The 288,358-nt window shown below is 21.6% G+C and overlaps 5 protein-coding genes and 1 long non-coding RNA gene across 11 annotated transcripts; 2 read left to right on the forward strand and 4 right to left on the reverse strand.

Moving 5' to 3' along the window:
* Positions 1-12,774: 12,774 nt before the first annotated feature.
* Positions 12,775-41,832, reverse strand: LOC100865793 (dnaJ homolog subfamily C member 9). The gene is made up of 4 exons (XM_031916938.2): positions 41,462-41,832; positions 41,030-41,344; positions 40,764-40,930; positions 12,775-13,386 (listed from the first exon to the last, which is right to left on the reverse strand). Exons 1-4 carry the CDS (start codon positions 41,553-41,555, stop codon positions 13,108-13,110), a joined length of 855 nt encoding a protein of 284 aa, XP_031772798.1. The 5' UTR covers positions 41,556-41,832; the 3' UTR covers positions 12,775-13,107.
* Positions 12,850-40,241, reverse strand: LOC147658684 (uncharacterized). Its single transcript, XM_031916936.2, has 2 exons — positions 38,010-40,241; positions 12,850-13,386 (listed from the first exon to the last, which is right to left on the reverse strand). The coding sequence occupies exon 1, from the start codon at positions 40,060-40,062 to the stop codon at positions 38,317-38,319; it is 1,746 nt and encodes a 581-aa protein (XP_031772796.2). The 5' UTR covers positions 40,063-40,241; the 3' UTR covers positions 12,850-13,386; positions 38,010-38,316.
* Positions 41,833-42,935: 1,103 nt separating the features above from the next.
* LOC147658685 (uncharacterized) lies at positions 42,936-44,215 on the reverse strand. The gene is made up of 2 exons (XR_015292747.1): positions 44,088-44,215; positions 42,936-43,384 (listed from the first exon to the last, which is right to left on the reverse strand). It is a non-coding gene; the product is annotated as an uncharacterized LOC147658685 (long non-coding RNA).
* On the forward strand, positions 43,909-46,086 carry spn-F (C2H2-type zinc binding domain-containing protein spindle-F). Of its 6 annotated transcripts, none has more exons than XM_086910720.1 (6): positions 43,909-43,955; positions 44,477-44,765; positions 44,830-45,097; positions 45,189-45,280; positions 45,374-45,563; positions 45,625-46,086. In XM_086910720.1, exons 2-6 carry the CDS (start codon positions 44,535-44,537, stop codon positions 45,921-45,923), a joined length of 1,080 nt encoding a protein of 359 aa, XP_086766846.1. In that variant the 5' UTR covers positions 43,909-43,955; positions 44,477-44,534; the 3' UTR covers positions 45,924-46,086. The 6 variants fall into 6 exon arrangements, with proteins under 6 accessions (XP_086766846.1, XP_086766862.1, XP_086766855.1 ...); XM_086910729.1 differs by lacking the exon at positions 43,909-43,955 and adding an exon at positions 44,128-44,273; XM_086910708.1 differs by lacking the exon at positions 43,909-43,955 and adding an exon at positions 44,143-44,317 and having other exon boundaries at positions 44,407-44,765.
* An 897-nt stretch (positions 46,087-46,983) lies between these two features.
* On the reverse strand, positions 46,984-48,358 carry mRpL32 (mitochondrial ribosomal protein L32). Its single transcript, XM_003694302.3, has 4 exons — positions 48,234-48,358; positions 47,757-48,005; positions 47,490-47,632; positions 46,984-47,216 (listed from the first exon to the last, which is right to left on the reverse strand). Exons 1-4 carry the CDS (start codon positions 48,322-48,324, stop codon positions 47,076-47,078), a joined length of 624 nt encoding a protein of 207 aa, XP_003694350.1. The 5' UTR covers positions 48,325-48,358; the 3' UTR covers positions 46,984-47,075.
* A 469-nt stretch (positions 48,359-48,827) lies between these two features.
* qless (decaprenyl diphosphate synthase subunit 1 qless) lies at positions 48,828-226,952 on the forward strand. Its single transcript, XM_003694297.4, has 8 exons — positions 48,828-49,102; positions 167,647-167,802; positions 179,491-179,624; positions 193,242-193,383; positions 223,757-223,846; positions 224,330-224,461; positions 224,551-224,745; positions 225,231-226,952. Exons 1-8 carry the CDS (start codon positions 48,923-48,925, stop codon positions 225,450-225,452), a joined length of 1,251 nt encoding a protein of 416 aa, XP_003694345.1. The 5' UTR covers positions 48,828-48,922; the 3' UTR covers positions 225,453-226,952.
* The last annotated feature ends 61,406 nt before the right edge of the window (positions 226,953-288,358 follow it).

Consider the following 288,358-nt stretch of genomic DNA (forward strand, 5'->3'; position numbering starts at 1 on the left):
GTCTCATGGAGCAGGGAAGGTACGGCTATTTCGGGGTACGCAAATACGCGGAGTGCGTGAACGAGGGGTGCTTGAACGGTGGGCACCCGCGGCGAGAAGCCAGCACCACTGTCATCGACAAAAATCATTCTCGACATTCTCAAAACCGGGTAGATTTTTGCCGATGGAGAAGTTGAAGCGAAGATAGCGAAGCTGTGATGCTTCTCAAGTAGTATCGATTTTTAGTGACAAAAAATCACGACATCACGGACATATCTCTGACTATTAAAAGAAATTATAAACGATACTTATTTGATTATTTCCAATCTTTTTAAGTATATCTTGAAAAGAATTGGTATCGATATACTTATTATTAATCTATTTTGAACCAACGTAATATTTTTATTGTAATACTTGTAAACATAGTGTGTATAATCTTTAAATTTTTATACATTCTTGATTCTTATATATTCGTTAATTTTGGCATTATGATAATTTGATATTATATTCGATATTATATTTTGTATGATTGATAATATATATTAATTTAGAATCCTTATTCTTTAGATACTCAAATATTAAACTTTTAAAACTCAAATATTATTACTTATAAAATATGAGAAAAACTGATATCAAAAAACTGACTTATTACTACTAGTGAATGACATAAAAAAGAATCAAATCTTTATAATCTATAATAAATCTTGAAATCTTAATATCAATCCTATTAATTGGACAATCCTATTAATTCCATCTTTTATGATTCTTAATCTCAAAGACTTGACATATTTTGATACGACTAATTGTCAATATAATTTTCTTAGAATTTAAAACTTAAAATCTAGACTTGCTAGATATATGGTTAAAAGTTTGAATCGAATTCGCAATAAAGTTTGTCACATGCCAAGTGCAGAAAATTCCCTCTGGATTCTTCTTGAAAGAATGTTAGTATTATTTTAAAGTCACACGCATAGATATGTGCACTGCGTGGTATTATGTCGTAGTATGCTCGCGGAACTATGCTCCTCGATAATACGAACGTGATTTACATCTTGCTTTAATATGATTTTTTAATAAAGAGGAGAATCTAATCCATATAAAAATTAAGTTAAAATATCTGCGAGAAAATAAAAAAGAAAATTCTTTTATGTATACAAAATTTTACAAAAGATAAATAATTAATACAAACAAAAAATTTTAATATCGTGATACAATTTCAATAGAGACAATATATGATTGAAATCTGTTAATAATAAATTAAATTAAATCTCTGTTGAGATGAATTCTATTAGATATATCTTGTGAATTTTTTTTTCAGTTTGATAATTTCTTTCTAAAAATAGTCTTTAATTGTATAAATCTTATTTATGCATTTCATGCAAAAGAAATTCTATTATTCTTATTATTTCTATATACTCTACATACTTAAAAAAAAAAAAAAATTTAACTTTTTAGTTCATGATCATTATTTAATATCTAATTAAGAAGTTTTATCCTATAAATCTTCTTGACAATATAAAACTTGATTAAAATTTTTTAAATCTCATAATGAAAATTAAATAAAGCTTTAAATTGTCTTTTATAATATAAACTTTATCTGTAAAGTAGTTAAATAAGTAATTAATAAATAATTTATTTAACTCATATTAAAAATTAAATCAAGCTTTTAGAATTAGCTAAGCTTCACATTATGTATTAAATCCATAATAAACTTAACTAAAATAATTTAAATCTAACCTATACCAAAAATTAAATCTTTTTTTTATAAATGAAATCCATAATCTACAAAGTTCAATTAAGATAGTTTAAATCTAATCTGTACTAAAGATTTATTGATATATTATAATTATTAACAAATTAAATTTTCTGCAATACAAAACTGAAAAATAGTTTAAATTTAACTAAAAATTTCTCATAGATTTACTTAAACGAGTTACATGATCCCAGTCTCAACCAACACTTGCAAAAGCACGTGTAACGCAGTCAAGTCCTTACATAGTTGCACATCCTTATGCACATTATACACATTATATACTATATGATCTAGGTCCGTGCGCGCAGAGACAAAGGAATGCTTCCTCCCTCCGTCCTCCGGCGTCTTTCCACCTACCGATCCACCTCGGTACCCCGTCCGAAGGGGGTACAAGGAGCTACGAAGGACGGCGCGAGACAAGGCAAGGGAGACACGGTAGAAGAAGAAGGGCATGGGAGGAGAAGAGGCACGCGGGAAGAAAGAAGAATAAGAGGAGCGAACCAGAGGAGGAATAGGCCATTCCACTTATACGCTGCTCGGATTCAATTAACTCTCCACCTTCTTCCCTCCTTCTTCTTCTCATCGCGTTGCCTGGCATGCCTCTGCGCCTCGTCTTATACAGGGTGTCCCTTTGCACGTGCTCATATCATCGTAATCCTTGTCAAAAACGTTCATTGTATAATTTGGACACACTTTTGTCTCGTCTAAATGTTCCAGTGACATCCTTGACAAAATTCATATCTTTGTCGCTTCAGGAGAATATAGTGAATTATCCGATGAAGGAATATAAGAATTTTCTGGATATTGATTAAAATTGTGAAATATATGAATTTCTTTTGTGATTTTGATTTTTTTCCCTGTTTTTTTTTTTCTCCCAATGAAGGAATATGGAAATTTTCTGGAAATTGATTGAAATAATAAAATGAACCTTTTCTTTATGATTTTTTTTTCTTTAGAAATTTTTTGATTGATTTTTTTTCTTCATTTTTGCATTCTTTGATGTATTTATCTTTGGAACAGATAAATTTTTTTAATAATTTTTTTTTCAAATTATTTGATAATTATTAATATTCCTTATGTTAATTCAATACTTTATTCAATACTTTATGACAGGTGAAATTAAAAATTGTGAAAAAATATAGTTTTTAAATGTAAAAAAACAAGATATTTCTTTGTTATTTGTTTTAATTAAAATTTTTTAATTATGTTTTAATTAAAAAATTTTACTTTCATCATTTATCATAATATTAATTATATTGATATTTTACTATTTCAATGTTTATAATTTATTATAAAAAAAAATAATTAATTATTTCAAAAAATAATAATTATTAAAATAATATATTATTATTTTATTATTTCAAATCACGAGTTAGTTTGTTTCAGTAGATAAATAATTTTTTTTATTTTTAATTATTTCTTTATTTAGACTTCATAAAATCATTTCTTATCTTATTCTTTATTTTAATTTACAGATAATCTCTCAAATAACTTTCTCTCTCTTATATCAACATTGTATAAATAATATTGTAATAGAAATAGAAATTTGTCACAAAATCATCACATATTTATCAATATTTATCATATTTTAGTTATAATGATATAATTACTTATAACTTTTATAATGATAGATTTATCATAATATAGTTACTTTTTTGATAAATAGTTTAAAACGAAAATAAAATTTTGAAAAATATGATCACATCATAAAAAAATTATTTAAGATAATTTATAATTTATAATAATTTTAAGATAATTTTCTTTGATAATTTATTGCGGTCGAACTAAAAATTATTCAAACATAGTTTTATTACAATTTTTAATCAAATTATTTATTATTTTATTTGAATAAATTAATAAAAAATTATTTAAAAATAATGTATAAAATCTAATAATCACAAGTTAATTTCTTTACGTTATTTGTTAAATAAAAATACATAAAAATAAAATATAATTCAAATTTTTTAAAATAAAATACTAAAATAATTCAATTAATTTTAACATATTATTTATTATTTTAGTTTATTTTTATTTTATAAATTGTATTCAAATTTATTTGATACTACAGAATTAATTGAGAATAGATCATTTGAGAAATTTTGAATTTTTTAAAAAATTGTTAAATTACATTTATTTTTAATTACTTTTTAAAATTATTTATTATTTGCTTTTAAAGTTATTATTATTTATATTTAATTTATGAAAATAAATGTTTATTTAAATGCAATATAACTAAAATATAAAATATTCAGATATTATTATTAATATTATTATTAATATTAAGATATTATAATTAAAATTTTTTATTAGTACTATTTCATATTTATTATTAATACTTATTAATTATAATATTATACATATTATTATTAATACAATTATATATAATTATTTAATATTCATTTCGAATTTTATTTAAAGAACGAATTTTCAATTATAAAATAAATTTCCTTAAATAACCAATTCTTCAATTTATTATTTATTTGAAATACCAAATAAACATCAATTTGAAATACATTAGATATTATTAAATAATAATGTTATAGAAAATATTATTTTTAAATTATTATTGTTATGCATAATATTTTTAAATTATTATTAAATTATTATTTAAAATAAATTTTATCGATTTTATCGATATTTATATATGCTTTAACGAGAAAGTGATAGCAATAAATATTAACATTAATGAATAACAATTTCAGCTAATAATAACTTTCCAATTGCTCTCTTGACAAAAGCAAGGATTAAGACTCAGGGATGCAACGTCAGCGATCAAAGAAATGGATATTTCCGCTAGTGAATTGGTGTTGAATTTCTGAGTGCCGTTTAATTGGACGTTATCCTTTCGCGTAATCAAGCGCGTGCATGTCGTTGCCGATATCGATGCTCACGCTGACCAATTATCGTGCTATGAAGCACATCGTTCAGATGCCTAGTTTGATCCTTACGATGGAAATAATAATAATGAGCTGCTTTATTGCCACTATATAACACCATGACGACAACTCGTTGTCATTGATGCTGTCATTGCGTGCCGAGCAACCGTGCGTGAGATAAGAAGATTGTTATTTGAAATGGCTACCTGTTACGACACAGTCGCGCATTAAACGACTAATTAACGCATTAACAACTAAACGTCTTTTCGCGGTATTCTCGTTGTATGATCGAGTTTCATAGATACGTCTTGTATTTTTTGTAATTTTACATTACAATTCCGGTTATGAATCTGTCAGGAGCAGATTCATATAACTAGGTTGTTAATATAATAAGAGTTCATTTAAAGAATTCATTCAATTTAATATTCAGTTCATATTTTACGAAACATTTTCTTTAAAATGCATAGTAATGTATCATACATGTATCATATATTTGGAAACAATTTGAAAATATAATAAATACCTAATTAGAATTAGCTTAGAATTAATTCTTATTTTATATATATTTTTATATATTCTTTATTTATTCTATATAAAAAATATTCTATATATTATTCTACATATTCTATATAAAATATATTTCAAATTATATTATATTAGAAGAAGAAATAAGAATTATATAAGTAAATTAAAATTCAGCAATAATTTAGATAAGAATTTAGATATTAATTAGATATCAAATAATTAGATATTAAAATTTTATTCATATAAATGTAGTTGCTATAAACAAAATTTCACTATACTTTATTTTAATATAATATTCATAAAAAAGGATTAAGGACGGATTATCATTTATCATTAAATTTATTTTATTATTTTTTAAAAAAATTCGTGACCTTATAAATATGAGATATCTCATAATGCGTATTTAAATACGTATAGGCTATTGTTCAAGTAATGTAAAATTTATAAAATTATTTTCTATTTTTTATATAATTATATTTTTTTTTGTAACATAAAAAGTTTCAATAGATAACTTATTTTAAAAATGAAAATTTTTTATTAATGTAAAAAACATCTTAATTTTTTACTAATCATGATATAATGATGTAAAAATTGTATTTTCACATATCAAAATAAAGTATTAAAATAAAACAAAACATTCTTGTTCCAAAAAATTATCAAATTAAAAAGTATGAAATGAAAAGTGAAAAATATAATCTTTGTGAATAAAATAATATAAAAAGAAAGGAATTATTAAATATTTTATAATCATATAATATTTGAAACAAATCTTGTTGAAAGACAAAAATTATTCCACAACTAATAGTTTCATCAAAAATTAAATGAAAATGATATATAAAAAAGTCCATTTAAAATTATTGAGAATTAATCTTATCATTGAGAAATTCTATAAAAAAGTTGAAGATAGTGTATTTGAATCATTTATAATTTAAAATCTGATGGATTAATCATTTTTTCATGTTTGTTTGCCTTGAAACCATTTTCCCGTGAAAATTCATTTTAAGATTGATTTATAGAGTTACTATAACATTTCATTTATATTCATTTTTTATTCAATTCATTTATTAATTAAAGTTTCTCACTCAAATCTTTATTATATAAATTAATTAAATATTTTAAATAATAGAATATTTTAAAGAATAGAATCTATAAAGAAAGTTTTATTGTTTCTTGTAATGCAAAAGAAATGTACGAAACATAGAAAACGAGTTTTTATTCATTCAAATAATTATTCGTACATTAATTAACGAAAAACAATTATAAATATCAAAAAATCTCGAGAAGCAAAAAATTTTTAAGTGAAAATGATTGTTCAGATAACAAGAACTACAACTTTCTGAAAAAAATCTTAGAAAAATGAGAATTAAATAAATTTGAAAGAAATTTTTATTTAGGAATTTTATTTGCAAATAAAAACTTTTTTGGAAATGCTTCCTCAATTCATTATAACTGAATATAGTAGATATACGTAGAAATGTATCTAATTCATAACATATCTAATTTTAAATCTTAATTATTACTTATTAGTTATTTATAAAATAATATTAGATTTTATAAATTATTCGTTATTTTATTATACATATACATTTTTTATTAGAGAAATGACAAAAATGTTTTAGTTATTTAATACTTTCTATTGATGTAAAATTTTATTACATAATTAATGATCTTTTAAAATACTGAGTTTGTAAAACCAAATTACTTTAATAAAATATTTTAGAAAATAATAAATATAAAATGCATATTTTATGAAAAATAAGATTATCAGCAATAATAAAACATATCATTACAAAACTCAATATTGTTATGAATTAAAAATAGGATTATTGCAATAAGATATATCATTATATATAAAAAAATCAATATTATGAATTAAATTATTAATTTAATAATTTTAGCAATGACAGATGAAAATAAAATTTATTAAGTCTAATAAATTTGACATCAATTATAGAAATTTAATTTAATTATTTCTTATACTTATTAGTTTGATTTGTTTTGATACATTTGACATAACCTCTATTCGTCGATCAAATTCATTCTTGCAAGCATTATTATGAATGGAATCATGGACTTTATCGTAATCACATTTTCTTCATTCTACAACAGGGAATCACATTACACCGACCAATCCTGTGCATTGACGTTACTTTATCGGAGAAGAATAATGCAGTAGTAGTCGATTCCAGTCGAATAAACAGAAGGCGACGCATGCGAGGGCGCAGCTATCGCTTGTTGCTGCTAATATATCAAATGTACCCATAAATGTTCACGCGATCCGAAACACTGAATAATGCTGTATCCAATTTCCTCTACAGGACGTTTCGGTTAATGGAACAATAAATTCTTCGGACAAATACTTGAAATTTTAATACCTTTAACTTTCTTGTCAGTCTTCGATATGGATTCTAAAGAAATACTTTAATGGATACTTACATTTGATTTTGTATTAAAGGTTTTTGAAAATATATATCAATTGGTAATTCTACATTCATAATCATAGCGTAAGTTTTAATGCAAATATATTCTATTAAAATTCTATAAAATATTTATAAAGAAATAGGAAATATTATATGATATTTGTAATTTATTAATATTAAAATTATTAATATATAAATAAAAAAAATTTTCAAATTATTCAAAATATGCAATTTACTTTGGTATAATATTATAAAAAATATTATTGAATCAATTATCATAGAAATATTCAAATATTTATTCTTAAAAATATTTTTATTTGTTGCAAAACTTTTTTCCCTATAAATTATATTTTCTTATTTTGTATTTCATTATGATAAGAATTTATAGTATAATAAATAGAATATCAATATTTTGATTTAATTTACATTTTAAATTTTCTAAAATGTAGAGCAAATTTTATCTTCTTTCACATCCCATTTTGACTTCAGTGAAGATAGAATTACACTTATTTCTTAGAGTGTATAATCATCATTTTAATATAATATTTAATTATAATACCATAAAATATTTGACAATTATTTTTATTTATTTATAAATAAACAATTTTATATATATTATATATTTTTAATAAAAAATCTTCAGTTTTTTATTCATTTCATTTTGATTTTAAAATAATTGTATTCTATTTCTTTTAAATGCAATATGATCTTTAAATCAACTTTTTTTTTTTTTGAATTTCTAAAAGTTTGACTAAATAGTAAAAATATATTTAAATATTAGATTTTTATTTAAAACCGATTTCTATATAATTATTTTATCAAATTATACCAAATTTTTATTATATAATAAATTCTAAATACTTATACAGATAATATTAATAGCAATATTTATTATGTAATAACAAAAAAAATAATAAAATATTTGCATATGATCTTTTCAATGAAATTTGTTATCATATTCTTTTATTTTATTATTTTTAATATTAAATCATATTAATTATGTTAAATTTAATAGCATATAAAATGTATCTAATTGATTATTATATAAACATTATAATAAAATGTTATACAAATATTTTTCATAGTCACTATAAGCTTTTTAAGATAAAACCATTTAAGATCGATACTTTCTTCCTCAGAATACTCTCTAGTAATACTTCATAACAGATATATATATGCAGAGCTAGACATGGAATCATAAATTCGACAAATGTCGGCGGCAGCCAAGGCAGAAGTCTCTCTGTGCCGATCTTGTCGCGCTTGTCGGGAGATGAGAACAGTGCCTTAAGGCTCGCAACCTCTTCTTGAGACGAGATCTCTCTCCTCTCTCTCTCTTTGGTTTCCCACGAGAACCACCGCCGCCGCCGCCTTCTGGAATGTCGCTCTCCCCTTCTCCTTCTGTTCTGCTCCTCCACCATCTTCTCCTCCTCCACCTCCATCGATGACCATCACCTCCTCCTCTTACTTTACTCCATTCTTCCTACTCGAGACCATATCATCTTTTCTCTTTCTATCATATTGCTTCAACCCCATTCCATCCTTCTTTCTCTCTTTCTCTCTCTTATTTTTCCTTTCTTTCTCTCTTTTCGACTGTCCCTCGCTCTCCCTTGATCTCTTCCGAGATTTAACGGGGTGCATCGTGGTACATGTTATATCTACTGATCCGACTCGTGATTAGGAGCGCATATAGGAAAAGAAGAACCTGCGAAGTTAAAAGGACGTGTTTAAAATATTAGCGCGTTGATCATGGTCTAAATATTGTAGTCCATTTTCTTATGCTCCTTTTTTTTCTTCCTAATCTCCAACTCGGCCTGGAAATTGTTAAAACAAACTATTTTTATAATATTCCTTTGAAATTTCTTTTAGTAATTTAAAATTTTTCCTTTTTCTCTTTTTTTGCAAATATAAGAAAATTCTTCAAGATATGAGAATTTTCTTTTTAAAATGATTGAATATTATATTTCTGTTTGAATATTATATAGATATCTGCGTATAATTTTGGGAGAACAAAATATAAGAAGAAGTTTATAAATTATTTAAGAATATTCCAATTTTTTCTTCGTAAAATATAATCTCTTTTTCTGACAAACAGATATTTAATTTAATGATTATATATTTTATAAATTTGGCGTATTTTTTATTCTATTTATATTAAAGATGGAATCTTTAATATTATAGAATGTTTCAAATTATATACTTTTATATATAGATTAAACAAAATCTATTATGTTTTAATTGTAATTAATTTTTATTTATAAGATAAAAACAAAATAAAATTATAGAATAAATTTGAAATTTTTTCAAAAGTAAATCTTTAAATATTAACTTTTAAATTTTAAAAAATTAATTTGAATTTATTATTAATATATAGTAATAAATACAAATAATAAATACAAAAAAAAAGCAACAGGAGGAAAAATGTTATAATTGAACCAATAGATTCTGATGTATGAATCTACTAAATGTCAGGGGCGATGTTAGATTTCATTTATCCTTCCATTCCTCTTTGCCTCGCCAGATTTATTGAACCATAAACAAGAAACTACACGCGAATCGCGGGAGAGTTAAACGTTGAGTAAGATACGCACAATGGTTTACGACCATGAATTCTTTATAGCTCGTTGATTATATAACTTTACGCGACAAAGACCTTTTGGTCCATTGTGATGTTGTTTTGTTACTATTATTCATCTATAAACTTATCCGCTTTGTTGATGTATATTTATTGAATGCTGTAACATTTCATGCTGTTGCATATTCCTTAGCAAGTTTAAGGCATTTGGATGGTAAGTTATTAATAGTTATGATTTTTTAAATTCTTCTCTTTTATTCTTTTATCTCTTTATACAACTAGAACAATTATTTTATACAAGTATAACAATTAATTTATATAATAAATTCAATAGATTCATATCAATTGTATATAAAATTGAAATAAAAATTAGATACATTAATCAAGTATTAATAATATAGCAAAATATAATATATATATTATAAGATAATATAAGATTATATATATGTATATATATATATATAAATAATCTTATATATATATATATTACATATACAATATATAATATAAACAATTTAAATATCTCTACAAAGTATTCTTCTATTTTTTTAAAATTTCTATGAATAAGTTTTTATTTTTTTCATGTAATATCAAAATAAACGTCTATAAATAAACTAAATTAATATTAAATAGTAAAAGAAATTATATATTGATAATAAATTTTAAATAACTATTTATTAATACAAATATTAATTTTTTTATCTATTCACTTAAAGTGTTTATTGGTGAATTAATAATTAATGGAAAAATGTATAGATAGAAAACAAAAATTATTATAATAAAAAATTATAATTAAAAAAGAAAATTGAAATTAGCTTAAAAATGGCAAAAATTAAACACTATTTTATTAAAAAAAAAAAGGATAGCGTTATCATTTAATTCGTTTTTTAGCTTTAATAAGGATCTCTAATTCTATTCATTATAAAAAGTATTAAATTTTTATTTAATTAATTTCTTGCAAATTGATTTGAATTATATTTAATTTTATGCTTTGTTGCTTATTCTGAAATGTTTTGCATGACTAAACTTTCTCAACTTGCTTCATAATTTTATCCTATTTGATTCTATTGAAATTGAATTGATATCGATGGAAACAATTACCCATAATGAATTATTCTTAAAAACAACATTAATATCTAAATCTGATTGCAATTTACATTTAATTTCAAAAAATATCATTTCACATTAGAATATTCCCATTATGTTTCATTATTTTTTTATAATTTGATGCTGAAGATCTCTTATTATACATTTTATTAATAATGATAATTTACTTTAATGTTTGTTCCACATATCGGTAATAAGATGGAGACACATATAAAGATATGAAACCGTATAAATGTGTATGTTGATTACTTGCATAATGAGTGACACATCAAAGCAATATTCATGTGATTTTTTTGTGACTTAAAATATTAAAAATATAGTTTACCAAATATATTTTATTAGGATAGTTAAAAAAATAAAATTTTAAAATTGAAATTTATTTCTTATGATAAATATATTTTATTTTTCTTTTATTTTTTATATATTGTTTTACTTTTATTTTTTTTTATAAAATATCTATATTAATTTTAAAAATTTTCTATGTTTCTAATTTTTTAAGATTTTAAGATTAATTATATTTCAAAATTTTTTTTCCTCATTTTTATTTATTATTTACAAAATTTGTGTTTTATTTTATATACTTTTCCATGACTTGCAATATATGCTATTACAATAAATACAAATCATTGACAATTGTCAGCGGAAACAATAAGACAAGAATTTATAATTGACAAGGTTACGAACTTACTATGCATGATAATCATTTTAAAGTATATTTCTGAAAAAGGTGATGTACCGTTTATCTAAAAGTATGTCACCTGATGTATGGTGTGTTGTTCAAGTTAGACCAGACGTAATACAAGATGACCATATGTGACGACCACTTATGATGGTCGATATACATCATATCTACTAAACTAATCAAAAAACATTACCATTGGAATCACGACTTATCAAATTTATTTCAACAAAAGAAAATTAATAATATTTTTTACTTTTTTTTTCTCTCTGATTTTTTGTTGATATAATGATAAAATCATATTTGATTATATATTATATTTTGAACAATAATGTGACAAATCAATTATTTTAAATATTAGTGATAATATCCATGGTTTTTTTTTTTAGTAAAAATTTTTATTTCTATAATTATTTTATTATTAATATATTTGTTACTTTTATATTTAAGTTCTGTTTCTTATTACTTATTTTTTTTAATTTTTACATATTTACATTATATCTTGTTAAAAATTAAAAAATTATGCTAATAATAATGATTAATATAATAAAGTTATAAAAAAGTGCATTACATACACAAAAAGCTGTTTACTTATTTATTTACAATAAATTTTTAAATAATAAATAAAAATAAATGAGAACTACTGAGAATGTTTTATCATATAAGTATGATATGAAAGAAATCTATAAATTAGATCGATAAAGTAGAGTATAAGTTACCATTACCCTGTAATGGTAACTATGTTGTATTTATCGAATAATTGATTATTGAAATTTTAAATGTATACTAAATTAAAATAAATTCAATAAATCAAGTATAATTTTTTATATAATAACTGTATATTTAATTAAATATTAACGTGATTTCAGTAACTTTTCTTTTTCTTTATTACCGAATTTATAATACTATTTCATTTTTTATAATAAATATAAAAACAGTTAATTTCAATTTTATATTTGAACATGATATCTACATAAGATTATAAAGAAATTAATCAGTGATCCGCATAATTAATATGACGGCTTAAGAAGACGATATACATGTTTTGAATTTACAAAACTTATATATAATCATTTTCGTCTTCTTTTAATTGATGTACCGAATAATGGTACTCCTATCGATGATTAATAATTAAGTTATAAAAATCGCGCAAATATTCTAACTTGGAGGGAGATTCGTGCAATAATTATATTATTCTACGCCTTCCTCTTGGTTTTCTTTGGAGATTTCGAACTTTTGGAAGTTTTTGGACTTTTTGCAGTTTTTACAGACATGTTTTTCTTTTTCGTCGTCGATTTCTTAGCCATGTTTGCGTATTTATCGATCAAAGAATCGAAAAATTTATCAGATTGACTTGCTCGGGCCTCATTGCAATTCTGAATCGCTAAAGCTAAATTATTTGCAGCTGCGTTTTCCTCGTTCTCGATTTTTAGCATTTTATTTAGACGTTCGGCTTCTTGTGCTTCTTTGGCCCACTAGAAATAAAAATAAACAAATTATTTTTTTCAAAATTAACAATTTTTATATAATATATAATTTATATATAATTTAATAAATAAGATTTTTATTAAAATGAAAATCATAAACAAGATATATTATTTTGCATTAAAAATTTTTATAATATCACACATAATATAATTAATCACAAAATTTTATAATTTATATTTTATGCGTATTTTAATTATGAGTTCAATTAATAATTAAATAAAATCAACAATAATTCTATTTTTTATATAAAATATTGTAAGTAATAGATTGTATATAGAACAATTTTTATTAATGTAATATCATTTCAAAAAAACAATTTTGAAATTTCAATAATTATTTTCGTTTTTTAAATAACTTCATAATGAGATAAAGCAAAATAAAATATTTAAATTATAAAATATTTTAATTCTAATGTATTATTTTGTTAACAAAATATTTTGTTAAAAAAATATTTATAATTGTATACAAAACATGAAAAAAATGGAAGAGGATTGATTTCATGTTGATTTCAGATTTTCCATCGAGAAATAAATTGTTCTATATAGAAAAATTTTTATTAAAATCAGATTTTAAAAAATACGTAAATTTCTTTGTAAGAATATTGGGTAAAAATATTTTTATGATTAACTGTACATATTTGCAACAAAATAAAAATGGCAATTAAATATTACTCTTTTAAATATATTTTTGAATTTATATAAAAGATTTTACATAAGAAAATTAATTTTTGCCAAGATATGTTCAGATTTCGTATTAGATTATATATTAATAAAGAGTTTAAATATGTAACAGATACGATTGAAAGAAATCGATAAATCAGAGATTATGCAGAAGCGCTTCAATATGCCTATTAACAAAGTTAATTACGACCACTTCATGACACGCATAACCCTATTTTCGAAACTTAACCATATGCCTATTCTCGAGATTATCAGACTTCGTTGCTTTTCGTCTCGTCAGTTGATTTCTGCTCGTCAGTTAGTAGAAGTTAATTTTAACGAGGAGTCATCAAAAGTAGAAGATAATAAAAATCCAATTTAACGACTTCTGACGAAATATACCGTTTCTATTTTTTACACGCGAAAAATTTTTCAACGAGATATATTTGATCAATAGAAATTTTTATGGATGCTCGTTTCGTAATTATATCGCATGGACGATTTTCATGATGCTTTTAATTATAGAAAATTAAAATACATGAATAATATACGATATAAATTTTTGAATACTATTAAAGATATTTTAAAACATTGATATTATATCACATTCAAGTGATATATATCTACTTAAAATTCATTAAGAATGTACATTATGTGAATGATTATGTGAGGTAAAATTTTGGTTTTTGTGTGATCACAATATTTTAAATATTTTACATTTTTTTTAATAACTTTTTACATTCGTGATCAAATATTGCAAAATCGCAAAATAGAAATTTTTATGCAAAGAATTGTATATCAAAATAAAATATAGAAATAGATATTATTAAAACATTTGGTATTATACTAATTAACAAATTACTTACTTAATATAAAATATAGATTATTAATTTTATTTTTCTGAATTAAATTGATTTTTTATCATCTTTATTTTTTCAAAATAATGTAATTAAAGAAAGGATGTTTATGATGTATATTGAACAGGAAAAATTGATTATGTTTTCGATTGAATTATTCTATTAGAATGCTCTTCGAATATCATTTTAATAAAAATTAAGAATTAGATCAGGAATTAGATCAGGAAGTCAAGAAATATAGTTAAAAATAAAAAAAATTAATAAAGTTGCTAATGGGGATATTTAATTGGGGATATTTGATACGATTAACGATTGAAGATTATAATTATATTTGATTATTTATTATTATTAACAATAACATTTATTTTAATTGATATAAGGATACTAATAATCAATGAAAATGAAAGAATCAGGAAAGTAAAATCAATGTAATAAAATAAAAAAATCAAATAATTGGAAATATAAAAAAAAATTGTTTCGGAAGATTATTTCTGAGAAAATTAAAAATTTATCCAGTATTCCTTTTTATGTTAAACTTTCATAACATTTAGAAAACATATTAATTTAAATTTTACATTATTAGATATAAATATAAAATTACATATATGCAATTCAGAGATCATTTCTATTTTTAGATTAAATTTAAATTTAAAGAATCAAATTGTAATGATTACAAAATATATATAATTAAAATAAAATGGCAAAATAAAATAAAATTAATCTAGCAATAATCATATACAAATTTTAAAGCAATATTAACTTGAATTATATCTTATATATATAATATCTTTAATATATTGCTAGTTGCTAATGTAATTTGCTTAATTTGAATTCTCATATATATATCAAATAGAACTTATTAAATTAAATTAAATTTTGATTAAAATAATTAATATCATTAATCAAATGGATACATAATTAGCAATCAATATTAATAAATACATTTATAAATACATAAGTACATACAATAATATTTTTCGATCAGTTATAATTTTAATAATTCATTTATTTCAATTGTCAAATAATAAATTAAATCAAATAATAAATTTTATTCATTTAATTTATTTGATTATTTCACCAAAATTTTTCATAATTAAATAATGTTATTTTAGGAATGTATAACTATGTGCATAATTAAAATTAAAAGATGACACATATACTCGTCAAATACAGAATAAATACATTTATTATAAAATTCAATTAAATTATGATGAAATGGCAATTGGACTTTTGAATAAATAATTTTTACAAATGCATTAATATTATTATTAAAAGTAATAAACATTTATTACATTTATATATATATATATACTTTTTTTATTAAAAAAAAATCAAATACATAGAAAAAATAATAAATTTGAAATTGAATCTATAAATTTTTTTTATAAAATTATTTTATAATTATATACTCGAAGATTTTTAAATATTTCATTGATCACAGTTTTTTTTTCAAGAAAATTCTTTTATGTTTTTTATTTAATTTCATTGTTTAAATTATTCATTTCATTTTCAAAATATTATAAAATATCTTAAATTTATGTATTTTTTTTTCTTTTTAATAAAATATTAATTCAAATAGTAAAAAATAGTAATAAATTATTTTTTATTTTCATTTATATTTATCATAATACAAAAAAAAACTGCTATTTTCTCATGACAATTTTATCAAAAATAGTATTGTAACACTATAATATATAATTGTATAATACTATAATATAATATTATATTATACTATAAAATAAATAATATTATATAATACTATAATACTATAAAATAAATTGATGTAGTAATTTTTGCTTCTAAAAAAAGTTTATTAGAATTTATAAAATTTTTCATATTCATGAAATTTGAATTTTTATACAATTTTTTTTTTAATTTTATTATTTTGAATTTTAATATATAATAAACTAAATTCTTTTTATAAAAATTTTTTTAAATCTACTTTATAAATTTCTTAAAATTATATTTTTGTTTATTATTCTTGATTTAATATATATCATTGAATCTTTAAATATTCTGTTTGAAAATAGAATAAAAAAGATATAACAAAATAGAAGAAAATGAATATAACATTATTTCAATAAGCCATTGATATTAATCTAATCATATTGCAAAACCGTAACCTCTATATTTGTATAAATTATTAAAATATCCTTTTAATTTATTGTTTATTTAGAAGATACATAAATAAAGATACGTTTCTAGAAGCTTTGAAGCATCTTTTATCAAAATCAAACGAGATCATTTCCATGGTTCACGCTTGCTGATGATGTTCCATATTCCTAGTGACCTACTTCATAATTTGATGCTGAGAAAATTTATTTATAATTTCTGGCAAGTATATCATAGGGACTATCCTAATGTTAGACGACATTACACAACGATTCGCGAAATTCTGAATGTATCCGATTATCGCACTGACATTCGACTTGAGACCCGATGAAAGAAAGCCAACCGGATATTTCTGAGAACTGATTTATATTTACACTTATTTGACAAACTCTGGCTTTTCTTATATAATTACTGTCAAAAATATTTAAGCAATAGTATTTAAGCAATGACATTTCAATTTTTATATAAGATCAAATTTTGATTAAAATTTTAAGAATATATTTTAATTGTAATATAATTAAAAATATAGTTTATGATATTTTTATGATATCTCGACGATTGTAAATGAATATTGTACATAAGTAACTGTAATATTTATGTATAACTATAATAAATATTTAGATACTAATATAATGGCAAAAAAAATTGACGAAAAATCATATTTTGAGTTAGAATATAAATATAAAATATAAATTTATATTATCAAATTACAATAATTTTTTCACGTCTAATTATATTTAATTAATTATTTTATTTTAATAAATAATTAATTATTTTTAATTATTTATTAAAATAAATAATTAATATTAAAATAAATAATAAAATTGCCTCAAAATATAATTTAAAAATAACGATAAAATCATTTAATGAAAAAAAAAAGCAATTTTGCTCATTAATAAAAAATAATTTTTAATATTTTAAACTGTTTAAAATATATTAGTCATCAAAATAAATATCAAACTAAATAAACTTTTATAAATAATTGTAAATAATTTTTTATTTTCCTTTTTAAAAATTCAAACAATAATATATCAAGAATTTTATATTTTCTGGCATCTATATTCTTTAATATGCTACCAAACATTGTTGTTTTACGTTTACTTTTTTTTAAATGTAAAGTATATAAAAAACATATAAAAAAAATTATAGATTACATATCTGAATATCTAATTGTTTCATTATTAAAGTATTTTAAAGAACTTATGATATAAATTATAATTGTTCTATAGAAGATTTATTTTCGGTATATTGACATCATTGTTATTTTCAAGAAGATTCGCGCGAGTGAAATGATTGTTGTGTAACAATAGCCTATATTAACAAAGAAAGATTGGTTATAAATTCAGCTCTTCTGTTTATCACAAAAAATTTAATTTCAAAATATACAGAATGGATATACACACACACACGCGCGCGCGCACACATATTTATGCATAAAGTATATAAAATTATTTCAATTATATCAATCATTATGATTTTCTAAAAAGTTAAAATGAAAATAAGTAAAAATATCCTATTATGTTAATTATGCAATTCGTTTTTGATAGAAAGAATTCTAATTCAATGACTTTTATTAATTACTTCTTCTAAAGTTAGATTTCATTACTAAAATAAGTTGCCAAGAAAGCTTAAGAATAATTTTTATTATTTGTTACATATTTGCTTTAGAAACATATCCAATAATGTATAATAAATAATTATATAATTATAAATAACTAAAACAACTAAAATTAAAGATATAATTTGAAAATATATTAAATATTAAATCTATACTATATTTCGTCACTAATTTCATATTGCTCCAATTTTATAATATCAGAATGCATTCCGATCATTTAAAAGAGCATATATCGTAAAAATTAATAAAAATATAATATATTCTTAAGATTGAAAACTTGATTTAGTGAAATAAAACTCTTATAAAAGAGAATTTCTTTAATTTATAAGATTAAAATATTTAAAATATTTTAATGACATTTGAATCAAATAGAAAATATGTATAATTATTCCCAAAAAATATTAAAAATATCGATATTAAAAAATATTTATGCTTTCAATATTTATCAATCAATTTCAATTTCATCTGAATCGATGAAATATTTAACATGTATATATCTAAATATATCTAATATCTAAATCTAAATATATTATTATTATAGTTTTAGATGCAAAAAATAATCTTTTTTTCGTGATTTTAATCAATTTCAATTTTTTTTATACATAATTTAATAAATTAATTTTTCTAACTTAAAAAAAAAAAATTCAAATTATTTTAATTTTAAAAAAATCATTCTACTTTAAAGAGTTATCGAATATCAGTATTATATCAATTATTCGAAATAATGAGAATACAAGTTTTAATAAATGATTAGCTCTTTGAATAATTAAAAAAAAAAAAAAAAAAAATTTGTCAATGTTTCATAAAAGAACTAAAACTTAAACATTTTTTAAATATAGATATTTATTTAAGAAAATACATTCCTAATAAGAAAAATATATTACAATATATAGTATATTAATCATTTCTAGGCCTTTTTAAATATGTTTATATATAAAATATAAACATAGATATATATATAGATATTTGTTTAAGAAAATCCATTCCTAATAAGAAAAATATATTACAAATAGTATATTAATCATTTCTAAGTCTTTTTAAATATATTTATATATAAAATATAAACATAGATATTATTTAATTTAAATACATACTAATTTTATGTTTTATGTTTTAATATAATTATTAAATTAAATAATCATTTTCTTTTTTATTAGAATTTAAATAAAAAAACTTAATTATAGTAATTATTATTAAAAATTTTATTATGAAATGAATTATTGAATTATAAAATATGAATTATTAAAAAATATGATTTCAATATTTATAACAATAAATTACAGAGTTCATAGTTCGAAGAATTATTTAAAAAAAAATTAATTAAATATTAGAATCAATAACTAATTCAACTAATTAAATTAAAAATTATAAATCTTTATATTATATATTTATATAAAAAAATTCTATTTCTTTTTTTTTTATTTAAGAAATTATTAATTTAAATCTAAAAATATAAAATAATATAAATAAAAAATTTATTGTTGAAAAGAGTTGTTTTTTGTTACAGTATGTATTTTTCTATATATCGTAATTTTAAGATGGATTCTTAAAATTCTCTGAAAGTAGTTCGTAATATATTAGAGTAAGTTGCATGATTCAAATGTCAAGTAGCAAAGAAAACATTATTATTATTGTTAAGAATCAAAATATAGTTCTAATGCGTCAATATTATGTGCTCAAGATAACAGATAGATCATCCGATAGATAGGGAATCATAATGTTTATTTCAAAGTTTTTTCTTTATGTATATATAATCTTCTTATAATTTTCTTGCATACTTTTATTCCGAATAAAAATATTTTTAATATAATATTTCTTTTTTTATCTTTATTGCTAAATTATTGAAATTTAAATATTAAATATGTTAATATTTTTATTACGGTTAATATGAATTTAATGATATATATAATGATATATATAATATAATTATAAATTATATTATATTAGTAAATAGTATACTTGTACTTGTACTTTGATATGTTTGAAATGCGAGTAAAATAGCAATTTGCTTACTGAAAGAATCATGTTTTAAAACTCTGAGAAATAAAAAGCTATATTATTATTAGACACATTATATACTTACTCTCAAAAATATTTTGATGTTGATGTAACTTTAATTTGTATGCTTTGTATCTGAAATAAATATATATAAAACAATAAAAATATTAAATATTACGATATATTAAAATATAATATATATAGTATATAAATCAAAATTAATATCAAAATTTTTGAGAATAACTATGTAATATATCTAGTATATATATATATATATATAGATATTATATAGATATTATTTGAATGTTTACAAAATTTTTTAAAAAATTAATTTTTATGTAACAAAAATATTTAGATAAATATTTAAATCAAATGATTTAATATTATAATTTTTTTTATAAATATTTATTTGGTTCGATATTTCTTTTGATGATACGTATAATTTAAATAATAATAATACATTAAATAGTGATTTATTAATGAACAATTTTTTATTCTTCTAGAATATGATTTTATCATTTTTCTTTGTTTATTATTGTTCTATTTCTATGTTTATTATTATTTTTTATTAACTTTATGGTTAATTAAATTTTTATTTTAATTATACAAAATTATGTAAAAAATTTATTATTTTAATTTGGTAATATAAATTTATAAAATATATCAGAATATTTTTACAAATTTGAAATGCATTTTTCTTTAATTTATGTTGTATCAATCAAAATATTTTTGGAATGTGTTTGATTTCACTTGAATTTGTTAAAGCATCAAAGATAGTGACTCTCATTATTTAAAATATATTCATAAGAAACTACAATATAGTTCAAGCTCCAATTACATTTAAAGATTTCAATATCTATATTATCTAGATTTAAATGTACTTAATGAATGAGAAAAATATTGATGATTTGGCAATCTTGCAAAAGACAGCAATAAATGAACCAGCATAGATCCATCTCTTTTATAAATCAGAAAATAATTTTTTGCTTATAATAAGAAATAAATATATATATTTTTTAATGCAAATCTGAATACTAAAAGAAAAAATTAATTTTTTATCTAATTAATTTTATAACTTAAAATTCTTTAAAATAGAACTTATTTTTTATAAAATTAATTTTGTCATGTTTCTTTTAAATATATTAATAATTATATAAAAAATTATATAAAATTTGATAATTACATTTTTTATAAGATAAACTATATATATTTTATTTTTAGAAATGAATCTCAGGAAAAATAAAAAATATTAAAAATTTTAAAAATATTAACAATTATAATATACTATAAAATATATTATACAAAATATATTATAAAAAAATAGAATAAAGAAAACTTTTGCTATTTTTTCGTTTCATAAATTCAAAAACTTTTTATTTAAAATTTTCACAAATAAATCAATTTATATGACATGTTAATATTCAATATTTTAAAAAAGTCAATTTTACAATAAAAAGTCATTTTTTGATTCGAAAATCAATTTCCGCTTAAACTGTCAAAATTTATAAATTTTTTCTCATAAAAAAATTTTGTAAACTTTGGAAAAGATAATATTCAAATGAAATTAAATTGAAGGAATATATAGAAAAAAATTTCTAATCAAAATCGTTCATTTTTTGCATGCTTTAACACATGTGATTTCGTATTATTATGATGAAAAAATTTTTTTCTGATTCGTAATAGGTGGATGTTTTTTTCTTAATTTTTTCATTTCTATAATTTGTACAAATAAAGAAAATAAATAATAATAATAATAATAATTCTATTATTATTTAGAAGTGAATGACATTTGATAAAACATGAATTTTCTCTTATAATATTTATTATATATATGATCATATATGTATATAATATTATATATTTCATCAATAAATGTTATAAATTTTCAATATTTTTTTTTATTTACGATAAAAATCTCTTCAATTCTTGCATTTTATTTTTAAATATTTATTAAAGTATTTTTATTAAAATAACTATAGAAATGAAAGTGAAATAAAATTTTATCTTATTCATATACTAAGTAATTTGCTTAAATATTTTATATGTTTTTGTATATGTATTTTATAGATTTCTGAACAATTAAATTTTCTATAAATGCATAAATTTGTGCAATCTATTATTATATTTTCATATAATTTGTTATTAAATAAAATTGTTGTTAATAAATAAACAAATATTAAAAATTTTACAGAATTTTCTATGTAAATAGTAACAAATAAAAATAACTAACAATCTTTGTTGCATATTAATATAAATGGAATATTATAATTGTTGCATATCAAAATATCATAAAATATGCACGCAACATATCAAATATATGTGATAATGAATGGGTACAAAATCTTTGTACTCTAAGTGCTTGGACTTCTTACAATTAAATATTTCATATAGCAAATTTTTTAATAATTTAATAAAATTTATTATAATTTATATAATAAATCAATCGTTAAAATCAATTTTAATACAATTTTAAACATATTTTGAATATAATAAAGTTATAAGTTTAAAAAAATTTTAAACTTTAACAAACGAATACATTGAGTTAAATTAAGTTTTAATATATACAATATTTAATTAATAATAATAAAATTTTCATAAAACAATACATATATTTTTAGCTATAATACAGTATGATCCTAATTATCATTCGCTTTTGAAGTGAAATTTTTATTATTTTTTAAAATACTCAGGAAAATATTTCAAGGTACGCAACAAAATATTTTCAATATATATTATAATGAAATAATAACATAATAAAATTTTTAGTTGCGAATATTTATTAAATTTTAAAATATAATATAATGAAAATCTTTCGATATTGTGTATGTGACAGTTATTTATTATTTCTAAAATATCAATATCAAAAAACTTATAACTTTGATAAACATAATTTTTATTATTGCAATTTCAGTTATCTAAAGATTGTTTTATATTTTATTTTTGCATTCTGTCGAAATTGCATTCTGTTCAGATTCGAAGAAGCTCAACTTCTCTAGATATTAATAGAGATAATTAAATATTCATATACATAAATACTAAGTGCGATATTAATTCATTCGTTATATGTTATACGTTTATAAAAACCATGTTTATGAAAACAATAAATAAGTCGCGGTATTGTTATGGGCTAATACATTTAGCATTCAATATATAATACTGAAAGAAATTTTTAATAATATATAAATATATATATATATATATATATAATATATAATAATATATAAATATATCGAAAGCTAATAAATATTCTAACAGCGAAAATTTTATATTTATCCCCTCTCTCCTTTCTTTCAAAATTTTGATTTTTTATGATAGTTAATTATACCATATTTTATCCGTATTTTTTTCATTTCTAAAATTTAAGCGTTTTATTTCTATTCATGTAGAAAATCCATAAATTTGATTTATTGAAATTAAAAAAATATTCTCCTCAAAGTTTTAAAGAAATTTATTTTACTAATCTTACTTATATCATATATTTATTTCATAGATTTCCGAAACTCAAAACTCTAAATATTAAAAATAAAAAATGAAAAAACATCGTATCTCTGTTTGTTTGTTTATTTGTTTGTTTATTTTTTCATAATATTTATGTCAAATGCACAAGTATATAAAATTTTTCTAAAATTATAAATATTTACGATATACTTAATCCTAATAAATTAAATTTTAAAATTCAATAAAATCTTTCCTACAACAGTAAACTTAATACTTTTCAGTTGGCTATTTGCGAATCAAAGACATGCCAAAATGTATAATCTAACATATATACACGTGCATGGATTTGAAGGATCGCGCTTCCGCAACCTTGAATTATTTCGTCTCCGAGTGTCTAGAGCCAATGACACATCTGGCCACGAGCCTGGTGTTCCGGAAATCATTTGAATCACGAAATAATTTGAAAATAGTCATCGAGGTAAAGTATACGTAATTACGTAACGAATTTTCTTTGTGATATCATCTTTGTTGGAATTTATGAAAATTAATCCTTGAAACATTTAATGATTAACATTAAATCAAAGAAGCAACATTAAATTCCCTAAGTAGGATTTCGCAAATATATTTGATCTTCATTTGATTCAAACTTTATAAATATTTATAGAATTCTGTAAGTTTACAAGTATTATATAGTGTATATGTAGTTTTTTATTTTTCAAATTTACGCGACGTAAATTCAAATTTTATATGTATTAAATTATGAAATAAATTATATAAATTTGTTTTTGTTTTTTTATAAAAATATAAATATTTTTATATCAAATTTTTATATCAAATAATCAATTGTGTATATTATGTATATGAATATTATTATTATTTTATGATTTTTTGTTTTATGATGTTTTAAATAATTTATTTATTATAAAATGTTTTATAATAAATACGTTTGGATAGATACATATCTTTGATATTGTTAAAGGATTTTTCATTAATATGAAATAAATAATTTTTAATGAAATAAATAAAAGATGAAGCAAGATTTAATGAATATAATGAATGAACACTGCATTGTAATACAAACAAATAATAAATTTTTTTTGACGTTCATATAAGTGAATTCATTATATATTTTATTTATAGAAATATTATTCCCATAATATTTTAGAAAATTAAAAATATTTCCAATTATATTTGGATTTTGATAAAAAATTCGAAATTTTCACGAATATTTTACTAGAAATTTTTTAATCTTTTTCACTTTTTATTTTCTTATGTATTCTATTTAACCATAATGACCATTCTGCATTGTTAAAAAGAATATTTTTAAAAATAGGAATAATAAATATCTATAAAAAAAGAAATACATTAAAATCAAATATTTCAAATGAAATAAAAAAGAGGGATATAAGATTATTTTTATTTATTGATATAAAAAATTTTTAAAATTATGATTATTATATAATAACATATATTCTTCTCATTTTATTTATTTTATAGAAAATAAAATAAATTTCACTTAAATATAGCTTGCAAGAAAATTTTTCATAGTTATGGAAAAATTAAATAAAATAACATTAATGAGCAGAATTATAAAAGATTATTAAGATTATATAATCTTCATTTTATTTAAGTTAAAATTAATGTTAATGATCTTAATCAATGCATAAATCAAAATTTTTTTGTCTCATATTTTATTCTTGTATATTATTTCAAATAATTAAATTTACTAAATGAAATGCAATTATAAATATCATCATTAAATATATAACTTCAATTTTCAAGATTCGAATATTACTTGTAAAAGATTTTAATATCAAAATATTTATAAATGTTTTTTCAAAATTTGTAAATATCTAATTCAAAGTTTGATATTAATAGACCAAATATATTTTAAATATATTCATTGAAATATTATTGCTTCTAAATAATATTCGAAATTTATGAATGAAACATGGATATTGAAATTGAGAATTTATAAATACAAATTGAATTTTATCCTACTCCTATTGAAGTCATTAATACTATTATTTTTTTTTTTTTTTAATAATTTATTAGTATTGCTCTGTAATAGTCATGAATAGATATCGTTTTAATTTTACTTAATGACGTATGTGGCACATATTTGCTACTTTGATACTTTAAAGAATGTAATTCGAGTAATAGACAAGAAGATGTTACAGATGCTTTAGATATATATATATATATTATAATCCTGGTTTGCAGCCAGAAAATCAAATTCAAATGAAATAAACAATAAATTCATTTATTTTGTTTCTCACTTCAGTATGATAAGTGATGTTTTTTTTTTCCTTTCATTTTTTTCTTTTTATTTTATTTATTTTATTAATGTAAGCAAAATATCAAAATTATATGATTATTTTCTAATAAATAATGAAAAAAATTGCCTTAAATGTTACAAATTAACATAAGATAATATTTGTAAAATTAATTTTTGAAGTGTCAAAAAGAGTTTGAAGTTTCGAATTTTTTTTTTAACATTTTTTAACATATTCTTATTTTTATGTTAACATTTTTAAAATTTTTTTATTAATTTTATATTATAAACTTATAATATTTTTAAATATTTTTAAATAGAATGATTTTAATTATAAATTAGCAAATTAAAAATACTTAAGTCATTATTTTCAATTATTGTCTTAAATCTAGTTCAAATTTTTTGATCAAAAATTATTTTTATTTTTTTTTTCTTTTTATAAAAAGAAACATTATTTACTAAATAAAAAAATTAAATTATAATAGAATTGAGAATTTATAAAATGAATAAAAATAATAATTTAAATACAAAAATTTTCAAAAAATTTGTTTGTTTCAGATTTTAACAGTTAAAAGAAATATAACTATGAAAGATATTTTGTTTAATTTAATATTAGAAATTATAAATAACAAAAAAAAATTTTGTTAGATATTTCATTTGAAACTATTTGAAAAAAAAACACATAATTATATAAAAATATATAATTATTTTGACAATATATTATCAAATCATAATTAAATCGATTAAAATTATACCATATCTCTTAATTAATTATTTAATAATGGAATTAGATTCTTAATTCTATTATAAATCTCTGATATTTCTTATATTAATTATTAATTCTAATTTTTTTTAATATTTGTAATTTTTTTATAATTTGTAATTTGCAAATTTGAATATTATATATTATATTACATATATCTGTCCATTTAAATTATTGTCTATTTATAATGTTTAAAATATTTAGCAGAATTAAAATTAGAAAATAAATATTCTATTCGTTTTTATTCTATTCCATGAAAGATTATTATATACGATGAATAAAATTTATTTTTATGATTCTATAGTAAATAATTATTTCTTTCTATATAAATAATTTTTTTTTCTTATTTAATCATATAATATATTCTATTAGAAATGCTAAAATATTTTATATTTTTGGAAAATTAAAATAAATATTATAATAAATAATATATAATACATATAAATTATTAACTTTATATAGCTTTAAGATAAATATTATTAATATATTATTAATTGATTTTAATATAAAATTTACAATTAAAAAATTAAAAAAAAATTAATCTAATAAAATAAATAAGTTTTAAATATGAAATATATAAATTTATATAGTTTTTTTGATTGAAAGTTTAATGAAATGTTAATCTAGTTTTAAACTAAAAAAAAATCTATCAAAAGAAGATTACAAAAATCTATCAAAAATATCATTACAAATTGATCCAAATTCAATAACATTAAAACAAATTCAATAATAATAAAATATTGATTGATAAAACAATATAAAAAAAATTTTATTAAATCTCTTAAATATTTTATTTATAATCTATTAAGCTATTAATCTAGAATTCGATAATTTTAAAAATATCAAAATTCATATACAATTCACAAAATATAAAAATATATACAATATAAATGAATAATGAATTTTTTTTAAATTTTTTCAAAAAATTTTAGAGAATATTATTGAATTTTATTTCATTATTTCATTTAACTTTATTTTATTTTAAGAAATTAAATTATTATTTAAAAAAAACTAGATTAGATATTAATAATTAACTATAATTAACTTTTGACACAATCATAAAAAAAATATATAAAACTTAAAGATAAAATCTGATTTCTAAATTCATGAAAATCCAAATTTTTACTAAATTTCAAAATTTTTGAAAGCTAAAAAATTCGAAAAAAAATTTTTTTCCCCCAAGAACTAAAAATCTTAGTTTTGATTTTTAAAATTCTTCGCGCAGAAATTTGATAAAGAAAAAATAATATGTAAGAATGAAAATGAAAACTTTAATCAATAATAACGATAATGTTCTTTTTGGTTTACAAAAGATTATTCATAAATTATTCAGATCGGTAGAAATAACCACTAATTAAAATAATATTTTAAATCTTATAGTTCAAATACAAATTCAATTGGATTATTAATAATCTTTCTTAATTAATGAATAAATATTTACACATTTTTATTAGTTATTATTTGTGTAGATTTTGAAAGTTACGAATAATAAAAGTAACACAAATTTCTAAAGATAACGAAATTTTCAAGTATTTTATCTTTAAAAAAAAAAATCGAGTTTCCTATTATATATTATCTCGCTTTTTTTTCAAGTTTCACAATGCTACTACAATGCTATTGTTATTGCACTCATTAAGAATGCACGGGCAGGCACGTGCTCTTCAAATCAACAAAGATACTTGGTTGTCAATAGATGTTTGAAACTTCCGACAGAATTTCTCAATATTTGTATTATGAGTAAATCAATCAACGTGAAATAACGTGATCAGAATACATCTGATATATCGTAAGAATATTTTTTTCAGAATGCGAAAAAGTTGACTCAAACTTGACGTGAAACACTGATAAATTTTACATTTATATATATTTTATTAACTCTTTCGCGTTTATATCTGAAATACGAAATAACGAATAATGAAATAATTTCATATATGTGATATTATAGAATATCTTATATTATTTATTCGGGAACATATACGCATTCATTAATAAACATTTCAGGAATATTGCTCGTTCGTAGAGTAAATCACTCTATCGATTTTCACAATGAACACACACTTTTCTATATAAATAGAACTGAGTATTTAGAGTATTTAAAATATTAGTTGCAAATGTTGTTTTGATTTTCAAATATTTTTGAAACAATTTAAAATATTCCATATTTTAATTTTATTGGAGTAGAAATAAAGCAGGCATTTATTTGCATTTCTGCATTCATTCATTGATTAATTTGTTACTATTCATTATTTATTAAATATCTATATTGATGGTGCATATTTTTTAACTGCGAATAGTCATAAAAGTTATAAAATATATAATAAATTGCTTTCAAAAAATAGTGTAAATCCAACAAAATTTAATCGACAGCTGGCAATTGATACTTCAGCAAACTGCGAATAAAATCATATCTTAAATAGTGAACAGTGTTTGAAAATTGCATTCATTAGAATTCGTAAGGATCATTTTAAAAATTTAGAAGTATTGTAACGTTTTTAACGAGTTTTAAGGTTTTGGGTCTATTTTATTGAAAGTTTATAATAGTTAATAAATTATAATAATAATATAACAATATAATTATATATATATATTATATAGATATGATGCGTATCTTGTATATTTATGAATTCACTAGTATCATTAGACGCAATCGCTGTTTCGATTCTGTTTTGTCTATTTTCCTTTATAAACTGTGCGACTCGACATAATGAAGTAGAAATAACAGAACAAAGATATCGGCACGACTCATATTTATATAACATAATTTATTCCTATTTCCTTTATTAAATATATTTTTTTTTATTATTACTTTTTAGTCAAATCACAACCTATTCCCTAACAGGTTATAAGTTCAGTGTTTTCCGTTATAATTATATTATCATATATTATTCCATTGAGTGATTTGATATTGAAGGAATGGCAAAAAATATATTGCTGAAATATATTGTGAAGTATTATGATTCAATATGAAGATGTGTTTTGTGCCTGTTAAATATTAAAATTAAAAATAATATAAAAATGACTGAAGCAAAACTGTATCACTTTCATCGTTTCAATGGACAAAACTATCAGTTATAGAAAATGAAAAATGGTGAAAAATAAACTGAAAATGTATATCGATGATTTGATTTCTAGAAAATGAAGCAGATGCTGTATTATGGATTCAAAAGAATGCTGAAGCTCAAGCATTTTTAATGAGAGGCCTTGAATTAGATCAATTAAGACATCTATCAGATTCTATTGCTGCATAGATGTAAATTTGCATACCATGTATGACAAGAAAAGTAATTAATCGGTATAAATATTTTTGCGTTAATTTATAAATGTAAAAAATCCATCGCAGATTATATTTCGAAAATAATTTCGCTGGCATAAAGACTTAAGGACATGAATATGAAACAAAAAGATCCTGTTATCATTACAAAAATTTTATCAAATTTAACAACAAAATATGATAATGTTCGCACAGTTTAATATGCTATATTCACAAGCGGAACAAACGATTGAATGATTAACAAATCATTTAATAAATGAAGAAAAGCTGTTGAAAATGCGAGATATACAAATATCCTGTGAAGAGATGAAAAAAGTCTACTATGCGAGAGGATATCGAAAGAATTATTTCATAATCTATTTCCTAACATAAATATTTGCCGTTAATATGGACATTTTTGCGAACAATGAATAGTGTGACAATAAATATATATAACTAAGAAATTCTATTTACAGATAATATGGACATCTATAGATAATATTCGTAAATTATGTTCATTAGTAAATATGTGCCTTAATATTGCATTTACATTTACATTGATTAAAGCTATTTGCGAGCTATTCCTATCTAGAGCTCGCGAATAATATGTAAATATTGTATAATATTGTATATTGTATATATATATATATATAAAATACTGTATAATTGACTATAACTGTTCACAAACAGCAAAAATATAGCATTCATGATAGAATTTGTGAACAGCATTAACCAGTGTAAACGTAGCATTAAATTTGTTGACATTGTTACAATTGTAATCTGTTTGCGATCATGTTCTGTAAATAGTGTGGCCACAACGTGGCCAAAACGCGTTAACAACTAACAATTTACGAATATTGTATGCAAAAATAAAATATTTGTTAGCCATTGAATGCTATTCACTGTCCTTAATAGTATCTCATTTTTTAGTTTAAAAAAGCTTGCGAATAATAGTATTATAGCAACAATAGCCTTACAAATGCTTAAAAATATAGATCCATTAAATAATTATTTAAGAAAAGTTTTAAAATATAAATATATTTAAGAGTAAAATTTTCAAAGATTGCTCTTAAAAGTATTTTTCATAAATAGACACTACATTAAGAATGATTTTTACTTTTCATTATCTACATCAATAAAAATATTTGCACATTTTCTTTAAAATGGAATAATTTTTTTAAAATTTAAATGAATGAGATGTTAATTTAGTAGAATATGTTAAGTTTGTTAAATTATGTGTAAAAAAATTATTTAATAATTATTATTGGTCAGAATTATAAAGAAAAAAGTAAAAGTCATAATTTTTTATCTAAATTTATAATAAAAATTTAAAATATATCTTTATAGATTTAACAAATATACAAAAAAAAGTCATCAAAATTAGTTGACGCATAAAAAAGCTATAAAATCAAAAGATGTAAAAAATTAAACTTATTACAAATATAAGACGAAAGTTGAAAAATTGTGATTTTTATCATTTTTAATTATTTATAATTCATATTATGATCATATATTATATATTAATTGATTTCGATAAATTTTATATTTATGCTTTTTGTATATAACTTATTTTATGTGTTTTGTAGATCTTTTAAATTTTTAGATAAAAAAATTAAAAATTAAAAAAAAAAAATCTTTACTTTTTTTTCACATTTCACATCAATAAGAATTTAAAAAAATTTGTTTTTATATATTATCTAGGAAACTAATCTTTTTAAAAAAATTCAAATTTGGTTAAATTTTAAAAAAATTTTATTCTATTTTTAAGAATTTATACGAATATTTTTATCCATCATTTTAATAATGTAAATAATTCTTGAAAATACTTTGGAAAGATTGGACACGCAAATGAATCTATTTGTATGTTAATGAATTTTTATTAAAAATATTCTTTGGATATTGTATTGAGAATAATTATCTGTAATTATTATTTTCAATATTTCGTATTCATTCTTATTGATTAATTATAATTTATTATTAATTTTTTAAAGATTAGAAAAGAAATGAAATAATTACTATATTTTTGAAGTAAATTTATACTGTAAATCTTTATTTACAGTATAGATTATTGTAATAATCCTTTTATAATTCAGCAAAATGTTATTTATCCTTCTTCGTTATAAAAGCGTTAAGAAACAATGAAACTAATAAAATATAAATTCTATTGCATTAAAAATTATTAAAAATATTATTATTAAAAATTATAGTATATTAACTAAAATATTGATTTTTTATATGAAAAATTATTAAATAAAATAATAATTAGTATCGAAAATTCATAATAAATAAAATAAAAATTTTGCTTCTTCAATTAATTTTTAATTTATTTACTTTTATCCAAAGAAAAATAATAAATATAAAAAAATAGTTAATAATAAATTCTTTATAAATTGGAAAAAAAAAGAGAATTGAAAAAATATCTTCAAATTATTAAATTATTAAAAATTTTTAAGTTGTCACTAAATATTAAATGAACTATTTACCTTATTATGAAAAAGTTAAAAAAAATTATTCTTAAAAATATGATATATTTTTTATATGAAACTTCATTAACTCTTTCGCATATGCATAAATTGATTTTTATCCGAGATTTTTAAACAAGAATCAAACCAGAAATCTCTTAATGTCTAAGAACACGCGAGAAATTTCTTCTATAAAATTATCACATGAATGAATGGATGGAAAAAGATTAAATATCACATGGTAAAACACAAAACGCAGTACATCTCGATGGAATGCATCGGTCAAGGTCGTTACATAACGCTTGGCATTGATATTAGTCCAATGATATTAGTAATTATTTCATTAGCACACCGGATATATTGCATTGGCCCTCGTCTCTTGTTACTGTTTCAATTGATATTCAGCATCGCGCTACTGCGGAAATCATATTTGGTATTCCTCATCGGAAAACAAATGCACGTCTTCGCTATGCATTCTAGAACTTGCGGAACTAGTTAAAAAACGCTTAAGATTTGATGTCGAAGAATATATAATAAGATTTCTTTGCAACTTCATATTAGTTAATCTATGCGATAATTATACAAGATGTCTCATTTTAGTTTCTCCAAATAAATATCTCAATATAAGAAATATAAAAAAAATGTTTCGAAAAAAATTGTAATACTAAACGGGATAATTTGTGTTATTATGTATTTGACTTTATAATGACAATGAAAAATTTTTCAGAAGTTAACTTCAAATTTATAATCGGAACATATATTTTTTACATAAGCCATCATTAATTTCTCAAATTTGAGCAATTTGATCAATTGTCAATTCGATGTTAAATCGATAAATATAATGCTTGTTTTGCGTATTATAATATGGATTGAAAATTAATATTTTAAACAAGATATTTAAAAATTATATTTTTATTTGTGAAACAATAATAGAGATGAAACTCTAAATTAATACCATATTACTTATTATATTTTTCTTATATCTTTAAAGATTAATATTTCTTGAATGAATATAATTTTAAAGAAAAAGCAAAAAAAAAAAAATATATATATATATTGTTTTTTGAAATTCTAAATTCATATTTTAAGTTTGGATAATACAAAAATATTTTATATATTATAATAATATTATATATTATATTATTACATAACATTTAAGTGATAATTAGTTAATAATCTATTAGAATATAATAAAATAGTCAATTTCCATCGAATTAATTATGCTCAAAACATACAAATGATCATGTCACTAGAATAATATTTCTTAACACTTTTTATATAATTATTTTTTGTTACAGTTAAAAAACTATTTATAATTATATAAAAATATATTTTTGATATAAAAAGTTAATAAAATATTTTATTTATAGGAAAAAAAATCACATATATATAAAATTATTTTATTAAAATTAATTTAATAAAATATTGTTGAAATATTAAATTTAATTCTTTAATTATAAATATATAATATATATATATATATAATATTATATATAATATTATATATAATACTAAATATAATATTAATTATATTTAATATTCTTTAATTATCTGACTTTTTTAATTAGATTCATATTTATTATCGTATATCAATAATTTATGATGAGTTCTGCAATAAATAATTTTATTAAGTATGATATGCAATTATCTGTTTTTTAGCAAACTTTTATGAACCATGGACCAGGATTTATTTATGAACAAATGATATTTTAAAAACATATCTCGTAACTTCATCATCATTATCAGTCCACTAGATGGACTTAGATTTTCTCTTTCAAGTTAATCCAGAACTACGAATCACGTATATCAATCATATATATTTAAATGTATTATAAATAAATGCAAGTATACATTATTAATAATATAAATAATAATATAAATTATAATTCAATTCATATAATAAAAATAAATAAATATTAAATATCTATCTCAATATAATTTTATTCATAATTGATTTTCAACTGATGACATGATGTCAAAGTGACGCCATGCATTTAAGAGAGACTATGACTTTTCCTACTAAATTCAATTGAATATTTTATGCACGTAGTATCTGTTCATAATTCAATACGCAATCAATGTGAGGAAAAAACATGACTTGTATTTTCATAACTATTTTATTCTGTATCAATTTTTAAATTGTAATGAGAAAATTTACTTAAACTCTTATATATTTTTTTATCGAATATTTGTTTTTACATTAATATATTAATATTTTTAATATTAAAATTCTTAATATTATTCGATATTATTTCATATATTTTAATATAAATACTATTACAAATAATATATCTTAGAAAATAACAAGCTATAATATTTATTTCTAATGCTAACAAAATAATTATTTTATATTTTTTATTCAAATATTTTTTTTATTCAAATAATAGATAAAATATAATTAAATAAATGAAACAAATGTCTTTATTTCAAAATATATCAAATTGATCAGATCATTACTAGTAATACCAAAAAAGTCATATCATAAGTTGAAAATTGATTTTAAACGAAGTTTTTAATAACAAAAACAAAAAATAACTTTTTTTTTAAATTTAGTTGAGTTCTAATATTAAAATATTAGTGAAATTTAAATCATCAATATTAATAATTTCTTATATAATAATAAAAAATCATATATAACACATAAAACATAAATAATTATAGAACAATTATTTTCATTAGTTATACTACGAAAAATATACGGATTAAAGATTTCAAATTAGAAAAAAATAATAAATAATTGTTTTTTTATATTCATAATGAAAAATATAAAAAATTTTTTTATATATATTTAAAAAAATATTGAATTATTTTTTTTTTATTCGTAAAGTATTATAGATAAAAAGTATTCAAAAATATTTTTCAAAAAAAACTTTAATACTTCTTCAAACAAAATTATTTTATATCATTAAATATTATATAATATTATTTAATATATAATGATAAAAATTTGTATTTTCACTTTAAAAAGAAAAAAATATTTTTTTGTAAATCAATCTTTCTTCCACATTAATAAAAATATAATATTTTTAGATACCATAGAATTTTAATATAATTAATTCCATATAAGATAAGAAAAAATTAAAAATTGCTAACAAGATAAAAAACTAAACAATAAAAATATAATTTTATTTAAAATATAAATTTAAATGATAATAAGCGACAACCTGATAGTGATTAAACATATATAAAATTATGTTAAATACCATTCCAATAATCTCGTAAATTAAAGAAGTTTTTCTTAAAGTGAATTTAAGAATTTTTATGATTTCTAAGTATTTTATATATTTTATAAATATATATATATAAATATTTTATAAATAATATGTTTTATATATAGTATACTATAATGTTCGTAATTGAAATAAATATATTTTAATAATTATTTGAAACAATAATATTTTATAATCATATTTTAATAAATATTTGAAACATATGTACAAATGATTTTAGATAGTTTATTCTTACATATAATTTATTTTTTATTAATTATTTTTTAATATTAATTTAATTTAAAATTTAATATTTTTTTTTTATATTTTAGAATAATTATGTTTTTTATTAAATAAAATTAATAATTAAATAATAATCAAAAAACGAATTTTTATTTACTTTCATTCCTTTTTCTAATTTTACGAAAGAAATGAAATTAAAAATATATATTTTTTAAAAATGAATAGAAATTGATTTTGAATTTTTTAAATAAGCAAAATTTGAATTTAAAATTTTACGTCTCAAAACTTTCTAAAATTTTGAAATCCAAAATGTATGCTTTGTTTTTTTTATCATTTTTTTTTTTAAGAAAATTTTGTCAAAAAATAAAATCTTAATTTTGATTTTTAAAATTTTTTAGATTCACATAATAAATTAATAATAATACGATGATCATTTTTTGACTCATAAAAAATTATAACTACTGTAATAGATATTAATAAATATTTGCTTATTAAAAAAAATTTTTTAAATTTAAACACAAATTGAATTATTATTATTTAAATATTACTTTTAAAATATTACTTATTATTTATTTTGGTTTCGAAAATTTTAATCTCAAAAATAAAAAATTTTAAATATGTATAAAAGAAAAATATGTATTAAAAAATTCGAACTTCTTGGTTTTGAAGAATTTATTTCTATTTTCGTTGTTACTTTAAAAAGAATGAAAAAAAAAATATATTTTTAATCTTTTTTAATGATAGCAAATTTTATTATATTGAAGTTGAAAAAAATATATTTTTTTTATTTTATATTTTTTAACTTCTTCAAACAAAGATTAAATAAAAATTACTATTCATAATAACATTTATATTGTGAAAATCTGAATTTGATCATGATGCCATTTAAAAATTATTTTTATTTATTTTATATTTAAATTAATTATTATAATTTATATAAAAATTATTTTTCAATAATTTACAATAATATACAGTATAAATTTTTTCAAAAAATAATGCTTTAAATAAACAAAAATAAAATTTTTAAATTGTATTGAGAATAATTATCATTTTAGAAATATTTTTAATTTATTTATTTATATTACATATGAACATTTTTTTATATATTTATTGTAAATATCAATAAATTCATATTAATAATTCAAAAATCAATGAAAAATAAAATTATTATTAAAATAGAAATATATTAAGAAAAATTAAGAAAAAGTAAAAATTTCAAAATCCTACAGCATATCAATAATTAATTTCACACAAACTATTTTTTGCAACCAAATCTGGAAGATTGAAAACAAATTTGTTTCATTATTAAAAAATAATCATAATTTTAATTTTTTTCTTTCATTCTAATTTTTAATATAAATGTTTTTGTATAAATTTTATATTTGATTTTATCGATTATTTTTTCTTTTATATTTAATCATTAACTATTATAATAAAATCGAAATATAATAATATAATAAAAACTTTCCAATGGAATTTTAATTTTCCACTAAAAATAAAAAATAATTAGATATTATAAGTTATAATTATAAATTTTAATTAAAAAGTTGAAATATTTGACATTATATTAATTATGCATAATATTACGAAATATTTGTTACATCTTTCAAAAAGTTAAGAATTACATAAAATTATAATGCTATATAATCATTTCTAATATTATTATCAGCATTTGGCTTAAGACATATCAATGAGCATAAAATATGAAATTAAAATATGTACGTACGCTATGAATTTTGCAGGCTCCACAGTGCTTCTGAAGAATCAATCGTTTAAGTTAGTTCTTCTGATAACGTATCGCGACAGTTTCTCAAATTTGGTCCAATAATTGGAAAAAAATAGCCGCACTTCGTATATTCAAATATTTTTAATTAAACGATTCAATACAAATGTCATTTCATTTAATTCTATTAATCCGATGCTTAACACAGATATATCACACATGTTTATTTGAACATTTCGTCGATATAAATTTAGTGAATTATACAGATGAAACAATTAAGTTAAATGAAACTTTTAATTAAAATCCGTATTTAGTTAAATCTCTCCACAAGGATATGACTTGTAATCATGAGAAGAACAGAAACAATGATCATTCTAATCGAGCTCTGATTTGATGACGATAAATTCCTTGTTGGACATTCGGGCAGTGGTTTATCGGTGGTTGTTTCAATTGGCACAATTTCCGAATTTACTTCCTTCTGCTGTGATTTATTATCCATCAATGGCGGTGAATGAACAGTAATCGTGGATTCATAATAAGGTGGTTGATATATATTATCTGACTGAGCAGGATGAACCATTGATGGTGGTGAATAAGGTATAGATTGTATAATGCGAGTTGAATTCGAAAAATCCATTGATTGTGTCACGTTTTCAATAATGGGTAGGATATTTGAATGTATATCATCTGGATGAGCAGATTGAACTATTTCTGGTAATGAAAATATAGATTGTGTAGTACGAATTGTGTCTGAAGAATCTATCGATGATAATCTGTTTTCAATACTGGGTGGATATTGCACATTCGATGGAATAATATTCTTTTCTAACGAATCAGTTCTATAAGGAGTCATAGTTTGTTTCATATTAAGCTCTACAGAAGACATTTGATGATGATCATCTTGATTAGGTGCCAAAGAAAATGAGTCTATTGGACTTGAATAATCTGGTTGTTTTGTGTAATATTTGTCCTCGTTTTTATGGGGTGGATAAATGGGATATTCGATTCTGGCACTAGTAGATTCCGAGAAAGTTGGCCAAGATCTGAAGGTCGTTGTATCTTGGCTATTATCTTGCGTCATCTCACGCGACGATGATAAATATGTTGCAGATTCGATTGGTGGAAAATTTTTTTGTGAAATATATGGTGCTCTTGTGTACTCATATGACGGACTTTGTGTAATTTTTACTTTGTCTTCATAGCGAATCATGGATGATTTGAAAGTTGTTTTCAAGTTTGGACGATAAATTACTTCTTCAGTTGTCTGGAATTTTGGTGTAATATATTGTAATGTCGATGTCATAGTCGATGTTGGTATTGTCGTTGTTGGATCTAATTTTTTACGATGATAGCCAAAATAGGGTTCTATCGGTATTTTTATAGTTGTTATTTTATTATAATCAAGTGGGATTGTTACCGCAATTAAATCGTTTGGTAATCTGCTCCATTCTGGATCTTTTTGAAAAGTTATTCCACGATTCTCAAGAAAAATACTGATAGCATTTGGACATTTAAGCTCGGAATTTTCACTGATAAATATTCTTTTTAAATCTTTCAACTGCGACATAGCTACAAGATTTAGACATTCTAAACGATTACCAGATAGTCTTAATTCAACAAGACTGGGTAAATTTAAAAATACACCATCCTCGATAGATTCTATATTATTGTAATTCAAATCCAAATATGTCAAATAATTCAAACCTTTGAACCAGGATTCTTTTACAGTTGTCAAGTGATTATTGTTTAAACTTAATTGTTGAAGATTACTTAGCCGTTGAAAAGCTCCTGGTTCGATGTCTATTATACCACAATAGGAACAACCTAGGACCCAAAGATCCAAACCGAATCTTGAAAATGTATTTGCAGTTATTCGACGAATAGGCATGTTGGAAATTCGAATTTTTCCTGTCGATATCGGAAGATTATCTAAATCAGAAAGGTGACCACCCATGCAAGAATATTCGATCATATCTTCGTTCTTCATACGTCTGCATACTCCCTGTACACTTGCACATAATACAGCGCACAATAACAGTTTAACAATAGCACCCATTTTTATTAATTGTCTAAAAAATTCTTAAGATAAATCACAGTTTTGTATAGCATAAAATACATAACATTATTTGTCATTCACAAGTTTGAACAATTCACATAATCATCGTAATAGGGATTTTAATCGAAAATTCTGCAATATTTAGCGATAAACTAGAATCTAATTGTTCTATAGACTGAATCCTCTCTTGCGTTCCTTCTTTACTTATTTACTAGTATTCCCCCTCCCGTCATACTATTCGTCCACCTCCTACTACTACTTCCAATCATGATGCAGTACTATGTACTGACAAAAATAGAAAAGTTTGAAAATAGCATGCTGCTCACTTGTTCATGAGATCTAAGATGATCTATAGTATAATTGAAGGAGTGGGGTATCATGTTTAAATTTACGAGCGCGTTCCTACTTGAACGTAAATCTTTTTTTCAATACTTTTGACATTGATAAGATTATATTTATTATGTATTTTATAAAAATATCTGATTAAGAGTAAAACAATTATTTATATAACTTTTTAAATTCTCATTTAATTTTTTTAAATAATATAATTATCAAATTTAACTTAATCGAAATATTAAAAATATTAGAAATTGTTAACATTATACACATAAAATATAAATATTGAAAATATTAAAATCTTGAAAATATATAAACATAAATTTTTGATATATTATTTTAATGCTTTTTTTCTTAATACTTACCTTACGTTTTCTACGTTGTTTTTTCTTATCATTTTCTTGTGTAAATGCTTTGTATTCTGGTACTTCACCTTTCTCTATGAGTCCTTGAATAATACTGTGTAACCTTGGTTCATCATCACAGTTAGTGAAAGGAACAGTTTCTAAAATATAATCCATATCTCCCTTGCCTAATCAATAAAAATTTATTAGTTTAATAAATTAAATTTATTAATTCAATTAATATATTTTATATATATATATATACTTATTATATTAAATTTACATACTATCCATGTAAGCACGCTTTAAATCATTAATTTCTATATCAGATCCTTTATAATTTTTTTCATAGTTGTTGATATCTTCTACTGAAATTTTCTTGAATAGAGATTTCCAATAATCAGCCCAATTTCTCATCATAATTTCTTCGCTTTCTTCATCATATTGACCAGATTGATCATAAATTTTACGTTTTTCATTATCACTAAGAATAGAATGAATTCGTCCCAGTACTTTAAATTTTTCTGTTGCTTCTGCTTTGATATCTTCCTCAACTCGATCAGGATGTACGAGCAAAGATAATTGATGATATGCTTTTTTTACTAAAAAAAATGTTAAAAACAATTTTTATTTGAAATTTAAATATAATAATAGTTTTTATTTAACAAATATGTTTTATTTAAAAATAAGTTTGTATCAAATAGGTTATGTGTACACACCTTGTTTGTCATTAGCAGTTCTTGGAATTTTTAAAACTTCATAAAAATCACGAGCACCGAAGTATTGTTCACAAAGATCTAATAAACTTGTCATGATTTTGATTTTTTACTAAAAATTAATAAGTTTAAATACAAATTATTCCGAAAGACAGAACTACAAGATTATATGTTTTCGCGCTTTTCAGTTAGATTCAAATAGTACTGTGTAAGGTACGACATCTATAATGATGATATATCATCACAAATGAGATTCGTCTATAATATTATGTTGACGAATGAATCCGGAACGGATTCACAAAATGAAATCGGAAACAAAATATTTAGGAAGTTTGTATTATTACTTAGTCAGAAACAATGATACGAACATAGACAAGATATGTAGAATTATCTTATAAGAATATGTAGAATTATCTTATAAGATATGACATTTTATATTCTGAAATTTCATGCAAGAAATTTTAATATTCTTCAAATTCCATTATATTTTCTATTACATCTTAAAAAGAAAAAATTTAAAAAACTATAATTTAAATTTAATACAAAATTATATAATATAAGTATAATAATATAAAATTATATAAAATTATATAATATAAAAATATTTTCTTTTGTTACTAAATAATAATATATATTTAATATATATAAAATGTTTGTAATCATTAAGATCAATTAAAATTTTTTTTTCATAAATAATATAATGTATATATATAATATAATAATTCTTTCAAATTTTTACTTTCTACAATATTTAATATAAATTACATTTAAAAAAAAATATTCAAATTCAATTTTTACACAATTCTTAACTTAATATTCTCTTTAAAAAAAGATTAACATTAGAATTACCGACCTATGGTACTTTCTAAATATTCATTTTACATATAAATGATTATAATTAAAATAATGTCATGAAAATAATGAAGTATATGTAATTAAATTTTTCAGTAAATTACAATATTAATTTTATCATTTTCATGTTGTTAATAATATAAAAAATATGAAATCCGTCGTTTTGATAGGTTTGATTTCTATTTTAATGTTAATATTTTTTTAAGAATAATCAATTAAATTTCATCGTAAGAAGACTATATAGAATACAATAAGAATAAATTATTAAAATTAATATAATTAACATAAATTAACATAAAATTAAGTAAGTCTAAAAAATTAGAAAAATAAAAAAGAATTTAACACAAATTTACTTAATCTCAATAGATTGAAAAAAATTTCAATATATATTATATATATGTATATATAAAATTAATTAAATTTAAATATGAATTAAAAAAATTGAATTTAAATTTGTATAGCAAGTTAAAATATTTATAATCTTATTTCATAATTAAAATAGAAATAATAAAAATATTCATTTCCAAAACAATAAACATTCTCAAAATTTTGGGATCATTCGAAAGTGATTCGAATTTGTCACTATATATATATTCATAATATGAATTTAAAATGATTTGAAATATTTATTAATATTTCAATATAATTTTATTTTAATATAATTTTTATTTTAATATAATTTTCTCATAAAATTTAATTTTAATACTATTAACTATTAATACTATTATAATTTTTTTTTATGTCTATAGTTTTTCATACTATATATATAAGGTACAAATAATAATATTATCTGTTACTAACAACATTACAATTATTGCATAAATATAAGTATGAGGCGTAATCATATTTTTATTAATTTTTTATCCACGCATTATTTACGATCATCGTAATACATGATTTGTTTTGCTTTTACATTCGAGCTCTTTGAATTTGGCTCTTTTATTCTTATAGTTTCGCAGAATAACATTGTTAACAACATTGTTATCATTTGATGTGTGTCTGATTAAATCTATTCCAGGATGTTAGCATAGATTTCCTTTAATTCTGTATTTTTCGTCTTGTTTCTTATGAATACTAAAAAATATAAAAAAAATTAAAAGAGTAAGAAATATGGTTGTTGAATATTAAAAAAAGGATATATAATATAAAGATATAATAGTTAAAAAAAATTCTACGCAAAATGAACGGCGCGTCGATAAAAAATGACTTATACAGTTTTTTAAATATTGTATATATAGTTAACACCATTTCATTTTTAAAATTGAAAGCTTTCATTACTAATGAATTGTAATATTAAAATTTAATTTTTTCAATAAAATTGCTTTATAATATTTCTCATTTTTTCTTTTCTCTTTTTCAAAATAAAAATAATGTTTTTATATATATCATTATAAAGCGATCTGTATAAGATAATATGTCCGAATTAATTATACTTTGAAAGATCGTAAAAAACAATTTGGAATAAATGCATAATTTTTATGTATTATTTAGCATTAGAGAATAATGACCGTTTTTAATAGGAACTTTAATTGGATCATCGAATTAGATGATAATAGATCATTTTTCTGTTTAATTTATGTTGGTATTTATTTTATTATATAGTTGGTAATATAAGAATTCTTAGAACTAAATCAAAATATCGGAGGTTAATAAACATTAAAAATATATGATTAAATTTCTATAAAGATGCATCACAGTTATTCTATAATTCGTTTGTAATACTACCTTATTTATATTATTATAAAAAACTTTATATTATTTATAATTTCATACTTACATTTGTTTTTCTTTTCATCCACTATTAATATTGTAATCTTATTGTATGCTAAATCGATAACATTGGAAATGACACAAGAATGATAATGGGGGCTTTTTTGGATTATGTGACACAATTTTATATTAAGTGATAGTGAATAGACATTAAGTTATTTATCTTATGTCTTATTTATGTGAAAATCTGAGTGTAATTACAAATCATATTTTATAATAATTTCAAAATATTAAAATGTATGACAGTTTAACCTAATTTAATAATTTTATTGTGACATTTTTATTAACCTAATTATTATTTATTAATTTATTTTTTATTCATATAGAATGTTTATTTTTTTAAAAATGTAACTTTTTAAGAAGAATTTATTTTGTTTATGTATTTCCTACTATTAGAAAAATTTTTCTGATTGTGAAATTGCATTTTCACTTTTGCTAATTTTATTACTACGACATGAATGACATGGAACAATTGGAAAATACAGATAATGAAAAATGTAGTTCTTATTATGCCTTATTAGTTGCATTTAAAACTATGAATGAACGTTGTCAACAATTAGAAACAAGATTAGCAACTGTTGAAGAAGAGAATATGTGTTTAAGACTTGAATGTGGAAAAGATGAATCTGCAATGATTACAAAAATTAATGATAATAATGAAAAAACTATTGTGCAAAGTTTAAAGGTTTGCATAATATATATGATGATATATAAATATATTTTATATTTTAATATATATTAATTCATAGGAAAAAATAGAAGAACTAAAAAAACAAAAATCTCAACTTACTCATCAAGTTTTTATGGTAGCAGCAGAAAATCGACAGTTATGGAACAGGTTAAGTAAATTAACAAAAACTAATAAATGTCTAGGAAGTCAATTAACAAAAATCTCTGATACGCTTAAACAACATTCTCCAGTACAAGCATCAGATATCGTCTCTTATAGTTTTCGAGATATTTTTAGTTCTACTAAAGAAGATAACAATCAGCAATGTACATTAGTTACAAACAATGGTTTGTTATTAAATATAATTTATTTATTTTAAATTTCAATTAAATTTTATGTATTAAATTATGTAATGTTCTGTTTCTAATTTCAACATAGGTGAGAAAGAACAAAGCTTAGAGGAAATATCACTTAGACTTATAAATAGTATTATGTTAGAAAAATCAGATCTTGAACAGCAATATGCAGAGGTAATTTTAAAAAATAATAAAATGAATTAAATTTTATATATTTTAATTATTCCTATTTTATTATTATATTTATTATTATAATTATTTATCTAGATGGTTGAAATGCAAAATAACACTGAATTAGATTTACGAAATATTGGTTTTACTTATCCAGAGGATTCAGATACAGATTTAGAATTATTAAAACAACATGATATTAGATTGTCACAGATGAAAAACAGTTTATTAGCACAACAAATAAAATTAAAAAGAGTAATGCAAAATTTCAAAAAAAAGAAAGAAGGTAAATAAGTAACATTAAAAAAAAATTATTTTAAAAAAATTAATTTTAAATATAATTACAGGATTAATGTGTAATAATTGTCGTACAAATGCAAATAAAAAAATGTGTCAAGCAGGTACTCAGTTTAATTTTAATGAAAATATTAAAGAACATAATGCAACTCAAACCAGTCTCCAAACTTCAAGTCTATCTTTAGAAAAATGTTCCAAGTCAGCAGATAATACAGACCAAGACAATAAAATTTGCCCATTGTGTGGAATGTTTTATGGAAAAACTACTACATTTGCAGACTTCCATGAACATGTTTTAAGTCATTTTAATAAAGATTTATCTGTAGATGGTTTTGAAATACTTCATTAATGAAAATTAGAGATTATGAAGAAACAGCATTTTGATTTTCTAAAATTTTATATATCATTATGTTATTTTAAAACTAAGATAAATGTAAATATTATGTATTATTATGAAAAGTGTATTAATCTTAATAGAATTGAAAATGTTTTTCATTATTGAATTTTATAAACTGTTGAAAGTTTAACAAATATCATATATAAGAATGATTCAATACAAAAATAGCAAATAATATAATTGTTAACAATATTACTTATTTTTATGTTGATCAATTACAAAAATAAAAGAAAAAGTTATAATAAGAAATTATATGAGAATAATATAAAAATATTTATAATTATAACATTTATAAATATTCTAGTACTTCATTTATATGAACTTGAGATAAACAAATAATCAGCATATAACATTTTTAAATAAGATTCCAATTATAATTGTTTTATAATTTTGTCCAATTAATAGGAATTCATATGAAAGAATGTCACAAAATATTTTTCTAAAATACAGAATTATATATTTTAAATATTATAAATTTAGAAATAATTTTGTAAATATAATAATCTAATATTTAATGAAATAAATTTTGCATTATATATATTATTTAAACTTTTAATTATATATTGATTTTGAATTATATATATTTTAATTATATATTGTAAAAATGCTCATATAAATAGAGTGACATTCAATAATAATTGAAGTAATAGAAGAAGAAGAAAAAAGAAATTCTACTTAAGAACATAGAATTTAGATGATCAAACATTATATAAGATTTTGTCCATATAAATGGAGTTTCATTAGTTTCTAAAAGTTTACAGCATAGAATTCCATTTATATGAATCTGATATGAATCTATTATTTATCTTTATTATTTTTAACTTTTCTTTCAAATAATCGCAATTCAAATTTAGTAAAATATAAATAAATTCAATCGTTCATAAAAGATATCCGTATAATTAAAGTAACGTTTAATATTAGATAATAGAAGATCTAGTTTAATGAGATATCGTTGATGAGATAAAATTTTCATTTTAATAAATGGAATTCTATTATAAAAAAAAATTAACTCTTTTTTACATTATTTAAATTTATTTAATTTAAACAAAGTTTATTAATATATTTAATTACTAATATAATTAATTATAAATTATTTAATTATTCTTAGTTATTCTTATTATTTTTTGAAGATTCAAGTTCAAGTTTTTCTTTCTCCGAATCAAATTGTTCTTTTGTTGTTGGTTGAAGTAAATTTGGACTAAACCAATCAGGTCTTTTCTTACGTAATTCTACAATCCTTTGTTTCTGTGTGGAAGTATAATTATAAATTTTGTAAAAATTATATATTATATATTATATATAATATTCTATTTTATGTATATTATTACTGTACATTGCTGAAAAAAATTTTTTTTTGGAAGAAATTTCTGTTGATACATAAAAATAGATATGTATTAAAACTATTTATAGATAAAAACATATCAAATATTTTATATTAACAAATAAAGTAAGAAGATATTTTGCCTCTATTTTATTTTATGGAATTTCTTTTCAGCAATACATAATATATATTAATACCTTCCAAAAATTATCTTCATATTGTTCTTTTTCTCCTTCATATAATACTATAACATCTTGTTCAACAGGTTTTAATCCTAACGAATCTTGTATAGCTTGTTGCATTATTTCTGTTTCTTTTTTAATTACTTCATAACAATATCCTACAAATTAAAAAAAATAAAAATAAAATTATAATTCTTAAATATAATTTAATTAATAAATAATAATTATTATATATAATATTAATAAATATTATTATGTAAATATATAAATTGTATATCTTACCACAAAGTGTACCAGCTTCATAATCATGACCACATTTTCTACACATTAAGATATTAGTTTTAGGAACATGGGGTTTCCAATGTAATTCAGGGATACCAAATCTTCGACAAAGACGTTTTTCGATAGTTCGTCGTTTCTTAGGTACAGCCCATAAAATTGTATTATTTAATATATCTTTTAAAGATTGTCCAAGAAAGTTAATAGATTGTACTTGTTTTACAGAATTATATTCAATCACGTATAAATTACCTAAATAGAATATAAATACTATTTGATAAAAAGCAATAAATGTAAAAATCATATAAATGTGTGATAATTTTAAATTAATAATTTTTATTATTTATAAACAATTCAAATTGTAATATTTTAAGAAGGTTAGAAACGTTGAAAAATTCTTTTAAATTTTAAATTTCAAATTATTTTTAATTTTTTTATATAATTAAATCTAAATATAATAAACAAAATTTTTTTCATTACTTGGTGGAAAATTACGTCCTAAAATAATATTAATTACTTGGTCAAATGTTTTAAATGCTTGATATAATCTATTAAAAATATTATTCGCCATGTTTAAAATAGACCATAGAATATAGCAAATAATATAGAACGAAATCTGTGTTAACATTAAGGATAATTCTTAATATTTATTATAAAAAAATTAATGAAATATGATTATTTATTTAATTTTTATGTAATTTTATTTCATAATAATTTATAAGCTATTATTTTACAAATTAAATTTTATATAAGTAATATAAAATTATTATTAACGAAACGTAATCAAGATTATTAATATAAAAATTAAAAAAAATATTATTATTTAAAATATTTTAATTCATAACCATTTTAAATTATTTATTAATTATTTTTTCTTATTATGAATATTAATTATAATAATTATTTAAATAAAATAAATATTTAAAAAAATATATAATATATATGTGAATTAGATGTCGCTAATGACTTTTAATGTAATATTTCTGATAATCTATTGTCTTTGAAAATATTTAGTGATTAAACTAATTTATCGTTTATAGTATTGTTCTTACTAATGCCGTATACAGCGGGTGTATTTACAGGTAGGGACGGGAAAGGGAAAAGTGAGTGGGGAAGTGATTTTGAACTATCGGTGGGGCTAGTAGAACTCGAAAGTCTTTACAAGTCGTATGACTCGGCTCACTACAGTTTTCGCTATGGCGTGTATAGGGTCGAGTAGGTTCTGTGCTCGTGCAGAGAAACTGTGCCAGTTTAAACATCTCGCCCAATTACGAAAGAAAATTTCAACATGTGTTAAGTCAGGAACTATAATCGAAAATTCGACAAATAATTTCATTCAACATTGTCAGGTATGTTAATTTTATTTATTGGCACTGTTATGATTTATGAAAAATATATATAATCAATACAATCACAACACAAGAAAAATTATTTTTATATCTCAGTATCAATATTTTGTAATACAAGCATAAAATCTTATTATTCCATTCACTTTCAGTCAAATATTATGAGTTATTCCTCTATTACTAATAACATAACCTACGATTCATTTCGCATATAAAAACTTGTAGTGTTATATTTAGTGTTTTATAATTTATTATGTTAATTTTTATATATAGATATAAAAAATAAAACAGTTAATACTATAATAATACTAAAATGCATAAAACAAAGAATATTAGTTAATTTTATAGGTTTCAATAATTATATAATGTCTAGTAAAATGCGATAGTAAATCATGTTTCTTAACTTAATTTAAATTTCAAATATTAAAAAAATAAATAAATATATTTTGTAAATATTTTTATTTTCATAATATGAATATAAATTCTTAAAATGATAATAAACATACAGAATGTCACAAACAAAATTTAAAAACCACGTTTTCATGCAGCTGAGCTGTCAGCTGTTTCTAGCAGACGACTTAGCTGCCGTCTACTACTTGGTTATGTTATAACTTTTATTAAATACTTTGACTTTAGTGAATAGAATAATTTTTTATAAAAATATTATAAATAATTATATTTTGAATTATAATTTAGTATCATTATAACAATGTGATATGATTACGTTTACAATATTGTTTAAACTTTATACTGATTGTACGAGCGGCATATAATCACTAAACGCATGCGCGTTAGATAAATTTGAATTTTATTCTTAATACTTGTATATGAAATTCAATCATTAAAAATGATAAATTATATTAAATAGTGTAAAAATAAATTATTATTTAAAATTAATAATAATATTAATAATAATGTCTTTATGAGTTGAAAAATATTTTATATTAAATATAAATATAAATATAATATATATAATATTATAATATTAATACTATCCTATTAAAATATTAATTATTAATTTAATTTTTAATTTTTGCTCATTTTTCAATTTCTAAATATAAGCAATTTCTAACGAAAGTTTTCCATAAATCATTCTGAACGACAAAATGAATCGCACGACTTTCTCTGTTCGAAAGTGACACAGAGACCGGATTTTGAAATCTCTTTCAATAGCTTGCAAATCGAACACATAAGTTCGGCATATCAGTTAATAGTCGTCTCCAATTATTATGCAAGTCTTAGGTAAATGATGGCTTTGGACGTTAATCATAAAGAATCTTCTTTCCTATTTCATTACCTACTGATGGCTAAATATTATCGAAATAAATCAGAACTGGTTATGATAACGACGAATTTTAAGTCTTGTAAGTAGGCTAACTGACCCGTGAGATATTCTCCTTCGAATATGGTTAATTCATAGAATCCACGTTCTTGACTTTCTCGGCTTATTCAGTTGTATTCAGTGTATATAAATGCGTATAACTGCTTATTGATCCTTCAATTAAAAATTTTATAATTTTTATATAAATGAAACGGTTTTTACAATTTTTGAAAATTTAAATAATTAATAAATTAATATATAGCTTTTCTATTATTATATATAATAATATGTAATATGCAATAATTAAATAATTATTGCAATATTAAAGAAAAAAATATAATTGCAAATATTTTTTTATTATTATTTTAACAATCTTTATTTTTATATTGTACAATTTATATTATAATTATGTTAAATTTATAATTGTATACATAATTATTTAAATTATATAATATTATAAATTATATAAATGAATGTTTTATACATATACTTGAATTATATATATATATATTAATTTTTTGTATCTTTATTGTAAATAATAAATTATTTAATTATAAATAATAATTAATTAATAATTATTTTAAATAAAAAAATTAAAAAAATAATTTTAGAAATTTAATTTTTTTTATTTTACATAATGTATTTTTTTAATAATCCATTTTGTTGTAATATGTTATAATTTATAGTTATAATGTGAAAATAATATGATAGTAAAAATAAACAGTCAATATTGCTTTATTATCTCAAATCGTACAGATTATAGGATTATAAACTTTTCTAATGCAAATGTAAGGTCATTAACACTGTTTCCCAATTTTATTTGCAAATCCTGTTTCCCAATCATCGTCACTCTCCATATCTCGCGTACAATAAGGGAGATTTCCTTCATTGACGCAGTATCTATGCTTTTGACATTCTACTCTCGTGAATATTGCACGTGTGTACGCACGCATAGGAATGCATGAATAGTTTTACAATGCGATTATTGTTAAATTACTGCGCACTGCATTCGATGAGGCATCTTATAAATTAACATACAAAATCTGCGCAAACGTTTTTGGATTGTTCGGCCTAATTTCACTAAACACACTATTAATTAATCATAGTAAATTATATATTATACAAAAATGTTAATGGATAAGCGATAAAAATTTTTGAATATTTGCAAAAATAAGATAAATATAAAAAACGATACATAAGAAAGATATGTAAAAGATTTTTTTAAGATTTTAAGAATATATATACAAATTTATAATTTAATACAAATTTTAATATTTTAATATATATACTTTTATCAAATAACAAGTTTTATTAATTGCATTATGTTTCCTTTATATTCTTCATATTATAAAAAAAATATAAATAGAATTACTTGAGATTAGAATTATTTTACTTCTATATTTTCTTCATGAAATAAATCATGAAATAAATATATATCATATTTATATTATATAGATTGTTCTGTTATTCATAGATATAAATGAATTATGGATAATTGGTTACTTTGTATGTGAAAAAAATAAAAAAATGTAGAATAAAATTTTATTGTTTAAATCTTGTTTTGACAAACAAGAAAGAGATTGAACATATACAGCCAAGAAATCATATAATCGATAAATATTTAAATTCAGTTTTTTTGAAAATTATTTTTAGTTTAAGTGAGAAAAATTTATTTTCATATTTTTTGTTTATTTTAATTTGTAGAATTATTTTTTTTATATTATATGCAGATTATTTGTATTTAATTGTATTAATTATATTTTTTAATTTTTCTTTTTAAATTTCTCAAACTTGATTTAAGTCTCAAATGAAAAAATTTTATTTTTTCTTTTCGATTAATTTTTTAATAAAAAAATCATCGAATCTCATTGTACCACCAATAATAATTCCTTACATTTGAAAATTTATGTAGTTAATACATTGGATATATATTTATTTATCGAAGACTTATCCTATACACTGATTCTATTTTCGAATAATATTATTAATTTTTAGTATCAAAATATAATTTTCTTTTTTTAAAATATACGAATCAAAGTTACCAGAAAATTTCAATTAAAGATAATAATTTAATTTGTCAAAATTTTAGTGACTTCCTAATGTGTACATTTATTAATTTTTTTTTAATTTGAAAAAAAATTTTTTATTATATTTCACATTGTTACAATTTTTAATTTTATATATAATATAATATATAATTATGTTTGTATATATTAGTAAATAATATATAATATCATTTCTTTCAATATTACATATAGCAAATATTTTGAATATTTTACATCTCTGCTTTATGTTTTAAAGTCAATGCAATTAGAATCATTTATTCAAAGTTATATATATTATATACATTTTATTACATTGAATATTTTTTATTGTGAATTGTAATTATATTTTTTTTTTGCAAAATATTCAACAAAAATAATCGTGTTCATATACTATATATATGCAGTACATTTATTACATTTTTCACTGTACGAAGATCTTTTTTGCATCTTTTAATTAGTCTTTAAATTAGTATTCATCTACTTTCTATTCTTTTTTAAAATGATAGATTTATCATATAAATATTTAAATAATGTATAAGATTTCCTATAATACGAAGAAAAATATTTCACGAATTTTATTATAGAAAATCAAGAGTGCAAAATGTTAGAAAAATTACGTAAAATTATGTAAAAAAAAATTTTTTTTAATATAATAGAAAATAATATTCTTTTTATTTTATTTTAAAATAATAAAAATGTAAAAATTTGTCATCATAAATAAGGTACATAATATAAAATTTGTCATCATATATATAGAATAATATAAAATAAAAAGACAGATAATATTATATTTTAATTTTAGAAAATTGTTTAATCATTCTGTTGATATTATTTTTCGAATTTTCTTCAACTTCAAAACTTATTTATTCCTTTAAAAAACTTTATTTATTCCTTATGTAATATCATTTTGTATTATTTTCTTAACAACAATTTTATTTATATTCCAAATTTTCCTTTGCATTATAGAAAAGCACTAGTGTTTTTATAATACAGCATTGTAGAATTCTATTATATTTACAAATTTATTTATCAATAAAAAATATAAAAAAAATAGTTATTTCTACATTAATAATTAACAATTAAAAAATTGCAGCTATTACAGTTAATAAATGATATGCAAACTATAATTGTAATGATAATATATTTTTTTAATCAAACTAATTAAAAAATAAATTCAAATAGAAATCTTAAAAATAATATAATTTCTCTATGTTTTTTAAACTGTATTATTTTGAAATTATATAAAGAAAAATTATATAAGAAGTTATTATATATAAAAAAAAAATTAATTTATAAAACATATTTCGGAATTGTATACTTTTCAATTTGTATATTAAAATATTTTTTTAGAATTAAAGCGTTTCCACTTGTCTTCCTTGAACCAGATTCCCATAATCACGTAACAATTATCCGGTTATAAGTATTGAAATAAGGTTGTGAGAATCAATTTCTATGTGTGAAAACCGGTTTAATTAATATTTCGTTTTTTCAATCTCTTTAAATCGATAAGAAAGTTAAGAACAAAAAATAATGATGAAATATTTTGTGAAATTAATGGAATACATTGCACAGCGCAGATTTTTTAGATTTTTTAGAAAAATCGAAAACTATGCAATGTATCAATCGTTACTCAAGAGAAATTAATTGTCATAAAAAAAATTATTACAAATATATAAATGTACGTACAAATCAATTGCGATATTAACTATTGATTCTTAAATGAATTTTGTATTATTTTATATTTTGTAATTATTTATATAATAGAATACATTGTTGATCAGATTTTTAACCCCGTATTTAATTCAGATATTAAAGAAAGAGTAAATCTTATTATCTTCAAATCGAGTTAAAATATATATACAAATATATACAAAATATATATACAATTATTAATAATTAAATTGTAATATATTTATAATAAATTGTATATATTCGTTATATATTGCAATTAATAAATAATAAAAATAAAATAAATTGATATTGACTGTTAATTATGTTTATTTTATTATGATATTAATAAATTCATTTATTTAAGATGGATAAAATTTAATTTTTGAATTTACGAAACTTGAATTCGAAATACGAAACTCTTGAAAAAATGCTTATTTTTTCTTTCTTGTTTTCTAAAAAGATTTGTTAAAAATTAAAATTTTGATAAAATTTTTTACAATAAAAATTTAACAAAATTCCAAATATCATAATTTTAATCTTAATAATTTATATGATTCAAAATTACGCATATTAAAAATTTTATTAATTTATGAAAAATATTTTCAAAATTTTGTTCGAGAAAATAAAGTTACCTTTCAACAAATTCATCCGTATACTTTCTGAATGAAATCTTTGAGATAGGTATAATCACTCTTCTTGAATCCTTTCACTTACAAGTACTTTCGCACGGTGTGTATCCCTAATTTGATTTAAATGTTATACTGGATGGATAAATGTTATACTAATAAAACTGGAACAAGTTAATTTCAGAAATAGATTGTTATAAAGAAATTATATCGATATTATGTATATAAATTTTTAATTTTATTACAACTACAAAAAATCCTTAGAAATTGATTCATGTCAAATATGATATATTATTGTATTTTTTTTTTATTTTTTTTTAATTTATAAAATTTAAAATCTTTATGTGATTATAAATTGTCAAAACATTAGTTTTGATATCCGATACCTTATTATTCACATTTGTCCATTTTTTGATTTTGCTATATTATGAATCATAGGATATATTAGACTTGAGCGTTAGTTCAAATTAAAAAATTAATAATAAATGAATTTATATAATTAAATAAATTTTATTCGAATATCGAATAACGTATAAAATTTATTCCTCATTTGTTCATTCATTAAATATTAATTTGTTGATTAATAATATTGATCAAGATAAAGTCATTAAAATCATGAAAAAGCTATTTTTTTTTCTTGAGCGTTTTTGGTTCGCCTTTGATATACTTAGTTAACGATCGAATGCATGATAGTATATATTCTATATAAACATCTCTTTCAATGTTATATATATATATATATATATATATATATATATAATATATATATCTATCACATAGATACATACATGTATGTAATATCAAATAATCGAAATTACTAGTTAAATCGAGTTATTAGTATTATAATTCAATTATTATTCACGAATGATGAATAATTTTGTATATGAAAAAAAATATCATTATAAAATAAATTATAAAATTATAAATCATATATCATTAAAATTGATTTATTCGTTATTTAAAATAATTTTTGCTCAATTCTATTATATGTTCGCTATTACTATCAAAATATCGTCGACATAGCATGTAACATATCATGCATCGATGGTGTATCAATAAAGTATGTATTGTTAATCACTACATATGTTACAATTGTAACATCAAAGGTTCAAATTGCCATTAATGAAAAAACGATTGTATTAATTATGCTTTAACAAGTATGTAATAATAATACTAATATAAAAATAGATATTGATGATACATGATATGGCATTAATATTTTCCTGATAGCAATGAATATGCTAAGTAATTATAATAATGCATAAATATAGCTGTAAGATCCGTCACTATAATGCAATGAAATGATATAATAATTATTAAAAAAATATCTAAAATCTTTTTTAATTTTTATTCTTCTCTATATATTTTCTTGTAAAAGTTATGATTTTTTTAATACAAACATTCAACTACGCACTTTTCAATTAAAATATTCTAATGTTTAATAAGTGAAATTATTAATTTCATTAATAATAAATTCGGCTATATTTGAGGCAATCGAAATTATCATGAATTCTTTTTTTTTTTTATATTCACTCTTATTGATTTTTATTTTTAACATAATATATAACATATTATATATAAAATTATATAATTTTCCTTTTATAATTTTATGTGTTATAGGAATAAAATTTGATTTTTATTTGTAATTGTACTTGCTTTATTTTTTTTTTTATATTTATTTCTAGTTAAAATGAAAAATTATTACTTTTTTTTTTCATATATGTATTGAAGAAATTTACAAGATTATTAAGAAGAAAACAAATATAAATTTAAATTATAATCAAAATATATAATTAATATATAAATAGTGATAACAAATAATTATAAAAAAAGATTTTTAATATAGTTGAAATTATTCATTTAGATTGGATCTGTTTATTATTAATTGAATTTGATTTTTATTTGATGCTTACATATAAGTAACTTATACGTAATAATGCAATAAATTAATAATCTGTTATAGTAGTTGTGGTTATTTGTGATAGTTAAAAGTTAATCAATGAAGCGATCGAATTTTATGACTTCGTTCGGTTTAAATCGAATGTTTGTTTATCTCGATGCAGCGACAAAGAAAGAATAAGTAAATGAAAACAAATGATAATAATAATAAAAAAAAAAGAATGACGGAAATCATAAAAAAAAAAAAGAGATAGAGATGAAAGTTCATATTATTATTATTTCTAATTTCCAAAATCATATCATGTTTGATCTTATTGTTATTATCAAAATTACATAAATATGATAAATATCTTTGATTTTTATAAAAAGAAAAATAAAAATTATAGGAATTTAATTTTTTTTTAATTGATTATATTTAAATATCTATAATATCAAATTGCAATTATTAATAAATCAGAAATAATAATTTTTCTAGCTGATGAATTATATAATTAGTTATATAGTTAGTCAGTTATATAGTTATATAGTTTTTGTGAAGTTTATTTTTATAATTACTTTTACTTAAGACTTATTATTATTAACTTATAAATTTTTCAATTTTTTAATTTATTTATATTATATAATACTTTATATTTATCGATTCAATTGATATAAATCGAATTGATTAAATTTCAATGATTATTAATTTAATATAAACCAATTCCTTTTTCATTTTTATGGTATTAATTTATTCAGAATTAACAATCAATCAGCAAATGTTTTTTATTCTTTTTATTCATATCAGTCAATTAAACAATCAATATAAACACTAAGTTTCAATAAAATAACATGATATGTTATTAGAAGCATTATTATAATTTAAATAACTATAAAAGAAACAAAATAATAAAATAAAAAATATAATTATATAATTAACTTTATTTAGTTTCTTCTATAATAAAATTTCAAAATAGATTGATAGATCATCTGTGAATAATTAAAATTCTAAACATTAAAATTCTAATCATTAAAATTAAGCTTAATCATTGCAACAAACCTTATTTGTTATATTCCAATAACATACAATAAAACATGATTATATGTGTTACGGATAAATAAATGATATTCTATACTGTTATAATCTTAACGATGTCATCATAAAAAATAAAAATGAATGACATCTGATTTTTAAATTCAACATGAGACTAGAATTGGAAATTTATTGCGATATTTGGAAACTTCCAAAATGCTTATTTTTTTGTTTTCTTTTTTTTTAAAGTAAAAAATATGATATATTATTTCGCAAAATATTTGGATCTTAATAATTTAATATTTAAATTTTTGAAACTTCTTAAACTCAAATTCACAGATTCATAATCAATAATAAAAATAATCATATAATTTAATAATTCAGAATTATTGAAGTTTAACTTTTTAAAATGTATTCAAATAATAATAATTCAGAAGTACTTGTTTAAAATAACATTAACATTATTTATTAATATATTTCATTTGATATTCTTTATATAACCAATTAAAGAAATTTAAGAAGAATATTTGAAAAAATAATGAATTTATTATTTAATAAAATATTTATATTATTTATATTAGTTTATATTTTTTAATTAAAAATTTATTTCTGATATAATATTCAGAATAAATATATAATAAATGTAATAATCGAAATAAGCGTATAAGAGTAAAAAATAAATAAAAAATCATAAAAATCATTTTCTTTAAAATCAAATAATAAATAACAAAGATAAATTATTTAATTACAAATACGTTATTTATATTTTTCGTATGAAATATTTTTGTATGAAATATTTGTGTAATTTTAAATTTCAAATAACTTTACAAAGTTATTTTAAAATAATACATAATTTGATAATTTAAAAATGATAAGTTTATAAAAATTCTTAATATGCCGGATCATTAGAAATATTATTTATTTGTTTGTATAAAGATTGCATAAAGAGTTTTGAGAAATTTTCAAATTACATTACTTTAAATTTATTTGAGAAATAATCTATTTTTAAAATAACTTAAATATTTCATGAAATATTTCAGATATTTCTGAATAAAAAATAAATTAATGTAAAATTTATAATTAAATGATTCATTTGTTATTTCAAAATAAATTATTTGTTAATATATTATTTGATTTTAATAAAAAGAATTATTTATCAATTTTTCAATATGTAATCTAAATATTTATATTATTTTTTATATACATCTCTAATTACTATGATATTTATTGTTCAATACTAATTTTAAATCTTATTTCAGGAATAACTTTTGCACTTTCAAAATAAATAAACATTATGTCTAAATTTATTATGTTTAAATTAATTTTTTAACTTATTATTGTTAAAATACTTGTCTTGATTTGAATTAATTGATCAAATAAAAAAAATAGTTTAATTTAAAATACATTCAATCAAATAATAGCGAGCGTTATTTACATATAATATAAAAATATTTATTTTTAAATTATTATTTAATGAATTTTTATTTACACAACAGAGCTTATATTTATATATAACAGAGTTTTTATATTCACTTGTGTGTAAAATTGATATAAGAATTGACAAAATTCTATCGTGTGTATTTAATAAATTATTGAATATATTATTTAGTAAAATGTTCACAAATATGGTGAATATTTTTGGATATATGAATTAATATAAAATTCGGTAGTCGAATTATAATCGAGCTATAAAATAGTTTTATTAAAGATAACAATAATACATAGAAGCAAATGTTAGAGAATTGCATGCAAAAATGATGATTGTATCTTTGTTTTAAAAATATATAGTTTTAAAAATTTTTGTGTTATAATACAACTTATGAAAGAGAACAAATTATATTAAAAAATTAATCTTTTTTTTGTATAATATAAATATATAAATATAAATTATATAAAATTACTTTTATTAAGGACATGATTTATGATATTGTTAATATTAATAGTGATTTGAATAAAAATTTATTCTAATAATAAATGAAATTTATTTATTATTTGTTCAATTCTTATCCAATCAGAATTTCTTATTTGTTCTATTGTCATTCCATTGAAATTTCCTATCTATTCATTCATTATTTCTTATTTACTCAACAGTTTGATTTTAATTTCTTTTGTCTCATTCATTAGATTATATCCGTTTATTTTGTAATATAAAATATAATATTGATAAATGAATTGTTATGATATTAAAATTATTAATGAATGATACATGATAAAATTTGAAATTTTTTTGTTTTATTTAAAAAATTAATGACAAATTAACAAATTTCGAAATAATTTTTTTTTATTTAATAAGTTTAATCGCATCAACATTATAGATAATTAAAGATTTACATAAATTTACATAGTTACTTCAATTTGTAAAAATAGTAAAATTTTCGATGCTTTCGTAGAATTTCTCTAAAATATCCTGATAATCGATGAATGAGTTGAGGCTATTATCAATTCCAAATTTCCTTCTAATTTCATCATAATTAGAGCAGTCAAGGAGGATGTAATTGATGGTAGTTCGTATGTTACATTTTCCGCGTATTGTTGATTAGCTTCTGTTGAATAGATGAAGGTGAAAGAATTTGCTATATTCAGTTTTGATTCTCGTTATTAGATAGACATTTGCTGTCTTCGGTTGAATTTTTGATTCATTTATAAATCGAAGAATTTTCCGATAGATTTTTGAAACTTTATGTTTTTCATGTTGTGGTTCAGGACTATTTTAATAATATTTTTATGTGTTTGTTGATGTCTGAGTGTATATTGTAAATAGGTTTACTGTCTGTTTTAAAGATAACTGGTATTTTTGTTTCAATGTTGGCCATTCTGTACATTTCTGTATATTTCTGTTGTTCATTTAATTTTTATTTTTAAATGTGTAGAAATATCACAAAAAAGTTAGAGAATATGATATATTTGGAGCGATCTAAAGAATCACTATCAATAAATTTGAAAGCTAGGAGAAGCACAAATGTTTCAGCCGAATGGATATTAACTTAAAAGTATTCAAACTGAAATGTTTTCGGAGAAAAAAACAGCTTTGTTCCATACTCTTTATTTTTGGATCAGTGCCATCAATGTTAGCCATCACTGTATATATAGGCAAAGGTAGGATATTTAAGATATAAGTTGTTAAATATATTTTTTCAATCTTTGTTGGATAAGTTTATCTTTGTGTGCTACGAAGATACTACATGTTAAATCAATAGAGGGTATCTTAAATATCCAGGGAAGGAGTTTATGGACTTTGTATTTTTCAAAAGGATTGAAGTTTATTTCTTCTAAATATTTATTAATTTTTTAGTAGAATAAAGTGTTCCTTGATTTGGGCTTTGATGATTAGGGATATTTCTCCTGCTTCAATTAGTATGCTTCCAATTAGATTTGTGTGAAATGATCCTATTGGTATTCTTAACCCTGTATTATGAATTAGATTTAATTTTCTTAAAATTCCTGGTTTGGCAAAGTTATAAATGATAGATGCATAATCAATCCGAATAATCGCTTTATATTTAATTTGTAATAGAACGCTTTTATCAGCTCCCCAGTTATTATGTGTTAGAGATTTGATAATATTTAATCTTCACTTGCAGTTATTGCTTAGATTGCTAATATTTTTATTTCATGTAAGTCTATGCTCAAAGTGTATTCTAAGGATTTTAATGCATATAACAAATTTAAGTGCATTATTTTATATAAGACTTATTATAGGTATATCTGCTTTATGACATTTAGTGAAAAGTCAAGTCAGTAGTGTTTAGTAGTCGAGAAAGCCCATCTTTAGAGACCTATTATACAACTTGTTAAGTATTGATCAATTTGTTGAGAGGTGATAAAATTTTTCCTTTACATAGAATTGTGATATCATCAGCATATATTCTTGAGATGACGGGGGTTACAAAGATTTTATGTCATTAATAATTATTAAAAACAATTTAGCACTAATTACAGATTCTTGGTTTGGACTCCGTTTTCGATTTTCGTTTTTTTTTGAAAGAATACCATTAACACGAACTTGAATGTTTCTATTGTAAATGAAATTTTTAATGAAATGCTTTTAATGATTGTCTCTGATTGTATTCATTTTATTCTATACTTCTTTGATATTTGCACTGTTCGTTAATGATGATACATAATTCGTTTAGCTGTTTTTCTTTAATAATTCGTCTAACAATCGCTGTTTTTTAAATTCCCTTTTATTTTCTTTGTTGTATTGTCTTGTGTTTTCTAAAATGATTGAAGACTTGTTTTGTCTTCGATATAGCTTCTTTACATTGATTATTCCACCACAGATTTATATTTTTTTAGTGAGGAATTCAATCCGATCGATTTGTCAGTTGCTTTAATGATAATATTAGAAAAGATCAGTTACAGCGTTTATATCTTATTCTCTTTCAGGATATTAAAAATGTTGATTTGTTTAATATACTTGTAAACCTATTGCTTGTACATTTTTCCAATCAGCTTTGTAGAATTTCTATTTGGAAAAAAAATGAGTTAATGTATTTATTATTAGGGAGATTGATTAGTTGTATAATAATTAGAAAATGGCTATCACGTAGATCATTTAGTACTGTCCATTCACAATTATGAGCAATTATTAGTAATCGATAGATCGATGCAGCTGAAGGTGTCATTTGCTACATTAAAATATGTAGCTATTGAGGATAAAGAAATCTGCATTTTCTAGTATCAATTTTGTAACTGCAGTTGTCGTTTCTAATAAAATCCCATAACATATTATAGCTATTAAAATCTTCAAGTATCAAAATTGATTTAGATAGTTACTCGATAAAATCTTTGATTTTATTTATAAGAAAATTATAACTATTTGGGAAGTATATATGCATAATTTAATTGGGATGTGAATTAATATAGCAATGGTTTCAATGTTTGTTTGAAATTGTACCTTTATAGTTATTACACTGTCCTTGATGTATGTAACACTACCACCATTAGCATGATTGGAATCAGAATGATTTTTAGCTTAGCATTGATATTTTTTGTCTGATGGTATTGATTTTAAAATTACTTTTCTGCATGATATTTAGTTGCTAATTTTTAATTAATAGTTGTATCCTTTCTAATCTAGCGTAAAAATCGTTAGTGTTCCACTATAGATCATGATAGTTGAAATGTGTTCTAGAATTACAAGTTAATTAATATTTAATAGTTATTTAATATTGCAATTATATTTAAATGGTATCGGAGTCAATTTCCAATGACCAATTTTCTGAAACTTATAAATCTCGATTTTTTAGTTTTTTGCACAATCTAGTGATCTTATTTTTAATACTGCATTTCTTTAACAGAGATTGTGTTTAACATTTCGATTAAATTGAGTATATTTTGTATAATCTTTTGCTATTTCTAATGGATTAGTAAAACTATTTTCTAAAAAACTTACTAGTTGCTGATAGTTAAGGGCATATTTTTTTGTAATTTCTTCAATTGTGATTTTTGCTGATTCGAGAAGATCAGTTAATTTTCCAGGCGTGGAACTTTGAAATCTTGCTTCTGATTTGAGTTTTTTTACACTGATTGATGTATTTTTGTACTTGTAAGTTTTGTTAATGATTTAAATGGCAATCATTTACATCATTTGCATCATTTGCGTCTTTTGCATTTAGATTTAGACACAGTTTCGGAGAATGTTTGCGATAATAATTTTTTTATAACGATTAATATTTTAAGTTACTTATTCAGGTTTGAGATGCTATATTTATATCCTGATTTGTTGATGTTTCCTTCGTTAAAAATATGAGTGAAGGTGATGTTGAGTCTATATCTATCCTCGTAATATCTAGTGTTATGCTTTTTTTATTGGTTTCAGGATTATATGAACACTGTTTGGTTACTTGCCCTTTTTGCTTATATATAAAGCAATTTAATTTGCCTGGTAAAGATATGATATATTGTTCCTTTGTGTGTATGGTAATAGTAAAGGAATCATATTAGATTCACGTCTTCTAGATACAACATACGATTTCGAAAGCTCATTATATGCGAGTATTCAACTTCAGTTATTCTGATTCTTGGTAATGTTATTTTAGAACATAATCTTATATTATATTATTTCCTTTAAATACGGTTTCTATCATTGAATTTGAAATAGTTGGTGATACATTAGAAAGAACGATTCACTGTGCTGTTATCATTGGTCTCGTTTCGATTTTATTATTATTGATTATTAGATATTTCATTGTTTCTGTTAGTGTTATTACCGTATTTTTCTTGTCTAAATAAATACACATTCTGCCATTTGAAATTCTTTAGATAAATCATATAGTTTTTGAATCTACTATGTCTTCTAAGGCGCAGACGTATTCCTTTATTCTAATGCTTTCGATAACTGTAATTATTATTTTTGGTTCTTACTCGGGAAAATTTCGGATTTCGTTGCGATCGCATAGGATTTAATTAATTCAATAGCTTGAGAATTGATTTAGATTTTTCTTATTAATATTGTTAGATGAGGAACTTCTGTAATTATAAGATTCTTTTTTGACTATCTTGTGTAGCTATATTGTATTTAATCATTAGAACAGTTGTTTGCATTCGAAATAAAAAAAAAAAATTATATTAGTCGTACGTGGCTCGAGACTAACTTACTCGAATATAGAACTCGATACACGCAACGTCGACAGACCTGAACGCTTCGGCAGGGTCGAGAATGGAAATAATTTTTTCAATACTAATTATAATGATCTTCAAAATTTTTGTTATTTTTATCACGTATGATTTAATATGTGACTTTAATAAAAATAATGTTTTTTCAATAAAATTTTACTTATTTCGGAAATAAATGATAATAACTAAGAAAATATTGAAAAAAAAGAAAATGATTTAACTTCAATCAAATCAATTCATATCAAATATTAATAAATTTAAACTTTAAAGATAGTTTCTTTAAAGATTTATCATATTTTTTACAGATACTGATCAAAATAAAATTAACCAAAGAGAAATTAATTATTGAAAAGTAGAAGTTTAAAATTTTAATTTACTTTTTGTCATAAATATTTTCGAGACATATGATGATAATATATTTATTGATGAGATGATAATATATTTATAAGAGAATTCTATTCTAAAAATTAAAACAAGAAAAAAATTGATATAGGAAAATATTGATTTTGTATTTTAAGTTATAAGCAATTGAAATTTATATTAAATGAAACGAAACAGAGATTAGATAGAAAGTGAGATTATAGTATGACAAAACAATCTATTTCTGTCTTATTTTATTTAATGCAAAATTAATTTGTTTATAAGTTAAATAATATATAAATAAGCTTCATTTATGTACTAAATTTTGTGTTTGTTTTAATATCAATTTACTAAAAATCCACTTCAATCTCATGATATATTAATTAATATTCTATACATAATAATTAATATTCTAATATAAAGTTATGAAACTTTGAAGTTTGACAATTTTTCAATTTTTCATTTTTTTTTATTTTTATTAAATATTGTAACATATAAATTATTAATAAAATTTAATTTCAGATTTCAATTTAGAAAAATACATAAGGATGTATTTATATAGTGTAAATATTCTATATAACAAAAGTTTTTTATATCGGTATTATTCTTCATAAAATATTTTCTACGAAAACATTTTTCAAATTCCTGTTTTCGTTATAATATGAAAGAAATTATGAAATTATGTTTAAGCAGTTGTGCCTACAAAATAGCGCAGATTAATATAAGATATACGAAACGTGAATATCATCATTCTAATATTTCATATTTTATAAATTATAACATATCAAATGATTTATTTTATAAATAATGTGTGAAATCATTCAAAATTTAATACGGTTAAATAATACATCATTATACATCAATTTAATTAAATCATGTTTTATTAATTCTTTTATTATAAATTTATTATTCTTTTATTATTGTATATAATGAATTCTATAAATTATTATAATAATTCATGATATGTTATTATTATAAATTATAACAAATTATTCAGTATCGAATTTTTTGACTCATTAATTTCGTATACAAAAGTTTAATATTATATGTAACAATAAATACTAATATTAGTAGAGATCAGATTTTCAAAAAAATTTTAAAAAGATATTGAAAGAACGAAAAATTTATTATTGATGTAAAAAATTTAAATTAACGTAAAAAATAAAAATTATTATTAATCATAGTTAAAGATATTAATTATAATAATTTTAATAAAAATTTCCAGTGTATTGAAAAAATGTATTGAATTTGTAAAATCTCTTATCAGTTGTAACTTCATAAAGCTGATTATTTAACAAATAATAAAATTTCATTTATTAGTAAAATATGTTTATTTCAAATAATGATTTTGAGAAGTAAAGTAAAGTTGCGAATTTTTACAATGTTTTACAATATCTCGATGCTAAATTATGTAAAGTTCATAATTCATGTGTTAAAATATTATTTATATGTTCAATAATTCGTATTATCCATTTATTGTATTTATTGTATATACATATTATTCTTAATTTTAATGCATTGCCGATTTTGTCCATTTCTCGATAAATTTTTTTGGTCACGTTTCTAATCAAATTAAAATCTTATTTTACTTAAGAAAAAGTCCTGTTCAATAGAACAAATTCAGAAGATTTCTTGATCATATCTTGTTAAATAAAAAATCCTGACCTAATGCGTAGATTAGGTACTAACTAAAGGTACTAATTAATTCTATTGTTATTGTTTTTATCTTTATGTTGCATTTAATTCATAATTCTAATTTTCTAAATAATTCATAATTCTCTTTAATTTTAAAAGGTTAAATATATCATTATTAAACAATATAACATTATTAAGTTAAAAAATGTTGAAAATTTTGCAGGATTATTTTTGTTGGTAATTAAATGAAATTTAAAAGAAGAATTAAGTATAAAAAAAATCTTCAAAAATAGCAAAATTTTTATCACATTATAAATTTAATAAAATGTGAAGATGACTCCAGTCAGAGTATCATTAATATATTTTAATTTATTTTAATAAAACGTCAAGCTAACATTTTATTAAAAATTTGATCATTTCATATGCATAATTTCTTTTTTTTTACATAGAATTCGTATATATTTTGCATATATTATCTGACTCTTTTTTATATTATGCAATAGATATGTATTCTGTAAAAAAAATCACATAAAAAAACTTATATAATTAATTTGCAACAAAATATAAAATTTACATAAAACAAAGTATATAAAAAGTCATTAATTTGTTTATTTAATAAACATACAAGAAAAATTATATATTGAATAAAGTGAAAGAAAAAATTTTTTAAAGTTTAAATTATGTTTATAGAAATAAATAAGATATAAACATAAACAAAATTATATAAACATAAATAATAATTATGTTAAGAAAATCACTAAATAGAATATAAAAATAAAAATTGTGTAACCGTAAATCATAAAAAAGTACCGTATAAAAGAGATCTAAATATATGCGCATTCCATCATTTTTTCACATGGCGATTCATGAATCATGATTCATGTTCTATCGTCCAATGTAGCACATAGATTTCTTGTTGCAAACAAATGATTTATGTAACTACTGTATATTATTACATGTGAATATTATTTATTTCTTATATTTTATCAGTTGTTTTTATTTGAAGAAAATCGTTGGTGACAGATTGAAGAAATTGGAATTATGATTTTAAATCTCACCAATAATATCGCCTTAACTCAAATTTTTGACACTTTTTGACAATTTTTTTTATAATTACGTAAATTTTACATATTGGGAAAATTTATAAATCTATAGATTTTTTAAAATATAAATTATAAAATCAAAGATTGTTATTCATATTGTAATTTTTACAAGTATCATATATATATATATATATATATATATATATATATATATATGTTATACAATTATTATTGATATTTAATCCTAATTTATAATATTATTTAAAAAATAATACATTAAAATTATGAAATTAAAAATGATATAAACAAAATGATATGTGACTCAATTTCAAAAAAAAATACATTCTGAAGTCTGAATTTTATATATATGCACAATATTATAATATTAACGCATTGAAGATAAGTGATATACTTACAATAGATAAATAATTTTTAGCGCTATATTATGCTTATTTAAATCTTTTTTTATCAGAATATTTTAGATTATATGTATTGTATATATTGCAAATATGTATTGCTTCTTAACATTCTTATTTATATATTAACTTTAATATATTTTTTCTTTATCATGTTAGAAAAATATAGATATATATTTTTTTTTGTATCAAAATATGTTTTATTATTCAATATAAATTTCATAAAAAAATATTTCCATTTGAGAATTTAATTTGAGATTCATAATTTTTGAGACTATGTTTAATCAGAAAAATCTAAATTTACTTTGCAATTGAGAATTAAAAAAAATCAAAGTATCAAAATCAAAAGTTGAACACCGAAATTTGGAATAAAATGTTGCTCATTTTTCAATGAATAGCTTATAAGAAACGAGCCTTGCTGCTAATAATAAAATGATTTATTCATTGACTATAAATTAATAATGAAAGAGATTATTCGCTTTTGAAGTATACTCGTATAATCGGTATTCATTATATGTGAATCGCGATTCATAAATCATTGTATAAAAGAAAAATAATAGAATTTGAGTAAAAATTTAATTATTTATTGAATTAATAGATACAAAGTATTCATAATGGTTGATTACAGAAAATATTTTGAAAATAATTAATATTGGAATATTAAATTTATAAAAAATTTCTATAAAAAAATTTCCATGGAAGTAATAAGTAATCATTTTGATCTTTTTAAATAACATTATGTATTTTTTTATGTAACTGACATAATTCGGAACATAATTCAACAATTATGAAATAAATCTATAATATAAATTATGATGTGTTGAAATAATTTTAAATTTAGAAATTAGGTTTGATTTTACACGAAAAATTTTAACACGTACAATGAGGACATCGCTCAAATACATATGTTTGCTTGATATATGTATCGATTTCTCATGAATATATTAAGTTACACATCTAGCTTATAATTTGTAAGCAATAGTGATGGAATTTATAACGGTATGTTTACCGTTAATAGAATGGGAAGTATCAATGAATTATGTTTATAATGTATTTGATTCTTTGAGAAATTATCTTTCATTTTAATTTTCATAATAAATTATCGAAAAACGATAATGAGTATAGTGTACCACGTATATACTGTAAATTTTATATTCAAATTTTCTGTAATTGAATAAATATCTGTAGTATAAAATAATTAAAAATTTTTTAAAATAAAAATTTTTCTTAAAAAACGTATTGAATAATTTAGAAATTTTAGTTTTAATGAATAAAATGAAATATTCTAATTGATTTATAAAAAAGAAAAATTTCTATAAATATTTTTTCCTTAAAAAATGTTCTTTACATTATATTAGTTTGTAATATTGTGATTTTTTAAAAATTTATACTTCTCATAAGATATAAGACATTAGTTTCTTTCAAATATAATATTTATTTTAAAATAGAAAATAAGAAATTGGATTTCTAAAAAAATATTTATAAGATAGCTTAATATATAGCATTCAATATATTTAATTTATAAAGCACATTTATTAATGTAAATTATCTTTTCATCATTTTGTGTAGAATATTTTTTATTTTATGAAATAGCAAACAATGTATCAAATAAATATCATTAACTTCGATAAAATATCTATTGATAAATAATAAAAAATTAATATATCATTCTATTTAAAAAAAATAATATTTTCCCTTACGAGATTTATCTCACAATTTTATGTTAGTTACTCTAGAATATATAAAAATTTCCAAATATATATATATATTGACAATATGCCTTATTTCTACAATAATTTTGAAGAAAATAACTTATATCTTATCTGTCTTATTCAATGTATATATATGATATATTATATTATAATATATATATAATATATAATATATATTCAATATATATATATATTATAATAATAATAATATTTTAACTAATATTAATTTTTTAAAAGAAATATTAAAAGTTTTATTAAGAATTCAATCATTTCATTGTTAAACAATCTAATAATTCCTTATCGTTTCAATACTGATAGCCTAAAAAATAGTACCTTAACGACGTGCATTTTGAGCACGAGAATTTTACAAGATCAAACAAATATTGAAATTATTGGATAGTCAAATGTGTAAATTAAAAACTAGAAATATTAAAGAAATCATACTTACTACATTGCACAGAAAGATTTCGAATGTTAACACGAATACCTAATTAAGCGTAACATGTATATTTGCGCTAACGGCGGCTTTATGAATCAGATAAAAAAAAAAAATAGCTTTTAAGAAATATACGAGATGCATATTTCTATGAAAAAAATTTTTTTTATTATTTGTTATGTTGGATAGCATAAGAAAATCATTTTATTCTCTTTAAGTAAAATTCGTGATTCACAATTTCTTTGTTTTTATTGTTTTTGTTTTAGAGTGCCCTTATAATGAACGATCAATCTCACACGACTACACTAGAGAAATTTTTATATTCAACTTTTTTTATTATTTTTTTTTTTATTTTTTTTATTTTCACATTTAGAATCATATTCTGTCTAAAAATCATATTTATTTACATTCGTTATTTTTTTAATTGTACTGAATAAATTTTTTAATTGTATTAAATAATATATATATATGTATTGAATTTTAAATATGTTAATTATTTTAATCTTCAAAAATTATATATAAATTAACTATTATAAATTATTCATTTTTTACATTTCCATTTAATATTGATTTTTATTTTTTAAAGAATTTATAAAATCAAAAAAAATTATATGAAAATGAAATAAGAAGATTTCTAATTTTTTTTTAAGTAGGATTGAATTTTTTTGATTTCTAGTTTTAATAAATATTTTCATAATATATTAAAATTTTATTAAAAATTTTATTAAAAAAATAATCAAGATTTAAAATATTTAATTAGTAATGTTTATTAAAAAAATATTTAATTAAAAGAATTATATGTAATTAATAAAGTAAAATGAGTAGATTCAAATTCTTTAGATTTTAATGTTAATTCTTCTGATTGTGTTAGAAAAATACAATAAATTAAAGATCATCAGTTATCATTATAATCAGTTATTATAATTATGTATAATATAATAATATATATTTATATAAAAAATATAATAATATATATAATTATATATATATTAAATAAATGAATTATATAATATAGTATAATGATAGTATAAAAATATGTATATATATATATGTTTAAAATTGATATTATTTTTATAATTATATTATGTGTACATAAAATTATATAATTATATATATATAAATTAAAATAGAAGTATAGTACAATAATATAGAATATAGTATAATATATTATTATATAAATTATTAGTAATAATAATTTTATTTAATATAATTTTATATTAATTTTATATAATAATTATTTTTAATAATTCTTTGAAAACTTATAACATTAACGTATTTCTTTTATAATATAAATATTGATAAGTAGTAAGCAATAGTAATCATGACTATATATATAGTCATATGATAGATATATGTAAAATTATATAAAATAATAGATAAAGTAATTGTGAAGGAGTTATATATGCAATAATATATATATATATATATTAGTTCTTATGTTGTATTTTTTTTATGTATGAATTATAATCTTGAAACTGTCGATAATCTTTTCTTTTACTCAAGTATTTTCAATATGTACACATTATGTATTTTAAACAATAATAAAAACAATATAAATATTCGTAGATTGACGCTATAATTAATATAAGTATAAATATAATATAAATATAATAAATATAATGATGTGTATATATTTATTTATTTATAAATAAATATAAAAATTATATAAAAATTAAAATTTTGTAGTTATACAAAAAATTTTGTGCATATATAAAAAAAAATAAATATTTTTTATTCTTTTTTACGAAATTATCGTTTTATTATTACATATTATTCTTATTTTATTTATCATCAAATTTTTTTATTTATTATACAGTTTTTTAATCTACAATATCCACAATACGCGGAATAAATTTTTAATTTACGATTATTAAACTTCTTTATTTATTTATTATTATTATTATTGTTATTATTATTATATTTATTTATTTATTATAATAAATGGATTATGTATAATAAAATTATTATTATATATAAATAATTTAATATTATAGTACATTTATTATAATAAATTTACTAGAATAAAATGTTTTTATAAATTTTTACAATAAAAATTTAATAAATTTAAAATATATGAATAAGAAATTATAAATATTATTTTGTAACTTCTAATAATACACGAAATAAATTTTTTTATAATAAATAAATTTTATTATTACAGTATTTTTAATTTTATTTTATACTTATTTTAAAAAATTATTTATAATAAACAAATAAATAAATAAACAAATAAACAAATTTTTTTTCATTAACACGTGAAATTTCACATCAGGCCAAAGTTTTTTTTGTGACATTATTTTACATAATTTGGTTCTCGTCGTGAAGCATTCTCAGGTTTTTTGAGACAATTGTAACGGTGAAAAGTATAAAATGTAAGTCATTGGTTTAATTCCGTGCTCCTTTATACCGGTCAATACACCTTTCGCTCCTCATTTTTTCTATGAGAATGGAAGCGGTACAATCGTCATTGAGATCAACGTCCACAACTATATATAAGTTTGTCTGTCGTTCGATGTCTTCATAGGTCATTAATAAATTATTAATTCATCCAAGTATGCGTTCTCTTTTCTTCTTTTTTGAGTAGTAATCGCAAAAATTTTTTTTCTGTAATATTTTTAAAAAAAATTAATTATATATCACTTTTCAGTTATATAGTAGATTAGTTTTATAAAAGATTATGTAAAAAAGGATCCAATACATGAAAAAACAGAAGAAAGATTCTAAATATAAACATTTTATACAAATAATAGGTTATTTCCAAAAAAACATATGGAAATTATTGAATAAAAATATATATAATTTCAAATATTTTTAAAAATAATATTTTTAAAAATAAATATATATCTTTCTTCTTTAAAGAAAATAACATGTTCGAAAAAATGTTAGATTCAAGTAATATGTAATTAAATTTTATTTATTTATTTTTTTTTTTTTTGACAATTTTAAAAGATTATATTTTTATATACGAAAATAATTAAATCACCTTCGTGATTTATAATAATTTATCTTATTCATATTGTAATAATAAAAATATTTCTTTTAATTTTCAAAAAAAAAATATTGATTGTCAGAATATTCAGAGAATTCTTCAAAATGTTATAATATATGTTTATAATATTATATTTAAATAATAATTATAACAGAAATATAATTGAATTAATAAAATAATAAAATAGAAATAATATAATAAAAATTGTAAAATTAAATTTAAATTAAAAAAAAATATATATTGTTTAAAAATGGAATTATTTTTATTTTTTAAAACCGTATTACTATTTTAAAATTGCGTAAATCGTAGAAAAGAAATAGATGAATTTTCATCATTAAGATATTATCATAGTAAAATGTCCATTATCTAAATATTTTAATATCATATAATAACGTTATAATAATGTTCTATTAAGCGAGCGTTCTATTATCTAAATTGTGTATTTTTATTTGCAAAAATGTTAATATATTTATGTTAACATATACTTTTTCTCATTAATGAAAATTAAATTAATTTTTAAAAAAAATTTAATTTCAAATTGATGATGAATATATCGTGTTCATTCTTAAATAATATATGTCATAATAACATAAATATAATGTTAACTATTGAAAAATCAAAAATTAGAAAACGGCAAGTGTTCTATAGAATTGATAAAAAAATATAATATTGGAAAATTCATTTATATTGTAAAACAAAAATATAAAATTGAAAATTATTTGCAAAACCTATTTTCCATTAAAAGTTTAAAAATGAAAAATAAAAATGTAAAATTATGTATCAATAATTTGCAAATTAGAAAGATTAAAATTTTGTTATAAATAAATGTATTATTTTTTTTAAAATATAGAATATCTGATTTGGATCTATATTTCATTACCCGAAAATTTCCTTATCTTAATTTTGAATAATATGAAGAGTAAATTTATGATAATAAATTTCAAGATTATTGGATTGATGAGTTTCTGAATTTAAAAATAAATCAATTTAATGTATTAAAATATTTAATTATCAAATGATTTAAAATTTTGCATAAATTATTATATCGTAAAACTATTATATAAATATTTACAAATAAATATTTTTTTATATTTTGATGTTTGTAATATTTTTTTTGTATTAATGATTTTATTATTCAACTTTAAATAATATTATTTTCTAGTTCGATATGTAATTGAATTTATTAAATTATTCCAGATATTTATATATAGATTTTACATAGAATATATAAAATTTACATAGAATTGTTTCGATTAATTTATTTAATATATTTTGGTTATTTCAATATATAATAAAAATTAAAGAAATTTTTTTTTGTCTATAGATTAGAATATATTCAAACTTATTGTGAAATATGAAAAAAATGATTTTAAAAACAGAAATAAATAAAGAAATTCTTCGTAAAAGAATTATTCTATAGTTAAATATATGATAAATATTTAAATAATCATAAGATAATTGAAATAATTATTTTTAATATAATTTATTTTTTACGAGCATACTATTGCTTAAATAAAATAATTGTTTAATATAAAGTAACAATTTCACTTGAATAAATATTTATATTCCTAATGAAAACCAATTCTAATGAAAATTATAATTCTGATTAAAATAGTATTGATTGTGCAATTAGGTGTGAATTATATTTGTCCTTAACTTAGATACAAAGGTATTATAAACTAATCAATATATATACTTATAATTTATTAATTAGATATAACATGCTAAATTATACGTATCATATATTCATAATAAAATGATACTTAAATGATATTGAAATAAATGTATATACTTAAGTAAATTAAGTAAAAAATAAAGTATACATAAGAATAAATTTAAGAAGATTGATTTTTTAATTTCTAATTTTTTATAAAAAATTACGTTTTTTATAAAAAAATTATTTTTCGATACTATTTTATATAAATCATTAAATATAAATTTTGTTTTCAATTATTAATAAAAAATAATTTTGGAAATAAAAAATACAAATTAAAATAATACTTAAAATAAAATATTTTTAATAATTTTGATCTATTTGTTGATCTAATTATTATTAATTAGTTTAATATTATATTTCATATAATCACATATAATATTTCAATCACATTTTTTTTATTTTTGAAAGTAAATATTCTCTTAAAATAGAGATTGCAATCATATAATAATATTGTATATTGCTTATGATTTAAAAACGTGAAATTGTTTTTTGTATTTTTTTCATATAGATAGAATATATAAATGAAATTCATAAAAAATTTTAAATTTTAATCTTAAATATTATTTAGTAATATTTTTTAAATATTATAATATAAACTGTTACTTTATAATATAAATATGGAATATAGTATATAATAATAAATATGGAATTTATTATTTAAATATAATATTTTTCAAATCTGCATTGAAAAATCTGCAAAAATATTTACAAACTTTGAATTTACAAACTATATAAAAATAATGGATTTCTTTCCCGTTTAATATTTTAATAAATAAATTTCTATCAATCTATCTATTTTTATATTATCAATTTTTATATTTGTTTTAGTTTCTAGAATTGATCTTCTGAAGATGTTTTATAAATATCAAAATCCTATATATATAAACAAATGGACAAACTTTTAACAGTGAAGTTAAGAATAAAGTTATTTTAAATTTATTTCATTTATTATTCAAGGTATCGAATAATCACAGATAATTTTAGACGCCAAATGAAGTTATATGAAGATAATTGAATATGAAGATTAATTGTAATACTGCTACGAATAAAATTCAAGCATTTTAAATAATATAATAAATAAATAATAAAATAATGAAATAAAATATATAATTATTATTTTAAATATAATAAAAAAGGAAAAATAATGTAATAATAATTATAATTTCTAACAATAAATTCATGCCAAAATTTTTAAGTTATACAATGAAATATGTTATATATTTCATTGTATATAAAGTTATGTTTTATAAAAATTTATAAAAATTATTTTTAATCTTTATAATAAAAATTAATAAATTGAAAATATTGAATGGTTACAAAAATACAATATTTTTTTCATTATAATATAATTATTAAATATATAATATATATACATTACATGAGAGAATAAATACATTATATATTAATTAATTTCATATTATAACATAAATTATAAATTTAAGAGAGTCACATTTTTAGAATGTTCTGCATACACATATTGAATATTGTATGATAATTGTGTCCATGTCACGCGACTTTCTATCTTTATTTCTTTATCTAATAGAGAAACAAATATAATATTACATAATAATATAATATTATAATTATAATTTAATACAATTTAAGAATCATTAATGAAATTCCGATTAACCAAGCAATAATGTAAGATAATTATTATGGAAGATCGCGAGAGAAATGTTAACAGATTCTTTATTCTTTTTTATTTAATTCGAAAGAAAAATTTATATTTCTTCTTGATATCCTGCATCAAGAATAGATATTCAATAGATTCATTGACGAAGAATGAGAAAAAAACAGAAAAATTATATAAAAATTTATTATATTATTATTATATTATTATATATTAATAAAAATACAATATATGAGATGTTTGAAATAAACATTAATCTAAGTTTTGAGAATTTCGAATTATAAAAATAGCAAAAAGTGTCGAAGTTAATGAACATAAAATTGTTTAATTTTCAAAGATTTTCAAAGTTTTGAATGTTATGTCTCTAGTGAAATTTATCGAAATATGAAATTTCTGAATTCTTGTAAATATTATTCAAAATAAATTTTATTTGACATTAAATATTCACGTTATTTATTCAAATTAACTTCAATTTAAAGATAATAGTTTCATCAATATTATTATACCATTAACGACATCTTAAGTCATCAAATCTTATGAAATAAGGCAATAAAAAGTCTTCCGGATAATTCTTCATGCATTACAACTTTATGATCGTTTGTATAATTTACCTTACAATGCGGTTAATTTCAACATCGATGCGGCTAATTTCAACGTTGATGCTAGTTTCACATACTAGAAACCAAGAATAAGTACAATTTAAAAATCATTAATGAAACTCTGATTAACCAAGCAACAATGTAAGATAATTATTATGGAAGGTCGCGAAAGAAATGTTACCGAACAAGATTTCCTGCGAATTCTTATTATCCAGTATAGTTTATAATAATGTAAGCTTTAGATTGGATTTTGATAAGAAGATAATTGAGAAGAGAATGTCGTGTTGCACAAAGAAACGTTGCATAAATCATGAGAAACATGATTTCAATTGAGATATTCATCGAAGATTTTTTTATGATAATTTAAAGATTTTCATAAGTAGATAATAGAATAAATAATGGAATGATTTGTATTTTTATACATATTATTTTATGCTGCTAAAATTACTAAATCGTTTTTGTATGGTGTTGACTGGCAATTACCAGTTAGCAATCTCTTGAGAAGTTTTCTATATTTGAATGAATTTTAAATTAATGGTTGCGGTTGAGACAAGATAATATAGAATATAGAGATATAGAATAAAGAATAAAAATATGCAAAGTAATACATTCTAAAGCGATAAGGAAATTTTAGATATAAAATTAAGCATAAATTTAATTTCGGTTTTACAGCATACATAAACACCTGACACCGTGGATCAGGTTATATAATAATCTAAAAAAAATTTTTTAAATTAGAATGAAGAAAACAGAATTCATTAGTTTTCAAAAAACTGATCCTCGAATGGATGATATTGATTGAGATTGGCATGACTATCGTCTAAGCTTGAAAATCACGTTTACATTTCAACCTCACACTCTAAAGTATTTTTAAGAAATATAGAATTTTGTTAAGTGTCTTAATTTCGATATAATATTTTTCAATATTCTTTAGAAAAAAAAAAATATAAACGCATCAAATCTAGAGATAAGATTGAAAAAAAAAAAGGAAAACAAAAAACAACTTTTTCGTTCTTTATCGATTCGGTCTTGCTTTCAAGAATATTTTTTAATATTTTTATAATCAAAGTATAGGATATATGTGTTCAAAAAATTTGGAGACTTTTGTCATAAATTATTTCAAAGTATAATAAAATTTATAATGAATCTATTTTAAAATAGAATCTTTCTGTAAGTATACATCATTGAAAGTGTTTTCTAAACTTATTTTTTATAAGTTGATTTCGAAATTATTTTTTCAATATTTTTTGCAATTTAATGATTACTTCCTCTTGCATTTTCAAATATTTCTTTTAACATTTCCTTTTTGTTTTGGATATTCTAAAAAATCAACTGTTTATCAATTTTTATAATTGTATATCAATCTGAATAATTGAATAATATAAACAATGAACTTTAAAATTTTTAAAAATTTAAAAATTAGTATTGTACATGACTATGTATTATTATTAAAGCAAAAAAAAAAAAAAATTAACAGTGAATACTTGGAGCAAGAATCTGTTTTGAAATAGATTCATCGCATATTTTGTTATGTCTAGAAATGAGCAATTTATAAAAATCTTTGAATATCTTTTATAATATTTCTGCAAAAATCTTGAATAATAGAATATCAATTATTTAAATTAATTGAGAATACAAGTCGTTCAGATAAAAGCATTTTTGTATATCGTAAATTAAGATTTTACTTTTTGAAAAAATCAATAGATAATTCTTAGAGAAACAAAAAGTATTGAGATTTTCTAAAGTTTCGAATTTAAAAATCATTTTCCTATTTCTAGAATGTATCATTATCTTAACAAACAATTTTAATTTCAAGAAGTTTGAGTTTAATTTTCTGCATTAAAAAAATTCATTAACCAGATATAAAAATAATTTTATCACAAATATAATTGATCGAACTATTCGAATCATTTAAATCATTGAAATTATTTGAATCTTTTATAAAGAGAAATGAAATTTAATTGTTATTCGAAATAAATAACTAAAGTAAAGCAAAGTAGCTAAAACCGAACTACTCAACTATATTATTTCAACTATTGAAATCATTTTTTAAAAAAGAATCAAATTTAATCATTATTCGAAATATATATACCAATAGATATACCAAATTATTCAATATTCAATTATTAAGATCATTTTAGTTTTAAAAAGAGCCAAAAATCGATATATTTGCAAAAACAAATAACAATAAGAATTAACTAATTCGTTCGAACCATTGAAATTATTTGAATCATTAGAAAAAAAACCAAAGTTCGATTTATCCGAAATATCAAATAATCAATCGAATCATTCGAATCCTTGGAATCATTTAAATCCTTCAAATCATTCGAATTTTTTGAATTATCATTCGAAATACTGTCGAAAAGAGATGTATACGTGATAAGATCTCCATTCAGAGAGCGTTTGTGAATCAGCGTAGCTCCCGGAGTGCGTCAATTGAAACGTTTCTTGAATGAATGAAATCTCTAGATTCATTGTTAGTGTCAAATGATGGGAACAATAAAATTGACACATTTTACGTATAAGACTCGAATATCAATCAAAAGCATCGAGATATTTGCAAAATACTATATAGAATATTATATATTGATCATCAATCGATTAAGTATATATTTTACATAACGCCATCAATGATGATGTAGTTGCATTTTTATCAATCGAATACATTATTATTCTCATTGCGATGTAGCTTATGGTATTTTTTCCTTTTTTTTTTACTTTGAAAAGCAATGCAGTTTAACGCAATATAACATTAGCATCTTGAGCAACATCATTTCCTGGAAGATGGAGATATTTTCAGAAATATGAATAATTATTTTTCTACTTATTTATTCTTATTAGTTACGTTTCTTTTTCCATTCTCATTCTTGTTCTTTCTTTTCACTAATTGCAGAGTCGGTTTCCATTGTTTTATAACATTCTATTTTTGTTCTTAAATTCGTACTGAATTTAAATTGTTTCGTCTTCAAAGAAAAATTATGATATTATGATGTACTTTATTCTTTCTTTTTTATATTTTTATTTTTTTAATTATATTTTTTAATCGCAATTTTTAAATTTTAATTGTATATGAATTTCAAAACATAAATTTTAATACAATTTCTTTCTTTATTTTCATTTTTTTTCAACAAAAATTCTTTTTAAATTATTTAATTGGAAACAAAAAATTGTAATCATAGAATTTATAATGACACTAAAATATAAAGTTGAAAATACTTTACATATTGTGAATGATATATATGGATAAAAAGAATGAAAGTATGGAAATTTATTCAATGCAAGGAAGGATTTAAACAAAAGTTAAAATAAGATATTTAATGCATTATAAAAAAATGTCTTTTTGCAAAATTTATTAAAATAAATGAAATTACAATTGATAATAATAAAAAATTATTATTAGTTAATTCGTTGCATTAATTCTAAATTATTAATAAAATTAATAAAATATTTAATATAGTTACAACTAGTAAAGTGATTTTGATTGGTTATGTATTATTTTATGTATTATGTATTATTATGCTTATATATTATTTTTCTCATTTTTTTCGTTTCTCGCCTTTAGCACATTTTTTGCCAAGCCAATTTTTACCATATATTCCAATATATATTCCATTGATTCAATTTTCGGCATATATATTCCTAGTATATATTCATTATAAGATTATAAAACTTATGTAATAAGTTATTATGTTATTATAATTATGTATCTAATGACAAGCCTAATATAAAAAAATGTAATATAAAACAAGGAAATACTTTTTTCAAATTCGCTTAAATGTCAAAAAATATAGTATTATATTAAATAATATTTTTTTTATAATATATATAAACTATTATACATTTATAAATATACATTTATTGAATAAGAATAAAAATAATTATAGTAGAATCTTCATTATTTGAATGAATAGAGAGATAAAACAATCAGGATAATGAAAGAGAATTTTTAGATAATGAAACATTTTTCTTAAATAAATTATTTCATAGGAAAATAATTTTTATTTATTAATAAAATTTATTTTTAAAATTCATTATACGAATCATTACTACACACTAATATCTATATTTTTATTTTTCTATCTTTAAACTTCTCTGAATAATACATCTATAGATAATTTTGAATTTCATGTTTTTATTTTTTTTTATGCTAATGATTGTAGATTTCCTAATATATTTTTTTTTACCAATTTTATAGTAATAATCTGTAGTAATCTTATAAATTTTTTAATTTCTTAATTCTATATTTTCGATTTTTAAATATTTAATTACTATTCGTTTACGTATCAATATCATCGTATATCATATGAACGTGTTTAAAACAATTTCATATTAAATATTTCCATTGCTGTGATAAATAAATTTTGTTATTATTAATTAAACATTTGTTTATATTATAGGAAATATAATGTATAGTTCAGATAATAGAATATTTAGTTAATAAAATGTTCAGATATTAGAATATTAAAATAATGATGTTTGCATAGAGATTCTGCTATATTATAATAAAAAATAATAAATATTTATTTTAAGAGATCTTTTTAATCTTATCATTCTATTTATTCTTTAATTTATTAAAACTTGAGTTTATTAAAACAAGAGATTAATTGTAAGAATTTGAAAAAGAAAATAGTTTTTAATTATTTTATTTAAAAAGTATAAAAAAATAATTTTTCAAGCCATTTTGTTCATTTCTTTAATGAAATATTTGTTCCAGTCAAAAAATTATTTTTTCATAGATGAATTTGAAGTATCTCAATATTAATCTAGGGACTTGAGGATTTCACAAGTTTATGTATAAATACTAATTATAAGAGTGATGACATTAACTATTTATTCTAATAACATATTATTATATATATTATATATATTTACAAAATAAGGAAAAATTTTTTATTGAGTTTTATTGATTAATTTTTTGTTTTAATATTCTTTCTAACTTTTTAAAAAATAAAAATAAAATAATTCAAAATTAGGAAAAATTGCTAAATTAAGCAATTATTTAAAAAACAATCGATTAAACAATAATGAAAATTTTAATAATAAAAAGATAAAATTTAAAGTAATTGATATTATATTTATATTTTATTTTTTGAAATTAGTGGCAACATCACATGGATCACGTGGTGCACAGTATTAAAAATCTAATATATATTATAATTTTGTATGAATACATGATGTCAAGAATTTTGTTATTTTGTTTTTATTATAAACAAAATATCGAATAACTTTATTAAAAGCTCCAATATAAATTACTAGTGATCAACGCAGTATAGAACGTATAACTTTATTTATTTTTGTCATTTTTAATATTTTTAATACAGTTAAAATTGATATAGAAGTAATATGAATATAATTTTATATTATATTATTTTATATTTCATTTTATATTATTATATTAATTTTATAGAAGTTTGACTCTGCATAATATAATATATATAATCCACATTATAAATGATTAGAAAAGATTTAAAAAATTTTATAAATTCTTCGGATTTTTTCGCCGAAAGAAAATATATCAGTCATGAATGATATGATGATGAGGATTAAATTGCTCGTCTAATTTGTAAGATGATATTTTTTTCTCAAGAAACCAGTTATTCATTTGATTCTTACGCAATTCACAGTCTGGAATTCGGCATTCATTTTGCTTCCTAATATTCTTGGCACATAATGGGACGATAATAACACAGTCGTGTTGGGATTACGAAGATTGGACATTATCTTCCGATAAATTGAATTTTTTAAAACTATATCGTTATTATGTCAAATACTCATATACCGTGTATCTATTTTATAAGTGTATTTATGATATTTTAATTTTATATAATATTTTAAATCTTTTAATTATTTAATGATATTCATTCAATAATATATATTTTGTATAATATAATTTATATAAATATAATTTATTATATTTATTATCATCTATTTTGTCATCAAAAGTATTTTTGGGCATTTAGCATTTAAAATTTTATATTTCTATTATTGATTATAAATTAAAAATTTTCTTATCATAAAATTATTGAAATTATAATAAATGTATAATCAAATTTCTATAATTTGAATTTCTATAATGTTAAAAAACTTTATAAGATTATAATTTTATTCATTTTCCAGTTTTTCTGTTAAAATCTTTACAAGTTAATTTAACTCAATTATTTATAACATATTTAGATGTATTATTTTATTTCTATAATTAGAATTCAAAATAATTTGCTCTCTATAAATCAAATATTATTCTCACAAGTGAAATTTTTATCATCCAAATTTTTATATTTGGAATAATTATTTATGTATATTTAATAATTGATATTGTTTCATATGTTAATATTGAAAAAAACGAAAAATGAATTTTTTTTTTTAAGTTTTCATAATTGAAAAAGTACATATTGATTTTTATATATCGAATATTGAATTTTTGTTTGTTAAAACTTTTATTTGTAAAATTTTTACAAAACTCTTTATAGTTATTTAATTATTTATCAATTTACATTAAATTATTTAAAGATTTTATTTATTTTTATGAGATACAATTTCTGGAGATAATTCAGGTTTAGGTTTAAAATTAATTATATCTATGTACACATATCTATTCATTTTAATTCGAAAGGCAAATCTTATATAGAAATAAAAACAAAAAATTTGCATTTACAAACTTTGTAATAATTCTTTTGGAAATTTTTTTTGAATTCATTGTTATTGAACATACGTATCCATTATATATTCAACAATCATTTACAATTGTTTGTAGAAATTATTTGCTTTGCATAGATTTTACAAATAACTTTTTAGTTTATCATATTTATTAATATATTTATAGAATATTTTTTCAAAGTCCAGAATTCTAAATAAACAAAAACAAAATAAACATAAAATTATTATGAGGCTTATTTATTAAGTTGCATGCAATTTTTAAAATTTGTATTAAATGAAATGAGACAAAGATAAAATGAAATAGTTTCACTTAATCTACTTTATTTAATCTAATCTAAATATATTTTATAATCTATATTTTATATATTTATATTGGTTATAACTTAATAAATATAAATTTCAGTCTCAAATTTTTATGTAATTTTATGAACTTTTAACTGCTCACTTTCAAACTCTAGATTTTCAAAATCTACATTTTTATAAATATAGTTAAAAAATAAAATCTTCTTGATTATCTATTAATCATTCTATCTTGCTTTGTTTTATATTATTTTCATAAATAATTCTAATAAAATTTTTATTTGGTTTTGTTCTATATTATTTCTCTTTTTTAAACTTTCACAATCGATGTACAATGTAACGCATTCCAAAATCAAAATAAAGATTCATAACGATATAAAAGATTCATAAAGATTCATATAGGATATATGCTAAAAATGTATTATATCCTGACACAAATAGAATGTCTAAAAATGGCATTGTTTTGTAGCTTTAGAATTCCAGATTCTATTTCCTGATAAATTTGCAAATTTGATTTATTTTTTTTCATTGAAAATATTCAACAGTTAATTTAGAATGTTGAAATTAAAAAAAAAAATGTTGAAGTTGTATATCTTATACAAGTTATTTTATATAAGTTATCTATAATATTTTGATTTATGAATTATATACTTTTTATATTGAAAACGTTTAAATATATTACAAATAAATAAAGAAAATAAAGTAAATATAGAAAATAAATACATTTTTTTATATATCTTATAAATAAAATAATTATTATTCAAAAATTATTATATAAAATTATTTATGAATAATTACTTGAAATTTGAGACCCATCAGGACAGCAGATGAATTTTAATTTATTATTTAATCTAAATTATTAAATCTATGTACAATTATTTCAAAAAGTATTTGGATATTAATATTTTGATTTCTATATTTTATGTTTATGAAACAAAATAAAGTAAGCTTAACTTATAATAAAATTATTATATAATATATAAGATGTTAATATATTATTTTTCTTTTATATATATTATATATAATATTTCATATATATATTATATATTATATTTAATATATTATATTTTTTTTATATTTTTCTTTTAATACTTATATTTGTTAATTTTTTTTTTAATTTTTTATTTTTTCTTTTATTTTTATAAGTTAATCATTTATCTCAAATTTTTCAGAAATAATAATTAAAGTAATTAAAGTGGTTAAATAAATAGCAATTATTTATGAGAAAATTCGTGATAAATAGCGAAAATTAGATCTCTAAAAATTCGAAATATATAATTAGTTTATCTCTATTAATAATAAATGAAGAATTAAAAATAATTAAAAATTTATAAATATAATTATATGACATTAAAATATGAATTTAAGAAAAATAAAGATATTATTAATACATAAGATCAACAGATTAAAAGATAAATTAAAAAATCATAGATTTTATTAAACGATATCAAGTATATGTAGGATAATAAAAAAGAAGAGTTTATTATTAAATAACGAAAAAAAAAAATTCTAATAATATATATGGAAAAATGATTATTTTCATTTAATTTTTATTTGAGTGATTTGCTTATTTTAGAAACTATTGTGCTATATAATATGTAAATATGTATAGAAATATATGAAAAATATGTGTTCCTATAATTAGAAAAAAAAGTGATAAGGTAATTTATTCAAGCAATACGATTTCAAGCAATACGTTATTTCGAAAGAAACAAATCATATATTTTGACGCAACGAAAAATTTTAAATTTGAAAATATTTTTTTTTTAATCTTTTCGATGTTTAAATTAAAACTTTCCTTTTTTTGCCATATAATGTTCACTTTAAAAATTATAATAAACTTTTATTTTATTACTCTATATATGGAAATAATATAAATATATAATACATATATTTATGTTGCTTCTAATCTAATCTTTATTTCCGATAGTATTTGCACTCTATTGGAAATTACATTGTGTTAGAATTAAAAGAGAGATGAATATCTAAGCAGTTTACACTTAAAAATTTCTCATGCATGTAAGATAATGGCGATTTAATTCAAATTACATTTCTTTGAAAAATTCTCTTATTCATTATACAATTGAAACTTTAACCATGAATTAAAAAATTATATGTAATTTAGCAAATTATATAAAAAGATAAAAATATTGAAATTTCTTTCGTAGATTGTTTATTATTATTAAAATAAAATATATATATTATAGTTAAAATAAAATATAATCAAAATAAATCAAATAAATCATTTTTCTTTAAAATAAATTATTTAATCTTTATTTTAATTTTATAGTTTCATATAAATTTTGCAAATATTGCATATAAAAATATAAAATGAAACATGAAATTTTTGATTTTAATGTCATGTTCTTAATATAAAAATAAAATAATTATATAAATATAAATTATTATTATTATAATTATAATTATAATTATATAATTATAATTATAAATATTATAATTCATATATTATGCTTTTGCATTTAATTAGATTAAATTAACAAGAGAAAATAATTTTAATAAAAATTTTTTTTCTAATTTTGAAAATGTTGCTATTTCAAATTATCTATATTTTAACGAAATCCTTTGTATCATTTTTTAATTAAACAAAAGTTTCAAATACTTTATAAAAATTATATCATATATAATTATATAATATAACTAATTAAATAATCAAATTATTTTAATATAATTTGAAATATAATAATTAGTTTCTTCACTATTTTTAGTTTTATTTGTTTAAAATCTTTAATAATTTTTTATATATATATAATTTATATATATAAATATTTTTTATTATTAGTCTTAAACAAAATGATAATTTCAAATATGCTGTATTTCTTTTACTAAAATATGAAATAAAAGATATCTATTAAATAAAAAAATAGTGAACGATAATGATTAATGAAGAAATTTATTGTAATTTTCATTTCATTTAAGTTTTACTGAATTTTAATGATCTCATTAATATTAATATATAGATTAAAATTTTGATATTTTAATATATATAATATATATTATATATTATATATAATATAATATATATACATATAATAAATATTATATGTTATATATATTATATATAAATCTTGATAGATCATGTATTTTTATAGTATTTCACATAATTATCATTTCTTCTATTAATTCTTTTTGAAACATTAATAGAATTCTATTTATTTTTTTAGACTCAATATCATTAGTGACTATTAGTTATGAGAGTCAATTATATTTCTCATCTATATAACACAAAATATTGTTAATATTTTAATGATTAAAAAATATAAATTTGCTATGCAAAATATTAAATTTAAATTTAATTTTTCCAATTTAAATTCAAATGGAGAATTTAAAAATTTAAAATTAAATGAAATAATATTAAGTATGTGGAAATATTTTTTATTTATCTATTGTTTTATGAAAATATATCAGTTTTTAACATCAGTTTTTAACATCATTTTTTTTACTAAGTACTATATGATCCTTATATGATGCAGTTACATAAATTTTTAATAAATATATTCCGTTGATAATGATTTGTAAATATATATATATATATATTTTTTTTTATATTATTTTATTTTTTTATTAACATATATTGAATATATATATTGAAATAATTTTAAAAAAATAATATTTTTTTCATTTTTTTTAATACATTAATTTCTTTTTTATATATTTGTTATATATATAAATTTATTAAATAAAATATTTTTATCGAATTTCTATATTTTAGATTGTTCTTTATTATTATAATTATATAGCTTTAATTTAACATAAGTATATTTTATTGTTTTGCTGTAATTAATTATTATGTGATTTCTTTTAAATAATTTTTTAAATCCGCTAGAAAAAGGATATTTTAAGATATTTCAAATTTTTTTCAAGTCTTATCTATATGTTCAACTAATCCATTAATTCATTCTTTTAAAAAAAGAAACTGATTTATCTTTGATATCCATGCTTTTTCTGGGCTTTCTGTCCAGCATCTTCCGCATTTTTTGAAATGCAAATTGTTGGTCTGCTTGCTGAGTTATCCTATAGGCATCGAAGGAGACATCGCTTCATGCATTTACGATCTTAAGTGAAGACTCATTCGTAGTCGAACTATGACTTGGCGATCAAGGTCCAAGGAATTCTCTGTCACGTCCTGTCTCGTCTCATTCGATTATGTCCAGAAATATATATTCTTTTTGGAAGAAAATGAGAGAGAGAGGAGGGGGAGAGAGAGAGAGGGGAAGGAGGGAAGGAGAGACAGAGAGAGAGAGAGAAGAGGGAAGAGGGAGAAAGGAGGGAGGGAAGAGGGAGAGAGGAGGGAGGGAAGGAGAGAGAGAGAGAAGATTCGTGAATTGATTGATTCAAGACATCATTCAATTTTATTCTTGTCGGTATTATGCTGATTTGATTTCCTGATATTCCGCAATGTGCGTTCGAATAATGTGTCATGTTGAACTGATTCGTACGCAGGATTCGGTAGAGGATTTTGTTATTCCAATGGTATCTTTTACACCGACAGATGTCTAACTGCGTAAAATACTGGGAATCGTATTGAAATATAAATTAATTTTGGTAGGAATTATGTTTTGTTAATTAATCTTTGATTAGTGAACTAAATCAATAAATAAATTAATTTATAATATTGCATTTATATATTTAATTTTTTGTTTTGTTTCGAATTGTGGAAAATTTGTGATTACAAATTGTCAAAATTTTATCTCTTTATTTTTGAATTAAGCTATTCAAGCAATTTAATATGATTTGTATAAATTTTAATCAAAAATAAGAAAAAAATTCTTTTTATTAATTTTTTGGAAATATTTAGAATGAATATATTTTAAAAGAAAATTGTATAAGAAATTTGCGTAGAATTTTTATACAATAATTTAAAATTAATTAAAATCAATAAATTAAAATCTAAATGTAAATTACTATTTCATACTTTTCTAAAAATGCTTTTTTTTTTCTTTATAATTTTCAAGATAGTGAATATTTTGAAAATAAAGAAAAAAAAATAGAGATATAAAACAAAGAAAAAAATAGAGATAGTCAAAGGTTTCAAACAATGTCTTAAATTTATTTGATCAAAATTTAAGTAATTTCGATCTCAACGATATAAGAAATATAAAGAATGAAAATATAGAAAATATACAGAATGTTAGAGAAATGAGATAATCGTCCGATATTTTTGGAGGATCGATTCCAAAAATAAAATTAAAGAGAAATTATTATACAAAGAAAATTAATTTATTAAGTTGTAAATTTAAATTATTGACAGAGCTAGAACAGTTTTTTTTTTGCATTTTGCTCTATTTAATATCAATTTAAATTTCTTATAATTTATAATTATATGTAAATGTATAAACGAATATTCATTGAAATTTATAATAAATCATCAACTTTTCTCTTTTTGGTTTCTAGAATCAATTTTTCAAAGATCATCTATGAATATATTATCCTGTATATACATAAATTAGATACAGTATCTTGTAAATTAAAATTTTTTTGAAAATATATCGTATTCAATTTATTATATCTAATAAATGATAAATAGCTTATATTATATCTGAAAAATATAAGAGTAAGATCTGAAAGTTTTTAATTATTGATTTTCTCCAAAGAGAGAATAAAAAACTTTATAAATTAAATCGTATTAGCTTTATAGTTAAATATTATAAATATTATTATAAATATATATTATATATGAAACTATTGTATAATTTACTAGTTAATATTTCATCGAGACATTTGTTGAGAATTTATTATTACTTTATATTAATGATTTTATTATTTATCGTTAGATAATATTATCATATAGTGATATTCGATTATTTTATATATTGTTTAATGGCAAATAGAGTACCAAATTTTTATGAAACTATAAATTTTTATCAAACTAATAAACATGTATGTTTATTTTGTTATTTTTTCTATCAATATAAATTTCTTTTGTTTATTAAACATTTAAAAAATTCTAAATAAATAACAAAAGAAATCCGTGAATTAATTACTTCATATCTTTCGAAAAATAAAAGAAAATAACTTACTGTGTGATAAATACTATATTCAGTTTCGAATATAGTGAATCAAATATTATATTATATTGTAAATGCTACTGTGTTTCAATTAATCACATTATCACTTATTTATTCTCACAAATAAAGTATATATTAAATTTAAATATTAAATATTTAATATAAATAATATATAATATTAATATGATATATAATAATAATATATAAAAACTAATAAAAAAAACTTATTAAAAGAAATAAATTTCATGCACGTATTATGTCTATAATTTCTTAACTTCTCTTATTAATTAATTATAAGTTAGATAATTCTTAATTTCTCTTATTAATTAATTATAAGTTAGATAATTTAATATTTCTTAGATTTATGACAATTCTCTATAATTTATTATTTATTTACCATTTTGAGAAAATTATATATCATTAAATTAAAATATTTTTTTTTAATATTTTGAAAGTATAAGTATATATAATTTTAATTCAAATACACATGTAAATTCAGTGTCTAATTTTATTAAAAAAAGAAAAAAGATTATTTTCAATTTATATTACATTTTGTTAATATGTAAAAGTTTAATGATTATAAATAATGCTTTGTTATAATAAGCAATGTTCGCCTTTTTTTTTCTTTTTGTTTTTAGACGAAACCAATAAATGATATCTGATATTAAGTTGTAATAAGTTTAATAGTTTTTCGTTAGTCCGAACAAGATCGAAAACAGTAATTTACTATTATAAATGTTTATTTCCATATTATATTATATAATATATTATATTATTCTTTATTATTTTTCTGTCTTTAATTTATAATTATTGATATTGATTTACGATTATTTTTTACTAATGTTTTTAATCAGTATTATTTATAGAAGAAATGATTTTGAAATTAGCAACTTCAAATCTTGCATGTTATTAAAAACAATTCTCTATAATTTTTAATTATTTATTTTTTAGTATTTTAATCTACTACAATTTGATTGTATATATATGAAAAAAATCTTGCGTATTTAAAAATATAATTTTCTTGTTATAATGAAATAAAATAAGCTAAAAGATTATAAAAGCTTATGAGAAACAGTTTTTTAAATTTATAAAATGAAAATTTAACATTTATAAAAATTCAATTTTTAACAATGGAATAGAAATCATTTTATCTCTTATATTATGTTAATACATCTGTATTCATAAATTATTGCAAATTATGATTTTGATTATTAAATAGTCGAGTTCATAATGGAAAATAAAAATATTCATAGAACACTTTTAAATAACATTTTTTATAATCAGTAAATAACTTAGTTAATTAATCATATACTGCAAAGTAAATGTAAAATTTTATTTATGTATTCGAAAAAAAAAACAAGTTACATTAAAATTAATTCATTATGAAGACAAAAATTTCTCGATATCAAATGAAATTGATCACAAAATTAGCACAAATCAATTTATTTAAAATATTATTATACTTAAAAAAATATTAACTTATCATGTTTGAAAAAATACATGGAAATATTAATTTTCATATTATTGAAGAAATTAAAAGAATTGTTATTTTAGTATAGATTTTATTTATCATCTGCTATTTGTTGTTTTTTAATTATTTGTTATTTTCATTAGTTAATTAGATTTTCACTTTAGTTATTCAAACATCGACAGTCGTTTATTTTTCTCACTGTCAATATTTGATATTACAAAGATAAATGAAGTTATGAATGAAGAATGATAAATAAACAATTAAAGAATTGTAATTAAGGAATAGAAATAAATAAAATAAACAATAAAAATAGCATAAAATTTAAAAATTTAATTTTTTTTTAAATACATAATATATAATCTAGAAATTTATTTGATATACAGTAAAATTTTCTTTCGAACTATATATTATCTATATTTTCAATGATATAAACAAACATCTTTCTTTATTACAACGATGAAATTTAATTTAAAATTGATATTGAATATATTCATACAATATATTCAATGCATAGTTAACAACAAAAATTTTCATACTATTTTATAAAGAAATTTATCTATCTTTAAATTTGATTTTTATGAAAATTTGTATATATAAAGTGAATTATATATAAAAAAATTTATTTTTCTATGAAAAATTTAAATACTTAAAATCAATTTTCAAATTTTTATAATTTTTTCATATGTTATATATAATTACAACCTTATAAATTTACAACAAAAAATAGAGCATTAAAATATTTTTAATGCTCATTAGAATATTTCATTATATATTTTATATTTTATAATTTAAAATTTTGCTTTATCTCGTATCATTATGAAAATATATTTAAAAAAAGTAATACTGAAAATAATAGTGAAATATTTTAAAGATTGATTTTATCCTGAATTAATATCCTACTAATAAAAAATTGTTCCATATATAATATATATTATACAATATAACGTATATGTTTCATATAAAACAAAATTATGTGTTGTTTAATAGCGCAATTTGTTAATTGAATTTATGTAAAATGTGAGGTTTTTATTGATTGATTATATTGATATAATACATCGAAAATATATACTTAATGTTAATTATTAAAATCGAAAATATGTGAAAATTAGAAAATGACAAGAGCATTATAGAATTAGTAAAAAATAATATATATATATATATATATATATATTATAATATTGGAAAATTTATAATTACTGATATTAAAAAATAAATTAAAAATTATTTAATTATTTTATAAGATATATATTTCTTTGTATATTTAAAATTTATATAAGTTGACAACTAAAAAGATATATAGAATACTTAATTATTAAAATATAATATTAATATTAATATTATATTAATATTATTAAAATATAAATTACTAAAATAAAAAAAAATTTTTTATATCATTATCTCAATTTTGTTATAAATAAATGTATTATTTTTCTAAAATAAAAAATATAGAATAATTCATCTAAGAAAAATTTATGTTCAATTATCCGAAATTTTTTTTATTCTTAACTTCTTAATTCGAATAATAGAAGTTTTAATGTATTGAAATATAAAATTCTTTCAAATTATTTTCATTTTTAATATTATTATAGACATAACAATACAATCATAGTAAAATAATTAAATAGTTAAATTATAAAAATTAATATTTTATCAAATTAATACAACTGAACAAACATATTAAAATTGTAATCAAATTATTATGTTGTCATTAAAAAAATACATATTGCTTTTTATCTTTCATTTCAATTTCAAATCTAAATTTAAATTGTTGAAAAGTTTAAATTGCTGAAAATTATGAAACTCATATACCGATGAAATATTAATATATTCTTGAAAGACTCAATTCTAAAGAACAAAACGCAAAAGATATATGAAATTTATCTTTTCAATTTAAATTAACGTTAAGTGAAATAAAACGGAAATAGAGCGAGATCACTTTATCTCTGTTATATTATTGTTACACTCTTTTCCGTCTCGTTTCAAAGAATTTTAATTATTTATAATTTAATAAATAAGCTTTACCTTATATTTTCACGTATAAACTTTTGACTTTTTAAAAGTATCCTACAATATTTTATATTAATTTGTATAAGTTTTATTTTTTTAACTAAACTAAAGTTTTTTTTAGTTTTTTAAACTAAAGTTTTAATATTGAATCTATAATTATTATATATCAATAATAATTATTATAAACTATTTTTCATTTTAATGTTACGTGTAATATTCGTTGAAACTATATTTTATTAACCTTTTAATTTTGAATATATACTTTTAATAGATGATCTGTTTTTCAAACATACTATAAAAAAAAAAAAAAAAAAGAAAAAATCACAATGTAAAAAGAAATAATGAAATTATCATTCCCGTATCTTAAAATCACTTGTTAACAACAGTTGTGTTTCATAAAATTTATGTTTCTTTTATTGACAATAACCATAATTAAAAAGTTAAGCAAATGGATCCATCAAACAAATTGATTGACCTCAGATTATTCAAAATTAATTTTCAAACTGGTAAAATAAATAATTGGAATTAACTAATTTAATTTGCAAGTTGTTAATATAAACTTATTTTATGTACAATATATGTATATATTATGTAATACAAAAAAAATTGTTTATTAGTCTTAAAATTTTATTATTAGTCTTTATTGAGGAAAGTAGATATATCTTATGTTTGAATGAAAGAAGCTGATGTACAAGAAATGAAGTTGTATAATCAATTTTTACAAAAAAAAACTATTAATCTGAGATTGCATTTGACACACTTTCGAAATATATGTTGCATATGTCGATAAAACATTAAAAAAAGTATCATTAATTTAAAGAGAAATAAAACTTAAAAAAATAATACGGTTAATTCTCACTAATTGGAATTTTAAGAGTAAAATTAAAATCTTCGTTTTATAAAAGTTTTCGAGTAAAAAAATTTTTCGTTTTAATTATTTTCTAATAGCAAAAAAAAATTTAATCTTCTAGATTTTATAATTATATTTTTCACGAAATTAACGTTAAATATATTTTTTTTAAATTTTTATTATAAATTTATTAATAATTTTAAAATATATATATGCAGAATAATATTTATATTTTAAATCAATAAATTAAGAATATTTGAAAATGATAATTTTCTTTAATTTATTTTAAATTTAGTTCCAATTTTTTTGTTTAAAATTATTTCTATATAAAAAGAAATATTTGTTATAAATATTGTTATTGTTAAATTATTATTAAATTAATAAATAAAAATGTGTAAAATTTATGAAATAATGATATAATGAAATATTGCAATGTATGAAAATAATAATTTTTTAAAAATAGTTTTCGGTATTCAAAGAATTTATTGATTAAATTCAGATCTAATAAAAGACATTTCGGCTCGTTAAGTCATGAATTGCAAAAGAGAATTTTGCAGCTACGTTTTGCTCTGCTGAACATATATTTATGAATCATCCTGTAGAAATCCCAACTTTCATACCATCAAATTTCTCTCATAATTCGATCCCAAATTTCTATTATTATTGTTTTAATAATTATTCAAAACTATTGTGTAGTTAGGTTAATCGTCGATCATATTAGATCATCATCTGATATCAAAATAATATCTTTTAATCTTTAACGTAATTGATTAAGTGAAATTTGATAGATCCCAACAATTTTTTTTTATAATTTAGGAAATAATCGTTTATTTCCTATATAATTCATTTTGATTTTTTTAAAAAAGATAATTTAATTAGTTCCTAAATAAAATAATAAGTAGAAGGATCGAAACATAATTTTTACAAATTGACAAGATTCAAATCTAAAATTTTGTTAGATTTCGACATTTTCAAAATTCTCAAAATGTTTATTTTTTCTCTTTTCTTTTCTTTATTTTTTTTTTTTAAAGAGTACTATTTGTTAAAAACTAAAATTTTAATAAATTTTGATTTTTAAAATTTTTGAATTAAGATTCATAATCGGTCAGTGGTAATATAATTATCTTTTATTAATATATCTTAATTTTATTAATATATATTTTGGTTTATAAAAAATTAAATTTTTGTTTTTTATATTTTATTTTTTCTTCATAGCATTATAATATAAATTGTAAAGTTGAAAAAAATGAGTCAATATTTTTATTTTAATACAAATCCAAACTTAATTAGATTGCCGTTATTTAAACAAAAATTTCATATGTTATAAATTACATAAATTATTCTTTACTTAATTAAATATTTAAATTCTTTAGTTATTCTTTACTTTTCGAGAATTTCGAATCATAAAAATAATAAAAAGTTTCGAGGTTTGTAAACATGAAATTTTTTGAATTTCAAAATATTTCAATATTTTAAAAATTTTAAAATTTCAAATTTTCGAATGCTACATTTCTAATAATCTATATTTTTTTTATTTTATTATTTTTATTTTTATTTTATTTTTATTAAATCATTTAAAATTTTTCAACTTTTTTGACACATTCGGTAAAAACATGATATACCATGTCATGGATCAAAAGCTATCCTCCAGATGTTACTTTCGAGTGAACAACAAGGTGCACGCAACAGGTAACGTTTCATCCTTTTCTGGACACAACGGAACAAACGGTTTCTCTGGCTTGAGAACGGCATGCAAGTGCCCTCGATACCCAAATGCGAATCACGGTAAAAGTTGAACGTGATTACGTGCTATGTATCTTATATTCGTCATGTTTATTAGCTTTGCTTTTTCTCTTACTTCTAGTAGATGTCCGTTAAAGAAGAAATTAAGTTCAATAAACTTATTAATCCGAATAAATTTTAATATTTCATATTTCATTCTATAAGTTTTGAATTTAGAAATAATAATTTTTCAATGATTGATGAATTTATTTCGAATTGAGTATAGAAGAGTTTAGAACAAATATTCGTAAGTTTCAGAAAATAATATTTATACTATTTTTAACACTTTGATGTTAAAAAGAATTTAATTTTTCACGTTTGGATCTTTTTTTTATTTGATCATGTGGAAATATTGTAAAAATTACATATTATTAAATTTAATACATAAAAAATACATATTATTATAAAATTACATATTATAATAAAATTATTATTATATTAATAAATAATATAATAATGTTAATAAATTGATAAATACATAATATTTGATTTATATATTTATATATAACAAAATATAAAACATGTATTAAATTAAATAAAAATATATTTTTTTATATTATAATTTATTTAATATTTAATATTATTTAATAAATAAACACATTAAAAAAGTTAATGTATTGAAAAAAGTGAAAAAAAAATTTTTTTTAAAAATTAAAAAATTTTATTCATCATTAGTTTTTTTTGTCTGAAATAATAAAAATAGATAAAATGTGTGAACAAAATTGTGCAAATATAAAGAAAATGTGTTAAAAAATCATGTAACTATGAATAAAGTATATTAAAAAATTATATGAATTGTGTAAAAAAGAGATCTAAGTGTAATATTCAAATCTTGAAAATCAAAATTGTACAAGTTTTAAATCATATATTAAATATAATATTTATAATTTCATTTTATTCATAAAATTTTTAACTATTCAAACGATTTCAAAATAATATTTCATATTGTTTTTTTTTTTAATGATAATATTTCTTGTTTCTTTTTTAAAAATAAATTCTTTTTAAATTCTTTTTGAGAATAGAAATAATCAAAATACGAAAATAGAATTATAATTTAATTAGGTAAAAGTAATATAATTGATTTTAAATGTGAGAGAAAGAATAATAAAGAAGAATAAAGAGAAAAATTTCTGATAAAGTATTCATCAAAGAAAAGATATTCAATCGAATGATTTTGAAATTTGAGTATACTTAGAAATATTATTTTTGTTATTCAAAATACTTATATATTGTGTTATTCAAAATACATATATCATAGAATATTTAGAAGTAATGATGGAATTTGGAATACTTTAAATCAGTTCGAAGAATAAATAAAGATTAGTGAATTCGAATCACACAAACTTAAACTTAAAAATTTTTAAAAATCTTGAAAAATTTCTATGACTTGAAAGTTTGGAAATCGTAATCATCTTGAATACTTTAAATATTTCAATCAATTCGAAAATTTTTAAGATTTATTCTATCATTCACACTAGATATTTCTTAGTCTTGTTCTTGAATCGAAATCAGATTTTCGAAGACAAATAAATATAGATAGTGCCAATAAGATAGAATAATTCTCAAGAATTTCTCATTCTATTATAAAATTTATTAAGATTTTCAGAAATTCCAATCGATCGAAATTTTTTAGAATTTTAAGGTTTCGAATTATATCTAAAATTTTTCAAATTTTCTATCATTTTATGGATTTGAATTTAAAGCGTTAAATCTTATATTTAAATGATATAATATAATATGATATAATACATATCTATATGATATATTATATAACATAATACATAAAAATTTATATATTACGGTCACAATTGGAGTTTACATGTTTTGTGATAACCAGTGTTTTTTTGTTAATAACTCGTTAACAAAACCGAAACGAAAGTTTTTGCAATAATGCTTGAAATTTCTTTAGGAATCTCTAATTAATTGATATTTCTACATTCTGTACATAATATAATATACTTATATTATATTTGTATTATTTAAAAAATGTTTAAATTTATTTTGTTCGACCAATAAATATTATAATTAAATATTTATAGAAAGAATTTGAATCCAATCAGATGAAATTTATGTGTTATTTAATTTCATCACTAATATTTGGATAAGGCTCATTTTTTGGAAAAAATACTTCTCATTTTAAGACGTGATAAACAGCAGATATTTCCTGGTTGATCTGCATATCGCTTTCACTCGATACTTGAGAACACGATTTTTAAACCAGTATATAATAGTAATAAGCATTAATTTTCTGTTACTTTTTTATTCGTTTCAAATTTTTTATAATCTGGTTAATTTTGAAAAAATAAAAATATTATAACAAAATTAAAAAACAAATAATAAAAAAATGATATATAATTTTTGATCGAAGTATTTTTCATAGTCAAGTGACAAAAAAAACATTAAATAACAACAAAAACATTTATAAAGAATATAAATATATTTGGATTAATTAATAAAAATCTAATATATTTTATTTGATAGAAGGCCTCAAACTAATAAGCAAATGCGGATATATCTGCTCGATTTACGGAACAATTAACGAATATATTCGCTTTCTCCGCTTAAAAGATTAATAATAAAAATACAATTGATAAATATTTATTAATCATAGTAGTATTCAATTTAGAAAGATTCAATTTATAAGTTATCATATAAAAAATCAATAATTTATAAATTTATAACCCACCAATCGAAAAATGGTATTAAATAATCCGTTTATATACTCATAGTTATAAAATGATACGAATAGTGATTCTATAACTATAATGAAAAATGTTATCGAAATTCGGCAAGTTATCAAAACTTTCAAGATTTTTAAGCTTAGAATTTTATTTGAAATAATTTGAATCTTCATAGTTTTAAAAATTTCAAAGTTGAGAATCGAATGTCCATCATTAGATATTAAATCAAAATATAAAATCTGTATTGAATAAGGCCATGTGTTTGTGCCTTAAAAGATTGAAAAATGATCTAATTTATCCTAAAGATTTAATTTTAAATTGCAGCCTAGTTTTTGAGGTTTTATACAAGATTATTGTATTTATATAAGACTTTGTTTTAAAAAAAATCTATTTTGAATATTTTTCAATTATGTATTAAATTATAATTAAACAGTTTTATTATTTATAATTTATATTATAAATTAATATATTATTAATATATTGATATATTATTTATAAAATATTATTTACTTTATTATTTATACATAATTGCATTAATATGATTTCATTAATGCAATTATGTATAAATGATATGATAAATATTGTTAGTGTTGATTTCTTATTTTATTATTTTTATTATGCTATTATTTTTCGATTTTGATTATCAATTTTTATCAATTTATTTATTAACTCTGTCAATCATATAACATAACCGGAGAAATATTAAATCGTCAAATCAATTCTAATAAAAAAATTAAAAATGCTCCAACCTTCGAATGTCATATTAAATTATCAAGATTTAAAATCTCAACGCGACATAAAGTATGTCATTGATTGATAGAATAATTTATGACTACACTATATCTTTAGACGAACTATACATACAGTTATACATTATATATTAATAAAACAAAGTTCATTACCTTATTAATAAAACATATTAATGAAATAAAAGTAATCTATTAATAAAATAAATTAATAAAATAAATCAAGTAGAAATTCAATAGTTTATAAAATAGTTAATCAATAACTTATCGTACTCTGGATTATAATAATGAACAAATTATCAAATAAATCAAATAAATTATAAATATAAATATAATTTTATAAAAACAATTTTTAAAAAAAAATAATGTTATAAATGATTTTGATTTAATTATTTTTATTAATAAAAATAAAATAAATATATATTATATATTTTAAGTTATATTTAGATATCTCTAAATTTATTTCAAAATTATTTTTTGATAGTAATTTCGATTATTTAAAATATGCATTATTGCATAATCGGTAAAATTATCGATTTCTTATTGAAAATTTTTTGGCATATATATATATATATGACAAAGATTTGTCAAGATTTCATATTAGATTATTATTATTTAATTTTTTATTTAATAAAGAAAAATATTATTGAGTTTGTAATGTTCTTATAAAAATCAAAAATTGTTTTGCTTTAATTTTAATAATTTTTAATATACTGAATTATAAATTGAAGATATAATTAAGTAAGAGGTGTTTTTGAGATATTTGCATGTATAAATAAGTTAAGTAAATAAGTAAAAAAAAATAATAAAAAAAAATAAATTTTTTTTCGTTTAAAGTTTCATTAAAATAAAATTTCAAAATTTGATTCAACTATAAATAGAATAATTTCTGATTTAATATTTTACATTACATAATTTTATATATTAAAATATTTATAAACGAAAAATATAAAAATACGAAAAAATCTTTTCATTTAAAGACTAATTTTCGAGAAAATCAAATTTCATTGATTGTACGACTATATAATTACTTCTTATATCTATTTATATACAATGTTAACGTATTCAAGTTTATTCCAAAAATCTATAATATATAAAAATTTGTATACAAAAATGTCGGTTGAAGCCTATTTATTAAGTTACAAACAATTTAAATTAGCATTAGAAGAAGTGAAGAGATTGAAACAAATGACAATGAATGACAGAACAATCTTGTTCTATTTTCATTTCATTTAACGCAAATTCAATTGTTTATAATTTAATATATAATATATAAATATAATTTAATATATTTTAATGATATGTAATTTAATAAATAAACTTTAACAAACATATTTATATATCAATTTTTGTGTTTATTTTAATTTGTAAAATCGGTTCTCCAATGTATTTCACGATATATTAATACCCTATATATTCAATTTCAATTTTTTTAAAAATGATTTAAAGATAAAATTTTATTTTACATTATCAATTATTTTTATATTTAAAATACTTCTATCAAATTTGATTTATTAAAAAATGAAGCTTTAAACGAAAAAATTTTATTCTTTTTTTTTTTATATGTTATCTTTAATATAAAATCATCTCTTTATATATATTATCTCTATTAGTTTACATGATATCCAATATATTAATATGAAATAATACGAAATTAATACGAAAATAAACATTAAAATATTAGAAATATTAGATTTAGTTATTTTAGTTATATATATTTTAATTAATCAAAGTTAAAATAATTAATGAAATATATATATTATTATATTACAGTTAAAATAATTAACATAGCACAATACTTTCAAAAATGCAATATTAAGGGATTATGAAAGAATTTTTGAATGTTATAATATTTTTGAATATTTTACTAAATTTCGTATATTTTATACATATATATACACAATACAAAATATAAAAATATATTATACACCTCTTCAAATTGGAATAATGGAACTGATTTCTATTTTCTAGAAATTTTTTATATATAAATTTACAATGTCTTGATCACAAGAATTGAAAAAAAGCCAGATTCTCCATGTCTCGATTAAAATTAGATTACCTTTTTTTGTGTAAATTAATGTAAAAAATATAAATGAAATTTACAAAAAATATAAATGAAATTTATTCAGAAATATCTAGAAATAAAAGTTTCCAATTATATAAAAAAAGTTATATTCTAGATTCTTTCACATAATAGATAATATTTAAGATTCTTATAATTTAAAAATTACTGTTACTAGTTATTATTATTGAAATTCTCTCATAAAATAGCATCTGAATAATTTGATAATGGGAACAAGTCCTCTAAATGAATTTAATTAATTGCGAATCGATTGCTTGTCTTATATGAAGCAAAAGTAGATATAATATTGTAAAAAGTTTATTATTAATTAATATTAAATAATAATATTAAAATTATTATGTTATATTATATTATATTTTTAAGTATATTATTATTAATTAATGAGCAAATTATTATGCATTTATGATTTATGATTGCTTTAAATTAATAATTATAATATTTTGTATATTATTTTTAAAATTTTCACATTTAAAACTTTAAAAACAGAATTTAAAATTAGATAGAAATAGCTATAGAGTATCAATTTTAGATCAATTTTTTAAATAAAATTGTATAATTTTTAATATATCATTCGATACAACTTAATATTATTTCTTACAAAAAATATTTATTAAATTATTTTTAAAGAAAAATAATTGTAGTTAATAATTATTTTAGCTTCATGTTTATGAATAAATGAAAAAATATAAATAGACAAGTTTCAAGTGTCTTTTTATAAATTTCAAATTTAAACTACAATATCTCTTAAATTAATTTTATATAAATAACTTTATATTTTTTATAGAAAGTAATGAATAATATAGATTAAAAGTTAAATTTTTAGTTTCATATCTATGTATTTGCAAGTAAATTTAAAAATAATTATTTAATTAAAAATATTTCTTTATATATTCAAATAATTTTTTTTATATAATTTTAATTTTCAATATCTTATTATTTTCATTTTATAAGATTATCTTGCAAGATACAAATAATGATACAATATGTAATTAATCTATTTTGTTAATCTATTTTGTTTAATAAGATAACAAATATATAATATAATTACAAATTATGATTTGTGAAACACGCGAAGATATCTTATATAAGAACATAGTAGAAAAAGAATGAAAGTTTAATTTTATGAAAGATCATAACATAACAAAATTAACATACAAAAATAGTAGTTGAGACTTATTTGTAAGCTTTAAGACTTATTATAATCAATTCAAGTTCGATTAGATGAAGCAAAGTAGAATTTGTTCTATTTTTGTTTTGCTTTGCTCTAATATAAAATTTGATTTTACATAAAATTGATAAAATTGATTGATTATAATTTAATAAATAAGCTTTAAGTAATATTTTTTATATATTATCTTTTGTGTTTGTTTTAATCTTTGAATTAATCTAGAATTGATCTATTTTACGAATATTCATTTTATGTGTATTATTCTTAAAATTTTAAATTTAAAAAACAGAGAAAAAAGGAAATTTCAATCAATGTTATTGTATAAAATTATTGTTATATTGAATTATATTGAATTATATTATTACTACTTATATTATTACTTATATTATTTCTATCGATTTAGATCTGATCTTATTTAATATAATACATGCAAATACATACTTAATTCTTCTGTAATACTTTTTTCAAAATTGTTTCATTTTCTTTAAAAATTTTAAACACTTAAACTATTTTTATTTTTTTTATAATTATAAAAAAACTTTGATTAAAAATTTTTGAAATAAATTATTGTTTTCATTATTTTTATAAAATAACGTTTTATTTTAATTGTATTATGTTATTACTAAAAAGTTACAGTAAGTAATTCCTTTCACCATCACTAAATGTACCGAGAATTTAACACATTGTTGACCGGTCACAAGTAAGTACTATACTGATGTTGTCATGCACAAACATTCTTGACCATCTATGAGTAATATACTAATGTTTGCACATGCATCAACTTGTGCAATTATTCAAGTACAAAATTATGCATTATGTTGTCATAACTGTTTATTGGGTAATATTTATTTAAGTTGGATACTAAACTTTTAATATTCTAAATTTCTAGATTTTTAGTACTTTGATTATAATTTTAATTCAAGTTTTTCAATCAAGAATATATATTTTAATTTATAATTAATAATAATTTTTTATATTTTATATTTGGCAAAAGAGATTCCTTAAAATAATTCAAATTAACAAAAAAAAAAGATGTGAGTTTGATGATAAATTGATTATTTTTTGCTTCTTCGACTTCTTTCATTGTGAAAGGAAATTTTTAATATGTCAAGGTTACTGAATTCACCAGTATATATTCTTTTATATATTCTTTTCGGACGTACAATGACGCTTCAAAATTTATCTTTTAATATTCATTATTTATTCATATGAATTCATATTCATTATTAAAAAAAAACGATATAAAAAAATAATATAGCAATATATCTATAAAAAATATTTATACTTTCTCTTATTTTTCAATGTTACACTTGTTCTATATTATATTTCTATAGTATTTGTTTAGTCATATGAAAGTACGATTAAATATTACAAAATCTATTATATTTGAATATAATTGATTGAGCATATTAATGAGCATATTAATCAATAATAAATAAAATACTATAATAAATACAAATATTTTTTTTAACTATTATAATTCATTATTTCATATTTTTATAAGTTTGTTACAAATTTTTATTTTTGTGTTCTATTTTTATATTTCTTTTTTTATTTGTATAAATAATATAATGTTTTATTATTTATTTATTTAATTTATTTAAGCAATTATTTTAGCAATTTGAAACTTTTTTAAAATAAAAATTATTATATTAATACAACAGAAAAAATATACATTATATACATTACACTGATACTTTGTCTCTCTATTAGATAATTAATGAATTGCAGATTTATATAAAATTTAAATAATTAAAGAAATAGAATTTAAATAGAGATTTACTGTATTTCAAAATATCATAATACCTATTATACTTTGTATATTTTTTTGTCTTTTTACATATTATATAGATTTCTGTTAAATTCTCTAGATTTAAATTTTGCATAAATGTATAAATATATTTGCAGTCTAACAATTAAATGATTTGAATAAAAAACGGTATAAATATTGTATCAAAAATAGAATCATCGATTCTGATTATATGAATATACATATAATACATACAATATATATAATTGTATATATATAATATCATTATAATAATTGTAATGTAGTTATAAAAAAATATTTTTGAAATTAATAAGTAAAAATTTATGTAGAAAATTGATTATTTTCAATTTAATAGTATTATTTTGTGAAAAAATAAGATAAAAGCATAATAATTTAATAAATATATACATTAGAAGTTAACATATTCTTTTGAAGAATCGATTCTAAAAATAAGCACAATAAGCAAAGTTGGTATACAAAAATATACCAGTAAGTATGAATTATTTTTTAAATTATGTAATTTAATATAGTTATATAATTTTCATTAGAAGTTAGACGGAAAAAAATAAATAATAAGTAAATTGCTGTAATTTAATAAATAAGCCTTAACTGATATTTTTATATCTTTTAACTTTTATGTTTATTTTAGTCAATCTTCTTGAGTCAATCCTTTAAAAGTCTTCTATAAAATATATTACTCTTGAATATATAAAAGATTTATCATCCATTCGTATTTCTTTCTTCCTTTTTTTTATTAAGGAGTTCATATTCATTCTTTCTCTCAATCTTAAATATTTGAGATTATAGTAATAACATATACTATTTTTTTAATAACGACATAAATTTTTTTCTAAATAGCCTTGCAAATGTAGTTATAGCAATTCATTAGTGCGAAGTGTGATGGAAGTAGTAGAATCTGACAAAGATCAGACATGTATCGATTAAAACAGCATTTCTTAATCTTTTTATCGTATTATAAATCTCAATTTGTTTGTAATATAATAAATAATATTTCATGATTATTATAGCTTAAATATTTATAGTATAAAATTTTTAAAATCTTAATAATGGATGTATTATATAATATGAATAAACGTGTGAATAATATAAATAAATTGTGCATTTAAAAATAATTTCTACATGAAAATTAACATTTAAGATTTCTTTTGATATCTCTATTAGGATTATTTTGAACGATTTAGACTATTATTTTATTATACTGTTTATGTATCGAGTATTGAGAGCATTTCGGTTATACGCTGTCGTTACATTCAATGACTCAGTTTCAACTTAATAGTACGGAATGTAATTGAAATGATGGCGGCCTGTTGATATGAATGAATGGATGATTCAAGGCTAATGTTCTCGATTGCTAATTAATTTTGTTCTGTCCTTTCATTATTGTTCAACCTCATTGATATTTGTCCGATAGTTTCGTTTCCTTGAAGTCGTTGATTGGTAATTTTCATTTTTTTGGAGATATCAATCAAAGGACACATTGGTTATGTTCATTCTTTTCATGTTTACCGAATATTCTTGCTGCAAAAAATGCAAAAAAACCAAAAATGATGTGAAATGAGATTCAATAATTGTGACATTTCAAGGTCTTTTTTTTCGGTCTTAAAGATTTCGATTAAAAAAACCATCACAAATTATTCTTGTAATTTATTTAACACACATCTGCGACTATTATTGAATGCAGAAAAGGATAAATTTTGAAGCATAAATATTTTATTATTAAATCTTTAAAAAACTTTCACTTAAAAATTCATTTGTATATTCATTTGTATATTCGTATTATAAATCGAACTTCACGAGTATTGTTAAAAGTTTCAAGACCAAATTATGTCTCTGAAATATATCGATGCATTGTTACCGCAACTGAAGATTCTTCGAAATGAACATGGAGGAAAGTTCAAAAATCTTCTTCTTGGAGAAAAATCAAAACTCTTTGAATTTCAAAATTAGAAAAACTATTTAATGGATAATAAGAGTTAATGCTTCCAATAGATACATTTTTGCTTCTGTTATAATATAGAGTTATTATCACTATGTGATTTTCCAATGTTGGTTAGCATTGAATAACCAAACGTTCTTTCTATTTCATTCAAACTTATTATTTCTCATTTTTATTAAAAGCATGGCCTCAATTTTCAAAATATCTATTTGTGTGTTTTTGTCATTAATAAATTCGATGCGATCCCGATATGAGTCTATTATTAGAACATTGTTTATTACTATCGCATTGTATTTTGAATATTGGATATATCGAATATATTAATAGATATTATTAAAATTTTTGAATCTTTAAAATTTATTTAATTATTGAACATATCGAACTCAGAACTCAGAACTTTAGAGAACTTTTGTGTTCTTAAAATTTGATTGTGTATTTAGAATTATGGATTTTTCGTATTCGAAATTTGTATGTGTCGTAAATTTTATAATTACTATAATTTTTACTTTATTATTCTATAAGTAAAACTATCTAGTAAGTAATTTAACTCTATGAATGGATTGAATTCAATTCAGATTAACGAGATTTTACCATTTGAAAATGGAAAGATTTCATATATACTTTCGTTATACTGAATCTAAATTTGATAATAAAAATTATATTAGAAGATAAAAAAAATTTTTCTATATTTATTTATACTAAAGAAAGTAATATTTTTATCAATTATATTTATTATCTGTTGATTTATTTTTATCATTACAAATTTGATTTATCATCATAGAAGATTTTTTTTTAATTGCTTATAGTTTTAATTTTTAATTGTTTTAATTTATTTTTAACATATATGAATATAAGCTTATTTTGATATTTAAAGAATTATAAGTACACATTTTTATTCTATTATCATTCAATTTCTTTTGAAGAAAATAAAATATAATCTTCATAAATTTCTTTCTTATCATCGATAGATGAAAAATATATGCAAAATCATTCTATAATTGCAGAAATAAAAAATGCTCATCTATTAGACAAAAATAATATTAATGAACTGTTATGAAACATCATTTAAATTTCATTTAAATTTTAATCATTGTTAATGATTTCGTTATTATCTATAATTTAAAACTTTTATGCCTCATTTTTCTCTATTTCTTCTCCTTTAATTAATTATTATTTAATTTATTTACTTATTTATCGAAACGAAAAAATAAATATCAAAGTTCCATTCAACTTGAATTTATAAAAATATATGAATTCAAATAAGCATTTAAATATTAAATTATAATTTTATCGATAGAGATGAAATAATATGTTAGTAAAACATATTCATAAATTATAAATCGTTAACGTGATACTAAGTATTCATATGTGCTATATATTATACACATTATAAAATTGGAATTTTGTTAATTTATAATCCATAATCCATAAATTTTATACGATCTATGTGTTCAATAAGTTTTAATAAAAAGATTAAGTACTATTTCCAATGTTCATCGAACTGTAACACTATCCAATACACAGTCTATCTAATCTAATGTCATATTTTCCATGTGTCCACGTTGATTTTCCCGTTTCCTATTTAAACTATATAATATAATATAAACCATAAATTTCATGCACAAAAAAATAATGAAAAAGTTCTATTAAGATTCTCTTTGGATTCCTTTTGAGTGTTCGCAGTCATATATCATTCTCCCCTCTCGAATCTTCACAGAAACTTTCTTTGAACCTGTTTGCCAAGTGAATGCAAGTTACATAGCTAATAATATAGAATGATTCTCTTGATAGAGAATCTGACATTGCTATCGATTGTACACTTTCATTTTTGTTTCGTATGTATAAACATATACAATCATTTTAACGTTGCATACTATGAGTCCATAAAAAAATAGCACATATATATGTGTATATATATATACACATATATGTACATATACACATATATATATATGAGGCATATTTAGTAAATTATAAGCAATTGAATTTTGCGAAGCGAGATGGGAATAGAATGATATAGCTTGATTTCTAGAATCAATTCTAAAGGATATGTTTCATTATATTAATATTCTATAAGATGAAAATATAATATAAAATATAATATATATATTAATATATATAAATATACATATAATATATATAATAGTATATATATTGTATGTAATAAAAATAAGATGATTATAATAATTAGAATATATAATTCTTATTAAATAAAAAAGAAAAGAAAATTTTCAAAATTAAAAAACAAAAATGCTTGCTTAGAATGGCTATATATAAATCGTGTAGCATATATAAATCGTTAAACATAATAAAATTATATTGTAATGGAAAAATAATATTCTATTAACCAAAATAATATTCTTGTAACTAAAAAAAAAATATATATATCCATTGTTTATTTATATCCATAATCCATTGTTTATTTATATTTCATTTTGAAATTTTTTTTTAAACTTCTATTTTTTATTTTTACATTATACTTTACATTATATATTATGATAAACTACTATTAATTAAACAAATTTATCGATTAAATTAAATAATTTTTGATTTAATGAATTTCTAAATTTAAAACATAGGAGAATATAAACAAAGTTAAGAAAAATTTGATCTCCCAAAAAGCTCTACTTATTTTATAGATATATATATATTTATGTAGTAAATTATTTTTTGAAATAAAAAAAAATAAAACAAAAAATTTTTTCCTTGTAACCGAATTTTTGAAAAGAGTGAATCTTTTTTTTTATTATTTTGTATAAATAATGCATGAATAAAAACAAAAGTGTACAAAAAATATTATTGAGAAGATTTATTTTGTACAATATTCATTCACTTATCGAATATTAGAGATAAGTTAATAATCAAATTTAATATAATATAATATATTTTAAATTTAAATCAAATCTAATAAAAAACTTTTATTTCATGGAATTTAAATACTATTATTAAGATATAATAATTTATTCTGATAATTGTGGAATATTTGAGTCTCGTAAATTTGGAACTGAAATTTTGAATTTTAGAATAATATTGTAAGTTTTAAAATCTTATTAATATTTCGATATTAAAACAAATTGTAGTTTTTATATGTAATAATTGAATTATAATCAATATTATAAAGCATATATTTAAAGCATAATAATTATAAAGCATATTTTATTAATTATAAAATATTTAAATAATTATTTAAAAAAAATATTTAAAAAATTATAAGAATTATAAGATAATAGAATTTTCATCATTTTTATTTTTTCTCTTAAATATGATATTTTTGATTTATAATATGGATTATTTCATATACAATATGGATTTTTATCAACAATCTCAAAACATATAATATTTTTAAGAAAACTAAACCCAAACAAAATTAAATATTTTAACAGAAAAATATAATCATTTATTAATGCAATTATTATATAAATTCCTATTATTTACTTTCAAACACAGCCAAAAAAATTGATTTTAAATGGAAGATATATTCGTCAAGATTCCTATTTAAATGAATTTCCTATGACTTGTTAAGATCTTATTAATATTCGATTTTATTTGGAAATATTTTTTTCATTTTTGAATTTATTGTATTTATCAAATTCAAGTTTATATAAAAGTATATAAATTTTTTTTTTTAAATACTTAAAAAATTCGAAAATTTCATTAATTGATTTGAACTTATTTATGTATTTGATTTTATTGCTATTTAAAAATTTAATCCAACTGTAATAATCAAGAATCTTTTGATTTTATTAAAAAAAGAATTTCATCAAAAATTTAGGTTAAGAGCATAATCCCTTCTGTGAATGGAACACCTGTGACCGTATTTTCGCCCCATATTCGTGTTTTACTTTCTATTATCAGTGGTGGTCATTTTGAAATTTCAATATTAAAAATACCCAATCGAACGAAATTAATTTGTGTGTCTATTTATGACATAATTACAGAAATCGGATAATGAGAATAGATAAATCGAGGAAACTTTGCCAGTACTAGTTGTAAATATTGGTATAGACCAAAATTATATTAATAATTGTGAAATGAATAGATTTTAGTTAAAATTTTATTTATTTAAATAATTAAAATATTATTTTTATTGAAAATATATAAAAATTTACATCATTATAAATAAATAAATAGTAAGTATGGCAAGAAACATATAGCATAAAACAGGAAAATACCATTTTTTATAAATTTTATGTATTCAAGCTATTGTAATTTTAAATGTTAATACTATTTACAAATCTCAGTTTTTTCTAGCTAAACTTTTAATATATTTTATAGATTGAAAGAAGAAAAAGATGTTATATAATGATATATGTTACATAAACATATGTTAATATTATGTTATTATATAGATATATCATTATTAACAATAATTGGTAATAAATTACAACAATAAAATAAAATATAATGAATGATAAATAATATCCATTGTTATTTATAAAGTATAACTAGATTAGCAATATTTACTTGTAATAATCGATAAAAAAATCATAATATTTTTAGAATTCTAATTGTTATGTTGAAATAAAACAAAATTAAAGAAAATTTCAAAGAATATTGAATTCAATCTTTTATCGTTGTCAAATTTATATTGATAAGAATGGTAGACATTTTGAAATAGAATTATAATTGGAATTGTTGGAGAAATTTTCTGGCAATTAAATTTTATATATAAATATTGTTGATCTAATCACTACACTAGTAATATAACATTATCATTCATTTTATATTTTGTTTCATTATTAACTATTTAATAATTCTGATGTATATGTTTATATGATATCTTTTTATTGTAATTTAAGAAAGAATATAAAAATTTATATAAAAATTTGATCGAAAAAAGTTATATTATGTATTAATTAATATGTATTAAAAAAAAATTAATAATTTTATGCATTTTCATATAAAGGATATTATATCATAATAGAATATTTTATTATTCAAAACAACATTTAAAAAATATTATAAAAATTTTTTAATTTTTGCTCAGTTTTCTATCGATGATTTAATTTATTAACTTTCTAATGTAAAGTTGTTATTCTTGTTAAAAAATGTTTAATAAATAATGAATTATGAATATTATAGAATTTTTAGATTCAAACGATAAGATTTCATGATCTTAACCTCTTTTCGCTGTTATCATGATCGCTGTTATAGCAGGTGTATAATATGGCTAAAATATACTTCGATTGTTTTTCTGATCTTTAGTTTTTATGTCTTCGATTATTACTTTTTATAATTTATTAAAAAATATTTACTTCATCGTATTTTGGAAGTAAAGAATTGCGCTAAAATTGTTTCGTATTGTGATTAATTCATTATTTAATCATCTTGAAATTTTTATAAGCTTTTATTGTACATATTTTTCTGAATAATTTTTAAGCTAATCATACAACTAAAAATATTGCAAAAATGGATCTAATTTCAATATTTGTAATAATCATAAAAATATGAAAATATTTTTTTATGGACTAATATAATTTTCGAATCGAAAAGTCGAATTAATTATTTCAGCAATTTTTAGTAAAATACTTTGTGTATTATAATTTTGTGATTATCTTTTACTATTGATACATAATATATTTTTAGCAAATTCTAAAAACGTTCTCCTACTATTTTAATAATAATAAAATTTTAATAATATATCAAAATCAATCCACAAAATACAATGCCATTATAACTGTTATGAAGTTGTATTTTAAATAGTTCTAAGTATTAATAATGAATTAATAATTGAAAAATACATTTACATGAGTTGAAATTTTCATCGAAAATTTAATTCTTATGCATGATATGTCTATTTTCATCAATGTTAATTTTTTAAAATTTTGTTTTTAGTAATTTTAATATTTATCGATTACTTGAACTAATTAAAAGATAAGTGATTGAATTATCGATCAAGAAGAAATTTCAATATGAAATGAAAGAATTAATAATTAAACAATTTTCAAATATATATTTATTATTGTTATTATTATACTAAAATATTTATTATTAAAATAATACACATTTATTTAATAAAGAATTATATATAGAATTATTGAAAGAATTAAAGAATTATATAAAGAAAATATATTGCAAAAAATATTAAATAATTGTTTCTATATATCAAGATATTACATATTTATATATCAAATATTCCAGAATAAAATAATATATTTTTAAATTATATATTAGTTGAAATATATATTTATCCTTTATTCAGTCATTTGAATAATTAAATTTCGAATTATTGATATTTAATATAATAGAATTTTCAAATATTCTAAGATCTGAACATTTTATTATATATATCTGAATTATATATATTACAACATATCTTTCATTATCACACAGTGCAAATAGAATTTAAAATTAAATCATATATATGTGATGACATTGAAATGTAAATATGCAATATTAATTTTAAAAAACAATATTATTTATATTTTATTATATTTATATTTATATTTAATAGGAGTTAGAAAACAGGACTGATGCATAATTAGAAAAAAATATAGTAAAATCTTTATTATTCGAATATTCCAAATATCCGAATTTTACTAATCGAACATTCTATATATGTTATCTGAAAACATATTATCTCTATTCGTGATATATAAATACACACCTTCCTTTACTATAACAATAAAAATAGAATTTAACCTGAAATTGATAGCGATTATATATAGGGTGACATGAAAATATAAAGATATAGTGGTAATTATTAAAATGAACTTGAAAATATTTAGAAATAAGAAAACAGCGAAAATATAAAATTAACAAAAGAATAATATAATATAATATAATATTAATAATTTTACAATTTCATTAGCATTAAGAAATTAGAAGATCAATTTTGAAAATTATTTGCAAAGTGTATATTCTTTAAATATATCTTTCAACAAAAGTTTAAAGATATCAAAAAATAAAAATATAGATGCGGTAATATGATAACAATATGAAGTAATTTTAAATAAACAATTTTTAACAAATAATATTATTTTCTTCGAAATATATTGATTTAATAATTGTCTAAAAAAAAAATCTATATTTCATTATCTAAAAATTTGTCTGAATGATCTCTTATCTTTATATCAGTTTATAAATAATGTTTTTACCATATACAAATAAATAATCGAAATAGTTAAAAAAATCTCATCGCTAAAACTAATTATTACATTCTGCTGGCTAGCGTTCAAGAAAATAGGAAAAGAGTCTAGTTCTAACTCGAGGTGACTCGAGGTGATCCTCCATGCTCATTTTATTTCCGTTCATTCATCGTTGTGCCACTTATTGGTCGGCCTATTTGGAAAGGGAAAAGTGGACGACGATGATTGTTAGCCACGATATAACGTTCGTGGAAAGTTGTCGAGGAATGTCCGCTGACCTTGATTGTTTGTGTTACCATCCGCGTTATCTATTGCTGGTCAATGTTCTTTAGAATTCAATAATATATCGATCTATCATCTATATCGTATTTATGCAATTGCTACGATAGTAATCTAAAAGCTAGATATTTTCGAATTTTTGGTATGAGAAATTGCTTATATTTTTTAAATTAAATAATTTTCAAAAGATTTTAATATTAAAAATAAGCTATATTTTTCAAATTTTAATTATCAATAACTTGATAATTAATAACAAAGAAGAAATTAAAAAGATCATCTATATAACATATCAAAGTTAATCAATGAAACGGATTTTTATAAATTATCTTTTCATTATTGCTTAGATTTACGAATATTTGAGTTTTGGAGATCTAAATTTTGAATATGCAATTTTGACGTTAATCGATACATAAAATAATATAATAATATAATATAATATAATATAATGCAATATAATAATTAATTCTAAACAAAAATAAACAATTTAGATGAATATTTAAATATTCGCAAAATTTATATTTGTACATCATAGTATATTGATATGTAATTTAGATTTAAATATTTGAGTATAGCATCTAGATTCATGCTTGATTTAGATTCGAATATATATGATGTGTGTTTATATGTGTATGATGCAAAAAATAAAAAAATCACACATTGGAATCGAAAATCTACGAATCGTTGTCTTTACAATGAATTTTTATTGAATTGAAATATTTTTATAAATATAAATAATATATGAAAATATTACTTAGTAAGTTAAAAAATAAAAAAGTTGTAGGATTTAAATAAATACAATGGGAACAAAAATTTTTCTATAGAATATGTAATGGAAATCTAAAGATTAATTTTATCTTTTTATACAGAATGTCCAATTTTTATGTTTAATTTTGATAGAATAAGAATTCATATAATTTTTAAGATATTTTATCACAAAATGTTGCATTAATTCAATGAAATTATAATCTTTGACTTATTTCATTTTATATATATATGAAATAAGTCAAAGATTATAATATATATCTTATCGTGTTTATTGCAGTACAAACTATATTAGTGATCCATTATACTTTAATGCAAAATGTATTTTTCAGTACAATATATTTAATAACAATTTTTATAAAAAAATTATTCTTTACTTGAAGATTTGAAATCAAATTGATTAAAACATAGTGATTTTGCATCCTTTTTATCAATTTGAAAATATTTTATCAAAAAAATTTATCGCATAATAATAAAAAAAAAAGTAGAATGAATAGAATAATATTATATCATCATATTATATATTATTATATTATCATATTTTTCCAAACATATTTTCACATATTGTTTAAGATAAAAAAGACATTTTAAATGATCAGAATTGTAAGACATTTTATCTAGTATTTAATATCATAAATGTTAAGAAATTATCGAACAATTATTCTCCTATATGAAAACTCATTATCTATTATTATGAATAATATGACACATCGTTATATTATTTTTCAAATTTGTTCTATTAATTATTTTATTTAAAAAAGTAAAATAGGTGACAAAAGCTTTATATTTGAGTTTATATTTCATGAAAAGAAAATTGTGAATCTAGACCCAAAATCTAGATTTCGAATTTCGAATTCAACTTTAAGACACCATTAATATTTCAAGTATATGAATAAAGCTCAGGTTTATAATTCATAATCGTTTTTTCTGAATTATAATTTTTTTATTTATTATTGCAACAAATCTGTAATAATGATTGATTGCATTTGATGATCTTGAAATTGAAACTGCTATTGAAATTAATCGAATTTAAAAATTTATATTGTGTTTAATAATATGAATATTATGAATAATATGAATGTTGTGAATAATATGAATAATATGAATATATCGTGTTCAAGATGGATATCAATGAATATTAGATGTGAGAGATGTAAGATGTGAGAATTGTTGGCCGAATACCAATTTCTTTGAGAGTTTTGCGTAATGAACAGTATGACTGATAGAGAATAGCGCGGATGATGTTGTGTAATAAAAAATGTTGCAATAATCATAGATGCGCGTGTACTTACTAGTTATTCAAATAAAATATAGATTGACATTTTCGAAATTTTATCTATTATGAATTTGTTGCCATTTCAAATTTTCAAAAAATGGATAATTAAAATTATATAATAAAAATTATATAAAGAAAGATTTGAGTCACTGATAATTAATGAAGTTTAAAAATTTGTAAAAGAATTTGAAGAATATAATACTATAACAATCGAACTTTCAATTTTTTAGGAAAATTTATAGAAATAATAATAAAAAGTAAAAAAAAATCTATTTTAAATTTAAAAAATTATGAAACTTTTTTTTCTATTTTTATAGAACAAATAAAAAATATTCTATACTATTAATTTCAAATATTAAAATATATTACAATTTTTTTGAAAAAAATAAATATATTTAAATAATTATAAAGAATTTTTGACAAAATTGCTCTTAAAAAATAAAAAACTTAAAATATTTTGATTTTAATAAAATAGAAAATAAAGAATTGCATTAATCTAAAAATTCGAATATCTAAATCTAATAAAAATATTAAATTCGTACTAATTTATAAATAAAATATTATAAATACTATAATATAATAATATTAATATAATATAAATTTACATTAACATTACATTAGTATTATTATATATAGTATTAATATAAAAGTTAGTCATAATTATAAATTAATAAATGATATTAAAGATAAGTAAGTTAATTAAACAAAGATAATTAAGACTTTAAAAATTATAATAGTAGTAAAAATATAGAAAAATTCATTATATATAAACTTCCATATGAATAATATTTAATTGATTTATTAATTAAAAGTTTTAATAATAAATTCAAGAAAAAATTGATTTTTATTGATTTGTTTCTGAATTCTTCATATAAAAAATATTAATATATTCATAAAGAATCAATTCTAGAAATAAACACAAAAATCGATATATAAAAATATCTCTATTTTTTTGTTAATTATAAGCAATTTCTTGAAAGAAACAAGACAAATAATATGGTATAATAAAAATAGATCTTTCTTGTACCTTTCATTTTCTAACATAAATTTAAATTGAATATAATTAATATATAAGGATTACTAAGTAATATAATAAAATATAATAGGTTTAATATTTATAATATAAATATAATAAGCTTAATAAATAAGCTTCAGTTTTTATATGTTTTTGAGTATAATTTTTATTAAAATTATGTTTGCTTTGATCTTTAGTATTAATTCAAAAATGTCCCATATTTATAGAAATCCAAGAGAAACAAATATCTTATATATATATATTAATCTTATTATATGAATCTATCTAATTATGATATATATATGCCAATTATCTCATTACTTATAATTTTTTGATCAAAGATTCAAAGTTCAAGTTTAACTAAGTAGATTGAATTATAATACTTTGCTAATTTTTTACATATCTATAGTTAATCTTACATCTTTATTTTCATTCATAATAAACATTGTCTTGAAATGATTGAATTTACTCAAATAATAGAATTCACTTAATTGAATAATAGTACAAATTTATTATTTTATTATAGATAAATGGGATTTAATAATTCATTATATTTCATTTTTTCTAAAGTACCTTACTTCATCATTCGATCCATATATATCTAATATTAATTCTAATATTAAAATGACCATAATCAATTAATTTATATCTAATTTAACTGTTACATGTTTACTTTTCCCAATTAAATCATTACACCAAGCATAATTGCATAAATCGCTTTGAAACCAGTTATGAACGAGCCAATCCACGTGTCTATCGCGCTGTAAACTTTGGCAAATGTTTGAAAATCTCTTGGCAATGTTGTGAGAGTGACCTTGATTTTCTTAGTCAGATCTATTCCGTAATTTATACGCGGTCGAAACAATTATTGTCGGTCATCGATAGAGTTCGATGAGTATTTACAAATTAACTTCAACATTTATGTTTATTTCTATAAATTTTAAATATTACACAAATGTTGCAATGATTGTATTTAAAATATATTTAATCTGAACTGATATCAAATCTCAAAATGAATAATTATTTGATGATATTTATTCTTAATTTTAATATTAGAATGAAATGTTAGAAATATGTTAAAAAAATTCAATTCTTTTTAACATATTTATTATAATAATTATATTATTAATAGTTGATATTACATTTTATATATTAAATTTATTTGAAAATAATATAAAAGAAGATAGAAATATGAGATAATTAGATTTTGATCTATGCATTGTGATCAGATTAATAATAATTAAAATTTAAATAAAATGAAGAATAATCTTTCAATCGTTGACAATTTCAATCGTTAATGTTATTTTGTTTAATTGACTTTTTTCATTTCTGCAAGTTTTTGGATATTTAAATATCTATTTTATGATTTTTATTTTAGAATTTTATTTATTATTATTTTTTTTTACTTTATTTTATGATTTTTAATAAATTAGATTAATTATAAAATAATCATAGAAATTGTATAATAATCATAATGATTGTTAAAATTGTTAAATAATAAAAAAGGCATTTCATATCTCTATTTCGTTCTTTATTTCATTTACAATACTGCTCTTTTATTTGTGAAATCTACTCTTTTTTTTGACGATATTTTCTATTTTAAAGAATTTTTAAAACATATATTTATTTTAAAATCATTATATAAAAATAAAATTAAATTACATATAAAAAAGAATATAATAAAATTGAAATAAATATAATTGATTTAAATTGTAAAAGAAAAAGGAGATTTTTAGAAATACTTATAAAAGTTTCAAAACCTATTCAAGTGGTTATTCAATTAATAACTTGATAAAATATTTAAATCCTTTTTTTTTGTTTCAATGAAATATTAATTTTTATTTTTAATGAAACTTTGTAAATATATAGATAATGGAACATTATATTATATATGCAACAATTTCTTTTTTCAAAATATTATTTTGAAGAGATGAAATAATGTTAAATTACAAAATGTTCAGAACTTAGTTATTAAAAAACTGTTATTAAAAAAAATTATTGTTTAATTATAAAAAATTCAAAGACAAATTTAAATCTATTAAATTTATATATTAATACATATATATTATATATTAAAATATAAAGAAATATTGAAATTTCAAAAGATAGACACATAAATTTTAATTAAAATTTTCGAATGAAGTAAATTTCCTTTAATGTAGTATTAAATATTTTTATGAATCAATTTATGTACTTATATTATAATTATATATAATAATATATTATATATTATAATATATTTAGAAATATTATTATAATTATAAATGATTCAAATCTATATAAAATAGATTTACATAAGTTTAAATATATATGAAAATATTTATAAATGGATCTAATCAGATAAAATATGAATTTATTTGTATCGTACGAAGTACTTCGGCCCATCGCTAGTCATCAAATATCCCATGAACGTAGCCACTGTGATTCTCAAATGTGGGTCGGCCAGAATTCAGAACTCTAGAGAAAGTATTTTCTCATTCCGTACCTCTTTTGATATTCAATATCGTTGTTTGAGAATCCGCGCTGATTTGTGCATCTTATATCCGGTATTTGTGGAAGTTTATGTGTAAACATTAGGTTTTCGTCGAGCAATGTATGTATATAAATTGTTTTGAAAAATAAACGAATGATAGTAAATTCTAAGCATACATTTGAAATATCTTAAGCATTTGCATTCTATATATATTTAATCGATATTCATGTGCAAAGTATTTATGTCAATTATTCTCTGTTACTTTTAGAGTTTTTTTATAATTGTGAAAATCAAGAATATTTCGTTTTTTATTAATTTTTATTTATTTCTACTTTTCAATATATTTAAAGTACAGTAGGTCTATAATATGAAAAATACATTCTACATTATATGGACTTTGTATTAGAAAATGCAAAAAGTTAGAACTAAATAAATAATATACATTTTACTTTCTATTATATTAAAAAAAAATTATTTATTTAGTCCTAATTCTTTACACTTTTAATCTCAAAATTTTTAAAAACAAGTAAAACTATACTTAATCACTATTTGAATCTTAAAATTAAATTTCATTAGTCACGTTTTTTGAATACTTCGATTTCTTCAATTTCAGAATTTGTCTATTCTTTATTTATAATATATTTTTTTATTTCATTTTTATATTTTATTAAATTTTTCTTAATGTTATTCAGAAGTAGTAATACAATTTTTAATTATGTTATATGAATATCGTCTTATATGTAGTTTTTTCTGTATTTTTATATCGTTTACTATGTATTTTAAAAATTCTTATGAAAATCAAGAACATTTTTCGTTTTTATTTTTTAATTTATTCGAAGTATTATATAATATGTTTAATAGAATTCTTTATTAATATAAATTATTTTCACAAGTAAAATGCTTAAAAAATTTTAAATAACAATAAAAGTAATTTTCAAAGTAAATAATTAGTTATTTTATTTATTATGCTTTTACTGAATACTTATATGTGTAATGCATCATATATTATTTACCTATCACAAAAAAAATAATTAAATAATAACAATATTATTAAAAAATAATACGAATTTATTATTATTATTATTATTATTAAATGATAACTATTATCACAAAATTAAATAAATTAACACTTTTAGTCAAAATTTTATTAGAATTTTATTCTTGCGAAATGAATAGTAGCATTATTTTTGAATTAAATAGTGGTAGAATTACCTTGATAATTATATATAGCAATACAATTATTAAATTATTTCGTAAATAATATTATTTTAAAAATCTATTTTCCATAAAAAAATATTAATATATTTATTTTTAATCTTTTAATAATTTATTTTCTATATTTCAAAAAAATACTTAATTCATTCATTAATTCATATTTCAAAAAATATTTTATAAATATATAAATTTTTAAATACAATATTGCACTAAATATTAATTTATATGATTTACATTTTTAAAGATATTTAAAACATTTATTAATAAAGAAAGTAAAAAATATATAAATCGCTGAATTGATGCTGGATGTGATTATCATTAATATTAATTAAATTATTTATTTTTTTTTATTGTATTATATAATTAAGAATTATATATTTTTAATATTTTCAATATTTTTTAATATATTTTTTAATTAGTAATTTAATAATGTTAGTTTATTTATCAAAGTTGCCTATAATCTATTTAATTCTTTACTATAAATTGTATCCATAATTATCTTCAACTTTGTTTATTAACTTTTATTTATTAATTTATTTTATGTTTGAAATATTAATATTGTATTCAATATAATAATAAGTTTACAAAGTATATTTCAAGAAATCATAAAATGCATATATTTTTCATCCTCTTTTGATTACTTTTAGCGATTAATACACAATCAATTTTCTTATTTAAAATTTATGACAAGTAATTTTTTACAATTAAAATTGAAAACAAATTAACATTTTAACAATTTAATTATGAGATGATTTATATTAACACTTGCATAATTTTTAATAAATTTTTTTGGATTCAGAAATAGAAGCTTTGCCAATCAGATTTTTTTATAATTTTGGACAATGTTGTACTTTTCAATGTTTTTTTATTGTCTTATAATAGTTTCTATAGTTTCCCGATGATATGACTGTTCATTTATTAAAGTTAAAATATCAATGATAATATTGAATTATATCTACATAATTATTATATATTTATAATATATATAATTAATTAATAATATATATATAATTATTATATTTGTTAATATATATATGTGTAATATATATAAAATATAATTGATGGCAATCGAATGTTTACGCGTGCTGTGAAAATACGTAAAATGAAAAATCAATTTTCGATCACGATTCGATCATCTTAAAGACTTTAAAAGATCTTTTAATATTGATCGTGAAACAGCACGTGGCAAAATGGCGATAATCAAACTGGACATGTATCTAATAGTATAAAGATTAGTACCAAGTTTAATAGTATAAAGCGTGCTCTTTTAATTAGTCAAACATACAATTAAAATCCATTTCGACAAATGATAAAAGAATTCATATATTAGATGTCAATATATTGTGTCAATATATTGGAAGAATTCGCTAACATAACGTAAATAATTATCGATTATATCTTCAATCTTTTATAATTATTATTAAAATATTATTAAATATAATACATTATTAAATATATTATTAAATATAATATTTTTTTCATCCTTTAACGAATAAGTGTTTCTATTCCTACATTTCTTTTTATCTGAAATTTATATAATATCTTATTACGTTTAATATTTTTTAGATTTAAATTTTTTTCAATTAAAATTTTAAAAAATTATATATTTTATGTTTAATATACATCGAAAAGAATGTTTCAGTTAGTAATAAATAAATTTAAAACTTAGAAAGTAAATAAGCATTTGTATGTAAATTTTAGAATAAAAATACAACAGATCTAAAATGTATCATCGATGCTTGCTGTGTAACTTTTTTATTAATATATCATTAATTAAAAGTGAAAATTATTAAAAAAAACTTGAAAAAAATGATAAAAAAAATTTGACGATAAGTTAAAAATATTATATGTTAAAAATCTATTTGATAGATTAAAAATATATTATATATAATTATAATTGATATTTGCGATTTAATATATATTTATATATAAAAATATTATATATATATATATCTATCTAAATAAAAAAAATTTTATAATATTTTATAAATTTTATAGGCATTTTTTTATTTTAAATTTAGTTATTTTATTTTAAATTCTTTATTTCATTTTTTTAGATAATATTTTTTAATTTAACAATATAGAGATTAATATTATATATAGAGAAATTATAAAATATTAAGTAATCTATGAAAATAATAATAATTACTATTTTGTTTTTTCATTAGATAAATTTGAATTTGAACTTTTATATTTTTCGATAATTCATTTAGTCATTTCACTTATTTCAGTTTATATTACATTTTATACTTGCATATTCTTTTTTTTATTCTACTTAATTTTTGTCTTATTGTATTGTATTTTGTTCCAATTAAACTCCGCTCAATTTAATTTCAGTTACAGGAAAGTTACAAAAAAACTATCTTCTCTTCAATTTTGATGATTTCGAAGTATATTATACAAAATCAATATTTTGAGTTTTTTTTATATATACATATATAAAATTATATAATTATATATTTAATATATAACATAATATAAATATTATATAACTAATCTGAATTTTTGGGTGATTTGTAAAAAAAAATTTTTATTACATTGTATATTAAAATTTTGCTTGTATGTATATATGTGACAGCTTATATATATAATGCACTATAACAGCTTATATTCAAAATGTATATCATATATAGTATTTATTTATAGAAAATATATTTTATACATTCTTAGAATTTGTAGAATTTATGCGAATACGAAACCTAGAATTAATAAAAAAAATTTTTGAATAATCAAAATTACAATGACTAAAGTTATAACAATCAATGTGAAACTGATTTCGCTATCATTATAACTTCAGTCATTATAATATACAGTTGATAAGTGACACAGCGTGCTGATGTAAATCTTAGCATGTATATAGATGTATGTAAATATAATTAAGCGAAATTTTATATAAATTTTGTATAAATTTTTTTTTGGAAATATTTTTTAAGAAAAAAAACTGATTATATCTCTAGGAAAAAATTGTTTAAAGTCTCGTTTTCTATCATATTTAAAGATTATCAAAATTTTTTAAAAATGAAATAGTTTTTTGCAATCTCACTCAATATTGTATAAATTTCAATTTTTATTATTCTTATGGTTAAATATAACAAATATTTATAACAAATATTTTTCAATAAAAAATTATATCATGAATAATAAATAAATTATAATATTTAATATACATTCTTCATTGTATATGTATTAAATAATTTATTCATGCTCTATCAGCGGCTTGTAGCCAATGTTATTGCGATTCGACTATATTAATAGACAAACTAATTGGCAATATATTTTTTTATTAATAATTCGTAAAGCTGTAACGAAAATTTTTGTAAAGAGAAATTGTTAGCTGTCTCGATTCAAAAAAAGTTATTGATGATAAATTAAGATCATACAATTGAAATTGCGATTTGAAAATTGTTGAACTAAGATAATATTTATAAGCATACATATTTATTTATTTATTTATAAGCATACGATCGGAATCTATTACATGTAAATCGCAGAAACTATTATGTGTGAAAAAAATCAAATTATTAGAATTAGTGTTATAGAAGTATTATATATTTTCTTTATATTTTTTTTAGAATCAATAAATATCTAAATAATTATTCGGAATAAGGAGATTCCCACCGATCTTGATGATGTTTGCAGAAATCAATGTTTTGAATAATTTTTTCTTTTGCATATTATCATTCCATTATTCGGTCTTAATTTTTAAGATATTTATAAAAAAGATAGTTACTATTATTATTTAACATTTTTTTTTACATATATACCTAAGTCTACGATCATTTATCTGTTATATTGTTTCTACAAACGTATTGCAACGGCATTCAAAATGTGTAACTAATCAAAAATCTATTTGTTCAAGAATATTATATTACACTTAAAATATCTTAAATTCAATGCCATGCTTAAGTATTCAAGTAAATTTTTAATGATCTATCTGTTGTGATAGTGATCGCAAATTTACGCATACACAATCATATATATCTGTTATCACATTCTCTTATTTTCTTTATCATTATAAATAAATAAATATATATATATATATCACTTGTCTTTTGTTTGATATATCTAATGACAAAAAAATAATATATAGAGATTGCACTTCAATATAATTTTGAAAGAAATAAAAATAAAAGGATCTTATTATAGAATTATGATAAGACAAGTGATAAAGTTTTGTTAAACACATAGAGTATATTAGTAGATTGATTCAAAAATTTATTATAATTATATATAGTATAATTATTTAAATAAAAAATACATATCATATTTTATGTTAATATCTTTTCAAAAACGCATCATTCAAAATTTGTGATTATATTGATTGTAACATTGTAATTGATAATTATAATTAATACAATAAATAATATAAATATTATTTTTATTAAAAATACATATAAAATCTTTTTTTTTATACTTTATAAAATTTTTAAAATTCATATATAATTTTTTACAATTTCTAATTGTTTTAAATTTTACTTTTGAATCAATTTTTAATATTAAAAAAAAGATTATATTTCAAATTTAAATTGTAAAAGAATAAAAATTATTATTTGTTAGATAAATATTATGATTATATATTAGATGTATAGAAGATGTATAGAAGATGTATAGAATATATTCTTATGTATTTCATTTCTATTTTAATTTCTATAAAAAAATAATAAAATCTTAAAAATAACAGAAATGTATAAAAATTTATAAAAATATGATTCATCTTATGCATTTTTAATGTTATTGAAATATAGTACTTGAAAAATAGATATTAAAATATATTAACTATAAATATTATTTTATTTCGCAAAATATTTAATATTTAAAATAATTAATAATATATTTAAAATATAAATTATTAATATATATATATTCATGTGTATTTCAGTAATTAATAAAAATTATTTTTAATATAATAATTATAAATATATAATAAATGTATAATAATATTATAAATATATATAAATGTCGAACTAAAAATAATTAGGAGTGATTTTAATTTTTTGATTAAGGGTTATAGTTCCAAATGTAATTTTAAATGAATATTAGTTATATGACAATGTTATCTCGATTTTGAGGATAACATTATTGTATTAGTTAATAGACATACATAAACGTGCATAAAAAAAATGAAAAAAGATAAAAATTTTCTATATTTTCATAATTATAATTAAATGATAATTAATAATATATAACTAATAATTAAATGTGACACAATATAATATTTAAAGCAAAAGTCTTTTTATATTATACAGCAAAATATCACAAAAATTTCAATTTCTCTCTTTCTCACCTCCCCCTCCCATCCCCCTCCTTCTCACCTCCTTCCCTTCCTCCCTCTCCCCCTTCACTCCTCTTCTCCTTCCTCCCTCTTCTCATACAATAAGTGTAAATGAATGACAACAATGTACAACAAGAATGGCGCATAAAAAAGTGCAAAAGAAAATAAATTTCATGCGATTAGACGATTTTTAAGTCTCTGTTCCGAAACGCTAATACATCGCTTATCGGTGACACTTGGACAAAGAAGTGAAAGTTTTTCTGCTAGGCAAACAGGTGTGGTTGCTCATATTCAAAGATTTGGCAACGACACGGTTTAAGTGTTGAAGAATGCTTACTTTTCACGGCTCGATAAAAATTTCCTTTTTTTCGCAATCACGTTAAAATGTTTCTTACTTGAGATGAAAAGAAATAATTTTAAAAGAAATTTAATTTCATAGAATTGCTGTTACTGAAAAAAGTGTTAAATTATGTCTAAATTTTTTAGGATGCTTTTAATTTTCTATATTTTATTCGAATAATTTTATGCACTTAAAATTTTATGTATATTTTTATTTCAGTTTTTTTTAAATAATGCAATTAATAAAAAAATTTTCATTTCATTAATTCTGTAATAATAATATATTATTATTTCAATCTATCGAATAAAATATTTAATTCTTTTACTTTTGAAACAAATTTTTAAAATTCATATGTTTATTTTTAGGCTTCGTAATTACATATTAACTGTTAATAAGAAATTATATATTTCTTATATTTGCAACAATTTTATGATATAATAACTATAATGAATATATTAAACGATAATGGTGTAATAAAAAATCTTAGTGTGACATACGGTAATTAAAATATAATGACCGCATATGGTGATAAAAGAGAAGGATAAAATTTTTAGGATAGATAATATTTGACAAATGAAAAAAAACTTCTAATAAATATAAATCTAAAAATTAAAATTTTCAAAATTAAATAATTTTTTGTTTCGATTAAAGCATGTTTGTCTTAAGAATAAATTTATACAGAAATAATAGATTATTTTATTATTTTTCTTTTTCTACGTGTTTTCATTTTTATATGGATATAATTGACATCTTTTTGTTAATTAAAATTTCTCAGACAAGTATATAATAAGACAATTCCATTATACAATAGAGAAAAACATATAATTTATTACTTATGAGATATTATCTATTATATTTATTGCTGCACGGTAGCTTCTAATATAAATAAGCCGCTCATATTAACCGAAACAAATAATTATTTATAACTATGAAAATATTAATTTTTTGATTCATTTTTTTAAAGATATTTTTTAGAAATGTGTTAATCTAATTTTTAGATTTACGAAAATTTATGTATAAATTATGTAATATTATATATAAATTTATTATTATTTTTTTAAAACTCAAAATATATATATTTTTTTTCTTTTCTAAAAAGTATAATTTATCTTTTTGATTTATAAAATTATTTTTCTATTTTTTATTATTATAATTAATTATTATATAATTAATTTAAAATATTAAATTATTTTTCTGTTTTACATTTTCTCCATAAAAATTATTATAATAAAATAGATTAATTTAATTCACAGTTTAAATATAAATTAAATTGCAGTATTATTAGTTAAATAAAAATTAAACATTAAATAAATATACAAAATTGAATTTCGAGAATTTCGAATTCCAAAAATAATGGAAAATTTTAAGGTTTATAAATGCGAAATTTTTTGAGTTTCCAAGGATTTTGAAATTTGGAAACTTCATGTCACATTTCTACTATTCTGAAAGTTATGAACTCTTTTTTATTATCTTATAATATAATTTTAATAGATATATATGTAATATTCAATTATAATATATCTATTAATTGTTTTAATAGATATTAATTAATTAATATTTAATATTATATCTATTATTTTTTTATCTATTATTTAATAAATATATATAATACCTAATATGTAACTTATACGAAATGTAGAAAGAAATAAATAATTATATATACAGCATAATTTATGTATACATAAATAGTTTAGATTAATAATATTTAATTATGAATGTTATAGTAATATTAGTAAGATAATTATTAAGATCGTAACAATTCCTTGTAATAATGTGATAATATAATAAAATATTCCATTTAATGTGTTAAGATAAGAATACTATTTTGACATTATAATTTTAATTTTTTTAATTTATTCATTTAAGCAATTTTTTTATCACGCAAATTTAAAATTTTTTTCATATATTTTCATCTAGATACTGATTGCAATTTTATACATAGCAGCTTAAATTTAAAAAAAAAGGATAATTTTATTTATATTTTTAAATATATAATCAAGTTTCAAAATGAGAAATATATCTAAATATGCGACTAAATATACAAAGAAATATATACGATATAAAAATTACCTACTATTAAAAATCTTGAATAAAAAAGAATGAGCAAATTTAATATATAATTTGATATATAAAGATTTTATATAAAGATCATTAAAATATTTTTTCTACTATAAAGGAAAAATTAAAAAAGAAAAATTTTAAATATTTTGATTTCTCTTCGATATAATTTCAAAATTAGGAAAGGAGAGATAAATCGATAAGTTTTATGTTGTGATATATCTATAATTACATCAAAAAAAGAAAGATAAATTTTGAATTATAATTTTGAATTGCTAAACAAATTTGAGTTGTTGAGAAATTAATCTATCATTAATGATCAATTATATCTATTCAATATATTCGAAATAATATATTCAAATTAATTAAAATAATAAATCGAATTAAAATTCGAAAAAATTAATTAATTATGTATTTCGACTTAAAAATATGTATTTTCGAGTTACAAAAAATCGATAACTATTTTACAAAAATACCAACTATTATATATAATATAAATAAAATTTTAAAATGCAATACTATAATTAATATAAATTAATATAAATTAACTTTTATATGTTACGAAAATAAGAATAATTGGAATAATAGATAAAAATTAATTAAATAAAATATTTTTGACATAATATTAAACTATTCGAAACTCTAAATAAAATTAGTTGAAAAGAAACAACATTTTTAATTATATAATCCAATATTTTTTATCTTCAAAATATGTACATAATTTCTTTTTTGAATTGTTTTAACATCAGTTGTTTGCTGATTCTAATAACAAGGTGAAAGCGTCTTTCACATAGAATCGATGAAATTCTGAATATCGTTGGTTATTATCTACTCTTGACAAATGTCACTTTTTATCATTAAAATTGAAGATCAGTCATTTCTCACAAGATACCGAAAGCGTGCTTCGCATAATTATATCACTATAATATATCATTATAATATGAATAGCATCAATATATATAAGTTTTATAAAAATTTCATGTATCTAGATACATACGGTTGATCACAAAAATATTTTTATTTGACGTCAATATAATTTTGATTTTTTAAATTCATCATTTTAAATAAATATATAATCAATAATAAAAAAAAAATAATATTATACTATGAATACATATATATTATGATATATATCAATATGATATATATATATATATATATATATATATATATATATATATATATATCATAAATAAATAAGTATATAGAAATATATAGGAATATGAATATATAGGATGATATCAGTGTGAAATTTTTGGAAGATTGATTTTACAAGCTAAAGAAACACAAAAGTTTGTATATAAAAATATTAAAATTTATTAAATTATAAGCAATTACATGAAACGGGACGAAGAACAAAAATAGAGCTATCTTATTCTAATAAAATTCAATTGCTTAACTTAATAAAGAAAATTGAATTCTAATATAACTTAATAAAAAAAACATTATATTTTTTTATATATTTATTTTCTTCAAAGATTCTTCAAAGATAACTAAAAGTTTACTTTTAATTTATATAGATAAATATTATATATTATATAATATATAGATAAATAAAAATAAAAATAAAATTATTTTTATTCTTTCAAGTGATGTAAGATTTTAAAGAAATAAACTTTTTTTAAAATATAATATTTGCAAGTAAAAGTGAAAAAATAAATGACATTCGCATTAAAAAAAAATGAATAAAAAATTGATTTATTTTTGATTTTAAGGACTGAAAATATGTTTTTTAAATAAACGTTATATTTGAGATATTTATTTTTATAATTTTTTTATAATTATAATAATAAATATAATAATCTTTTTGCAATACTTTTTATCTATTTGATATAACATGTTCTCAAAAAATTCAAAGAAATATCTTAAATTGTATATATATTATTATATTTCAAGATTGAATTTAATTTTTATAATTTTGATTTAAAATAATAAAAGGCATAATTTAGAAACAAAATATGAAATATACAAACTTAATTAATAAATAAGAAATCATATTTAATCATTTTATAATATGATTAATTTATTATAATTCATTCAAAAGTTATATTTATAGATTTATTTTATTACATTTTCATTGCTAGTTTTTAGTATTATTCATTTTAGCGTTTATGCTCATCAATTTTTGGAAATAGAATCTCAGAATGAGTTTTGAACGTATCGAATGAGATAAAAACTATTTAATCAAATTTTAAATGGAACTTTTATCTCTCTATTATTATTTGCTTTCCTTTCTTTAGTTGAATTTACAAAAATCCTTTTTCCTCTTAAGTATACTTAAGATCTAAGCTTAAATAGATAATATTATATATATATATATATATATATATGCACATAATATTCATTAAATATATTTAGATTATTATAAAACAATTGATTTTGAAAAAAAATTTTTAAATAATCTAATAATTAGAATTAATTTTAAATTTATTTGTATAATACAATTTTTATTGTCTGAAATTTATAAACATCTCATTCGAAGAAATTCTTCATAGAAATCTTTTTCTGTTATTATTGCACGCAAATCTTTCTTAAGCTTGAATAAGGGATGATGTTAGCTGGGAAGTCTATTGTTTTTGAGAGTTTAGTCAATGTAATTGTATTGACTATATTATATTTTGATATAATCCAGTTTGATTGAACCGATCCTTATGTTAAATACGTTCATATAATATAAAATCATAATTGTGTTAACTATTAAAATGAAATTGAAAATACTTAAAAAATTAAAAACCGGCAACAAGAATTAGCTATAGAATTGGCAAAAAAATATAGTATTGAAAAATCCACAATCATTAGCATTAAAGATTAAATTGAAAATTATTTGCAGTTTAAATTTCTCGAATACTTTTTTTAATAGTAGTTTAAAAAATATCAACAAATAAAGATAAATGTTTTTGTATTAATGCTTCGCTTAACCAAAGAAATTTTAATTTTGGTGTAAACATTTCAATTATTTTTTATAAATTGGATGGAATAATTCATCTAAGAAAAATCTGTGTTTCAGTGTTCGAAAATTTCTTTATAATTTCTGAATAATCTTATCTCTTTATTATATTCATAATGAAAATTTATATGTATACATTATCATGAACATAATAAATGATCAAGTTTTTATGATGTCAATTAGTATATGAGAATAGCTTTTTGATTAAACATTTAAAATAAAAAAATAGTACATGAAACAATATTTCATATGAGAGTATAATTGAGAATATGAGAATAATTGACACATCAACTATTGTTTTATATTTTGAAACAGTAATTAATTTGTAAGCAATTTTCTTCAACTTGTTCTTTAACTTGTTTAATTTAGTTTTTTAACTATTTGATTTCAACAATTTACATTAAATAGGCTGAATATTTGAATAGGATACGGGTTTTCATGTATGTAGTTAAAATTAATATATTTAACTATAAATATATCATGTAATATAAAAAAATATATCATGTTATTTAAAATGTGTGCAGATAAGCAGTCGAAAAATCTAATAATTAGTTAATTTCGGTAGGTATAATATATTTATAAAAATAATCATATATATATATTAGGCAAAAGTGTCATATCTAGAGATAAGAATATATATATTATAACATCGCATATTGATAGTCGATGGAAAGGAATACTTAGATTTCTTTTACATGGCATATATTATCTTAGATACCGATTGTATTATTAATATATATATAATACAAGATTCAATATTTATCATATAAATTTTGTATGATAAATGATTGCTTTATTATGATGATTGATTAAAAGAAGTCTAAAAACTTTTTTACATTGTTTGATTTTCGTTAAAATAATCGTCGAATCTGATTGAAAATAAATGTCAGCCGATATCGATTAGCATAATATTCGTTTTGCCATCGTATTGATTGATTGTATATTATATGTAATCTAATAGAATCGAAAATATATAAAAAACAAAAAAAAGAAAAAATAAAATAAGATGATGTAGAAAATGAATATTGAATATCGGTTGATTACCAATCGGATTATCAAAATAAGATGATGAAATCATATATTAATATGACATATAATATTAATATAATATTAATATAATATGACGTATAACATGGTATAATATGGTAACATTTATACAAATTACTAATTGAAATTAAGAAAGACTATTACTATGAAGACTATTACGTACTGAAGAAAACAGAACATTTTTGAAATAACAGAACAAGATTTTTGAAATAAATAAATAAAAATGAATTTTTCTTTTTTCAAGTAGCACAAGATTCTACAAATACTTTTTTCTTTAAAATAATATTTAATACAATAAATAAAAGAATAATGTTTCGAATATAAATATATTAAGATATATAAATATATATTTTATATAAATATAATTTTAAATAGAAATACTATTTTAAATAGTATTTTAAAATAGAAATATCTATTTTATTTAAATATAAGAAAATATTATTTCAGATAAACAATTTTTAACTTTAATAATTAACACTTTTTAATATAATTAAACATAATAAATTAAAGTAATATGTATAATAAAATGTATAAAAAAATCAATCTATATATTTACGAACATAAGATTTTTAATTTCTATATTAAAGTTTATATTTTCAATAATATTCGATATCATAATTTATGTAAATAAACAAATGTAAATATTTCAAATTATCTATAGTGAGCAAAAAAAATTTTTATATTTGGTTTCGCCGATACCGAAGTAAGTCGCTTGTCGATTTAATGCCGGTGGACGATGTCTTTTTTGGAAGACTGTGTCTCAACTCAATATCACCGTGTCCGATGGCACGGTGTCCAATAACGATTGACTCGATTTGTGACTACGACCTATCTGATGGAGAGTCGGTGTCTTGACTGCCCGAGAAGTATTCGATAGTGTGAACTGTCCGAAGGCCTAATCGATAGTAAGTGTTAGCCAGGAAGACCGCAACCCTGGTCGACTCTCTTCCTGGCTGATTGGGGAGTGTCCCAATTATGAGTGGGGAAGATATCGATACTGTAATTGGAGCATCGACATTCCCTGATTCGAGATATAGGTCCAGGGCGAGAGGTCTTGATTCAGAACACTCGACGATTTAGGCATAGACATAAACATAAACATAGACAAGAGCTGCAGCTGTCTGCTTAGTGTTACTGACGCCTCGCCGTCGCAGTCGCGAGGAAGACTGTAACCGAAACCTTTTCGAGTGTCCTATTTATAGGTCGCGCTAACGCTCGTCAATATTTATATTTCAAAATAATCAATAGATGATATTAAATGTTTCAAAGATTATTTTGAAAGAAAAAAAATAAAAAATTTTGTTTATGTATTGTTATTAATTTCATTAGTTTTTTGTTGCATATACTTTCATGTCTTTCATAAGCTATATATATTTCATAAAATATTGCAATTATTGAATTTATAGAAATCAAGACATAAATAAACACTTAAATATATGTTTTCTATATTTACTATTTCAAAAGTTAACAATGTTGCAATGTTCATTCTTTTTGTAATATACAATCAATATATATATATATATATATATACATATACAGTCATAATATACATGAATTTTTTTAGAATTTATTGAAATACTGAGTCATATCTAAAGAACCTATTTCTTTTATTATTTAAATTTCTTTTATTTTGAAAACATCTACATAATTTTAATTTTTCCTTATTCTTTAGTTGTGTTAATTTTCTTATTAATTTTCAATCAGCGATGATTACAACATAAGTTTTAAAATAATACATACATGCTAATAATTGACAATCGAATGAATATTCATTTCGATGATTTTATTATTTTTTTATAAGTAATATAATAATAATTTTTCTAATATAAATAAAAAATTTAGAATAAAATGGTAATAATTACATACTTTAAAACGAAAACTGAATAGAAATTTCTGTTAATATTCATTAATAAAATTTATTGTATGGAAAAGAAGACGTACAGAATTACGTTTACAATATACAATATATGAAAGTTCAGTTATTAACAGAAAAGATTAGCATTGTAAACACTAATTTTTTTTATAATATAAATATTGAAAATATTGAAAATGAGAAAAAAATATTAAAAATTTTGGAAAGGAGAAATATAAAATTTATTTTATTAATTTATTAATTTGGAATAGGAAGAATATATTAATATTAATATTATAATTTCTTTTACATATGATATATGATATAAATATTACATAATATGAAAATATTTTTAAAATTCTAATAGAAGAATTTTTATGCTTCTATGTAAAAGTAAATTACAAAAAAGAATTTTTTTTATTTATTTTCAATTTAAAAATTAATTAATTATAATAAGAAAAATTTTAATTTTTGATTGGATATGAGTGGATTATCGATAAGAAAATTCTTTTACAAACGAAAATAAATAGAAAATATATTTATAATAAATTTTTAGTTCAAGATTATTTTCGAAAAAATCAAACTTGAAAATTCATCAAGTAATATTTGATTATTTTTGTTCAATTTTAACTTTTTTAAAATCAAAAGTTTGAACAAAGAAATATATTTTATATTTTTTTTTTATTCTCGGATGTAGAATAAATGGTTTTATTAAAAATTCACTTCCATTCAATTATTTTTAACTTTGACTTTCTTGAAGACAATGAAATTAAACGAAATTTTATTCTTTTCTTTTTTTTTTGGATTTTTTCAAAAAATCATAGAATCATCTTTTATTATCAATGATATATAAATAATTATTATCAAGCTATACCTGTGAAATAAATTATTTAATTATAAATACATTAATTTATTTTTTTGTACGGAATATATTATGAAATATTTGTATTATCATTTAAATTAAACAAGAAAATATGTCATGCATTTCAAGAACCATGCATTTCGCATGAAAGGAAAGAAAGAAAAAGAAAAATTGTATTCATATACATCATAAAGAATGCGTGACATTCATTTGCAAAAGAAATTGCAGTATGATAATTAATTTCTAATGATACTCATTTGAATATTATATTATACTATATTGATCAGAAAATATTCATGAACTTGAACATCTATCATAATTTTCAATTTGAAATTTGTCAATGTGAAGCACTCTCTTTTTTGTTTTAAATATGTTTTTATAAATATAGAAGAAAATATTTTGATTTTAAAGCGAAAATAATATTTTGATTTGAAATATATAAATATAAATTTTATTCATTTTTTATCAATAGTATGAATAATAATTATTTTATAATATAATATAATATAATATTTTTGTAATATAATATAATATAATATAATATAATATAATATTTTTGTAATATAATATAATATAATATAATATAATATAATATAATATTTTTGTAATATAATATAATATAATATTATTTTATACTTATAAAATAATTATTTTACAATTAGAAGTAAATATAAGAAATAATTATTTTATCATAGCTTATAATATATTATATATTATATTATATCATATAAATATATTTGTTTAATTTTTTCATTAAATAATATAATATATATTAACATATTATAATCTGTTATATAATATATTATAATCAATAAACATTTATATATAGTATAATAACAGTATAATATTTAATATATTTAGAATAAGAAATAAAAAAATAATAAACTAATATTTATTAATTTTTATAATATAATAATTAATTATTTTTATATATAAAATATTATTTTTATATATTATATATTTTTTTTATATTTTATTTTTATATATTATATTTTTTTAAATTTTTAATATCTCTTTCTGTCCTCAAAATACATTAATATTGTTTGAAAGTAATTGATATTTTATTTTATAAAAAATATATTTTAGAAAAAATTCATTACATTATAAACTAAAGTATTCGAGGAATTTTCTTTAATAAAGATTTACAGATCTATCAAGTTTCTTTCATAAATCATTTTTAATTAATCACAATATTTTATTATAATATATATTTATTATATTTTAAAATTAAAACTTCCAATTTATATTCATTTTATTTTTTGTCTTTAATCCTAAATAATCCTAAAAATAGTTATTTAATTATAAGAAATTAAAAGATATAAAATGCATAATTGTCATCTTTATTTTTATTAATTATTTATTAATATTATATAATAATATATATTTTTATAATATTATATAATATTAATTATTAATAATTAGAAGAGAATGAAAAATTAAAATTGTATGATTATTTTTTAATAGTGAAAAAATTTATCAAATTCAGCATGTAATGAGGTAATATATATTTGCAAAATTAATTTTTAAAGTCAGTATATGGTGATTTTAAATTTTTATTTTTAATATGTTTATCTTTTAAACATATTTTTCAATTCTTATTTTTATTATATTTTTATTATTATTTTTTTATTATATCAATTATAATATTATAATATATTTTTTCATAATATTTTATTATTAAAATTTATTAAAACTTTTAAGATAAATATATTCAGAATATAAATGAACAATTTGCGAAATAATTTTTTTTTAAAAACTATTTCAAATTTTTCATTGATTCATTTTTATATAAAAATATTATTTTTTAAGGACAAAAATTAAATTATTGAAGAAAATTTTTATAAAATCGATGAAAATTGTTTATTAAGTAATTTAAATGATTTTTACCATAAATTTATGATTCACTTAAAAACTTTATTAATCTAATTTATTGATCATTAATCAAAATCAATATTAAATATTACTGTGAAAGAAAAATTTTGTTCATTATTAGAATTTTATTCATTATGTACTATTAGAAATTATGGAGAATAAAAAAAAAATATTGTCTCTTTAGTTTCCTAGCTCTGTCCTAATATATAAAAAAATATAAAATATATATTTATAATACATAATTATTTAATTAATTAATTACAAATTTTTATATATAAATTTTTTATATTTCATATTTTGCATATTTTACATAAACAATATAAATAAATATAATTCTATATATTTTATTTTATTTTATTTTACGTATTATTTTTTATTTGGATTAAATTAAATATTAAATATTATGGAAAATTTATTATTAAATTAATAATTATATTTTAAATAGAAGTTTTAGTTGTAATTGAAAATTACAAAAATTTTAAATGATATATATAATAGAATGATTGTTATGAATGATTGTCTTTTATAGAAGAGATCTCAATAATAATGTTAAAAAAAAAAAAATAATTGAAATAAAATTGAAATATTTTATATTCCAATTTCCTTTATCAATAAATTATGTAAAGTCAAGTAAATGAAATATTTTTTCGTAGCTTTATTAATTTAGAAAATAATGGTATATATAAAAAACAAGACATATATATTTATATATATCTTATATACAATAGAATTTCTATAATTCCGACCATTTGAATATTTTATCATACAAATTGTATATTATCTCTATAATGTAAATATATCTTATAATTGTAATAAAAATCAATTTAATTATTGCCATTGAAAATTATTGTTGAAATCGAAATAGTAGATATGAATAAAATTTCATATCTATGTTCGATTGTTCCGGTTAATAACTATATCGATTCTTAAGTAAATTAGTATCTTTATTCTATTTTCTAAATTTTAAAAATATTGAGACGCTTTAATTTTTTTAAGATGTTAAAAAAATTGATTTATTAAATATTATGTAATAAATTTTATAAAATCATCAAAATTTATGATAACATCACACATTAACACATTATTGTGAATTTTGTTTGTTATTTCAATTGTTATTTTTTTTATAATTTTTCATACACTATTTAATAAATTTATTCTTTTTACATTAAAAAATTCAAGTTATTTGATCTATTTGATCTAAAAGTTATTTTGTTTTAAATAAGTTTCGAATATTAACCGTTATTGCAAATACTAATTCTTTAATTAACTATTGAATCATAAAGTATACTAAATATGAGTGTATAAAATATGTCAAAATATGTGATCATCTCGTAGTCGATTTAAAATCAGCCCTATTAATATATCGATATACTTGTATGTGTGTTAATATTATATTTACTGCCTTGTTTGTAATAGAAATTGTAGTGTCAATCAAGAGAATTCTATTTGGTCTCTTCTGAATTCTCTTTAAACAATTCGATATAAAACTATCATCAAATTTTGTATTTATTTTTGTACAAAAAATTGGTATAATACACTTATATTGCACTTACATTTCAACTGGTTGCGATTTTTTTGTTGTCGAATTTGAAATGAGAATTTCAGTATTTTGACAATAGTGAATAAATATGACAGCTTGTGTAAAGGGATGTATATACCATATTCTTATCTTTCCTCATTCTTTATCAGTACGGAGAACTTTTTAATATTTAGATGTGAAATTAATGTTAAACACATATTCATATGTACGATGACATCAAAATGTAAACATACAATTATTGAAACAAAATCGGTAATCGGAAATTAAAAAGTTAAAAAGCAAGAATACTATAGAATTGGCAAAAGTATATAATATTGAAAAATCTGACATTAAAAAACTGAAAAATAAAAAACGAATGAAATTGAAAATTATTCGCAAAGTATATTTTTCAATATTAAAAGTTTCAATATTAAAGATGCGGAAAAATTAAAATATAAATGTTATTGTATAAATATAACGATGATTCGTACAAACTAGAAAGATCCCAATTTTATTGTAAATAAATATGTTATTTTTTTGAAAATATAAAATAATTTGTTTATAAAAATTTCATGGTCTAAGTGATCTTATCTTCGTATTAGGTATTCATATTTAGATTCGTATTTGGATAATGAAAATTCTATTGTTAATTGTATTTTGAATAATATAACATTTTTTAACAATTTATTAATTAATTGAAAATTTAAACAAATTTGAGCTATATAAGCAATCTATTAATTATTAATTTTTCTATATGTATCATTTAAAAATTTTTTTATGGGTATTACCAATAATAAGTTCGTATTATGACAATTATTCTTGTTCAAATTATTCAAAATTTACACCAATGTTGATCAACTGTCACAATCACATTACGAAGTCTTCTACTTGTCCGACTATGTAACCTCGCTTTCTCCTTTTACAGAAAGGCTAAACTGACTCTATTCGATTTAGGACGATTCCGGATCGTTCCACTGAGTCTTTCAAGTTTTTTTCTTCGATCATACATGGCAAACTTATAAAGAGAGACTACAAGATTATGCAATTTGTCGGAGATATTCTTTGAAAAAAGTATTATTTGACATATTGTGATAGTAAGAAACCGAATTAATTTTGAAGAAACTAATAGTGAAATATTCAGACATCAAAAATATATTTATATAATAAATTATTTTAATATATTTATATAAAAATATATTTATATAATAAATATATTTACATAAAATAGTTTCTTAAATAAAAATTTTATAGATAGAAAGGATACATATATTTTATTTTTGTCATATTTTGGAATTTTTAATTATTATTAAGAGAGTTTTTAATTTGAAAAATGGTATCTAATAATTATATAATTTTTGTTTTTAACGATTTGTAAAGTATTTGTAGTAAAATTTAGTAATCAATTAATGAACAATTGAAATGCCAAATCACTTTTGAATTTAAAAATTATGAAATAAAGTATAGGAAATTTTATTGTCATTATATATATTTAAATTATATATATTTAAAATACAATTCTAAAATTATAAATTAAAATTTATAAAAATTAATTTAATACAACTAGTTGATAAATAGTTTTGAATGAGAAATGTCAAGAAAATGAAATTTCTTTTATTGTTTTTTTTTTTTTTTAATTTTTCAAAGTCATTAATATTTTTTGAAAAGAAAATTTTAAAATAATACTATAAAGAATTTTTTTCTTTAAAATCATTTAGTATTGCTGTAAACATTCTATTTATATATTATTAAAAATAAAAAAACATGTTCAAATCTCTTTCAATATTTTATATGATTAAATATGAATTATGAATTAAATATGAAAATTTGGGATGAATGAAATGGAAGAAAATAATTAAATTATTGTAGAAAATTTGTAAATAATTATTTTTTTTTTATTGCTAAAAAATTTTTAGAAACTTTTTAAAAGAAATTTTTCTGTTGATTGATTTGTAAACAAGATTGAAATTTTCTTATATGTTTTTTACAGTGTAAATATATATTTTAAAATAAAATTTTCATAAATTATTTTCGAAAATTATGTTTGGTTAATTGGATAATTGAAAATGAAAATTATTCTTAGATAATTACTTATAAAGTCTCATTGCAAAAAATATTTGAGAATAAATAAATATGATAAACAATTAAAAACAATTATGATGAAATTAAGAAATATTAAAACTCTCAAAAGTTTCTCAAATATATTTTTATTTTATAATTACACATCGATTTATAGATGGCGAGTGATTTTTCTTTTTATTATTTTTTATTGCTCCAATTTTTTTGTTCCGTATGATTTTGTTTATATGTTATAATGAAGTTTACTGATAATATTACAGATGAAATATAGATTTTTTTTTACGTCACAAAAATTTGAAGATTCTCTTCGATGTAACATGTAACATATATTCTATTTTCACCAAAATATAATATTATCGATTCGATATAGAAAATAATTTTAGCATTAATAGTGATTGAAATTAAATTAATTATAATATGGAATTATATATATAATAAATAATGTTTGTAATTTTTACAAAAATAATTTATAATCACAAAATATAAAATTCAATATTTCCCAATTTGATCATTCTTTTATGTACAATATAGATGATTATAGATATTATATAATATTAAAATATATAATAATTAATAATTTATTAGTGACCAGTTATTAATCAATATGTTCAAATAATTAGAAAGACTAAAATAAATTTATTACATTAATTAGAAACGTTTGCAGAAAAATACAATCAGAAAGATTGATATTTTTCAGAAATAGTATTGACAGTATTTTTTGAATGTTTGGTATAATTTAACTCTTTGGTATAATTTAAGTTAATGAATTTTTCAACTTTCAATCATTTCTGTTTGCATGCCTCAATAACAAGTATCATAAATCTTTAAGTTTCATTAATCGGTTCTAGCCATATCCAACTGATGAATTTTTCTACAAATTTCTATAAAAAATTTACATTCAAAGAATTAAAATATAAATCACTATTTAAATTCAGACTTTAAATTCAAAAATATATAGGCAGAATAACGGTCAGAGTTCTAGATGCAATCACTTACTTTATGCTAATAAAGAATTATATTGTTAATTTAACAAACTTCATTGTAAAACCCAAATTGAATAACTTGATTAGTTTTTCGAGAGAAGAAAAAGATTCAGATGATACCAACTGCAATATTCAGAAAAACAATATCATGATTCTACCATAATATTATAATTTAATTTAATAATCACAATCAAAAATATTTTAATTAAATATTTTAATATTTTTATATGTTAATTTTCTTTTCAATTAATTCCTTTTAAATATCATTAAAACAAAATATAATAATAATAATAATAATAAAATATAATTAATAAATACAAAATAAAATAAAATAAATCTTATGAAAGATATGAAAATTTAAATATTCTATATTCTAAATTTATAAGAAAATTTAAAATAATTACATTTTAATTATATTTTTGAGTAAAAGTTGAGTAATAGTTTGAGTAAAAAAATATCGAATGAGAATGTTTCCAATTTTTTGTATTAGAGCAAAATCATATTATAGAAATATTTTATGTAAAGAATATCTATTATGCTTAATTTTTTCTAATTGTGATTTCATGTGAATAAATTTTTTTCAAAATTATTAGTCTGAAAATATGATTTTTTTCTTTTATTTCTAAACAAAAGTTAAATAAATAATAAAAAAATATTTATTAATGCAAATACATATTTTTATTATATTAAAATTAACTATTATTTTTAGTAATTTATTTAAGTAAGATATTATTAAAAATGTAAATATTATTATATTATTACTTTGAAATTTATTTTATAATTTATCAAGTCATCATCTATAACTTATTTGAAAATTGATGTCAAATGATTAAAACTTTTTCTATTAATAATTAATTTTATATTTTTAATGAATGTGAAATGAATAAACTTTATAAACGATAAATAAATTATATATACATTACATATAAATTTATATATACATTTATATATACATATTTTTTTTTATTATTCTCTAGATAAAATTTTTAATAAAACTATTAATAAATATAATTACATTTAAGATATGATTGTATATAAAAATTTAATTACAACTTTCTACATTTTTACAAAATCTCAAAGAAATTCATTTTCATTAATAGAATCTTTCTATGTTAATTTCATATTTTACAAAAAAATATAAAAGAATTATAATTTTCATTATGAATGACTATCTGGATATTTATAGTAACTCTATATTTATATATATTCTATATTTATATATATTATAATTCATCTTTTCGATATAGACAAATTAAATTTGGTCGGTTCTAATATTATTTGTCATAAAACAAATGCCAGTCCGAAAAATATTGTCTGATAACTATTATGTATATTATTTACACATATTTTTATTTAATTATGAGAGGAATATAATTTCTATGTTAATTTTAAATTACAACAAGAACTAAGAATACTTTGTTCTTTTTCTCGTTTTCTTTTGAAATTTCAATTTCTTTCGATATTTCAAAACATGGAATAAAAACCTATCATAGAGATGTTATATTTCAAACTTTGTTTGATGATACAATAAAAATTTAACCCAAAATTATAATTTCACATGTGAGTGATTTATAAAAATTTTACAACTTAAATTAAGTCATCAACTTTCAAAGAAATAAATAGACATTAACTAATACTTTCAGTGCTTATATTGATAATATGACCAAGATAAGTTCATCTTAACATATAACAAGATAGATTTATTCACATGTCGAAATTGTATTCATTGAATAAATATATTTAATTTAATCTTATATGTCGAATTTTATCTAAAATTTTTAGTAAGATGACAAATTTATTCACAAATTAATTTTTTATTTTGTATCAAAAATAGTTAAATCTATCGATATATAAGAATGAATGTAGAAGAAAAATATAAGCTGAAATATTTTTAAAATTGTAGATTATATAAAAAAAATATTTCAAACAAAAATTTAATAATTTTAAATTTTTAAATACTATTCGAGATATATTTTTACAACAAACTTTTCTTTTTTAGATGAAGTCATTTTATTTTTTAATATATTGGTCGATACAAATTATTTCTTATATAGAATTATCAAATTACTTACTTAGAAAAAATTATTTTAAAATTAATTGAAAATATTTTAGATTGAATTTTTTAAAACTTATCAAATGAGAAAGACGAAAAGCAATTTACTTTATTTGATATTTTTCTTGTATATGATAAATTTTATAAAACTGGTAATTTTTTAATTTAAACTTCATTTTGTTCGAATTTAAAGATATTACAAAGATATTAAAAAGATACGAAACTAAATAACACAATGAAATAAATTATTAATGAATTATCGATTGCATTTCCACATTGTATTGAAATTGTATAATTTTTAGAAATTGTATATTTTGATGTGGCTGGAGTGTGATTTAGGAATTTGAGAAAATTCTTCAGTCATGTCAATTTCAATGATAATCAGCATCATTCTGCACGAAGGAATTTATTAAAAACATTTACAAATCACTTTCCATAGCAACAACGAATTGAGCGGCATTGCTCTCTATCTAATTCTAAAAATTTTTTTTAGATAGAGAGTGTATAATCAAGAGACTGCTCCACAATATCATTGATCACTTATGTGTCTCATCAATCTATAATTTTTTAAAATGAACGTAGAAAGGATTTCATAAGGATTCACAAGAATTTATATAAATAGAAGAAAAATTAGAATGTTTTTACCTATTTTTAATTCTTAACTAATAATTGAACAATCTAAATTAAAAAAATTTTTCTAATTTTTAAATTAGCCAAAACTTTTTCAATCATAAATTTTCGAAATTATGAATTTGTGCATGTATGCAATGACATATATATACATATATATATAAACATATAATATATAAATTTCATTTGCACTTTGTTTTCAAAACGTTTAAAAGAAACAATAAAACTTTATAACAAATAATTTTTATTATTATATATATATAACTTCACAAATGGGTTGCAATTAATACAATTTATAAATTAAAATTGGATTTTTCAAGATGATTTAAAGTGATTTAAAGAAATTATATTATATGCTTATAAAGATTTTATTTCTGACTTCTTTCATTATGAGTAGTTATTATCTATTATTATTTATATAAATAATACAAATTTTTAAAGATTTTTAATGCTTATAATTTTATATAATAATATAATATTTTATTAATGATTCTTCATTTATTTATTTATTAATTTATTTCAATCTTATAAAAAAAAAGAATTAAGTTTTTAATAACAATTTTTAATTTTAACGAAATTTTAGAAATTATTACATTATTACATTATACAGAATGTATTAAAAAATTATATGTATAATAAAGTCTTCTGCTACACACGTTATATTATATTATTTCACTTAAAATTAAAGATTAATAATAATATGTAAATATTATATATAAATCAATACTATTAACATTTAGAATAACCATTGTTACTCTTTCATATTATTTTATACACATATTATAATATATATATTTGCATATCAGCTCACCAATTATTATTATAATGTATTGTTAAATTATATATGTATAGGATGAAAAAAAATATTTAATATTATGACTATAGATAAATTGTAACATCAATTGTTGGAGAATTTCAATAATTTGATCTTGAATGTGATTTTCAAAGTTAAAAATTTTTTTTTGCATTTTATTCATGAGAATTAAATATGTAAATTGTAAAAATAATTGTTTTTAGTTATTAACATACATATAATAATAATGTTGTAATTAGAACAACCAAATATTAGTGAAAAATAATACAAAAATCAGATGAAAATTATATTAAATACTATATATCTTCTAATCCACAAAATAAAATCAATATAACGACAACGTTTATTTTATGCATGACGGTATACTGCTGCCATATTTCAAATCGATCCGGAAATTTTTAAGTAGGATATTTGGTTCACGGGATATAGATCTATACTATATATATGGTTTCTTCGATCATCCAATTTCAATTGTTTTATTTCTTTTCATGAGATAAAGTAAGTAATAAAAAATTGAATTGAAACTATAAATATACAAATTCAGGAATTAAAATTCGCATATTAAAACTTTTCATTATTTAAAAAATATGTCAAACTTGCTGTAACAATAATATGAAAAAATATAAATGTGCCTTCAAAATAATAGAGATTATATTGAAGTTGACATATAAACTGACACAAACTATTATATAGCAATATTTATCACAACAGTCTTATTTGCATTATTCATCTAATATTCGTATTATTCATCTAATATTGATTTATTAATATTAATATTGATTAATTATTTATATATTTATATCTTAATAAATAAATTTTAATTGTCATTTTTACATATCAATTCTTGTTTTTGTTGTCAAAAATATTCTACAAATATAATTAACATTCATACAAATATGTATAAAAATGATTATTATGATGGAAAAAAAATGTAGGGAATTAAATTAATAAAAAAAGAAAATATATAATAGAAAATAAATACTAATGTTATGAAGTCATGATTTCAAGAATTAAAAACATTCTATATTCTACATTCTACATCTAATTACATTCTCCTAAATCTGTAGGAAATTGTTTAGATTTAATGACATTGTATATATAAGTATAATATTTCAAAAATCTCAATAAAAAGAGAATAGAAAATATTTATTTATAGATTTTACGATTATTTTGATGAATATTTTGAAATTCTTCTTGAATTTACAATAATTTAATAGGGTATGCACAGAAATTCTAAGTATAAGCATAATTCATCATATATTCAACTTAAATCTTATCAATGATTTGCAATTGTCCATAAAAATAATAGAAGATTTATTTATGAAATTTATAAATGATTACTTATTATATCATCAAAATAATAAAATTTTTTATAAAACCACGGTAAAAGAAAGTTTTTTTTAATAATTAGCATCACGGTTTTTATAAAATTATTTTATAATATATTAAATGAATTTATATATATACATGTTTACATATTATTTAAAAATTATAATAAAAAAATAAAAAAAAGAATATGTTTATCTAATATTGTATTAATATGTTAAATAAAATTAAAAAAAAATATTTTAAGATCATTTTGTTTTCATTTAAATTTATTATTATAATATTCTCATTTAATTCTGCAATTTTTATGATTTGCATCTCATCTTTGTAAAAATATTATAAAAAAATGTGTTTGAAAGTTTAATATTGATTGTAAAAAAATGTAACTTTGTTGCAATTTTATATTTAAATACTATTAAATATTTTACATAATTAGTCCATTTCATATCATAATTGAAAATAGAAAAAAAAAATAAAAATAAAAATTTCGAAGTAAATGACTTAATGCAAATGATCTCTCATTTAAATATTTAAGAAATATAAAAATATAATTAGGATTTTTTATGAATAAAACATACATTTTATTCCAGACATTTATTAAAAAGTTTATTAATCTAGTTAATGATTAACAGATTAATTAACATTAATTTATAAATTTTTCTTTATAAACTTTTAAATATTTAATATATTTTTTCATAACAATTCATTTAATTTTTCATTTAATTTTATTTAATTTTATGTAATTTTAAAAATAATATTTAAAAAATGAAAATATTTATAATAAATTTTTTAAATTTTTTGCATCTCGACATAAGTGTATTATTGTTCATGATTAATTTCGTGAAAAAATTAAAAAAATAAAGGCGTCAAATTGATAGATTTTATATTTTTTGTTTTATAATTATTGAAAGCATAAAAATATTTTTAACAAATCTAATTGTATTTTACTAAAATAGAAATATAATTATAGCTATTTATTTTCATAGTATCATTTTAATTATAATCATTTAAATAAATATTTAAAATAGTTTTAAAATAGTTTTATTTCATTCAGATTATTAAAATAGAATTTTCTTAAAATATAATTTAATTAGTTGTAATATCATATTAAAATTGTAATATTCATTTATTTATATCCTGAAACTTATATTCAATAGTAATACTTATGGAATAAAAATGTTTCTTTTTTAGATTTTTTTGTAACATAAAAGGACAAAAATTTTGTATTTCATATGTAGATTAAAAACAATATAAAAACAATGATTTTATAAAGTTGTATTTTTTTAAGAATATAAACTAACTTATTTTTTCACATTTAATTAATTCCTTTCGAATAATGTATATAAGTATGAGTAGAGAGATCTCTTGCGACAGAAGCATTCAATTTTGCGCCATCCATCATATACGCATATCTTTAGATTATCATATAAATCTCTTCCAAAAAATCTTTCTGAAATGGATATATTAAAAATGAATTCGATGTCCTTATTTATTATAATAAAATATATAATGTAAAATATTAATAGATATAATATATTTATTGTACAAATAATACATATTAATAATATAATATATAATAAACATATATTGTATTATAATATTTTTATAGAATATTTTATATTAATTTATGAATAATAAAGATATTATAATAAGATTGAAAACAAAATAAAAATAATTAATATATATATTTCATACATTTTTATCATTCCTTTGATTTTTTTTCATGCTTACAATATTTTATTATTCTTTGCTTTTTCATTTTTCTTTCTCATGTTAGCAATATTTCTTTGCTTTTTATCTTTTATACTTACAACTTCTCACATATATTTCTTCTAATTGTTTTTTATAAATACATTTGTATTTTTCTTTTATTTTTTATATTTACTATAAATCAGATTTGGATATTTTTAAAAGAAAATATTTTAAAATTATTAGTTGATTTTAATGAAAATAATTAATTTGTTAAGTTTTCATATTATTATTGATTCTAATTCTAGACTAATATTTATTATAATTATTACTATATTTATTGCTCAATAATTATTCTGAAAATTATTTCAATATACTTAGTTTAGGAACGAATTTTTTCTTCATTTAAAAAATAAACTTTATTTCTATAAATAATAATGAGTTTTTTATTATTTTTCCAAAATATTTGCTTTATTTTAAATTCTTTTAATTAATCAAATAAAAAAATATAATCTTATTTGAAATATGTTATCGAATTTGCAAGATCTTATTTATAAACGAATCAAGAGTGGATTTTAAAAAACAAATTTTAAAATAAATTATTAAACAATATATTAAACCAAATAAACAAAAATACATAAATTAAACAAAAATACAAAAATTATATATACAAAAATACAAAAATACAAAAATACAAAATTATATATACAAAAATACAACAATTATATAAATACAAAAATAATACAAAAAATATAAAATATAAAACTAAAATTTATTTGTTAAATTATAAGCAATTTAAATTCATGTTAGATGAAGTGAAGTGAGAATAAAGTTGATAACGATATATTACCGATATAAAATGATGACTCTTTCTGTCTCTAATACAAACTTCAATGAATATATAACGCATTGAATATAAATAATAAATAGCATTATTTCAAATAATTATTTTTAATTTATTATTTGAAAAACAAATGAAATTTGAATACATATTTTGTTTATTTAAATAAATAAATGATTTTTTTTAGATAGGTGATTTTTGTTATTTAGCTTTCAAATGAAATAATTTTTTATTTAATCTTTTATTTTAAATTATTCAAATAATTATTTCTCAAGTAAATTTTTATATTAAAATTGTCACATATACCAAAAAATATTTTTTTTTTCCAATATTTTGTAATACAAATTTATTATATATATATATATATATATATTTATTTATTTATTTATTTATTTATTTATTTTATATTTTTCAATGATTTATTTACTATTTCAATGACTTATTACAATATGAATGAGTTATTTGTAAAATAACAAAGTTTTTGAAATAATTTATTACTATCTTATTTCTTAAATTATAATTAAGTTTATACATCAATTGCAAAATTTTATGTTTTTCTATTTTAATTTTTATTTGTTTATAGTATTGTTCATAGTATCATAGCTATTATTAATTGTAATTAATATTTGTTTCCTCAAACAACAATGAATATTAATGAACATTAAACATGTCTATCATAAATTTAACATTATTAACGTTCAATATTCTGAAATTGCAACAGTATAATTAGGGATTTCGTTATGTTGCTGAGAAAACACAATGAATACAAAAAATTAAAGAAATATTGTTATTTCTATAAATGTTAACATTTATTTAAATCAATGATTTAAGATTAAATCAAATTTTGGTTAAAATTTATCTATATATTATCTATTATTAATTGTAATTATAGATGAAATATTTTAAAATTTATTATTTAAATCATTATTAAGTTAAAATTAGATTATTATTCAATGATAAAGGTTTTTTGTATTTTTAATATTAAATTAAAGCAAATTTATGTTTTCAATCAATGATTTCGTTTAGTATTAATTATTTCCTTTTTCGCCATTTTTAATAAGTTTAAAATATTATAAAAAGTTTTATTTTTTATACTTTAAGCAAATTTTTTGTTTTTCACATCGGCGAATTTTAGTTTTCGAATTATTTTGCCTTCACATATGTTTTTGTACAATCACTGCTACTTAGAGGAATTGATGATTGTATATATATATATCATAGTATAATGAATAGCTTATCGAAAATTGATTTCGAGATATTTTTTTAAAGATTTCTTTTGCATAATGCATATTTATATATATGAAAGGAAAACTTTGATCTTAACTTTGATTATAAAATTTGATTATAATTTCAGTTATCTAGGAATTTTATTTTTGCATTTTACAAATATTTGGAATATTCAAATTATGGATGGATAAAATGTATTATTAAATGTATTATAAAATGTATTGATTTATTTACTGTTTATATTTATATAATTGTATATTTATATAAACACTTGAGAAACAATGCGGGGCGATATTGTCATATATAAGAATACATACTTATAAAAATGAATAGAATGTATGGAATTGAATGTAAGAATAAAAGTTTTTTGCGAATAATACGAAAATACAAAGATTATAGCTAAAAGAAAAATTGTTCAAAATAATATTCTGTTACGAATAGCGATTTTAGAAATCAGAACTAATTTATGAAGTGGTGACGATAACTCGAATTTTACTTTTCAATAATTTGAAGACTCTCAATAATTTTAGATTTCTAATTTCTTAACATTAATATATGAATAATTATAGTTTTCTTATATTGTTTCAAATTTTCAATAATAATTATTCAAAAAAAATATAATGATTCAGTAGCAATGTATTTCAAAAATTAGGTAAAGTATCTTATAATCGACCTGTTAGTAGTTATATGGATCCTAATTCTCATGCATTGCGTCATGATCCCGCTAGGATCCATTTTTTGAAATCTTGCAATTTTCTCTCATTGTCTTTTTTTTTATCTCCGCTTAAGCTTATATAGAAAGATTTCCAAACTGGAAGTTCAAAAAATTATGAAACTTTAACGATATGTAATGCCTATATATGTATATATTATTCAATGTTTTTTAGTCCAAAAATCACTTCAAGAGGATAAAATCAATCCTTAAAAATTCGACAATTTTGATTTTATATTATAATTCTAAATTATAAGAAATACAGAAAAAGTTTTCAGACAAAAGTTGCTTCTTTTCATAAAAAAATGATATTATATGCATATAGATTATATAATAACATGGAAAAATTTTCGTATAAAGTTCTACCATATGCGGAAATCATACACATTAAACAATTATATGTCATTTCTGTAATTTTCTTCAATATTATAAATTGATATTATTGATATTGTTTCTGAAGCTATGCAATAATAAAATTAATTTATTATAAAGTTCGCTGTTAACAAGTTTTATTGTAAGACCATCAAAAGTAAAGTTCATATGCTAATGATGGTTTACACTAAATTCACAAAATTCTAAAATTCAAAATTATAAGTTCAGAAAATTTTAAGATTTTAGAGATTTAAGGTGTTCTGAGGTTATAAGAGTTCTGATTTTGAAAGGATTCTGAGGTTCAAAAAGTTCTCTCAAAATGCTCTAAAACCCCTTCCTACTTATCTCGTGAAATCATGGATCTTCGTAGGATACACAAGCGATCTATAATACTGTGAACTACCCATCTGATTAAGCGACACCTTCAATTTAAAGAAAATTCCTAGAATGAGACTGAGAAATTATGCCATCCACACAATTCGTTGTTTTCTTAGGAAATTGTTCCCCAAGTATTTATAATAATTCTTCTCAAGTAGAATAATGCTGGTTACCGTTTAGACCTGGCATGGCTAGAAAATGTCGTCTCAGGTTCCAAGATCACTCCAGTCACTTCAAATTGTTTCTAACAAATATTCGAAGGGTCCTTTAAATTCTTTAAAAACAGCAGCATCACTCTGTATTTGTCATCTCTCTCAATGTCTCAACATAAATATTTCTACATATTGATTAAATTAGATGATATATTATTTTGTAATATAGATCAATATTTTGCAATCAGATCAAATATTCCGAAATCTCGCATTGACTAAATAAACATTTGTTAATCATTTATTAAACAATTCTTTAACTGTTCAAATATCAAGGCCATTATATAATTATGTTTTCTAGTCGAAATAAAAATTGTTCTATACATGAATCAATATCTTCACTTTTCCGTTCTTCTAGAATAATAAAAAACCGAGGAAAAAATTTATTGAAAGGTAATATTGTTAGAACTATGTAACGGTTACAAATTATATTATTGCTATAACGCGTTTTGTCCTTTTGATACATAAAAAAATAAACAATTTTGACGATTTAAAAATAAAAATATTTTATAAAATAGTTTTATATATATATATATATATATAATAGAGAATATATTATATAGAGAATATATATAATATATATATAATAATAATAGAGAATATATATATATATATATATAAATTTTTTTTCTATTTCTATCTGATACAATATTTAATAAAAAACAGAAGTGTATAATATAAATTTTCTTAATTTTGAAAATTGAGCAACAAAAATGAATAATACAACAATATTGTATCTATTAAAAATAAAAAATACTTAGTTTATTTTTTTATACCATCACATAGTTATTTAGACTGCTGATTAAAATTTTACATTGGAAAACAAATTTAAAAAAAAATATTAATTTTTTTATTTACAACTTTTTTTGTATAAATTATATAATTATGTATAATAATGTTTTAATGTATAATAATGTATAATTATATGTATGTATAATTATATATATAATATAATATATAATATAAATTATGTAATATTATATAATTATATATAAAATGTTTTATCAGATAAATCTTTGATGAAAAGAAATAACTTTTATCTGAAAATTTTTTTGTAGCGTAAAATCGAAAAATAATCGACTTTTCAAAGATTATTTTTAGCTTCTAAAAATGATTTTCAGCAACAAAAAAACATTTTTAATATGTACTTAAATAATACATATTTATATAAGCACTATATATTCATTGCTTAGTAATTATAATTTTTTTAATTTTCGAGTTAAAAATCTTTCTTTGTTAGTTACATTTTCATCGAAAATAATTACTGAAGGGAGAACAAAAGTCGGGATAATTTTTAAAAAATCAGTTAGCAATCAGAATTTAATTAGAAACTAATCAGATTTAAATTGGAAAGAATTCAATTAAAAGTTAATTAAGAAGTTAAAGAATTAAAAATCAAAATCAAAAAATCAAAATTAAAATCAAGAATTAAAAACCGTAGGAAATAATAAAAATTTTTTAAAAATTACTATAATTTTAAATATTATTATAATTTAAATTTATTTACCATGATTATAAAAAAAATTACATAAGTTTATCACAATATAAATAGTTATAAAATTTTATAATAATAGATGATCCTTTGAGAAATAATATTCAATTGCGTCTTTTTTCGTGCAATATTCAAAGTCTTTAATTTTACAACATAAGATCATTAAAATCGATGAAAAATGGGTTAATCAAGATAGATTTGTCATATAATATTCTTTTCTATATATATATATTATAATTTTTTTAAAAATATAAATAGAAATTTTTAAAATTTTTATATAAATTTTTATATATAATAATTGATATAATGCTTCATTTATATAAAAATATTGATTGTCTATGTTTGAAAAATCCTATATATTTTTATGTCACAATTTTGTTTCTATTTTATATAAAAATAAATATAATAAATTAAAAAATATATTCTTAATGAATTAATAAATTATATGTGTTAATAATGATTGATTCTAAATATACGTAAGCTTATGAAATTCTTAATATTTCTCGAAACTATTATCATTATACATGCATTATTAAGTTAAAAATTGTTCAAAAACAAACAGATTTTAAAAGATATTTTAAAATAAAAATGTAATAATACTTTTTTTATTGCATAAAATATTTTATATAAGTCAAACGATCTTCTTTAAAAAATAAAGAGAATTAAAGAGGACTTACTTTTTGTCTGATAATGCTTAAACATTTTTTCCTTTCTTATATACATTTATCATCGACATTCAAAACACCCAAATTCCTCAAATACGATAAATTCTGTAAATATTTCCACAGAAAGAAGCCACGTTTATCTAATAAAAGAATAACAATTTGTTGTTCGTAATTATAACCATACATAGTAAACTTTCTGTTATTCAAACATATATTATTTGAATAATCTAATACTGTATTAATTTTTATTCTACTTGCACAACAATACAAACATATATCTTTACTTACTAATAGAAATCGAATTTAATTTAAAATTGATGTTATATTTATATACAATATATCTATGGATACGTCTATATATGATGACAAAAACGTAAACGAATACAATATTAAATATTGAAACGAAATTGGAAATATTTAAAAAGTCAAAAAATGGCAAGAATATTATAGAATTGATAAAAAAAAATTTAAGAAATATTATAGAATTGATAATAAATTATAATAGAATATAATTTATCCAAATCAATACAAAAATAAAACTGTTTGGATTAAAGAATAATTAAAATCTAATTTGAAATGAACTATATACAATAGCATTTACGATCTTATTTTTTACCATCTTTAAACTTTTTTTACTGCAAAATATATTTGAAGAATATGCATTTTGCAAATAATTTTCAATTTTAATCTTCAATTTTTTTTTATGTTAATAATTGTGAATGTGTGAATATTAATTTTTTTATCAAATTTGTAACACATTCTGTATTTTTATCATTTTGTAGCAACTTTTCTTTTCTTTTCTATTTTTGATTTTGTTTTATTGTTGTTATTTTATTATTGTATATATCATATTAATGCGTCCAATATAAATTACAAATTAAATTCTATTTCCATGTCTGTAATAAAAGAAGATTGTATGTTTACTTTGTTATAATAATATATAATTCAGAAATAATATAGTTCAAATAATAAAGAAATATTTGATTAATAAAACGTATTAAAATATTATTAAAAAAAATATTATTAAAAATAGATATGCAAATAATAAAGATTTTATTTTATTGAAAAATTATCAGTATTAAAAAACAAAAGAATGAAATTGAAAATTATGTATATGTTTCAGAAAAAAATGTGGAAAAATAAACATGATATATTTAAATAATTTTTATAAATTTTATGAGATCTATGATCAATATGATCTTTTCTATATTCATTTAAGTTGATGTTATTTCCTAAAGTTATCTTGTTTTGAATTGTTTCAAACTTTATTATACTATCAAAGCTTTAATTATATTCTTAAACGTCATATATGATTGCAACATGACGGACATGTTTGTAGGACAAGGAAACGAATAATTGACGGGAAAAGGAGTCATAAGCTAATCATATCTAGAACGAGAGCAATTAAGAAACATAGTTGTAAATAGTTGTAAAATACCTGTCACTTGTAAAATATTAATGATTGCTCGCTGTAAAATTATTCGATGGATATGAAAAAGAAATGAAATGCCTGAATAATAAGTTTAAGAACGAAACCGATTATGTAAATAGTCTTGACATTTTAATAACATTTTTGATTAGTGATAAAATCAAATTCAATATATTCAATTCTATTTGTAAATATGAATCGATATAAAAGATTCATTTTACTTTAATATATTTACAAGTGCAGTTTGGATTTTTATGCAGCTAAAATATATTAAAATATAAATATATATTAAAATATAATTAAAATATATAATTAATGTGTAGAATAAAATGTGTATTATTATATTATTATATTATATTATATTATATTATATATTTATACATTTATTATACATTTTAGATATAAATTTAGTGTGAAGATGTATTTAATCTAACTGAGAATCTTTGAATTAACATATTAAAAACATAATTATGATTCAAAAAATTAATGATATCTTTTGCAAATCCATCTTCAATTATCTTTATATCTCTACTTTATTTTATTTTTTTTTTTATTTTGATATCTTTATACATTATATATAATATCTTATAATATTTATATCTCATTACAATATTTTTTTATAATATATATTTTTATAATATTTTTATATATTTAAAATATCATTTACACATATATATTTATGAATAAATTATGTGAATATTATTTACGGTTCATTGTAATATATCAAAATTATTTTATATAAATCTATTTTAAAAAAAAATTACTGAACTTCATTATTTATTATTGTATACAGAGATGTAATGATAATATAAATAATATATTTAATGTTAGTCAGAAAACTAACTTTAATTCTTAATAATCATGGTATTGATGTATATACATATATTTAATTCCTGTTTAATGTAAGATCAACTTCAGAAAGATACAAAAGAAGGAAGATACGAAATATTATTAATAATAAAAGTACAAAGATTTTTCTCAAGAACTTGAACTTAATATAATATTATAATATTATCAATGCTATTGAATATTCATATATTTATATTTAATATATTAATATATATTTATATATTTATATATAATATATTGATGAATTTTTTTGAAACAATTTTTTAATGTAATTATTATATTATTATATTATTTTATACAAAATCTTTCATTATTTAATTATCATGTATTTCATTTTATGTATAAAATTTTATAAATATATTTTTATAATATATATATATTTACACAAGAAATATATATAAACAAAAAAATTAAAGAAAGAAATAAAGTATAAAGAATAAAGTAGATTTTTATCATATTGAAAATTTCTTATAATAATGAATAAGATTTGGAAAATAATAAAATACATTGCTTTAAAATACGAATTTTCTTAATATATCTTAATATATCTAAAATATTTTATTATATATATTAAATAAAATAATACAGTATTATCATAATATCTTTAAGTATTATCATAATATCTTTAAAAGTTTTTATATATGTAATAGTGTATGAAATCTTCTGATCTTTAAAGAATATGATCTCTTTGATTTTTAAAATTCCTTTCATTTAATATTAAACTTGATAAATAAGAATCAGACGATATTGTGAAATAGAAGATAGTTCACATACTTTCACATTTTTTAAGTTCAGATTCCAACTTTCAGTTATTGATCAATATATCCAAATTTGTACATGTATAATTTAATTTGGCTAATATTCAATGAAATATGAATTATTGAAAAATATTGAAAAATGATCATTAAAATAATATCAAATAAGATAATATAAATATTATTTTTAAGTTAGATATTATTTCAAATAATTATGCATTATTTTATTTAAATAGACATATAATATTTCTCTAAATTATTACGTTATTTCTTATTTACTTACTTACTTATTAATATAATTTCTAGAAAGGAGATAGGTTTTTATTAATTTTTAAATTTTTCAAATACTCTCTTATTTTATTATGCCATTTGTTTCTACAGAGAAATTGTTTTCTTCAATATATTGAAGAAATTTATTTGATATATTTATCAATATAGATATCTCTTTCATAAATTGTATAAAATAATTTTAAAAATAAGTAAAAATAATTTTAAAAATAAATTTACTATAAAAATTAGTTAAATATTGTAAAAATTGTCAGATTTAAAGTTTAATCTAAATTTATTGTATTCTAATTTATTGTATAAATAAAATTTTATTTAACTCTTTATGTTAAACTATTTGTTAATTTAGTTAAAAAAATAAAGATTTTAGACATACAGAAAAATTGAATTCTTACATTTACAAATTACATTGATTTTTGAATTGCATTATTATTAATGAAATAAAAAGAAATTAGAAAAATAAATTAAAATTTATGATGTATATTTAATTTTGGTATTGAGATTATATATAATATATGTATAATTATTATAATATATTATAATATATATTAATTATAATATATTCAAAAAAATTCAGTTTCTATAAATAGCTTAAAAATTAATTGATTTTTATTATAATATATAATAATTATAATATATTCAAAAAAATTCAGTTTTTATAAATAGCTTAATTAATTGATTTTTATTATAATATATATTAATTATAATATATTCAAAAAAATTCAGTTTTTATAAATAGCTTAATTAATTGATTTTTATTTTTAATCAAAAAATTTTTAGTTATGATCATTCGACATTATTTCGAGTTGAATGATTAATAATCTTTATTTAATTTAATACATTCAATGTTATACATAAAGAATAAAAAAGTATATTGTTGATGTAAAGAATTTATTTATTATATTTATTAATTTATTTATTATATATGTATATTATATATGTATATATGTCAATAAAAATCAAAATTTTGCCAGGAATTTGTATATTTTTTAAAATTACAGAAATAAAAAATCTAAAATTTGTCATTTTCATAAATATGATAATTCAATTATTAATAAAATTATTATTATAATTAAAATATTATTTATCTCTTTAATAATAAAATAATATTATATTTTCATTAATGGTATGCTTGGAAAATTCATTTATAATTAGAGTAAAAACAATAGCAAACATTTTATTATACTTTAATGCAAAATATGAATACTTAGATTACAAAAGATTATTTTTTGGAAAATTTAATAATTAGAATTCATCATAATATTAAAAAAATATTTAATGATTAATTAGAAAATTCTTTTTATTTCTAGAATTAATTAAGTTTTTAAAAAAAATTTATTACTCGTTGAATAAATTTATAATACAAAAATTTTTTTTAAAAATTGCAATTTCAAAAAATAAAAAATCTTTTTTTAGAATATTTTTTTTTTCTAGTATTAATTTACTTTTTCGAGAAAAATTTATTACTTTTTAAATTATATTTCTTTTATAGTAGATACAACAATTTTTTTTCAAAAAATAAAATAATATATAAAGAATATCAAATTATTTAATTCAAACTAAAATAATTGATTAATTCTGATTTAAAATTTTCAATAATTTCCAACAATTTCTGTTAATTCAATTTTTTGTTTCTTATTTATTTACGATCATATTGATACTTCTGAAAACAAGAATTAAACAACTATATATTACGTATAACATCATAGCCACTTAAAAATGATATATAAGAGAAATGGAAGAATCTAGTTCAGCAACTACATTACTTTTTCGATGCTTTTGTTTAATGCGTCAGTTTCTTATATCCTAGCCTTGAATAATGAAGCAACATAAAGACAGGTAAAAGTGGGGTAGTGAACTTGTCTATTGCTACAAAACTAGTTATCCAAGAATGTAATAAACAGGTACCGTGGCATGGAAATCATATGACACGCATGGCCACACATCGAACACGGTCATTGCTCAATGTTGCATATCCTCCTATAAACACATGCCGTTTCATTTTAATTTGACCTGGGTCGCGTGTGCAACCGTGAAATGAATATCATTTGCCAATGTGAGGAGGCACGATTGTTTCAAATATATAAGAATTGTAATAGGTTGTTAAGTGTTGTTTAAAGTTCATTTTTATAGTGGCCGCATTTTAGTAAGCATATAATTATCAGTAACGAATGATCTAACATTGTTAGAGAATTGTTTAACATTAGACAGTGGAACAAGGATTTTGTTGTAACTTTTTATGATGTAAATATTTTTTTTATTTTCTTGGATATTTTTCTCGATTTGTGTACGTAATAAGTAGTAGAATATGAAACATAACATAAAGATTTTTTTTTTTCGGTAATGTTCGGTGTTTATGCTGAATTAAAAAATCATAAAGTTTGAATTTAAAATTCCATAAATTTTTAATACCGAAAATTTTTATTTTTTATTAATTTTATAATTTTTTATTCAATATCTATTATAATTTTTATTAATAATTTATAATCTAATTTTTTTAACAAATAATGTTTCTTTATATTTTTTTGTATATAATAAATTTCGAAAGAAAAAAATTGTATTAGATTTGGTATCTTTTTATGAAAATAAATATATTTTTTTTTATGAAAATAAATAAATATATTTTTTAAAACATCTTTTAGAAGAAAAAAATAAAATTAAAGCTTTTTTATCACTTCAAAAAATAATTTTTTAAAAACTATCTTTACGATTTAATTTCGTGAAAAATTAAAAAATATTTATATAATTTTGATTTTTTCATTTCATTTTATTTTGTAATATAACTATTGAATTTTATAATTTAATATTTTATAAGCTTGTGCAAATTATTTTTTTATATAGATTAATATTTGGAATTATAAATGGAAATTTTTTTATTTATAAAAAGAAAGTTATAATTGATCACGATTTTTATTTTCAAACTTAATAAATTAGTAATTATTATGAACAAATGTAATAGAATTATCATTTAACGATCGATATGTGATGTTGATAATAAGTAATCAAAAATTATTAAGATATAATAATAAAAAATAAAATAATGTTTTAAAAATATAAATTTTATAATAAAGTCACTCTATAATTTTATAATTTTTATTTTTTATCGGAATATTATTTTATTATAAATCTCTACTATTTAAATACTCTTTATTATATACTCTATATTATATATTATATATATACTCTACTATTTAAATACTCTCCAATATTATTATTGAATATTATTATATATTTTCAACTTATTATTTAACTTTTTTAAACTAAATTTAAAAATAACATTTTTTTTATTTCAAAAAACTTATTATTTTTAGTAACATATGAAAAAAACATTAATTAATTCATTAAATTATTTATGTGAAACTATCTAGAGAAAAGAAAAATCATAAACATATATAAATTGAATTAAATCATATTATTGATCATACATAAAGTGAAATATTTATATATTGCGTTTTTATAATATGCAGTAAAATATTCAATTAACTTTATTTCTCTATATTAATTGAAAAAATTAATTTTAAATAAAATTATTTAATTTTAAATATCATACTAATAAAAATAACAATTGATTAATAATTTTTTAAATGATGTTAATTAGAATTAAAATTCTATAAGTTGAAAATCTTTATAAAATTACAATTTTATTCATTTTCTTTCACTCTTTTGCGGAAATATAAAATCAGTAATAAAAAAATTTTAATTCTATATTATAAAGAAATTCACTTTAATTGGAAATTTTATTGATTTTATCGAAAGTTTGTTTGTATATTATATATGGAGCAATTTTTTGCTAAAGAAATCCCGTCGAAAAAATCAACCTCTGAAAGTTTTAGCAAAAACTTTAAACACAATTTTATTTTATAATAGGATAATAGAGTATTAAAAACTAAACATTTCATAATTTAAAATATTGTTTTATGTAATACTACTACAAAGTTATATTTAAAGTTTATTTAATAATGAAAAAGTATTGAATCTTTAAGCATTGATTTCGTCTGCTTAAAATAATGTTATAAAAAATTGTTGCATATGTAATTCGCTAAAGCTTACATTACATACATCATAAAATTTTATTAAAAATAAGAAAAAATTTTATAATATAGAAAATCTTTATAATAGTTCTGTGTATATCGTATATAATTGTATATCGAAAGAAAACTTATTTTAATTTCACATATAGTTGCTATATGTTAAAATATTATCTTTTATCTATGTAAAAGTTTATAGTAGCCAAATCTTCATAAATCAAAGTTTATTTCTATAAATCAAATTTCTGTTGTCGTTATAATTCAAAGTTTATAGCTGTGTTATAAGATATCAGAAACCAATCCTTCAATATTGTATCCTTTTTAATTATTAGAATTTTTTTCGAATCACATAACGACATATATCATATTTCGATTTTTCTTGTTCTTCGATCGTGCATATATTTTATATTATTAGTTTTTATCTACTTATTTTTCATCGTTTTATTTATATTTATAATCATATTTGTAATTATATTCGTCGTTTAATTTTTCTGAAAAAAATTATAAATTCATTTTTTTTATATATTATTATATATTATATTCACTCTCTTTTATTGTTATAATTAAAATATTGTTGTTTTTTTTAGCAGAATATATTATATAAAAATACATATATAAAATATACTTATGGAAAACGTGAAAATGCAGAAAAGCTGGATTTCGATGATTTTTAATATAATTTTAAATATAATTTTAATATAATTTTAAATATATTATTATAAAGAGCGAGATTTTGAACTTTTAATATATATATATATATATATATATATATATATATCAAGCGGCAATCGGTCTTAATTTTCAAAATATTTAATATTTAATATATTTATATTTGAAATTATATTTGAATAATATTTAAAATATACTATATTTTTTATCTCCATCATCTTTTTTTTCCAATGTAATTTTTGGATCGCCAGTGAATTAATAGAGAATAGATTATTTAAAAGATGATCTAAAAGTTTAACTTAAAAAAAAATACTAAGCTGAAAGAAAATTGGAAGTATATAAATATTTAAGTCAATTTAAAAACTGACGATTAATTTTCTAAATGCAGTTATACAGATACTGCATTTAACATGTCTCGAACACGAGTACTATTTGCATGCCATGACCTCAATTGATCCACCACCAAGCAAGCGAACTTGTGAAACAGCGTTAATGTCATTTACTCGCATCCTGACATGCCCAATTCGCTTGACCTCAACCAACTAAAGATATTGTATGTGTACCCGTGAAGGGAAATATCATCTGCGTGATCGTCGTTCGTGGTGAGTAAATACTAAGAAATCGCAGAGAATCGGAATCGAGTTCCGATGATGAAAGTGGTCATTGGTGTTCAAGCGAAAGAATGTCGTCCTGGCACATTGTGCCGCTAATGTGACAAGAAATGGAAGGAGAAGTGGTCGTCACTGTAACCCATTACGTACCTATGAAACGTAAACAGCAGGAACGACAGATCTCGCAAATAACAATTACAATCAATATATTACACATGTATTACATATTCCGTATATTTTCGAAGTATATTGAAATCGATCATGAATTGAGTAAATTTTAAAGATTGGAGGGAGGGGAGAAGGAACAATTAAGAGAGGAACTTTTTTCATTATTTATAAATTTGAAATACATTAAAATAAATACAGTTGAAATTTTTTTGTAATTAAAACTTTTATATGTTATTTGTAATGTTACTTGTAACTCAAAAGCTTATATTATATTTTATAACATTATTTTTAAAATTTTCCTCAAATAAATATTTTTAATAACTTATTTAAATTTTTTTCAAATATATATAATATTCAAGATATAGTTTAACATTTTTATCATTAATAAAATTTCTTTTGATATTAAATAAAAATAAAGAGAAAGTTTATAAACTAGTTATTGTAAATTATTCTCTGCTTACAAAATTATTTTGTTGAAGGACTTTTTCATGAAAATTATAATAATTACAAGTATAATAATATATTATGAAAAATTTTCTATATGATACGATAATAAAAGTAAATCTAAAATTTTAATTAGTGGAGTATTATTAAATTCATTTTTAAATTAAATATTTTCCAATAATTTAAGCATATTTTATGGATATAATATATTTTATTTAGTAAGAAGCAAAAATATCTTATTTTTGAAGTTCTTTATTTGGTATTATTTTATAAAGTTATTTTAATAAAATTCATAAAAAAGTTTTAAAGAAATCGACCATCATAAATATAAAAAATTATTTTTAAAATTAAAAAAAACAAATGTCTTAGATTTTTAATTGAAACAAAATAATTAAAATTAATTATGAAAATTGATTATTCTTGTTTAATAGTGTATTTATTGTGCGAAAAATTAAACCATAGACATAACAATTGTTGTAAATATTTTAATTCGAAAACTATAAAAATCTAATTTTATTCATATTTTTAATACTGTGCTATGCTATGCTATGCTATGTTGTGAAAATTTTTACAAATCGAAATATAAACTTTAATTCAAATTATGTGTCATATATATTCAAATTCAAAATAGTTTATCTTCACAATTAATTATTTAAAAATAAATTTTTATCAGCAGTGATTGCATAATTCGAAGTAATTATGTATCATAATTTATTAATAGATTTAATTAGACTATTTCTTAATTAGACTATTAAATATTACTATTTTTTTAAAATAATTTTAAAATAGTGTTAAAGTTGTTTCGAAGAAAATAATGTTTCTTTTAAATTTTAGTAATTAAAAAAAATATTATGTTTTTTACAAAGTCGCTGCATTGTAATTTTTATTTGTTAAAAAATTTCGACAAAAAAATGAAACTTCAATAATTTGAAGATTTTATTTCTTAAAATTTTCTCTTTCCTTAAAATTTGAGATATATTATAAATATTATTCTAATATTCTAATATTATAAATATATATTAATAAATTAATATTATTTAAAAAATATTATTTCATTTAATATTTAAATCACTGGAAAATGCTATGCTATGCAATTTGATTTTTGTAAATAAATAAAATATTTATTTTTTCTTTAGTTTTATTTTAAAGTAAGTGTAATATGTTAGGCCAAATGGGTGGCTTCGTGATATATATCTGATATATATTAAATATATTTCTTAAAATTTTTTAGTTTTTAGAAATTTAACCTTAAGCACTTAGAAAGTTGGAAAGTTTCCTAATTTATAAACTAGCAATATGTCACTATATTTTTAATCATTGCCCTGAGAATCATAAACCCTGGTAATTACTATTAATAATTCTAGGAACCTAAGTTTAGCGGAAAACTCGTTGTCTTATTGTCCACTAAAGAAACTTTTTCTCCTATTTCCAGATATATCGCACATGGAAAAAAATAACTCGGGATTGATCATTTCCTAAGAGATGAGTTTACTCTCTCGGGTCCCACTTCTAACTTCCTTACAATTTCAAAGAAGACCCGAATTCTGAATGAATAAATATAATTTATATATTGGAATGTAATCAATACTTATCAGAACACATAGAATATAGTAGAATATAATAGATTCATGAAAACCTATATAGATTCATTTTAAAACATTTAGAATAGTCTTGGAACATTCGCTTCGAACATTTTCAAATTTATAGAACATAATCGATATTCGTTTCGAACATATTTAAACTTGCATGGAATCTTTTCAATAAAATAATTCAGAATAACCTTAATCTTGTATATTCGCATTAAAATCTATCTTGTATAATAAGCTCTATTAAACATAGTTAAATGAATTTGATTCAATTTAATTTTTCCTTGATTTGAATTTTGAATTGATATTAAAATTTAGTTAGCATACCATATGCAAAGTCAGCCGATTGTGATTTTGAAAGATTCACAAGATCAATTATTATATATATCAATTAAGTTAGAGATACTAATATAATCATTAATTGTGTTGATCAGTAAAACATATATTTTGAGAGAATTGTACTGAAAATTGAAAATAATTATAGCGAAATCTAATTTTACTATGTTAGCAAATCTAATATTTTTTGTTTTCTATGATATTCCGATTTAATAATTTAGAATAAAGACAAAAAATTAGTAAAAATGAGTTTATTAGGGAATAGATTGTGAAATGATTTGATAAAAATAATAAATATACAGTAAGAAAGAATATATTTAATAAAAAAAATAGAAATAAATATATTATATAGATGTGGTCAATGCCTTTGTTTGCTATATCGCGTCTCATGGTGGTTCAAAAAGGGAAATAGACAAAACAAAATAGAAACAGTGATCGCGTAATACCCAATTTATATAAATATATAAGATATGAATCGCATCTTTACATATATAAACTCAATCGAATTAATAATAATAAATATAATAATACTGATCATAATATAATACAATGATGATTTAAAACAATTTAAATTTCTAGTACCTTTATGTATATGAAAGTTTGATAATTATTTACAAAAAACATATCTCACAGATTCCAATAATTTTAAAATATATTAAATATTGTCGCAAACAACATTTCTTTATATTTAAAATTGTTGTAGTTTTAGTTTCATATATAAGTAAATTTTCGTTGTATAATATTATAATGCAGTTAATATATTACGCATTGTGTTATATCAGAATTTTCGTTATAACATGAATAATATAAAGAAATATATTCGAAATAATTACATATGTCAAATATTTATGTTTTATTTTCTTTTTATTAAAAAATGATTTAACAAATACAATAGTTTTGTAAAAAAATAAATAAAAAAAATATATACATTATTGATTTTAAAAAAAAATATATATGTTATATGAAGAATCGAAGAATAATATAAAAACAATAGTGACAATATCTTTGGCGCGTTGTAAAAATTCATATTATAAAAATTTATAATATTAAAAAAATATTTTTATCATTTTTATAATTAATAATATTCAATATTGAATATTATTTAAGTATTTGACTTAAGTGCATTAAAGTGCATTAATTGATTTAAATAATGTTTTCTTTGATGATTTAATTTTGATTAGATTGGATTTATAATAATTAAAGAATATTCTATTATTCTTTTTTTTGTTATATATATTATAATTTAAATTATGTTTTATTTTTAATGAATAATGAAAATACTCTTTTAAAACTGATTATTATTTTTATATAACAAATATAGATATATTAATAATAATTAATATTTCAATAATATTGAAACAAAATATTTTAATAATAATTTTGATATATTTAATTTCTAATATTTATATATATCAGATTCGAATTAATTCAAAACGTTTTAAATTTCATTATTTATTTTTGCTAGCAATAATATTTTTGTTAATATTTTGAAAAATATTATGATATTTTAAAAAATAAACAGCGATTATATTTATAAAAAAATTGAAAAGACATCATTCAAGATCGTTTAAATTGAGATATATTTCTTTATAATTACTAAAAATTTTTATTTAATAATTCTTTGAACAAGAAAATATTGGATAATTAATTATACAAAAATGATTTTCTATTATTAATTTTCTGTTTAAAATATTTAGAAGAATTATAATTATATTTTTCATACTATTAATAGAAAAATTTAGACAAATATCCAATCTCAAGTAGTAAAGTCAATAATATATACATCGTAATACACAGAGTAATAAATAACGATATATGATCAGACTAAATAACATGCTCATGCTATCTATTACAATATTATCATGCAATGTGTTCATACATTCATAAAATAAATTAATTCTGCTACTTGCCTTACTGCTTTAGATATTTTATTCACAACGATCACTATGTCAACATTCTATAATTACAAGCATATTGAGTTATTATAATTGATACGATTTGTTTTATGTTATATTCTATTGATTGTATTATATTCTCACTGATTTAATATATTAATAGAACTAATAGAACTTTATTAACAAAATTACATATTTTCATTGTTATGGAATTTTTTGATTACTGGAATAATATAATTTACTTTATTTTATTTTATTTTTATTACATTTGTGGTTATACAAAAATATATTTTATTCAAAATTGATAAGTAAAAAAATAAAAAAAATGTTATATAGTTAAAAATTATTATAAAATATTAACAATAATTTTATAATTTAGGATATTTATTTATTTATTTATTTATTTTTGCATAAAAATGTAATCTTACTGTATTATAAGTCAATATACAATTCTTTATAATATATTTCAATTTTAATAAATTAATTACAAATATATTTAAATAATAATAAAAGATAGAAATATCCAAAATAATTTAAATTTAAAATATATTTAATAATTTTACGATTGTTTGGATACTTCATTATTTCTTTTACATATTTAGAACAAAAAATATATTTCATAAGAAATTTGTTTATTTTTTTAATAATGTTATCCGGTCACTAAAATTCTTCATTTTTTAATCAGAAAATTTAATATTATTATCGTTATAAAATATAATAATTTTAAACATAATAATATATATAATATATTTTGTATAAATATTTTCAATGTAATTATTGTAATATTTAATGTAATTAAAATCCCTTATCATTAACAATATTAAATAATTGAAATATGAAATTTATGTTAAGATTTTCAAATTACAATCAAACTTTTTTTATCGAATACGTTTATTCCATTAATGAATTTTTCTTTTTCCATGCAGAGTAGAACGAGCACAGGAGATAGCAGAACGAACGTCGCAAGGATGATGAGCTCTATGCAAACACAGTTGCCCGGATCCTTATATGATTCGGATCAAATTGACCCGTACCGACTTCTCGAGGATGACCTCAAAGATATCTATGATGATATACGAGAGGTTAGTCAATTTCTAAGATTTATCAGAAAAATGAATAACTTTTATAATTTGCATATTGTTATATTCATTATGAAGAAATGGAACAAAAAAATTGTATAATTATTTTTATTATTTTTTAATACTGAAAAAATATTAAATTCAGATTTAATAAGTGAATAACATAACATAAAATTAGTTTTTAATTCTTATTTTTATTATATTATTATATTATATTATTTTATTATTTTTATTATTTTTATTATATATAATTATACTAATATTGATAATATAAATGTGCATATAAAAATATTTATGAAATAACAATTTTTTTGAATCTTATTCGAATTTCTTTATTCAAAATTATTTTTACATTATAATATAATTTTACTATTATATAAAAATATTATTTGCTGAAAATAAAAATTAAATTCTTGCAAATTATTAAATAAATAAAATTAAAAAAATTAATGATTTTCAAGAGATTTGGCATTTTAAAAAATATACTAATCAAATTTAGATTTTATATTACTAATAATTATAGATTTTATATATTAATAATTATAGATTTTTAATATTACTTATTATATTATATTAATATTAAACATTAATATTATTATGAAAATTAATTCTTGTTTATTAGAAATCATGAATAATAAAAGAGAACTTTACGTCCCATCTTAGTAACCATGAATTAAAGTATATGTTAATTAAAATATATCCTTTTTTTATGAAATTATTTTATTTTTCACTCGATTTTATTTTAGTATCAATACGTTTCATATATTCACTTTTTAACAATATATATATTCTTTGGTCTTAATTGAACTTAATTACCTGGAAAAATATGGAAGTTGAATTCCTTAGCAAAATTTATTTACTTTGAAACATGAAATAAATAAATTAAATTTTTTAAATTATTATTATTGATATCAAAAAACTTATATATATTATTATATTATTATTTCGATAAACAAATATATAATAAATTAAATAATATTTTTTTAATTCTTAAAAAATAGAAAATTGTTTATTGACAATAATTTTTTTTAATTAATTTTTCCAATTAAATTATAAAACAAATTTTTACATAATAAAAATTATTTTATTTTTGTTATTTATTTTATTTTTGTTCTTTTAGAAAATTCATTTCATAAAATGAAAAAAACTTAATAATAAATAATAAATAATTTGTTTTGTGAAAGAAAACTTTTTTTTTAGTGAAGGATTAAATAAAAATATTAAGGATTAAATAAGAGATGAGTTGAAATTTAATTTTTCAGATCTTGAATTTGAAATTAAAAAATTTATTTTAATTTTTTTTCTAAAAGGCAAAATTTATTTTATCAGCAATTTGAATTTCAATAAATTTTAATCTATTGTAATTTTGATTTGAAATTTATTAATAGTAACGATAATAATTATTTTAACATGGCTTATAAAAGTAAAAAAAATATCAAAAATTAAATTTTTTTTCTATTTTATAAATAAACTATTATAATGAATTAGTGAAATCGTATCAATTAAAATGAAGTTTAAATTTAAAGAAAAATTTAATTACATTATTATTGAAAAAAAAAAATTTATATATTTTATACAATATTTTTGTAAATGATTTTTAATATTAGTGCTAAGTTTCGAGAATTTCGAATTTTATTTCATTATTATTATATTATTTTATATATTAAATAATATATTTAATAAAAATAAAAATTAAATTATTGAATTTATCTTTATAAAATTATGAAAAATATTTATATCTCAAAATATTTTAAAATATTTATTGATAAAATTCAAATTTTTATGCTTTCAATTTCATTATATTTCTAATTTGCTATTAAGAATCATGATTAGTAAAAAAGAATTTTTTGTTTTTATATTTTATTTCATTTTAATTCAATACAAATTACACAAATTAAGTTAATATCATTGTTCTAAACAACACATATTCTTAATATGGTAAACTTTTATAAACAATTTTATTATGCTATTTATTATGCTATAAAATTTCAATAATTTCTTTACATAAGAATACTCTTCCTATATGGATTTCTTTGAAATAAATCGAACAACTAATTGAAATCGATTACTATTTTCGATAAAAACCGCATCAATTTACTGCAAATTGTCAAATACTTCTATCAAATCATTTTAATAGAAAAGCGATAGTTCAGATCTGGAAGAAAAAATATATATAATCGTATACAAGGAAAAGTAAATGAATCAATTGATTTACGTCATCGTTGTCATCGAATTTCCCTTTTTGTTATTGAATAATGTAGAATTTCGTTTGTGAAATCATATAAATAGAATGCAAAAAGATAAATTTTTCAAATAGATAATTAAAAATAAATATTTTTATTCTTCTAATTATAGAGGATTTTGAAAATAATCTTTTTTTTTTTTTTCTTAAATAGTAATTGTGATATCATCAATAGTACAATGATCAAAAATTTTTGCCATTTTTAATTCATTTGCTATTTGATTTATTTTTAATATCTTTATTTTTTAAGGAACATTTTCGACGTTCTTACTCAATAGCATTAATTAAATATATCATAATCTTATTCTTACGATTAAGGATTTAAAAAATTTCTGGATTCAATACAATGACAATAAAATTTAAAAATATAAAAAATGATAATTTGAATGCTACATTTTATGTGATAGAATATGATGAAACATATATGAAGAAATGCATATATCTTTAAATTCAGAATCTTCAAACTTTTCTTAATAGAAAAAAATCTCATTGGACAAGATATTGAAAGATATAAAATATATCCTTATAAATCAAAAAATATATTTTTTATATATAATATCAATAGCACATACAAAAAACTAAAACAAATAAGATAAATAGACAAGACTCACGGATTCAGAATATCGAACATTATAAACTCTCGATATAAACTTTGAATTTTATGCTATTTTATTGCGGAACTTCATATAACTTCACTATATACAGTATTATTTTTTATTTTTTGAAATTATTTAAATAATATAAATAAATAAATAATAATATATAATAATAAATAAATAAATAATATAAATAATATATATATAAATAATATTATAAAATATATAAATAATATTATTTAAATAAACATTATTTTTATTTATTTATTTTTTTATATATTTTTATTATTTGCTAAATAATCAAATTTACGAACTTTGTAGGAATCTAGAAATCATAAAAAAATGTTAAATATGTCAATTTATATAAATATCATAATATTAATATTATTTTGAAATGAATATTTTATTAAAATATAAAAAAATTATATTAGAATGTAATATATTAGAATCTTACTATCATATATAAAATACATAATACAGTATATAAAAAATTCAATCTATCTCAATCTCAATCTATTTTCAAAGTTTAATTTATAGAAGAAATGAAAAATAGATATTAATAATATATCATCGTTTAAATGTTTTGATAAAAAATTAATATAATTATTGAAATTAAATATTATGTTATAATTTTATATTATATATAAAATATATTAGATCAGAATTAGAAATTCCAATTATATCAAATTTTATTGCTAACTATTAAATGTGATTCTTTTGTATATATATTTAAACTAATATATTTAGAAATATTTACATTCTAGAAAATCCATTCTTGTATCTAAAAATGATTATGTATTTATAAATTTTTTAACTAATTATTGTTTTCTAAAAAATTTGTTTTCTAATAATCAGATAATCAAAACTTCATTTTATTGTGTAGAATTATATCCATAATATAATTTGTATATTTTATTTGGTTTCAAAAGTTCTTTTATTTGTATATGTTTTCTTGTTAAATAATTTGAGCATTTCTACAAAATTAAATTAATAATATTAAAAAATTAACAAGTTACAAATTTATTGATTATTCTTTTATAATTATATATCTCAAATAGAATAATTAGATGATTTAATGATTTCTCATAAAAAAAAAATTGGTTTACATGACATTAAGGGCCATTTTGATGAATACTTTTGAAATAAATCAAAATTATTTTGGAAAAATATGAAGAAGTGGAAGTTTCAAAAATTTAACGGAATTCTAACATCAAGTATTCTTTATAAAAAATTTTATAGATGATAAAATCATAGATCATTAAAGTATGTAAATATAATAAATATCCAATTATCTTTCCTATCTTTTCAATAGTATAAGTTTTAATAACAAAAAATAAATTATATAATAAATTATAAAATAAAAAATAAAATAAAATAATAATTTCTAAAAAAATGATTCCATTCTATTATAATAAGATAATAAATTACATAATAAATTGTTTTAATAAAAAATAAATACAGAACATTTGTACGATGGAAAAAAGTGAATAAAAGTTTTGGATTTAGCATAATTATAAATATTTATAACAAGGAACACGCGTTTTCACGTGTAGTTATCCCATCAGCGAAAGCAGCCCATGACTTCACGGTCTGCATATACGGTCGAGAGTAAAACTTTTACTTACTTGATCGTCTAGGCTCTAACAATTGTATTTGCGTATGCACGTACAAACATGTTTAGAAAGCACTTTTTCTCGTCGCGACGGTAGAATGCGATAACATTGACTTGTCAATTACATGCTATCACTATTGTTAATATTGCGTTTCGCTTTTTAGGGTTAATTAACACGCGAATATCGAATTAATTGTTTCGTTTGATGAATGCAATAATTATTATCTATTGGTTTAAGAAAAATTAAAAAATTAATTTTAAATTCTAGATTTGAAAATACATTCAAATGTATGATTTTTTATTTTTTATAAATAAATTAATTAATTATTCAAATTAATTAAAAGGTAGATTCATTTGATTAATCGATTTAAAAAACCAAATTTATAAATAAAAAATATAAATATGAAACATATTTAAAAATTAAACAATTTGTAATATATATACATATTTATTTTGTAAGAGAATAATAAATAATAATATTTATATATAACATTTATATTTATATATATTTAATAATAATATTTATATATAATATTTATATTTATATATATTTAATAATAATATTCAATATATATAAATATTTTAAAGTTTATATCATTTATTACTTACGTTTTATCCAATTCAAAAAATTTTTTTGAATTAATGGATATGATTAATATAATAATGTTCGCTTTAATAAAATCCATTTATTATTGCTTAATCTAATTCATCATTGTTTTTCTATTTTCAATGAAGATTATTTTTATTATTTAAATTTTTTAAAATTCTAATAATTTTGATTTATTATTTTTAATTTCTTTCAATAATATATTAGAAAAATATATATGAGAGATCGTTTTTGAATATTTAATAACATTTAACTTATTTATTAAATTTTTTTATATTGTATACATTAAAATTTATAACAGAAGAATAGAGAAAGTATTTTAAAATAAATATAAAGTTTCGATATATGATTTATTTTGATTTCAAATAATCTGTTATTTAAATAAAAAAAATTGAGATATATTTATAATATATCTTTGTACTCAATTATTTTTGTAGTCAAAAAATAAATTTATATTTATATTTTTGTATAAAATATATATTTTATTAAAAAATATAAATATATAATAAATATATAATATATAAATTCTCAAAAATAAAACACCAAAAATTATCGACAAACAAATATTAAATTAAAAACAAGTATTGTAAATGAAATATTACTTTTTAAGTCATTATTTTACTAAGTCAATAAATAAAATGCAATTGTAAGCACTATTGATGATTATATTATTTAATTCTGATTTCTAAAATTCGAAAAGTTTAATTTTTTTTAATATCAAATATTTCTTCGAAATTTGCAAATTTTTGAAATCCGATATGAATTTGTATAAAATAAATACATTTTGAATATAATTATTGAAATCTTATTATTTTTCAGAATTATTCAAAATTTATGAAACAAAACATGAATATTGAAATTAATTCAGATTAAGTACATTGAATTTTTATTGAATTTCGATCTCAAGTTCTAAATTTCAAAAATCTAAAGATTTAACAATAAACAAAATCATTGAATTATATCACTGAATATTTCGAAAATTTAGTTTTCTATTCAATATTTTATATTATATAAAAGTATTATCATCATTATAATCATTATTTAGCTATTTTAAATAATTTTCAATAATAAAACAATTTAAACAAAATTCAAATAATTATGTAAATTTTCTCATATATTTTTGTATCAAAAATTCATCCAATTTGTAACTAATATAAAATTAAAAAAAGATTACATAGAATTTATGATACATTATGTTTCAGTAATAATTTATAAAGATTCAAATTTATATTTCACACAATATATAAGATAATTTATAATATTTCACATAACATATAAAGATATGAGATATTTCATATAACATATAAAATATTTCTATATAAACTTTATTTTTTTTAAAAAAGAAGAATATCGATCAATGATTGTGAAATAAAATAAAAAATATAAAAAGATCTGAAACACTTATTCTACTTATTTTATACGCTTCTTATGAAGAATAACAATATCATCATGTGAAATGCATGAAATTGACAAAACCTTGCACAAGTTTGGTTTTTTATGTAAGAGAAATTTTAAAAAAGAGTTAAGAGAAGGCACATAATATTATATATTGGTTCTTAAAAGATAGGAGCATAGATTCGTCGACATTAATACATCAAAAGAATGCGACTTTTCGTTTCGCTCTACTTTTCTCAAGTTAATAGATAGAGAAATAAATCTAAAACTAGAAGCCGAATAATCTATTCAGCTGAAGAAAATATATAAATTAAATACATAAATTTATATTGGATTAAACTATAGGAAAAAATAACCTAAGCCTCGAAATATTTTTCACATTTTAAAAATATCAATTAATAATAGAATGAATTATTTATTTATTGTATATTGTTTGAAATTGAATTTTATCGAATATTAATTTTTAATTTCATCAAAATTTCTTTTTCATCAAAATCTTGTAGATTTTTGAAGTTTTTACAATTTTTTTAAATATTCTTCAATAAAATATATAAATAAAGATTATTATGATATTATTTTTCCAATGTGTCTTTAAATACATTATTCAAAAATTCAAATTAAAAAAAAAATATATATAAGTATAACTTATTTAATTATTATTTAATTATTATTTATCAATATTTTTAGTGCAATCTAGAACTATACATTGATTCAAATATTTGAAATTTTTTTGACGAAAATTCATAATAGAAAAAATTTAAAAATAAAATTTTTTCAATGAATAATTTAAACTGCCTTATCTAAAATTTTGAAAAAAATCCAAATTATTTATCAAAATAATAGTATTTTATCTCAACTATTTTTTATTTATTTTTATTATAGTATTTACTTATTATAGTATTAATTAAATTAAATATTTCAAATTTTTTAAATATCTTGAAGAAAATACAAAAAAATTTTGAATGAAAAAATTCAATATTTTTATTAGAATATAAAATCATTTGTTAAATATAATATTTAAATTTTTTTAAATATTTATAAAAAAAAATTTAAAAATAAAATTTTATTTAATGATCCAATTTTCTTTTAAAGATTTAGAATAATTACAATATCAAATGAATCAAAAGAATATACGACATTCAATATGTAAGTTTTTTTAAGTTCATCTGTTCCGCCAACTATGTAACTTCCTATCACGTGATTCAATGACCACGTGGAAAGCGTCATTGACGTAGTTTGCGAAACAGTTAACGAGTGTTCCTTTCGACTTTGGCCAAATTCCAGGACGAACTTTCAGCCGTATTTCGCAGTTGGAATTCGAAACATTCCGTCTTCGCCTTTTTCGCTATTTTGTTCTCTTCCTATATCACAGACTCGTATCTCATTTTGTTTCGACACATATACGCAATCGTTATTATCTTATGGGCATCGATTGTCTATGCGGGGCCCGATTGATAAGTTAGTTTGGAATAAAATATGTAACACCTGTATTGAATCGAAATAAATTTATAATGTTGAACGGATTAATATGTACGAGTTTGTTAACTAGAACAGTATTTCAATCAAACATTCTATTGTAGTAGTATTTTCCAATCACCTTGGAAAATTTATTTGAAATAACGAATTATTTTTTTTGTTTTGCAAATAACATAAAAAATTAAATTTATTTTATATAAAATAAGTTTATATTTTATAAAATACAAATAAATTATTTTTTAATATGAATAATTTTATAATGGATTATAAATGATAATTATTATCAAAAGAAATTGAATTATAAATGATAACTGTTTCAAATCTTTAAAGTACAAAAAAATTAGTATCAATTTAAAGTAACAAAAATTAGTATATTTACAATTTATTTGGAATGTATCAGCATATTTTTATTCTATTTTTGTTCTCATAATTGATATCAATAAATATATGTAATCTTGAGATTCAATTTTTTTCGATTCTTTTTGATTTCTAATTTATTAAAATGACTAAATACTCGATATTAATTCGAATAATTTCGATATTTTTAGTTTTGTTGTGATACCGATGCAATTTGATATTATATGCATATTCTATTTTGATACCAAATGAATTTTAAATGAGAACGGAGTTACTTAAATATCATGAGAAAGTCTATCATGTTCATCACTAAATTAAATCATTGAGATATTGTTGATTGATCATATGATCAATCGGGTTTACTAAATTTTACACAGCGAATTATATATCGATTAGTAAGTAATAAGTATAAGGGATTAATTTTAATATAGATATATTTTCAAATCCAATTCAATATCAATATTTATATTTTTTTATAGATTTCAAATACTATTTAAACGCAATAATATTTCAATACAAACTGATATCAAACCTTAAAATAAATACTTACAAATTTTCAAATAATATTTATAAATATTACGATATTAAAAAAAAATCTTTAATACATAGCATCTATTCGAATTTTCGAAATTAAAATTGTATAACAGATTTTGAATAACATATTATTTTGTTCGTTAAATTTATAATTATTTAAAAATTATTTTATTCATAAAAAATTGATTTTAATCATTTTTTTTTAATAATATGTTCTACTTTTGACAATAAATATTCTTTCTTAGAATAGAAAAAAAATTATTATAAAAAGATAGAATTATAAAATTAAATTTTACATAAAAGATAATATAATTGATTTTAAAGATAGTAAGAAAGATCAGAAGAATCAGAAAATTTATGATGAAATATTTATATAATTTTTGAATTTATTTGATGAAATATAAATTTAAATATATTTGAAAGTATTGTTTCTATTTTCTATAATATTTATAGAAGATTCGAATTGAATTAGATAAACTTAAAATCTATTTGTGAAATATTTGATTCCATTATTATGCAATAAATATTTGAAAGATAATCTCCAGATTATTAAGAATAATATATAATTATAGATTGAAAATGTTAATTTTAATATGATAATTAATTTAAATGAAGACACGTACAATATCTAATGTTTTATTATTTTTGTTATTAATTATCATCAATTATAAGTTGTTATCAATTAAAATATCAATTAATAAAAATATTAAAAAAATAAATATTAGATTTTTCTAAAAATTTTAATTGATTATTAAGAAAATATGTAAAATAAAAATATAAATTTAATTATGATACTTCTAAATTTTATTTTAATAATAAAAATAATAGTATTCTTTAATCTAATAATAAAATTGAGAGAAATAAATGTGTTAATGAAAATTTTAATTATAAAATTTCCATAAATGATCCATAACCAAAACAAATAAAATAAATAATAGTATTTATTTAAAATAAATTCTATATCTTTTTTGTGATAATACATAAATTTTTTATTTCAAAAATATATCAATTTCTTAATTTAAGTGACACATATATAGGATATTATCATTTTAGACTATATTTAGCAATGAAAAAATACTTAATATATAATTAAATAGATAAATTTAATTTTATAGACATTATTTAAAATCAATATATATAAATTTTATATATTGTAAAGAGAAATTTTTTTAATTTTTCAAACTCTATTTATGTATTGACAATTATTCTTCTTTTATACGAATTATTTTTATTTCAAATAAAATAAAAAAAATTATAAAAGGAAAAATAAATATAGTAAAAATATGAGATCAATATTTAATTTTAAAAATATGAGATTAATTTTTAATTTATATGTAAAAGTAAAATATTTAATAATAGATTTAAATAAAATGAAAATTATCTTTTCATTTCATATTTATTTTAATGTCTTCTCATTTAATGAACGTTTTTTGTTTGTACTTTGTTCCTTTTAATATAATTATTATAATTTAGAAATGTATTATATCGTTTTCTAATATATATATATGTTTTCTTATGTGATTATAATAAAATTTTTTGCACATGCATACTTAAATTATTCTTAAATTATTTTTAAATTATATATATATATATATATATATATATATATATATAATTTATTTCAAGATTTTTCAAAAATTTAAAGAATATAAATTATTATATAATAATTTTAGTTTTAGAATATTAGGATATTTATTGTATTTTATATTTTTAATTGTGTTATAATAACAAGAACTAAAATGGCATAATAGTATAAATATATAAATATATTATTTAAAAAATAAAAAAATTCATTTAAATGCTAAAAACAATTTTAAAGAAAAAGATTATAATATTAAATAAATTTAATATCAATAAAAATATGATATAATTATTCGAAGAAATAAAGTTCATTTATTAATGAAAAATTTGTTTCTGAAATTTTTATAATTTATAAATTATTGGACAATAAAGATAGTAATAATTATAATAAGCATATAATAATGTTAATTAAAAACAATAATATAAATATTTGATAATAATTAAATATTTGTTATATATTAAAAAATTAATTTATTTTCATCGAACTCGAATAACAAAAGATTAAATATTTATATTTTTATAAAATTTGAATGTAGATAATTCAGATATTACATATATGACATACAAAAAACAAAATATTCAATTATTCAAAGTATAATTTGCATTATATTTGTGAAATAAAAAAATCTTTATTTAAGTTTTATTTTTTTAATTATAATTTATAATAATTTAGTTTTTCATAATAACTTAGTTTTGTATAAAATTTATAATCTACATATAAGACTTAAAAAATAATAAATAAACTGACAAATAAATTATTTCTTAAATAAATTTAAAAAATAATTTTAAAATAATTTTTAAGGAAACTTCTTTAAAATATCCTTAAAAGATTTTATCTCAAGAACTTATTATTTAAATGAATAATTCGAGTAAAAATTAATCTAAAATTCGTTTGAATTTTTCTCGAATTTTTATTAAACTACGAAATTCTATTTCTAAAATAAAAATACAAATAAAGATACAAATAAGATAAAGATCAGTTAAAATAATTTATTATTTTATATTACATTATTATATATTAATATATATTAATATACATTATTATTTATATAATATAATATACATTATATTAATATACGTTATTATATATATTATTATATATTATCTTTTATATTTATTTGAAATAAAAAATGCATCCAAGTCTGAATTTTATTTTAAAGAGAATATGTGAAAATTATCAAAATAAATAGATGAGATATAAAGAAACAAACGGAAACGTATGATTGGTTTTCTAATGTTCATCAGAAAATTCTATTTTAGTAAGTCAAGGTTATGTTTGTTATTGTTCTAGGAACTCATCAGAAACACAATATATAAGGAGCTACAAACTATAGCGACGTATTACTTCGATGGTAAGGGAAAAGCATTGCGGCCGATGGTAGCGATTCTCATGGCACGGGCTATCAATTATCACAAAGAAAGAAAGTGAGTTGTAAAAAGAGGCATTTTTTCTAAATTTTTTTAAACTTGCCATCAACTTTTGATATTCCATACAATTATAGAATTAATTTTCATCTTAAAGTGTTTTGTTTTTTCTTTTATAAATTATTTATAGATAATTTAAGCATACTTATATAAATTAATTCGATAATTAAGACACATATTTATATCTTTGGAAAATTGATTTCAGATATTGAAAAAAATATAAAATATCGTTCATATTTGATTTTTGTGTAATTAAATTTTGGGCAAAATGACCAATATGTTATTTATATGAAGCATTAATTAAATTTTTAAGTTTAACAATTAAAACAAATTTTCAGAATATGGATGGTTAAAAAAATCAAAACTCAACAATTTATGTTTCGATATATAAATTTTTATTATTCTGATAATTTTAAAAATTGTTTTTGAAAATTTTTGTAATTGTAATGAATTTGAACTTTTTCAGATTTTTAAAATTTTTCACAAAATTGTAATATAGCAAACCATATATCAACAAATTTTCTTCCCAAACTATGATCTAATATTTATAAAAATATTAAAAATTAATAATTTAAATAAATTAATAATAAATTTAATTTTCGAAATTTAAAGTAATTTATATTTATTATTTATGTTATTTATATTCCATAAAATAATTGATAATTTAGCTTTTCATAGTTTAGAATTTAATACTAATGTATTTTAATTTATATTTTTCTTATTCATAAGTTTAGAGCAAATTCTCAATATTCTATAATTTGAATTATATTTATATAAAATTTATATATAATATTTATATAAAATTTTAGTTAGAAAATTGTTTTTTAGTAAAGTCTATATAAAATATTAATATACATAATATATCGCAATAAAAAGCGATATGTATGTTTATATATATATATATATTATATATGCAAAATATGTAAAATATGTAAAATATTTTGTATATATAAGTGATCACATTTTTATATATTTCTCGATAAAATTAAAATCGGATGAAAATCAATTACAGAGTATTATTGTATACAAAAAGTGATGTTCGAATTATAAACCATTGCAGTCATATTATGTTATTTATATGATTCCTTAAATACATTGAATATTATGAAATGCATATATTTAATCCTAATATTGTAGTAATGTATCCATTATCATTTTCAGAAATCCAAATAAAAAAAATATCACTGTAATTAATGTCTTTTTAATATCCATTATATTAAATCAATGATTATAAGTGATTAATATAAATTCATATTGTTAACAGTTGGAAAAATTTGTAAGAATAATTTTTTAAATTAAATAACGTAAAAGTTTATTAAAACTTATAGGCTAATACATCAATGAATTTTGACTTTTTTGAATGCTCATATACTCAAAAACTAATTGTCAGTTTAATTAAAAAATTTATCATAATTGATATCTCATAATCATTTGATATAAAATTTAATACAAAAATTGAGAATTTAAAAAAATGATTTTAAAATGATGAGAATGAAAAATGATTTTATTTTTGATTTATTCTTTCTTCTTATTCTTTCTTATTGATTTGCTTATAGTTACGTACTAAACAAAGCTAATTTTTATTACTTATCACTCCTTGTCACTTTTTCATTAAATAATAATATCTTTCTTTGATAAATTTAAACGATTCATATAATAATATATACTTTGAGATATTGTCAACTTCATTACTGTATATGTTCTAGCATTTATTACATATATTGATTTTCAGTATGAAATATGAGTTAAAAGTTGTTTTTTTATTATCCACTAACTGATTTTATCTCATTATATACGTATCTATTTTAGTTTATTCAATATAATAAAAAATCCTAATTTTGAATTTTTTTTTATATATGAGAATCGAAAATGTTTTCATATATTTTTATCATTCGAATCGAAAATATCATATATTTGTATCAAATATCATATAGTATCATTAAATGATATTTAAAAATGATAAAAAATTTCTTTAATATCAAGAATCTGTCTAACAAATTTTTTTTATTTTTCTTTGCTATATTTATAACAAAAAAATTTGAATAAAAATATTCTGTTCTAATAATTAAATATTATTTTATTAATATTATTAACATTTTAAACTTAAAAATTTATTAATTGAATAAATGATCCATATTTAAAGACATTTTTTCTTTAATTATATATTACAATTTTTTATTTTTGAATTATTAATTTTTATTCAATTTTATAAAAATATTATTTATTTATTTTTATATATATTGCAAATATTTATTTAAAATTTTGGTTTCTATTGAGTTTGATTTAAATAAAATATAAAAGATAATAATTAATCTTGTATGAATCTTTCTTATGATATATATATATATATATAAAATATATCATAAAATATCTTAGAATAATTCTATATGTGCATAAAAATAAGGAAAATTATTTAAAACAATTTTTATTTTATAATCTTATACATATGATATTATTGATATTATTATTGAAATTATAGCAGTTTCATGTTTTAAGAAATTGTTAAATATCTAAGTTGTTAAATAATAAATTAAAAAAGTATATTTTGATTATTTTTAATGTTAAAAAATTATCGTATTTATTGAATCAAATTAAAATAAAATAATAAATGAAATTGAAAAAAAATCTTATTTATTATTATGTACAAAAAAATATAAAAAATGTAAATAATCAATATTAAAATTATCTTCAATTGTTTTTGGATTGCAAATTAATGAGATGGTTAAAATATCAAATCAGTATTACATTCAAAAGGATAAAATTAAAAATGAAAAAGGAAAAAAAATTATTTTTAAAATCTTCAAAAATCATTTTGATTATTATTTAAATTATTATGATTATTAATATGGATTTATATTTCAATAAATTTGTATTACATTCAAAGTTCATGACTATATATAACGACTATAATAGATTTCACTATTGTAACTTTTATCTTGTTATTTTTATACACAAAACTATTCTTCTACGTAAATTGGATTACGTGTCAAAGAGATATAAGAAAAAATTGATAGAAAATTATATTACAAATGAAAACTTTATAAAATAAAAAACCTTTTTTAAAAAACTTTATAAACAACTTTGAAAAAAATAACAAAATCTAAAAATTTTCTTAATTAGAAAATTAAATTTAAAAATGTATCAAATACATGAATATTTAAGTATTTCGTAATTCTATATTATCAATTCTAATTTTGTCAAAAGCAATAAATATTTTACAAAATTTTTTTTCTTATTGAATTTTCATCAACGTTTCACAATTTTATTATAAATATATATCATTGAAATCAAAATAACAAAATGTAGTATTATTATTATTAAATTCTAAACAAAGCATAAATATCTGTCTTTCATATTATAAATAAAATGATAAATTTTTACATAGTTTATAATATATAAGTATAATAATAATTTATTTATGATTTTTTAAGCTTAATACTTAGATTTTAAGAAGTTCAATATCTTCGTTATTATGTATCCATATATTTTATATGTAATATTTTACAAACATTGTACATTAATTTTTATGAAATTTTTTTTCGTATTCAATCGAGATGATTATGCATAATATAAATAGTGATTAACTATTATTTTTTTTTATTCTTTTTATATTATGTAAAATTCATAAAATATTTTTTTTAAAATGAACTATTAATATTTATATAAAATTTATATAACTATTAATTTTCTATAGGAAATGCCATGTTCGAAAAAATATGAAAAATTATATATATATATATATATATATATATATATATATATATTATAAACAAAATTAACTTTCATAAATCCTTTATTATATTTCATAATCCATTAAAAAAAACTAATAATATTAAAAATGCGATTCTTAAAATTATTCAATTTTGACTTAAAATAATTTGTAATACTTAAAAATTATATTAAAAATAAAATGTTTTACATAATCAAGTAATTTTATTTACATAGTATATATCTTTGATTTCTTTTAATACTTTACTTGAATTTATTTGTATTTATATTTTGCAATAATGGAGAAATAATTTTTACATTGCAACAAAAATGAAATAATAGAACATTTTAATGTATTTATTTATAATATTGTATTTACTATTACTATTTTTATAATAATTTTTTTATTTATAAAAGATCATGGTATTAAAAATTCTTTATTGAATCACACAATATCTGAAAATGATAATTAATTAAATAATTAATTCATAAATAATTAAAGATGAATTTTATTAAAATAATTTTAAATAACTATTTTTGTATAAAAATTATAATTAATGAGATATAAAAAAATTAATATATCATGATATTTTTTATAAAATATAAAATATAGATATACTGTTTAAAACATAATAACTTTTTAAAATTAGATTTAAAAATTGATTTTTTTTGAGAAATTAAAAATTAAAAAGGATTAATATACTGGATGATATATAAAATATATCTTGAAAAAATTATAATTTATCAGAATTATAAAGAAAATAAAGAAAATCACTTTTTTTTATTTAAAGTTTTAATGAAAATTTAAAAAATACATGAGTATTTCAATAGATTTTTATCACTTATATAAAAATTTCAATCGAAATTGATTAATAATAATGTTGCTATGAATTACAAATGTTAAAAAATAATGAAAATCGTAATTTTTCATTGTGAATTTTAGTTTAAAATTTACGAATTTTTACATTTTTCTTGTTTATTTTTTTACTTTTATGTTTTAACCAATTTCAATGAAATTTTCAGCATATGTATAACTGACATAAATTTTCAGAATATTTTTTTAATTTTCATTACTGATTCAAATAAAGAAATTGTAAAAAATAATTATTTTCTTTACATAAAGTGCAACTAGATATGATTTTAAATATTGCATAAAAGAGGATACCTGAATTGAATATTATCGAAGGACTGTACTATTTACAGTTGTAGGATATAATTGCTTATATTGTAATATGAACTTGAATGAACTATTTATGATTGATTAACGATTAAGTAAATTCTCTAAATTTTAAATCTGAGTTCAATATTTAAAAATATAAAGAAAAAGAAAGTAAAAAAATCTATGTATCTATGTATCTTTGCATTGGATGGCAATTTCCAAATTGAATTTTTGCGCATAAGTCGTGTTGCAATATATGGGGGTATTCTGTAATAATTCATCACAAGGCATTTGGCGCGCAAGGATGACTTGATGTAATTTGTGAAGTAACCATTATTATATCTTAGTCTCGCGTGATTGAGAGCTAATCTGAAAAAATAAAAAAAATATACTTGCTTGTAAATTATTGCTAAAAATCTAAACTGTTAAAAATACTATTATTGAAAATAAATTCAAGCTATCTTGACCACTTGATAAGTCAATCTTTTTTGTCCTTAACAGACAAATTGCAATTTTTTGGAGATTTTTTTTTTTGCGCATTGTCTAGTAAATTCATTTCTTTTTAAAATAATTTAAGTCCAAAAAAAAATTTTTTTTTAAATAATTTTAGAGGATATACTTTTTGAAACGATAGTACATTTATTGAAAAGAATTTATGAAAAGAAAAAAAATTTAGAAAAATAAAAATTAATCAGACATCAAGTTATTATATTTAATATTAAAAATTGTACGAAAAAAAAAAGAAAATAATGTTCTTTACATTAGAAGTTAATTTTTCATTAACATACGATATTAATATATTTTAATAAAAATAATCTTATTCATTTACATTATTGTGATATGCAAGAAAAAGTAACATGGTTTAGAAAGCATCAAAAGAATGGCCGGTCTTTCTAATTCATAAATCGCTTTGAAAATAATTACTTGTCATTGTATGGCGAAATGGCGATAATGAATATGAATGAGATGTTCTGTGAATGAGAACTAGCATAGCGTACATTATTACATATCTCCAAGAATCATAAATAGTACGTGACTTCATAGTTTGTGGTGTCAAAGATAACTAGAAAAATTTATACAATACTTTATCGATCACTATGCAAATAATTAAATGTTTCTTTGATTATTATTTGATGATATCATTTAACAATTCATTATAATGAATTTTATTAGTGACTATCTGCAAGTTTAATATCATAAATGATTTATAACTCCATAATGATCGATTTTAGTGAAATCTATTATTTAGTTACAAAAATTTTTATATTATATTTTATAATTATTATATTTTGCATTTGATTTAAAATTTTTTTTTTAAATTTTAATTGTACTCGATGAATTTACTTTTTATGAAGAAATAGCAATTTTTCTGTGACTTATCTTTTATGATAAGAACTTATGCATAATATATATATTTATGATAATAAAAATATTTATGATAATACTTATGCAAAATATATATATATATATATATATATATATAATCAAATATATATAAAACTAGAACATTAAAATTCAAAATAACGGATTTCATATTTTTTATTCTATGATTATTCAAAATATTTTACAAAATCAATATTTTATTTTATTAAAATAGATAAAAAATATATTTAAATATATATATCTATTTATTTTCATGATATTTTAATTATAATCATTTATATATAAAATAAATACTTACATATTATAAGCTGGTAAATTTAATGTTGAATTAAAATTTTATTGAAAATTAAAAAATATTAATTAATCTAAAAAGAAATTTAAGATTATTATAAAAAGACAGAAAAAAAAATTCACTTTTGAAAATTCACAGAAGTACACATAAGAACTGATAAAATATTTATAAATTTCTGATTTTACTTCTTTTTTTATCATGTTCTGTAAGACTAAATTAAGAATTAAATTTTTCATTTTTTATTTTTTTTCATTTATTAGCTTTATTTTTTCTTCATTTATTATTGCAATTTTGTTATTTAATTAAATTTATGGGAAACAGATTTTAATTTTCGTTTCACATATATCAGAATCAATTAAAAAGAATTCTTTTTTTTTAATGATACATAGAAGACAAAATATAAAAAATAGACAATAGTTTTTATAATTTATTTAATTTATGATTTATTTTTTTTATGTAAAATGAAAAGAATCATAAAATTAATTTTATTTATTTCTTTGTAATAAAAAAAAAATTTATTAAGAATATTATTGAAACATGAATAATTATATATATATGTAAGATTGAAACATAACAAAATTAGTACTTTTTCATTCTTTTGTACGAAATATTAGAATTTAATATTAATGAATTCAATAATATGAAAAATACAAAACGTGGTCATATATCAAATCCGGTACGCATCACACATTGACTTGTCTTTTTTCCGATCGGGACGCATTCCATCTCTCCTCACTACATTTTTAGAGATATGAATTCCCCTTCTTTCGTCTCTACTTTTTCGTTTTAGCACTTTTTGCGTTCAACCATCATAGCGACTCTCTCTCTCTCTCTCTCTCTCAACATATTACTATACTCAGCCATTCTTACAATCTTCGTCCTCAAAGATCTCTAATCACTCTCTTCAATATACAATGCTTCAACTACATCATAGCGTTTTCACTTTCGTTACTTGATACGGTCCTAAATATTTTTGTTTTATCTTAAGTTTTGATCCGAACTGAATTCGTTTTATAAATATTATAAATATTATAAATATTACTCTCCAACTTTTTATTTAATCAGTTGTTTACATTTCTTGTTATATATTCTTCTATTCTCTTCTTGAATTTTCATCAAATTCTTCTTAACAATCATACATAAGTCATCGCGATTTTCGTTGTAGTTCTTAATTATTTCTTATTCAATCAACGTTATGATTTTTTAATTCTGCTTCAGTCGCATTTGAATTCCGAATGGTATCATTCCTATTACTTGTTGGTATATACTATTAATACACTATTGTACTTTGTTGACATTTTTTGTATCATCATTCTGGATTATTTAGTTTTGTATTATAATATAAAATGTATATAATATAAAACTGGTATTATAATTTCAATCGTTCTTTTAATCTGTCCTCTTGAAATGCCTGACGTGGACTGCGTACATGATTAATTCCTTTTTCCGTACAAAAATTTAGAGATTCTTCTGAAATAAACGTGCTTCCCTTATCCGAAATAATTCGTTTTAGATTTTCAAAAATCTTTTGCTAATTTTATTTAAGCTTCATTTAATCTATTTATTACTGTTTTCGCATTAACAGTTTTGATTGAATACAATTTAGAGAAACAATTAATTACTAATACTAAAATGTATCGATATGCTTTACGTATAACAATCATAAAGCGTGATCAATATGATAAACACTGAGGGACCTTGAACTTTTTGGCGGTGACAATAATTCTCCTTCCTTTTTACCGGCTTTTTTATTTGCAATGATATATGGGATACAGCAACTAATGAAATCCTTTAATTTCTTTTCTAATCGCGATATATAATATTCTTTTACGACATTTTTTTTTATTTTCTTGACACCAAAATGGTCGTTGTCATGGGCATTTCGCATTACTTCCATCTGTAAACATTTTGGTATTACAATTATCTTTTGATTGTTCTCTATTCATAAGAACATCGTTTTTTTACAAAATAGTCTTCGTAGAGTTAATTTTAATCTAATGCTTTAATCTAATCCCGAATTCTGTGTTCTACTATATATTCGTAAGCTCTTTTCGAGAGTCTTCTAGTGTTCACCGCGCTATTTTCGACGATAATTTTTTTTTCTCTTAAGTGCTTCGCAGTCCGTTATAAGCTTAATTCCTAACAGATAAACTTTTAATTTCTAACGCATTAATTATTGTTAGTATCTCTAATTCATACGAATACAATTTCTTTTCGGCATCAATCGTTTTTTTGTTATAATAATAAATAGGATGAAACTAATTCTCTTCGCTAATTTTTTGTAATAATACTGTGCCGTAATCTTTCTTGCGTCTGTATACAATTGGGTAATTGTTTCTGAATCACAGATTCGCAATACAGATTTGATTATTAGTATTGTTTTTGTATATGTATATGTAATGTTGTAAATACTTCCTGTTGACTACTACTAAATGATTCATTTTTGTTAAGCATATTCGATAAAGATCGCGCTATTTCAAAGTAATTCCGCACAAATTTATGAAAATATCCTGTCAAACCTGTAAGTTTGAGAAAATAGTGTATGCCTCTTTTATCGTTAGGCCTCTGAAATTTTTTAATTACTTTAACTTTTGCTTCGTCCGGATAAATATGTTCATTTTCTATTTCCTGGCCGAAATATTCTTTTCGCTTTTTTAAAAACGAAATATTTGTTCCAGTTAACAAATAGTCTACTGTTCTCAGCTATTAATGTTTTTTCAATATTTTCAAACTCTTGTTCATCATTCTCACCCGATACAATATCAATATTATACATCATCATCTATGTAAAAACTATTTTACATCTTATTAAATCTTTAAATATTTCATAATAAATTTAAGAAAACTAGAAAGGTTAATTAATAGTTCAAATAATTTTTTCAAAAACTTAAATTATCCATTAGACATTATAAACGATATGTATTTCCGTCAACATATGAAAAAATTTATTCTTTAAATCCATGATTGAAAAAACACGCTCACTTCTCAATTCATCGATCCTATCTTCAATGAATGGCATGGGAAAATAATCACGTTTAATTCTCTTATTTAATTTTCAGTAATTAATACAAACTCGATATGATTTGTCTTTTTTCGGAATTATCACTATTGGACTTAAATATTAACTCTTACTTACTTAGATTGAATGATTCTGTCTCTTAATCATTCATCTATCTGCTGATTTAATATTAATTTTTCTTTCAATACTAATTTACGCGGTTTTAAATAACCTATCGTTTACAATTATTAGCATTTCTACATTTGTACTTACTTTATTCGCAGGTATATATCGTGATATTATCGTTTTCAATTTGTTCTTATACTTACTTTTAATATCAACCTCAATGACATTGTTATACAACATATTTATTAATTCATTAGTATCTTTTTCCTTCTTTTCCTTCCTATCGATGATCGCGATTGGAGAATTGCTTGTAACTCTTTTGTTATTTTTTCAATGTTTATTATTTCGCATTGTCGTAATCGTATATCAATGCCTTTCAAGAAATCTTCACCTAGAATTATATTATGTAGTATCGTTTCAACCGGCATCACAAAAAATTTGAGTAAATGATTTTCATTATCTGCAACGATGGTAGTTTCAAAGGTCTTCAATTATTTTTGTGATCGCGTTACTTGTTCCCTTTATAGTCAGCACTTCTTTTAATGGAAGATTAATCTTCTGGTAGTTGGTTCTCTAATTAGCGTTAACTTACTTTCCGTATCAATAAATATGTAACTCATTTTATCGTTTATTAAGATTTCATAATTTCCATAAGTCGATCTTGATTTTGAGATACAGTTAATATTTGTTACATTCATTTTTTCCATACCGGGGCAGCGATTCGCAATATCTAAACGTATTGCACTTAAAACATTTTGATCCTTTATCTCATTTTGGACAATTTTTCGCATTGTGATCCCCCATCCTACATGTGTTGCAACACGACATCCGAGATTTGTTTGGATTTTCTCTTTTTTCCATCACATCGTCTCGCTTTTTCATATATTCTTTATGTTTCAACTTTTCTTTCATACGGTCATAAATGACTAATCTTTAACTGTTTCAATGTGTGTGCTTGATATAGTACGAGTTTGTTCTGTTCCTTATCTCTATTCCATCAATTATATGTTCTATTAATGTACTTTCTTCTACACTATTCTTGTTAGCGATCTCCATCATATGTACGCGTACACATATTGTCAGCTTATTTTTTGTGATTTTCTCTTATATTTATATAACAGTGTGAATTTGTACACTGCTTATCATCGTTTTAAATTTCTTTTTTAAACGTATCTTCAAGGCTGTCCATGATGTAAGATTTTTTTGATCTGTTATAAATTGATTCCATCAGCATTCTTTTCCGTATATAAACATTTGCAGATCATTTCAATAATGTATCTATTTTTTCCCATTTCATCAATCCATTTAAGAATTTATAATCGTCATCCGTGAAACATGAGAATGATTGTTTGACATTTCGTATAATAAACACATTTGATTGTTTGCCTTTTGAGAATATTTCCCACTTTGTTTCAGTTGTTTTCTTTGTATGGAATTGTCATGTATTCTTCCTTTTCAGATTCTTCTTCTTCACTGTCTTCTTGTCTATTTTCTATATAAAGTTTTAATCTAATTCCGCTTTCTTACCGGTCGTATTTAAATGTAATTTTGACAATTGTTTGCTTAACTGTTTTATTTTCATTTTCTCTATTTTATTCACATCCAATTTACTTCTTGCATTCAGATCTCTTATTTCCATTATAGTTCTTTCTTCAATTTTTGACTATGAATTTCTAAAATGCAATCTCGCATTTTAAATGAATATTGTTTGACTCCATCTTGTTTATTTCATTAATTTGCCACTTTTGCGTTCAGAACGTTCACAATTCGTTTGTATTTATCAATTATCACTCATTTTATTTCTTTCACTTTCACTTTTACTTATATGTTAACTAATTCGTTTCCGTGAATATTATACGTACCTGATTTTTTCACTTGTCGTCGTCCCCATCCCATCTCAATCCGTAATCATTTATTCTGAATTTATCCTAGTTGAGTCCCCAATTGTAAGATTGAGACGTTAGGGATAAAAGTTAGTAATTTTTTTGTTCTTTTGTACGAAATATTAGAAATTTATTATTAATGGATTCAATAATTTGGGAAATACAAAACGTGATCGCATCAGACGCTCTTCGGCAGGCATTACACACTGACTTGTCTTTTTTCCGATCGAGACACATCCCATCTCTTCTCATTATATTCGTTTGTTTAGAGTTAAGAAGAGAATCCCTCTTCTCTCGTCTCACCTTTTTGGCTTCAAGCACATGCGTTCAATCATCACAGCGGGTCTCCCTCTCATCATCACTATATATGTGTGTGTGTGTGTACGCGCGCGCACGCGTGCGTGCGTGCGTGTGTGTGTATAATATAAAAGATATATATAAACATATATATAATATGGAAAATATCGATTTAAAAAATAATATATGTATTTTTTTAGAAGAAAGTATTAGAAAAGTCTAAATAATATTTTATTGTAAAAATATCCCTTCAATTATGAAACGTGCTCAGTTTTTAATTTTTTTTTCCTTGTTATATAAAAAAATTTAATTATTTTGACAATATTATATTATTATATTTATATTTTGTATTTAAAAACATTTACTATAAATGTTTATGTTATATAAGAAATATATAATAAAAAAATTATAATATTTTATCAAAAATTTGATGACAATCATTATCAGAATTTAGCAACATTTATTTAGAACATAGCAACAATATTTAATGCCCATAAACTAGTGTTTAACAAATTTTATTTTGTTTGATAATTATCTGAGGAAAATATCATATTTCAAACATCATAAACAAACTGTAGATTATATATTTATGAACATAACATATAGTATATATTATGTAAATAAAGAAACAGACAGATATTATATATAATCGATAAATTTATTTACTTAATTTTTAACATTCATTTAAAATTTTTATGAAATAAAATATTACTTTTTTTTTACAAATATATATTATTATAAATTTTAATTTTTTTAGAAAATATAATTAGTTTAATATAATATTAATTAATATTATAAGCTAGACTTTTATCTGACAAAATCCATAGTTATAAAAACTTTCGTAAATACTAATAACTTGAGTAAATTTGGATTAATCATATTCTTATTAAATAATAATAAAATAAAAATAAATAAATAAGAATTATGATAATATTTTGAAAAAATTCTACTATTAAATTCTTTTTGATAAAAAAAGTGAAAAATACATGATCATAAAATTTATTTAGAAAAAAAGTATCAATTATATGCTTATATAAAATTCATTTCATCAAATTAATTTCGTTTATTTTTTATTATTATATTATTATTGTGTAATATAATTTTACTATATAAATCACAATACATCATAATAGAAATAAAATATATTATTAGTGGGTGATTATTCAATAAATATATCATTTTATGATTGAATTATTTAAATTAATATTATATTAGTCTAATATATAAATTAATTAATATATAAATTAATACTTATAAATTATAAATACTATAAATTAATATTGTTAATAAGTCTTGATGCCAATTTTATAAATTAATATATATTAATATATACTTTATATACATTATGTATATTGCATTAAAATTTTCTGAGAATATTTATATATTTTTGTAAATGTTATATGCTTTTTATATATTTGTAAAATTCAACAGTCTAATAAACTTAAAAAAGAAAAAAATAGATAATTATTTTTGCAATAAAAAAATTTTTAATAAAAAAAATTGATTTTCATCTATTTGTTTTAAAAAATATTATACAAATTAAATAAAACATAAATTATAAATGTACAATAACTGTACATTTAATAAAAATCATGTTTTTTTATTTATATTAAGCAAATAATCATATAATTTTTATTTGAATTTCAGTTTCGATTTACAAAGTTGTTAGAATGAAATAAAGAGTAAAATAAATAATTATTTCTTTAAAATACAATTGCAATCATTGAATTAGAAGAATGAAATGAAAAACAATCGATTCATTTCGTTTCAGTGGTCTCTTGGATTCGCAACGACAAATAGCGATGATTTCCGAGATGATCCATAATGCTTCCTTAATCCATGATGACGTAATCGATCAACCAGGCTTCCGTCGTGGCAAACCTTCGATCAATGTCGTCTGGAGTCGAAAAAAGGTAAGATTTAATAAAAATATATAATATTGAATTGTTATAAAATTTCTTTCATTAGAATATCCGTTATATGAACATTCTATTTATGAATATTCTGTCGTGAATATATATATATATATATATATATATATATATATATATATATATATATATATACTATACAATATGTATAAATAAATATTTTATGTAAATAACAATATATTGTTAAATAATAATATTGTCAAGATGGAGGATATTGATAATTAAAAAAAAATATGACATTAGAAACATGAATGTATGAAAAATTTAATAAAAAATATAATGTTAAAAAATTAATTGTCAGTATAAAAAATAGAAAAAAAAGTGATTCTGAATTAAACAATACTTAGATTGAGTATATATAATATACATTTAATATATAATATTAAAAGATTGATAAAAGATGAAATACCACATAAAGTGCAGTGACTTAAGTTTATTAAATATATTCTAATAATTTAATTATATATACATACGCACTCATGTATATCATGAATGTATGTAAAGGAGCCAAAAACAGAATAAAGATATACGTATGTCTCTCTTTTTGCATTTTCTAATATATTGTTCGCGATGGAGAAAATAATTAGCTAATAACGAGCATGAATAGTATCATTATTAAATAGAAAACATTGCATATTAAACAATTTGGTATTCCAAATCTTTTAAGTTAATCAGCATTTAATGAATTCAATGGTCAATTAAATAAATATAGTATGTATATATATATATATATATATATATATATATATATATATATATATATATCGATAATATTGAAAGATTACTGAAATAATAATGAAAAATGATTTTATTATTCATCATCAAAATTTATAATAAATTAATTTATCATAATCTGAGTCACCGAAATTTATTGTAGAAATATAAAAAAATATAAAATAAAAACAGCTATATAACTGAATATTTAACAAAAATAATATAAATTGTTGAGATTAAAAATGTACAATTTTGACTTATGGATTAGTTTTATAATCAATAACTCTCAATTTAGTTTAAATATATATATTTTTTTAATTTTACTTATATTTTTTTTAATAAATTCATCATATTTTTTGTAAATAATTTTATTTAATTTTTTTGAATTAAAATGAAATGTGGATTTTAAAATTTTAGAACTTTATTATTCCATGATTTATAAAAGAAAAAATTAGAAACAGTATTATAGGATATTTTATCGATATCGCTTAATATTACTTTTGTTAAAAATAAACATTTATGTTTATTTCATTTTTATTTTTTAGCATAGTATAATATAATTTAATATTTTTCTTTCTTTTTTATTTCTGTAGAATTTTTTTTTAAATGTTTTATTTTTCATTGTTATTATAATAATCTCAAATAACAATGAAAAGAAAGTTTATAAGCCAATTATTATACGCACTTGGTTTTCTTTTAAATAATAATTAATAAGTAGTAATTCATGAATTATTGTGTATTTTTATTGAATATTATTGAATATTTTATTTCATGCACTTTTGCTTATCATGAAGAAAGACTATGTTTTGCAAAAAAATTTTTCACAAAAGTCATTATAATTGATGAAAAACTTGATCAGATATTATATACAATAAAATAATAAAATTGGTTTTAGTTATTTTGAAAAAAAAAATTAATAAAAGTATTATATTTATTTCTCTAAATAAATTCTAATACAATAATCTAAATTTTATGAATATAATATAGATTTTTCATTTATTAACAAATCGTTTTATTTATAGCTTCTAACTTTGTTTATTTACTTTTTTAATCTTTTTGATAAGAATTACAGAAAAGTCAAAAAATTTAGCATCACAAATTTGAAAATTGAAAATTCTCTTCGAAATTAAAAAAAAAATAATAATAAATATTTTAAATTAATAAATAAATTAATAATTCAAATTTATTTTAATAATTAATTTTAAAATTAGTAGTATTAACAGGCAAAATATATAAATATCTTATAGTTCCCAATAGGATACTTTGTAGATACAATTGCAGATCTTTTTGCAAAAAAAAAAATTTTCTAATCATTTCTTAATTAATTCTATATTTTTGAAATATTATATTTGTAATATTTGTAATCACGTTTGCTATCTTCCAAAATTTTTAGCGACTATTATATTCTTTAATGGCTTAAATATTATGCTATATATGACAAATAAATTCGAATCTGATTTAAAAATTTTTTACAAAAATTGTTTAATTTAATAAGAAATTATTCAAAATTAATGAATTCCATTCCTAATTTTTTATCTTTTCTGTAATAAATGCTAGTAAAAAACTTAATTGAAAAAAATTACTATCTTTCCATCTAGTTTCATGCAGTTTCTTATAACCATTAATTGCATTTCCAATTTTCTCTTTACTCTAATAAAGATAATATTTTTCAAAATCTCGCTAAGCATAGCCATCAGATCGTATACAAACCAAAGATTCCCTTCCGGTTCCAGGTTAAGAAAGCGTGCACAGTTAGCATAACTATGAATCATATTAGCCTCCTTTCTTTCTCTCTCTTTTTCTGTCTCTTTTTTCTTCGATATTTCAGAGAAAGATATTTCCCTATTTTTGATATCTCATCAGAGAAAGTTTCGATTTCCATCGATCAACGTATGTCCGACAATTGATGAGAAAATATCAAAATTCATCATGTAAAACATTTACGTGTTAAAAATGTTTAATCGATTAGAGAATGATAGTTTAGCATTACTTTGCGGCTGATGCAATTGAAAAGAGAGAAAGACGATATATTATTTTTAACGATATGTTATTGATTAATTTTTTATTTTTAGTAAAATTTTATAAATATGTAAAATATGAATTATAGAATATGCTTAATTTATTATGATTGATCAAATATCTCAAAAAATAGAAATAACAAAAGTTGTTTGATATAAAGAGATACAAGTAATATTAATAATTTCTTTATAGATTATTATGAAATCATATTGAAGATCAATTTTTATTGCATTAAGAAAGAATTGATGCAATTCATTATTTTTTCAAAAAAGTATTAAACTGTTTTTATGTATTGTTATTAACTATTATTATGTATTAAAAATCTTTAGAAGATAAATTCTATTTATTGTAACTTGAAATTCATAAATTTTATCATATGAATGACAAGAAGAACATTGAGAAAAATAGAATATTGTTTTTTATTTTTCATAATATTTTCATGAGTTTTTGTACTTCAAAATATATCTCTTAAATTAAAGATTTTTCAACATTAAAAAAAAAAAATGATTTAATATATTTTTCTAAGAAATAATGAACAGTTAATAAATTAAAAATTATATAATTCCATCTGAAAAATTAAATTTAATTTTTATATAATTTATGCATTTAATTATGAAATGTTTTTCAACTATGAAAAAATAATTAACATTATGCACAATTTGTTTTTTTATAAACATTTTTATTTAAAATATTGTTTAGATTTAGATTTTTTTATTTTTGAAATTTTTTTTTATCATTTATATTTTTTAAAATATTTGAAAAAATCAGTAAATCGTGTGCATAGAACAATTATTTTTTTTTTTATTAAAATATCATTTTAAGAAATAAAAATAACCTTAAAAATTAACTTTGAAAATATTTTTTGTTTTTTCAATATAATATGAAATATTATTACATAATGATACCAGTTAGAAAATTTTTAAAAATTACGAATTATTTTATTAAATCTTATTAAAAATATTTCTAAGTAAAATTGTAAAATATAAAAACATTTTGAATCTTTGGAAATTGATTTTATTTTCTTAATATAATATTTCACAAAAAAATTATTTTATATATAACTCACTATATTTTACATATTAAATTGCATTAAACGATGATTTTAATAACATAATTTGTTATTTAAACTTATATTATGAAATCATTTGTAAGATTATATATTTTACATTTGTGTTGCATATATTTGAAATTGATTAAAAAATTATGTATAAATATAAATTCTTTTAATTTATCATATTTATTCTACGTTGATATAAATAAATATTATTTTTATAATTTTTATTTTCACTTTTAATTTTCATTGCATGAAATAATTATTTCATGTGTTTCGTAATTGTTAGTGTCTCCGTGATCGATCCCGTAGATCTTTCAGAATTGGCTGATTTTGCATATATATTATTGCCGATTAAGATTTTTTAATAAATAATTCAAAGAATTACTTCAAATTGACGAAATAAAAATAAATGAATTCACTAAGTAAGATTATTGTACAAAAGTTTATTACTAGCAATAAAATTATAGTTCTACTAACTATTTTTTTTACATATTAGATAGTTTTTAAAAATCTAGATTATTTTCACGAGAATTTAATTTCAATTATATTCTATTTGTTGTAATGATTATGGCTATTACGATTGCTCTTCTTCTTTTGATTTTTTGAACCTGCAAAAAATCAAGAATTGGAGCCCGAGAGAATGGAATCACTTGAGAGATAACCAAGTCACTTCTCTTCAATGCACTTATAGGCACAATATGTCCTAGAGAGAATCTAGGATTCACTATCGGTAGATCGCCTGGCAACGGGTTTTTCAAGTCCGGGCTCTTGGAACCGAGAACAACCCTTTGGATAATGACCTTATAGTGACATATTGTCTATAAATTAGAAAATTTTTCAATTTTCAAATGTTTAAAGATAAATTTTCAAATTGAAAAAAATTTCAAAAGTTTTATCGTACGAGGCTAATTTTCGCTCTAAATAATATCGTATAATATTAATATCGTATTAATATTTTTGTATTTATTATTATATATTTATTTATATCATAAAATATTTTCAAGATATTTATATCAATTTTAAAAATATCATGTAAAATTATATATTATATATTAAAATATATAATATTATATATTGATTAAAAAGAATATATAATTATAAATCAGTTATGCAATTAGTCAGAAAAATTTTAAATTAACAGATATATTCGTCATATGAACTAATTGATGAACAGAATATTTATAGAAAATTTTTATATAAGTTTATATTGAGTTATACTGTTAAAATATAATAGTTGAAACAAAATAAAATAAAATGGATTTATTTGTTTGTAAATAATTTCATACATAAAATACGAATTTAAAAACATTATACAAATTATTGAAATATATAAATATTCAAATTTTTCTATTACAGATTTTTCGATTTGTTGATATATCTATTATTTGCACTTTCTGTAAATAGTTTTGATTATATAGTTTTTTTAATATATTTTTTAATATATTTTTACTTTATTTATATCATTAATGATTGATTTTTATCATTTTTAATATTTTCTGTTTCGTGTTCACATTCATGTTTCTCAATTATATCATTTTTTTTATCAGTATTAACAATATTATGATTTTTATAAAATTGAAATTTTTCGTAACTTTAATTTTTTAATTCTAAACATATTAAATTGTATTTTATTTTTATTACAAAACAAATGATAATTGTGCATATCTAGACATTCTGAATGAAGAATGAAGAATTGTTAATTTAATTTATTTCAAAAATATTAAGTTTCAAAAGTTCTTTGATCTATACTGATCTACTTTTCTAAAATTTTCATAATTTTATTTTTCGAAAATAATAAACTGTATCATATTTATATATTTTAATAATACTTTATTTAAGAATATTTATTTATGAAATTTTATACACTTTATATATAAAATATTCTATTACCATAGTTTTTCTTTTTCACATTAATTATTCTTTTTTTCCAAAATGACTTTAAATTAATCATTTAAAAAATATTCAAAATGATTTTTAATACTTGACAATAAACCAATTTTTTTATGAAGATTCAATAAATCAATGTTGTGTTGTTTCATTTGGCGTATTATAATTATAAAACTTATTAACTACTTAATATTAATAATTAATAAAGTTTGCAAAAATATTTATGATATTTATCGAGAAAATCTGAATGCTCTAATATCAATGAAAATAGACTATTTCTCAAATCTTAATCACTAAAATAGTTTTTATGTCTAAGTTCTTTACAATCTTTAAAATCTAATAGTTTTTATATGAATAGAAAATCTTCAGTTTATTAAAATGTTATAAAATTACAAGTATGAAATTTATATTATATATTATATTATTTATATATAATTTGTTATATATTTTTTTATATAATATATAATATATAAAGCCGTAAGCGAGTACGTCTTTAAATATTGCACAAATGCCTAAACTGATATTACTGCTCGAAGAATCACCTATCGTAGAAACGATAATAATCGTTTATCTTATGAGCTCTGAGTGAACGAATGGTGATACTTTAACTCTTTGCGGCTAACTGTGTTTCTAACTGTTCTTTGATAAACTGTATCATCGCCGAAATCTATCTGTCTGTTTTCTATGCCCATTCTCAATTCGACTACTGTCTTCTCTGCCTGTTCTAATTCGACTACGCAAACTGCGAATTTGGTTTTTTCTCCAATCCTTGCGTGAAAATGCACACAGAGAGGGGTTAGAGGGACCAATCATCGCATCGAAGGGCGGTTTCGAAGGATGGGCCTTCGCGAGATCGCACCGCAATGCGTGGGAATCAGGACCTTTTGCTCTTGCTTCCATGGTGGTCTATCACAAGGCGTGCAAACGCAGCTTGTGAAGTGGTATCTGTTTAAACTAAGATCTGAAAAACATTACGAAAATCATGCTTATAAATTACTGTTAAACTGTTTGGCAGGTATTCGAACTATTGAACAGTAGAACAGGATCTGACTATTTGACGAGCCGAGGCCTTAACATAATTCATAATATATATTCTATGTATTTGAAGTTATTTATTAATTTTATATTATTTATTAATTATGTATTTTTTGTTTTATATATCTTATATTAGTCATATTTATCACTTATTCACTTTTTTTTTATTTTATTCAATTACATTTTATTGACAAAAATATTTATAAGTTTGTGACGAGTTTTAAGTTTTAGCTCCTTGCATATAGAATTTCCAAATGATTGGTGAAATACCGATTATCGGAACTAATAAAAAAATAAATATGTTTAAATAATAGAATTTTCGAATAAATAATAAAATAATAATAAAATAATAATAATAATAAAATAATAATAAAATAATAACTTTTTCTATATTTAATTTCATATATTGTAAACCAAATGATAAAAATAAACGAATAAATGCTATATAATGTTGATATAATTATTTCTTTATCTCGTTATTGAAAGAGCCACTGATAAAAGAGCATTATTTAAATCTTAATCATTATTTTTTGCCAACTTTAAACTCTATCGAAAAATACTAACATCTGATGAATAACATGTTTTACATAATTTTCTATATTTTATATTACGATTTATGGATTTTTCAATACCATATTCTTGTGCTAAGTTTGTTATTCGCCCCCATTTTTCAATTTCTTAATAATTTCATGTTTTGAATTGAATTTGATAATACTATCCGTTTCCATTTATATTCCATTTATATATTATTATTATATGTATATATTTCTGTGAATACTTCAAGTGCAAATACCATTAAAATATTGAAAAGATTCTATTTTGATAATTGCGATAGAAAAAATTATATATGTAAATATAAATAGTGTATGAATATATATGAATAATGTATGAATACAATCCAATAATATGAAATTCTAAAATAGAATGTTTGGATAACATAGAGTTCCGGATAATGAATTAAGATTTCAATCTATTATATTTTAGCAAAGTAATGATTTTCTTGTGATTAGTAAGATTAATAAGAAATAAAATTAGTATACATATTTAACTTTTGTAACCGCATTTGTTTAATATAATGTTTTAAATTTATTGTAAAAGATATGCTAAATTGGTCAAATTCTCAAATTTCTGGAATATATTTAAACTTCATTATTTTTAAGTTTCATTATTTAAAATTATTTTTACTATTAAATTTTATTATATTATATTTATATATAATATTATATTATATTTATTATATTTATTAATATAAATATAAACTAGTATTTAATTTGCTTTTTGATAGAATATTTATTGAAATATATAAAAGCATAAAAATATATATACAACAAGAATTATGATTAATAATAAAAATACAAAAATAAAACAATTTGATAAAATATAATCACTTGTATATTTGTAATTCATAACCAAAGATTATTAGATCACTGTTCAACTACTTTTCAATAGATAAGTTTTCAAAATTAAATAATAATTTAATTCTGATCTTTTCTGAGACAACAATTACAAATAAAATGTTTTAAATAATTTTAAATATTTTAAATGTCATAAATACTTGCTTACAAATAAAATTTTTATTGAAGTTCACTTTCCTAAAACATTTTCTCTTTTTTTAAAATAGTTTTTAAAAAATAGTAATAATAATTAATGTATATTTTGCTTAGTATAATGTCATTCGTTTACAAATAAAAGATTGAGCCAGTCAATTTCTTATTTGATTCATTATTATTATAATATAATAAAAATACTTTGTTTTCTGCAATTGATTTATTTATTCAAATACAAATACAATTTATTTGTATTATAAAATGATAATTTTAAAAATATGTCTAATATACGAAATACTAAAAATATTTCTAATATTGATATCTTCGATGATGTTGAAAACCGATTATTTTGTTATTCTGTATCTTATTCTATCTCTAGTTATCTTGGCCATGGTATTTTATATCATACTTATACTATACAAACACTTATTATATATTATTACAACACTTGTAACACTAATAACAATTTATTCTGTTTGCGGATGCAGAATAATTCAAATTACAATGTTCATTGGCAGTTTTGTGTTATATTTGAACTTATGTGATATAAATATACTGTTTTTCATGTGATGTGATGCTTATGACTATCATCTATCCAAGTGAATGCGTTATATTTTGCTAATTATGTTATGTGCTTATAATTGAAAAAGTGATTGTATTTGTATCTTGTTTTTGGTCTTGAATCTTTCTGCTTTCTATATTTGTTTATTCTCTCTGCGATTTTTAATTATTTTTTCTGAATCTATTTTGAATCTATTTCTGAATTTTAATTCATATTTTTCAAATCTTTTTAACTCTTCGAAAAGATATTTCATAGATTTGCATTTTCATAGATATCTGTTTACTTTATTTACATTTTTGTGCAATGTATTAAAGAAAGAGAGACAGAGATCAGAGTGAAATATGATTCTTAATATTTTTTCAAAAACAAAAGTTTAATAGATAGATTATCAAGTCCTGAAGACAATAGCATTTTTTCGCTAAGTCCAAGATTTATGACACATTCCATCAATCTCCAAAAGTGATTTATAGTTCTAGAATTACATATTTGATTAATTAAAAGTAATCCAATGTGCCTAGTGGGTAAAAATTTTAAAAAATAAGTTTCCTTCAAAAATAGCGAAATTGTCAATCATGTCTTAAACTTGATCTGGTAATAGTTATATAATTCTTAACAATTTTTTTAAGTCACCATATCTATTATCATATTTTAAGTTCATAAATTCAATGAAAAAATTGATGAATGAACAAAATTATTGTTAAATAATTTTAATTTTATGAGAATCATTCATACTTGTTGTTAAAGTCGAAAACTGAATGACTTTGGATATTGCATAAATATGCCTAATTGATATTATTGCTCGAACGGCCACTTATTACCATAGAAACTATAAAATCGTTTATGTTATGAGCAACTTTTTGCGGCTAATTGTAATGATTTTAACTATGTTTTGATGTATTCTGTATCGTCGCTAAAAACTATCTCCCTGTCTTCTATATCTATTCTAACTGCAAGTCTTGATTTTTCTTCAATCCTTGCTTTCTTAAAAATGCACATTTGTATCATATCAATTTTATACTGAATCATTATAAAAATATTTCATTCTAGAAGAAAATAAATACTTAGTATATACTATTTTATAAAATAATTCTTAAATACATGTCCATATTACAATAAGAAAATTTACATTCAAAAATATTAAGTACAAAATATTGTTAGTTCAAAATATGTTTTATAATATTAAAAATAATTTATTTAATTAACAAAGTTCTAATGTTTTAATTGAAACAAATACAAAATTTGTATGTAAATGATATATGAATGATATATGAATTAAGTTTACAAAATTAGTTCACAAAATTCTATGAGTTCTAAATTCGAAAAAATTCATTTAAAAAGATTTGTTTGAGAATCCAAGTTTCAGAGTTAATTGGAAAGATAATAATATTTTATGAAATTATGTTATTAATAAGTTCAAAATTCTAAAAAAATTATTAAATTAGAATTATTTGATTAATTTTTATTAATTCAAAAATTCAAAAATTTTTTTTAGATATGAGATATAAAAAAATTCTTATTTTTCTTAAATTTATAAGAACATTTGTTCTTTCTATTTCTCCTCCATATTCATTTCGTGAAATCGCATTTCATAATGATGTACATAAAATATCAATGTAGATCCCTTGTTTATGTGGCATCCTCAACCTAAGAAAAATTTTTAGAATTAAAGAAGAAAGAAGTATTGTATACAAATCCCAAGAAAACTGGCTGAAAAATATTAACTCGAGTTCCAAGATCCAGTCAAAGTTTTCTAAGAAATATATAACATCAAAACTCTTTTAGATATTTCATTCAAAAATCGAATTATCTATTCTTTGTTAAATATCTTAACAAATATCATATGAATATATATATATATTCTTTTTAGAATTATAGAAAATTAAACAAAATGTTCGAACTATCTGTATATATTGCTGTATGTCAATAGCATTGAGTTCCATTTATTCAAAAATAGTGAATATTCTTTCCATTTTTATTTTTTATATATATATTTTTTTTTGTAAATCGTGCAAATTATTTATTTTCTTTAGATACACAATAATTTTTAAATAATCTTAAAGATAAAAAATTTTTTGATTGATCATAAATCCATTTCGTTTCATTGATTTGTAAAATTATTATTTCGAATATTTTATTTAATCTTTCATAACTTCAAATTTTAAGATATATCGGATATATCCATATAATCTAATATATATCGGATAAGATATATCCATATAACATTTTTTTTATTACTTTTGTCTATAAATTTTTTCAATAATATTTAAACATGTATAAGAATCATCTTGTTTTACATATTTCCATAATATTTTAAGTTTTATAGCGCTTTGATAAGAAATATATTAATAGAAATATCATATAATAGAATGTTTATAATAGAATGTATTATAGAATGTTCATATAATATTTGAATGTTCTAGTATAGAAAATTTTATTATATTATTCAAAATATTTTTATATTTTTCAAAATATTATAATAATAAATATGTTTTGCATATTTTATCGGTTTTGGAATATTTGGAATATTCTATGTGATATATTTATTTTTGATAGAAAAAATTTCGTTACATTAATTAAGCATTATAAAAAATTGAATTTCGCTATCACGTTAAATTATAACGATTCCTTTATCAAATAAGTATGTAGTTTCACTAATAATTCAATATTTAAAAAATTTCTAAATATACCGCTTTTATTTATGATTGGTAATATTTTGTAATATCATATGTAAGTAATTATGCTTGTTGCAAAATGTACATATATTTGTAAACAAAGAAAAATTGCAGATCATTAGGAAGTTAGAAATTATTATTTAGTCCCATATTATAACTATATATACTTTCAGTAAATATTTATACAATTTAGAACATTAGGTGTTAAAATTCTTTGATTAACTGAATAGATAATATGATTCATAATTTTAATCATATGATGATTTATGATCATTAACTGGTCAATTATTGAATTTGATTCAGTAAAACATTGATTACCCAAAATTATAATTTTGAATAGAAAATTTCTACTAAATTAAAAATTGCTTATGTATATACATATGTATAATTATTTTATATATTATCCATATCGTTTATATTATATATATATAATATATAATATATATTATATTATATACTCTACTATGCAATATAATATATAATATATATAATATATAATATATATAATATATAATATATATAATATATAATATAATATATATGTATTTTACAATGTGCATCTATATTTAGATATTTAGATAGAATAATATAGAACTCTAAATCATTTCTATATCAATTTCATCATGTTGATATTACATTCGAATGTTTATGCAATATAATATGTCAAAATATGTAAAATATATATAAGAATGTGTTAGATAAAAATGAATAAAAAATATTATATATTTATAAATATAAATCATTATTATAATAACCTTTTCATTATCGATTCTAGATTAATACAAAATATATGAAATATGTTAAATATATAAAAAATATGAATATTATATATTATGCATAAATTTTAAACTATAAAATAATTTTTTCATATTGTCGGATATAGTTTAATTTCTCTTGTTTAATTAATTTTAATACCGAAAAGGAACATCTTATATCATATAATATATATATATATAAGTACATTTTATTTTTTGTCAGTAACAGAACTTGATATGACAGAATTTATTTGATTATATTAAAATTTTCATATGTAGAATATATTGTATAATGATTTTTCATAAACTTTCATCAAATCAAATCACATCAAATTAAAAAAATTGTTTTGTAAACTAAAATTACGATGTAAAATATTTTTAAAAAATATTTTTTTTTAATAAAAGATAAAAATTATATTGAATTTTGATGTTGTATATTTTTGATTTTTTTTATTATATCCAAATTCAATCACATTATTACATCCTTAATTTCGCGACTTCTCCACTGCAGCATTTCAGCTGAACCGCAAGGCACCAAAAATATACACAGTGCTCGAGAAAGATCGTCAGCAATCACGTTTACTCCTTACAATTCAAGTTGCTTAGACAGTGTGTTAAAGCAAACGAATACGACTTTGAATATTGAATAATGGGGTGATATTGATATTAATTGATTACTGTTCGAAGGACCACCTACTATCGTAGAAACAATAATAATCGTTTATCTTATAAGCTCTGAGTGAACGAATAGTGATACTTTAACTCTTTGCGGCTAACTGTGTTTCTAACTGTTCTTTGATAAACTGTATCGTCGCCGAAAACCGCGAGTTTTGGTTTTTTCTCCAATCCTTGCGTGAAAATGCACACAGAAAGGGGTTAGAAGAACCAATCATCGCGTCGAAGGGCGATTTCGAAGGATGGGCTTTCGAGGAGTCGTATCGCAATGCGTAGAAATCAGCATCTTTGCTCTTGCTTCCACGGTGGTCTATCACATGGCGTGCAAATGCAGCTTGTGAAGTGGTGTGGTATTTGTTTAAACTAAGATCTGAAAAACATTACGAAAATTATGCTTATAAATTACTGCTAGACGGCAGGTATTCGAACTGTTGAAAATAAAGCAGGACTCGACTATTTCACAAATCTGGGTCTTAACAAATATATTAAAACAAAAATTCATTTAATTTCATTCATTTCATGAAATTTATTTATTAAATTCAGATTTATGCAATCAGAAATTTATTTTATAAATTAGTGAAACAATAATATTAAAGATATTAAAATTAAATCAAAAAAAGTACATTTTATAAATATACTTCTACAAAAATTAGAAAAATTTAAAATGTAGAATTGTAAATCAACGCTTATGGAATATAGAAAATAATATAGAAAAAAATGTTTTCGAAAGAAGAAAGGAATCAAATGATTTCCTTATAAAGAATTAATAGCAGATTATTATTTAGTTAACATAACTCGCTCCGATATTTGTTTATAATCAGCACATTCGGTTTTGTTAGAATTCCTCTTTAATCTGTTGAAAATGTATAAAAGAGAAAAAAACTGTAAACATATAACAACATAAACTTATAATTTTAATTAATTTGGTACAAATAAAATAATTTATTACGATATCATTTTGTTTTATTAATTCCATTTTTAAATTTTTAAATTAAGGATTATCACATGGAGTTTATTGAATTCAGTCGAATATTAATTATAATAAATATAAATTCTGAAATATGTTATATAAAAAATTCAATATGATTTTAATCGTTTATTGAAAAAAAATTTGTTTTAAATAAAATAATATTTATTATATATTTTATTATTATTATTAAATAATAGAATTCATTAATTGTATATTTATTTTTGATTTTCAAAAAAATAAAGAGTTAAACAATATAATTTTATTCTGCATTTTTTTTATTTTCATATGTAAAATAATCTATCGATAATTCATTCATATCTAACTTGAAATTAACTAATTTCAGTTATATTTAAAATATTTTCGATTTATCTTTTATGTAGAATCATTCCTTTTACTATGATCATCTGTGGAACACTTATCCTATAGAAATGTTTATGTCACGTTATTGTAATGATAGTCATTGATTTCATATTGTTGTTCATATTGTTTTAATCTTTGAAAAATCTAAATCCCATGAAATATTGCGAATCGCATATGATATGATATAATCGGAAACATACTAACGTATAACATTTAACTTTAAGTATGTATATTTTTATTAATTATAAAAAAAAATAAATTCAATTGAATTTAATTTGATCATTCGATAATATTTATTGTATTTTATAAATATATGCAACTTATTTAATTAATTTAATATAAATAAATATAACTAATAAAATAATATTTAAAAAATCACAATTTTTGAGTTATAAAAATATTCAGATACTTAATAAGTTTATAATAAAATAAATAAAATATATTATCATACAAAATTAAAGGAATTCGAGTTTTTGTCGAAAAATTTGTCAAATATTTAAAGTATTATATTTTTATAACAAAAGATCGTATAATAATTATTTAGATTCACTTTTAAGAATAAAATCTTTATTTTCATAATCATTAAATAATTTTTCTCAATATTTCTATATTTAGAATATATAGAAAGCTAAAGATTTTTTTCCTGAAAATGTTAAATGAATATCAAATATCTCTACAAGCATTAACATTTTTTTTTATGTATTTAAACCTTTATAAATTTTTTAAAATAATCTAAAAAAATTATATGATCGAATTTGTTTTTCATGTATATGTATATAAATTTAATATGTATTTTGAATGTATATAATTACTACACATATACATGTATAATTAAATATAACATAAATACTACATTCTCTTATTACTCTTTTTTACTTTTTCTGATATCTTTCTTCCACATGATATTGATGCATCGATATATATTTTTTAAGCAATACTTCTTTAAATAATTATATTTGATAAATAATCAGAGATTTTAAATTTTTTTATCATGGATATGAAAAAAAAGAGTATTATTTCTTTTTTTATTTTCAAATTTAGACAAACTGTTACATTTGAACTATTATAATCGTTGATATTATTAATATCAACGTATCAGAAACAAATGAAATTTTGAAAGTAAAACATAATTCAAATATATTTTGATTATATTGCTTCAGATAAAATATTAGAGTTGGATAATTGATTCTTTGGAGTATGTAGCAATAAGCAATGAAAACTTTTTTATTGTTAAAGAAGTTATTATCAATTTATTTTGTTAAATAAATAAATTCTACTAAAATATAACAAAAGAACAAATATTTTAGTTATAATATAATAACATAAAATAAATGGAATTATATTCATTTATTTTTTATTCAACATTAATAATGCATTGATTTTTATATTTGTAATTCATAAAATTGTTTTATCATTTTTTTTAATTTTATTTTTAAATAAACTTAATTATAAATTTTGTTTTGATTATAATAACAATTATATTTTAGCAATATATTAAATATATGTATATAATTCAATTATGAATTCGAAAAATCATAATCTAATTAAAATAATCATATCTTAATTAATCTAATCATATCTATTATTCTATTATTGTTAAATTACAATTCCATGCAAATGCATATGTAATTCATATATATATGTATATATATATATATATATATATATATATATATATATATATATATATACACACACATACATATATATTATATTGTATATACAATACAAAATAAAAATGTAATAAGAACTTTTTTTTTGTTCATTTCATAATTTTTGAACAACATTCCACGTTGTATACAAAATGCATATTATTCAGAATCTCTTCCCTCTATATCATATTTACATAAATTAAATATGAATAATATATTATAACGTAAATTAGGATTGAAGAATTTCTTTGTAAATAATTACCGATTTTTTTGCATTAAAAAGATTATATCTACAAAAAAAATCAATTAGGAGTTCAAATTTATTTATTTTCTATTTTAAAAATCTATTTTAAAAATCTTTAAATTTCATCTCACAATCAAAAATAGAAAATAATCAGAAAAGCAATGAATCAAATATGAAATGCATTCACCATGTAATAAACATATGTGATCGGTAAAACTTTGCCTGGAGGTTTGAAAAGTATGACGGCCTTGTAGATGAATAATTAACAAGTTACACAGAAATGGAAAGCCGTCAAGATGGCCACGAAAGTCTCTCGACCAGGATTGAAAACACCACCTAATGAATTGTGTAATATCAGTTTATTAACGGAATACTAATTGGAAGAAGTATTGCATATATATTTACATATGTACGTATAATAGTTATCACTGAATTATATGCGAACAATAAGGTCGTGAATGGTATAGTACTGTTAATATTTGAACTATTTGAAATACATTCTCACTTTTTACAGTTACTTTATAATATAGTTTATAATTTCATTTATATTGTTCTCCTTACATCAATTAAAATGTTCTATTTAATATTTTAAAAACATTATTATTAAAACTATTTTACTTTTCTTTTTAAGATAAAAAAAAAATAATAAATAAATTTGACTGTTTTTCTATCTTTATAGAATTCATGAGTTTTCTAATTTTAGTTAAAAGGTAAAAAATACATGAAAATTAAATATAGCAAAATAATAAAAAACAAAAAAATATTAGAAAAAATATTTTAACAAAAAATTGTAATATAATAATGATTAATTTTTAAAAATTAAAAATTATTTAATAAAAATTATTGTAAAAAACTTTTAACAATCAATTTATCAATAAATTTATCACACGCTTTTGTAATAAATATTCGATTATATGTATATATATATAAATTATATTTACAAAATATCTTAACTGATTTTGATATCTTAATTATATCATTATTATTTGCTGTGAAAAATATTTCAGATAATATTATATAATAATAATAATAATAACATAAATATAATAATAATTTTACAATAAGTAAATTGATTATTGATTATTGTTAAGTTCATACGATTTGATTTAATTATATCCGTTTTAAATTAATAATCAGATTTTTTAATTCTTATAGATTTTGTGAAGCCAATTATTTCCACAATAATAAAAATATTTATTTGCAAATACAAAATAATATGTAATTAAATTAATTTAAAAATAATATATATAAAGTTCGAATATCCGCACAAAGTTTTTATCTTTTTATCAAAAGAGTTCATGATGTTTAATATTCTAAAACCATGAGTTGTCTATTTGTTTTGTTTGCTCTTTTATACAGTGATGGGCAAAATTTAATAATTGATAAATTTACTTTACTTTGATAAATTACTTTGAGTTAAAAAATTACTTAAATTACTTTGATAAATTACTTTAATAATTTATTATTCAACATAATAATAATCCGAAATAATTGTAATGCCAAGCGGCCGAGATTATATAAAAAGTAGATCTACTATATTACAAATAAATATTATTTAAGCATTTAATATAAATAATTATTTAAAATAACTTTATTCGAAATTTTTAACTAGTTAATTTTTCAACGAGTTAATACTTAACTTTGTTATACATTAATTAATTATATGAACTTTGTTTATTATCGATCTTGTTTTTTAGATTTTTTTAATGTTTTCTAAAATTTTTTAAAATGTTTGTTAGATTCTAATGTTCAGTCAGATTCTTTTTGCGCTAAGGAAAATTCAATTTCAACGGAAAAATCTCGTGCGTGAATTAATCACGTTTATTACTTTTTATGTTTTATATTATCAATGCATAAATTTTTCAAGTCTCTAATTTTAAGAGTAAAGTTACAATATGATTATTGCTATTGAACAGGAATGTCAAGGATTTCTTTCTGTTGATAATTAAATAAAAGTTAAAAAAATTAAATAGAAATATTGTTAAAAATAAATCAAATATCAAATAAATTCTAAAAAATAACAAATTTCCAATAATTTTATTAAGTTTAAAAATGTGAAAGTAGCCAAAAAAATTATTATTATCTATAATAATTATCTAAACTAATTAGAAAACAAATCTAGTCTGATAATCGATTTGGAAGAATCAAATTTATCAGTACAATATGGAACAATGAAAATTAAATAATGAAAATAAAATAATTTCAAATATGAATTTATTATAAAAGAATATCTAATGAAAGAAAAATATCAGAAAAAATAAAATTACTTAGATAACATTACTTAATTACTTAGATAATATTACAAGATACATGTTCCAAAATATTGACAGTTTATATATATTTATTGTTAGTTTATATATATTTATGTATTTGCATAATTCATTTAAATAATTAAATTTTAAATAATTATTTAAATAATTAAATATTTTATACTAAATATGCTAACTAAAAAACTGACTATATAGAATATAGATATAGAACTAGAAAGAACAATTTTTTTTAAATATTTCATTTTCGTTTTAGTACATTTATAAATAATAATTTAATTTCTGAAGTGCTAAAGTTCAGTATCACACAATTTGATTTAATTATATCTGTTTTAAATTGATAATTAGAATTCATAATCAATCCCTCTCTCTCTCAAAAAAAATTCATTACATTAATGTAATATTCTATATTACAATATATATTTCATTGCTTTTATATTACAAAAAATATTTTTTTCTTATAAGAAATTTAATTATACTTTATTCCAAATAAAATAGTAAAACCTCGATTATCGCACTATCGGAACTATACAAAAACAAATGTATTCGGATAATAGAATTTTTGAATAATAGAATAAAAATTTTTCCTATATTAAATTTCATATATTATAAATCGAATAATATAAACAAACGATTAATCTTTATATAATATAATATAATCTTTATATTATATCGATATAACTTTTATATGTACATTTAAGAAACTGTTATTAAAGAACAATATCTAAATTATTATTTTTTATGTATATATTAATGTCAAAAATCAATTGACAAAAACCAAAACTATTTTGTAAGCAACCAAGATAGCTTGAATTTCATTTTTCAATAATTTTAATATTTTCAACAGTTTAGATTTAAAACAATTTAACATTAAAACAATTTTTAGCATTAATTTAAGAATGGATACAGTTCTTTTATATTATTCTAAATTCTCAATAGCAATCAAAGAACTAAGATAATCATTTCATAAATTACATTCGCGCGTCTTGCAATCAATCATCAGAGCTGTTGGAAGAATCCTGATTTTTGATTTCATAAGATTTCATATTTTATATTTATGAAAAAAAATTCATTTTACAACACAATTATTATTTCTTTTTCATATTTTAATTGCATTTTCTTCAAAAATAATTACTGAAAAGAGAATTAAAATTCGACAATTTCGAGAAATTAAAATTTGGTCGGAAATCATAAAAATCAATCAGATTGCATTCAGTTCGGATCAAATTGTGAGACGTTGATTAAAATGTTTGTACAGACCACATTTAGTTAGCAAGATATTATTTATTAGATATGATAGAGATATCAGATGTTATTTAATCGTCGTAGAAATCAATCAGATCACAATTATTTACTGCATTAGTTATTGCAGAAATTATAATTATAAGTTAGTTAGATATCAATTAGAAATCAGTGAGAATTCAATTAATGTGATATAATTTATTAATTATATCATATTTATCAATATGGATAAATATAAATTTTAATTTCAATATTAACAGTAATAGATCTTTTGTATTACAAGAAAATATTTTAATTATTTTAATTAATATTTTAAATATTTTAAATATTTTAATTTAATATAGATCTATTTTAATCCTATTAAGTATCAAGTATCGAGCATAATATTATTAAAAAACATAAATAGACTTACATATTATTATATCAAAGTATAAAAAATATTATAATAATAGATATCTATTACACAATTATTTTTAATTCTTTTCATAAACTTAAAAAAAATTTTCTCAATTTCAAGGAAAATTTTTATTTTATTTTCTTTTTATTTTTTTATTAATTTATCTTTTATATTTACAATATGGTAAAAAATATAAATAATAAACAAATATGCATAATTAATTTTATTATGTGATTTTTTTTCATCATCATAGAATTAGCACTTATTTAATTTTTATTGTATTATATATAAATATTTATTTCATACGTAAATATGTATCAGATTTTTTAAAAATTATAATAATAATTCAAAATTAAAAATGAAAAATCCTTATAGTTTTTGATATAAGTTTCAAGCATTAAAATATAATTTGTTATAATGTTATAAATGCTTTCATTTTTTTTTAATTCTATCAGAATGTAAAAATTTTTCAATTTTTATTTAATAATTTATATTTAGATAATTATATTTAGATAAAAGATAATCATATAAATGATAAATCAATATATGAATATTATTATTATTATTATAATATTTAAAAATTAATAATTAAAATATAAAAAAAATAAATCTTAATCATTAAGAAATTAATACTTTTCTACTTGAATTATTAAATAATTATTAGTAAATTCAATGATTTAGACAAGAAATATTTTGTTTTTCTATTTCATATATTTATAAGTACATGGATTTTCATCGTTTAATGAAGGACTAACAATAAGTATTTCAGTAAAATTTGCAAGTAAATAAAATTATATAATAATATAAGTTGTTGATAATATTAAATTGAGTAATTTAATTATTGCAATCTTTTCAATAATTAAATATTTATACCATGTACTTATATTACTATTAGAATAATTTAGATAGAGAAATATGAAAACATTCAATTAAAAAAAGTTTTATGAAAATTTTTACAAATTGAATGGAATAATATTTATCAAAAAATAATAAAAATATTAATTTCTAAGTTATCAAAATTTATTAAAACTGTTATAAGAATATATTTAATTTATTAATTTATTAGTAATTAAAAATAAATTTAATTATTTCTTATTATTAATTAATTATTTATAAACTAAATTTTTTGATATCGTAATATATAAGATTTTGTAATTAATAATTTTATAATTTCTTTAAATTACTGTTATGATTCAAAAATGTTTGCATTTTCAATTTAAATTATACCGAATTTTTTTTTTAATATAATTGAGAAAGTTTTGAATTTTAGTAATTATATTAGTAATTTATATTAAAAATAAAAAATAATAGATAAACATGAATATGCAAGTATATAAATTTCAATTTCATCATTATGTCGGGATGTAACAAGAAATATACAAAGTTTATAACAATAATATAATGATAAATATGATTCTTTTTCATGGTTTTTACTTTATTAATAATATTTCTTATTTTAATATTTGAAAATGAATATATAAGAATTAAAACTGAAAAAGAGTAGAGTATTTATATTATTTTCTTTATTTTAATTTAAGATAAAATAATTGATATTATTTCATACATTATTATATATTTTTTTTTCAGTAAAAATTTTTTTTCATAAAATTAAGTTAATTTAATTAAAATTGAATAGATTATTTTTGAGTTAAAAGTTTAACAATAACAGACAATTTTCTTTTCGAATTCTTTCTATCAACGGAAGAAATAATATAGTGAAAGTTTCAGAATAGTTTATGCATGACTATAATCGTAATGTAAAATGTATGTAAAATTCTTAAAAGATGTTTACAAATGTAAAAAATATTAACTTTTTATTTAAAAAAGTTAACATATGTTTCCATGCAGAAAAAAAATTATTATTAATAATTATTTTGAAAGAAATATATATTATTATTTGTTTTATCATCTAATTCCTTTCATTATAATTATTCTTTTCATTTTTTTTAAAGCATTAATCTTTTAAAAGTTTAATCTTTTATGATTAAGTCACATTTAACAATTTATTAATACTTATTCTTTTTTAATAAATTTTTTTTCAAAAATTGATATTCTGATTACCTGATATTTTCTCATAACTAATCATTTATATTGATATATAATAAATCATTTATATTAATATATTTGAGTAAGTTTTTGTATCCTAAAATGAAAAAATAAAATACAAAATCCTACGTAATGCAAGATCAACGTATCATTAGAAAAGTCACTTGTAAAAACATTATTAAAAACTTTTTGTAATTCAAATTTAGATTTTTCTTTTAAAAATTTTGAAAATGTAAAATGCCTTTATTAATGAAATACTTATTTATAAGATATAAAAATATATAAAATATAAAAATATATATAACATAAAAATATTATATTATTATATTATATAAATGTTAATATTATTATTTATATTTATTCAAATTATATATAATATTATATATTATAATATATTAATATTATTTATATATATATTATTATATATATTATTTATATATTTTTATATTATATATATATATTCTAATATATATATATATTTTTTTTATTATATTATATTATCATATATTATATATAATACTATTTTTTAAACTAATTTATATAAAAGCAATCTTTTATATAGATATTACAGAAATATATTATAAGACAATGTATACATATAATTTAGTTTTATCAATAGTAAGCATTTTATTATTATATTTATTACTATTTATTACTATAAATAGAAAATATAAATGGAAGTAGTAAATTCATAAATTATAAAGATGATTCTAATAAAATTGCATATAAATGAATCAATAAAGAAATATTGATTGCTGAAAAATATTAAATGAAGCTTTCATAAATAATATAAGTTTTTGATCAATTTTTGATAGATTTTTTTTTATAAATATTTTATTTAAATATATATTATATCCAGAAATTAAGATTATCATTTTAAAATTTTTATTTATTTTTTCAAAATAAGCTTTATTTAATATTGAAATGTGTTTTCGCTTATATTTACCTTTTTTTTCGTTTATTTTTATTTTTTTTATTTTTTGTTATTATTTAACTGTTTTCAATCTTTTCAAATTTTAGACGAATTCTGATTATAACTATATATAACTATATATAACTATATATATATATATATATATATATATATATATATATATATATATATATATATATATATATATGTGAGATATCTTTGGAAGATGGATTCTAGACATCAAAACGATTCAAAAAAAAAAAAAAAAAAAAAAAACAAACAAAAAAAGTTCATATATGTACGATAAAGCTTAATTAACAAGTTATAAGCATTTTAAGATTATATTAGATAGAGCGAGAGAATGAAAACGCGCAGCAGTATTGTAATGTCGCTTGCATAGCAGAGCCTCTCGATGAAAGTAAATATGATACTTTATTATATATAAATAATTATTTCAAATAAATTTCAGTGTAATGTAACATTATGTACGTATTATGTAACTCTTTATTTAACAAAAACTTAGCTCGAATAAGTTTTAATAAATTTTAAAATATTAATATATTTATACACTTCATATAAATCTTTTATACACATTTATACACATATACACATTATATAAATTCATAGATAAATTATTTTATGGTACAAACATATTATTTAAATCCATAGTTAAATCGTTCTGACACTCAATCTGCCTACTTATCGAAATTCATAGGAGCAAATCAAAGCATACTCCCATAAGATTTCAAATTAGAAAGATTGAATGTATTTTTTTATACATAAATTTGTTTATTTTCATATATACAAGAAAGTCATTCGAATCAATTTGAAATTTATAGACCAATTGAAGTATCAATTGAAAAAGCTTTGTCTCTATTTCATTTAAATTCAATATTTTTTATTGCAATATGAGATTACTAAACAAAAAAGTTGAAATTCAATATCTATATTTTAATATAATACTAATGCCACTATTTTATATCCACTAAAAAAATCATATAAACATTGCATTTTTCTTTTTCACATCATTATTTTCACATATGAGATTTTTTTTTATTCATTATTCTTATTAACATTAATTTTTTTGTATAAAATTATTTCGATTATTATTTATTATTGTATAATAAATAAGTATTGTATTGTATAATTTAATTTTATATGAAAATTATTTGATTAAAACTTTATTTTAAACAAATATTCAAATATGTATTATTTTATCAAATTCTGAACTGATTTTGCGATGCGACAATATGTTACTGAAATAACGTTGCTAACAATTGAATGCTGAACTAGAAAAAGAGACTTGATAGAAAAAAATGAGATAATAATATTCGAAATTGAATGTTTGTGTGTTTTAAGTATAAGAATACGAAAACCTAGGTCAATAATCTTTCTTCTTGTTGCTAAGAAAGTATTGCTTTCTGGACTGAGTTCATTCGTAACATTCATATAACGCATATTAGAAATAAAAATGTAAAAAAAAATTAATGAATTTGTAATATTCATTCAAGCATACATAAAAAAAACAATTGCGATATTTATGTGCATTTTTTGTGCATATGTGATATTAATGTGCAGTATTGATTCATATTATTATTAATAAGTGATATCCAGACTATTATTTCTCTCTGTATAAGAATAAAAAATATTTAGTGCAAGTGAAATAAAGATAAATATTTGTCAGTGATTTGATTGGATAATTTAATAATCTGAAATTCAAATTGATTCAAGTATCATTATTATTTTGGATTCTTTTGTACATGTAAAAATAAAAAACTAATTGTGCATATAAAAACACATTCAACCTTTTTAATTCGAAATCTTATAGAAGTATATTTTGATTTGCTTCTATGGATTTCGATAAATACGACAGGCTGAATGAAATACAACGATTCATTTATGATTTTAAATGAAATATTATATGATCATCATATAATTCCAAATATTGTAAAATTTACTGTAATTTGTCTGAAGTAAGTTTCTATTAAATAAATAATTACATAGATTTCAATTTGCATAATTAAAATTTTTTTTAAATTATATAAAAATGTTGCATAGCTATATTACACGATATTAATGTATATTGTATATTTTATATTGAAATTCATTTAAAATAATGAATTGTATATAAAAAAAAGTATATTTACTTTCATCGAGGGGCTCTGCTACATAAGTGACACTGCAATACTGCTGCGCACTCAGCTGAGCGTTCTCGCTCTTTCGCCATCTTTATCTAATACAAACTTAAAATGCATATAACTCCTTAATTAAGCCTTATCGGACATATGTGTATATGAACTTTTTTTATCGTTTTGATATCTAGAATCCATCTTCCAAAGATATCCCACATTTTTATAAACATTATATATATGGAAAATAATTTGAATAAGAATTATAAATTATTAAGGAATAAATATATTGCGTATATTTATTTCTATAATAATTTTAAAAATGATTTTAAAATTCTTTATGAAAATTATTTTTAAATTTTTAAATCGAAGCTATATTTTTTATTATTGATATTAAAAAATTTTCAGGAGATTATTTATAAATTTTATATTAGTCAATATTGAGATATTAAATTTTAAATTTGATATGCTAGTGATTAACATTATTCAATGTAAAATAAATGTATTAATTATTATGCATTAAAAATAATCTTTCAAGTTTTTATTAAATCAAATGGATATCTTTTCACTTCTATCTTCTTGACGTATATGTTGCATTTTATTATCTTTTATATTGATAATAATTTTTTTATATATAAAATGTTAAAAGGAACTCTAAATATCAAAAATATCAAGTCGTGAAAATAACAAAAGAAATTCGTGATTAAGTCACTATGTACTAAAAAAGTTACTATGGCAATTTGCTCTAATTTCATGCTCTAAGTATTATATTCTATGTATTATATAATTATATATTATATGATTATATTATTAATATATTAATATATTATATTAATATCATATAGACATGATCATATAGATATGATATTAATATCATATATTAATATCATATGAAAAAAGAAATACATATGGAAATAAACTATAAATTTAAAAGATTCGGTTATTGAATTCATGTAATTTAAAATAAAGTTATTTGAATTACTTAAATGATTATATTTCTATAATTCAAGAGCTTTTTATTAATTAGTTTTTGTATATAATTTATTTTGTGAAATAGAGTTTCGTTATTTCTATCTTTATTATATTTATATTTATATTTTCTTAAACATTTTGATAACTATTATAGAAAACTCATAATTTATTATTTAATTAAAATATTTTTTTCAATTTTAAAAATGTAAAATATTTTCAATTTAAAGAAATAGTTTATTAAAAATTTATACTAAAAAAAAATCTAATTTTATTAAAAAAATATTTACTTAATTTAATAATGATATATTTTATTAAAGTGTAAAAATAAAAAAGAGCATAGTAATCATTCAATATTCTTATCATCACTCAACTTTAAAAAAAATTGTACGTGCCTGAGAATGAAATTGCTATTAAAAATTATTACTAAACTTTGAATCATAAATCGACTTTTCATTCAATTGTTTTTTTTAAGTAATATATATTTTTTTAATCTTATTATATCCATAACCAAAAATACATTTTGTTCTACATTTTTTAGTATTTTTAATGCAATTATTTAATATATATTTATAATTCATTTTTATAATTCATCTATTTATCCTATTTATATATTATATATTAAAATATATCAGGAATACTCCAAAATATAGAGAGGAAATGATATTCAAAATGATATTATTCATATATATGTTATTTTCTCTATATACATCATATGTGAAATGTACGAATGTATATCTTTTTTATTAAATTAATTTTTTTTTATCGATAAACTTTTGTATCATAATTATGTTGTGTCGATATCTATAATATGTATTAATGCTGATTAATAGAGCACATTAAATTTTCGGATTTTTATGATACGATGAATGTTAATTTGCATTTTAAATTTCAATAATTTAATTTGTGAAAGGCTTTTAATATTTAAAAAATGTTGAAAATCAAGAAAAATAGAACGTCATTAAGAAAGAGTTAGATGATATAAAGAGTTAAAGATGATATAAATTTCATTAATAAAGAAATTAAATATTGATTGTTAAATTTGTAATGAAAGTATAAAATATGTCAATTAAATATGCATTAATTAATATCGTGAAGCGTAAAGATTTTTAGCAAATAAATTAATTTTTATCATCCAATTTAAAGAAAATGCTTATCACGTGTACATAATAATATATGATACATAATAATAATAATTATAAAATATATTATTATTAATGATTGTTAATCTTTAATATTATATTTAATATTTAATATAACATATAATTAATATTATATTAATATCTATTTATAATATCGAGATGTAGTTGTTTTATACTTTTCATGCATATTTACATATTTTTTATGCATTAATATTACTTTTTATATTTATTGTGCATAAACATTCTAGTCTATTTATTATTATTCTGAAAAAATTAAAAATTTTATTAAATTTATTTTTTTTTTTGTTACTTTTTTACAAAAGTTCTAAGGAATTCTAATATTATAAATTCTCATAATCAATTATCTCAAAAAAAATTTGCATTATATGAAATAATGTACCTAATATTTCATTTACGTTACTGTTTTTTTATTCAATTTCTTCTTTTTCTTAGTAATATTTCAAAATTTTTTAGCAAAATGCATACATATATAATACAATACAATAGTCGTCATTATACAAGGAAATTTAAGTAGATTGTTTGAATATCATTGATATTGTATTAGTTTTATTAATATTATTATTATTAGTTATATTTAATAGCAAAATAAATAAATAAAGAAATAAAATAAAAACGATGTATTAACTAACAAGAAATCATGGAAATCTTATTGTTGCTGGTAAGCAAAATTAGTAGCTCGGAATATGAGATATAATAATAGTTGAAAATAGATCATGAAAATAGATATCTATCGCTGTTAAAAACCATTAAGAAAAAGTGGTTTCAGGATATTGTAACTTGTATTCATCGATGATTTTCTTTACCAGTTTATCATTTGAAATAACCGCAAACATATATATATCTAAATCGAATACGAGGAAGACACCAATGTTAGCGATGATTTATTCTATTATTTGACGATTTAATATGTTTGCAATTCATTCTGATCCTTATTTGCATTGCAATGACTTTCTAGAAATATAAAATAGAAAAACAATGTATAAAAAACTTTATCTCATTTGTTTAATTCAAATATGAATATATACATAGATATATACATAGATGATAATTTAAATTATAATTTTTCTATTCATTACAGATTTAATATTCACCTAATTTTTTTTTTGAATTTTTATTTATATTTTTAATACAATTTATTAAAGAATTAAGATATTCTTGCGGCAAATAGTAAAATTTTGATCACAAAATATTCACACCAATGAATATTATGCTATGTATGTAATTTAAATGTAACTTTATTTTTTATAAATATTTTATGATAATACTATATTCGTGAAAAACAAAATTATGCCATTTTAAAATTAATAAATAAAAATACTGTAATAATAATTAATATTATTATATTAATAAATTTTTAATAATATTACAACATATTTTTATAAAAAAATTTGATGTGTATTAAAATATTAATGTATTTTTTTTTTAATATATTTCGAAATAAAAACGAAATATTAAGCAAACATGTTTTTGATATAACTTTTTCTAAAAATATATAGACATTTACAAATTTGAAAATAATTGACACATAGAATTTTATAAGATAATAAATACTAAAAGATAAATAAATATTAAAAGATACTAAAAAGTATTCTTATTATTTCTATACAAATTTGATTTATTAATTTTCGCAAGAATCAATTATTTTTTTTTTCTTTTTAATCGAAATACAATAAAACTTTTAAAAAAAAACTTTATTAGTTCTTTTATTAATTCAGAAAATTCTAGAAGATTATTTTTGTAATATGTTAAATTATTAAATAGAGTTGATTAATTTTTATCTGTATAATTATTGAAAAAATTATTGAAAAAATCAATAATAATAATAAAATTCAACAATTTTTCTGCTTTATTAATAAAAAAATTTTGAATAAAATTTTTGTTTTTTGAAGTAATTTTTATTGAACTGAATTTGATATGTTTCATTGGATATTAATTAATTAATATTAATTAATTTTAGTAAAATATATTTTTTTATATTATAATTTAATGTAAAATATAATAAAAAATATTAATTAATAATGGAAATAAATTTAAATAAAAAACAATTGATAATAATAAAGATAATAATAATGAAATTATCTTATTGTATACTTATTATGTAAATCAATTGATATGAAATATAAAGTATTTGAAATGAAAAGAAATGTACTAAATGAAAAAAAATAAAGAATTCAATTTTTTTATTTTATATATTATTATAGTGTAACAATTTATACCATATACATATAACATGATGTGCTAGATTTATTGTTTTTCCATTTTTTCTAAATATATCATAATGAAAATCACTTTCAGATACATTTGAAAAGTTCCTTGGTATATTCGTCTATTTTACGCTTTCTGTATACGCTTTTACTTTAATCGCCAAACTGCATATATAAGATGAATAAAAGAAAGTAGCCTCCTCTTGCTAACAGCTTTGATAACCAAGTAATACATACTTAAGTTCTTTGATTAAAATCAAATGAGTGCAAAGATTATTAACATAAATTTTTTAATCCAATTAATCTCTATATTATTTAAAAAAAACATAAAGAAAAAAAAGTTATGAAAGCATACATATGTTATTCTTTGATATCAATGTAAAAAAAAGTTTTAAAATATTACTTTATTATCATTTTTACAATATAATATTATAGTTATTAAAAATTAAATTTACAATAATTTATATTTTTATTATATTTATTATAATTATTATTTTTTAATTTTTTGTATATATATTTCATTTATATATAAAAAAATTAAATGAAAATTGCAAAAATTGTAATTCATCAAATTCATTTTCTGCTTTTTCTTAACTATAATATATAATAAATAATAAAATGATATTTTTTCAATTTCATTATAGATTTATACTGAACATCTTTAGAAAATTTGTTTGTTTAAAAAATATTGAATTTTATTTTCAGAGAAATTAAATATATATATAAAATTTTAATAATCAATTATTTATAACATTAACAAAATAAATATTTAGGAAATTATTTTTAAATTTGACCTTTCTTTGTGTAGCATTTTCATTTTTTTATTAAACGAAGTTAAATATCTTAAATTATTTTAAAAACTTTTTACTTAATTTTTAGGTGACAATGACAGGAGATTATATTCTGGCAGTTACTACTAATATGCTAGCTAAACTGCGAAATGACGATATCACCCTTACACTCAGTCAGGTAAAGTTTATGTATTATATTATAAGAATACTTTTACAGAGTCTAGTCTATTTTAGAGTATCGGAATGTTTCCAGTTTAACAGTTAAACAATATATATTTAGATCTTTTCTTCATTTTATATGGCTATTACGTTCTCTATTTTTTTTCTGAACTCTGTGATTTTTTATTTTTAAAATATATATGTAAATATCATTTTAGTAAATAAAAAAGAAATTTGAAGTTTAATATTTTATATGAGATTTTATATATGTGACGAAAGATTTCGGTTCATAGAATGTCTTACATAATGCATTTTTATATAAAAGAAAAAATAAAAAAGCATTTCGAAATTTTCTATTAATTATTATAATTATAAACGCTATCTAATGTTTATTTTATATATGGAATCAACTAATATATTAATTGCACGAATATGTAAAAATACATGCTATAAGATTCTGATAAAATCCTAAAAAATATTAATAAGTTCAGATGCTTTCCAGGTCGTGACGGATCTGGTGCAGGGTGAATTTATGCAGCTTGGATCGAAGGAAACAGAGAATGAAAGATTCGCACATTACCTTACTAAAACATATCGTAAGACAGCTAGTTTAATCGCAAACACTTTGAAAGCTGTAAGTATTTTGACGTTAATTTTATTATTTATAATATATTAATTTCATTTTATAATATATTGTTAATTAATGAATATATTTCATCATAGGAAGCTATGTTAGCTGATGCTGATGATCAATTGGCTGAATTAGCCTTTCAATATGGTAGAAATATTGGTTTAGCGTTTCAATTAGTCGATGATCTTTTGGATTTCGTATCGACTTTACCGACAATGGGTAAGCCTACTGCAGCGGATTTGAAATTAGGTCTTGCAACTGCTCCAGTTCTTTTCGCTTGTGAACGGGTGAGGATATATATTAATTTTTAAATAAATGATTATTAATTTTTTTTATTTTTTTATCTATGTACTTTTAGTTACAAATAAAATCCAAAAATATATTATTTATGTAGCTTTTGACGAGTAGAATTCAAAAAAATTATTTAATTAATTAATATCATTAAACTAATTAAATACTAAAAGATAAGAATTCATAGTATCAAAAATTATAAATGTTTATATATGATATATATATATATATAGTAACTATAGTATAATATAGTATAGTATAGTATAGTATAGTATAGTATAGTATAGTATATTAAATTAGTATAGATACTATTTCATTTTGTTTTTAATACTATTTAAAGAAGATTTAATTAAATCTTTAAATAATAATAATAATAATAATAATAAATAAATAAATAAATTATAATTATAATATGCTATATCTTAAAAAATATATTAATATTTCTTAATTCTTAAATAATTTCTTCATTTTTATATTACAGTATCCAGAATTAAACGCAATGATCATGCGTCGATTTCAAGAACCAGGAGATGTTGAAAAAGCATTTGAATTAGTGCATAAATCGCAAGGACTCGAACATACGAGATTTTTAGCGCGAAAACATTGTATTGAAGCAATGAAACTTGCACAATCTTTAGCTGAAAGTCCCTATCAAAAAGGTTTGCAAGTAGTTTGCGATTTAGTATTGAATCGTACGAAGTAACGATATGAAAAATTGCGATAAAAACTGTGTATGAAAGTAAAGCATACGAAAAAACATTGAAAAGAAAACTAGTAGTCATAAAAAATTATAATATTGACCGTGAAATGGTTAATTAATCCAGCTACAACGAATGAAGAATAATATATAATTAATGCGATAGATTATATCGGTTGTAAAGAAAAGAAAAACATCAAATGAACGCAAAAATAATTATGATATTCATGTAAACGCACTTTTGAATGTGTTCAACCGATTATTGTTGATGGTACTTATAGTTCTATATTTAAACTTATATATGTTTGTAACATAAAAGTTTAAAATGTTTATATTTACGATATTGTTAACAATGTGGTAATTTTATGAAAAAACAAAAAATCGACAAAAATTAGCGAGATATTATTTTTATAAATTTCACATGTAACATAACAAAAGTGCACATTATCGATTGTCTACAACAGAATATCCAAGCGATTTCTTTATACCAGTTTATCAAATATAATATAATTATAGGTAAAAACTCGTCTATTAAGTGCCCAGATACATCTTAAATAAGAAAAATACAATATATAAGAGAATGTAAAGAGAATCATGATAAATACTTTGCTCTATAGTGCACATATGACCTGATTTTATCAATATTATTACTAGCCAATCATAAATGTAAATAAAAAGATTCATAGGAATAGATATAACATATTGGAATTGATAACTCTGTTTGATTTTTTCTAAACTAAACTTTTAACTAAAATCTGAAATAAAATTTGATGAATAATAATATGAAAAACTTTTTATAATATATAATACTAAATTCATTTAATTGATATTATTATTAATATTAATGAAATAATCTATAAAAAATTATACAAAATTATCGTATAAATATAATTTATATTTATATAAATTTATTTTTATTTAAACATAATCAAATATCTTTTATATTTAAATATAATTATAATCAATATGTATGTTATTTTTATATAATAAAGGAATTCTAAATATGTAAATATTATTATATTTTTAACAATCAGCAGAGTATCAATACCAATCAAAACAGTATGCAATACATAATTTAATATCACGTTTAGGACGTGCAAAGAATATCTGCCAAAGAAGAACATAATGTGATCTTGATTCTTCCATTTGTTGAACAAAAATTTGGTTCATTAAATATATTAAGAATTCTTTATTATCAATTGGTATATTATAAATTCTAAATTTTTAAAAAAATTTTAAATATTATAAATTAATAAAATTTTTAGATTTATATTGACACAAAATTAATATAGTTTTTTTCATAAAGATTTAATAAAAATAGAATATCATCTTCATGATCTATTACATTCTTCTTGAATAAAAAAACTGCTCAAAATATTATTTACTATATAACTGAATAGATATAATTTGTATAATAATTATTATATTTATAACATGAATTAATGTATATAATTGTTCTTAATATAAATTGCTGTAAAATTATTAATAAACAAATGCAAAATGTAATTATGATCAAACAGAGATATATATTAAGATAAAGATACTTCATTGATAATAGAACTGAATAAAACTTTTATTATTCATTCATATTATTCATAATTCATTTAATTTTTGCAAATTATGTTTAATATTATCACAAATTCAAAACAAATATTATTTTACATATATAGTTAATGATTTCATTTTTTAAAATAACAAATTTTATTATATTTAAATATCACATTGTAAACATAATGTACAAATGCACATAAAATAGAAAAAAATGAAATATTCTTCTACATATAATATAATGTATATGTAAATATAAGGTCTTTTAATTATTTATAATAAAAAAATGTTACCAAGTTATAATATTATAATATTATAAAAAAAGTTGATTTCAAATTATTAGGTTTATTTTTAATAAATTACACCATTCATTATTTTATTCGTTATGAGGAATATTAAATCCATGTTATATAATTTTTTTAATACAAATATTATATTAAAATTTAAAAGAAATTTTATTGCCTTTAAAATAATTAATCCTTATATATTATTTAATCTAAGAATATTTGACAGAATGTCTACACGATACTTCTTAAAAATATCTATTTTCGACGATTTTAGCAATAATTTAAACAATAATTCAAACAATTCAATTAAAAAGAAATTTGTTTTAATAATAACAAAAATATTGCATGAACGAACTATGATCAAATTTATTTTTTAATCAATAAATTTTTCTACGTCTTGTTAATATAAATTTTAATGAAGTATAGAAATTACTATTATTATTGCCAATAAATTTAGATTAAAAATATTATATATCTATTATTCGAATATAAATATAAAAAAAATATTTTGAATTATTTAAATTAATTTTTAAATTATATTTAATATTGAAATTTGTATGTTTATATATACATAGCAATAATGAAAAATAATTATAAATCAATGATGTTTTTTTATTTTACGTATAATATATTTATTTTATGTATGTAATAGTTTAATATGTTTTTCAATAAAAAAATACTTAATTTTGCGATACAATATATACAAAATATTACTAAAATGTATCCAAAATTTATTTAATAAGAAATTTTATATTTACTATTTTTTTTTTGAAGAAATAATCAAAAATAATATTTTTCTATAAAACATTTCTTGAATACAACATAATAGTCAACATTAAAATTATTGAAATTTAATAAAAAATTATAATTTCAAGAAAATTATTTATTAAAGAATAAATTTTAATATTTTAATAGATGTAAAAATCCTCTTTTATTATTATATATTGCTTTGTTGATAAAGAAGGAATATTAGCGCACTATATGCTGTACATAGATATAATTGTTAATAAACTGATAAAAGGAATATGATCGATATGACTATATTAATAATAAATTAATATTAGAAATTATTATTATATTCTTATAAAATTTCAAGAGATAATTAAATATAATTGAAAATAATAAAAATATAAATCATGTAATGATAATTAAAATCATAAGAAATATATAAATTAAATTAACAATTACAACGTTTTTATTACATAATAAATGTAAAAGTTTTATAAATGATTTTATTAAATATTAATAAATTATTTTTCTGAATTAATAAAATTTATTAGCATTCATATTTTAGCATTCATATAATAGAATTCATATTTTTGAAGTTCCAAGATTCCTTTATTTTTATGCCATTCTCAATGTTGTTGATTTAATATAATATAAAACAATATTCATAGCGATTAAATTGGAATGCTTTTTATTATGAAATTAAATTAATGCGAATAAAATAGAATTCAATGTTTATCTTATAATATATTTATATTTATTTAAATTACAATTATAAAGCAATTTATTGAAACAATGATTTTGAATAAAAATTATTATAATTTTATAATTTTAATTATAATTTTTAAAAAAATGAATCAATTGAAATGACTTTTTTTATATATAAGAATTTTTATATACATTTTAACATATATTCTATAAGATAAAAAGTTATTCTTTATTCATCATATTCAAAACAAAATTTTATTAATAAAGAATTATTATTAATATTATTTAATAAAGAAAAGAAAATATAATAATCAACAAAGAAAGCTATTTTGGATTCGGATTATAAAAATTATTATCTTTATTATTAATCATGACAATAAAATATTTTTTCGATTTCAATTTTTATCTAATTATACTCAAAAATGTATTATGTGTTTTGTTATTCTTTACACATGTACCGCCATTTACAATTTTGCTATGCATCAAATCATAAATCAATTCAGAATTTCTAAAGTAGTATACTGTTTATCTAGTAAATTCTGAATCGGTTTTAGCAATATACTTAATCGTTTTATTTCATAGTTTTTAACCTTTTTAATCAAGTTATATTTGAATTCATTTTTCTAATTTTATTTTTTTATACTATAAGAGTTGATGTGCTTCATGAATATATTACTTGCTACGACTAAAGTTAAAATATAAGAAATTTCTTGGAGATATTTTTTATTATAATTTAATTATTTTAATTATTTTATTTTATTAGTTTAATTATAGTTGAAGAGAATATCGAATTGGAGATGTTTTTCTTCCATTTTGTTAAATTTAACCAATTATAATTTTTATATCATTCCCATTAAAATATATATTTTTTTAAATTAATCAGGATATCTTATCCTCGTTCGATATGTAACTAAGTCTTAGTTAAATCAGAAAAAATCAAAAAATTCATTTCGAGAACTAGAACCAACATCGTACTTTCTACCTTATATGTAATCTTACATTCAAATTTCTAATTTAGACATTCACATATTTTTTTACATTCATATTTACATATTTATACATTCATTGAACAGTTCTTATAATCTTAGACAGTATCGGAATTATTATGTAATTTGCAACAATGAAACTATTTGGACAAAATCTCAAATTTTGTTGATGCAATATAATTAGTTTGGCGCGTCGCGATACGGATTTATAATTCATATTTGATTAAAAATCAAATATTAATTAAAAAAAAATCAAAGTTAATACTTACTAATATTAAGACTAGTCTTAATATTTAAAAATTTAGAATACATTTTTATTTTTAGAAAACAAAAAAATAATAAAAGTTTTTTTTAATAAAATATATTGAAGTATTTAAAAAAAATATTAGATCATTTTAAAAGTTCTTTTTGTTTTCTTATTATATTTACTATTCTAACATTAAGTTCTATTTTTCTGAAACCTTCATTATTTTATTTAAAAAGACTTTGATTTATTAACAAAATACTCGAAGTAATCTCTAATGTTTAAAGAATTGACATTATTATAGAGAATCATAATGCTGTCTATTTTGTTTGATATATAATTTTGATCGAAATAAACTCGCTATTCTCTTCTTTATTTAAAGTCAACCATAAATTAAGAGAAAAATAAGTGAAAAATCCATGAAAACGAAAAATCAAATAATCTTTAATCTATTTGAAATCACTTAATGAGAGAACATTTTTGTCATTTTTTTTTTCAAAATATTCCTTCAAAATATCTCCAATTTTATATAATATAATATAATATAATATATAATAATAAAGCAATTAATACATATAATATTATATATATATAATACAAAGTTCTATTGTTTTATTTTAAATGATCGAAAATAAAGTTTATATAATAAAAAAAATTTATATATGTAATGTATGAATACATAAGTTCACAAAGAGTTAATTTTATAATTCATAATCCAAGGTTCGAAAAGTTTAAAGATAACATTTTTGCTAATTTAAAGATGAAAAAAATTTTTCTAGCTCGGATTATTTAATTCGAATAATTCAAAAGTTAAAAATGTTCTTTTATTTTAATTTATAAAAAAGCTTAGTCCTTTGAAATCCTCTTCACGCTCATATTGGAAAATTGCTAATCTTGGATAGGACATAGCGATTAATGATATTACACTCTTTGATTGTGTGACATTTTTAAAATTAAGAAAATTTCTGCGTAGTAATAATAGTATGTAATTTCTTCAATATTGGTATTAAACAGCTAAAAAATGTCAATTTTAAGTCCCAACATCATATTCACACTCTAGCCACACTAAAATATTTCTAAAAAATATATATTCACAAGGATTCTCTGAATACATCTCTCAAAAATAACTATCTTTTCCCTATCTTTTAAGTATTTTAATACAATGAATACTGTTACTTGATCTATAACTTATAATTTAATAATTTGTAGTATTTCATAATTTTTTATCTTGTTCAAAAATAAACTTATATATTACATTATACTTCATTTTACTTTTCATATTCTTTTGTTTTTCATATGATAATTTTTAAATTTTAAGTTAAAATATCTTCTAAATTAAAGATTTTTTCGACATAAATAACATAATATTTTTTATAGGAAATAAAAAACTATATCATTTAATACAATAATACAATAAAAATGATATGGTTTTATTTAAATTAAATTAATTAAATTAAAGTTGATCTTCATGTAAGCTCTATATCTCAAAATTTAATAGAAAAACTAATAAACTAACTATTACATTATCTTATACTGAAAAACTTTTATAAGAAGATTTTTTTATATTATTTTTTTGTTATGTCTTTCTTTTTGAAAAAATATTTTACTGTAGAATATTGTGAACGTGATTCTTCGTGATTTTTTACATCTTCAACGTGAATTTTACATCTCAAAATTATGAAAAGAGTTATATATGTCTGATTTGATAATTAATAACTTATAAACATTTTAAATTTATATTAAATACAGTGAAGCGGTGAATAATAATAAAATAAGAGCTGAACTGATAATAAATAATATGAAAGTATTACATCATATCATAATATTGCGTAGCGAAATTTTTTAACAAAAAATAAATATATTAATATCGTTTTAGATGTATTAATATCCTATTTTTACAAATAATTATTTCAAATAAATTTCAATATTATGTTAATATATAATGTACATTATTAATACATAATGTAATATAACTATACAATATACTTATATCGTTTTAAAAAAAAAAAATTTTATCATTTTTAATTTTTATGCAAATTCAAATCTACGTGATATGTTCTTTAATGAAAAGCTTATTTCGAACAATAAATTATATAAATTATTATTAATATAATTATAATAAAGTCTACGATTTTATATAATGATTCATTATATTTTACTTAAAATTATAGATAAATAATTGTATTGCATTCAAAATCTATTTTGCAAAATTTATAAGAATAAATCAAAACATATTGTCATAAAATTTTAGTTTTGATATATAATAATAAAATTAATTTATTACAAATTTCACTATTAATAGAGTTCTAATTTAAACAATTGAAAGCAAAATTCATAATGAATAATGAAAGTTTATATCGCCATTGAATGAATTCACGATGTTCTAAAATTCTATTAGTTCAAAGTTACAAAATTCAATGATTCAATAAATTCTGGGATATAAAATATATTTTAATTTATTCTAATGTTTCTATAATTCGAATTCGATAAAATTCTATAATTCGAAAAATTTTATAGTTAAAAGAGTTCTGATTTTTTTAAATTTTATTAAATTGCTTCTGCTTTCTAAAACATCCATGAAATCTTCGGTAAAGCACACAAGCCATTACAGGCACTGTGGATTAGTTCCTTGATTAAATAACATTCAACTCAAGAAAAATTCCTAGACTGAAAGACTACCATAATCCGCTATTCCCAAGAAATTGATTCGTAATAAATTTTTTCTCAAATAAAATAATGCTGTTAATATTGATATGATTGGAAAATGTTATCTCAAATCCCAAGACAACAACCACGCCGAAGTGTTTTTAAAAAATGTACAATTTCAAAAGTCCTTTAAACAGTTCTTCTTTCAAACTGTTCTCATATATCAATATTATTTATTCAATATCTTAACATACTTGATAGGACAAAGGAATTATAATTGGGAAAAATAGGTAGTTTCAGATGTTTCCATTGAAAAGACTTTTTTTAGCGGAAAGAAAATATGAGCTATAGAATATAATACTGAAAAATATAAAACAGACAGAATAATATATAAAATAATATACACAAGATAATGTAGAATGAATAAGAAAAATAGACAAGAACTTATAGATTCAGAATATTAAATATCATAGATTGTTCGTAAGCATGAATGGCATTCGATTATCGAAATTTCTTCGAAGTATATTCGAAAATCTTCACAATCTTAAGAATTTTCTCCTATTATTATTGGTCACTGAATCCATTAAATGAAACAAAAAATTATGCTACTTAAGATAGCATTGCGAGGAAATACTTAGATAATATTTGAAATTATATATTTTAAGATATCCTAGCTTGGTAAAAATACATGATTTCAAGACCAAAAGTTACATATTTTAGATATAATTCAATATCATTATTCTACGATTAAAAAAATTTATATACATATATACATTATTATTACATACATTTATGCATATATAATATAAATATTTATAATATATATTTTATAATTAATATATTTTTAAAATTTACATATATAATATATATGATAAATATATGTCAATCAGTTTCTGATTATCACTATTATGTGATATTAATCACCAATCTAATTTAAAGAATTTTTCTTAAATTAGAGTATTGCAAGACAAGAAATTGACTGTAATGTTAATAATTACTATCATGTCTCGGAAAATCGCAATCTTCTCAATGAATTATGGAAAAAATTTTTAAGAGCAGATGTTCTCTAGCCAAAAAATAAGAAAAGAAATCTAATCAATAATTTAATTATAAATTTAATTAATACTTTATAACGAATATGTTATATTTTGGCTGGATACGACAATAATTAATTTCTTTATAATTACATATTGTGCTTTGATCATTGAACATGATCATCATGTGAAAGATTTAGATTTCATATAAGTACATGTATCGCACTTTTAATACAATCCAGTTATATGGACTTTAAATTATTATTAAAATTGAACTGCGTACTGAAAAATACTGAACTTTCATACTAAGTTGTAATTCAACTATATACGTAATATGAATAGAGCGATAAATTGATTTCGGAGATTATTAAAGTCGGAAGCGTGAACAACTTTGAATATTGCATAAATATAGTGCTGGAATTGATATTACTGCTCGAAGAATCATCTACTACAGTATAATCGCTTATATTAAGAGCTCTGAATGGTAGTATCTTAACTAGTTGCAACTAACTGTGTGAATCTAACTGTATCATTGATGAAATTTGTTTTTGTCTTCTATGTTTGTTCTAACTCAACTCATCTTCTAGACTCCTCTACTCAAACTGTTCTCTTTAAACTCTCTCTTCTCTATTCTTTTTAAACTATCTAAATTTTCTTTCTAAAACTGCCTTGGTTTTTCCTCCAATCCTTATTTTATAGAAAATGCATACAAAGAGAGATTGGAGGGACCAATCGTCGCAGCGGTTTCGAAAGATGGGTGTGCAGGGATGAGGATCTTTGAGCTCGTTTCCAGATGGTCCATCACATGGAATGTAGATGTGATTTGGTCGTTACTATGACATTAGAACAAATTTGTATTGCTTAGAACAAAATCTGGAAAACATTAGGAAAACTATGTCTGTTCATAAAATTACTGTTATTAACTACTATTGGCAGGTATTCGAACTGTTAAAAACAAAGACCGAATCTGATCACTTCACAAGCCCGGATCTTAACAGAGATTAACAAAATTAAATTCGAATATATATATTAATGATTTAACACATTCGTCGCCACGTCACTCATATATAGGTGACGAGTATGCTTCCGCGGGGGTCCTCATATATAGGTAACGCTTTCTTGTTCAAGAAAAATAAGATTTTAGCCCTTTACACTTGTATTTATATTTAAGAAGGTTATCAATCAAATAAGAAAAGCCCTCTAGAATGTTATATTATATATAATTATATTATATATATATATTTACTAATGTAAATTACGTAAATTACTAATGTAAATACATATATTTATACATATATTTAATAATATAAATAATATAAATATATATATTTAATATAAATTTAATAATATATGTATAATAATAAAATGTTGGATAGTGACATATACAAAGATTAAAGAAAAATTTAAAAAAAAATTTAATGAAATAAGCACTGAAATATAAATATAAAATATACTTTAGAATTACAGAATTTAAAATTTAAGAACAATAGAAACAGAAAAGAGGAACAAGTATGATTTGTTAGCGAACCATCTGCATTTCTATACAATTTTAAATCTAAAATTATATATTATATATTATATTATATATTATATTATTATATATTAAATCTAAAATTATATCATATATGGTAACATAGGAGAGTGTTGTTACGAATTTCCATCGACATTATAGAACTGAATTGAAGTTGGACAGCCAATTAGAGGCTTAATCAGACTAAAATACTTAAAATTGACTTTGGAAACGAACAAAGTAGGGAGCGAAGAAATAGAAGTAATAGTACTGAAAGCAACTAATTCAGAATCGGTGTTATAAAATTGGTTAATGAAAACTAAGAACTGATATAATCCCAATTAAATTTTATTTTAAAATATATAAAATAAAAATATTAAAACTATTTCCGTTTATCGCTCCGTTTGTGCTCTTACGGCTCATATATTTATAAATACATCCCAATTAAATTTTATTTTAAAATATATAAAATAAAAATATTAAAACTACTTCAGTTTATCGCTTCGTTTGCGCTCTTACGACAGTAACATTTGGACCCCGTGAGGAACTCAACGAAATCATGTGACAAACGTTAATATGATTTTTTTAGATATTCTTGTTCAGAGATTAAACAGAGGTATAGAGTTGTACAGAGTTTTTTGCGAAGACAATGTTGTTTTTGAGAGAAGAATTTGGACAATTCATTATTTTATTTATTTATAAACAATTCAGCATGGCTGGAGTGATCCTTTTTTTTTCATGTGGAGGAAATGGGACACCTCGATCCGTGTAGTGGGAAGGCGGAATGAATCTAGGATAGTATCGGACTTTTACTAGCTAAAACATCGATGGTTTTCTTTGGCCTTCGAACATCGGCAACTTTTAGCAAACACTTCTGGTGCTTCCTACGCGTCCTATTTTGCTTAGGCACGACTCTGAAAGTAGATGGTATTGCTCTTCGAATTATATTGATAACGTCTCGTAACCTCTGCTGACTAGAGCATTGCATAACTTCCAGTGGCGATCGCCTTCGTCGACACGATAATTTAGCTCGTGTTGTTGTTTATTGCTCTAGAGCAGAAGGAAGGCCATTATTTTTCCCCTTTGTTCCTCCGTCGCAAAATGGTGAATTTCTCGTTTCTGCTCTGTTGCCTCCTTCCGCGAAACAATTGCTTCACAGAAGGAGGCCACTGCCAACATGAACGAAACGATAACTTATGAAAAAAGATCCGCTTCTATGCCTGATCAGAACACTGCGTTCCTCCGTAAACGCTTCATACTCGGCCAGAATATGTTGCGCTGTATCCCGGGAGAAGGTGAGGACTCTCTTCCGTGGCCTCCCTTTTAATATGGCACAAATAAAAGGCGAAGCAACCGTAATTAGTTAACACAGTATGTCATTCGAAAGGTGAATGATGGTATTCTTCCATGGCCTATCAAGCCATTTATTCAGGGCTGGATTCCCTCAGGGGCCATTGTTTAACTGCGATACAAGTTCGAGATACCGAGTTTTATCATATTGTAAGTCTATAGTCATATTTCGCAGATACTTTTGCTTTAATCAGCTGGAATACGAGAATAATAACTTCTATAAAAATCCCTAATCCTAAATAATGGCGCGCAGCGAAGAGGACAATCTTCAGTCGAAAGCATTAGAGATGGATGCATCGGCTGCGAATCTGGCACCCCCCTCCCCCCCCCCCCCCTCCAGGCATGGCGGTTATGCTCAAGTCGACCTCTATTCCGATTAGTCTCGTAGGACCCAATATGAATCCAATAAATATAAAACAAATTTATATAATTTATATAATAATTTAACGGAATACAAAAATGAATGGAAATGTGGAGAGGAGAAGTTAAAACATGGTTCCATTGTATGCAGGTATAATCTGCAATCCTATGTATGATTGTGTTTCTAGAGAGGGCGACAGTTCTACCAATAATCGATATGTAAAAGCAGAGCCAGCGTCTCGCTAGCATGAATGTTCCATCCACGATGGCGGCACATTTGCTGGAAATGGACAGGGAGACGAATCCATTAGATCTGTCGAGATTCAAATAAAAAAGCGATGTAGATCATCGACATCTAGTGAAAATGTGGCTTTTGACAAATGTGCCAATTGATGAAGGCCACTAAATCAGATCGAGAACGGAAGCGAACTGCTAATTACTAAATGCACTAATAATTCAAAGTCGTCATTTTGTTTGAGTAGAATCAGCATCGGTTAAGACTGACTTCTGACATGGCGTGATAATATTAGCAATAAAGGAAATTAAGGCAGTCGTCCCCATCTCTAAAACATCTGTGAAATAACTTTGTACAGTGGCCTTTCAGTTTTGAAACTCTACGATGGAAATTATCAAAAAAAAAAAACGACTAGTAGTCCTGCCGCAGAATTGGAGTCGATAAATGGGGAGCTGAAATTTGGGAGACCTCAGATAATTTGAAACTCTGAGACTGCAGAATTCAATTGCGAAGGTAGGTTAAAAAATTGCACAAAAACTGCGCCTCTGTTGACGCGGATTTTGAGCAAAAACTATCCTACCAATACGAACAGGACTGCAATTTCTTTATATTCACCATAATTCATAGATAAAAAGTTTGTAGGCTTCAAAAGAGAGCTCGCCAATTCTGAATAATGAGCAACGATTGTCGAAATGACAGATAATGTTGGGAACCACGAATGAGCCGAAGAAACCCGGCTATTCTGCCGCCTTGATGGGCAACAATGCAAGTGGCAAACAAACTCGTCCAGGAAGAAATCTGGGATAAAGTTCTCAGTAGAAAAAAGAGAAGAAAAATTAAAGTCTCTAATAAGATTTCCTCGACGAGGCAAGAAAAGCGAAAAAATGAGGATGATATCATGGCGGCCAGCGATGGTGGATTGAAGAAGAGATCAGAACCACTAAAACAAGACCAATAAAAAATAAGAAGAAAGAAAAAAATTGAGAGGAACACCATAAACTTCGGCCGTCATAATAACAGCGGAACAAGACAAAAATATTTTTTACGCTTAGATTCTGGTTAGATTGAAAATAGATTTGGCCGAGATCAATGTAAATCCGCCCAAAGAGGACGGTAACCGGCGGATTGATACTCGAAATTTCTAGAGAGTGGGCTAAGGTGGACGTATTGGTGGGCCACCTTATAGAAGTGAAAAACTCCGGTATAAAAGTAGTGAGACCCCCTCAGCGAAATTTTGTTTGGTAGACCTCGATTTCATCACGGTCCCAACGTAATATCGGCCGTAGTCAATGCAAGTCAATCTATATTGAGTCGGAGATCACAGAAGAAGAAATAGCCAGGGCAGTCAAATACTTCACGGCGTCTATCCGATGGCATCTCTAGGTAAGCTTGAGTTCTGGCGCTCGGCGTCCTCAGAAGCTGATCAGGCTCTTTGAATGTTTGTTTGAGGCTCGGGCGGATCCAAAATCTCTGGAAGCGGGACCGTATAGTCCTGTTCCCCAAGGAAGGAAAGCCCGTGAGCGAACCAAGCGACCGATATTTGTTGGATGAAATGGCACGTTATCATTCGTTGCCTCTTTAGTCACTTGTCTTGGGAGGGGCCGAACTTGACAGAATGCCAGTTTGACTTTAGAAAGAATTGGTCTATATAAGTGAGGACCCTCTCAGACTTTGACGTTTCTCAGGGAGGGATGACATTGGCAATGTTGCTCGATATTGTCAACGCTTTCAGCTCCCTGCCCTGGGTAGCAATAATGAAGATGCAGCACATGCATCAAGATCCTTCCTCCTATCTAGATCGGATTTTGGGATAGACTATTTCCAGGACAGATATATCGAGTATTCAGACCGATATATCCCCATCGTCAGAAGGATAAACTGCAGCATTGCACCGAAGTCGATGCTAAGACACTTGCTGTGAAGCATTTGCCTACGATACGGTTTTGCGCGTACCTCTGCCGGATAGTGTTACAATTATTGCTACACGGACAATACGCTCGTTCTCATCGCCAGCAAGGACGTCATCTCATAAAACTAGGAGTAGCCTCCGTTGCCATCCATTGATTGAGGCTCGATGTAAGATGAAAGCACCTTCTCGAATAAAATATGGAGGAGACTTTAGAGGATACTAGCGTTTTGAAAGAATTTTTTGAACGTTCAAAATCTTTGAACCTTTTGAATTTTTAGAAGTCCCTAACTGTCAGAACTTTTTAATTTTCAGAATCTTTAGAACTCTCTAATTTTTAAGAAATTTTTAAATTTAGAATTCTTCCGAACTTGTAACCTATAACTTGAACTTTAATAACTTGAACTTTAATAACGTAAACATTCATTAACATACGGATTTTGCTTTTGATCGTTTCACAATTAAACTTATTAACAGTGAACTTTGTAATAAATTAGTTTTATTATTACATACTACAACTCCAGGAACGGTTAAGAGCTAACAATTCTTTGGAAAAGCATATTTTCGGCTAATATGAAATTTAGAAGTGAGGAAGAAGAAAGAAAGTGAAATTTAAATTTGAAATTTTGGATTCGGATTTTCATTTTCGAAAAATTAATTGACAAATTTTAATATAATACATTGGATTCATCTAATTGCACTAAGATCATAGATAAAAAAGATTCACACTAGCTAAACATTAAAAATCGTTTTCCAACAAAATTTTTAATAGATAAAATTTTGTTTGAAACAATAATAAATAAAAAAACCATATATAGACTAACTCAGAATATTTCACAAGACAATTGCAAAAAGAGAATAAAATTTTGTAAATTTGACTCTAGAAAAAAGAATATATAATGATTGGAAGAATTGAAAGCTTATTGTTAATGAGATCAAGAAATAAAACATGGCATTAAAAGCAGAGATTAAATAAAGAAATACAAGTCGCCATCAACTAATCATTCTCTTAAAACCATCAATTCTTCGAAATATAAAATAATGAAAATAATAAAATGAAAAGTAATAATGAAAATAAAGAAATATATCAATATCACTAATAGAAGAAAAACAATCTTGAACTAATAATAATTATCACTGCTTATATTCAAGAAAATTTTACGAATGTAAAAAATTTACATGAAGCAATTTATTTGAAAAAGCAAATGTAAAAAGATTTATAAAGTTAAATCATTTTATGAATTAAAAGAATTTAGCAAAAAATGATAATAAGACTTTTGATAGTTTTTTAACTAAATAGTATACTGATCAAAACTTTTATCAATCCATGCATATAAATAAAAAAATAATAGATATCATATTAGTAATATACGTAAATAATATTTTGCTAGCATCAAAAAGCCTAAAAAGATTTTAAACTTTAGGCTAAATAATAAATTTAATATAAATTATTAAAATAAATTATTATATATAAAAATTTATGTTATTAAAATAAAATTTGTGGCATATATATTGATAAAGAAAGTCATAATAAAAAAATATATTATAATAAAAATAAAAATAAAGAGAAACTCTAAAGAAATGCAATATGAAAGATTGCAAAACTATTAGTATATCGTTAGTATTAAATGAAAAATTAAAAAAAAAATGATATAAAGTTACATATAAATGACACATAAAATAATATATGACATGGCATAGTATAAAAAACTAGTGAGAATCCTAATATATTTATCAAACGTAATTTGTTTTAATGTATTATTTGCAATCATTTGAATGTTTTGAATCAATTCAATGAATATTCATTTATTTATTATTAAAACACAGCGAAGCATACTTAAAAACTTTAATACAATATAAAATATAAAATAAAATCTAAACGATAGATTATTATATAATATACACAAAAAATTAAAATTACAAAAATTATCATATACAGATTGAATAGCTAAAAAAGAAGAACAAACGCAATACATATCCCAATACAATACATACTTATGGTTGGATTTATTAAATTAAGTTAGCAATCAATAGAAATCTTTAGTATTATCTTTAGTATTAGTATTTAGTATATAACTATGGAAGCAAAATATATGGAATTTATTTGCACAAAACAACTAAAGATAAATATAAACGAAAACTTAATGTGCATGAACTTAAGTGTTTTAATATGTAAAAAAACCAAAATGAAAATACAATATAATTGTATAAAAACAATATGTGTCACAATAAAAATAAACATAATTTTCATTTTACACGTAAAACATCAGAGTTTATATGAATAAGGTGTTAATAGATATATTGATTAAATTTTTACCAAAGATTAAAATCATTTGAGATATATTAAAATGCTAAATTTATAAGAAATATAATTTAAAATATCTTTATTTGTATTTAATCCAATATTAAATTCTCGTATAATATAAAATAAAAATATAAATTGTAATATAAAACAAGGGCAATTCTGAAAGAGAAAATAAGAGAAAAACTATTCAAAATCTCCTTTTACAGGACTCAATAAGACCAAAATGATTAGTATGCATTCTAGGATGTCGATACAATTCATATCTGTATATGGCAATTAATTCCTATTTCCTTTCATTATATATTCAAATATGTGTTTTTTTATTATATATTTTTCATTATCATTTGAATCATTCTACAATCTATTTTCTAATAAGTTATAGAATGTTTTCTGTTAATTATCATGTTATGGATGAGATAATAAGAGAATAAAAGAATAAAAATGTATTATTCTGAAGTTTTATAATTCAATATGAAAATGTATTTTGTACCTAATAACTTGTATTAAAATAAAATTACCGAAATTATATAATAGCAATGTATATTGTTATTACCATGGCATTTCACACTTCTTAAATTTGATGTAAGCATCATATAAAAATCATATAATTATAACAATCGTTCACAAGATCATTATTTCTCAATGCCCAATAAGAATTTAATATTGTAAGTATATACACATTAAATTATTGTAACAAGGAATGCCTTTCTTGCTTATATATATATATAATCATAATATCATAATAATCGAAAAATTCAAATAGATTATTCTAATAAGAATAATCTTTATTACATTGTGTATTCTCCGATTGCGTTTATTATTCATATTACATTATATTATATTATATTACACTATATTATATTATATTACACTATATTATATTATATTACACTATATTATATTATATTACACTATATTATATTATATTACACTATATTATATTATATTATATTATATTGTATTATATTGATATAAATATTTATGTTGAACCCTGATCGAAATAAAATATGAGAATAATGTACAAACATTTATGTATAAGTTTTCTAATTAATCGAGCATTAAAATATGCCTTTCTATCTATACAAGACCAACAGATAACAAATGTTTATCTTTCTTAATGTTATTATTTCCTATCATTTCTATTTCTTAAAATTTATATCATACATTTATTTATTAATATAATTTTGTGTATTCGAATTCCTATATTAAATTAATGTACTGAACTTATAGAATATAAGAATTTCGTTAAGTATAAAAATCACTTGATTTTATTTATAATAACTTCTATTAAATTACATCCTATTTTGTAAGTTTCTCATTAATGAGTATTGCGAATTTTAATCAATATCCTAATCGAATTGATAATCTATTCCATTTCCTGTAAAATAAAATAGTTTATTTAAATGAATTACACATTGTTTTTCTTTGAATTCATATCTGATATTTGGAGATGTTGTTGATTTCTTTCTTGAAAAGTAGCATAAAATCCTTCCTACAATTTCTTAAACATGAATTCAGTATTCATTATTATTTTCCTCTCTTCCTATGATTTTAACATCTAGTACATTTTTTCGTAATCCTGCCCTTATCATAATTGATATGGAAATCAAAAGTAGATGGCTAAAAAGCATGACGGAAGAAAATTCCAATTTCGAAAATTGAAAATTGAAAATTGCAGTATATTAATATAACACATGGTTCAGTATATAAAAAAGAATTATCTATAATTTTTATTCTATAATCTGCAATTATAATATATTATTTATGTATATCACAAAACTAACTACTGTATCAATTTTAGTAAATTGCAAATTGTATTTTTTTAAAGTTGACTTGCCAATCATGAATAGAAACCATGACCAGACTCATTTTCACATATTTGAACGGCCATAATTGTTTCATCTCATATCAACGAGAAATACCATAAGAAAACAACGCTCAGGTAGTATCAAAATATTCGATAAAATTTTCCAAAGACATCACAAAAAACAACAGAAAAGAAAAAATAATTTTTTTAGAAAAAATAAGTTACGAGTATTATATCAATCATTCTCTCTTGACCGGAATGTTCTAAAAGGATATCCTAAACGGAAAAAAAAAAAAAAAATAAACAAAAAGATGATGCATTTCAAAAAACAATTAGCATGATACATCTAATTAGATATAAAAAAAATTTGAGGGTGTGAGAGAAACATGAGAATGCAATTACAATCAAAAACGAATTGATTAAAACAAACACAAATAATTATATCAAATTCAGTACGCAAAAATTGAATTTGATCATAATTGCAGCTCTAAGATACGGAAATATAATTCAAATAACAATGCTGTGTCGAAGACGGTGAAAGTGAAGTTATGTAAACCAAAATCATCATACGAATATTGTTATTAAAAATACATCTTTATCATGTAGCATACAGATGTGAAAATAACAATTACTAGAGCAAACAGGCTGGTAAAGCTTTTTTTCTATACAAAAAAAAAAAGATTTTCATCAAAATTGTATCAATTAGGCACGAAAATCGCAATTACGCACGAATACTGCTTCAACAACGGAAACAATGAAAATGAGAAGATTTCTAGCACACAATCGTCAATCATTACATCCCAATCTGCACTGAAAAACCGACTTTCAAAACAAATGTAACCGAAAATTTCTTATACACATCAACACTGCCTTGTATCAACTAACGCTGATACGTTTCACGTGGTACAAATGCGCGAATACGAAGAAAATGATTTCGTGGAAATTCTAGTTTACCGTACGAAAATCTAAATTATTGAAAAATGTTCGACGATTCCAATCGTACTCTAGCTTTCTTGCAGAATCTCGTATCGAAATATCAGATTTTACATAGTTATCTAGTTTTGGCATTAAAAAGCGATTCTACATCATTTCAAATCGAAAAGAACTACATTATCTTGTTCTTGAATTAAATCGCATGTTTTCGATGAATTCTCCACTGAGAAATCAATTTTGTGGAAAATTCTATTTTACCATTACAAAATCTATATTTTTTAAGACTATTCTCCGATTCCAATCATACTGTAGTTTTCTGGCAGATACATTTCGAATCCTATGTGGAAATATCAGTTTAAACATAATTTTCTAGTTTTGGTATCAGAAACGCGATTTCACATCATTTCGAATCGAAAAGCTCCAAATTATGTTGTTCTTTCATCATATTTAAGATTTTGAAGAATTTCTACGATTCCAATCGCGTTGTTGGTTTCTAACAGAAACATTTCGACTCCAATGTCGAAATATCAGGTTTTACATAATTATTCGGTTTTGAATCATAAACGGGATTCCACAACATTTCGAATCGAAAAGCACCAAATTATGTTGTTCTTTCATCATATCTAAATTTTTGAAGAATATCAACGATTCCAATCGCGTTATGGTTTTCTGGGAGATACATTACGACTCCTATGTCGAAATATCATTTTTTACATAATTATCTAGTTATGAAATCAAAAAAAGGATACCTGATCATTCCGAATCGAAAAGCACCAAATTATGTCGTTCTTTTATCAAATCGCCTGTTTTCGATGAACCTTGCACAGAGAAATCAATTTTACGCAAAATTTGAATTTATCGCTCAAAAATCTAAAATTCTAATGAATGTTCTACTATTCCAATCGAACCGTAGTTTTCTTGCAAACAAATTTCGAAAACTATGTGGTATTAAATGTTTAAACATAATTTTCAAATTTTGGTATTAGAAACGAGATTCCACACCATTTCGAATCGAGAAGCAACAGATTATGTTTTCATTGCAAGCGCCCGTTCCTCTCTTTGTGAAAATTATTGTTTTTAGATTCGAAATGATGTGAAATCGTGCTTTTGATGACACAACAAAATAATTATGTAAAAACTGATATTACGACATAGGAGTCGAAATGTATCGGCCAGAAAACAACAACGCGATTGGAATCGTAAAAGTTTTTCAAAAATTTAGATTTTCGACAGTGAAATAGAATTTTTCACAAAATTGATTTCACGTTTCGGACTGATCGAAGAAAGGCGATTTCATAAAAGAACAACATAATTTGGACATTTCTATTAGAAATGATGTAGATTCGCGTTTATGATTCAAAACCGAATAATTAAGTAAAAACTGATATTTCGACATAGGAGTCGAAATGTATCGGCCAGAAAACAACAACGCGATTGGAATCGTAGAAGTTCTTAAAAAATTTAGATCTTCGATGGTAAAATAGAATTTTTCACAAATTTGATTTCACGTTTCGGACTTATCGAAAAAAGGCGATTTCATAAAAAAAAACATAATTTAGAGATTTCGATTCGAAATGATATGGATTCGCGTTAATGATTCAAAACCGAATAATTATGTAAAAACTGATATTTCGACATAGGAGTCGAAATGTATCAGCCAGAAAAAGACAACGCGAATGAATTCGTAGAAGTTCTTTTAAATCTTAGATATGATGAAAGAACATCATAATTTGGAGATTACGATTAGAAATGATGTGGATTCGCATTTATGATTCAAAACCGAATAATTATGTAAAAACTGATAATTCGACATAGGAGTCGAAATGTATATGCCGGAAAATCATAATGCGATTGGAATCGTAGAAGTTCTTCAAAAATTTAGATTTTCGATGGTGAAATAGAATTTTTCACAAAATTGATTTCACTTTTCGGATTCATCGAAAAAAGGCAATATGAGAAAAGAACAACATAATTCGGAAATTTCGATTGGAAATGATGTGGATTCGCGTTTATGATTCAAAACCGAATAATTATGTAAAAACTGATATTTCGACATAGGAGTCGAAATGAATCGGCCAGAAAACAACAACGCGATTGGAATCGTAGAAGTTTTTCAAAAATTTAGATTTTCGACGGTGAAATAGAATTTTTCACAAAATTGATTTCACGTTTCGGACTGATCGAAGAAAGGCGATTTCATATAAGAACAACATAATTTGGAGATTTCTATTGGAAATGATGTAGATTCGCGTTTATGATTCAAAACCGAATAATTACGTAAAAACTGATATTTCGACATAGGAGTCGAAACGTATCTGCCAGAAAACCATAATGCGATTGGAATGGTAAAAATTCTTCAAAATCTTAGATATGATGAAAGAACATCATAATTTGGTGCTTTTCGATTCTAAATGTAGTGGATTCGCGTTTATGATTCAAAACCAAATAATTATGTAAAAACTGATACTTCGGCATAGGAGTCGAAGTGTATCGGCCAGAAAACAACAACGCTATTGGAATCGTGGAAGTACTTCTAAATCTTAGATATGATGAAAGAACATTATAATTTGGTGCATTTTGATTCGAAATGATGTGGATTCGCGTTTATGATTCAAAACCGAATAATTATGTAAAAACTGATATTTCGACATAGGAGTCGAAATGTATCTGCCAGAAAACAACAACGCTATTGGAATCGAGGATGTTCTTCAAAAATTTAGATTTTCGATGTTGAAATAGAATTTTACACAAAATTGATTTCACGTTTCGGACTCATCGAAAAAAGGAGATTTCACAAAAGAAAAACATAATTTGGAGATTTCTATACGAAATGATGTGGATTTGCGTTTATGATACAAAACCGAATAATTATGTAAAAACTGATATTTCGACTTAGGAGTCGAAATGCATCGTCCAGAAAACAACAACGCGAATGAAATCGTAGAATTTCTTCTAAATCTTAGATATGATGATGGAACATCATAATTTGGAGATTTGAAATCGAAATGATGTGGATTTGCGTTTATTACTCAAAACCGAATAATTATATAAAAACTGATAATTCGATATAGGAGTCGAAATGTATCGGCCAGAAAACTACAACGCGATTGGAATTGTGGAAGTTCTAAATCTCAGTTGTGATGAAAGAACAACATATTTTGGAGATTTCTAATCGAAATGATGAGGATTCGCGTTTATTTTTATAAACCGAATAATTATGTAAAAACTGATATTTCGACATAGGAGTCGAAATGTATCGGCCAGAAAACAACAACGCGATTGGAATCGTGGAAGATCTTCAAAATTTAGATTTTCGATGGTGAAATAGAATTTTTCAAAAAATCGATTACACGTTTCGGACTCAACGAAAAAAGGAGATTTCACAAAAGAAAAACATAATTTGGAGATTTCTATACGAAATGATGTGGATTTGCGTTTATGACACAAAACCGAATAATTATGTAAACTGATATTTCGACTTAGGAGTCGAAATGCATCGTCCAGAAAACAACAACGCGAATGAAATTGTAGAATTTCTTCTAAATCTTAGATATGATGAAAGAACATCATAATTTGGAGATTTGAAATCGAAATGATGTGGATTTGCGTTTATTACTCAAAACCGAATAATTATATAAAAACTGATAATTCGACATAGGAGTCGAAATATATCTGCCAGATAACAATAAAGCGATTGGAATCGTAGAAAATCTTCAAAACCTTAGATATGATGAAAGAACAACATAATTTGGAGATTTCGATTCGAAATGATGTGGATTCGCGTTTATGATTCAAAACCGAATAATTATGTAAAAACTGATATTTCGACATAGGAGTCGAAATGTATCGGCCAGAAAATAACAACGCTTTTGGAATCGTGGAAGTTCTTTAAAATCTTAGATAATATGAAAGAACATCATAATTTGGTTCTTTTCGATTCTAAATAATGTGGATTCGCGTTTATGATTCAAAACCAAATAATTATGTAAAAACTGATATTTCGACATAGGAGTCGAAATGTATCGGCTAGAAAACAACAACGCTTTTGGAATCGTCGAAGTTCTTCTTAATCTTAGATATGATGAAAGAACATCATAATTTGGAGATTTCTATTCGATATAATGTGGATTCGCGTTTATGATTCAAAACCGAATAATTATGTAAAAACTGATATTTCGACATAGGAGTCGAAATGTATCTGCCAGAAAGCAACAACGCTTTTGGAATCGAGGATGTTCTTCAGAAATTTAGATTTTCGATGTTGAAATAGAATTTTACACAAAATTGATTTCACATTTAGGACTCATCGAAAAAAGGAGATTTCATAAAAGAAAAACATAATTTGGAGATTTCTATACGAAATGATGTGGATTTGCGTTTATGATTCAAACCGAATAATTATGTAAAAACTGATATTTCGACTTAGAAGTCGAAATGCATCGGCCAGAAAACAACAACGCTTTTCGAATCGTGGAAGTTCTTCTAAATCCTAGATATGATGAAAGAACAACATAATTTGGAGATTTCGATTCGAAATGATGTGGATTCGCGTTTATGTTTCAAAACCAAATAATTATGTAAAAACTGATATTTCGACTTAGCAGTCGAAGTGTATCTGCCAGATAACAATAACGCTTTTGGAATCGTGGAAGTTCTTCAAAACCTTCGATATGATGAAAGAACATCATAATTTGGTGCTTTTCGATTCGAAATGATGAGGATTCGAATTCATGATTCAAAACCGAATAATTATGTAAAGTCAGATATTTTGACATAGGAGTCGAAGTGTTTCGGCCAGAAAACAAGAACGCTTTTGGAATCGTGGAAGTTCTTCAAAATCTTAGATATGATGACAGAATATCATAATTTGGTTCTTTTCGATTCTAAATGATGTGGATTCGCGTTTATGATTCAAAACCGAATAATTATGTAAAAACTGATATTTCGACATAGGTGTCGAAATGTATCTGCCAGATAACAATAAAGCGATTGGATTTGTAGAAAATCTTCAAATCCTTAGATATGATGAAAGAACAACATAATTTGGAGATTTCTATTCAAAATGATGTGGATTCGCGTTTATGTTTCAAAACCGAAAAATTATGTAAAAACTGAATTTGGACATAGGAGTCGAAATGTATCTGCCAGAAAACAAAAACGCGATTGGAATCGAGGATGTTCTTCAAAAATTTAGATTTTCAATGTTGAATTAGAATTTTTCACAAAATTGACTTCACGTTTCGGACTCATCGAAAAAAGGAGATTTCATTATAGAAAAACATAATTTGGAGATTTCGATTCGAAATGATGTGGATTCGCGTTTATGTTTCAAAAGAGAATAATTATGTAAAAACTGATATTTCGACTTAGCAGTCGAAGTGTATCTGCCAGAAAACAATAACGCTTTTGGAATCATGGAAGTTCTTCAAAACCTTCGATATGATGAAAGGACATCATAATTTGGTGCTTTTCGATTCGAAATGATGAGGATTCGAATTCATGATTCAAAACCGAATAATTATGTAAAATCAGATATTTTGACATAGGAGTCGAAGTGTTTCGGCCAGAAAACAAGAACGCTTTTGGAATCGTGGAAGTTCTTCAAAATCTTAGATATGATGACAGAACATCATAATTTGGTTCTTTTCGAAATGATGTGGATTCGCGTTTATGATTCAAAACCGAATAGTTATGTAAAAACTGATAATTCGATATAAGAGTCGAAATGTATCGGCCAGAAAACAACAACGCGATTGGAAATGTGGAAGTTCTAAATCTTAGATATGATGAAAGAACATCATAATTTGGAGATTTCTATTGGAAAAGATGTGGATTCGCGTTTAAGATTCATGACCGAATAATTATGTAAAAACTGATATTTCGACATAGGAATCGAAATGTATCAGCCAGAAAGCAACAACGCGATTGGAATCGTGGAAGTTCTTCAAAAATTTAGATATGATGAAAGAACAACATAATTTGGAGATTTCTATTCAAAATGATGTGGATTCGCGTTTATGATTCAAAACCGAATAATTATGTAAAAACTGATAATTCGACATAGGAGTCGAAATGTATCGGCCAGAAAACAACAACGCGATTGGAATCGTGGAATTTCTTCCAAAATTTAGATTTTCGATGGTGAAATAGAATTTTTCACAAAATTGATTTCCCGTTTCGGACTCATCTAAGAAAGGAGATTTCATAAAAGAAAAACATAATTTGGAGATTTCTATTCGAAATGATTTGGATTCGAGTTTATGATTCAAAACCGGATAATTATGTAAAAACTGTTATTTCGACATGGGAGTCGAAATGTATCGGCCAGCAAACAACAACGCTTTTGGAATCGTAGAAAATCTTCAAAACCTTAGATATGATGAAAGAACATCATAATTTGGTGCTTTTCGATACGAAATGATGTGGATTCGCGTTTATGATTCAAAACCGAATAATTATGTAAAAACTGATAATTCGACATAGGAGTCGAAAAGTATCGGCCAGCAAACAACAACGCTTTTGGAATCGTGGAAGTTCTTCAAAACCTTAGATATGATGAAAGAACATCATAATTTGGTGCTTTTCGATTCGAAATGATGTGGATTCGCGTTTATGATTCAAAACCGAATAATTATGTAAAAACTGATAATTCAACATAGGAGTCGAAATGTATCGGCCAGCAAACAACAACGCTTTTGGAATCGTGGAAGTTCTTCAAAACCTTAGATATGATGAAAGAACATCATAATTTGGAGATTTCTATTCGAAATGATGTGGATTCGCGTTTATGATTCAAAACTGAATAATTACGTAAAAACTGATAATTCGACATAGGAGTCGAAATGTATCGGCCAGAAAACAACAACGCTTTTGGAATCGTGGACGTTCTTCTAAATCTAAATATGATGAAAGAACATCATAATTTGGAGATTTCTATTCGAAATGATGTGGATTCGCGTTTATGATTCAAAACTGAATAATTACGTAAAAACTGATAATTCGACATAGGAGTCGAAATGTATCGGCCAACAAACAACAACGCTTTTGGAATCGTGGAAGTTCTTCTAAATCTTAGATATGATGAAAGAACATCACAATTTGGATATTTCTTTTCGAAATGATGTGAATTCGCGTTTATGATTCAAAACCGAATAATTATGTAAAAACTGATAATTCGTCATAGGAGTCGAAATGTATCGGCCAGAAAACAACAACGCGATTGGAATCGTGGAATTTCTTCAAAAATTTAGATTTTCGTTGGTGAAATAGAATTTTTCACAAAATTGATTTCCCGTTTCGGACTCATCGAAGAAAGGAGATTTCATAAAAGAAGAACATAATTTGGAGATTTCTATTCGAAATGATTTGGATTCGAGTTTATGATTCAAAACCGTATAATTATGTAAAAACTGTTATTTCGACATGGGAGTCGAAATGTATCGGCCAGAAAACAACAACGCTTTTGGAATCGTGGAAGATCTTCTAAATCTTAGATATGATGAAAGAACATCACAATTTGGATATTTCTATTCGAAATGATGTGAATTCACGTTTATGATTCAAAACCGAATAATTATGTAAAAACTGATAATTCGACATAGGAGTCGAAATGTATCGGCCAGAAAACAACAACGCGATTGGAATCGTGGAATTTCTTCAAAAATTTAGATTTTCGATGGTGAAATAGAATTTTTCACAAAATTGATTTTCCGTTTCGGACTCATCTAAGAAAGGAGATTTCATAAAAGAAAAACATAATTTGGAGATTTCTATTCGAAATGATTTGGATTCGAGTTTATGATTCAAAACCGGATAATTATGTAAAAACTGTTATTTCGACATGGGAGTCGAAATGTATCGGCCAGAAAAAACAACGCGATTGGAATCGAGGAAGTTCTTCAAAAATTTAGATTTTCGATGTTGAAATAGAATTTTTCACAAAATTGATTTCACGGTTCGGACTCATCGAAAAAAGGAGATTTCATAAAAGAAAAACATAATTTGGAGATTTCGATTCGAAATGATGTGGATACGCGTTCATGATTCAAAACCGAATTATAATGTAAAAACTGATATTTCGACATAGGAGTCGAAATGTATCGGCCAGAAATCTACAACGCGATTGGTATTGTGGAAGTTCTCCTATATCTTAGATATTATGAAAGAACAACATAATTTGGAGATTTCTATTCGAAATAATGTGGATTCGCGTTTATGTTTCAAAACCGAATAATTATGTAAAAACTGATAATTCGACATAGGAGTCGAAATGTATCGGCCAGCAAACAACAACGCTTTTGGAATCGTGGAAGTTCTTCAAAACCTTAGATATGATGAAAGAACATCATAATTTGGTGCTTTTCGATTCGAAATGATGTGGATTCGCGTTTATGATTCAAAACCGAATAATTATGTAAAAACTGATAATTCGACATAGGAGTCGAAATGTATCGGCCAAAAAACAACAACGCTTTTGGAATCGTGGAAGTTCTTCAAAATCTTAGATATGATGAATGAACATCATAATTTGGTTCTTTTCGATTCGAAATGATGTGGATTCACGTTCAATATTCAAAACCATATAATTATGTAAAAACTGATAATTCGACATAGGAGTCGAAATGTATATGCCAGAAAAAACAACGCGATTGGAATCGAGGAAGTTCTTCAAAAATTTAGATTTTCGATGTTGAAATAGAATTTTTCACAAAATTGATTTCACGGTTCGGACTCATCGAAAAAAGGAGATTTCATAAAAGAAAAACATAATTTGGAGATTTCGATTCGAAATGATGTGGATACGCGTTCATGATTCAAAACCGAATAATAATGTAAAAACTGATATTTCGACATAGGAGTCGAAATGTATCGGCCAGAAATCTACAACGCGATTGGTATTGTGGAAGTTCTCCTAAATCTTAGATATGATGAAAGAACAACATAATTTGGAGATTTCGATTCGAAATGATGTGGATTCGCGTTTATGATTCAAAACCGAATAATTATGTAAAAACTGATAATTCGACATAGGAGTCCAAATGTATCGGCCAGCAAACAACAACGCTTTTGGAATCGTGGAAGTTCTTCTAAATCTTAGATATGATGAAAGAAAATCATAATTAGGAGATTTCTATTCGAAATGATGTGGATTCGCGTTTATGACTCAAAACCGAATAATTATGTAAAAACTGATATTTTGACTTAGCAGTCGAAGTGTATCGACCAGAAAACAACAACGCGATTGGAATTGTGGAAGTTCTCCTAAATCTTAGATATGATGAAAGAACAACATAATTTGGAGATTTCTATTCGAAATAATGTGGATTCGCGTTTATGTTTCAAAACCGAATAATTATGTAAAAACTGATAATTCGACATAGGAGTCGAAAAGTATCGGCCAGCAAACAACATCGCTTTTGGAATCGTGGAAGTTCTTCAAAACCTTAGATATGATGAAAGAACATCATAATTTGGTGCTTTTCGATTCGAAATGATGTGGATTCGCGTTTATGATTCAAAACCGAATAATTATGTAAAAACTGATAATTCGACATAGGTGTCGAAATGTATCGGCAAGAAAACAACAACGCTTTTGGAATCGTGGAAGTTCTTCAAAACCTTAGATATGATGAAAAAACATCATAATTTGGAGATTTCTATTCGAAATAATGTGGATTCGCGTTTATGATTCAAAACCGAATAGTTATGTAAAAACTGATAATTCGACATAGGAGTCGAAATGTATCGGCCAGCAAACAACAACGCTTTTGGAATCGTGGAAGTTCTTCAAAACCTTAGATATGATGAAAGAACATCATAATTTGGTGCTTTTCGATTCGAAATGATGTGGATTCGCTTTTATGATTCAAAACCGAATAATTATGTAAAAACTGATAATTCGACATAGGAGTCGAAATGTATCGGCCAGCAAACAACAACGCTTTTGGAATCGTGGAAGTTCTTCAAAACCTTAGATATGATGAAAGAACATCATAATTTGGTGCTTTTCGATTCGAAATGATGTGGATTCGCGTTTATGATTCAAAACCGAATAATTATGTAAAAACTGATAATTCGACATAGGTGTCGAAATGTATCGGCCAGCAAACAACAACGCTTTTGGAATCGTGGACGTTCTTCTAAATCTTATATATGATGAAAGAACATCATAAATTGGAGATTTCTATTCGAAATAATGTGGATTCGCTTTTATGATTCAAAACCGAATAGTTATGTAAAAACTGTTATTTCGACATGGGAGTCGAAATGTACCGGTCAGCAAACAACAACGCATTTGGAATCGTGGAAGTTCTTCAAAACCTTAGATATGATGAAAGATCATCATAATTTGGTGCTTTTCGATTCGAAATGATGTGGATTCGCGTTTATGATTCAAAACCAAATAATTATGTAAAAACTGATAATTCGACATAGGAGTCGAAATGTATCGGCCAGCAAACAACAACGCTTTTGGAATCGTGGAAGTTCTTCAAAACCTTAGATATGATGAAAGAACATCATAATTTGATGCTTTTCGATTCGAAATGATGTGGATTCGCGTTTATGATTCAAAACCGAATAATTATGTAAAAACTGATAATTCGACATAGGAGTCGAAATGTATCGGCCAGCAAACAACAACGCTTTTGGAATCGTGGAAGTTCTTCAAAACCTTAGATATGATGAAAGAACATCATAATTTGGTGCTTTTCGATTCGAAATGATGTGGATTCGCTTTTATGATTCAAAACCGAATAATTATGTAAAAACTGATAATTCGACATAGGAGTCGAAATGTATCGGCCAGCAAACAACAACGCTTTTGGAATCGTGGAAGTTCTTCAAAACCTTAGATATGATGAAAGAACATCATAATTTGGTGCTTTTCGATTCGAAATGATGTGGATTCGCGTTTATGATTCAAAACCGAATAATTATGTAAAAACTGATAATTCGACATAGGTGTCGAAATGTATCGGCCAGCAAACAACAACGCTTTTGGAATCGTGGACGTTCTTCTAAATCTTATATATGATGAAAGAACATCATAAATTGGAGATTTCTATTCGAAATAATGTGGATTCGCTTTTATGATTCAAAACCGAATAGTTATGTAAAAACTGTTATTTCGACATGGGAGTCGAAATGTACCGGTCAGCAAACAACAACGCATTTGGAATCGTGGAAGTTCTTCAAAACCTTAGATATGATGAAAGATCATCATAATTTGGTGCTTTTCGATTCGAAATGATGTGGATTCGCGTTTATGATTCAAAACCAAATAATTATGTAAAAACTGATAATTCGACATAGGAGTCGAAATGTATCGGCCAGCAAACAACAACGCTTTTGGAATCGTGGAAGTTCTTCAAAACCTTAGATATGATGAAAGAACATCATAATTTGATGCTTTTCGATTCGAAATGATGTGGATTCGCGTTTATGATTCAAAACCGAATAATTATGTAAAAACTGATAATTCGACATAGGAGTCGAAATGTATCGGCCAGCAAACAACAACGCTTTTGGAATCGTGGAAGTTCTTCAAAACCTTAGATATGATGAAAGAACATCATAATTTGGTGCTTTTCGATTCGAAATGATGTGGATTCGCGTTTATGATTCAAAACCGAATAATTATGTAAAAACTGATAATTCGACATAGGAGTCGAAATGTATCGGCCAGAAAACAACAACGCTTTTGGAATCGTGGAAGTTCTTCTAAATCTTAGATATGATGAAAGAAAATCATAATTAGGAGATTTCTATTCGAAATGATGTGGATTCGCGTTTATGACTCAAAACCGAATAATTATGTAAAAACTGATATTTTGACTTAGCAGTCGAAGTGTATCGGCCAGAAAACAACAAGGCGATTGGAATTGTGGAAGTTCTTCTAAATCTTTGATATGATGAACAACATAATTTGGAGATTTCTATTCTTAATGATGTGGATTCGCGTTTATGATTCAAAACCGAATAATTATGTAAAAACTGATATTTCGACAAAGGTGTCGAAATGTATCGGCCAGAAAACAACAACGCTTTTGGAATCGTGGACGTTCTTCTAAATCTTAGATATGATGAAAGAACATCATAATTTGGAGATTTCTATTCGAAATAATGTGGATTCGCTTTTATGATTCAAAACCGAATAGTTATGTAAAAACTGATAATTCGACATAGGAGTCGAAATGTATCGGCCAGAAAACAACAACGCGATTGGAATCGTGGAATTTCTTCAAAAATTTAGATTTTCGATGGTGAAATAGAATTTTTCACAAAATTGATTTCCCGTTTCGGACTCATCGAAGAAAGGAGATTTCATAAAAGAAAAACATAATTTGGAGATTTCTATTCATAATGATTTGGATTCGAGTTTATGATTCAAAACCGGATAATTATGTAAAAACTGTTATTTCGACATAGGAGTCGAAATGTATCGGCCAGAAATCTACAACGCGATTGGTATTGTGGAAGTTCTCCTAAATCTTAGATATGATGAAAGAACAACATAATTTGGAGATTTCTATTCGAAATAATGTGGATTCGCGTTTATGTTTCAAAACCGAATAATTATGTAAAAACTGATAATTCGACATAGGAGTCGAAAAGTATCGGCCAGCAAACAACAACGCTTTTGGAATCGTGGAAGTTCTTCAAAACCTTAGATATGATGAAAGAACATCATAATTTGGTGCTTTTCGTTTCGAAATGATGTGGATTCGCGTTTATGATTCAAAACCGATTAATTATGTAAAAACTGATAATTCGACATAGGAGTCGAAATGTATCGACCAGAAAACAACAACGCTTTTGGAATCGTGGAAGTTCTTCAAAACCTTAGATATGATGAAAGAACATCATAATTTGGTGCTTTTCGATTCTAAATGATGTGGATTCGCGTTTATGATTCAAAACCGAATAATTATGTAAAAACTGATAATTCGACATAGGAGTCGAAATGTATCTGCCAGAAAAAACAACGCGATTGGAATCGAGGAAGTTCTTCAAAAATTTAGATTTTCGATGTTGAAATAGAATTTTTCACAAAATTGATTTCACGGTTCGGACTCATCGAAAAAAGGAGATTTCATAAAAGAAAAACATAATTTGGAGATTTCGATTCGAAATGATGTGGATACGCGTTCATGATTCAAAACCGAATTATAATGTAAAAACTGATATTTCGACATAGGAGTCGAAATGTATCGGCCAGAAATCTACAACGCGATTGGTATTGTGGAAGTTCTCCTAAATCTTAGATATGATGAAAGAACAACATAATTTGGAGATTTCTATTCGAAATAATGTGGATTCGCGTTTATGTTTCAAAACCGAATAATTATGTAAAAACTGATAATTCGACATAGGAGTCGAAAAGTATCGGCCAGCAAACAACAACGCTTTTGGAATCGTGGAAGTTCTTCAAAACCTTAGATATGATGAAAGAACATCATAATTTGGTGCTTTTCGTTTCGAAATGATGTGGATTCGCGTTTATGATTCAAAACCGAATAATTATGTAAAAACTGATAATTCGACATAGGAGTCGAAATGTATCGGCCAGCAAACAACAACGCTTTTGGAATCGTGGAAGTTCTTCTAAATCTTAGATATGATGAAAGAAAATCATAATTAGGAGATTTCTATTCGAAATGATGTGGATTCGCGTTTATGACTCAAAACCGAATAATTATGTAAAAACTGATATTTTGACTTAGCAGACGAAGTGTATCGACCAGAAAACAACAACGCTTTTGGAATCGTGGAAGTTCTTCAAAACCTTAGATATGATGAAAGAACATCATAATTTGGTGCTTTTCGATTCTAAATGATGTGGATTCGCGTTTATGATTCAAAACCGAATAATTATGTAAAAACTGATAATTCGACATAGGAGTCGAAATGTATCGGCCAGCAAACAACAACGCTTTTGGAATCGTGGAAGTTCTTCAAAACCTTAGATATGATGAAAGAACATCATAATTTGGTGCTTTTCGATTCGAAATGATGTGGATTCGCGTTTATGATTCAAAACCGAATAAGTATGTAAAAACTGATAATTCGACATAGGAGTCGAAATGTATCGGCCAGAAAACAACAACGCTTTTGGAATCGTGGATGTTCTTCTAAATCTTAGATATGATGAAAGAAAATCATAATTAGGAGATTTCTATTCGAAATGATGTGGATTCGCGTTTATGACTCAAAACCGAATAATTATGTAAAAACTGATATTTTGACTTAGCAGTCGAAGTGTATCGGCCAGAAAACAACAAGGCGATTGGAATTGTGGAAGTTCTTCTAAATCTTAGATAAGATGAACAACATAATTTGGAGATTTCTATTCTAAATGATGTGGATTCGCGTTTATGATTCAAAACCGAATAATTATGTAAAAACTGATATTTCGACATAGGTGTCGAAATGTATCGGCCAGAAAACAATAACGCTTTTGGAATCGTGGACGTTCTTCTAAATCTTAGATATGATGAAAGAACATCATAATTTGGAGATTTCTATTCGAAATAATGTGGATTCGCGTTTATGATTCAAAACCGAATAATTATGTAAAAACTGATAATTCGACATAGGAGTCGAAATGTATCGGCCAGCAAACAACAACGCTTTTGGAATCGTGGAAGTTCTTCAAAACCTTAGATATGATGAAAGAACATCATAATTTGGTGCTTTTCGATTCGAAATGATGTGGATTCGCGTTTATGATTCAAAACCGAATAGTTATGTAAAAAATGATAATTCGACATAGGAGTCGAAATGTATCGGCCAGAAAACCACAACGCTTTTGGAATCGTGGACGTTCTTCTAAATCTTAGATATGATGAAAGAACATCAAAATTTGGATATTTCTATTCGAAATGATGTGAATTCGCGTTTATGATTCAAAACCGAATAATTATGTAAAAACTGATAATTCGACATAGGAGTCGAAATGTATCGGCCAGAAAACAACAACGCGATTGGAATCGTGGAAGTTCTTCAAAACCTTAGATATGATGAAAGAACATCATAATTTGGTGCCTTTCGATTCGAAATGATGTGGATTCGCGTTTATGACTCAAAACCGAATAATTATGTAAAAACTGATATTTTGACTTAGCAGTCGAAGTGTATCGGCCAGAAAACAACAAGGCGATTGGAATTGTGGAAGTTCTTCTAAATCTTAGATAAGATGAACAACATAATTTGGAGATTTCTATTCTAAATGATGTGGATTCGCGTTTATGATTCAAAACCGAATAATTATGTAAAAACTGATATTTCGACATAGGTGTCGAAATGTATCGGCCAGAAAACAATAACGCTTTTGGAATCGTGGACGTTCTTCTAAATCTTAGATATGATGAAAGAACATCATAATTTGGAGATTTCTATTCGAAATAATGTGGATTCGCGTTTATGATTCAAAACCGAATAATTATGTAAAAACTGATAATTCGACATAGGAGTCGAAATGTATCGGCCAGCAAACAACAACGCTTTTGGAATCGTGGAAGTTCTTCAAAACCTTAGATATGATGAAAGAACATCATAATTTGGTGCTTTTCGATTCGAAATGATGTGGATTCGCGTTTATGATTCAAAACCGAATAATTATGTAAAAACTGATAATTCGACATAGGAGTCGAAATGTATCGGCCAGAAAACAACAACGCTCTTCGAATCGTGGAAGTTCTTCTAAATCTTAGATATGATGAAAGAACATCATAATTAGGAGATTTCTATTCGAAATGATGTGGATTCGCGTTAATGATTCAAAACCGATTAATTATGTAAAAATTGATATTTCGACTTAGCAGTCGAAGAGTATCGGCCAAAAAACAACAACGCTTTTGGAATCGTGGAAGTTCTTCAAAATCTTAGATATGATGAATGAACATCATAATTTGGTTCTTTTCGATTCGAAATGATGTGGATACGCGTTCAATATTCAAAACCATATAATTATGTAAAAACTGATAATTCGACATAGGAGTCGAAATGTATCTGCCAGAAAAAACAACGCGATTGGAATCGAGGAAGTTCTTCAAAAATTTAGATTTTCGATGTTGAAATAGAATTTTTCACAAAATTGATTTCGGACTCATCGAAAAAAGGAGATTTCATAAAAGAAAAACATAATTTGGAGATTTCGATTCGAAATGATGTGGATACGCGTTCATGATTCAAAACCGAATTATAATGTAAAAACTGATATTTCGACATAGGAGTCGAAATGTATCGGCCAGAAATCTACAACGCGATTGGTATTGTGGAAGTTCTCCTAAATCTTAGATATGATGAAAGAACAACATAATTTGGAGATTTCTATTCGAAATAATGTGGATTCGCGTTTATGTTTCAAAACCGAATAATTATGTAAAAACTGATAATTCGACATAGGAGTCGAAAAGTATCGGCCAGCAAACAACAACGCTTTTGGAATCGTGGAAGTTCTTCAAAACCTTAGATATGATGAAAGAACATCATAATTTGGTGCTTTTCGATTCGAAATGATGTGGATTCGCGTTTATGATTCAAAACCGAATAATTATGTAAAAACTGATAATTCGACATAGGAGTCGAAATGTATCGGCCAGCAAACAACAACGCTTTTGGAATCGTGGAAGTTCTTCAAAACCTTAGATATGATGAAAGAACATCATAATTTGGTGCTTTTCGATTCGAAATGATGTGGATTCGCGTTTATGATTCAAAACCGAATAATTATGTAAAAACTGATAATTCGACATAGGAGTCGAAATGTATCGGCCAGAAAACAACAACGCTTTTGGAATCGTGGATGTTCTTCTAAATCTTAGATATGATGAAAGAAAATCATAATTAGGAGATTTCTATTCGAAATGATGTGGATTCGCGTTTATGACTCAAAACCGAATAATTATGTAAAAACTGATATTTTGACTTAGCAGTCGAAGTGTATCGGCCAGAAAACAACAAGGCGATTGGAATTGTGGAAGTTCTTCTAAATCTTAGATAAGATGAACAACATAATTTGGAGATTTCTATTCTAAATGATGTGGATTCGCGTTTATGATTCAAAACCGAATAATTATGTAAAAACTGATATTTCGACATAGGTGTCGAAATGTATCGGCCAGAAAACAATAACCCTTTTGGAATCGTGGACGTTCTTCTAAATCTTAGATATGATGAAAGAACATCATAATTTGGAGATTTCTATTCGAAATAATGTGGATTCGCGTTTATGATTCAAAACCGAATAGTTATGTAAAAACTGATAATTCGACATAGGTGTCGAAATGTATCGGCAAGAAAACAACAACGCTTTTGGAATCGTGGACGTTCTTCAAAACCTTAGATATGATGAAAGAACATCATAATTTGGTGCTTTTCGATTCGAAATGATGTGGATTCGCGTTTATGATTCAAAACCGAATAATTATGTAAAAACTGATAATTCGACATAGGTGTCGAAATGTATCGGCCAGCAAACAACAACGCTTTTGGAATCGTGGACGTTCTTCTAAATCTTATATATGATGAAAGAACATCATAATTTGGAGATTTCTATTCGAAATAATGTGGATTCGCTTTTATGATTCAAAACCGAATAGTTATGTAAAAACTGTTATTTCGACATGGGAGTCGAAATGTACCGGTCAGCAAACAACAACGCATTTGGAATCGTGGAAGTTCTTCAAAACCTTAGATATGATGAAAGATCATCATAATTTGGTGCTTTTCGATTCGAAATGATGTGGATTCGCGTTTATGATTCAAAACCGAATAATTATGTAAAAACTGATAATTCGACATAGGAGTCGAAATGTATCGGCCAGCAAACAACAACGCTTTTGGAATCGTGGAAGTTCTTCAAAACCTTAGATATGATGAAAGAACATCATAATTTGGTGCTTTTCGATTCGAAATGATGTGGATTCGCGTTTATGATTCAAAACCGAATAATTATGTAAAAACTGATAATTCGACATAGGAGTCGAAATGTATCGGCCAGCAAACAACAACGCTTTTGGAATCGTGGAAGTTCTTCAAAACCTTAGATATGATGAAAAAACATCATAATTTGGAGATTTCTATTCGAAATAATGTGGATTCGCGTTTATGATTCAAAACCGAATAGTTATGTAAAAACTGATAATTCGACATAGGAGTCGAAATGTATCTACCAGAAAAAACAACGCGATTGGAATCGAGGAAGTTTTTCAAAAATTTAGATTTTCGATGTTGAAATAGAATTTTTCACAAAATTGATTTCACGGTTCGGACTCATCGAAAAAAGGAGATTTCATAAAAGAAAAACATAATTTGGAGATTTCGATTCGAAATGATGTGGATACGCGTTCATGATTTAAAACCGAATTATAATGTAAAAACTGATATTTCGACATAGGAGTCGAAATGTATCGGCCAGAAATCTACAACGCGATTGGTATTGTGGAAGTTCTTCTAAATCTTAGATATGATGAAAGAACATCATAATTAGGAGATTTCTATTCGAAATGATGTGGATTCGCGTTAATGATTCAAAACCGATTAATTATGTAAAAATTGATATTTCGACTTAGCAGTCGAAGTGTATCGGCCAAAAAACAACAACGCTTTTGGAATCGTGGAAGTTCTTCAAAATCTTAGATATGATGAATGAACATCATAATTTGGTTCTTTTCGATTCGAAATGATGTGGATTCGCGTTCAATATTCAAAACCATATAATTATGTAAAAACTGATAATTCGACATAGGAGTCGAAATGTATCTGCCAGAAAAAACAACGCGATTGGAATCGAGGAAGTTCTTCAAAAATTTAGATTTTCGATGTTGAAATAGAATTTTTCACAAAATTGATTTCACGGTTCGGACTCATCGAAAAAAGGAGATTTCATAAAAGAAAAACATAATTTGGAGATTTCGATTCGAAATGATGTGGATACGCGTTCATGATTCAAAACCGAATTATAATGTAAAAACTGATATTTCGACATAGGAGTCGAAATGTATCGGCCAGAAATCTACAACGCGATTGGTATTGTGGAAGTTCTCCTAAATCTTAGATATGATGAAAGAACAACATAATTTGGAGATTTCTATTCGAAATAATGTGGATTCGCGTTTATGTTTCAAAACCGAATAATTATGTAAAAACTGATAATTCGACATAGGAGTCGAAATGTATCGGCCAGCAAACAACAACGCTTTTGGAATCGTGGACGTTCTTCTAAATCTTAGATATGATGAAAGAACATCATAATTTGGTGCTTTTCGTTTCGAAATGATGTGGATTCGCGTTTATGATTCAAAACCGAATAATTATGTAAAAACTGATAATTCGACATAGGAGTCGAAATGTATCGGCAAGAAAACAACAACGCTTTTGGAATCGTGGACGTTCTTCAAAACCTTAGATATGATGAAAGAACATCATAATTTGGTGCTTTTCGATTCGAAATGATGTGGATTCGCGTTTATGATTCAAAACCGAATAATTATGTAAAAACTGATAATTCGACATAGGTGTCGAAATGTATCGGCCAGCAAACAACAACGCTTTTGGAATCGTGGACGTTCTTCTAAATCTTATATATGATGAAAGAACATCATAATTTGGAGATTTCTATTCGAAATAATGTGGATTCGCTTTTATGATTCAAAACCGAATAGTTATGTAAAAACTGTTATTTCGACATGGGAGTCGAAATGTACCGGTCAGCAAACAACAACGCATTTGGAATCGTGGAAGTTCTTCAAAACCTTAGATATGATGAAAGATCATCATAATTTGGTGCTTTTCGATTCGAAATGATGTGGATTCGCGTTTATGATTCAAAACCGAATAATTATGTAAAAACTGATAATTCGACATAGGAGTCGAAATGTATCGGCCAGCAAACAACAACGCTTTTGGAATCGTGGAAGTTCTTCAAAACCTTAGATATGATGAAAGAACATCATAATTTGGTGCTTTTCGATTCGAAATGATGTGGATTCGCGTTTATGATTCAAAACCGAATAATTATGTAAAAACTGATAATTCGACATAGGAGTCGAAATGTATCGGCCAGCAAACAACAACGCTTTTGGAATCGTGGAAGTTCTTCAAAACCTTAGTTATGATGAAAAAACATCATAATTTGGAGATTTCTATTCGAAATAATGTGGATTCGCGTTTATGATTCAAAACCGAATAATTATGTAAAAACTGATAATTCGACATAGGAGTCGAAATGTATCGGCCAGCAAACAACAACGCTTTTGGAATCGTGGAAGTTCTTCAAAACCTTAGATATGATGAAAAAACATCATAATTTGGAGATTTCTATTCGAAATAATGTGGATTCGCGTTTATGATTCAAAACCGAATAGTTATGTAAAAACTGATAATTCGACATAGGAGTCGGAATGTATCTACCAGAAAAAACAACGCGATTGGAATCGAGGAAGTTTTTCAAAAATTTAGATTTTCGATGTTGAAATAGAATTTTTCACAAAATTGATTTCACGGTTCGGACTCATCGAAAAAAGGAGATTTCATGAAAGAAAAACATAATTTGGAGATTTCGATTCGAAATGATGTGGATTCGCGTTAATGATTCAAAACCGATTAATTATGTAAAAATTGATATTTCGACTTAGCAGTCGAAGTGTAACGGCCAAAAAACAACAACGCTTTTGGAATCGTGGAAGTTCTTCAAAATCTTAGATATGATGAATGAACATCATAATTTGGTTCTTTTCGATTCGAAATGATGTGGATTCGCGTTCAATATTCAAAACCATATAATTATGTAAAAACTGATAATTCGACATAGGAGTCGAAATGTATCTGCCAGAAAAAACAACGCGATTGGAATCGAGGAAGTTCTTCAAAAATTTAGATTTTCGATGTTGAAATAGAATTTTTCACAAAATTGATTTCACGGTTCGGACTCATCGAAAAAAGGAGATTTCATAAAAGAAAAACATAATTTGGAGATTTCGATTCGAAATGATGTGGATACGCGTTCATGATTCAAAACCGAATTATAATGTAAAAACTGATATTTCGACATAGGAGTCGAAATGTATCGGCCAGAAATCTACAACGCGATTGGTATTGTGGAAATTCTCCTAAATCTTAGATATGATGAAAGAACATCATAATTTGGTGCTTTTCGATTCGAAATGATGTGGATTCGCGTTTATGATTCAAAACCGAATAATTATGTAAAAACTGATAATTCGACATAGGTGTCGAAATGTATCGGCCAGCAAACAACAACGCTTTTGGAATCGTGGACGTTCTTCTAAATCTTATATATGATGAAAGAACATCATAATTTGGAGATTTCTATTCGAAATAATGTGGATTCGCTTTTATGATTCAAAACCGAATAGTTATGTAAAAACTGTTATTTCGACATGGGAGTCGAAATGTACCGGTCAGCAAACAACAACGCATTTGGAATCGTGGAAGTTCTTCAAAACCTTAGATATGATAAAAGATCATCATAATTTGGTGCTTTTCGATTCGAAATGATGTGGATTCGCGTTTATGATTCAAAACCGAATAATTATGTAAAAACTGATAATTCGACATAGGAGTCGAAATGTATCGGCCAGCAAACAACAACGCTTTTGGAATCGTGGAAGTTCTTCAAAACCTTAGATATGATGAAAGAACATCATAATTTGGTGCTTTTCGATTCGAAATGATGTGGATTCGCGTTTATGATTCAAAACCGAATAATTATGTAAAAACTGATAATACGACATAGGAGTCGAAATGTATCGGCCAGAAAACAACAACGCTTTTGGAATCGTGGATGTTCTTCTAAATCTTAGATATGATGAAAGAAAATCATAATTAGGAGATTTCTATTCGAAATGATGTGGATTTGCGTTTATGACTCAAAACCGAATAATTATGTAAAAACTGATATTTTGACTTAGCAGTCGAAGTGTATCGGCCAGAAAACAACAAGGCGATTGGAATTGTGGAAGTTCTTCTAAATCTTAGATAAGATGAACAACATAATTTGGAGATTTCTATTCTAAATGATGTGGATTCGCGTTTATGATTCAAAACCGAATAATTATGTAAAAACTGATATTTCGACATAGGTGTCGAAATGTATCGCCCAGAAAACAATAACGCTTTTGGAATCGTGGACGTTCTTCTAAATCTTAGATATGATGAAAGAACATCATAATTTGGAGATTTCTATTCGAAATAATGTGGATTCGCGTTTATGATTCAAAACCGAATAGTTATGTAAAAACTGATAATTCGACATAGGTGTCGAAATGTATCGGCCAGAAAACAACAACGCTTTTGGAATCGTGGACGTTCTTCTAAATCTTAGATATGATGAAAGAACATCATAATTTGGAGATTTCTATTCGAAATAATGTGGATTCGCTTTTATGATTCAAAACCGAATAGTTATGTAAAAACTGATAATTCGACATAAGAGTCGAAATGTATCGGCCAGAAAAAAACAACGCTTTTGGAATCGTGGACGTTCTTCGAAATCTTAGATATGATGAAAGAACATCGCAATTTGGAGATTTCTATTCGAAATGATGTGGATTCGCGTTTATGATTCAAAACCGAATAATTATGTAAAAACTGATAATTCGACATAGGTGTCGAAATGTATCGGCCAGCAAACAACAACGCTTTTGGAATCGTGGAAGTTCTTCAAAACCTTAGATATGATGAAAGAACATCATAATTTGGTGCTTTTCGATTCGAAATGATGTGGATTCGCGTTTATGATTCAAGACCGAATAATTATGTAAAAACTGATAATTCGACATAGGTGTCGAAATGTATCGGCCAGCAAACAACAACGCTTTTGGAATCGTGGAAGTTCTTCAAAACCTTAGATATGATGAAAAAACATCATAATTTGGAGATTTCTTTTCGAAATAATGTGGATTCGCGTTTATGATTCAAAACCGAATAGTTATGTAAAAACTGATAATTCGACATAGGAGTCGAAATGTATCGGCCAGAAAAAACAACGCGATTGGAATCGAGGAAGTTCTTCAAAAATTTAGATTTTCGATGTTGAAATAGAATTTTTCACAAAATTGATTTCACGGTTCGGACTCATCGAAAAAAGGAGATTTCATAAAAGAAAAACATAATTTGGAGATTTCGATTCGAAATGATGTGGATACGCGTTCATGATTTAAAACCGAATTATAATGTAAAAACTGATATTTCGACATAGGAATCGAAATGTATCGGCCAGAAATCTACAACGCGATTGGTATTGTGGAAGTTCTCCTAAATCTTAGATATGATGAAAGAACAACATAATTTGGAGATTTCTATTCTAAATGATGTGGATTCGCGTTTAGATTCAAAACCGAATAATTATGTAAAAACTGATAATTCGACATAGGAGTCGAAATGTATCGGCCAGCAAACAACAACGCTTTTGGAATCGTGGAAGTTCTTCAAAACCTTAGATATGATGAAAGATCATAATTTGGTGCTTTTCGATTCGAAATGATGTGGATTCGCGTTTATGATTCAAAACCGAATAATAATGTAAAAACTGATAATTCGACATAGGAGTCGAAATGTATCGGCCAGCAAACAACAACGCTTTTGGAATCGTGGAAGTTCTTCAAAACCTTAGATATGATAAAAGAACATCATAATTTGGTGCTTTTCGATTCGAAATGATGTGGATTCGCGTTTATGATTCAAAACCGAATAATTATGTAAAAACTGATAATTCGACATAGGAGTCGAAATGTATCGGCCAGCAAACAACAACGCTTTTGGAATCGTGGAAGTTCTTCAAAACCTTAGATATGATAAAAGAACATCATAATTTGGTGCTTTTCGATTCGAAATGATGTGGATTCGCGTTTATGATTCAAAACCGAATAATTATGTAAAAACTGATAATTCGACATAGGTGTCGAAATGTATCGGCCAGCAAACAACAACGCTTTTGGAATCGTGGACGTTCTTCTAAATCTTATATATGATGAAAGAACATCATAATTTGGAGATTTCTATTCGAAATAATGTGGATTCGCTTTTATGATTCAAAACCGAATAGTTATGTAAAAACTGTTATTTCGACATGGGAGTCGAAATGTACCGGTCAGCAAACAACAACGCATTTGGAATCGTGGAAGTTCTTCAAAACCTTAGATATGATGAAAGATCATCATAATTTGGTGCTTTTCGATTCGAAATGATGTGGATTCGCGTTTATGATTCAAAACCGAATAATTATGTAAAAACTGATAATTCGACATAGGAGTCGAAATGTATCGGCCAGCAAACAACAACGCTTTTGGAATCGTGGAAGTTCTTCAAAACCTTAGATATGATGAAAGAACATCAAAATTTGGTGCTTTTCGATTCGAAATGATGTGGATTCGCGTTTATGATTCAAAACCGAATAATTATGTAAAAACTGATAATTCGACATAGGAGTCGAAATGTATCGGCCAGCAAACAACAACGCTTTTGGAATCGTGGAAGTTCTTCAAAACCTTAGATATGATGAAAAAACATCATAATTTGGAGATTTCTATTCGAAATAATGTGGATTCGCGTTTATGATTCAAAACCGAATAATTATGTAAAAACTGATAATTCGACATAGGAGTCGAAATGTATCGGCCAGCAAACAACAACGCTTTTGGAATCGTGGAAGTTCTTCTAAACCTTAGATATGATGAAAAAACATCATAATTTGGAGATTTCTATTCGAAATAATGTTGATTCGCGTTTATGATTCAAAACCGAATAGTTATGTAAAAACTGATAATTCGACATAGGAGTCGAAATGTATCTGCCAGAAAAAACAACGCTTTTGGAATCGTGGAAGTTCTTCAAAACCTTAGATATGATGAAAGAACATCATAATTTGGTGCTTTTCGATTCGAAATGATGTGGATTCGCGTTTATGTTTCAAAACCGAATAATTATGTAAAAACTGATAATTCGACATAGGAGTCGAAATGTATCGGCCAAAAAACAACAACGCTTTTGGAATCGTGGAAGTTCTTCAAAATCTTAGATATGATGAATGAACATCATAATTTGGTTCTTTTCGATTCGAAATGATGTGGATTCGCGTTTATGACTCAAAACCGAATAATTATGTAAAAACTGATATTTTGACTTAGCAGTCGAAGTGTATCGGCCAGAAAACAACAAGGCGATAGGAATTGTGGAAGTTCTTCTAAATCTTAGATATGATGAACAACATAATTTGGAGATTTCTATTCTAAATGATGTGGATTCGCGTTTATGATTCAAAACCGAATAATTATGTAAAAACTGATATTTCGACATAGGTGTCGAAATGTATCGGCCAGAAAACAATAACGCTTTTGGAATCGTGGACGTTCTTCTAAATCTTAGATATGATGAAAGAACATCATAATTTGGAGATTTCTATTCGAAATAATGTGGATTCGCGTTTATGATTCAAAACCGAATAGTTATGTAAAAACTGGTAATTCGACATAGGTGTCGAAATGTATCGGCCAGAAAACAACAACGCTTTTGGAATCGTGGACGTTCTTCTAAATCTTAGATATGATGAAAGAACATCATAATTTGGAGATTTCTATTCGAAATAATGTGGATTCGCTTTTATGATTCAAAACCGAATAGTTATGTAAAAACTGATAATTCGACATAGGAGTCGAAATGTATCGGCCAGAAAAAAACAACGCTTTTGGAATCGTGGACGTTCTTCGAAATCTTAGATATGATGAAAGAACATCACAATTTGGATATTTCTATTCGAAATGATGTGAATTCGCATTTATGATTCAAAACCGAATAATTATGTAAAAACTGATAATTCGACATAGGAGTCGAAATGTATCGGCCAGAAAACAACAACGCTTTTGGAATCGTAGAAAATCTTCAAAACCTTAGATATGATGAAAGAACATCATAATTTGGTGCTTTTCGATTCGAAATGATGTGGATTCGCGTTTATGATTCAAAACCGAATAATTATGTAAAAAATTGATAATTCGACATAGGAGTCGAAATGTATCGACCAGCAAACAACAACGCTTTTGGAATCGTGGAAGTTCTTCAAAACCTTAGATATGATGAAAGAACATCATAATTTGGTGCTTTTCGATTCGAAATGATGTGGATTCGCGTTTATGATTCAAAACCGAATAATTATGTATAAACTGATAATTCGACATAGGTGTCGAAATGTATCGGCCAGCAAACAACAACGCTTTTGGAATCGTGGACGTTCTTCTAAATCTTATATATGATGAAAGAACATCATAATTTGGAGATTTCTATTCGAAATAATGTGGATTCGCTTTTATGATTCAAAACCGAATAGTTATGTAAAAACTGTTATTTCGACATTGGAGTCGAAATGTACCGGTCAGCAAACAACAACGCACTTGGAATCGTGGAAGTTCTTCAAAACCTTAGATATGATGAAAGATCATCATAATTTGGTGCTTTTCGATTCGAAATGATGTGGATTCGCGTTTATGATTCAAAACCGAATAATTATGTAAAAACTGATAATTCGACATAGGAGTCGAAATGTATCGGCCAGCAAACAACAACGCTTTTGGAATCGTGGAAGTTCTTCAAAACCTTAGATATGATGAAAGAACATCATAATTTGGTGCTTTTCGATTCGAAATGATGTGGATTCGCGTTTATGATTCAAAACCGAATAATAATGTAAAAACTGATATTTCGACATAGGAGTCGAAATGTATCGGCCAGAAATCTACAACGCGATTGGTATTGTGGAAGTTCTTCTAAATCTTAGATATGATGAAAGAACATCATAATTTGGAGATTTCTATTCGAAATAATGTGGATTCGCGTTTATGATTCAAAACCAAATAGTTATGTAAAAACTGATAATTCGACATAGGTGTCGAAATGTATCGGCCAGAAAACACAAACGCTTTTGGAATCGTGGACGTTCTTCTAAATCTTAGATATGATGAAAGAACATCATAATTTGGAGATTTCTATTCGAAATAATGTGGATTCGTTTTTATGATTCAAAACCGAATAGTTATGTAAAAACTGATAATTCGACATAGGAGTCGAAATGTATCGGCCAGAAAAAAACAACGCTTTTGGAATCGTGGACGTTCTTCGAAATCTTAGATATGATGAAAGAACATCACAATTTGGATATTTCTATTCGAAATGATGTGGATTCGCGTTTATGATTCAAAACCGAATAATTATGTAAAAACTGATAATTCGACATAGGAGTCGAAATGTATCGGCCAGCAAACAACAACGCTTTTGGAATCGTGGAAGTTCTTCAAAACCTTAGATATGATGAAAGAACATCATAATTTGGTGCTTTTCGATTCGAAATGATGTGGATTCGCGTTTATGATTCAAAACCGAATAATTATGTAAAAACTGATATTTTGACTTAGCAGTCGAAGTGTATCGACCAGAAAATAACAACGCGATTGGAATTGTGGAAGTTGTTCTAAATCTTAGATATGATGAAAGAACAACATAATTTGGTGCTTTTCGATTCGAAATGATGTGGATTCGCGTTTATGATTCAAAACCGAATAATTATGTAAAAACTGATATTTTGACTTAGCAGTCGAAGTGTATCGACCAGAAAATAACAACGCGATTGGTATTGTGTAAGTTCTTCTAAATCTTAGATATGATGAAAGAACATCATAATTTGGAGATTTCTATTCGAAATAATGTGGATTCGCGTTTATGATTCAAAACCAAATAGTTATGTAAAAACTGATAATTCGACATAGGTGTCGAAATGTATCGGCCAGAAAACAACAACGCTTTTGGAATCGTGGACGTTCTTCTAAATCTTAGATATGATGAAAGAACATCATAATTTGGAGATTTCTATTCGAAATAATGTGGATTCGTTTTTATGATTCAAAACCGAATAGTTATGTAAAAACTGATAATTCGACATAGGAGTCGAAATGTATCGGCCAGAAAAAATCAACGCTTTTGGAATCGTGGACGTTCTTCGAAATCTTAGATATGATGAAAGAACATCACAATTTGGATATTTCTATTCGAAATGATGTGGATTCGCGTTTATGATTCAAAACCGAATAATTATGTAAAAACTGATAATTCGACATAGGAGTCGAAATGTATCGGCCAGCAAACAACAACGCTTTTGGAATCGTGGAAGTTCTTCAAAACCTTAGATATCATGAAAGAACATCATAATTTGGTGCTTTTCGATTCGAAATGATGTGGATTCGCGTTTATGATTCAAAACCGAATAATTATGTAAAAACTGATAATTCGACATAGGTGTCGAAATGTATCGGCCAGCAAACAACAACGCTTTTGGAATCGTGGACGTTCTTCTAAATCTTATATATGATGAAAGAACATCATAATTTGGAGATTTCTATTCGAAATAATGTGGATTCGCTTTTATGATTCAAAACCGAATAGTTATGTAAAAACTGTTATTTCGACATGGGAGTCGAAATGTACCGGTCAGCAAACAACAACGCATTTGGAATCGTGGAAGTTCTTCAAAACCTTAGATATGATGAAAGATCATCATAATTTGGTGCTTTTCGATTCGAAATGATGTGGATTCGCGTTTATGATTCAAAACCGAATAATTATGTAAAAACTGATATTTCGACATAGGTGTCGAAATGTATCGGCCAGAAAACAACAACGCTTTTGGAATCGTGGAAGTTCTTCAAAATCTTAGATATGATGAACAACATAATTTGGAGATTTCTATTCTAAATGATGTGGATTCGCGTTTATGATTCAAAACCGAATAATTATGTAAAAACTGATAATTCGACATAGGAGTCGAAATGTATCGGCCAGCAAACAACAACGCTTTTGGAATCGTGGAAGTTCTTCAAAACCTTAGATGTGATGAAAGAACATCATAATTTGGTGCTTTTCGATTCGAAATGATGTGGATTCGCGTTTATGATTCAAAACCGAATAATAATGTAAAAACTGATATTTCGACATAGGAGTCGAAATGTATCGGCCAGAAATCTACAACGCGATTGGTATTGTGGAAGTTCTTCTAAATCTTAGATATGATGAAAGAACATCATAATTTGGAGATTTCTATTCGAAATAATGTGGATTCGCGTTTATGATTCAAAACCAAATAGTTATGTAAAAACTGATAATTCGACATAGGTGTCGAAATGTATCGGCCAGAAAACACAAACGCTTTTGGAATCGTGGACGTTCTTCTAAATCTTAGATATGATGAAAGAACATCATAATTTGGAGATTTCTATTCGAAATAATGTGGATTCGTTTTTATGATTCAAAACCGAATAGTTATGTAAAAACTGATAATTCGACATAGGAGTCGAAATGTATCGGCCAGAAAAAAACAACGCTTTTGGAATCGTGGACGTTCTTCGAAACCTTAGATATGATGAAAGAACATCATAATTTGGTGCTTTTCGATTCGAAATGATGTGGATTCGCGTTTATGATTCAAAACCGAATAATTATGTAAAAACTGATAATTCGACATAGGAGTCGAAATGTATCGGCCAAAAAACAACAACGCTTTTGGAATCGTGGAAGTTCTTCAAAATCTTAGATATGATGAATGAACATCATAATTTGGTTCTTTTCGATTCGAAATGATGTGGATTCGCGTTCAATATTCAAAACCATATAATTATGTAAAAACTGATAATTCGACATAGGAGTCGAAATGTATCTGCCAGAAAAAACAACGCGATTGGAATCGAGGAAGTTCTTCAAAAATTTAGATTTTCGATGTTGAAATAGAATTTTTCACAAAATTGATTTCACGGTTCGGACTCATCGAAAAAAGGAGATTTCATAAAAGAAAAACATAATTTGGAGATTTCGATACGAAATGATGTGGATACGCGTTCATGATTCAAAACCGAATAATAATGTAAAAACTGATATTTCGACATAGGAGTCGAAATGTATCGGCCAGAAATCTACAACGCGATTGGTATTGTGGAAGTTCTCCTAAATCTTAGATATGATGAAAGAACAACATAATTTGGAGATTTCTATTCGAAATAATGTGGATTCGCGTTTATGTTTCAAAACCGAATAATTATGTAAAAACTGATATTTTGACTTAGCAGTCGAAGTGTATCGGCCAGAAAACAACAAGGCGATTGGAATTGTGGAAGTTCTTCTAAATCTTAGATATGATGAACAACATAATTTGGAGATTTCTATTCTAAATGATGTGGATTCGCGTTTATGATTCAAAACCGAATAATTATGTAAAAACTGATATTTCGACATAGGTGTCGAAATGTATCGGCCAGAAAACAATAACGCTTTTGGAATCGTGGACGTTCTTCTAAATCTTAGATATGATGAAAGAACATCATAATTTGGAGATTTCTATTCGAAATAATGTGGATTCGCGTTTATGATTCAAAACCGAATAGTTATGTAAAAACTGATAATTCGACATAGGTGTCGAAATGTATCGGCCAGAAAACAACAACGCTTTTGGAATCGTGGACGTTCTTCTAAATCTTAGATATGATGAAAGAACATCATAATTTGGTGCTTTTCGATTCGAAATGATGTGGATTCGCGTTTATGATTCAAAACCGAATAATTATGTAAAAACTGATAATTCGACATAGGAGTCGAAATGTATCGGCCAGCAAACAACAACGCTTTTGGAATCGTGGAAGTTCTTCAAAACCTTAGATATGATGAAAGAACATCATAATTTGGTGCTTTTCGATTCGAAATGATGTGGATTCGCGTTTATGATTCAAAACCGAATAATTATGTAAAAACTGATAATTCGACATAGGAGTCGAAATGTATCGGCCAAAAAACAACAACGCTTTTGGAATCGTGGAAGTTCTTCAAAATCTTAGATATGATGAATGAACATCATAATTTGGTTCTTTTCGATTCGAAATGATGTGGATTCGCGTTCAATATTCAAAACCATATAATTATGTAAAAACTGATAATTCGACATAGGAGTCGAAATGTATCGGCCAGCAAACAACAACGCTTTTGGAATCGTGGAAGTTCTTCTAAATCTTAGATATGATGAAAGAAAATCATAATTAGGAGATTTCTATTCGAAATGATGTGGATTCGCGTTTATGACTCAAAACCGAATAATTATGTAGAAACTGATATTTTGACTTAGCAGTCGAAGTGTATCGACCAGAAAACAACAACGCGATTGGAATTGTGGAAGTTCTTCTAAATCTTAGATATGATGAATGAACATCATAATTTGGTTCTTTTCGATTCGAAATGATGTGGAATCGCGTTTATGATTCAAACCCGAATAATTATGTAAAAACTGATAATTCGACATAGGAGTCGAAATGTATCAGCCAGAAAAAACAACGCGATTGGAATCGAGGAAGTTCTTCAAAAATTTAGATTTTCGATGTTGAAATAGAATTTTTCACAAAATTGATTTCACGGTTCGGACTCATCGAAAAAAGGAGATTTCATAAAAGAAAAACATAATTTGGAGATTTCGATTCGAAATGATGTGGATACGCGTTCATGATTCAAAACCGAATAATAATGTAAAAACTGATATTTCGACATAGGAGTCGAAATGTATCGGCCAGCAAACAACAACGCTTTTGGAATCGTGGAAGTTCTTCAAAACCTTAGATATGATGAAAGAACATCATAATTTGGTGCTTTTCGATTCGAAATGATGTGGATTCGCGTTTATGATTCAAAACCGAATAATTATATAAAAACTGATAATTCGACATAGGAGTCGAAATGTATCGGCCAGCAAACAACAACGCTTTGGGAATCGTGGAAGTTCTTCTAAATCTTAGATATGATGAAAGAAAATCATAATTAGGAGATTTCTATTCGAAATGATGTGGATTCGCGTTTATGACTCAAAACCGAATAATTATGTAAAAACTGATATTTTGACTTAGCAGTCGAAGTGTATCGACCAGAAAACAACAACGCGATTGGAATTGTGGAAGTTCTTCTAAATCTTAGATATGATGAACAACATAATTTGGAGATTTCTATTCTAAATGATGTGGATTCGCGTTTATGATTCAAAACCGAATAATTATGTAAAAACTGATAATTCGACATAGGAGTCGAAATGTATCGGCCAGCAAACAACAACGCTTTTGGAATCGTGGAAGTTCTTCAAAACCTTAGATATGATGAAAGAACATCATAATTTGGTGCTTTTCGATTCGAAATGATGTGGATTCGCGTTTATGATTCAAAACAGAATAATTATGAAAAAAAATGATAATTCGACATAGGAGTCGAAATGTATCGGCCAGCAAACAACAACGCTTTTGGAATCGTGGAAGTTCTTCAAAACCTTAGATATGATGAAAGAACATCATAATTTGGTGCTTTTCGATTCGAAATGATGTGGATTCGCGTTTATGATTCAAAACCGAATAATTATATAAAAACTGATAATTCGACATAGGAGTCGAAATGTATCGGCCAGCAAACAACAACGCTTTGGGAATCGTGGAAGTTCTTCTAAATCTTAGATATGATGAAAGAAAATCATAATTAGGAGATTTCTATTCGAAATGATGTGCATTCGCGTTTATGACTCAAAACCGAATAATTATGTAAAAACTGATATTTTGACTTAGCAGTCGAAGTGTATCGACCAGAAAACAACAACGCGATTGGAATTGTGGAAGTTCTTCTAAATCTTAGATATGATGAACAACATAATTTGGAGATTTCTATTCTAAATGATGTGGATTCGCGTTTATGATTCAAAACCGAATAATTATGTAAAAACTGATAATTCGACATAGGAGTCGAAATGTATCGGCCAGCAAACAACAACGCTTTTGGAATCGTGGAAGTTCTTCAAAACCTTAGATATGATGAAAGAACATCATAATTTGGTGCTTTTCGATTCGAAATGATGTGGATTCGCGTTTATGATTAAAAACCGAATAATTATGTAAAAACTGATAATTCGACATAGGAGTCGAAATGTATCGGCCAGCAAACAACAACGCTTTTGGAATCGTGGAAGTTCTTCAAAACCTTAGATATGATGAAAGAACATCATAATTTGGTGCTTTTCGATTCGAAATGATGTGGATTCGCGTTTATGATTCAAAACCGAATAATTATGTAAAAACTGATAATTCGACATAGGAGTCGAAATGTATCGGCCAGAAAAAACAACGCGATTGGAATCGAGGAAGTTCTTCAAAAATTTAGATTTTCGATGTTGAAATAGAATTTTTCACAAAATTGATTTCACGGTTCGGACTCATCGAAAAAAGGAGATTTCATAAAAGAAAAACATAATTTGGAGATTTCGATTCGAAATGATGTGGATACGCGTTTATGATTCAAAACCGGATAATTATGTAAAAACTGATAATTCGACATAGGAGTCGAAATGTATCGGCCAGCAAACAACAACGCTTTTGGAATCGTGGAAGTTCTTCAAAACCTTAGATATGATGAAAGAACATCATAATTTGGTGCTTTTCGATTCGAAATGATGTGGATTCGCGTTTATGATTAAAAACCGAATAATTATGTAAAAACTGATAATTCGACATAGGAGTCGAAATGTATCGGCCAGCAAACAACAACGCTTTTGGAATCGTGGAAGTTCTTCTAAATCTTAGATATGATGAAAGAAAATCATAATTAGGAGATTTCTATTCGAAATGATGTGGATTCGCGTTTATGACTCAAAACCGAATAATTATGTAGAAACTGATATTTTGACTTAGCAGTCGAAGTGTATCGACCAGAAAACAACAACGCGATTGGAATTGTGGAAGTTCTTCTAAATCTTAGATATGATGAATGAACATCATAATTTGGTTCTTTTCGATTCGAAATGATGTGGAATCGCGTTTATGATTCAAAACCGAATAATTATGTAAAAACTGATAATTCGACAAAGGAGTCGAAATGTATCGGCCAGAAAACAACAACGCTTTTGGAATCGTGGAAGTTCTTCTAAATCTTAGATATGATGAAAGAAAATCATAATTAGGAGATTTCGATTCGAAATGATGAGGATTCGCGTTTATGATTCAAAACCGAATAATTATGTAAAAACTGATAATTCGACATAGGAGTCGAAATGTATCGGCCAGCAAACAACAACGCTTTTGGAATCGTGGAAGTTCTTCTAAATCTTAGATATGATGAAAGAAAATCATAATTAGGAGATTTCGATTCGAAATGATGTGGATTCGCGTTCAATATTCAAAACCATATAATTATGTAAAAACTGATAATTCGACATAGGAGTCGAAATGTATCTGCCAGAAAAAACAACGCGATTGGAATCGAGGAAGTTCTTCAAAAATTTAGATTTTCGATGTTGAAATAGAATTTTTCACAAAAGTGATTTCACGGTTCGGACTCATCGAAAAAAGGAGATTTCATAAAAGAAAAACATAATTTGGAGATTTCGATTCGAAATGATGTGGATACGCGTTCATGATTCAAAACCGAATAATAATGTAAAAACTGATATTTCGACATAGGAGTCGAAATGCATCGGCCAGAAATCTACAACGCGATTGGTATTGTTGAAGTTCTCCTAAATCTTAGATATGATGAAAGAACAACATAATTTGGAGATTTCTATTCGAAATAATGTGGATTCGCGTTTATGTTTCAAAACCGAATAATTATGTAAAAACTGATAATTCGACATAGGAGTCGAAAAGTATCGGCCAGCAAACAACAACGCTTTTGGAATCGTGGAAGTTCTTCAAAACCTCAGATATGATGAAAGAACATCATAATTTGGTGCTTTTCGATTCGAAATGATGTGGATTCGCGTTTATGATTCAAAACCGAATAATTATGTAAAAACTGATAATTCGACATAGGAGTCGAAATGTATCGGCCAGCAAACAACAACGCTTTTGGAATCGTGGAAGTTCTTCAAAACCTTAGATATGATGAAAGAACATCATAATTTGTTGCTTTTCGATTCGAAATGATGTGGATTCGCGTTTATGATTCAAAACCGAATAATTATGTAAAAACTGATAATTCGACATAGGAGTCGAAATGTATCGGCCAGCAAACAACAACGCTTTTGGAATCGTGGAAGTTCTTCTAAATCTTAGATATGATGAACAACATAATTTGGAGATTTCTATTCTAAATGATGTGGATTCGCGTTTATGATTCAAAACCGAATAATTATGTAAAAACTGATAATTCGACATAGGAGTCGAAATGTATCGGCCAGCAAACAACAACGCTTTTGGAATCGTGTAAGTTCTTCAAAACCTTAGATATGATGAAAGAACATCATAATTTGGTGCTTTTCGATTCGAAATGATGTGGATTCGCGTTTATGATTCAAAACCGAATAATTATGTAAAAACTGATAATTCGACATAGGAGTCGAAATGTATCGGCCAGCAAACAACAACGCTTTTGGAATCGTGGAAGTTCTTCTAAATCTTAGATATGATGAACAACATAATTTGGAGATTTCTATTCTAAATGATGTGGATTCGCGTTTATGATTCAAAACCGAATAATTATGTAAAAACTGATAATTCGACATAGGAGTCGAAATGTATCGGCCAGCAAACAACAACGCTTTTGGAATCGTGGAAGTTCTTCAAAACCTTAGATATGATGAAAGAACATCATAATTTGGTGCTTTTCGATTCGAAATGATGTGGATTCGCGTTTATGATTCAAAACCGAATAATTATATAAAAACTGATAATTCGACATAGGAGTCGAAATGTATCGGCCAGCAAACAACAACGCTTATGGAATCGTGGAAGTTCTTCAAAACCTTAGATATGATGAAAGAACATCATAATTTGGTGCTTTTCGATTCGAAATGATGTGGATTCGCGTTTATGATTCAAAACCGAATAATTATGTAAAAACTGATAATTCAACATAGGAGTCGAAATGTATCGGCCAGAAAACAACAACGCTTTTGGAATCGTGGAAGTTCTTCTAAATCTTAGATATGATGAACAACATAATTTGGAGATTTCTATTCTAAATGATGTGGATTCGCGTTTATGATTCAAAACCGAATAATTATGTAAAAACTGATAATTCGACATAGGAGTCGAAATGTATCGGCCAGCAAACAACAACGCTTTTGGAATCGTGGAAGTTCTTCAAAACCTTAGATATGATGAAAGAACATCATAATTTGGTGCTTTTCGATTCGAAATGATTTGGATTCGCGTTTATGATTCAAAACCGGATAATTATGTAAAAACTGATAATTCGACATAGGAGTCGAAGTGTATCGGCCAGAAATCTACAACGCGATTGGTATTGTGGAAGTTCTCCTAAATCTTAGATATGAAGAAAGAACAACATAATTTGGAGATTTCTATTCGAAATAATGTGGATTCGCGTTTATGTTTCCCAACCGAATAATTATGTAAAAACTGATAATTCGACATAGGAGTCGAAAAGTATCGGCCAGCAAACAACAACGCTTTTGGAATCGTGGAAGTTCTTCAAAACCTTAGATATGATGAAAGAACATCATTATTTGGTGCTTTTCGATTCGAAATGATGTGCATTCGCGTTTATGATTCAAAACCGAATAATTATGGAAAAACTGATATTTTGACTTAGCAGTCGAAGTGTATCGGCCAGAAGACAACAACGCGATTGGAATTGTGGAAGTTCTTCTAAATCTTAGATATGATGAACAACATAATTTGGAGATTTCTATTCTAAATGATGTGGATTCGCGTTTATGATTCAAAACCGAATAGTTATGTAAAAACCGATAATTCGACATAGGAGTCGAAATGTATCGGCCAGAAAACAACAACGCGATTGAAATCGTGGAAGTTCTTCAAAAATTTAGATTTTCGATGGTGAAAGAGAATTTTTCACAAAATTGATTTCCCGTTTCGGACTAATCGAGGAAAGGAGATTTCATAAAAAAAAAACATAATTTGGTGATTTCTATTCGAAATGATTTGGATTCGAGTTTATGATTCAAAACCGGATAATTATGTAAAAACTGATATTTCGACATGGGAGTCGAAATGCATCGGCCAGCAAACAACAACGCTTTTGGAATCGTAGAAAATCTTCAAAACCTTAGATATGATGAAAGAACATCATAATTTGGAGATTTCTATTCGAAATGATGTGAATTCGCGTTTATGATTCCGAAAACCGAATAATTATGTAAAAACTGATATTTCGACATAGGAGTCGAAGTGTATCGCCAGAAAACAACAACGCGATTGGAATCGTGGAAGTTCTTCAAAAATTTAGATTTTCGATGGTGAAATAGAATTTTTCAAAAAATTGATTTCCCGTTTCGGACTCATCGGAGAAAGGAGATTTCATAAAAGAAAAACATAATTTGGAGATTTCTATACGAAATGATGTGGATTCGCGTTTATGATTCAAAACCGAATAATTATATAAAAACTGATAATTCGACATAGGAGTCTAAATGTATCGGCCAGAAAACAACAACGCTTTTGGAATCGTAGAAAATCTCCAAAACCTTAGATATGATGAAAGATAATCTTAATTAGGAGATTTCTATTCGAAATGATGTGGATTCGCGTTTATGATTCAAAACCGAATAATTATGTAAAAACTGATATTTTGACTTAGCAGTCGAAGTGTATCGGCCAGAAGACAACAACGCGATTGGAATGGTGGAAGTTCTTCTAAATCTTAGATATGATGAAAGAACATCATAATTTGGAGATTTCTATTCGAAATGATGTGGATTCTCGTTTATGACTCATAACCGAATAATTATGTAAAAACTGATATTTCGACATACGTGTCGAAATGTATCTGCCAGATAACAATAAAGCGATTGGAATTGTAGAAAATCTTCAAATCCTTAGATATGATGAAAGAACATCATAATTTGGAGATTTCTATTCGAAATAATGTGGATTCGCGTTTATGATTCAAAACCGAATAGTTATGTAAAAACTGATAATTCGACATAGGAGTCGAAAAGTATCGGCCAGCAAACAACAACGCTTTTGGAATCGTGGAAGTTCTTCAATACCTTAGATATGATGAAAGAACATCATTATTTGGTGCTTTTCGATTCGAAATGATGTGCATTCGCGTTTATGATTCAAAACCGAATAATTATGGAAAAACTGATATTTTGACTTAGCAGTCGAAGTGTATCGGCCAGAAGACAACAACGCGATTGGAATTGTGGAAGTTCTTCTAAATCTTAGATATGATGAACAACATAATTTGGAGATTTCTATTCTAAATGATGTGGATTCGCGTTTATGATTCAAAACCGAATAGTTATGTAAAAACCGATAATTCGACATAGGAGTCGAAATGTATCGGCCAGAAAACAACAACGCGATTGAAATCGTGGAAGTTCTTCAAAAATTTAGATTTTCGATGGTGAAAGAGAATTTTTCACAAAATTGATTTCCCGTTTCGGACTAATCGAGGAAAGGAGATTTCATAAAAAAAAAACATAATTTGGTGATTTCTATTCGAAATGATTTGGATTCGAGTTTATGATTCAAAACCGGATAATTATGTAAAAACTGATATTTCGACATGGGAGTCGAAATGCATCGGCCAGCAAACAACAACGCTTTTGGAATCGTAGAAAATCTTCAAAACCTTAGATATGATGAAAGAACATCATAATTTGGAGATTTCTATTCGAAATGATGTGAATTCGCGTTTATGATTCCGAAAACCGAATAATTATGTAAAAACTGATATTTCGACATAGGAGTCGAAGTGTATCGCCAGAAAACAACAACGCGATTGGAATCGTGGAAGTTCTTCAAAAATTTAGATTTTCGATGGTGAAATAGAATTTTTCAAAAAATTGATTTCCCGTTTCGGACTCATCGGAGAAAGGAGATTTCATAAAAGAAAAACATAATTTGGAGATTTCTATACGAAATGATGTGGATTCGCGTTTATGATTCAAAACCGAATAATTATATAAAAACTGATAATTCGACATAGGAGTCTAAATGTATCGGCCAGAAAACAACAACGCTTTTGGAATCGTAGAAAATCTCCAAAACCTTAGATATGATGAAAGATAATCTTAATTAGGAGATTTCTATTCGAAATGATGTGGATTCGCGTTTATGATTCAAAACCGAATAATTATGTAAAAACTGATATTTTGACTTAGCAGTCGAAGTGTATCGGCCAGAAGACAACAACGCGATTGGAATGGTGGAAGTTCTTCTAAATCTTAGATATGATGAAAGAACATCATAATTTGGAGATTTCTATTCGAAATGATGTGGATTCTCGTTTATGACTCATAACCGAATAATTATGTAAAAACTGATATTTCGACATACGTGTCGAAATGTATCTGCCAGATAACAATAAAGCGATTGGAATTGTAGAAAATCTTCAAATCCTTAGATATGATGAAAGAACATCATAATTTGGAGATTTCTATTCGAAATAATGTGGATTCGCGTTTATGATTCAAAACCGAATAGTTATGTAAAAACTGATAATTCGACATAGGAGTCGAAATGTATCGGCCAACAAACAACAACGCTTTTGGAATCGCGGAAGTTCTTCTAAATCTTAGATATGATGAAAGAACATCATAATTTGGAGATTTCTATTCGAAATGATGTGGGTTCGCGTTTATTATTCAAAACCGAATAATTATGTAAAAATTGATAATTCGACATAGGAGTCGAAATGTATCGGCCAGCAAACAACAACGCTTTTGGAATCGTGGAAGTTCTTCAAAACTTTAGATATGATGAAAGAACATCATAATTTGGTGCTTTTCGATTCGAAATGATGTGGATTCGCGTTTATGATTCAAAACCGAATAATAATGTAAAAACTGATATTTCGACATAGGTGTCGAAAAGTATCTGCCAGATAACAATAAAGCGATTGGAATTATAGAAAATCTTCAAATCCTTTGATATGATGAAAGAACATCATAATTTGGAGATTTCTATTCGAAATAATGTGGATTCGCGTTTATGATTCAAAACCGGATAACTATGTAAAAACTGATAATTCGACATAGGAGTCGAAATGTATCAGCCAGAAAACAACAACGTTTTTAAAATCGTGGATGTTCTTCTAAATCTTAGATATGATGAAAGAACATCATAATTTGGAGATTTCTATTCGAAATAATGTGGATTCGCTTTTATGATTCAAAACCGAATAGTTATGTAAAAACTGATAATTCGACATAGGAGTCGAAATGTATCGGCCAGCAAACAACAACGCTTTTGGAATCGTGGAAGTTCTTCAAAACCTTAGATATGATGAAAGAACATCATAATTTGGTGCTTTTCGATTCGAAATGATGTGGATTCGCGTTTATGTTTCAAAACCGAATAATTATGTAAAAACTGATAATTGAACATAGGAGTCGAAATGTATCGGCCAGAAAACAACAACGCTTTTGGAATCGTGGAAGTTCTTCTAAATCTTAGATATGATGAACAACATAATTTGGAGATTTCTATTCTAAATGATGTGGATTCGCGTTTATGATTCAAAACCGAATAATTATGTAAAAACTGATAATTCGTCATAGGAGTCGAAATGTATCGGCCAGAAAACAACAACGCGATTGGAATCGTGGAATTTCTTCAAAAATTTAGATTTTCGTTGGTGAAATAGAATTTTTCACAAAATTGATTTCCCGTTTCGGACTCATCGAAGAAAGGAGATTTCATAAAAGAAAAACATAATTTGGAGATTTCTATTCGAAATGATTTGGATTCGAGTTTATGATTCAAAACCGTATAATTATGTAAAAACTGTTATTTCGACATGGGAGTCGAAATGTATCGGCCAGAAAACAACAACGCTTTTGGAATCGTGGAAGTTCTTCTAAATCTTAGATATGATGAAAGAACATCACAATTTGGATATTTCTATTCGAAATGATGTGAATTCACGTTTATGATTCAAAACCGAATTATAATGTAAAATCTGATATTTCGACATAGGAGTCGAAATGTATCGGCCAGAAATCTACAACGCGATTGGTATTGTGGAAGTTCTCCTAAATCTTAGATATGATGAAAGAACAACATAATTTGGAGATTTCTATTCGAAATAATGTGGATTCGCGTTTATGTTTCAAAACCGAATAATTATGTAAAAACTGATAATTCGACATAGGAGTCGAAAAGTATTGGCCAGCAAACAACAACGCTTTTGGAATCGTGGAAGTTCTTCAAAACCTTAGATATGATGAACAACATAATTTGGAGATTTCTATTCTAAATGATGTGGATTCGCGTTTATGATTCAAAACCGAATAATTATGTAAAAACTGATAATTCGACATAGGAGTCGAAATGTATCGGCCAGCAAACAACAACGCGATTGGAATCGAGGAAGTTCTTCAAAAATTTAGATTTTCGATGTTGAAATAGAATTTTTCACAAAATTGATTTCACGTTTCGGACTCATCGAAAAAAGGAGATTTCATAAAAGAAAAACATAATTTGGAGATTTCGATTCGAAATGATGTGGATACGCGTTCATGATTCAAAACCGAATAAAAATGTAAAAACTGATATTTCGACATAGGAGTCGAAATGTATCGGCCAGAAATCTACAACGCGATTGGTATTGTGGACGTTCTTCTAAATCTAAATATGATGAAAGAACATCATAATTTGGAGATTTCTATTCGAAATGATGTGGATTCGCGTTATTGATTCAAAACTGAATAATTACGTAAAAACTGATAATTCGACATAGGAGTCGAAATGTATCGGCCAGAAAACAACAACGCGATTGGAATCGTGGAATTTCTTCCAAAATTTAGATTTTCGATGGTGAAATAGAATTTTTCACAAAATTGATTTCCCGTTTCGGACTCATCTAAGAAAGGAGATTTCATAAAAGAAAAACATAATTTGGAGATTACTATTCGAAATGATTTGGATTCGAGTTTATGATTCAAAACCGGATAATTATGTAAAAACTGTTATTTCGACATGGGAGTCGAAATGTATCGGCCAGCAAACAACAACGCTTTTGGAATCGTAGAAAATCTTCAAAACCTTAGATATGATGAAAGAACATCATAATTTGGTGCTTTTCGATACGAAATGATGTGGATTCGCGTTTATGATTCAAAACCGAATAATTATGTAAAAACTGATAATTCGACATAGGAGTCGAAAAGTATCGGCCAGCAAACAACAACGCTTTTGGAATCGTGGAAGTTCTTCAAAACCTTAGATATGATGAAAGAACATCATAATTTGGAGATTTCTATTCGAAATGATGTGGATTCGCGTTTATGATTCAAAACTGAATAATTACGTAAAAACTGATAATTCGACATAGGAGTCGAAATGTATCGGCCAGAAAACAACAACGCTTTTGGAATCGTGGAAGTTCTTCTAAATCTTAGATATGATGAAAGAAAATCATAATTAGGAGATTTCTATTCGAAATGATGTGGATTCGCGTTTATGTTTCGAAACCGAATAGTTATGTAAAAACTGATAATTCGACATAGGAGTCGAAATGTATCGGCCAGAAAACAACAACGCTTTTGGAATCGTGGACGTTCTTCTAAATCTAAATATGATGAAAGAACATCATAATTTGGAGATTTCTATTCGAAATGATGTGGATTCGCGTTTATGATTCAAAACTGAATAATTACGTAAAAACTGATAATTCGACATAGGAGTCGAAATGTATCGGCCAACAAACAAAAACGCTTTTGGAATCGTGGAAGTTCTTCTAAATCTTAGATATGATGAAAGAACATCACAATTTGGATATTTCTTTTCGAAATGATGTGAATTCGCGTTTATGATTCAAAACCGAATAATTATGTAAAAACTGATAATTCGACATAGGAGTCGAAATGTATCGGCCAACAAACAAAAACGCTTTTGGAATCGTGGAAGTTCTTCTAAATCTTAGATATGATTAAAGAACATCACAATTTGGATATTTCTTTTCGAAATGATGTGAATTCGCGTTTGTGATTCAAAACCGAATAATTATGTAAAAACTGATAATTCGTCATAGGAGTCGAAATGTATCGGCCAGAAAACAACAACGCGATTGGAATCGTGGAATTTCTTCAAAAATTTAGATTTTCGTTGGTGAAATAGAATTTTTCACAAAATTGATTTCCCGTTTCGGACTCATCGAAGAAAGGAGATTTCATAAAAGAAAAACATAATTTGGAGATTTCTATTCGAAATGATTTGGATTCGAGTTTATGATTCAAAACCGTATAATTATGTAAAAACTGTTATTTCGACATGGGAGTCGAAATGTATCGGCCAGAAAACAACAACGCTTTTGGAATCGTGGAAGTTCTTCTAAATCTTAGATATGATGAAAGAACATCACAATTTGGATATTTCTATTCGAAATGATGTGAATTCACGTTTATGATTCAAAACCGAATAATTATGTAAAAACTGATAATTCGACATAGGAGTCGAAATGTATCGGCCAGAAATCTACAACGCGATTGGTATTGTGGAAGTTCTCCTAAATCTTAGATATGATGAAAGAAGAACATAATTTGGAGATTTCTATTCGAAATAATGTGGATTCGCGTTTATGTTTCAAAACCGAATAATTATGTAAAAACTGATAATTCGACATAGGAGTCGAAAAGTATCGGCCAGCAAACAACAACGCTTTTGGAATCGTGGAAGTTCTTCAAAACCTTAGATATGATGAAAGAACATCATAATTTGGTGCTTTTCGATTCGAAATGATGTGGATTCGCGTTTATGATTCAAAACCGAATAATTATGTAAAAACTGATAATTCGACATAGGAGTCGAAATGTATCGGCCAGCAAACAACAACGCTTTTGGAATCGTGGAAGTTCTTCAAAACCTTAGATATGATGAAAGAACATCATAATTTGGTGCTTTTCGATTCGAAATGATGTGGATTCGCGTTTATGATTCAAAACCGAATAATTATGTAAAAACTGATAATTCGACATAGGAGTCGAAATGTATCGGCCAGCAAACAACAACGCGATTGGAATCGTGGAATTTCTTCAAAAATTTAGATTTTCGATGGTGAAATAGAATTTTTCACAAAATTGATTTCCCGTTTCGGACTCGTCGAAGAAAGGAGATTTCATAAAAGAAAAACATAATTTGGAGATTTCTATTCATAATGATTTGGATTCGAGTTTATGATTCAAAACCGAATAATTATGTAAAAACTGATAATTCGACATAGGAGTCGAAATGTATCGGCCAGAAAACAACAACGCTTTTGGAATCGTGGAAGTTCTTCTAAATCTTAGATATGATGAACAACATAATTTGGAGATTTCTATTCTAAAT

This window comes from Apis florea, unplaced genomic scaffold (assembly GCF_048593485.1).
Source record: "Apis florea isolate Af1SG1 unplaced genomic scaffold, ASM4859348v1 contig_1789_pilon, whole genome shotgun sequence".
NCBI lineage: Eukaryota > Metazoa > Arthropoda > Insecta > Hymenoptera > Apidae > Apis > Apis florea.

Bases quoted from the DNA above. Each gene is read 5' to 3' on its own strand.
- LOC147658684 (XM_031916936.2), bottom strand. From the start codon at position 40,062: ATGGGTGCTATTGTTAAACTGTTATTGTGCGCTGTATTATGTGCAAGT.
- LOC100865793 (XM_031916938.2), bottom strand. From the start codon at position 41,555: ATGACAAGTTTATTAGATCTTTGTGAACAATACTTCGGTGCTCGTGAT. The intron at 40,931-41,029 runs GTATGTAAATTT...TTTATTGATTAG, and splicing joins AAAGCGTGCTTACATGGATA to GCAAGGGAGATATGGATTAT. The intron at 13,387-40,763 runs GTAAGTATTAAG...TTTTATTTCTAG, and splicing joins AACAACGTAGAAAACGTAAG to TGGGCCAAAGAAGCACAAGA.
- spn-F (XM_086910720.1), top strand. From the start codon at position 44,535: ATGAATGACATGGAACAATTGGAAAATACAGATAATGAAAAATGTAGT. The intron at 45,098-45,188 runs GTTTGTTATTAA...ATTTCAACATAG, and splicing joins TACATTAGTTACAAACAATG to GTGAGAAAGAACAAAGCTTA. The intron at 45,281-45,373 runs GTAATTTTAAAA...TTATTTATCTAG, and splicing joins TTGAACAGCAATATGCAGAG to ATGGTTGAAATGCAAAATAA.
- mRpL32 (XM_003694302.3), bottom strand. From the start codon at position 48,324: ATGGCGAATAATATTTTTAATAGATTATATCAAGCATTTAAAACATTT. The intron at 47,633-47,756 runs GTAAGATATACA...TTTAATTTGTAG, and splicing joins TGAAGCTGGTACACTTTGTG to GATATTGTTATGAAGTAATT. The intron at 47,217-47,489 runs GTATTAATATAT...ACTTCCACACAG, and splicing joins ATGAAGATAATTTTTGGAAG to AAACAAAGGATTGTAGAATT.
- qless (XM_003694297.4), top strand. From the start codon at position 48,923: ATGACTCGGCTCACTACAGTTTTCGCTATGGCGTGTATAGGGTCGAGT. The intron at 167,803-179,490 runs GTTAGTCAATTT...TTATTGTTCTAG, and splicing joins TCTATGATGATATACGAGAG to GAACTCATCAGAAACACAAT. The intron at 223,847-224,329 runs GTAAAGTTTATG...GATGCTTTCCAG, and splicing joins TCACCCTTACACTCAGTCAG to GTCGTGACGGATCTGGTGCA.